At 47.1% G+C, this 288,358-nt stretch overlaps 7 protein-coding genes and 1 non-coding gene across 12 annotated transcripts in view; 5 read left to right on the top strand and 3 right to left on the bottom strand.

Annotated features, from left to right (window-relative positions):
• Positions 1–69,131: 69,131 nt before the first annotated feature.
• Positions 69,132–71,925, top strand: LOC115308526. Its single transcript, XM_040212442.2, is given in 2 exon segments — positions 69,132–69,236; positions 69,641–71,925. Coding segments are annotated over 2 exon segments (975 nt in total). The 3' UTR covers positions 70,511–71,925.
• A 16,193-nt stretch (positions 71,926–88,118) lies between these two features.
• On the top strand, positions 88,119–140,126 carry LOC120841507 (mitoguardin). 2 transcript variants are annotated; one of them, XM_040212409.3, is made up of 15 exons: positions 88,140–88,310; positions 89,498–89,666; positions 91,130–91,251; positions 96,667–96,719; positions 98,494–98,601; positions 102,670–102,743; positions 104,297–104,473; positions 109,876–109,988; positions 119,234–119,306; positions 119,813–119,899; positions 121,606–121,704; positions 128,394–128,528; positions 134,626–134,679; positions 136,614–136,730; positions 138,246–140,126. In XM_040212409.3, the coding sequence occupies exons 2-15, from the start codon at positions 89,637–89,639 to the stop codon at positions 138,393–138,395; spliced, it is 1,392 nt and encodes a 463-aa protein (XP_040068343.1). In that variant the 5' UTR covers positions 88,140–88,310; positions 89,498–89,636; the 3' UTR covers positions 138,396–140,126. The 2 variants fall into 2 exon arrangements, with proteins under 2 accessions (XP_040068344.1, XP_040068343.1); XM_040212410.3 differs by lacking the exon at positions 89,498–89,666 and having other exon boundaries at positions 88,119–88,310.
• Positions 140,127–147,943: 7,817 nt separating this feature from the next.
• On the bottom strand, positions 147,944–156,391 carry LOC8052581 (CDGSH iron-sulfur domain-containing protein 3, mitochondrial). The gene is made up of 3 exons (XM_040212448.1): positions 156,153–156,391; positions 152,856–153,038; positions 147,944–148,154 (listed from the first exon to the last, which is right to left on the bottom strand). Exons 1-3 carry the CDS (start codon positions 156,222–156,224, stop codon positions 147,972–147,974), a joined length of 438 nt encoding a protein of 145 aa, XP_040068382.1. The 5' UTR covers positions 156,225–156,391; the 3' UTR covers positions 147,944–147,971.
• Positions 156,392–156,611: 220 nt separating this feature from the next.
• Positions 156,612–157,631, top strand: LOC8027681 (trafficking protein particle complex subunit 4). Its single transcript, XM_002409181.5, has one exon. It carries the CDS (start codon positions 156,775–156,777, stop codon positions 157,429–157,431), a length of 657 nt encoding a protein of 218 aa, XP_002409225.1. The 5' UTR covers positions 156,612–156,774; the 3' UTR covers positions 157,432–157,631.
• Positions 157,632–160,955: 3,324 nt separating this feature from the next.
• LOC8053723 (serine/threonine-protein phosphatase 2A activator) lies at positions 160,956–219,320 on the bottom strand. Of its 4 annotated transcripts, none has more exons than XM_040212413.2 (10): positions 219,181–219,320; positions 191,684–191,766; positions 190,441–190,527; positions 189,372–189,497; positions 186,087–186,204; positions 184,879–184,978; positions 181,404–181,528; positions 168,390–168,490; positions 163,376–163,483; positions 160,956–161,778 (listed from the first exon to the last, which is right to left on the bottom strand). In XM_040212413.2, exons 1-10 carry the CDS (start codon positions 219,203–219,205, stop codon positions 161,695–161,697), a joined length of 957 nt encoding a protein of 318 aa, XP_040068347.1. In that variant the 5' UTR covers positions 219,206–219,320; the 3' UTR covers positions 160,956–161,694. The 4 variants fall into 4 exon arrangements, with proteins under 4 accessions (XP_040068347.1, XP_042148563.1, XP_040357590.1 ...); XM_042292629.1 differs by lacking the exon at positions 219,181–219,320 and adding an exon at positions 200,184–200,300; XM_040501656.2 differs by lacking the exon at positions 219,181–219,320 and adding an exon at positions 199,975–200,117.
• On the top strand, positions 200,192–207,077 carry LOC115308520. Its single transcript, XM_040216078.3, has 3 exons — positions 200,192–200,310; positions 202,966–203,289; positions 205,127–207,077. Exons 2-3 carry the CDS (start codon positions 202,990–202,992, stop codon positions 206,111–206,113), a joined length of 1,287 nt encoding a protein of 428 aa, XP_040072012.2. The 5' UTR covers positions 200,192–200,310; positions 202,966–202,989; the 3' UTR covers positions 206,114–207,077.
• Positions 211,698–211,779, bottom strand: Trnap-agg. Its single transcript has one exon. It is a non-coding gene; the product is annotated as a tRNA-Pro (tRNA).
• Positions 219,321–287,788: 68,468 nt separating the features above from the next.
• The window catches only part of LOC115315097 (protein ALP1-like), a 1,553-nt gene continuing 983 nt past the window's right edge, over positions 287,789–288,358 (top strand). Inside the window, exons 1-3 of the mRNA XM_040212443.3 lie at positions 287,789–288,037; positions 288,119–288,255; positions 288,335–288,358. The exon at positions 288,335–288,358 is cut by the window's right edge and continues 154 nt beyond it. Of these exons, the coding sequence (XP_040068377.1) occupies positions 287,819–288,037; positions 288,119–288,255; positions 288,335–288,358 (380 nt within the window). The 5' untranslated portion in view covers positions 287,789–287,818. The remainder of the gene's footprint in view (positions 288,038–288,118; positions 288,256–288,334) is intronic.

Here is a 288,358-nt window from a genome sequence, read left to right as displayed (position 1 = left end):
GGAGAGCACTTTGATATTTATAATAATTATTTTTCGGTATTTTTCTCAATTCCCGTCCCTGGCACCGAAAACCGCGTCTTTTCGCTCTGGAGACAAAGTCCCAACGTTTTTTTTTGGCAGTTCCGCCCGGCTCAGGAATCCACAAAAATCGCCTGAGAATATCGAATTTCCGTTTAGAATGTAGCTGGGTATGTCTAGTGTCATATTTGAGGAGAGCATTTGGATATTTAAAATAATTATTTTCCTGTATTTTTCTCAATTCCCGTCCCTGGCGCGGAAAACCGCGTCTTTTCGCTCTAGAGACAAAGTCCCAACGTTTTTTTGGCAGTTCCGCCCCGCTCGGGAATCCACAAAAATCGCCTGAGAATATCGAATTTCTGTTTAGAATGTAGCTGGGCATGTCTAGTATCATATTTGAGGAGAGCACTTTGATATTTATAATAATTATTTTTCGGTATTTTTCTCAATTCCCGTCCCTGGCACCGAAAACCGCGTCTTTTCGCTCAAGAGACAAAGTCCCAACGTTTTTTTTTTGGCAGTTCCGCCCGGCTCAGGAATCCACAAAAATCGCCTGAGAATATCGAATTTCCGTTTAGAATGTAGCTGGGTATGTCTAGTATCATATTTGAGGGGAGCACTTTGATCTTTATAATAATTATTTTTCTGTATTTTTCTCAATTGCCGTCCCTGGCACCAAAAACCGCGTCTTTTCGCTCTGGAAACAAAGTCCCAACGTTTTTTTTGGCAGTTCCGCCCGGCTCAGGAATCCACAAAAATCGCCTGAGAATATCGAATTTACGTTTAGAATGTAGCTGGGTATGTCTAGTGTCATATTCGAGGAGAGCATTTGGATATTTAAAATAATTATTTTTCTGTTTTTTTCTCAATTCCCGTCCCTGGCACCGAAAACCGCGTCTTTTCGCTCTGGAGACAAAGTCCCAACGTTTTTTTTTGGCAGTTCCGCCCGGCTCAGGAATCCACAAAAATCGCCTGAGAATATCGAATTTCCGTTTAGAATGTAGCTGGGTATGTCTAGTGTCATATTCGAGGAGAGCATTTGGATATTTAAAATAATTATTTTCTGTTTTTTTCTCAATTCCCGTCCCTGGTGCGGAAAACCGCGTCTTTTCGCTCTGGAGACAAAGTCCCAACGTTTTTTTTGGCAGTTCCGCCCGGCTCGGGAATCCACAAAAATCGCCTGAGAATATCGAATTTCTGTTTAGAATGTAGCTGGGCATGTCTAGTATCATATTTGAGGAGAGCACTTTGATATTTATAATAATTATTTTTCTGTATTTTTCTCAATTCCCGTCCCTGGCGCGGAAAACCGCGTCTTTTCGCTCTGGAGACAAAGTCGCAACGTTTTTTTTGGCAGTTCCGCCCGGCTCAGGAATCCACAAAAATCGCCTGAGAATATCGAATTTCCGTTTAGAATGTAGCTGGGTATGTCTTGTATCATATTTGAGGAGAGCACTTTGATATTTATAATAATTATTTTTCTGTATTTTTCTCAATTCCCGTCCCTGGCACCGAAAACCGCGTCTTTTCGCTCTGGAGACAAGGTCCCAAAATTTTTTTTGGCAGTTCCGCCGGGCTCAGGAAGCCACAAAAATCGCCTGACAATATCGAATTTTCGTTTAGAATGTAGCTGGGTATGTCTAGTGTCATATTCGAGGAGAGCACTTGGATATTTATAATAATTATTTTCCTATATTTTTCTCAATTCCCGTCCCTGGCACCGAAAACTGTGTCTTTTCGCCCTGGAGACAAAGTCCCAACTTTTTTTTTTGGCAGTTCCGCCCGGCTCAGGAAGCCACAAAAATCGCCTGAGAATATCGAATTTTCGTTTAGAATGTAGCTGGGTATGTCTAGTATCATATTCGAGGAGAGCATTTGGATATTTAAAATAATTATTTTCTGTTTTTTTCTCAATTCCCGTCCCTGGCGCGGAAAACCGCGTCTTTTCGCTCTGGAGACAAAGTCCCAACGTTTTTTTTGGCAGTTCCGCCCGGCTCGGGAATCCACAAAAATCGCCTGAGAATATCGAATTTCTGTTTAGAATGTAGCTGGGTATGTCTAGTGTCATATTCGAGGAGAGCACTTTGATATTTATAATAATTATTTTTCTGTATTTTTCTCAATTCCCGTCCCTGGCACCGAAAACCGCGTCTTTTCGCTCTGGAGACAAGGTCCCAAAATTTTTTTTGGCAGTTCCGCCGGGCTTAGGAAGCCACAAAAATCGCCTGACAATATCGAATTTTCGTTTAGAATGTAGCTGGGTATGTCTAGTGTCATATTCGAGGAGAGCACTTGGATATTTATAATAATTATTTTCCTATATTTTTCTCAATTCCCGTCCCTGGCACCGAAAACTGTGTCTTTTCGCCCTGGAGACAAAGTCCCAACTTTTTTTTTTTGGCAGTTCCGCCCGGCTCAGGAAGCCACAAAAATCGCCTGAGAATATCGAATTTCCGTTTAGAATGTAGCTGGGTATGTCTAGTGTCATATTCGAGGAGAGCATTTGGATATTTAAAATAATTATTTTCTGTTTTTTTTCTCAATTCCCGTCCCTGGCGCGGAAAACCGCGTCTTTTCGCTCTGGAGACAAAGTCCCAACGTTTTTTTGGCAGTTCCGCCCCGCTCGGGAATCCACAAAAATCGCCTGAGAATATCGAATTTCTGTTTAGAATGTAGCTGGGCATGTCTAGTATCATATTTGAGGAGAGCACTTTGATATTTATAATAATTATTTTTCGGTATTTTTCTCAATTCCCGTCCCTGGCACCGAAAACCGCGTCTTTTCGCTCAAGAGACAAAGTCCCAACGTTTTTTTTTTGGCAGTTCCGCCCGGCTCAGGAATCCACAAAAATCGCCTGAGAATATCGAATTTCCGTTTAGAATGTAGCTGGGTATGTCTAGTATCATATTTGAGGGGAGCACTTTGATCTTTATAATAATTATTTTTCTGTATTTTTCTCAATTGCCGTCCCTGGCACCAAAAACCGCGTCTTTTCGCTCTGGAAACAAAGTCCCAACGTTTTTTTTGGCAGTTCCGCCCGGCTCGGGAATCCACAAAAATCGCCTGAGAATATCGAATTTCTGTTTAGAATGTAGCTGGGCATGTCTAGTATCATATTTGAGGAGAGCACTTTGATATTTATAATAATTATTTTTCTGTATTTTTCTCAATTCCCGTCCCTGGCGCGGAAAACCGCGTCTTTTCGCTCTGGAGACAAAGTCCCAACGTTTTTTTTGGCAGTTCCGCCCGGCTCAGGAATCCACAAAAATCGCCTGAGAATATCGAATTTCCGTTTAGAATGTAGCTGGGTATGTCTTGTATCATATTTGAGGAGAGCACTTTGATATTTATAATAATTATTTTTCTGTATTTTTCTCAATTCCCGTCCCTGGCACCGAAAACCGCGTCTTTTCGCTCTGGAGACAAGGTCCCAAAATTTTTTTTGGCAGTTCCGCCGGGCTCAGGAAGCCACAAAAATCGCCTGACAATATCGAATTTTCGTTTAGAATGTAGCTGGGTATGTCTAGTGTCATATTCGAGGAGAGCACTTGGATATTTATAATAATTATTTTCCTATATTTTTCTCAATTCCCGTCCCTGGCACCGAAAACTGTGTCTTTTCGCCCTGGAGACAAAGTCCCAACTTTTTTTTTTTGGCAGTTCCGCCCGGCTCAGGAAGCCACAAAAATCGCCTGAGAATATCGAATTTTCGTTTAGAATGTAGCTGGGTATGTCTAGTATCATATTCGAGGAGAGCATTTGGATATTTAAAATAATTATTTTCTGTTTTTTTCTCAATTCCCGTCCCTGGCGCGGAAAACCGCGTCTTTTCGCTCTGGAGACAAAGTCCCAACGTTTTTTTTGGCAGTTCCGCCCGGCTCGGGAATCCACAAAAATCGCCTGAGAATATCGAATTTCTGTTTAGAATGTAGCTGGGTATGTCTAGTGTCATATTCGAGGAGAGCACTTTGATATTTATAATAATTATTTTTCTGTATTTTTCTCAATTCCCGTCCCTGGCACCGAAAACCGCGTCTTTTCGCTCTGGAGACAAGGTCCCAAAATTTTTTTTGGCAGTTCCGCCGGGCTTAGGAAGCCACAAAAATCGCCTGACAATATCGAATTTTCGTTTAGAATGTAGCTGGGTATGTCTAGTGTCATATTCGAGGAGAGCACTTGGATATTTATAATAATTATTTTCCTATATTTTTCTCAATTCCCGTCCCTGGCACCGAAAACTGTGTCTTTTCGCCCTGGAGACAAAGTCCCAACTTTTTTTTTTGGCAGTTCCGCCCGGCTCAGGAAGCCACAAAAATCGCCTGAGAATATCGAATTTCCGTTTAGAATGTAGCTGGGTATGTCTAGTGTCATATTCGAGGAGAGCATTTGGATATTTAAAATAATTATTTTCTGTTTTTTTTCTCAATTCCCGTCCCTGGCGCGGAAAACCGCGTCTTTTCGCTCTGGAGACAAAGTCCCAACGTTTTTTTTTGGCAGTTCCGCCCGGCTCGGGAATCCACAAAAATCGCCTGAGAATATCGAATTTCTGTTTAGAATGTAGCTGGGCATGTCTAGTATCATATTTGAGGAAAGCACTTTGATATTTATAATAATTATTTTTCTGTATTTTTCTCAATTCCCGTCCCTGGCACCAAAAACCGCGTCTTTTCGCTCTGGAGACAAAGTCCCAACGTTTTTTTTGGCAGTTCCGCCCGGCTCGGGAATCCACAAAAATCGCCTGAGAATATCGAATTTCTGTTTAGAATGTAGCTGGGTATGTCTAGTGTCATATTCGAGGAGAGCACTTTGATATTTATAATAATTATTTTTCTGTATTTTTCTCAATTCCCGTCCCTGGCACCGAAAACCGCGTCTTTTCGCTCTGGAGACAAGGTCCCAAAATTTTTTTTGGCAGTTCCGCCGGGCTCAGGAAGCCACAAAAATCGCCTGACAATATCGAATTTTCGTTTAGAATGTAGCTGGGTATGTCTAGTGTCATATTCGAGGAGAGCACTTGGATATTTATAATAATTATTTTCCTATATTTTTCTCAATTCCCGTCCCTGGCACCGAAAACTGTGTCTTTTCGCCCTGGAGACAAAGTCCCAACTTTTTTTTTTGGCAGTTCCGCCCGGCTCAGGAAGCCACAAAAATCGCCTGAGAATATCGAATTTCCGTTTAGAATGTAGCTGGGTATGTCTAGTGTCATATTCGAGGAGAGCATTTGGATATTTAAAATAATTATTTTCTGTTTTTTTCTCAATTCCCGTCCCTGGCGCGGAAAACCGCGTCTTTTCGCTCTGGAGACAAAGTCCCAACGTTTTTTTTGGCAGTTCCGCCCGGCTCGGGAATCCACAAAAATCGCCTGAGAATATCGAATTTCTGTTTAGAATGTAGCTGGGCATGTCTAGTATCATATTTGAGGAGAGCACTTTGATATTTATAATAATTATTTTTCTGTATTTTTCTCAATTCCCGTCCCTGGCACCAAAAACCGCGTCTTTTCGCTCTGGAGACAAAGTCCCAACGTTTTTTTTTTGGCAGTTCCGCCCGGCTCAGGAATCCACAAAAATCGCCTGAGAATATCGAATTTCCGTTTAGAATGTAGCTGTGTATGTCTAGTATCATATTTGAGGAGAGCACTTTGATATTTATAATAATTATTTTTCTGTATTTTTCACAATTCCCGTCCCTGGCACCGAAAACCGCGTCTTTTCGCTCTGGAGACAAAGTCCCAACGTTTTTTTTTGGCAGTTCCGCCCGGCTCAGGAATCCACAAAAATCGCCTGAGAATATCGAATTTCTGTTTAGAATGTAGCTGGGCATGTCTAGTATCATATTTGAGGAGAGCACTTTGATATTTATAATAACTATTTTTCTGTATTTTTCTCAATTCCCGTTCCTGGCGCGGAAAACCGCGTCTTTTCGCTCTGGAGACAAAGTCCCAACGTTTTTTTTGGCAGTTCCGCCCGGCTCAGGAATCCACAAAAATCGCCTGAGAATGTCGAATTTCTGTTTAGAATGTAGCTGGGCATGTCTAGTATCATATTTGAGGAGAGCACTTTGATATTTATAATAATTATTTTTCGGTATTTTTCTCAATTCCCGTCCCTGGCACCGAAAACCGCGTCTTTTCGCTCTGGAGACAAAGTCCCAACGTTTTTTTTTGGCAGTTCCGCCCGGCTCAGGAATCCACAAAAATCGCCTGAGAATATCGAATTTCCGTTTAGAATGTAGCTGGGTATGTCTAGTGTCATATTTGAGGAGAGCATTTGGATATTTAAAATAATTATTTTCCTGTATTTTTCTCAATTCCCGTCCCTGGCGCGGAAAACCGCGTCTTTTCGCTCTAGAGACAAAGTCCCAACGTTTTTTTGGCAGTTCCGCCCCGCTCGGGAATCCACAAAAATCGCCTGAGAATATCGAATTTCTGTTTAGAATGTAGCTGGGCATGTCTAGTATCATATTTGAGGAGAGCACTTTGATATTTATAATAATTGTTTTTCGGTATTTTTCTCAATTCCCGTCCCTGGCACCGAAAACCGCGTCTTTTCGCTCAAGAGACAAAGTCCCAACGTTTTTTTTTTGGCAGTTCCGCCCGGCTCAGGAATCCACAAAAATCGCCTGAGAATATCGAATTTCCGTTTAGAATGTAGCTGGGTATGTCTAGTATCATATTTGAGGGGAGCACTTTGATCTTTATAATAATTATTTTTCTGTATTTTTCTCAATTGCCGTCCCTGGCACCAAAAACCGCGTCTTTTCGCTCTGGAAACAAAGTCCCAACGTTTTTTTTGGCAGTTCCGCCCGGCTCAGGAATCCACAAAAATCGCCTGAGAATATCGAATTTACGTTTAGAATGTAGCTGGGTATGTCTAGTGTCATATTCGAGGAGAGCATTTGGATATTTAAAATAATTATTTTTCTGTTTTTTTCTCAATTCCCGTCCCTGGCACCGAAAACCGCGTCTTTTCGCTCTGGAGACAAAGTCCCAACGTTTTTTTTTGGCAGTTCCGCCCGGCTCAGGAATCCACAAAAATCGCCTGAGAATATCGAATTTCCGTTTAGAATGTAGCTGGGTATGTCTAGTGTCATATTCGAGGAGAGCATTTGGATATTTAAAATAAATATTTTCTGTTTTTTTCTCAATTCCCGTCCCTGGCGCGGAAAACCGCGTCTTTTCGCTCTGGAGACAAAGTCCCAACGTTTTTTTTGGCAGTTCCGCCCGGCTCGGGAATCCACAAAAATCGCCTGAGAATATCGAATTTCTGTTTAGAATGTAGCTGGGCATGTCTAGTATCATATCTGAGGAGAGCACTTTGATATTTATAATAATTATTTTTCTGTATTTTTCTCAATTCCCGTCCCTGGCGCGGAAAACCGCGTCTTTTCGCTCTGGAGACAAAGTCCCAACGTTTTTTTTGGCAGTTCCGCCCGGCTCAGGAATCCACAAAAATCGCCTGAGAATATCGAATTTCCGTTTAGAATGTAGCTGGGTATGTCTTGTATCATATTTGAGGAGAGCACTTTGATATTTATAATAATTATTTTTCTGTATTTTTCTCAATTCCCGTCCCTGGCACCGAAAACCGCGTCTTTTCGCTCTGGAGACAAGGTCCCAAAATTTTTTTTGGCAGTTCCGCCGGGCTCAGGAAGCCACAAAAATCGCCTGACAATATCGAATTTTCGTTTAGAATGTAGCTGGGTATGTCTAGTGTCATATTCGAGGAGAGCACTTGGATATTTATAATAATTATTTTCCTATATTTTTCTCAATTCCCGTCCCTGGCACCGAAAACTGTGTCTTTTCGCCCTGGAGACAAAGTCCCAACTTTTTTTTTTGGCAGTTCCGCCCGGCTCAGGAAGCCACAAAAATCGCCTGAGAATATCGAATTTCCGTTTAGAATGTAGCTGGGTATGTCTAGTGTCATATTCGAGGAGAGCATTTGGATATTTAAAATAATTATTTTCTGTTTTTTTTCTCAATTCCCGTCCCTGGCGCGGAAAACCGCGTCTTTTCGCTCTGGAGACAAAGTCCCAACGTTTTTTTTGGCAGTTCCGCCCGGCTCGGGAATCCACAAAAATCGCCTGAGAATATCGAATTTCTGTTTAGAATGTAGCTGGGCATGTCTAGTATCATATTTGAGGAGAGCACTTTGATATTTATAATAATTATTTTTCTGTATTTTTCTCAATTCCCGTCCCTGGCACCAAAAACCGCGTCTTTTCGCTCTGGAGACAAAGTCCCAACGTTTTTTTTTTGGCAGTTCCGCCCGGCTCAGGAATCCACAAAAATCGCCTGAGAATATCGAATTTCCGTTTAGAATGTAGCTGTGTATGTCTAGTATCATATTTGAGGAGAGCACTTTGATATTTATAATAATTATTTTTCTGTATTTTTCTCAATTCCCGTCCCTGGCGCGGAAAACCGCGTCTTTTCGCTCTGGAGACAAAGTCCCAACGTTTTTTTTTGGCAGTTCCGCCCGGCTCAGGAATCCACAAAAATCGCCTGAGAATATCGAATTTCCGTTTAGAATGTAGCTGGGTATGTCTAGTATCATATTTGAGGAGAGCACTTTGATATTTATAATAATTATTTTTCTGTATTTTTCTCAATTCCCGTCCCTGGCACCGAAAACCGCGTCTTTTCGCTCTGGAGACAAGGTCCCAAAATTTTTTTTGGCAGTTCCGCCGGGCTCAGGAAGCCACAAAAATCGCCTGACAATATCGAATTTTCGTTTAGAATGTAGCTGGGTATGTCTAGTGTCATATTCGAGGAGAGCACTTGGATATTTATAATAATTATTTTCCTATATTTTTCTCAATTCCCGTCCCTGGCACCGAAAACTGTGTCTTTTCGCCCTGGAGACAAAGTCCCAACTTTTTTTTTTGGCAGTTCCGCCCGGCTCAGGAAGCCACAAAAATCGCCTGAGAATATCGAATTTTCGTTTAGAATGTAGCTGGGTATGTCTAGTATCATATTCGAGGAGAGCATTTGGATATTTAAAATAATTATTTTCTGTTTTTTTCTCAATTCCCGTCCCTGGCGCGGAAAACCGCGTCTTTTCGCTCTGGAGACAAAGTCCCAACGTTTTTTTTGGCAGTTCCGCCCGGCTCGGGAATCCACAAAAATCGCCTGAGAATATCGAATTTCTGTTTAGAATGTAGCTGGGTATGTCTAGTGTCATATTCGAGGAGAGCACTTTGATATTTATAATAATTATTTTTCTGTATTTTTCTCAATTCCCGTCCCTGGCACCGAAAACCGCGTCTTTTCGCTCTGGAGACAAGGTCCCAAAATTTTTTTTGGCAGTTCCGCCGGGCTCAGGAAGCCACAAAAATCGCCTGACAATATCGAATTTTCGTTTAGAATGTAGCTGGGTATGTCTAGTGTCATATTCGAGGAGAGCACTTGGATATTTATAATAATTATTTTCCTATATTTTTCTCAATTCCCGTCCCTGGCACCGAAAACTGTGTCTTTTCGCCCTGGAGACAAAGTCCCAACTTTTTTTTTTGGCAGTTCCGCCCGGCTCAGGAAGCCACAAAAATCGCCTGAGAATATCGAATTTCCGTTTAGAATGTAGCTGGGTATGTCTAGTGTCATATTCGAGGAGAGCATTTGGATATTTAAAATAATTATTTTCTGTTTTTTTCTCAATTCCCGTCCCTGGCGCGGAAAACCGCGTCTTTTCGCTCTGGAGACAAAGTCCCAACGTTTTTTTTGGCAGTTCCGCCCGGCTCGGGAATCCACAAAAATCGCCTGAGAATATCGAATTTCTGTTTAGAATGTAGCTGGGCATGTCTAGTATCATATTTGAGGAGAGCACTTTGATATTTATAATAATTATTTTTCTGTATTTTTCTCAATTCCCGTCCCTGGCACCAAAAACCGCGTCTTTTCGCTCTGGAGACAAAGTCCCAACGTTTTTTTTTTGGCAGTTCCGCCCGGCTCAGGAATCCACAAAAATCGCCTGAGAATATCGAATTTCCGTTTAGAATGTAGCTGTGTATGTCTAGTATCATATTTGAGGAGAGCACTTTGATATTTATAATAATTATTTTTCTGTATTTTTCTCAATTCCCGTCCCTGGCGCGGAAAACCGCGTCTTTTCGCTCTGGAGACAAAGTCCCAACGTTTTTTTTTTGGCAGTTCCGCCCGGCTCAGGAATCCACAAAAATCGCCTGAGAATATCGAATTTCCGTTTAGAATGTAGCTGGGTATGTCTAGTATCATATTTGAGGAGAGCACTTTGATATTTATAATAATTATTTTTCTGTATTTTTCTCAATTCCCGTCACTGGCACCGAAAACCGCGTCTTTTCGCTCTGGAGACAAGGTCCCAAAATTTTTTTTGGCAGTTCCGCCGGGCTCAGGAAGCCACAAAAATCGCCTGACAATATCGAATTTTCGTTTAGAATGTAGCTGGGTATGTCTAGTGTCATATTCGAGGAGAGCACTTGGATATTTATAATAATTATTTTCCTATATTTTTCTCAATTCCCGTCCCTGGCACCGAAAACTGTGTCTTTTCGCCCTGGAGACAAAGTCCCAACTTTTTTTTTTGGCAGTTCCGCCCGGCTCAGGAAGCCACAAAAATCGCCTGAGAATATCGAATTTTCGTTTAGAATGTAGCTGGGTATGTCTAGTATCATATTCGAGGAGAGCATTTTGATATTTATAAGGATTATTTCTCTGTATTTTCTAAATTCCCGTCCCTGGCACCGAAAACCGCGTCTTTTTGATCCGCAGATTTAAGCCCGAATGTCCCTGGGCAGCTGCACCTGGTTCAGGAAAGCACAAAACTGCCTGAGGAGGCCCAGTCTCCACTATGGATACATGACGCTAGTCTGAGAGAGTATTCTTATATGTCATCTAATGCTGTTTTAGTGAGCTCTCAATTATTTCGCTCATTATAAATCTGACTATCTGGTGTGAACTAACTGCATGACCTGAAGTAGTTCCATGCCAAATTATGCAATTTTCAGTATCTCTTATTAAACAAGGCCCGGGAAATTCGACTACCATCAAAAATCCCGGGCCCTCAGGCAATGATATACTTCAGGTTTCTCGGGAGTTCGCACCCAGTTTTTTTTTTCTAAGGTTCCACCAGGACTCAAACATTAATATGGGCATCTTATTTTATCTATCTGAGTTTTTTTTTGCATTCGATAATTGATTCGGCATCACAATGCCGAGTCAATTATCTGTAGAAGGTGAGGAAGAGCCCGGGTGGAGAGATGATGTTTCATGTTTTACAAAGTAAAGACTGTGTCACAGGATTAACTGATATCTCTACCAGACGACTATACATATGCCGCCAAATGAGCTAGTCCAGACCCCATCGAAGAACCGACGGAGCTCGACATTTCTCATATCGCGCTGCGCCCTAGGCCGTACACCCGCGCTAAGTGCGTGTACAGTCCCTCACAATATGAAGGACCCATTCGCCGATGCAATTTATGGGGCGGCGCTTATTCCACTCTGGCCAGGCGCACTTTATTTTGAGCGACAAGAAAGATAAAAGTTTATTTCATTCTCTCACGTCAAGAAATATGGTCCAGGCATAGGCAAATCCAAAACATCCTCAAACTGCCTGGTCGAATGGGTCCTTCATATTGCGGGAGACTGTACATGCAGCTACAAGAACTGTAAGGAGGGAAAGTACGCGAGCGAGCTGGCTAGGAAACATCATTGAAAGAAAACCTGAGACTAGGACAGATAAAAATTGGGGGAACACTTAGGCTCCGCCTTAAGTGTATGACGCGATAGCGCAAGGCCGGGTCGTCAGCGCAGGGGTGGAGGAGGGCGGAAGGGCAGGGGAGGCCGAGGAAGGAAGGGAAGGGGTGGGGGTTGGGGGAATGAAGGGCTTGGAGGGGGTGGATGAGGGGAGGGGAGCTGGGGCGGGGGCCCTCCCACGGTGTCACGCCGCCGCCGACTGCTACTAAGGGAGGGCAAGAGGTGGAGGGCAGGGGAAAGGAGTGGGGGTCAGATAGGAGTCGTGGAGGAGGGGATGGGAGGTGTGGGGGGGTAGGGTGCCTACATGTTTCCGCTCCGCTTTAGGGTGGCGCCAACTTCTTGTTACCCTTTCCCAGATCCTCTCCCACCGCCATTTTGACCCACTTCTTATTTGGCTAAACGTACACAACGTTGAGTTTTCGTAGTTTCGACACACCGGCAACACTGTGAGGCCACTTCCGTTTCCGTTCATAAGAGGAGTCGGACGAGTCGGAGGCTCAGCGGGATGGCGGTCGTCGTGGCTGTCGCTCTCTTTATTCGGGTGTTTCATACTTTGAAGTTGCGAGCAGGAAGTATGCGTTGCGTCTATCGAAACGTGAGTACCCTCGACAAAATGGAACGCAACAGACCGGCATCGCACGCCGAAAACTCGCCGTCGGAACGAGAGCGGTGGGCGCTCCCTAGCACTAACGAGGATTAGCGGAGTAGCGCGAGCGCACGACTGGCCAGTGTGACAAAATGGTCGACGAAACAGCGGGGGCTGCCATGGTAACGAGGTAGGCAACACTGGTTTGTCGGCAACAGGTATCACAAACGTTGTCGCCACCCTAAACAGCGGAGCGGCGGGAACATGTAGGCACCCCTAGTGGGGGGTAAGGGGAGGGGGATCCCATTCAACACCCGAGTCACGTGACTCGAGTGTTCAGGGAAGGGGAGGGGCCCGCCCACGAGGTCACGCCGGACGCCGTGACCCGGGTAACTCGACACGGGTCACGTGGCCAACGAAGTCACGCCGGACGCCGACTACTGCTACGCCGGCTTTTCCGCTGAACGGGAGCCTTACGCTATCGCGTGAAATAACTCCCAGTCTTAGGTTTTCTTACAAGAACTTGCCTAGACCGATGATGCTTCAGTCATTTTACCGCCCAACCATTAGTATGCTGTGTTTTTTTTAGAAGTGGCTTTTCTCCTGGCTTAAGCGCGAAGCACATGTACGACGAAACCGTCCGATCCGACGTCCGACCGCGCAATACGACGGTCGGAGGCGAGGGTTTTGCACGCTCTCCGATGCTACGAAAACCCTCTTCCCCCAAGGTCATTCCGGCAGTCCGCACGTCGGATCGGACGGTTTCGTCGTACATGTGTTTCGCGCTTTAGGCGCTTCTCGTGTATGCCTTTTCTTTTTTTGCTGGTAACCTACGGAACAAAACAAGTTTCCATCGATCTGTGATAATCCATAATGAAGGGTGTACACTTTTCCGACTGTTCTGACAAAAGACGAAAACTGCCGAGTCACTGGGCTGCGGACGCGAATGCGACGTACACTTGTCGATATAAATGTGAACGCCGGACCGCCGACTGCTCCGTACTATCAGCGCCATGATGCTGCGGCCCGTGGCGGCTTGCGCACCTTATCGCGCGCTACAGCGCGCGATAAGGTGCGGTTCATTCACACGCTGAATCTCGGCGTATACGCCGAGATTCAGCGTGTGAATCAGCTCAGCTCTGCTGCTGCTCCCTGAAGAAAGAGCGAGAATTGGGTAGGAGCCTTTCGGACGTTATCAGGAGGCACTGTGGTGACTTGATAAAGTAACTATTTGTTTTTTCCTTGAATGCGGTCGCATTTCTTTCGGCTCATTCGGCCACGCTCATTTTTGAAACGTCGAAGTGACTTCTGTCATGATACGCTCGAAATATTTTCTTTTGTAAAAATATTTATCGCTATTAGCGTTCACTCAATAATAAAGAAAGAATCTGAGTTTTGATGAACTATACCTAGCAACGTCGGCGCTTTTTCACGGGCAAAATGCAAACTATTTGCCTCAATGACGTGTGCACAGCGCCCACAAAAAGTCGCAAAATAGATATCCACTTTCACGCTCTCTGCAGAGCGGAGCAGTAAAACCGAGGACAGTGTTCGATCCAAGCGCTTAATATCGGTGAAGCGCCGGTGTAAGGATGGTGTGAGTTAGAAAACACACCCATCTTAAACCATTTTTACACGATTTTCAATTATTGATGGGTGTAACAAGGGCGTACGGACGATTCACACCCATCCTACATCGTTCACACACCCTACAGGTACATATCGCTCGTAAATTGTGTTAAAAGGGTGTTCGTCTTTCTCTTTACACTCATATCTACAGGGTGTGAGAGGGGTGTATCGGTGAAATGTCGGATTAACCCAAGGCATCAGTTAATCGAACTTTGTTACGACAAACAATGGCGATAAAGGCATCTCGACTGATCGTCACAATCAGTTATAGTTTGAGAGTCCTAATGAACTACACGGGGTGGTCCGACCGATTCAGTTTCGGTACGTTGATGCGACCAAACGTGGAAATGTCAATTCGTGTGTGGGACGATAAAGCCAAATAGAAAAGCGCCGTCACGCGCGAAAGCCGGATGTAGAGGTTGGAAAGTACACGTGATCGAGCCGCGATCGCGTATACTTCAAAAGGGGCATATAAGTAGTCCTAGGGATGCTCGTGAAAATTTGAAATGAACGAAAATAAAAAAAAAAACACTCGAAGTCTAAATGTGCTAGGAAGACTTAAGTAGCAGGAGTAAAACGCAAAATCTGCATCTTGAGGGTGGTGTGGTGGGTTGCACGCTTGAGCCGTTATCGAGGGGTTGTCAGTTCAACTCCACGTGACGGAAGCTTTTTTCTTCATTAGTCCGTTTTTGTATGATAGGATCATGAAGCCCACACGCTAATGCGTCGTATGCTGTCACTGACGCCTGCAACCGCGCATTTAATCGGCCGCTTTCGCTACTCGCGTACTTGTCCAAGCACCCTTATTTGAGGGTGTGAGACATTACACCCCTTTTCTAGGGTGTTTTCTTACACGAATAAGGGTGCTCCCCATAGGACAAGCCATTTACACGAATAAGGGTGTAAAAATCTTAAGTGTGTGCCGTTTGAGAGGTGGTGATACTGGCTCACGATGTACCTGAGAAATTGAGCCTGTGCAACTCAAACACGTGCCGGTACGATGCTCATCCTGATTGGTGGGGACGAACCCAGGATCCCCGGGTTTTTGTAGCCTGATGTTTCTGCTCTCCACATGCCCCGAGCTACCATGCGTTAGCACACTCGGTGAGGGACTTTCAGAAAACCAAGACTCAAACAGGAAATGTTGCGGGTCCCTCGCCTTCGCTGAAGCTATAAAATATATGGGCGAACTAGCATATAATTATTTATTTATTTGCACCATATAGTATCTCTCTTTCTCTCCCTTGCACAATATTACCAACTGCAGAGCTTACAGATGTTTCTGTGACTATCAGACAACTTAGTAAAATTTCGACACGGGCTTAAAATCATGTGGGTTACCACAATTTCAAGGCTACTTGCAGAGTTTTTTGCTGAACCTGGAAGCACGACTTGCAAAAACTTGCATATTATACAGTTTGTTACAATATATGGTCAGCAGGGGAAGCTCCAACTCCGGCTCGAGCTATCTATGTTTGGTAACGCTTCAACTTACGAAGAATGGCAAGCGCGAGGTTGAGACGGAGCTTCTCCTGCTGACCTTCTCGGTGTGGTCCAACCATTCGTATAGGTACCATCTCTATCTGTACCACCTAACGACGGCTATTCATCGCGCTCGGATTGAGTTGATATTACAAGGGCGCCAGGGTGGTTCGTGCCCCAGTAGACTTCTGGTAATGTGCTTATTTGTCCATCTCTAATGCAAAGCGTGCTTTGTGTTCCGAGTTATACCTTTATATGAACGAGCGTACAAGGGTCGTTTGATGAGTTTGGTAAAAAAAGCTGGTTAAACGCTTTGTTAGAAGAAAAGGTTGAAGTCGTTTCTCAAAATAGTCCCCATTGAGGACTATCCACTTGGTCCAGCGAGTTTCTAAATTTTCTTTCTCTCAGAAAAAGAGGTTTTCTTAGAGGCTAGAAAATATGAACTGACGGCAGTAATGACATTCTCATTTGATGAGAACTTTTTCCGACAAAGTCAGATTTCTTAAGTTCCGGAACACGGATAAAACACACGACGCCATATCAGAAGAAGGGGGTGGATGAAGAATCAACTCGAAGCCCAATTCTTCCAGTTTTGCCATTGTCACGGTCAATTCGTGGGAGAGCGCGTTGTCTTGGTGAATGAACAGTCTGGTACCAACACCTGCTAGATCACAAGGCCGTAGTGCTGATAATTTTTCGTCACAGAAGAAGGCCGATCGCAGGCGGTGATTGGATACGAGCGCTGCGTCCGTCTCTCTGATTAGACACGAGACGCTGACGCAGCCCTCGCGTCCAATCAGGGCCTGCGATCGGCCTTCTTCTGTGGCGAAACATTCTCAGCACTACTTATCTAGGAGGTGGTGCTGGTACCCATCGCGCACACAGCTTTTTGTAGAGGGTTTTGTGCACACGTTATTTTGAGGGGCCCATGATCTCAGCAGTCTTGTGCACATTCACTCGACTGTCCTCCAATTAATATATTATGAATTTATTCAACAATATCCGTCGTAGTGACCTCAACTCGGCGTCCGGAGCGCGCTTCATCTTCAGGGAACGTTCTGCCACGTTTAATCCAAAGAACCCAAAACTTAACAGCCTTCAACGTTGAATAAGGTTCCCCATGAACTTCATGCAACTCGGTCTTGATACGTGGACGTTAACATTTTTAAAACAAACGTGCTTGATCATTGCACAGGGCTGGGTTTTTTTTCCGTTGTTGTGGCAAGCGCTACAGTGTTCGCTTCAACCGTCCGTCAAACATGAACAGCGCTTCGCTCCCGTCTGGAAGCTAGCCTGGGTTAGTTTGAAAAAGTGAAAGCCGTTTACAACTCCCTGTAACGCCGAATTGGAGCGCAGCTCTTGAGGAGGAGGAGGGAAGGGTACTGAAGGGAGGGTAGACCCTTCCTCCTCCTCCTTCTTCTCCTCCTCCCCTCATTCTTTAATATGCTCCGGGGGGTCACCAGACCTCGGGGGAGGGGGTCACGTGACCTCGGGGAGGGGGGGGGGGGCGTCGCATGACTTTGGGGGGGGGGAGGGGGGTCACGTGACCTCGGGGACGGGGCCACGTGACCTCGGGGGGTCACGTGGCCTTGGGGGGGTCACGTGGGGGTCATCTTGGGGGTCACGTGACCTTGAGGTGACCTTGGGGTCACGTGACCTTGGGGTGACCTGGGGGTCACGTGACCTTGGGGGTCACGTGGGCGTCACCTTGGGGTCACGTGACCTTGAGGTGACCTTGGAAGGGGTCACGTGATTTTGGGAGTGGTCACGTGGCCTTGGGGGTCACGTGACCTTTGGTGACATTGGGGCACCTTGGGGGGTCACGTGACCTTGGGGTGACCTTGGTTACACCGACGGCGACGGCGACGCCGCTCAAGCCGGAAACGGGCACCTAAGAGTGCGCTCTAAAATGACACTTGCCAGCCACGGCGTCATTCATTGGATTGTTTATCGTATAAATTTACCAAACTTATCAAACGACCCTTGTACTTGCGAGGTGTACAGGAAGCAAAAGGACGTGAAACAAAACGGAAAGAAGTTCGAATCCGGAAGCGCACAGGGGTTCGCCAATAGTGGACTCTATAGTCTGTGACAGCTCAAGAGTGCAGTGGAAGCTCCACTTCCAGCACGAGCTTTGTGGCCTTGATAGCACAAGTGTGCACGCGCAGCCAAAGCGCGGCGAAAGGCAAGGAGCGCGTTCTGAGGGCGGAGCTTCCACTGCACTCTTGAGCTGTCACCCACCATAGTGAGCTTGTTTTCAAATAGACAAATAAATAGCTGACGTGCTGAGATACAATTTTAGCCAAAGTTATAATTGTATCTTTTTAGCAACCACGCACAATAAAAGCCCGGGGTAATCGCTTTGGATGACGCCTCGGCAGCTGCGCGAGCACTCGTGCTGCGAGGATGCTAATCTACGCAGTCAGGGCTGCCGTCTCACACTAGCGCAGCCTCCGTGGTTAGTCCATGTTAGCGTGAGACTGCGAAGTACTACTGAAAAGGTTGTGCAAGCGCTAGCGGCTAGCCTTGACAAACTCGACTGAAGTACTCTCTGCCCGAGCGCTCGCGCAGCCACCTAGGAGTGATTCAAAGGAAACGGCTCGCGCCTTTAGCATGCATGGCTAACAATAGTCCCTGCTGAGGCGAGACAAAGTTTAGCCTGAGCCAAGGCGTCCTAAGCCAGAAGACCCTCTCTAACAGGCTCCAGTGATAAGAGAAAGCCCAGCCTGAAACAGAGCACTTTTAGCATCGTTTTACCTATGTCCGATGCACTACCGCCGTTGCGAGGTAGGAAAACGCAGCAGATTCGGCTCGCGCTTCAATACTTCGTCTAACCTTAGCATGGACTATTGTTGGTCGCGTGCTAAAAGCGCGAGCTATTTGCTTTCGACGACACCTCGGCGGCTGCACGAGGGCTCGTGTGGCGCGAACGCCAATCAAGGCTACCGTCTCGTTCTAGAGCAGCCTCTGGGGCCAGTCCATGCTAAGGTGAGACGAAGTGTAGCCTTAACTTTGCTCGGTTTAAATTTGGCTTTTTAGCGATGGAGCAATAGTCTTGAGCGTTAGCTTATCACATTAAAATGCACATTGGCTGCGGGAGCAGCAATTACACATTGCACGTCTGCGCTAGGCGCGCCCAGCTGTGACCTTGAGAGGTTCCGAGGTTCGGAGCTGTCTTGAGCGTGTTATCAGTGCTATGCCCTTACTGCATTACGATTGTCTCCTCTCCGGATTCGAAGATAAGATTGGCGGTGCGGGCGGAAACAGAGGGCACATTGGAAATTGGAAAAGTGATTTCGCTCGGGGCTTAGGCGCCAGATGTCGTCGCGGAATGGAACTAAACCGAATGTCTCGGATTCTTGGCCATGCGCCGTAAGAATTTCGAAGTCTTAACAGAAACTTAGTAGTCCTATTTACAGTGTTCCAGAACTGTTCTGGATTATTAATTGGCATAGAGGATACATAAAAAATTTAATTAGTGCATTTTAGGTAATGAATTTTTAATTATCAATCTGTAGTCGTAATGTAATGTCCGTCGCAGTGGCAAAAAAAAATTCTTTTGCTAAAGGTTTTTGTATGTTGCTTAAAAAAAAACGCAAGCGTGTCGATTTTATTTTCGAGTTTATATTTCCTACACGATCGTTGTTATGGGCTAAGGCCATTCGTGTGTAGAAGTGTTTCTTGGGGTGGCGATATTAAACAAACATGCGTCGCGATGTCTTTCTTTTTTAGTTTTTTTTTTTTTTTTTCTGGTGCGTGTGAAAGAACATTTTCCAGCATAAGGTCTAGGGATTGCTTGTGCCCTGATGGCATTTTGTTAGCGGTTACTTGTTTGTATTTTTTTTTTGAGCGCGGGCCTTGGGCACCAGGTGCTACATGAAGGTACCTTATAGTAGGTGGCAGGTTGAGACTGCACATAATTCCTCACCTTCAACGCGAGCCCTTTGCCGGCGAGCGCGTGCTGGAGACAGAGCCTCGGCTTGTCAACAGTCGGGTAAACCTAAATAGAAGGGCACTGAGGTACCCTGGACCCACCGCTTACAACTGACGTGCCCCACGATCTTGACTCCCTCCTGGGGCTGCCTCAGGGAACTGAGCAGCCTACGGACCGTCCGGGGCGTCGTCAGCGTGCTGCACGGACTGCCCCGCTGAAGGAAGTTCCGTCTCACGGCCAGAGAGGCCCGCAAGCTCCGCACGGGTGTCGAAGGGCTCTCGTCGCCGGGCGTTGGCGGCCCGGGACCCCGGAGCGCTGCTTGGCCGGGGTGCAGAGAGCGGCTGCTCAAGTCCATCGTCTTTGAAGTCTCCCGGCATTCCGACTCCGGTCCTGCAGGCATCGATAGCGGTCGCCTTCTTGAATTTCATCGGCACATGGACGGTCGGGGACAGTGGTGCACATAGCAGAAGCGGATAGAAATAGTACACCTCCACCATTCAATAAAAGTATATTTTAATCCTACAGATAAGCTTGGAAGAGACCAAATGTGTAATCTGTTTTTAGCTTCCAACGTGACGTAGACGCGATGTCCCGTTACACCGTGACCTGATGGTGCCACGGGATTTGACGTCGTGTGTGCATCATGCGTGCGTAAGGGTTCGTTATGCTTGGTTACGGCCCGTAGGCCGTATACATTACGGTGTTTAATAATGTGAAAAATCGGCGGATGTTTTTCGGTGTATTCTTTCCAAAACACCGGTGCATTTCGTTGAATTGTCTCGTGCAGATGCTTTAAACGGCGTTTATCCCCGGAAAAATCGCGAGTAGAAGCGAACAACCAAGACAACAAACGATTCAACTGCTATTTGCATCTGATGCAAAATGCTTCTCATGCTTCAATATTGTGATAGTGTCACGAACGACTAGGTGACGAAACAAAGAATAACTGAGTAAACTGAACGTTTAATGGGGCGAACTTATTCCCAAAACAAAAAGGAAACAGAGGATAACAACAAAGGGTCGCGGGCGTCGAAGTCGGCGTAACAGCAGTGTCGAACTGGGCCGAGACTAACTTCGGCTCGCCACGCGGAACCCCATGTACACCCGTGGGCTTCTAGAACAATCGGCGTAGAAGGTTCGGCGTGTAGAACATTCAAACCTCGAACAAGCCAGCAGGGTTCTCGAATTTTCTAGAAATCTAAATGGAAAGAATAAATAAGAGACGCGTCACTCCCAGGAATCAAACCCTGTGCTTCCGCACGAGAGTCAAGCGCGGTAACCACTCGTCACTCGGCCACGCACACGCTCGCTCGCCGACGCGCGTCGCAATATATAGGGTGTTTTCACTGACGTAATTTCGTCCACCATTTTGTTGTTGCGAGCTGTCTGGCGTGTATGAAACTCGAGCATTTCAAGGATTTACATGCCTTTTCAAATGTGTAGAGCACCGCTGACATCATTTCAACTGATTAGGATGTAATCCCTCAATGTAGTAAATTTGGTTGAAAAGCAAACTAACAACAAAATGGCGGATTGACGCCATCTGCAAACGACCTATACTTCGTTTCAGCCTAAAGGGGCCCTGCAATCATACTTAAGCGTTTACTTTTTTTGGCTGTTTCCACGTCTTTTGGGGTTCGGGCAAGCCAGCGGACACGGAGAGAGTAACTAAATATCAGTGCATCATATCTTAAACGGACGACACGGAAACCTCTATCGGGGGCGGCCCGCGGTACCGAAAGCGCGCGATATGTGACGTTTTTGGTCCTGGGCTCACTGCTGGTCCGAGCCGCTAAAAGCTTCTCTTTATTCGAAATACAAAATATAAAAGGCGCGAACCGTTTCAATTACTTATAAAAGTAGCTTTTGTTCAGTATTTTAGATCAGAAAGGAAACAAATGCAGTTTATAAAGTACGGAAACAAGAAATGACCCGTCGACATACCCGCCACCAAGCGGTGGCGGGTACTAGAAAGGGGTAGTGGGATCAGGCGCCGACAAGGAAATGTCCCGGATGTACGCGGCGGCGCTGCGGTCGTACGCACTGGAGGATCCGACCGGCTCCGAGCGTTCCGAAGGCCTTCGGCGAGCAGCTTTGTCTTGCGATTTGGCCGTTTCGCGGAATGGCAACGCGAAGCGACTGCTTGGGAGAAGAGCATGTTGGTTCAAGTCATGGATGAAGAAAACAATTAAAGCTGGGACAACAGAACCACATCTTTCAACTAGCAACAGACGAGTAAACTTTCCCATAGCGAGCAGCCGACTATAACCAGGAGAAAAAAAGGGAGAAAGGGAAAAAAGGGGTGATAAAAAACGCCAAGTGCAAGTCAGAGAGGTCAGTTTATCTCGGATTTTAGAAATTAAACCTCAGTTTTCGTCAGCAGGAGGTTTGACACGTTGTTGTTTGCAGTGGTCATGGCGAATGACTCTATGATCTCCCTGCAGAATCTTCTGTCATGCCCCCCCAGGATTTTTGCTTCATCAAAGAGCGGATGACAAAGCGAACACGAACGGGCATGTATGACTATGGGATGATAGGAATCTGGAGGGGCCTGAGAAACTTCGTTGTGATGTTCACGGAGTCTGTGATTGGTGCATCGGCCGGTCTGACCTATGTATTGATGGCCGCAGCTAAAGGGGATGGAGAAAACTTGTTTATTTATTTATTTATTCACAACACCTTACAGGCTCTTTTCCAGAGCATTGAGTAAGGGGGGTATTATACGCATAAATTCACAAAAGAAAATAGAACAAACGTGTGGTAACTCGGACAAAGAGGCAGAAGACGAGATCTCGCGAAAAGACCGCGAGCGAGCTCGAGACAGAACACTGAGCGCGATTGACTGGACTGAGCCGACATGAAGCAAGCCCTAGGTTAGCCAGCGGCATACGTTTTTTTAATCATGTAAATAAACCCCCAGTTACTACAATTTTTCTTCCCAGCAAAGCTGGTCGATCTCCGTGGACGACCACCAATGGAAGCGTCAGTGTCTGATCTTCGTAGGTTACCGGAACTTGTGCCTCTCCAAGGACAGGAATGGCGTCACCGGTGTACGAGCGGAGGCGAAGAGTCGAGGGTTCTAGTGGCAAACCGCGCAGCGACTCGTTGTATTGCCTCTCGGAGATGATGGTTAGAGCCGCCCCAGTGTCAAGCAGCATTTTTACAGCATTTCCTGCAATTTGCAGCAGGACTTCGATGCCGTCGCCGACACTGTTGGTGTCTCCATCAACTGGGTACAGTGTGACGTAGTCGTCTTGGGGACTTTCTTGGCTGGATATCTGGTGTTGCGCACGTGTCTTGCTTTTGCAAACTCGCGCAATGTGTCCCTTCTTCCTGCAGTTATGGCACACTTCCTTCTTAAAAGGACAGTCCTGATGAAGGTGATGGTAGCCACAACGGTAGCAGGTGCTAGACGTAGAGGCACTCGACGCTCCTGGCGCCGCCAGCTTTTTTTTTGTTGAACGCGTCTGAACTTGAACTTTTTGAATTCCTTGAATTTGAGGAACTGCCGTCTGGGTGAGCTGACGAGCGTCTCTTCTGGCGAGCTCTAACCCTAAGGCGATATCGCATGCTGACTTGAAAGTCAGCGTCCTCTCGATGAGCAGGCGGTTAATGTAATACTCGTCTCTCAGCCCACAAACGAACCGGTCTCTCAAGGCATCATTCAGGAAGTCCTTGAAATCGCAAGTATGAGCAAGCTTCTTTAGCGCGGCTATGAACTCAGCGAGAGTTTCGCCCTCCTCTTGATTGCGTCGGTAGAAGCGAAATCGTTCTGCAATCGTGATGGGGTTGGGCATAAAATGTTGAATGAGTACTTGTTTGAGGTCCTCGTAAGAACATTCAGTTGTTGTTCTTGGAGATACGAAGTCTCGAAGCAGCTCATAAGTCAATGCAGGAAGCGTTGCAAGCAAAATGTCTGCCTTCTTGCCTTCCGGAACCTCATTAGCCGCGAGCCAGCGTTCGAATCTCTCAATGTAAAGATCGAATCGCTCTGACTTGTTGAAATCAGGAACGTTACCGATGTAGGTCATCCTCACCCGGTTTATGTCAGCGTCGGCGGGGTCCCTTCCTGAAGTCCTAGCAGTCGTAGCTTCCGCCAGGGTGCTAGAGCAGTGGACGTTCGGGTTGAAGGGGCTTTACCTATGCCGTTGATGCACACGGATGATGGCTGGAACACCCTCGTCGCCAATTGTAGTAACTGGGGGTTTATTTACATGATTAAAAAAACGTATGCCGCTGGCTAACCTAGGGCTTGCTTCATGTCGGCTCAGTCCAGTCAATCGCGCTCAGTGTTCTGTCTCGAGCTTGGGATCCAAGCTCGAGACAGCCAGGCCAGGTTTCTCCTGAACTATCGGAGCACTCCTCATACAATCACAGAGAGAACACCGGCTGAACTGTTCCTCAAGCGGCCGCTTCGTACTCGCCTGGATTTAATCAAGCCAAGTGTGGAGCGGACTGTGACCAAGCACCAACGCCAGCAACAGTTGGCACACGACAAGTCACGACGATCACTTCGTTATTTTGATGTAGGAGATAAGGTCCTCGTGCGAGACGTGAGAGGGAACCAACCCTCTTGGTCTCCTGGAGTTATTGTTTCCCGAAGAGGGCCACTATGGTATCTAGTGGAGGTACGGGAATGTACAGTCTCCGTTCACTTGGACCATCTTTTGCGACTGGATGCTCAGTTACCAAGTCGTGAAACAACCTGCCCACCACCATGGATGCTCTTAGGCCCGGCTGCCACTCCTAGAGTGTCGACGGACTCAGCTGGAGACTTGCAGAGTTCATCGGGAAGAGCCCCACCTACAGTGGTACAGCCAGGCCCGGCAGGAGACGCAGCCACGCCTCCGACTGAACACTCAAACCGTTACCCTCAACGGATCCGGCGTCCCCCAGACAGACTTGGCGTGCCACCGAGCCTACCGGATGCTGGAGCTCCCGCTGGCACCTAAACGATTAAAGCGGGAGGAGTGCGGTAACTCGGACAAAGAGGCAGAAGACGAGATCTCGCGAAAAGACCGCGAGCGAGCTCGAGACAGAACACTGAGCGCGATTGACTGGACTGAGCCGACATGAAGCAAGCCCTAGGTTAGCCAGCGGCATACGTTTTTTTAATCATGTAAATAAACCCCCAGTTACTACAAAACGCACATACAGTCTCACACAAAGTTGTCATGTAGGCACAGCATACATTGAAAACCCAGTTAAGTACAAACTTAAAAAGAAAAAAACAATAACAAAAAACACTGGACTGATATAAAAAGTTGTCGAGTTACACAGAAACAGAATTAAGTAGAAACGCATTGCTTAGAAAATAACATTCAAGTTTAGCACGGAACAGTGTGGTCTCGGCAATGGTGACTATGGATTCGGGAAGGTCGTTTAATGCGCGGATGCCACGTGGTACAACTGAGTTGATAAACGCGTTGGTTGACCCAGTGAGGTGTTGAAAACTTTTACTGTTAGTGGTTTGATGAGGTGATCTATTAGGGGGTTTAAGGAAAGTAGCGCTTGAAAAACGATTGTTATAATATAACTTGTGAATTAGGCACAGAGTAAAAATGGTTCGACGCATTTCGAGCAATGGCAGGGAACATTGATGTTTTAGGAGAGAGACACTCATGCTATAAGAATAGGAAGATGTTATAAAGCGTGCTGCTCGAGTCTGGACTTTCTCAATGTGCGTGGTCACGTATTTCTGATGAGGGCTCCAAATCGCGGCAGCATATTCGAGTTTAGGACGGACATATGTTTCGTAAGCGAGTTTGCATGAAATGAATTTCTTTTCGTGTTTAACAGTGCAGCTAATCGAAATCCGGTTGTTGTTAACTTTCTGACAGAGTTGCTTAAAACGCATGCGGCACGAGAAGACAACATTCGTGTCGAACTTTGAGGCAATGAACTCTATCCGGTGGGCTGAATTGTGTACGTAAAGAATGGCGGCAAATCAGGCTTTCCTTTTTTTTTTTGTGGCTGGTGACTGCCGATCAATACCTCAAATCAGCCTTTCCATTTCTGATTGTAGAAGGTCGACGGGAAACCCTTCCCTGACGAGCCTCTTGTGCTGGAATTTGAAGCTTTTTTTTTTTTTTTTAAAGATGACAGCAAGACTTTGTGAAGGATGAAGAAAACAAGAATTTGATGATACCGTGTTTTACCGACTTCGAATGGGCGCTAGAAAACGGTAGGACAGGTTTAACAGACCTTTGTTGAAAGGCCCAGCAGAGTCCAGTGATATTGACATGAAGCCGTAAATCGAGGTACAGAATCCTTCAATCGAAGGTTCTTAATTCCTTCGTGAAGGTAAGGCCTGGCGAACAAGCGGAAAAAAACGGCTATAATGCTGTCTGGAGAAGTTCGATCAGAATGAATGATTAGGTAATCGTCTACCAGGGTTGGGCAGAAATACTTTAAAATGTATTTGGAAATACAAATACTGGAATACATTAAAATAGTAGCTAAAATACCGATACTAAAATATATCTAATATATCTGTAAAAACGTATCGCGATACGTATTGGAAATACATTTTAAATAGAGGCAAAAAGTATTGGGAAATACAAATACAGGAATGCATTTTAGGAAGGGCAGAAATACAAATACAGAAATACTGATACTGCAATACATTTTTCAAATTTGTTTGAGACGCCAACTGAGAAGAAGCTTGAAGTTTGAAGTGGAAGTTTTTAATCCCGAAATTACTTTCCCGTAGGCTTGGCACTTTGCCTTGAATGTAGTGGTTTCGGACGGCGAGGAATTTTTAATGGGCTTAAAAAAACGTTCTATCAAAGACTGACCGCGGTCCCTTCCCTGACATCCTGTCCGTCTGACGAGGGATGCGAAAAGATTTCGACCTCTAAATAAAGTCGATGTCACCCTAAATTCCATCAAAACGTCACAACGCCCCTGTCCAATAAGGATTGCCCCTGTCAACATTCATCATATGACGTCACGGTGGAATGAACTGGTATTCTTTATCTGTAGTTGTGACCTTGAACATTAAACTTTACCACGCTGCTGTATGAAAGGACAAAACGTACTTTCGTTGTATGTTACCTCGTTGAAGATCGTTCAGGCAGTGTATTTGAAATTTTTGAGTATAGTGGACCACCTGAAGCACCCCGGAACACATGTCTTATCGTCTGCTATGGTTGAAAAAACGACATGGTGGCATCCCTGTCGTAAAGGTTCTTTCTGCCGACCCTCCGCCACCGACGCATGAATTGCAGTCCTCGCCCAGTATCATCCAAACAGAGACCTCGTGGATTGCGACCTGATATTGCCGGTACAGGTGCGGGCTCTTCGAGAAACAGCAGGCTCGAGACGAGTCGCAGGTTACGAAGTCTGGATCGGCACCGCGAGGCCACCTCTGGCCTCCTTTCTGGGTTTCGGATCACCAGAGCAGCGGGTCACGTTCACGTCGTCTGATGACGTACCCTTGAGCCGTGCAATATTACGGGCGCAGCCGCAGACGCATTCGAATATGTGTTGAACTTCGCTGCGTGAGTCATCCTACTATTTCAAGCCAACCACCGCCAGGCTCGTGCTGCAACGGACTGTGACTCAGCTTTGCCGGCTGGGTGTACTGTGTTCGCTAAGGCAAGAGACACGGTTATCAGCGGGCATTGGATGCCAGGAAACAATGACTCAAGAAATCCCTACCTAAGGACTGCGGCTGACGATGCTCTGACTCCACTCCTGGCACGCCACCTGGTTCGAGTCCCCGACTACGCATCACTTCTCAGAAGAGAGAATAGGACGCATTGAAAAATAGTTTGGAGAATCGAAAGGAACCTTGGTCAGTATAGACCAGTGTCCGCGCCAATTCCGGGGCGCCGCCATGTTTATCTACGCTCGCGCCACCACGCGGAGAGAACTGGCAGGCAGGAGGGGGGGGGGGGGGGGGGGGGGGCTGCGTTGGCGGCGTTGCTTTGGGGAGCTGGATGCGGCAGGCTGTCCGAATGCACCGGCACATAGTGAAAGATGTCTTCACCAGAAGCCTCCGCGGCCCGTTCTTCAACAGATAAGATGTCGTGAACATTCGAGAACCCATCTCGATGAAGGAAAATAAGGGAAAACCTTTCTTGTCTTAGATGTTCTCGGTGTCTGCTGACCCTTGACATCCGCGTTTCAGTCCGGGTTCATTGCGTAGTAAATATTTCGCTACCGCTTTCTTGTAGCTTTCAAATGCTTGATTGTTGGCTTCTTGTATACGACATTACATTCGTGGCACGTTTGAGACCGATTTTCGCGATCTGCTTGCCTTTCTGCGGCAGCGCGGCTCTGCCAAGCCGAAATAAGTGCGAGGCGTTCACTTGATCGAACGCAGTTTTAGCGAATGAAAACGAGACGACGACGTTTCATCGAATGACTAGCGAATGGGTCTAGTTACATAGACAGCTCGGATTAGCTTTCTTTTGTAATGTGGCGCCTTGTCTGCCGCTGCGAAGCGGCGTAAACGAGGGCTCCGAGTATGTTAGCACGCGTCCCCCCCCCCCCCCCCCCCCCCCCACACACACACAAACACACACTGCGAGCGTCTGGGTTCAAAACTATTAATTGCCAGTTCTAAAGGATGGTACTTACTTGAAGTGGGAGCTGGAATTCTACGAGGTACCAGGAGACACTTACTATCGGGCAACGAAGCACGGTGCCTGTGGGGGCGGAGTCTAGGAACGCTACTGATTAATATTGTGACAGGCGATCAGTTATGATAGCAGACGAAACTTCGACTCGTTTGTTCAGAAGTTCGCGGTGATATTTTATTAGCCCTCGTTACAGCACACCAAGGATCTTAGGCAGTGAAATTCACATCACGCAGGCTCGTCCGTCGTAGTCAAATGAGCGCAGTCGACGATGAGGTGTAATGAGCTACTAAGCTTCACAAGGAAAATGCGCGTGAGAAAGAGTTTTGAGGAAGTCCAAAACACCGATCCAGCAGACGCACGTACGTACGTTTACTCCGGACTTCATGAACCCGACGGCGCAAGATCAAAGAGCACCGCCGCCATCGCCACCCGGTTTTCTCTGCACTTTGCGCGACGACGGCACTGCAACGGAGGGCACTCGCCTCGGCGTTAACAATCCGCGAAATAGATTAATTTCCCACTCTTGAAGCCATTCCAAATGATAAATGAAAATACCTCGGCGTTGTTGAACATCTGACGACACAACCAACACAACTGTGCCGCTGGCTGCGTGAGCCTGACACAAATGTGCCGAGCGCCTGCTCGGCACCGTTGTTGCTCGTGAAAGCCTGCTTATTTGTAGTTGAGATGATGATTCCACATCTTTCGTGGTGCTTGCAATAACTTCGAAGGGCAGGGGAACCTTCTCACGAGGACGTTGAAGACACTCAACACCGGAGCCACCAAAGCAATCGCACAAACCGTCGCCATGTTTGCTTCTTCTTCGTCACTCGCGGCGCGGTCAACTCGTCGCGAGATGTTTTCTGGCTCGGCTAGATGAAAACCAACAACGGCAAAGTGGCGTATGGACACACGGCTCTCACATTACGGGCACTATACTCGCATACCGCGGTAAACAGGACCGATGCCGGCGAAACGGCAGTCGGCACACCAGCGAAGAAGCCTTCAACGGGAACCGGCGGCGCAGGCCGACGCAGCCCCCCCTCCCCGTGAGCGTCTGGGTTCGAGATTATTGTTCGCTTTTGCTCCTTGCGGTCGAGGCTAAAACGAGCACTTCCGGACAAAGGTCTATAGTAACAATGCGCCACTATCACCTTCAACCTGGTGCTCTCAGAAGTAAAAAAAAATGCGCTTGGACTTGTTTGTTTTTTTTTTTTCGAGGGGGGGGGGGACGGGGGGGGGGGGCGTATTTCTCAATAAATGTAACAAAATACATTTCATTCTGATTGTATCGCGCTACAAAGAAACATTCCAAATGTATTTCGATACAGGAATACAAATACTGGTGAAACAAATGTATCGCGATACAGAAATACAAATACGGAATGTATTTCTGAAATACTATCGCGATACATATTTGTATCGCGATACTGCCCGACCCTGTCGTCTACATATTTGAAAACATGGCAGCCAGGCGCGGTGATGTCCAGTTGTGCTTTTATAGCTCTGTCGACGAATAAAAGAAACAACTCGCTGAGAACGAGGGCGAGGCATGAACCGATGCAAACTCCTTTCTTTTGGCGGTAGATTCCTCTCTCATGTTCAACTAAGGTGGACTAGAGATATAGATTAATCAGGTCTACGAATCCAGCAACGGAAACACCGGAGGAATTCTGAAAATCCACGACTCCGTGCTCAAAGAGGGCGTCGGAGATTGAGGCAAGCAGTGCGGTAGGGTCTAGATTGAAATACATGCCTTCCATGTCAAATGAAAAAAATAGAGTGCGGCAAGGAGAAGAAATGTTGGGAACTGATGAGAGAGATGAGTTCTATTGAGTTAGACACTCTAAAGGGTTGAAGAAGGTGGATGCAGGACATATGCTTTTGTAGAAAAAGCCCGAGGTGCTTCTGCCAACAACCGTTTTCCGACACAATACTTCTGAGAGGAACTCCAGTCTTATGTGTTTTTGCACTGAAGAAAACGGAAAGGTACTGCTTCGCTGTACTAATGGCGCTCTTTAGGGAGGACAGGTTCAAAGACGAACATAGTTGTTTAGCTCTTGACCTGAGGGTCCCGGACGGTCGCGATTTCAGTTTGAGAGAATTCTTTGAAAGGGCGGCGTTCAACTTATTTCCAAAATCTCCCTCCTCTAACAGAGCGACTCCCATTCTGAACTGATATTTACCCCGTGTTCGTTGTCGTTTGTGGCCAATGAAGTGTCATGCCGAATTAGTATTTAATCGCGCAGCAAATGCAATGAGAGCCGCTCTGGCCGCCCGCTTCATACAGCCTATCCAACATGTGCTTTAGTGGCGCCCTCTCGAGTCGTCGACACGGAGTGCGGCAGCCGTGAGCGCTCGCTGATCTCACTACCTCTCCTCTAGTTCACGGCCACTCAAGCAACCAAGGACGTCATGAAGGAGGTTATTTTTTGCTTGTTTTTGCTTGTTTTTGTAGTTTTAATTTGCCTATACCTTTTAAAATAAAGCGAAATTCGAGAAACGAAAAGTTGTATTAAGTTACTACGTTCAGTGCGCTCAGGTTCGGTGCAAAATAAAAACCAGTAAAAAAGTCCTTGCAGGGCCCCTTTAAGTTGAGACACGCTTTGACATACAAAATATAAAAAGACACTTCAAACCACCCAACCAGGGTCCACGAAGAAGGAAACCAATTTCAAATGGGGCAATCTGCAAAAGGGCACAATGAGGCCAAACTTTTGGGGACATAAACTAAAGGTCAAAGAAACCAGCACTGATAGAAAAACAAAAAACAAAAAAAAAACCTCGATTACTGAGACACCCATGGAGACCTATGCTAACAATCATTCCAAAACGAACGTAAAAAAAAATTAGAAAATTTGACGAACGCTTACATACAACTTGCACGGTTAAACAGAAAAAAAAACATTGCCGTTTGTACAAAAATGTCCAAACACCGGTATTTTTGGGTTTTAACCGATTTTTTATTTTAGACACCGGCGGATGTTTATCGGCATTTTTCGGTTAAAACCGGAAAGTATCTGGCCTAGGTATTACGCACGTAAGACACCTTTTTATCCTCAAAACAAAAATAATGTTTAGCGTAATATTTGCGCCAGGAGAAACATTTTAATGAATGATATCCTATTTTGGAGTTAATGACTCCTCATCTACCTTAATATCGGTTTCACTCCTAACTCTAGATGCGCCTCACAAAGTATTTATTGAACTAAAAAGGTTTCTCGCGGTAAATATATTTTCTAACGTACGTGTCCAATCCATACACTTGATTTTGTTTTCTCCTGAACTATAATTTTGACGACGCTTGACGCACTGTGTATTGCATCCTGTGTTGATGAATATCTTAATAACGATGTCAGTTTTTCATGTTCTAAAAAATTATACCTTCTTGTAAAATGTATTAGGGCTAAATTGCGTGTTTTTTTCTGTGTGTGGAGGCTACATTATTGGAGGCCTACATTTCGCAATTTGTATTAATAATATTAAAATTAGGATATCTTAATGCGCACTTCTTCAAGTTGTAATATAATTTCTCGGTTATAATCTAATTTCAAACGCACCAACAGCTGTGGCCAACCAAAGGTGGTAAATTATTATCCCGGGTGCTAGTAAAAATAGTATAAAATCAATAGAAGCTCTTTAACTGAGGGTAAAGCCTATGGTGCTGTCAAAGTCGCCGCCAATTCTTTCAGATCAAGTGTCATGATAAACAAGAAGCGGATTCCGTTATTTTTTCTTCTTTTTATTCATTTATAAAATGTCCTGTACTTCACTCTAAGAAATGCCTGCGCGTCAACATACCCGCAAAACACTCAAAGAGCCAATCTCTGCGAGAAAATCAGCTCAGCGAATGATGAGGCGAAGCATCCGTTTAGACCTAAAAATGAAGTCTGCGCTGTGGCATTACGCAATGCAAAGCGTCATGATTGCATTGCGTAATGCTACAGCGCAGACTTCATTCTGAGGTCTAAACAGATGCTTCGCCTCATCATTCGCTGAGCTGATTTCCTAGATCGCAGAGATTGGCTCTTTGAGTGTTTTGCGGGTAAGTAGACGCGCAGGCATTTCTTAGAGTGTTGGTTTCAGCTTAGGTCTAAGCGTGGCTGTTGTAATGAGCCGAAGATCCAGTCAGAAAGCGCGAAAAGCGCAACGTCATGGGGTTCCCCGCTCTTGACACGACGAGCCGACGGACGAGCATGCGCTGAAAAACGGTGAACACCGCTGGTCCTATCAACTGGGGAGAGCACGCCATGACGGTGCGCCTTTTTCGCCGTTAGATTGGCCCTTCGGCTCATAGCATCGGCCACGCTCGGACCTAAGGTGAAACAGAGTATACGACATTTATTTTCTTTAATGTTTACACGTCGTCGTTTTCCTAATCTCAGCCTTTCCAGTTCGAAGGAACGTCTGCTTGCACGTATGTTCACTGAGGCACGTTTCGTTGGCGCCGAAAAACCAGTGAAACAGTAAGGTTCAATCCCATCCGTGCTGCGCCCCGTACGAATATGTCAGATATGGCCCTGATATATTTTATATACGTTCAGATATGATATAATATAAGCAGTCAAATAGGGCTGTATTTCGCCAGATATGGGAGCTAATACGGACGTATTTCGCCATATAGGTGGGCAAATACTACCAGATCTGGCCGTATAAGTGCGTAAATACGTCCATATATCACCATATACGCGTGCAAATATAGCGCCCCTGATAATGATATATGGGCCCGTTTCAGTCGTGCAAGCAACAAGTTATGTGTACTCGCTAAGACACTAGTTGATTGATCTACATTGCATGAGTCTCATGTAATTGGTTAACTATTGTCAACATCCTTAAAGTGAAGTTATTCCAGGTATTTGGACCAATTAATCAATTGCGCAATTTGAAGATTGAAAGACAAATGAAATTTGGTTGTACCCTTACAGAAATGTCATATCTGGACTTATATTAAAAAATACAGATATGGATATATAAGGAATTGGGCAGATATGGCCAGATATGCACAATCAGGCCATATCTGGATGAATATAGCCATATCTGCCCAATTCCTTATATACCCATATCTGCCCAATTCCTTATATATCCATATCTGCCCAATTCCTTATATACCATATATAGACTGCTTTATATGATCCCGTGTTTGGGTCTGGTAGATAGGGTACCCACCCCATATAAAGCAATTTTCATGTGATGCTCCTTCTGGCATCACATGCAAATTATTGCCATGGGACAGTTACCATACTTTCCAGGTCCAGACATGGGATCATATAACGCATTTCTATGAGTATCCACAAAATATACATCGTATTGCTATCCCACACTGCCCCAAACGTGTGTTCACGTAGATATATCTACAGAATAGTCCACTGACCAATCTTTATTGGCCTGGTTCGGAATTTGTCATTCAACAAATATGTATGCTACAAAGATAGAATGTAGGCGATCGCTAGTTAGAAAACATTGTAACATATCATTCAACGTCGGAAAGTCACAGCCCTTTGGCGGGATTGGTTGTCGAGAGAGCAGACCGAGAGTATGGTTTGCAAAAGAAGTTTTATACAAGAAAGCGTGAAAACTCCAAACAAGCACTTCCCTGTTCAAGAAAAAATTATAAGGAACAAAACTGTAATATCAGACGGACAACCATTAAAATGATCTAAAAATGTATCAGCACACAGACACCTATTAAAATAAAACAAACGGAAGGCAACAATTAAGCTGTAAACTATACGGAAGTTCCAAAGTCGTTGATTCTTACTCACAGAGTCACAGTCCTGATTCAACTCTCCGGTCGAGCACAGCAGTTTTGACAAGGGCTTGCTTGCTAGCCTCGTCGTTGAGGTCCTTCCTTGCACCGTGTGATGTTCAAAGCCCCCAGTCGCTCCTCGCTGGCCTTGTTTTTCCGTTCGGTCGTCAAATATTCCCGTGTGATTAACACATCACACACGCACACAGACACCGTTGTTCGCCGCGGAAGCTATACAAGATGAAAAGGTCGTTACTGCTCCTTGAACACGACGAGGTCACCACTGTTTCCCGGACTAGGAAATGACGAGGGCATCATATTTTTAACAAAAATCTCATAAAAATAAAAAAATGAAATAATGAACACATAAGAAACAAAAACAAAAGGACTAAATCATGAAAAAAAATGAAATAATGAACACAGAAGTGAAAAGAATAAAAACACGAAGGACTTACACAGACAGCTACATTTGTTCAGTTAACAACGACGTTTAATTCTGAGAAAAAATATTCTTGCTGCACTAAAGATCACCAATATGGTGTGTAAACTAGGCCACCTTGAGCAAAGCAGGAATATTTGTGATCATAATCAAATGTCATTGCGAACTCAGAAAGTGTGGCTGCCTGCGTAAGTCCTTCGTATTACTATTCTTCTGAATTCCGTGTTCATTATTGTGGCTGTTTGGGACCAGGCGGAACTTCGTGGTGCTTTTTCCATTCTGACCTTACTTCCGACAGCTTCGTACCCATAGAAAAACCCACTAGCTTCTCTATATAATCCCACTCCTTCTGAAAAAAGAAAAAAAAATGGTGTGTATGTTTATACAGTCGGAAGTTAGCTTGCCTCAGTGGGCGTCTGCTGTCTCAGCTGTAGAGTAATTTAGCCAGCGCGGTACAACCGCTAGGCTGGGGTCTTTAACGCGCACCACGCAGTAGTGATACACAACCGCACGCCGGTACGATGTTCATCCAGATCGAAACGGGCAGGGGCGGGGATCCACTCCTCCTCCTTGCTTCCCTTGAGGCACTGACAAATAAAAATCAAAGGTTGGTCAATTATGTTAACGCAATATACTTCAAAGACGTAGCATGAGTGCTGGCAAGATAATTGCTGCCTTCAATGTAGATAAGCTTGTAAATTTACATGCTAAATAACAAGTAACTTAAAAGCTGAAATATATTTCGATGCAACTACAAAAAAAGAAGACTAGCTCTGCAAATATAGCGCTAATACACCATAATTGAGTAGAATCGGATTACAGCGTCCCCCTTATAAAGACTGGAGCAAAACAAGTATAGACTCTGCCGTGCCACTACAACAGAAACATTGGTATTGTGATCTCGTGGAGATCAGAGTTCGGAAAAAAAGCGTTTCTGGCGGTGTGAAATTCGTTACACGTGCGTTGGATTATACGAAACACGTGTACAGCAAATGATCTTTAGAGCTCGACATTTCGCGAGGAATAAATGCCAGCGTCAAAAATTATTTCGCAGGCACAAATTTTTGTGATCGGAAGTGGTATGCTCTGCATTAATCACCATGGGGTAAATTCATCGCGGCACCAATTTTTGGCAATTTTTTTTCTGGGTACGAACTGCGAAAATGAAGGCGTCTGCAGACGACTGGGGCGGCGAAAGCTACGAACTTGCTCGATCAATTAATCGCTGTTTTTGTCGGGTCCAGCTCTCAGCACGCAAGTACGGAGAGTGGCGTCGGCGATGGAGGGGCACCGCGCTCTTCCAAACATTGGGCGCGTTAAGTTAACGCGCTCGAGCGCGCTCCGGCGGTCAGAGTGCACTCGAGCTAAACTAAACGACAACTTCTCACTTCCGGTGCATGGTGGCGGAGCGCGCTCCGCGAGCTCCATCGTCGGAGATGGTGCGCGAGAGCTCGAACAGGTTGGTTTCCGGTGAGATGACGGCGTTTCCGCTCTCGCGGCCAGTCTCGCGGTTACTCGCGGTGGTTTTGCGCGGTGGTCGTGGTTTCACCGGTTTCAAACGGTGGTGCGGTCAGGTGGTCTCGCTCGAGACGGAAGAATTATCAAAACCCAAGCTTTTTGGGCTCCGGATACTCCGGACCGGGCCGCCGGGCCACTCTGGACCAGAGGCGTCGGGTGTGCGCAATCCCTGGCGAGCGAGTTCGCTTCCGAACGCTCCGAGGATGCCACCACGCTCGCCTCGCCAAACTTCGCCGACCGCGACCGCACCAACCGAACCCCGCGGCCGAAAGGCTCCGGCCTAGCCAGGAACGGCACCGAGGTAGGCCGGTCGTGGGTAGGAGCTGCTCGTTCTGCGCTGCCATGCAGTGCTCGGAGCTCTCGGCGTCGTTCGTACTTGCGCCGAAGTCTTTAGGGACTCCGTCGCACGCGCAAGTCGCGCCTGCTTGGATGCGTGGATACTTCGACGGCGATCGCTTGGCAGCTCGTGTAGTCGTTCCGTCATCGTGGAAAATAAAAAAAAAGCATGGTGCTGGTGTAGAAAGGTATGCACACATCCTTCAAATGCTTGTCGAAGTTCTTCGTGTACCTTACCGCAATTTCAGAATCAGGCGAGCCAATAAATTCGGCCATTCAGCCGTCATTCTTTAAGGCTTTTAAGAATTCAGAAGGCGTTCGGCGTACCTTTAATTGCCGTACCAACAGCGTGCAGCATAAATACATGCTCTCGCTGTTGCCGCCGTCTCTGCGCACTTATTTCATGGAAGTCGTCGTCGACCAAACACTTTTTCGATGTTTCGACGGGACGGGAGCCATGTTCAAGCGCGCGCCGGAAAGCCGGAACCGGAAACGTTAAAAAAACAGGCGTCAGATGGCGCCTCGTTACCAAAGTGCGCCGTTAAGCTACGCTCCGAACCCGCGCGCTCGAGCGCAGATGTCCGGAGTCTGGAGCTCACTAACTTAACGCGCCCATTGTAGCTTACCAGTAAACAATACGGCGGAGGGAGGAAATTAACCCCCACCCTCCTCTTCCGCCTTTGCCGCCCCCCCCCCCCCCCCCCCCCACCTTTCAATCCGTCTCCCAAAGGGGAGGCACTCACTTGATCGAATGACGTTTTAGCGAACGCCCACGTTTCATCGAATGACACTTTAGCGAATAGTCGGACGCCGCGAAGCGGCGTTTTCGGGTGGGCCAAGTGAGTTCATATTTTTGTAATGAGTTGCCGCAGACTGTCGCCGCGAAGCGGCGTAAAGCGCAGCGCGACGGATGGGTTAACGCGCGCCCCCGTTATTCGCTAAAACGACCATTCGCTCAAAATGTCGCCGTTCGCTAAAATGTCATTCGCTCTTGTGATATGGACCCCTCCCAAAGAGTTCCGCCGCAACTGATCGACCTTAAGCGAGTAGACGGCCTCTGCATCGGGGAAAAAAGAAAAACAGCCTCGCATAACACCATTCGCGCACAATTAGTAATACTGGTAAAAGCAAGCGATCTGCAGACAACAACAAGCCTTTTGAACGCAGGAAATAATCTAGCCCCAAACGAACAAAACACGAACTTACTTCGATCCCGATCCATGATCTTGGCTGTTGAGCAGATTTGACGTAGTTCCACGTCCCACAGTCGCTTCCGTCTTTGTCGGACACGTTTGAAACTAAGGCAAACTCCACGCATCACCACTAATCGGGTAATTGGACCGTTAGCCGGCCGTCAACACAGGCATTCAAACGCACACGGCCGGCAAAACGTGCGAAACATAGGCCGTTGCTTCGATAAGATTGGATTCGTATCTTCAATACGTTTGAAATAAAACGACCAGCAAACCGCATTATAAAACTCATTAAATACACACCAATAATAAATTATTGCGCACATCAATTTCGCTACAATATTATGAATAAGTCCTGAACATGTTGCAAAATAATAAATACGAAACTAAGCCTGTAATGGTGAAAACGTGAACAACAATTTAAACGACATTTAAGCATTTAAAAAGATAGCGAAGGTCATCCGGGCGGCGGTAGCGTAGTGTGTTAACGCTCTGGGCCCGTTTGCTCGAAGCCGGTTAACTCTAACCGCGGTTAAAAGTTAACCGACCTTCCCTACTAGGTACCTACAAGTACCTAGCCAAGTTTGAAGAGGGCTGGATGAGCGATAGTTCCGTGTTTTATTATGGGGCGGTGGCTGGTGTCACCTACTGGCTGTAGCGAATATAAGTGGCTTCTGTGGAAAGGTTCCCGAAATGGGGGGACCCAAAAAATGCGCGCTGCCTGGTTTTCGCGACGCAGCGTGGCATACATTTGAGCTTAAGAAACCATTTTTATTGCTCGTGGTACAAATAATTGGCAAGGTAAAACTAAATTAACCCTTGTTTGGAAATTTTCTAAATATTTGGCTGTATGAAGTGAAGAAAAGCCTCGTTGAAATTTCCTTCCGACTTCGAAAGAGGACGACGAAGTTGAGTCCTAAAAACGATGAGAAAGAAGTGAGCAGTGAAAGGCGGGCGGTACACCGGCAGCATGGTTGGCCAGCATGTAAGAACTCATAAATTGAAAAACCTGTAACTTGGCTCCACTGAAAATTGACCTATTAAATTACCCGAACATCGAGAAGAACGCTGAAAGTGTAATTCTATGATCCGCGCGCGCTGGCCTTCCACTTATAAAAGATTTGAAGTAAATAATCATAATAAATCGTTGACGAACGCCCGGGCACGGCAACATTTGTTTTAGGCTTTTTGCTTCAGAACAGTTATTACTGCAGACGCCAGCAGGTGCAGCGCGTGTAACTACACTCGTAGCATGCACCTCGGTGCTTTTGAAATTTAGCAAGAGGTCTATGGGAACGCTCCATGCTTCTGTGTGCTATCAATACCCGGCCGATTGAGTCAAGGCAATCCACTTTCCAAAAACGTTGCCATGCCGACAACTATCGCGTTCATTTAGGCTTAGGAATGGTCAGAGTCGAAAGTCTATCTAAAAAATGCGGCGAGGTCATTGCTCATGTTTTGCGTTTTAAGTGAGGTAATGCAGCGCGAAAACCTCCTGCACCATTCATTGCTGACTAACGCGCCCGCTACTGCAGCTACTGCGACGTATTAGTTCCAAAGCGAGCGGAGCTCACTCACCGGGGCACCGCCATGTTTCCCCGCCGTCCTTACTCTGCCGGTCACGTGACCCAAAATTCCCCGTCGTAGGGAAATCCGGTTAACCGCGGTTAGTTAACCAGCTTCGAGCAAACGGGCCCTGGTTATCTGAGCTTGTGGTCGTTGGTTCGAATCGCCGTAAGCGGTATTTGTTTTCTTACACTTTTTTTTTTATTTTGAATTTTTTTTTTTCCTTTTTGTATTCGTTTTTATTCCGTTAAATATTTTTTCTCACTTTTTTGTATTCGTTTTTATTTCTTAATTTTTTTATCACCTTTTTATTTTGTTTTGTTTTGTTTTATTTTATTTTATTTTATTTTATTTTATTTTGTTTTATTTTATTTTATTTTATTTTATTTTGTTTTGTTTTGTTTTGTTTTGTTTCGTTTTGTTTTGTTTTGTTTTACTTTGTTTTATTTTGTTTTATTTTGTTTTATTTCGTATTATTTTGTCTTATTTTGTATTATTTCGTATTATTTTAAATATTTTTTCTCACCTCTTTGTATTAGTTTTTATTTTAAATATTTTTCTCTCACCTTTTTGAATTCGTTTTTATTATTTTAAAAGTTTTCTCACTTCGTGTATTAGTTTTTATTATTTTAAATATTTTCTATGTTTATGCTGTCGTCGGCACCGTTCTTCAGGGTAACAATCACGCAGAAGGTGAAAATAAAAAGTGCGAGCCCACATTTGAATTGATGCAATTCAGAAACCCTGGTCCTCTTTTTTGCCGGGATGATTCGCTCCCTCTGTGCTAATAGGTGGGTCAGTGTAGTATTCAAACAGCGCAAGTCCTTTCAACGAAGAAATAACATTAATAAGAATGGGTACATTTAGAGCAAAATGGGAAAATGTAAGTGGTAAAACTGCCGCAGTGATGAAGCCAAAGTTTGTCATGGAAGCGGTCATCTTCACCCACTATTGAAACAAAAATACCGACATTTTAAGGCAGTAATATAGTTGAGCTCATAGCTCATAAGCACATCTCTTAATTTTCTGACTTGCGGAAAGTAGTATTTAATTTTGTCCTGGTAGATCAGCGCTATCCCTCGCGTGCCGCCAGGTCTTACTTATACAGGTTGCGCTCCGCAGTTTTACTTATTGTATAGGCCTAAACACTTTTTTATTCCTGAAATTCAAGTACAGCGCGGATAATTAAACTAGCTTTCAGAAATGCTATCGTTCGGCATTGTAACATTTATTTTTCGTAGTGTCATTCACAAACCCAGCAGTGTGTACATCCACAACGCATTGGTGTTTCTCGCTTTTTTGAGTAAAGAAAAAAAGTTTTTATATTCGCGTTCCTCTGGCACGGTACGTCGTATAACATAAGCAATTAAAGAGACAGATATCGTTTGGCTATGTGAACATTTAAAATATTTCTCTGAGATGATCGTAACTACCACAGAAAACAGTCGATTCCTGCCTGAAATAGCATATTTTCACACTAGATTAAAATCACCAATAAAATGATCTCTCAGGAGATTTATGTACCTCTCGTAGCGTCATAAGCAATTAACACATCTCTTACTTTTCTAGTTTCTGGAAAGTAATGTTTATTATTGTTTTTGTAGCTCAAAGCGCGTGCTCAATCATGCCACGTCTTTTTTCTTTTTTCATTCGAGGCTCCGCTATACTGTTTTTATTTTTTTTTATCAGAGCCAAACACGTGCGTATAACGCCAGACCTTAAGTATAGTACATCAAATTAAACTAACTTCCTGAAAAAAGTATCGTTCGGCGTTGTAAAATTTAATTTTCGTGGCGTAAGGGGTCAGATTCTCAAATCCTGGACTGGAAATATTCCTCACGGCATTGTTTTTTGTTGTTTTTTTCGCGTTTTCGCGATAAAACACGTCAGCCTTTTCAAATACGCCAGCGTCTGCAGTCATTTGCAAAAGATTGATCAACGCAAACATTTCCACTCGCTACATATGAATCGCCGCAGTTCGTCAGAATCTCAATGACGTGACTGCATAGTTTTCTAAAAAAGGCAAAAAAAAAAAAATAGAACGATGCCGGTTAGTAAACGGAAGTTCCCGGGGCTCGCCAGCCTGCAAACAGCAAAGCGCCGATGCCGGCCAGTCACTGAACTTCCATGTAAATACTGCCCATCAAAAACAGCAAAATACCGATGCCGGCCAGTTACTGGAACCTCCATGGAAAGACTAGTCAGCAAAGACAGCAATTAAATAAACACCCGATGCCGGTCAGTTCTACGGCTGGACTGGCCAGTGAGCGAGACGAAGCCCCGACGCCGGCCGGGGCCGGTAGCTCCCCGGTGCCCATTGCCGGGTGCTGCCATCCTGTTACCATGGGCGGGCCGGCGTAGTCCCGATACCGGCCGACGCGGAGTGCTACCTGCATCTACATGCTGACTGGCACCATATAGTGCCATATACAGGAGTATCAGGCATCCTATACTGTTATATATGGCAGCCACTGGCACCATATATCGCTTTATCTGGCAATATATGTCGTCATATATGGTGTCACCTTACCATATCTGCCCTGATTTCAGCCCTTGTATGGCAGTATATGACCGTATATGTCTACTTATATGCCCATATACGGCCCTATATCAAATATATCTGGGTCATATATGACATTTCTGTAAGGGTATGCTTGATGTGTGACAATATGACGAAGTACGATCGGAACGCGAGTTAATCAAATAATGGATTTTAGTCGCAGCTCTTAGGCACCCGTTTCCGAGTTAAGCGGTGTTGGCGTCGCCATCGGTGTAACCGCCCCGCTAAATTTAACGAGAACTTGAATTGGTACGTATGTCACGCGACGTCAATTTTCCCGCGAAATCTGGCAGTGAAACTAATTTTTTTTTCGTGTTTTCCCGCTAGATTGAGCGGGTAAACACGAACCGTTAGCTTACTCAAGATGCAAGACGCTACTTCGCCGTCCCGAATCATTTTTCCTTCGAACGGAAGCCGTTGCGCCTGGAGTACAATACGCAGCTCTTTCAAAAACCGTTCGCGCAGCATCGCATCCGTTCGTTTGCGAGCGACGGCGATTCATCGTGTGTTGAAAGTCGGAAGATGTGCTGTCCGTGGTGCCTTTTATGTATAGCTCTTTCGTAAAAAAATTTGAAGCAGTGTGATTTTAGATTTATTGGTAAAAATACATATATATATACATATTTATTTATCTATTTATTTGTCGACATCATGCACAAAAACAAATAGTCGCGTTAATTTTTTCATTTAAAATTATAATGTGGTTTATGCAGCGTAAAACATAGTATCTTGAAAATCGCATCGTTTTGAGTTCAAAAGCTAGACTTCATATGTATGTTCACTCGGTATTGACAGCAGGGTAGACGCTACGCGTGTTTTAGGCCAATCGTGTCTCCGGTTAGGGTCACCTGACTACAGTCTAGAATCTGGTGACAAAGCAGGACATCGCACCTGCCTTGCGCCCAAGGCCACACATAGCATTCACAGCACTGTCAACCTTCGTTACAGGTGACACATCTCCTGGTTGTGGCCCCAAAAGATAAGCCTCTTGTTCGTAAAACCCCGTTTTGGCCTCTCCTTCGATCCTTTTCTCTCTCCCTGAGCTGAAAGCGTTGTAAATGGTGAGTGGTCACGTGGTTTGACGGATGACGGATTAGCCGTTGCCGATCTCGGAATGTGTTTAGCCGGACCTAGTTTGGCGTGTGAATTCTCCCTTGTGGCAGATGCGTATGTCTGCTTCTGCAAGCGATTTCTTCAAAGAAGCCCAAAGGATTTTTGGGGATGCGTTTAGTGTTCGGTTCCACAAACGACAGCTTGTGCTACATCGTGTTGAATCTTCGGGCACCTTCTGGTTTCTATGTTCGAGTGGTGGTTTTGCCGTGGCCGTGTCGACATCTCCCTCGTACAACACCTTTTAAGTCGCGTCTCGTCAACGTAAGTGCGCTGCAACTGGGCGCCATGACGAACGGTCACGTTTTGAAGTGCGTGCGCTTGTTTATGCTTTGGTTTGCGCTCTCAACGCTTCGGTACTCTTCGCCTGCGGCGCTCTTTCCACGCAAACACCTCGCGACGCAACATGACCATCGTCAAGCATATTTCGATCGTCTGGAGTGGAGCACAGCGGCGGCACTCACTCGCGGATTTGCTAAGCCTACCCGCTTCGGCCCGAACCCGTCACCGGCGAAGAACCGGACGTACTGCCGCCCGACCTCCGTCCTTCAACCTCATGTGTGCTTGATTCTGCTCTGTGCTGGCGATGTACCGCTCAACCCGGGACCGTGTCCTACTTGTCCTCGCTGCTGCAGGCCGCTCTACGACAGCGTGGCGGCGTTACAATGCGACGGGTGCAACATCTGGGTCCACAGGAAATGTGAGCAGCTCTCACTGCCTACCTATCGGCGTCTGTCGAACTGCACAGAACCATGGCACTGCGGCGTGTGCCAGCTGCCATCGTTCGACGACAGCCTTTTCGAAGCACCGAAGCAGCCTGCACTAACGACGATCGCATCACCTACCACAGCCGGGGACAGACCAACGGCTCCCGGTACCACGGAAACAAGGGAAACAACCTCCTTCTGGTTCTCCAACCTCAGGTCCGTGAAGAACAAAATGCTGAAGTTCCGGGTGCTCACTGAGTCCCGCCCCAACACCATATTCGCCTTGTGTGAGACTTGGTTGGACAACTCCATTTACGACAGCCAGCTCGTCGACTTGACACGGTTTAAAGTCTACAGGAAAGATCGTAACAGATCTGGTGGTGGAGTTCTCGTCGCCATACCGTCGTCAATCACATGCACTAGAAGACACGACCTAGACCGGAACGACCTCGAGGCCATTTTTGTGGACCTTCATTCAAAACAGGGCCTTCTACATTTCTGTGTTGCGTACTGTCCCCCCCCCCCCCCCCACCAAGAAAACAGAAAGCTACGATTTGTTACAGTCGTCGCTGTCCTCCGTTACCCTCTCAAAGAAGAAGTACTCCAACGTGCTGGTTGTCGGAGACTTCAATGCGCACATTAATTGGTCAGACTTAAGCTCTCCCAAGCCCACAGGACCATCTGACACTGTCCTCCTCGACCACATAGAAACACTCGGACTTACCCAAGTATGCAGCGAGCCAACTTACGTCACCACCAATAGCCAAGTTTCTTTCCTCGACCTCATGTTCGTCTCTAACCCCACACTCGTCTCAAATTGTTTCACAGAACCCAGCCTCACAGGCTCTGACCACAAAGCATTGACTGCGACCACATACCATCATTTGCCTAAATCCGGACCTCATGCCAGACGCCTCCTTAACTTTGCAAGATTGGACACCAACCACATGAATTTACTTATACACCTCGCCCCTTGGGGCATAGTGTTCCAAGACAACCATGAAGACCCATATGACATATGGCTCGACTTTATGCACGCCATCGAAGCTGAATGCGTCCCCTCCAGAAAAAGTCGAAACAAAACGCCTTGGATAACAAAGGAGATACTGCTCCAAGCCCGACGGAAGCGTCAGCTGTTCGCACAAGCAAAGCGAAACAGCTGTCCCTTTACACTTGAGGCAGCCCGCACCCTCCAGAGAAACCTGAAAAAACAGATACGGAAGTCTCACCAAGATTATGCTTTGGACATGGCACAACGGGCTGTAAGGGATCCAAAGATATTTTGGGCCTATGTAAGGCGTAACAAACAGAACACGTTTGCTCTAAACATATGCCAGGACGGCAAGGCCCTGAGCGACTTGGAGACTGCGGAACTTTTTAGCAGGCACTTCGCCGCAGCATGGACACCACCCTGCAGCCTCTCATCACAACCAGAAACTTGCCCATCATCATCGCAGTCGGCCCCCTCGCCCCGCTTAGCCAGTATCCTTATCAACGAGGATGATGTCAAGGAGGCTCTCACCCGACTGAGTCCTTCACAGTCACCCGGTCCAGACGGCATCCACCCTGCGCTCCTTAAAGCATCTGGTCAACAACTAGCCCCATTACTGGCCCGACTGTTCCAGCAGCTCTTGGACACTGGGTGCGTCCCCGCCCCATGGAAGCAGGCTTGTGTCACTCCCATCTACAAAGGGAATGGATCCCCAGCAGACAAGCCAGAATCCTACAGACCAATCTCAACAACATCAGTCGTCTGCCGTACCATGGAGCGAGTGTTAAACTCTGCCCTACACAGATACTTAAACGCCCACGCTCTTCTGTCTTTGGCTTTCTGGCTTTCGCCCTGGTCGAAGCTGTGAAACTGCCCTGCTCACTGCTGTTCACCAGATCAGTGACAGCCTGGACAACTCCACGCCATGCGAACTGGTACAGCTCGACTTTACCAAAGCGTTTGATAAAGTAGACCACAAGCTCCTGATAACCAAACTGGAAAACACCGGTATCGAGGGTCCCCTCCTTCGCTGGCTATCTAACTTCATCCTGCAGAGACAACAAAGTGTGACGTTCCACGGGTCAAGGTCCCAATCTCGAACCGTTCAATCTGGAATCCCCCAAGGCACAGTACTTGGTCCAACCCCCTTTTCAATCTTTATCAACGATATCGTCCAGGTTATAGACTCCGCCACCATCATGTATGCTGATGATCTCACCCTCCTTCAACCGATTCAATCCCAGGAAGACTATAATCAACTGCAACAAGACCTTGATCACATCCAAGCCTGGACGATCAGAAACAAATTACCCGAGTGCATCAAAATCTGCTACAATTCACTTCACCACAGAAAGGAAAGCACAGAATCCACCAGTAACTTAACTGTTAATGGAACTCCATTGGAACAAAAGGAGAACATAACCCTGCTGGGTGTCACCCTTGACAGCAAATTGAGCTTTACTGCACACGTCCACTCCGTCGCCTCACGTGCACGGCGGATGCTGGGATTCGTGCAAACTATCAGTAAGGGTCTGGGGCCTGCTGTGCTGGCGCAGCTGTACACTGCGCTGGTCCTGCCCCTATTAGAGTATTGCTCGCCTATCTGGTCGCCACAAGGAGCCTCAGCTCAGGCGACACTAGAGACCACCCAGCGGCGAGCAGCTTACGGCGTCTACTGCCGAACCTCTCCAAGTCCTCGCTTTTTGCCACGGGACATCTCGACAACCCAGCTCTTGAGAGCAGCCAAGTGGAGCACTGTCTCACCGGCGAGATGTAGCCACCCTACGGTTGCTGGCTCAGGTGATTGGTCCTGGGATCCCGCAGGACGACTACCTTCGCTCTGTGCCCCGTCGCAACGAACGAACCGGGCGCATAGACCCTCTCTTCGCGCGGACCCAACGGCACGACAACTCATGTCTCCTCCCGGCTGTGAGACTTTGGAGGTCCCTGTCTGACGCCATCACCAGCTTGCCCATCACAGACAGAGACGAGGTGACACAGCTCTGCAAGGCAGCAGCCAAACACCTCTAAACACCCACGAATGTCTTGCATACCTCATCATACGTCACCTAACTCACTTTTCACCCTCTTCACCATCCCATCATCATCGTCCCACACTTCTCAAGCCAAGAAGCCTCGCATCGCCATCATCGTCTAGCTGGCCACATAGGCACATATGTGTACGGGCGGAAACGCCTTCTATGCGACCTGTACTTAAAGGTACAAATAAATATCTATCTATCTATCTAATTGATCGTTTTTCCTAAATGTATTCTTCCAGATTACCTCTAGATTTAGGCCGTGTCTATCTCCTGGCAGCCTGGAGAATCATTGTGCAGAATGTTTCGGCATTGGTGCGATTGCGCTACAAGCAGAAAGTTTCGACATCCCGCCGACAAAGTTTTGACGTGCCGCCAAAAAACAACAGCAGCACAGACTCTTAATTACGCGTTCCAAAATTTGACGAGCGGCTTTACGAGTCGCTTGTAGAAAGATTGTTACGATTTTCCGAAATACTGGTAAACAATGCTAGGTCATCCGTGGGCTTATCCCTCTCCGCCCGCTTGTACTTTCTCTAACTTGACGGACACTCTGTCTCGCGGTTCATGCTGACGAAACGATCGTCGGGATACCGTGTAATTCCTACAGCCGAGGGCGGCACAGTTTACGATTCCTCCCGCTGTGGAGGGTCGAAGAGTCAACTACCAACACGGAAGATACCGTTTTTTTTTTTATTTTTTTTTATTTTATTTTTGCAGATTTGTTTTAAAAGAAGCCGTGAACGCTACACTTATGCGGTTTGTGCGAGTGATACGCCCAGGGGGACGTTATGTAGTTTGCTAATCTTTACGATAAGTCGGCTAATTAAATAAAATTCATTAATTAACTTTTAATTAGTGAAAATAGACATATGGTTTCAATTAGAAACTTGCTGAGCGTCGTCCAAAACCCCTAAACCAGTAATTTTTAGAAAGACTGAGCGCGTGTGAAGCGCAGTAGTGCGCTGAAGCTACCACTCGTGGACCGGGTACAAGGCTGGGGCTAGATAAGAGAGAAAAATTGCGCGCGCGCCTTACCGAAACCGCTAGCCTTGTACCTGCTCCACGAGTGGTGGCTTTAGTGGCTTCTCACGCGCTGAAAGACTTTTTGAAAATGACTGATTTAGGAATTTTGGACGACGCCCCACTAGCTGCTAATTTGAACCGTATGTCTAGTTTCACTAATTGAAAAATTCATTAGTGAATTTTAATTAATTAGCCGAGTAATCGCAAAGCTTAGCGCCCACGTAATGTCCCCCTGGGCGTTACGTGGGCTCTTGCAGAAACCGCATAAGTGTGGCTTTCATGACTTAAGAACAAATCTGCAAGAATAAAAAAAAAACAGCCTGATATGGGAGGCAGATATGCCCCTATTCGGCAGACCCAGATGTGGATATATAAAAAATTGGGCAGATCTGGTTATATAAGGCTTATTAAACTGATGTGCTTGATATGGCCAGATCTGCCCAATTTTTTATATACCCATATTTGTTTTTGTCTTTTTATATAAGTCCAGATCTGCCATTTTTGTAAGGGGCAGCACTACACTGGTTCAGTGAGGTGAGGAGTATTATTTGCTTTAAAAAAATGGCTGCTCCCGAGCTATGATCGCGACCAGTTTCGCCGCGTCCGCTGAGCAGAAGGGCCGGAGTACCCTCGCTAGGCCGCTTCTAGTTTCCGCCACAACAGGGCCAGCAACAATCACGAGACGCGAATGTGATTCGAATGTTATAAGCGACTTCCTTATAATTAAAACGAGAAAATGGAACAGTTGTGCACGTTCCTTCGGAACAGGAACGAAATCTCGTTCTTCGTGCCTTCTTATTTTTAGAACGCGTTCCCGTTACCTTCCTAGGATCGGAACGCGTTGCATTAACGTCAATTTTGCGTATTTTAATGAAACAATGTGCTGGATAATCGGTGAATAAAAGAAATCAAGCCAGCTGAAAGACCCACATCGAAATATGTGTGGTGTCGTCACGATCACATTTGTGTTCGCAGCAAACACGTTCCAAGATTTGTTTGTTTTTTACCATTTCTAAGACACTTCCCCATCTCTCAGTAAAGTCGGAGATTGAAATAGCCGATAAGAAAAAGATATCTTAAATGCCTTCTAAATTTGGCTGAAATTGCAGATGTATACAGCTTTTCAAAGAAACGCTCCTTTAGCCGCCGCCATGTTAATAATAATTCGTTTATTTCCATCTACATTGATGGTGGAGCTCGAGGGAACAAGCTGTGAAACACAGCTTGACAAGGCCCTACATAGGCACAACAGCAGAGGTACAGGAAAAAATGCTACTTTATGCGAAAGTACAAAACAGGTAGATAATATACGCACACCACACACAAATAAAAAAAAAATGACCGCATAGATCTCCACGTGGTGAATGATGTTGATTCAGACGAAGCTCTGGTGGTGCTGATGATACTGATTTTATTGTTCATAGGTAGTGCTGGTGGTGCTGATTTTTTTTTTATTGCTCATAGGTAGGCTTGAAGGTGAACATTTTAGCAGACGTCTGCCCGGTTGGGTTGAATGTTATAAGTAAATAAAGGGCAAACGCCAACCAATCCCTAAAAGATCTTAGGGTCCCAACGTTTCGGTGCCGGCTCGGCACCTTCTTCAGGGGGGCTATTTAAAAAAGAAGCAGCTTCTTTCTTTTCTTCTGCGGTGAATGTAGGGCAGTATCTTCGTTTTTTATGGTGGTTAGTTTTCAAACCAGGTGTGGTACCTTCGTTTTCTTCAAAGTTGGTTATTTACAAAGGAGGATCAGCACCTTCGTTTTTCTCTATGGTAGGGGCCTGCTTCTTTGGTGTCTCCTCTAAGTGTTGTAGTCTTCTGACGTATGCTGAGGGCAAGGTGTGGTCTGTATGCGCCATGACTCAATAAAGAGCCGTTGCCGCCAGTTGGTTTCTACATCCATGATTCGGGTATTTTCAAAGTCGATGTGGTGGTCATTGTCCTCGCAGTGTTCCGCGACAGCGCTACGCTCTCGATCAAATTAGCGTACGTCATTCTTATGTTGGCGGACTCTTTCCTTGGGGTTTTTGGTTTCGCTGACGTATGAAGCGGAACACTCAGCACAGGGAATTCGGTACACAATGCCTTGTGCTTTTTCTCTCGCTGGACGGTCTTTCGGACAAGGCATTAGGCGCCCAAGTGTCGAAACAGGTTTGTAAGCCACCTGAATACCTCCTTTGGCCAGCGTACGGGCCAGAGTTTCGCTAGTTCCCTTTATACAAGGTACACAGACGCGGATGTTAGAGCGGGACTGCGTACTATTCTGTGGGTGCTCAAGACTGCGACCAAGACGACGGGCAACACAGCCGATGAAGCTGTTGGTGTAGCCATTCTTTTTGAGGTCGGCGATGACAGCCGGTTCTTCACTTTCTTTATTTTTCTTTGAGGAGCAGATGTTCCGAGCTCTGGACAACAGTGTCGCAACCACCGACGCCTTGTGACTCGAAGGGTGGTATGAGTCAAACCGAAGGTAACGTCCAGTGTGGGTCGGCTTCCTGTATACAGTGAACTCCATGTCTTCACCTACTCGCTTGACAAGCACGTCCAGAAACGGCAAGGTGCCGTTTTTTTCAAGCTCTAACGTAAACTGGATGGCCGGCTCGATGGGGATTAAGTGTGCTAGAAAGTTGACCACCTCTGATGTTTTGAGGATACAAAAGCAATCATCGACGTAGCCTAGGAACACTTTGGAGCTAGCCGGAAATGAGTGCAGTGCCCGTTGTTTGATTGCTTCCATCGTCAGGTTTGCCGTAGTAACCGAAATAGAAGCTCCCATTGCGGTTCCGCTGGTCTGGCTGAAGAACTCTCCTTGGAAGCTGAACTAGGTGCTGTGAAGGCACAATTCTAGGAGGCAGCATATTTCATCCACGCTAAGGCAGGTTCTTTCGTTCAGGTCTTTCTCCTTTTCGAGAGCGTTTCTGGCTGTGGCTACAGCCAGAAGCACTGGAACGCTTGTGAACAGTGAAATTACATCGAATGACACTAGACTGTCCTCGGTGGTGACCTTGAGTTCTGAAACGAGCTCCACGAAATGACCGGCGTTTCGTGCGTTAGTTGGCGTTCTTCCGACGAGAGGGGAAAGGGTGCGATTGAGGTAGTTGGATAGCGCCCGAAGCGGTGACGTTGTAAAATCCACGATAGGCCGGAAGGGAACATTTGGCTTATGGATCTTAGGGAGTCCATAGAATCCAGGAGCAGAGCCATTTCGGCATATGAGCCGTAGGTAAAGGTTCTTTGAATCTGGATGTTTTTTGAAAATTCCCGCCAGAAGTTTGTTCAGATTTGTCTGAACTTGTGTGGTGGGGTCCTTTTTGAGTTTCTGATAAGCGGAGCTGTCCAGAAGATCCTTCACCTTTCGTTCGCAGTATTCCCAATCTAGGACGACCGTCGAGTTACCCTTGTCCGCCGGTAAAAGCACAATCTTTGTGTCATCTCTTAGCTGTCGAAGTGCTGTCGACTCTTCTCTTGATATGTTGTAATGTTGACGCAAAGGCATTTTCGACAGAATGCTGACCGTTTTCTGTCGGACCCATTCCTGGGCGCTTGGGTTCAATTGCGTGATGCCGTCTTCTATTGTGGCGACAATCTTTGGTATGGGCGGCTTTGTCGTGGTCACGTTAAAGCCGTGGCCTTTTGCCAAAACAGCAGTCTCGACCGAAGAGAGTTCCCTTGAGGAGAGGTTTGTGACGAACCTAGTAGTGTCGGAGCGGTACCTTGCTTCGCGTTTCTTTTCCAGCTTCAAGAGCTTCTCCTTCTGAGAATCCCGTCTTTTTTGTGCAGAAGTAGAAGCGATGTTTTCGGTGAAAGACTGAAGGGATGGAAAGATATCTGGGATGTGGTGTTCAAGCTGCCGACGAATGAAGAACAAGTCTCGCTCTTCCTTCTTGAGTGTTGCTTGACACTCGTGAATACGCGCTTTAACCAGACGGTGCTCTGCCTGGTCGAGTATCTTATGTCCTTCAGGTGTATGGACGAGGCGCTTGAGAAGAAGGCTCTGAGAAACTATGTGCGCATCTCGACAGGCTTTCGTAAAATCGAGGTGAGTCCTGAACGTAGAGATACTGCAGGCAACGTTTACATACCGCTTCGCTAGCTGTGCTGCTTTCTCTCCGAAGTCAAGGCGTATAGACTTGAAGGTGAACATTTCGGCAGACGTCTGCCTGGTTGGGTTAAATGTTATAAATAAATAAAGGGCAAACGCCAACCAATCCCTTAAAGATCGTAGGGTCTTTTAGGCCGAGTTCCGGGTTGCGTTTCGACTTCATTATTACTGCTTTATGGTCGGTGAAATGCAGAGCCAGTGGTTTTAGCGGATCAGCTTGGATCCGCTAGAAGCCGTGGGAACACATCTCCACCGCTTAAGTCAACGGTCCATGTCAGAAAGAGAATGTGTGGTATGGAACGTGGTTATATACGCATTTGAGCAGTTGACCGCAGCGCCCTCTCGTCTATAAACGTTGAGCCAATGCATGCAAAGTTAAACGCGATTATATACGCATTTGACCGCAGCGCCCTCTCCTGTACAGACGTTGAGCGGCTACATGCAACGCTTCATCCACGACATCCCCAGCTCTTGAGTTACTACCACATCTCAGAGCCCCCTACTCGTCCTGCAGTCGTGGCCGAGTGGTTAAGGCGATGGGCTAGAAATCCATTGGGTATCCCCGCACAGGTTCTAATCCTGTGCGGAGCTCGTAGTCATCCGATCAATCTATCCCGCGACCGCGCGAGGTGGAGTGGTTAAGGATTTACTAGAGAAGTTTCAACTGCCCCTCTTCCCTATTTCATACGATTTATGGTCCATAGCTCTCACTGTTACGTCCAGAAACATACCCTCTTTTTTCTCTAAATCCCAAATCCCATGGCCCCAACTGGATACCAAACGATATCGCTTTTGTCGTGACACGAATGGTTCGATTACTTGTTTCCCTGAACCAACCTTGACGAGACAAGCCGTAAGACCTCATTTCCACAACGGTCCGAGGCTTGAAAGATAATTATGGAGTCATTTTCCCAGGACCATTAATCCTGCGCTGCTCAAAATGTAAAAAAAAAAAAAATACTTTTTTTTTTGTTTGGGGGGGGGGGGGGGGGGGGTGGCATGGGCACATAACAAATCGGAGTTTATCGGATAAATCCGAATTGACAAAAATTTTACCGGCGGGTGTTTTTCGGAGTTTTTTGGATTTATCCGAAATCACGGAGCCCCAGAACTTATATTCGGTTTTACGTGCACTTCGTCTTGGGCCCTCACTTTGCAGCTCTGTGCTTTATCAGTCATGCACTCTAGCGTTTTATTGGGCTGTCGTATATCATCGCGAGACTGCTGTATATACTGCGCAACTTTACATTTTCGGCATCTACTTTCGCTAGTGTTGCGATCATCGTATTTCAACAAAAAACTTAACTGTTTAACATGGTTTTCTTATGACGACGTCATCGCACTGTATGCTGGTGGTTATTCTGATTTGTTGTTGCTGAAGAATCAAATCCGGCAATGCTACATGCACGCCGCAGAAGGTCTCGCTCAGTGCGAGCCATGTATTTGAAAGATGCAAACTATTCTCGCTTGGTGCAGCAACGTCAGGAACGGTGCGAGCTTCGGGCACCACGAAAACGTATTTTCTGACAAAAGTGTTTTTTGCTAACAAAGCAGTTTCTGGCGCCACGCTTTCTGGTGTGTGCCAAAGATGCGGGCCAGAGAAACCTTCGCAACACAGTGCTTTTTAAGACTGCCTCCCCCCTCCTTTCTTTGTTTCGTTGCTCCTCGAGATAATACTTTTTTTTATTAATGGGGGACTCCCTCGTCGGATTCGGGGTGTTAATTGTACAATTATATTTATGTCACTTGTTAACAGTAATCCTCCATTGCTTTTATTTCGCACCCAAAAACTGTGATGAAGTTAAAGCAAAATACGAAAGTGGTCCAAGATTGGGGAAGAACTTGAGAACGAGACTCCTGTTATGTTTGGAGCGGCTGCCAACATCCGGCTGGCACTCTGAGGCCACTAAATTCTGAGACCACTAGGCCACTCCTGTGCAAACTTGTGGTTCTATGTAACGTAGGATTAATAAGTCACATGTAGTCCTTTTAATGCTTCTATTCTCGGGGACAACTTTCTGAGGCAGTTCAGCAATAACAAAGCCAGGTTTTGTGCGTCAATGTAAATGTAAACTTAGTCATTGAACAAGGTACGTGCTTTCACTAAATACCGCTAAGAACAAATCGCTGACGTTGATAACTTTTGAAAACAGTCATCAGTTTCCCTCTCCACGCAAGGGTAGACGTAGAAAAAATGAAGGAAAAGAAACAGCTTTCGCTGCCTCAAATCGCAATTAGAACAAGTAACCACGTGATCAGACGCTAATTAAAAAAATGAAAGCTGCTTACAACTCCCTGTAACGCCGAATTAGAGCGCAGCTCTTGAGGAGGAGGAGGGAAGGGCACTGGGGGGGGGGTTAAACTAACCAGGAGGGGTCACGTGACCTTGGGGGGTCACGTGACCTTGGGGGGTCACGTGACCCCCAATGCCGATGATGTCATCACTGACGTAACTGATGACGTCATCAGTGACGATGACGATGCGGGTACCGATGACGTCATTAGTGACGTCACTGATGACTTCACCAGTGATGATGACGATGACGATGCGATGTCGGTGACGTCATCAGTGACGTCACTGATGACGTCATCAGTGATGATGACGATGACGATGCGGATGTCGGTAACGTCATCAGTGATGATGACGATGCGGATGCCGGTGACGTCATCAGTGATGATGACGATGACGATGCGGATGCCGGTGACGTCATCAGTGACGATGACGATGTGGATGCCGGTGACGACATCAGTGACGTCACTGATGACGTCATCAGTGATGATGACGATGACGATGCGGATGTCGGTAACGTCATCAGTGATGATGACGATGACGATGCGGATGCCGGTGACGTCATCAGTGATGATGACGATGACGATGTGGATGCCGGTGACGTCATCAGTGATGATGACGATGTGGATGCCGGTGACGTCATCAGTGATGATGACGATGACGATGTGGATGCCGGTGACGTCATCAGTGACGATGACGTCATGGGGGTCACGCAACATCGGCGGGGGTCACGTGACCTCAGGGGAGTCACGTGACCGGGGGGTCACGTGACCTCGGGGGGGTCACGTGCCCCCCACGAGGTCACGTGACCCCGGTGGGGGGCTCGCGCGGTGCATTATGGGACATTTCCCATGATGCACCGGGGTCACGTGACCTCGGGGGGGTCACGTGCCCCCCCACGAGGTCACGTGACCCCGGTGGGGGGCTCGCGCGGTGCATTATGGGACATTTCCCATGATGCACCGCGCGGTTACGCCGACGCCGACGGCGACGGCGACGGCGACGCCGACGCCGCTCAAGCTGGAAACGGGCCCCTAAGAGCTGCGCTCTAATATAGGCCGTATACTTTCCGCTTTTAACCAAAAATACCGATAAACACCTGCCGGTGTCGAAAATTACAAATCTGTCAAAACCGAAAAATACCCGTTTTTAAACATTTTTGTAAAGCGGCAATGTTTTTTGTGTTTTTTTTTAACCGAGCGAGTTTTATGTCAACGTTGGTCAAACGTTCTTTTTTTTTTTTTACGGTCGTTTTCGGGATGATTGTCAGCCTATGTTTCCATAAGTCTCTCAGTAATCGAAGCTTTTTGTTTTTTTCTATCTGTGCTGGTTTCTTTGACCTTTAGTTTATGTCCCCAAAAGTTTGGCCTCATTGTGCCTTTTTGGAGATTGCCCCATTGAAAACTGGCCTCCTTCTTTGTGGACCCTAGTTGGGTGGTTTGAAGTGTCTTTTTTATATTTTGTAGGTCAAAGCGTGCCTCAACTTCAGCTGAAGCGAAGTATATATCAAAATAACGAAGTATGAGGAACATTTTGTATCAGATGCAAATAACAGTTGAACCATTTCTTGTCTTGGTTGTTCGTTTCTATTCGCGCTTTTTCCGTAGATGAACGCCGTTTAAAGCATCTGCACGAGACAATTCACAGAAATGCACCGGTGTTTTGGAAAGAATACACCGAAAAACATCCGCCTATTTTTTACATAAATAAACACCGGAAACTACACGGCGAAGATACCCCAGCTTTTTCGTAAAGGCGGGAATAATCTGCGTCGTGCACTGAAGCCAGCACACCAGACAGACAGGTCCAACAACTAATATACCAACACAAACCGCCGTTAAAAAGAAAAAGGAAAAGAAAAACAGTGGCATTTATAGACAGTTAAAGTCGCGAATAGCGGAAGTCTCTCAAAATTTGGCATCTGGTCGAAATTGCTAGCGCTACATTTTGGTGCAAACGAAGCTTTCGGGGAACAAGCGCCGGTAGATTGAATTTTACTACGATCAATTGTACAAAAACATTGTCGAAGCTTTTCTCTTTTTTTTTTTTTTAGGTGTCACGCCGCTTACCAGATTTTACAGAAATGTTGTACTTGATGTTGGAGAACTTCCGGGGTGTCCGATCTGTTGGCCTGTCGGGGAATGTCGGGGAAGTGACCTCCAAACCGGGGGAAAAAGCGCGTGTCGCCGACGACGAACCAATCGAACTTCGTTTGAGGCAGTCTTCCTTTTCCACTGAAAGCAACGAAATGAAACCTTCGTGAATCGTGTTCGTATACGGAGTAATATCTTAATGAGTGCACTGTCCATTGGATCTGTCAAAATACAAACATCATTACCAATTTACGGCGAAAACTGGTGACCCCGGTAGCCGTTTCATTCCTTGACGTAAACTATAACCTTCTAATGCAGTGTAAGGTTGAAACCTAGGATAATTGATGCGATCATAGTAATAAAACAAAAGAATGGCCGTCCTTTTGGCCTTTTCTGTTCTAAATCCGCAGCATTTATAAGGCATCTTCGCGCTTCTCCTTTTTCGGCAGCAGCCAGGAGTCCACTGAGCGGCGTGACATCGTTGTGAGGGTATCTTGTGAGTACACAAGGTGTTTCAGCTAACTCGTGCAAAGACCCAGGAATCCTCGATTTATGCACGTCTACTGTTAAAAAAAAAAAAAACAGTCCAGCCAGCGCTCGCGCGTGCATCAAACGCGAACGCAGTAATGAACACGACAACGTACGCTTTTAAGGAAAGGTGTATACGAATAAAGTCGATATTGTAGCGTGCCAAACCACAATAAAAAAAAATTAAAAAAAAGCCACGCGCATAGTTGAGTGCGAATAAAATGCCTTCATACACAGGAGCGCTTTTGCTTGAGTGGTGACATCTCAGCCACTTCATCGCCCAATCGTTGTTTTATGCATTTTGAAGTGCGCGCCATCCGGTGTCACTCAGCTCGGGCGCGTAGCTTTGGCTAATGCATAGACGCCATTTTACATCCCAAGTCACGCACCGAGCAACGTTACTAGGCACCGAGTGCGCCAGAGCGTCACGCGCTGGCAGATTCAGGGCAACAATGAATGTCTTCACCTTCAGACGTACAGACATGTAGGCACCCTAACCGCTCATTCACACTGGAAGCGGATCCGCGTTCGCAAAGCGGTTGCGAACGCGGACCCGCTTCCAGTGTGAATCAGCGGTAAGTGCGAAGAGCCAATATGAAGAGCGCGCGCCTCCCACGCCGAATCCCGGAGTTCGCTTTAGTTTTCATTTTCGTTCCTGCTCTGGAAGGTTCCATATCATTTGTGTTACTTGTTGCGTGATTTAGATGAGAACATGCTGAAACCCGAACCTGTTATGAAAGCAGCCGCGGCGCGCTCCGTCAAGTTCCAGCGTTCGATCTTGCTGCGACGCCGGCATCGACAGCCGCGACGCCCAGATAATCTTTCATTTTGGCACCAGTTCGCCCCATTAAATCTTTAGTTCATTGAGTTTTCTCCTGCCTTATCGTCTGTCATTCGTGACAATATGCATGACGTCTTCATGTGCCATTTCTTAAAACATGTAATAAACATTGCAATTTTTTTTTTTTTTTTTTTTTTTTGATGTGAGGGTGAACCGTTTTGGGGGGGGGGGGGGGGATTTCTCTTTTTTTTATGAATTGTTTGAACGCGAACAGCGAGCGCCGACCCGCTGAACCCCAGACCCCGCTATCGGGTTTCGAGCAGTTAATAGAGACAAGATGTCTTCCCACTAATTAGCGCAGTGGTAGAATGTTGAGGAGCTCCCAATCATGGAGTCGTAGGTTCGATTCTCGTTGAGGCGTGTTTAGAATGTCGTTCCTTTTTCGCATTCTATCACTCCTTTCTAAACACTGCGCTCTGAAGTAGGATTTGTAACATTTTCCATTACGTTCCGTCGAACCAGCGCAGCATTGTTTCGAGTCCTATCGAGCGAGTCGAGATATTTTATACAATGTGCCGAACTGACTAATTACGGCAAAAGGCAAGTTACTTAGCTTATATAGCTTTATAAATATTAGCGTGTGCGCTGAACCTCGAATACGAAAGTTATAGCGAGTGTTGAGAAACATCCAAACCAAATCTTGGGTGCACCAAAGCACAGAACCCACTGTCAACTTGGAACTTTAGAAGCAGAGAAAACAAAAGTGTGAGGGGTGTTCCAGATTCACCAGCTCTTCCTGAAGCACAACACTGCCGTTCCTTCGAGCTCATCAATAGAACGACTCTTTAGCGTCGCCGGAGATGCATTCTCAAGGAAGCGGGGAAACATAACCGATGAAAACTTGCTACTGCTGCAACGACTACTGAAAAGAAAACAAAAAGCCGTGAAATATAAGAGCAGTTGTGTATTTGGTCGGCAAAGTAACGAGAAAACCAACTCGTTACTTTGGAGGTAAAGTACGAAGTTATTTCTGAGAATCGGTAACACATTTAGGTACTTTTTGAGCGAGTAACAAGTAATGGTATTTAGCTACTTTTTTGGGAGGTAACGCGTACATGTCTGCGTCACATTCAGCGTCACGCAACACAGTGACCTCACATGACACCGTGAAGCACGTGAGACTGACGTAACGTGACACCCATGACGTCATGTGACGGGCCCTGACGTCACGTCACGTGGGGTGCAACTATGATGTGATATGGATCACTTTAACGCGCGCTACAGCATTCTGTTATGTGACGTCGCATTGTTAGTGTCACATGGCGGCATTGTTTCACGTGATGTCATGGTGTAACGTGACTTGACAGGACGATATCACGGCATGATGTCTCCGAACGTCACGTGACCAGATGACGTGACGTCACTTGTTCACGTCACGGATCTTACTTGTATCTGCAGGAGGATACGACCTGGCGAATCGGCAACATAGCTAGAACGAAAGTTGCGTTTGATTCACCGAGGTGCTCGCAACGCTGGCTCAATATGCGCAGAGGCCCTGCATGCCCGTAGCAATACACACCGTCACCACCACATCTGCGCGAAAGAAGCACCTACACATTCAGGCATCCTGGCCATGTAGAGTACACACGCACGTCGAAAATCTGGGTTTTTAAGAAACGCGTCCATTTGGGGATGTGTCTTACTTTTCCGGAAACTGGGCAGCTGCTCCGGGCACGTCTCTCATATAAAGGAGGGCGCTGAAATCGATGCTTTTGCCTCTTGAAGTGTTAGACTCGATAGAACTGATGGAACAGTATGCGTGCTTACCGTGATGATGATAGCGAATAAGAAAAAGAAGTCTGTCCTGATTCGGGGAGCGAGGAGTTGAGGACAGTTCGTAAATACGCGTAAAAGCAAATCGTTTTGTGTATGTTTATACAGCCTAGAACTTGGTCTGCCTCAACGGGCGACGAGTCACCCAGCTTGAGATGAGCAATTTAGCCAGTGCGGTAAAAACACTAGCCTGGGGTCGGTAACGTGCACCCCGCAGTAGTGCTACACGACTAGAGCGTACGCCGGTACGATGCTCATGCACATCGAAACGGGCAGGGGTGGGTATTAGTAGATAGGCGCCTTTGCAGAAAAATGACAGCACCTCGTTTTTCTCTCAAACTGACTTCCACAATTTTTTTTTTTTTTTTTTGCGAGGTGCACGCGTTTTAAATGCGTCGCAGCGCAAACGCATAAATAGTAATTTATCAGTTGTTCCGTTGTTTTCACCCGATTCCGAGACTGCACGTAAAAAGATCGATTGCCAGATGTACTGGTTGTCGCTCCTGGCGCCTCGTCACTAGTTATACTCTGTTTCATATTTAGAGGGATTGTCCGGTCAAATGTTGTCTTTCAGAAAACAATTAATTTATGTAGATGGTTGAGCGTGTTGGTTTCTAATTCACGATAAGGAAAGAGGAACATTGAAGACAAACAGACAAGACAGGCTGTCTTGTCTGTTTGTCTTGAATGTCCCTCTTTCCTTATCGTGAATTAAATTATATTCTCATTGTTTTAGGGATATAATCCGCACAATATTCGAATTTTTATTCCTCCAACGCCCAAGTGATTCAATTTTAAACAGAGGCCAACTGCTCAGATTGCACCTGCAAAACACACAGCGGAAGCTCTGACGTAACATCAGGCACTGAAAAGAACCACCTCAGCTTTTGACTGCTGTCTCAGTAAAATAACTCCCTTCTAAGAAAGGCAAGATTTAGGATCTTCGACGATGATCTTTATAGGCACCATCAATCATGTTGATCCAAACCGGGTATAAACCAACGCCCGCGACTCTGACGTTACTATGTCTGATGTGACGTCACAACACGACCAGCCTTGCATACTTGCGAAATTTGGCGTGAAGTTTCGTATTGATGTTCAGAATTCATGCAAAGAATATTACGCCGTCTTTTAATAATGATATAATAATAATAATCTTTATTTTCCATTTTCAAGGGCGGAGACCGAGAAAAAAAGTCGCACGGGGCGTGATAGTTATCACGCTTGACATGATATTTATTAATAAAATAAATATCACATATGACTATATTTAAGCACTCTTTACGTGACCAGCGGAAAAACTTAGTAACTTCCGGATATCACTGGACAATCCCTTTAACATGCAATGCTGTCAGAGCTCCTGGCGCGAACCCGTGACTTCATTTATGGTTTCGTTTGCGCGAGTACGAGTGCAAATGATCAACGATACCAATGTTGGATGCGGTGTTCTTGGGGCGGTCTTCGTAAAAGATTGAAAAAAAAGTTTTACTGACCCGTCCAACAACTTGATACCTCCCCGGCGGAAAAATAGACATAGTCCCGACCTATCTATTGTACTGCGCGCTTCTGGTCAAGAGATTCAACGAGTCAAAAGGTCTAGTAATGGATCTCTTGACGCGTTGGACCTTCTGACTTGCCAGACACGAGTCAAGAGATGCAATGTGGGCGAAGAGTTCCAGCGTGCCAATAGATCTAACGAGTCAGAATCTGATGGATAGTCAAGAGGTCCAAACCAGTCAAAAGGTCCAGCCAGTCAGGAGGTCCAATAATGAATCTCGCGGGTCAAGAAATCCTTTTTTTTTTGTGATATTTTTTTTTTTTTTTTCAATTGTTGGTTCTGGTATTTTACAATATGCTTGGACAGAAACTCGTAGGGAGCTCATATGGATATCGGTATGATTTAATGTTAGTTGGGGCAAGTAAACCAGGTCGAGAAAAAGAAGGGGGAGGGGACAGGAAGGAGGGGGGGGGGGGGGGGTTTATGTCGGAAAAGGAAAACGGCAACTAACTTGTAATAAAAACAGTGTTTTTATTAACAGTGTCTTGCAGTGAAATATGCGAAGTGCACCGTTAGCGTTCGGGGCAAAAGTGTGTGCAGTTTCTTAGTATCTTTCAAAAACTTAACCGAAGTGTTTGCTGAAAGGCCGAACTGAAAACGAAAGGCGAGGAGAACGAAGACTGGAGAGGAGGAAGCGGACGGGACGCTGAACTGGGGAGGGAGAAACCTCTTCTCCTTTCTATCGTTCCATCTGCTTCCTCTTCTCCAACCTTCGTTTTCCTCGCCCTTTTCTCTCAGCCTGTTTCGTGATCTTTCTAATTTCTGTGACACACTTTGAACTTTTCGCACACTTGGTGGAACCCGTCATTCGTTCAGGACGACGTCGAAAGCTATCTCAATGAAGGCACGTTCTCACTTCAGTGACTGTACCTTTGTATGTTAAAGATTAGAAATAGTGATTTACATGCCGTCGACGTGATGCTGTGACACTCACTTTCTTCTGTCAAAAGTCGGCTCACCTTGAAACTGCAGCAGAAGTTGGCAATTTGTTGTCATGGTTAAACATCCCTGGTATTGGTTGATTCAAAGCTCGTTTATTTTAAGTCACGCACCGTCTTACGGCTTTCCCAGTAACGAATGATAACACCTATCTTTCCGAAGCACCACTGGCACATAGGAGGCTCTAAGGCGCCACTTGGCGGCCGGGAGCTGTGCCACAGCACGGCTACACAATCAAAGGTACGGGAGCGCGCGTTTGAGCGCTGATCGAAGCTGTGCATGCGTGTTCTCTTCCCTCGACGCTTTCGTTTCTTTTTTGTTTAATTTCGCCTTTACATGTTTCCAATATTCAGTACCGCTGACCTTCTCTTCTTTGTCCAACAGCGTTTGCCACCCTGCAGCGTTCCCTCCGAGATCGGTGCGGAGCGAAAGCGATCGTCTGAAATTCGTCGCTGTTTCCTCTCTTCCACGAGGTTCGATATTAAAAGAGCGGTATTTTTTTTTTCTATTCAACCCAGTGTGTATGCGTTTACTTTGTTCATTTTGTTGTTGCGGATATTCCTGCACGGAAAAAGCGCTGTGCTGCTTTTCTCGTGTTGTGCGCACATAGTTAGCTTGCGAAACGTCGTCTCTATACTCTAGCCACCCTCAAACTCTCCCGCCCTAAGCAGCTATCTGCTCATCCTAATGACAAGTCCGTCTCTGATGTTAAGGCCTACTGTTCTCTTTTCATAGCTTCTATATATTTCGTATGCATAAAAGTTCCAAAATGATTTTTGTTAGGTCTCAACACTTTTTTCTAAGAAGCACAGTCTTGTGCCCGTTGGTGAAAAAGAAAAACTCGAGCATAACTTTACCATGCTGCATATATTTACGTAGAAGTACGTATCAGTGGCGCGAAAAATGAAACGTAGTTATGTACGCAGTCATCTTTTTTTTTCTTTTTTGTGCAGTGCGCGGAGATGTGGATCACATTATGTCGCGAATGAACAGGCGAGGAAACAAAGAATAACTGGGGAAACTGCAACGTTTAATGGGGCGAACTTGTGCCCAAAAATAAAAAGAAACCAGAAGATAACAGCAGAGCGTCGCGGGCGTCGAAGCCGGCGTAACAGCAGAGTCGAACGCTGGGACAAGACTGACTGTAGCTCGCCACGCGAAGCCCCTTATGTACAGGCGTGGGCTTCTGGAATAATCGGCGCAGAAAGTTGGACGTGTAGAGTATTCGGACCTCGAACAAGTAACAGGATTATCGAATTTCCCAGAACACTAAATTGCAAGATAAAAATAAAAGATGCGTCACTCCCAAGAATCGAACCCTGGCTCTTCGCATGGGAGGCGAGCTCAATAACAGTTAGGCCTCAGCTGCGCTGCCTACTTGGCCAGCTGCGCGCGAGGCAATATCATTCAAAGTAGAGAATGAGGGACTAGATTTTGGATGTAATACATATGATCCATCAGCGTTCTTAATTTTCATACAAACATATGTTCTACGTGAACGTTTCATTTAAGGTGGTTGTCATTGTACGTATATTCCGAGGTATTTTCCATTTTTAATCCACGTTAGTCGTGGCCATTCATTTATTGCATGAGCAGTTGTGGCAATTCATTCCGTGCATTTTGATTGGCAATTCAGTTATTTCTTGTTTCTTCTCGGGTCTCTAAAGCATATTATTTGCGTTTTGAGCATATTTGCAATTGTATGGCTTCTACAGTAACATGAAAGGTTACAATTAAATATGCCTTCGGCTATCGTCATCACAGCCACTCTGCAATTCTTCTGGGCATATGAAATTGCAACGTCATCTAAAAACTAGAAGAGTTTACTTTTAATTTGGCCTGGGCTGGACCGAGTATACTGTACCTTCGGTACGCCTTGGCAGCAAGTTGAGGGAGCGCAGACAGCTCAGTTTTATCACATTTATTTTGCGATGGCTAGTGTGTAGCGCATAAGACGAATGCGTATTTCGTCTATTATACTTGAGGGATCTCAAGAATTTATTTTTCATTTGTCTAACGAAAGTAGCAACAATGTTTCATGGCCGTTCGATGCTCAAGATAATTTTAGTGTTGCCTTTTCCTACTGCGCGAAGGATATATCTGTATAGTTCGTTGCTGTCGTGGATTAAATGTCCAGCGAGGGGGTCCCTTTTTATTTAAGGGTTCACGCTCACTCGCCAATAGAATACGTTCATCCAGCATGATGCCACAAAGAAAACAAAGAATCAAAAAGGAAAATGTGCAAGAGGCCGGATACCAGCCTTGCGAAATACGACACAAACGAAGGGGCGCTGCTGTGGAAAAAAAAAAAAAAGAAAAGGCAAATCGTGAGGGCGATATCCAGCAGCGCGTTGTACGGTTTTTTTTTTTTTTTTTTTGCTGATTTTTTTTTATTTTTTTAATTTATGTTTAAGACGCTCGCCAGTGCGTTTCTTTCCGTTATTTCTCTTCTAGTGAACGCTAGTAGTATCACACAAACAGCCATTACTAAATCAAATGATTGATCACATCTTTAGGGGCAAGGTTACCAAACTCTGCCTAAAGTAAACTCTCCATGGATGTTTCGGGAATTTGAGGCCTATGTGACAAAGAAAGGGAAGGGACTCAGAAACTATGGAGTACTGGAATCGCGGTTTGAAGCAGGACCAAGAGATGATTAGATGGGAACCAGAACCGCACGCAGACGTGCATACCAATATATTAGTCCCTATAGACGAAGGACCAATTGACATTCTTGAATCGTAAGCACAAACTGTGCCTCCAAGGGGCCTCTCCCATTTCCCTTTCGAGTAAAAACACGGGCTGCTATCCTTTTGGCCAAAGTTCGCCTAAGGCCCGCCATCAGAGTGAAGACGAATGGCTTTCTAACCGGCCGTGTCGATAAGCTAAAAGCCGCTTGTAAAAGGACCGATTACATTCGACAGGCGGCGCGCACAAATGCTGAGCCCACCGTACAACGAGGGGCGTCTTCGTTCGGGTGAGCCGAAGATTATAGAGACACCGGGCGAGGAATGGAAGCACCGTCACGCCAGGCGACACGACTAAGCCCGACGCGTTTGGGAGAGGAAAGGGTGCACAAAAATCCGAGGGGTTTTCGTTTCTTCTTCCGGCGGTCTTTCGGCTGGTTTAGTGAATGGGCAGCGCCATTCGGCTTGGAGCTCTGCTGGCTGCCTGTTGTAAGGTGCGGCTGAAGAGTAGTGCACGACTAGACGAAAGACGAGGTGGTCGTTCAAAACGGATTAGGTTAGAGAAACTGCGCACCCTTTTAAACTTCACCGCCAGCTCACCTTGTCAAACAATGTATACGAGCACTGCTTTGACAACAGCTAGCTTGAAGCGTTTTACAACAAAGAGGAGGAATGGTAGCCCAGGGAAAACGGTGACATTACTTCGGTGAGTGTCTCCAAATAGGTGTCATTATGGCCCAACTTAAAAATGTCGGAAAAAGAACCTGATACGCGTCTTCGATTGGTCAGTAATATTTTGGAGAAGGAAAAGCCCGCGATGAGGTACCGAAAGAGGCGAATGCCGCGAATCCGACAAACGCCAACCGTTTTCCAGCAGACACCTGGTATCGGAAAACACCCATCGACACATTTTACGAAGACACACATACTAACTAGAAGTTCAGACATCCTCTTACCAGCAACGTTCAATGAAGGAAAATGGGAAAGAACAATAGCGTCTAAGCATATAACAGAATATGCCAGGTCTGCATCTCAGACTTGTATCACTCCTCGGTCCGACACGCGGCCTTCTGAAGTTTTCAAGGCGCTCTGTACCTGGCCTGCCAACATTTCATCAATGCACGGCTCAAGTTCAATATTGGTGAGCGTTTTGTTTCTTCTGCAAACCCCTAATCTTAGATGGCCAGTGGCCTTTCATACAGAGCCTATGCTGTACTGCTGTTTTATTTAAAATGTGGTGGACGCGAACACTGCGAGGTAACCAATTGAGGCAACAAGCGTGTTGGTTATTATCCTCACCTAACGTGAACCGACTCTTTGTACTGACTGTTTTGTATGTGCCTAAAATACTGTTGCTCGGTCAGTATCCAAATATATGTCTTCGACATCCTTGGACGAACTCCTAATGTGTGTATATGAAACGAGATTAAAACTAGGAGCAAATGGTTGCATGTCTTTTAAAATGTTTTTGAAATTATATCTGACGTCATTGCACGTGGCTGGAATCTAGTCGCGTTTTATGTTACGGATGTCTGTGTGTGAAAAAAAAGAAGATGTACACAAAAGCAACCATATGTTATAAAACTCAGCTTATGCAAAGTCTCCTATACAAACTGAAAGAGTTCCTTATGCGCGCATAATATTTTGCTTAAAATATCTACGAGTGATCCTCGTGCATGCGTACTCCGCACTGGTCATGCACAGATGCACCGGAGTTGCTGGTTGGCACAGATGGTAAGACGTTTAGCCAAACATAGCTAAATATATACCGGGTGTTTTTGTTTAGTCGAACCAAACGTACCACCTGAAAAGAAAAAAAAAATGAACAGTGGCATTAGGACGCTTTTAATTTTTGTCATTAGTTTACCGCACTTGGCGGTAAGTGGGAACGGGGTTGTTTGTGCAATTAGGGGACTAATTAACCGAGATATTTAATTAACAATCAACTTTTTAATGATTGACTTTAGGCGGCATATTGCATTTACGAAATTGAAGCCTGATCTTCCTACGCTCCAACCGCGCGCAGAAATAAGCAAAAAAAAAAAAAAAAGAATCGCTGCGGAGGTAGTACAAATAATGTCACCTCCGCAGGCTGTTTCAAATCGTAACTGAACGGGAAAAGAGTGACAGCATCGTCGTATGATTTGGCCGGTGGCGCATGTAGCGCGTTTTTCAGCGCTAATTTCAGCGTGCGGTTGGAGCGTATGAAAATTCGGTCTCAATTGCGTAAACGCAATATGCCCTCCAAAGTAAATAATTAAAAAGTTAATTAACTATATATTGTTAATTAGTGGCCTAATTCCACGAACGAATTTGTTAGCAGTGGCCGCCAAGACGAGTATTATTATTAATGCAGCTCTTCGTTTTCGTAGAAGTTGGCAAAGTTGGCCCAACTAAACAAAAACACCCGGTATATATATGTACCAATTTGCACATGCGCTGGTTTTTTTACAGTGATCCTTATTTTAATCATATATTAAAAAGTTAGAGTGGTGCCATACATCCTTGCACCATTGCATTAAATATTATGTGGAAATAGTAACTAGGTAATTCATCATAAAGGAAGGTTGCATACAAGTTCAAAGTTTTAAATTTCTTATATCCTTTCACAAAGGCTATTATAATTATGACCAAGCGGGATATTGTCAATTATTTTCATGGGAATTTCAAAGGCACAAATGGAAATCCCCAAATTATGCATATTGGGAATGGCTATATCATCATTATGCGGGAGTGAACTGTGAAATTATTCGGGAAAGGCGCACGCATGATATTAGGAAGTCCCGTTCAAGTTGAAGAGGTTCACATTTTACGTAACTTGAGCATAATTATTTAGAGACTATGGTTTCAATTGAAGTGCATGCTAAAACCCATAATGTGTACCTTGTCATACTGACGAGCACAACAGAGGAGCCCCAGAATAACAGATCATGCGTTGGGTTACATGATTGTACCTAAACTGTCTGTTTTTGTTATAATCAGATAATGCTCTAACTACCATGTTAAGCTTCTGGCTGTTGGTAGGTGCAGTCAATAAATAAATAAATCAGCCTCACAACGTTCGCCGAGGTTTACTTTGCTTGGGTACAGAGCGCCACATAGTTAATACGACCAAACGATCGCCAGTTTTGCCTATTTTTCTCTTAAAACTAAAATACTGTATCCAAAACTATACACTAAAATTATGCCCGTCTATAAAATGATGCTCTTTAGTTCTAGGCTTGCGAAGAAAAAAAAAAAGTGACGATGTCTTGTTCTCGGTTAACCGTGTTGTGCAGTATATGATTTATACATATTGATAAAGCAGCGAAAAAATATACAAAAGGAAGAGAGACACCGGATAGAACAGAGCGCTGACTCGCAACTAGATTTTAATCCAGTTGCGTCTCAGTACTCTGTTCCATCCGGTGTGTCGCATCCGTTTATATCCTTTTGCGCTGTTTTATCATTGTGTATAACAACTATAGACCGTTCCATTAGGGTCATAGCAGAGAGGGTAAAAGAGAAAAAAAATGCACTCCCCCTCTCACCCCGCATGACGTACGCTCCGCCGAGTGGGCTGTAGCTAGCGTCCGGCTGGCGTGCAAACTCTGTTTAAAATCGCGTCATTTTAGAACTTTCTAGCGCAGATGCGCAGATTTTGGTATGCCAGTTGTCGTGTAATATTATGCTAGATAAAAAGACTCACGGGGTCCAATTGCGCTGTTACCTGCGTGCAAATAAAAAAAAAATATTGGGAAAACTGTGTCAGATTGGCCGGTCTCTTTGGCGAAAAGTAAATCCGGTTGCTGTACCTTTTTTACTATACACTAGTTCGTACTAGTGTAGGCCTTTAGCGACCGTGAGTGGAAGTCTGAAATAATAAATAAAACGTGCTCTCCTGCGGCAATCCAAGCAGTAGTTGAGGGTAGTACTGCCGGCTCACTCAACTGATATTTAAGTAACGGAAAAAAGATATGCTAGTTGATCATTTAGCAAAATAGAACAACAGAGAGCTATAGGCTGATTTTGGAGTAGCCACAACTATTCTAAGAACGCGAACCACTTCACAACGGTAGCCACGAGCGAGAGTTCGATGTTCGGTAGAGCCCGCCGATACAGCCCAAAGATGGAGAACGGCAACCTCCCGGTTTGTCGTCTGCTAGCGGAGTCGTGCGCGTGCCCTCTCTCTCGTTTTGCCCCGCCGAACCCGCTGAACTTCCCGGATGTGTGGAGAGGGCGCTGCGGTCGCACAAAATGGTGCCGCCCAGAGAGCGCTAAATGGAATGGTCTATACCAACTAGCCCAACTTTCTGCATTATGGCAGTATATGTGTGTCTGTATTATGTTTTAAGATAGAGATGAAAATTCACACATGTTGTGTTCGGTAATATAATAACCTCGTGAGCACCATAACATAAAAATAGAGTGAAGGCAAGTAATTGCTAAGCCACGTCGCATTTGAAAACTAATTCATGCGCAATTCAAGTTCTGGTGCTTGCATTTATTTTTAATAAAACTGCGGTTTGTGCCTTTTCTATATATATATATATATCTATATATTTTTTATGTTGCGTTGACACTATATACTGTTGTGTTTCTATGGTTGCATTTTTCTTGTAACGTTCTACTCAGACACTGCACAAAAACTGATCGATTACCTACAGCGGAGTAGAGAACAGGCTTTGAAATACTTAAGGCTTTAGACAACACATGAAACAGCAGAAACGCGCAAGATTGCGGTATTTTTCTCCTGAAACCTGGAGCGGCAACGGGCTGCTCACACGTTCCTCTGCCGGCGTGTGTCTGACGTGACGATCGCAAAATCTTTAAGATGTAAATTTATGTGCTCCAAAATCTTGTGGATCAGATATCTGAGTACTCTAAAGTGTTCCAGATGTTGTGTTTAAGTTCTCTAAAATTTATATTCACGTGCCCCCGAAATTGTTCGGGATTACATCATGAGTTTAGCACCCCTGCCCTCAATGGTTAACCACTACACACCAATTGTTTCAATATTTGTGTAGGTCCTGGACATGCACAATGGACAGATATCTCATCAAAATACCGTGGTTGTCAGCTGAAGCACCCAGAACGCATACGCAAGACCTTGTTGCCGACATTTCTCCTGACAATGGCGAGACCTGCGCTCCGGCTGTGTACGTACACCCAGGGATGCGAGTCCCTCAACATCGCGATTGTGGACAACGTCCTGGAACCCCCTTCATCGATCGTGAATGTGACTTCAACTGGCAAGCCAGGCTCTTGTGGTCGCCGTGAACATACTCGACCGGCATCGATTAAAAGCAACATTGGACGAGGCTGGCTTTTTGAAGAGTTTATAATCCATCTACGGGTGCGGCTTTCGTACAAGGCACAGAGCGGTAAGGTGTATTGTGCCTCCTGCGTAACCGCTAGTAAGAAAAAGTTTCCGCTCCCCTGTATTTCGCAAAACAAAGATGCGTATACCGCTTTTGTTAAAAGTGGATTTCAGAACTGGAAAAAAGAATTCGAAAGGTTTAGAAGTCATGAAAATTCAGCACTTCATCGCGCGGCATCCATGGCACTGACAGCTACAACCACAGGACTAAATGTAGCCCCCGTGGTCTTAGAGTCTAAACTATAGCAAATGATGGATTTTAGAGTCTAAACTATAGCAAATTAAGGAAAGTCGTAAAGCTAGGGTTTTTTAGCCTCGTGTGCCAAAAGGGCATTTTGCCAGAGCGATTCTTGAATCACTTCGCTTTGCTTGTGAAGGGTGCCTTCCTGCTGCTCCAGGACAAGATTACAACTTCCGATGTAGCCGAGAACACGGACTGTCTGTACCGATTTGTTGCTGGCGTTCAATTTTTGTACTTGGAAAAGGAAATGACGTCGAATGTGCACCAACTGCTTTACCTCTTAAGGAGCGCGCTACTACAAGGGCCTTTGTAGGCGCATTCGTGCTTTTAGGCGAGCATGGGTAGACTGAAGAACTTCGTTACCTCAGCGAATGGTGTGCCTCATCAAGTGATGACGCGAGTAATGATGGGGCACAAGGTAAATGCATGCAAGACAGCTGCTAGTCCCCATGTGCGAAAGTTCTTGCAGTGCACCGCAACTAATCTGGAGCCAGTAGCCCTACTGGGAAAGCCGCGCGTAGTGCATGAACCACTTCTGGGCCTGGTAAAGAGTCACAACGGAAAGCAAACCCTTGGCACTGTTGTGGAGCACGAGAGAGTCCGGATTTCTGGACTGGTCTTCCACAGTGAACGGTATAAGAAGCCAGAGAGAACCGATTGCACAGCCATGAGGCTTGGAAACATCACTGCAAAAGTTCAAAACATTGTGTCCTTTGAGGATCCCAATGGGACCACGAAAGTTCGCGGTCGCAAAGTGTATGCGACTTCCCCGGAATTTGGTAGCAAGCATATCATCAAGGTGAACAGATGCTCGCCCCAGAAGTTGCTAGGGATAGATGACAGTGCAAGCTCATGCATCTCGATGAAATGTCCCACCGGCTTATTTGTGTGATCTAGTCAACCGCTTCAATTCCTCATAGACTGTTCTTTTCTTTTGTCCGTGTGCGGGCGTGTTTCCCACCAGAGTTTTAAGTCGTGCAAGAAAGTTAAGAGACCGCGTAATTATTTATATGATGAACTCGAAGTTTGTTCATTTCAGATTGTTTAGATCATTACATGCAAAAATAAGTTCTTTGTTTGTTCTTAGAATAGAGTTGATTTTGGCGAGAATAAAGTTGGCGGCAGTTAAAATATATTCACTCAAAATATGTTTCCTTATGTATCTGAAAACATGCGTTTTATGCGCACTGCACTTCACGACTGTGTAGCATACAGCGCATATATATGCTCGCGTATCTGCTGTGCTATTTTTTGCAGATTTCTTTATACGTTTTCTACAACCGATGCACGCGTTCGTGTTATCAAGTCGGGACGTGCGCCTCTTCTAAATGTTTGTATGGCTGTGCGCCGCGTGAAGCAGTAGAAGGCCAGCACGTCGTTCAAATACGACTGAATCTCCTTGATAAGCTTCTCAGAAGGAACAAAAAAAAAATAAGAAGCAAAAATAAAAAAGAAAGATCAAGAGGCGACAAGTGTTGAACTAATTCTGACTCGCGCAATCCGAACTAAACATTGGAATAACGATACTTGACGCGACCAAAACCAATACCGCCAAAAGAGAGCCGCGATCCACCGGCCAGCTCGGACGCTCGGAGTTGTCCAAAGGGAGGGGGCCCCTTCGGAGCGCTGAGGAACTACTCCCACCGAACAGCCATCCATTGCGCCCAGCTAATTACCTCAGCCGCGCGTCCTTCTGCCTACTATATCGCTGCTACACTAGTACAGTGTTCTGTGTATTCCCTACTCTTCTCCCGCCTGTAGTTCTGCCGTGATGTTGTCCATGGATGTGTTAATGCAAATTGTTCCCGTAGCTTTTTTGTCTCTGATATGCGATTGTGTGCAAGTTTTTATATGCTGTCGCTTTTGAGATCGAATGTTATGTTTAGTTGATTTTTCTGTGCAATATCGTCGGTGTAGGCTAGTGAAGTAGAGGTCTATTTACCAGCTCTGTCCCTTCTGGTTGAAAGGGTATATTGTCCAATCATTGATTTTAGGGTGACCACCCGTCCCGGGGCTGGCGGGTCTGTCCCGCATTGAGGGCTTATGTCCCGCGTCCCGCAAGAAATTTCTAAATCTTCAAAATTTCCCGCATTACCATACTGTCGTAAAATTCACTCTGTAACTCATGGTGCTGTCGAACAACGGGACGCGGGGAAGCGCGGAGGTCGCTGGTAGTCGGGTGAATCACAATGGTATGTCATTCTCTATCCAAGCAATTGCGGGAAGCGTCCGTCATTCTTGCAGGAGATCCGATGCGCATGCTCCGTTGTGCCTCTCCCCTTGGTGGCAAAATATATTAAGAAAAACTGGTCGCAAAAAGTTGAAATAAAAAAAAAATGTTGTATTATATTCGAATCACTGTGTCATTAAATTCAAATCACTGCGTCAATGTGAAAGCTAGGGTTGCTGGGGATTTTTTTTTTTTTTTGGTGAAGACTGCCACACAAGCAACAAGCCTACAACTCACAAACATCAAAGAAAAAATGTTAAAATATGTGTAGGATCATGTTGATAAATGTAAGCGTTGACAGGAAACAATAACCCCCAAAAATTTACTGTTTTTTTATTTCTATTTGTTGCATTGAGTTCTGCTACTATCGATTTTTATGTTTTCAACTTCAAAACCTGTAATAACACATTTGGCATAAAAATATATCACTGGGAGTGAAAATTATTTGAGCTTAATTGTTGCAATACAATTAGCAGGTGTGTAAACAACATAGGATATTAAGTGTGTTAACAGGGCCTCGGTTGGTGTGCGTGTTAATTAATAAATTCCCTCTAACCCCTCCTCCTCTAACTCCCTGTAACGCCGAATCGGAGCGCAGCTCTTGAGGAGGAGGAGGGAAGGGTACTGAGGCGAGGGTAGACCCCTCCTTCTCCTCCCCTCATTCTTGAATATGCTCCGGGGGGGGGGGGGGGGGGGGTCAGCTTACCTCGGGGGGAAGGAATCACGTGACCTCGGGGAGGGGGGTCACGTGACCTTGGGGGGGGTCACGTGACCTCGCGGTTACGGCGACGCCGACGCCGCTCAAGCCGGAAACGGGCGCCTGAGAGCTGCGCTCTAAAAGAAATATTCACAGGGTCTCTTATGTATCCTTAATGTTATCTCGATGGTCCAAGAAGTCACCGCTTTTACAGTAACGAATAAAACAAATACTTTATTTCGGTTAGATAATGGTAAAACAACGACAAAGAGTACATCGAAAGGTTTCCGACGCGAACGTCTTCCATAGGTGCCTGGAAGCTTTCACCGTTTCAAGCAACGCCGAGAGCGCGGGGTAGGTCGAGGCCCCACGGCAGCAGACGCTCAGCAACCAACCGTCCTCCTCTCCTGTTTGAGCACGTCCCTCCTTGCCAGTTTGTGCGGTTTAGGTAAAAACACCCTGGCTGCCCCCCCCCCCCCCCCCCCCCCCCGGGGGCGGAGTGGCCTGGGTTGCCGTCCCCCCCCCTCCATGGCCACGGGGTCGGAGCGCATTAACAAAGAAAAATTAAACTCACTGCTGTTTGGGATTTTAACACTAGTACGACTTGAAGGAGAAAGCCCAAGCGCCGATCCCGGTGATAGCGAACCTCCGAAGACAGCGTGCTCTCTGAAACGCACTTTTGGCGCCGTTATTCTCACGGAATGTCGCACGTCGCGAGAGTGTCCTCCTCTCCCGCCGAGTTTGCGCGCGCGCGCCTCCGCCGATTTTGGCACAAGTAACGCCATCCCGTGGTCGAATAGCGAACCGTGGGTTTCGGTACCTTTCCTGTCGTCAACGTGTTTTCGCTCAAGCACTGAACGATGAGACATATAAGGCTTAGGATCGGTGGCCGCGGGGTCTGGCACACACTAAAGTCAGCGCACACCACCTCGAGCACGTGGAGCGAAAGCTCGCGCTGCAGAGCCCAGGAATCCTAGGTTCAATCCCCACCTTTGCCCGTTTCGATTTGGATGAGCATCGTACCAGCGTGCGGTGGTGTATCACTACTGTATGATGCACGAGGGCAACTCCGCTTCTTTTCCAGTAGTTCAGAACTATACAGTTCTCTTTGTTATCATCTACAAAAACCCCATGGCAAATATTACGACGGAATTCCGCCTAGAAGTTTATTAAAATCGCTGTCAAAGTTTGACAAGCACGAATCCGCTGGTTTTGGTTGAGACGTGCGGGCCAGACAACACTGCCCGGCTGCATTTCCGCTTCCTCCAAATTCCTTCTCCCGGCACGTCCGCGACGTCATCAAACATGTACAGCTTCTTTTTTTTTTTTTTTTCAATTTTGTTTTCTTTCCCGGGGAGAGCACGGGTGGCGCCAGCGCCATGAAAGACGTGAGTGACGCGCTCGGCCGGCCCGGCGCTCGACTATTGATACTACTGATAAGCCGATCGCCTCGTTGAGCGCGGCTTGTGTTACATGTAAAAGGAGGAGAGGGAAGCTGCTTTTGTAAGAATTTTGAGTGACAGGTTAATCTTCTATAATCTTCTGGGAGGAGAATAGCGACGCCTGTGCTAATCCAGGAGGCACAAAGGAGGATCCTGATAAGAGGGGAGCTTCTTCTTCCCCTTGTATATCACGTGGGTGTACATGCTTAGTGATGCCGAATATACAATGTTGTCCGGCTTTGCCACCGTTTCGGTTTCGGTTTGTGATCATGGCTAGAGTAAAATTACACGAAAAATATTTTATTTTTCGTGAAACAAAGGATTGGGGATTGTTTTTGAGTGCTTCAAAAAGCAAAATCGGCCACTATCCCAAAATTTTTGAAATTTAGCGGAGTTGCCCTTTAAAGGAGCTGTGCAACAATTTCAGTGCTTTGCTTAAATAATTTAGGAGTTGGTGTCTCAACCCTTCTGAAGTAAAGAACAAAAAACCGCTTTTGCCTGCATGTCCTCGTTTTTATATTAAAAATGGACAAAGATTGAGGTTTTCTGTACCTCTCAACTCCTTCACCATCTTCCGAGTCACGTGCGCTGTGACGTCAATGGGGGACGCGAGGGGTTCCGGTGAAGTCTCTCTCTAAACCCATGAGTGAGCAGCGAGAACTCAATCGCTTGCGACCACGTGGCCACGTGCTTGCGCAACGCGATCCACATGGCGAAAGGAGGAAAGTCTCGTCCGGGTCCGCCCATCGCCGTCCGGCTCTGCCATCGTCTCCCTACGGCTTTTGGCGTAGGGTGACCACCCGTCCCGTGACTCGCGGACTGTCCCGCATTGAGGGCTCGTGTTCCGCGACCCGCGAGAAATTCCCGAATCTTCAAAATGTCCCGCATCTCACACGATCGTAAAATTCACTAGGCAATTAATGGTGCTGCCGAACAACGGGGCACGGGGAAACGCGGAGGTTGTTGGTAATCGTGTGAATCGCAATGGTACGCCATTTTCTATAGAAGCAATGCGGGAAGCGACCGTCATTCTTGCAGGAGACTCGACGGGTATGCGCCGTTGTGCCTCTTCCCTTGGTGGCAAAATATTGTAAGAAAAATTTACTCCCCAGAAATTTAAATATCAATTATTGTGATTATTTTCAAGTCGCTGTTTCAATCCGAAAGGCTTGCTGTGGTAATTCTTTTTAATGAATACAGAGATACAAGGCAAAACTCCTGCAAATCCCAACAGTCGAAAAAGAACATAATGTTAAATATTTGTGTAGGACAATGTTGATAAAAGTAGCGTTGACAGGGAACAATAACCTGAAAAAGATTCTCTTTCTTAAGTTAGCATAAAAAAATATATCACTGGGAGTGAACACTACACAATTTGCAGGTGTATAAACAGCAGGATATGAAATCTGTTAACAGAGCCTCGGTTCGTGGTGTGTGTGTTAACAAAAATTAATATACCCCCCCCCCCCCCCCCCCCCCCCCGCTCCATGCCCGCGTTTCGCTATACTTCGTTTCAGCTTCGGTCCGAGCGCGGCCGATGTTATGAGCCGAAGGGCCAATCAAACAGCGGAAAAAGCGCAGCGTCATGGCGTGCTCTCTGTGCCTGATAGGACTAGCCGGCGGAGGAGCACGCACAGAGACACGGCGAATATCGGCTGGTCCTATCAACTGCAGAGAGCACGCCATGACGTTGTGCCTGTTTCGCTGTTTGATTGGCCCTTCGGCTCATAACATCGGCCGCGCTCGGAGAAGGTGGTCAAGCGAACATGAAGGCACTCTAGGTCAAGGAGGAGAGAAGGGTGGGAGAGGGCGTGACGTCGGCCGCGTAGCCTCCACAAGCCATGCTCCCTTGACGCCTCGCCTCTTTCTCATTTGCCTCCTCACTCTCCTCACTTACCATGCCAACGTGACCACATCACGTGACCGTAGCTAGCCTTCGTCTTGCTATGGGGTACTGGGGATTGAACCTAGGATTCCTGGGCTCTGCAGCGCGAGCTTTTGCTCCACGTGCTCGAGGTGGTGTGCGCTGACTTTAGTGTGCGCCAGACCCCGCGGCCACCGATCCTAAGCCTTCGATCTGATAAAACCTACCGGACGGAGCGCGCGCAAGCCTGCAAGGAGTCCTTCTACAATCAACCATCCATCTCACACGTGACATGTCACGCCCACCAATCGCCAGAGAGATCTGTGGTCGCGCTGGGCACAAAATCGTTTAAACTTTTTATTACTAGGCTCCACCAATATTGCAACGTGCCCCATCCTACACTCCGCGACAACTTTTCTTGGCAATGCAGTGGAAAATACAGGCCCGCGTCCCCTCTCCCATTTTCAGTGTACGCAGGCTCTCCTCCTCCCCCATTTCCGGGGAGAAGAGAGCCCGCGCACACTCAAAATGGGAGAGGGGACACGGGCCTGTACCTTCCTCTGCATTGCCAAGAAAAGTTGTCGCGGAGTGTAGTACTTTTAACCTTCTGGCTCTAGGTGCTGTTCGCGGTAGCAGAGAGAGATGATGGTTTTGTTGACCACGGATAGATGGCGCCACTAAAACTCCGTATAATAAATGTTTTGTCGATGATTCCAGGTTTTTGGAACGACAAGATTTATAGAAAAATTACCCTTTATCGACCAGGTATTTGCGCAACTTCCTATCTTTTTACAAGTCCCCCATTGACGTCGTGCCGTGTGCTCGCGGCTGCAGGTCGGGGAATATTCTGACTTTTGCCTCGCGATTACGCGGCGGAATCGCAACATTTCGAAGGAAGGAGGTGTTTTTTTTTTGTCGTTTGTGACAAGATAAACAATGTCAAACGTAGAAGATGCAAATTATTTCAACCTTAAAATCGTTGCACAGCTCCTTTAAAGACCCCAGGCTAGCGGTTGTACTGCACATCTACATATAACTGAGACAAGTCACTCGTTGAAAGCAGACTAAACAAACATACCCACAACTAATTTTTTTTTTTTTTTTAAATTGTTCGAATCAGAGCTCGGCGTTTTCACGTCCGCGCGCGCTCTCGTTTCATCTCCCCACTTTTTCGGCTCATTGCTAGCCTACAAAAGCAGTATGCAAAGTGCCAATGAAGACTCCAGGGGGGGATCGGTGGCCGAGTGGTCTAGCGCACACCAGCCACGGAGCACGTGGAGCGAAAGCTCGCGCTGCAGAGCCCAGGGTCGCTAAACTCGTCAACAAAAATATTCTTTGTGTTATGACATAGTGGGGGGAGGAGCCGAAAGATTGCTGCGAAGTTTTCTTTTCTCACAAACCCGCAGATCCGTCTGTCTTCGTGACGTTTTTCGTTGAGGGGATGAAAAATCCCTATGTCGTCCCTAGGCACCGAACAAGAGCAGCACTATGCTCAGTTTCTCCTTACGATGGACCGCAGAGAACCCTACAAGCTATCGGAGCCCAATCCAATGCAGCGTGAGCGCCACGTCACCTTTAAGTTGAACGCAGCGAATCACGAGGCGCGTGGTCACGTGATAGATTTACATGTGCTGGATTAGCTGCTACGGCTTGTAGCGACCGTTGCGGTCCATCGCAAGCTGAAACGGAGTATAGAGAGCGCGCGAAGACGACCGTGGCTCATACGTGTGACGTCACAACAAAGATTATCAGCTGCGACCGTCATGTTTTATGGTCTCTAAAAAGCACGATGGATGCTTGGGAATTGCATTTTAAAATCAACACCGTCGAAGTGGATAGTCTGGTATCGTTCTTATATCCGCCGATAAAGCAGAATTTACTAAAAAGCGTCCCTGCCGTTCTTTTTATTTATCCCGGCCTGGCCAAAGTGTAGCCCGACGTGGCTATAGGTCACAACCAGCCGACTACCGTTGTCCACTTTCGGGCGAATTTCGCCTCCGGGCAGTTGTCCCTTTCTCGGCGGGATAAAATCATTTATGGTAGACATTCGAAGATCAGTCAGTTTGGGATTAAGTATGTTTATCAACGGAAATAAGGAAATAAAGGTAAATTCAGGTTGTCAATATTGGCGGTGATGCTTCAAGAACGCAAGAACACTAAACTTGACATCGTCGATTTGAACACGCACCATCAAATTTGTCGTTCACAACTGATAATCCTGACTCCATCGTCAAAGGTATCAACTATAAAATGACGTCACTGAACGCGCCCGCACACTATATACGTGACCTGGCACGAGCCTTTCGCTTCAAAGTCTGTCATGGCCACTCTTAGGGCTCATTCACACTGGAAGCGGATCCGCGTTCGCAAAGCGGTTGCGAACGCGGTTGTAGAAGGATTCAGTACAATTGCACGCGCATTTGATGACATCAAATGCGCGTGCAATTGCACTGGATCTTCATACAACCGCGTTCGCAACCGCTTCGCGAACGCGGATCCGCTTCCAGTGTGAATGGGGGGTTAAGTTCATGGAACGCGAGCCGTTTTAATTCCAGAATCTCTTGAACCGTTATTTCGAAAATCGCAGGCTGTGCTGTTCCTCGTTATTGCTCATTGGAACACCCCTAAGCAGGGTCGTCGAAACAGTAGGATGGGGAGGGGGGGGGGGGATTTAGCCTCCCCCCCTTCCCCCAGTTGCGTCGAAAGAGGGGGCAAGGGGCGTAAGGGTGAAAGGGGGGGGGGGGGGGGGGGGGTATCGCCCCAGCCCCGAACCACCATAGCATTTCAGAGTTATACTAAAATATTAGGGGAAAGGAATATATACGGTATCCCCCTTCTTCACCACCATCACCTCCTCTCTCTCTCTCTCTCTCTCTCCCGAACAATTTCTACGGCCCTTTATTGAGACTCCTATTTGTTTTTGCGCGCGCGCGTGTGTGTGTGTGTGTGTGTGTGTGTGTGTGTGTGTGTGTGTGTGTGTGTGTGTGTGTGTGTGTGTGTGTGTGTGTGTGTGTGTGTGTGTGTGTGTGTGTGTTTGTGTGTGTGTTTTGGTCGTACCTTAATTCTTTCTTTAGAGCGCAGCTCTTCGGCGCCCGTTTCCGGGTTTCGCGGCGTGTGCGTCGCCGTCGGCGTAACCGGCCCGCTAAATTTAGCGCGAAATTGACGTCACATGACCTCAACACCAATTCAATTCTCAGCTACGTGACTTCAACGCCAATAAACTTCTCCGCTAGATTGTCATGTGATGTTCTTTTCCCTGCTAAATTTAGCGGAGAAACTGAATGGGAGGAGAAGGGGAGGAGAGAAAGAGGGGAGGAGGAGGGGCATACCCTCCTCTCCGTACCCTCCCTTATTCCTCCTCAAGAGTTGAGCTCTAATTTCGCATTACAAAGATTTGTAAACGTCTTTAAATTTTTTTTTATTTCCCTTTCTTCGTCTTCTTTTTTTTTTTTTCTTTTTTTGTTATCCCCCGTTTTTCCTCACCTCTCAGACATTACCGACGTCTCTACACAAACCGCCTGTGGGTGACCCTAAAGTCACTGGATCCTGGGAAAGTAACGCCAAGCTCCGCGTGTGGTCGCCATCTTGGTCCATGAAATGAGCAATTTCTCCTTGACCCCTCCGGTCTTGGTGAGCCGATCTAGATTCGCTGGTGACGGGTAGCTTTATTGAGTCGTTTTTTGTATACCGAGATTTGGCTAACCACACACCGGCGAAACAGGCGTACACGCTCGTACCACCACCAGATGCTGTGTCGGTGCTTGGAGGCACTGAAAAATAAGTTTACTGTCTTGAAATGCGCAAGAAGAACAATATAATTGCAAGAGATCCATGGAGATGGGCCTGATTAATAAGGTGATCGCATACGAAGTGCCAAAGATTCTTATATTGAAGAGGAACGCTTCCAGTACGATGATGCTCCATGGTGATCTTGGCGCGACTGGTTTAGAACGACCCCCTGGAAGCTCCGAAGATTTAAATGGACCAAGATGGCGATTTCCATGGCAAAGTAGGCCGATTAGCCAATCGCCTTGCGAGGTTTGGGTCGTCTGTATGTTAGTATCTGTTTGTGTCCGGCTAGCAGGTAGGGAAGGCAATGGCGCTACTTTCCCAGGATCCAGTGACTTTAGGTGACCCCGGTGGCGTTGTTGACAGTGGCGGAAGATGAGCTCTATAAAGCCGCCCGCGTACACCGCGCACGGCTCCACAACATCACAAAGTTCAATCTTCGCCTCGATTCCGAAGCGAAGATTTTGGCCTCAAATAACTCCTTCTCAAAGTTGTGAAACGTCACTTTGTCGTCACCAATAACTTCCACAAACGACGATCTTGCGACGAGAAAGTTCAGAGTATTTACCGGCCGCCTAGGTACAATCTACGCATCATTGACTCTAACGCGGCGTAGGGATGTAGGGACACTCGGGCGAGACGTCATCAGTGCAGCCGTTCAATCGGCTGGCACCACGGTGTTGCTCGCACGCGCTTCGATGGAGCTCGCTACGACTTTGTGTTTTACATTCTCGCTGGAATTTGAGCACCGAGAGAGCTTGGATGATTGACACCTCGCTCGGCTTGACGTCAGCGTCGCGAGAGTCCAATTAGCGCGTTCCGCAACTTTCGGACACAGAGTTGTGCTTGACGAGTTTAGCTACCCAGGGATCCTGGGTTCGAGCCCCACCCCTGCCCGTTTCGATCTGGATGAGCGTCGTACCGGCGTGCGGTCGTGTATCACTACCCAGACAACACCCGACATCCTCAGGACGTCCTCGAAAGGTACAAACGTCCTCAAGGTTTTCAACACGTCCTCAGGACATCCTGAGAACGTCAGTCGCTGGATCACCCTAGAAACGTCCTTCCGAGGACTTATTGAGGACGAATGATACAAAGTTAGAGGTAATATATAAGTCCTCAATTTGATTGCGTTTTTAAACAAATAAATGAATGAAATAGTGGTAGTATACACAGTTCACGTTCACTGCTCAATTAAATTTCACATACAAATTATTACATGTAGTTGCGTTAGTTTAGGACGTCTTTTAACTATAGTTTTGATCAAACGATTCTTTAATAAAATCAGGACGCCCTACAATTATTATTAGTTTTGCATTTGCGCAGTATTTCGAAATTCAGTTCCATTGGCAACATTCAATCTAGGTGGCGCAAGCTACCGCCTGCCACAAGGTGAACCGTTATGGCAATTATCCACCCACCCGAGAGACTCAAGCAAGCTAAGCCAAGCCAGGACAGAAACAGAAATAGCGCCATGGAGAATAGAAGGGTAGGAGAGGGCATGACGTCGGCCGCGTAGCCTCCACAAGCTATGCTCCCTTGACGCCTCGGCGCGGCTGACGTCATACCCTCTCCTACCCTTCTATTCTCACACGCACTGGCACCGTTCGAGTTCTCTCCCAAAATGCATCGCACTCACAGAGTTTTGCACGGAGAACTGATGGCGAGTTCGTTTGAGTCAACGTTACTAAAGCACTCAGTTGGGAAACTCCTATATAGACAGCTTTGAAAAAGTGGCCCCAATCTGTCTCCGAGCACCGAGCTAATGACGAACACAACGCCACCATTTCTCCCGCAGCGGCCCCTCGAAGAACTGCACGTGACTTCTATTTTGGCTTTAAAGGGACAATGAAGGCAGTTTCGGACATCTTTTTGGCGATTGAACTAGGTTCGAGGCACATCTCAGGTCACGCTGCCCAAATTTCAGCCGAAACCGGCGCTTGTGTGCCGCGCAAATCAATTAAACAGTCGCGGTAATAATCGTACAGGGATCGACTGGGGCGACGCCCCGAGAGTTGCGGGAGAAGCCAGGAGAAGCGGAGATCACGTGACCGATGCGAGGCCAAAAAGCGCGACGTCATAAGAGACGCGTCAGCAATTGGTCAAAACAAGAAACGTGCCCTCGGTCACATTTTGGTTCGCGATTTTTAGGAATGCTGTTCTAATTTCCGCTTGAATAACCATGAAAAGTATAAATCGGACCGGAGATGATTACTAAACTGTAAATAAAGCAGCATAATTGTTTTTTCTTTGCTACGCTGGACGCGAAACGGGCAACGAGCAACTATGAACACAAAAAAAAAAAGAAAAAAAAAAAAAGACGGTATTCGAAAGATTCTGCAAAATGGTAGCTGTACATGGCTGTTCTAACGGTCGACTGAAGACCAGTATTCATTTGGGCGACGCTAGTTTTCACGTGTGGGTTGCTGTTCGTGTTCTTTGACGACGAAAAGAGGACGTCCGCGGAGAAAGACGTCCGCGGAGAAAGACGTCCGCGGAGAAACCGGATCCCGGAACGGCCTGATCGCTGCCACTTTCCCTCCGCATCTCCCCCGCGTCCGTCCTTTGGCATGCGGGCCGCTGGTTGCCGGCTGGGAGGTCTCCGTGTGGTCTCGGTCGGGTAATGGCAGAGGCCGCCACACACGTACTCCCGTTCCGTTGGTGTTTGGTCACTGAACGGAACCTCGAACTCGCTCGCGAAAGCGGCATTGCCGTCCATGTTGACAGATGCTGCGAAAAGACCGCGTTACAGCGCTGCTATAACCCACCGCGGTAACCAGAGTCTCGATCTCCTAAATACCACCGATACCGACTATTCACACTTAACGTCACTCCCTACGTCACCTCCGTTTTCGGAGGCCCAAAAACGAGAATGGAGATTGTTCAGTTTCGGTTTCTTTACTTCTTTCGTAGGCACAAAAATACGCGTCACAAATGTCTACAAAAAATTGGGCAGCATGCTATGTTCCCAAGAAGCATAAAAACACCATTTAAAAAAATTAAATAAAATCGTTTTCATTGTCCCTACAACTAAAGCCCCTTGATAAAAGCGTTTTTTTTTACAAGTACCGCCAACCATTGTTGTGGAAGCGCGCGAGACACGTGCCATGAGCGGATGCTCCGCCGCCATTCGCTTCCAAGGCCCGCTCATTTCAGTGCTGCGCCGCCATTTGCTTCCAAGGGCCGCTCGAGACATGGGCCTCGTGCACTCGCGCATTTGACGCTACTTGCAAGACAAGCGCAAACACATCGAGGGACTTTACCTACAACGGTACAGGGGTCCCACGCCCACCTCCCCGGCGGACGCGCCGCGTTCAACTTCTGACGTTAAAATGCACCTAGGTCAGGACGTGCTACCTGAAAGGCCCGCTGAGGCATGGTTGTATGAAAACAATATTAATTGTTCCGCAAAAGCTTGCGAACTAAAGATGATAAAAACACCACGCGCCCATCATTTGGTGCTAAACTCCAATAAATTTCATAGAAAAAGAGTCTTTTCCGTTTGTTTTTACGCAAAAACAAGCTTTCAAAAAGCTCGAGGTGACCATAGTACAGACAAACGAAAAAGAGTGGCGCTGTTGTCGCATTTAGCTCGGTCTCGGTGGACGCCAGAGGCCTAGGTTTCGACGGCGAGTTTCCCAACTGAGCGTTTTAGTAACGTTGGTTTGAGTCTTCTCCGTGTAACTCTCTCCGAGTGCGATGCATTCTGGGAGAGAACTCGAACGGCGCCAGTGCGTGTGAAACGAACTCGCTATTAATCATGGCAGGTGTTATGAATACAACCCCGACTCCCGTTTGTTTCTAAAATATTTCGGCACGCACTCTGTAGCATATGTTCCGAATTATTTCAGAGTAAACATCAAATGCAACAACCAAGGGGCTTCTTCAAGGTCATAATTACAGAAAAATTTTATTTTCAGAGGACTCATCGCAAATAGAGCATCCCTTTCGGACTTTTTATTTTTGTACTACCAGGGGCCCTAAACTCGTCAAACACTAAGTTGGAACCGAAACTTCGTGAAGCGTGCCGATTGGACGCTGGCGACAAAAGCGCGAAGTCATCGTCGCGATAGTCAAATCGGTGCGCTCCGTGAATTCGTCCCCAACTTTGTGTTTGGCGAGTTTAGAGACCTAGCTTGCCAGACTTGCCAAGTATCCTCGAAAGTAATTCAATTACTTTTTCAAAGTATTTGTATTCTACTCAAGAAAGTTTGCACTGAAAGTAACTTGAATACTACTCTAAATACATTGCCATGTGTGTATTTAGTATATCCTATCTTAAAAACTTTTTTTTTTTTGGTATTTGATACAACATTGCGGGACTGGTAGGACGCTAAACACACCAGCAACGTTACTAAAACTATGGTGCCTGGATCGCGTCTTCGACTGGTGTGTTTAGCGTCCTATCCCGCCCATGCATCAAAAGTGGTCCCAATGTGGCAACAAATGACGCGAGTGTCATGCTGTTGCCTGTCGCGATCCTGGCGGTTGGCCGTAGAAATGCTGGCGAAAAACACGAGCGAACGCGAGTGTCGCTGTCGTCACGGCGTCTCTTTAGGAGTCCCAACTTCCGGCTGCTCTAGCTTCTGTGAACTGTCACAGTGGAAAGCGACCTGCAGCAGAACAGGCGTCTGTCACTTATACCACAACTGTTAGGACGCCGCCAGTGTCGCGACCGGCGACAGCATGACACTTTTATGACGTCATCAGGCGGAAATCGAGGGACCACTTTTTTGGCCGCGGTAAACACACCAGTCGGAGACGCGTTCCAGGCACCATACTAAAACACTCAGTTGGGAAACTTCCATAGAGACAGTCTTGGAAAAAGTGGTCCCTATCAGTCTCCGAGCACCGAGCACCGAGCTAATGACGAACACAACGCCACCATTTCTCCCGCAGCGGCCACTCGAGGAACTGCACGTGACTTTTATTTTGGCGTTAAGAACAGATACAGCGGTAGAGGTTACAGGGTTTAAAGAAAAGTTTATTGACACTGTAAACTGCAAGACGTAAATCACACCGGTATACAGCGGGCTAAGCCCCCGTCTCCCCGGCGGACGCGCCGCGTTCAACTACCGAAGTTAAAATGCACCTAGGTCGGGACGCGCTACCTGAAAGGCCCGCTGAGGGATGGTTGTATAAAAACAATATTAATTGTTCCGCAAAATCGTGCGAACTAAAGATGACAAAAACATCACCCACCCATCATTTGGTACTAAACTCCAATAAATTTCATACAAAAAGAGTCTTTTCCGTTTGTTTTTACGCAAAAACAGGCTTTCAAAAAGCTCGACGTGACCATAGTACAGACAAACGAAAAAGAGTGGCGCTGTTGTCGCATTTAGCTCGGTTTCGGTGGACGCCAGCGGTCCAGGTTTCGACCATAGAGTTATTATAATGTACGCTAGAGGTTCAACTGGCGCTAGTGTGCTGCTGCAAATTGAAGCAGACAGCAACCAGTCTGAAATTGACTTCCGGTAATGCTTTTCTATGGGAAAACGCGGGTGCATTTTCTCGCTGCGCTCGATTACAAGAGCAAATATCACGAATATTTCGTACGTACTAGGCACATTGAAACATTTTTCGGTCACGCAGACGAAATAATTGGTCAGTTACGGCGTTTTTATTTGAAATTCGTGGCACAACCATCCCGCTGAGGGATGGTTGTATAAAAACAATATTAATTGTTCCGCAAAATCGTGCGAACTAAAGATGACAAAAACATCACGCACCCATCATTTGGTACTAAACTCCAATAAATTTCATACAAAAAGAGTCTTTTCCGTTTGTTTTTACGCAAAAACAGGCTTTCAAAAAGCTCGACGTGACCATAGTACAGACAAACGAAAAAGAGTGGCGCAGTTGTCGCATTTAGCTCGGTTTCGGTGGACGCCAGCGGTCCAGGTTTCGACCATAGAGTTATTATAATGTACGCTAGAGGTTCAACTGGCGCTAGTGTGCTGCTGCAAATTGAAGCAGACAGCAACCAGTCTGAAATTGACTTCCGGTAATGCTTTTCTATGGGAAAACGCGGGTGCATTTTCTCGCTGCGCTCGATTACAAGAGCAAATATCACGAATATTTCGTACGTACTAGGCACATTGAAACATTTTTCGGTCACGCAGACGAAATAATTGGTCAGTTACGGCGTTTTTATTTGAAATTCGTGGCATGAAAAACGGTGCTAAAACCGTTTCGTACATGTATTTGTGTGCACTGTCGGACACTGTTAGCGCGAACACGGCGTCGGCAGGCGTCGGCGCTTTCCGCCATGGGGGATATACGTGTCAAACGAACGAAGGACATGTGGAAAACCAACAGAGACGGCAAAAACTACGCAGTAACACTGGATAAGTAACTCCTCGTGCATACAAGCGATAAAAATATATTGAAAGCCACGTAATATAGTCCGATTTGCAATAAATAAGTACTGCTTTATTCTTTCTGCTCGTGATAATGTGCGAAGATGCATCGTTCTGGGTTCAAATCATCAACCGCTCGCTTCAAATCTTTACAAGTAGGGAGAAGTCAGAGAACAGGTGCCCGATAAAAACTGCCTGCCATAGGAAATAATAAAAAGACACACCTTTTGTAGCCCACGTACTTTATTTTTTTACATTCGAATGGTAACCGATCGTAAAGATGCACGACGGAGTCATATTCATAGAGTGACCGGACGGGCATATTAGCAATATATAAGCGCCACCGGAATGCTAGCGAACCTTGAACACACTCTATATTTCTTTCGATCGTTATTTAGCTCAGAAGCGTCGCTCGTTATTACATACCTGCCATAGAACAGAGGTTTGGGCTTGAAATATAGCGAAGCGTAACATCGTTCAATAGTAAAGAAAAATGCTGTAATTAAAGCAATTACACTTTTACAATATTAATAAAGGTACATACTATCCGGTATAACCGAAGTAATAACAGTTATTCATGTTATTTTCCGGCGAAGAGACAAAATTCACGCGCGATTCACAGGAGCACCGCAAAAGTAGACTGGTTGCTGTCTGCTTCAATTTGCCTCCCGGAAGTCGCATAGACACTAGCGCCAGTTGAACCTCTAGCGTGCATTATAATAACTCTATGGCGAGTTTCCCAACTGAGTGTAATAACGAGTTCGTTTCACACGCACTGGCACCGTTCGAGTTCTCTCCCAGAATGCATTGCACTCACAGAGTGTTGCACGGAAAACTGGACTCAAACGAACTCGCCAAATGCACCGAGTGCAGAAGACTGATGTTGCCGCCATCTATGTTGTAGAAAAGGTACCGAGTTCAAACCGAAACTAGCGCCTTTCTGTTCGGAGTGATGCGTGGGAATGCGAGAATGCAGTCGGCTACCAACGTTTATCTACAAACGTTGGTCGCTGCAACCTGTAGTTTATAGTTGCGATGACTTCAAGCAGCTCGGCTGCCGTAGAGATAGTTACAGACGGCGTAAATTTCCGCACCCAGTTTTATACAAAGCAGCTGGTTACGATCTTTCAATTCTTATAACCGTTTACACTGAAGAAAACTGATGATGCTGTCCGAGCAGAAGCTTGATCCGCTTGAGCATGGTATTATGCGTGAACCACTGAAAGGGTACGGCTTAAAACTAGCCTGTTGGAATATCCAGCAAAACTGGGACTTTCGATTTGGATCGTCATTATAGGTGGATCAGAAATTAGCCTTGGTGAGGGCGTCAAGAACGAGAGCTTTCTCGAACAAAATACGACGGGGCAAGTTAGCTGACGTAGGTAAATGTTAAACATGATGATGTTGCCCAATCCTCGGGTAAAGTTACCATATTTAGCTTTCTCTGATGCTTATTGGGCAGACAGAGGTTTCTGCTGGGGGAGTGTTGCCGACAAATGTTAAATTTTCCACCCGCACACGGATGATGATAGACATCTCGGGGGCCGCTGTTACGTTTGTTCTGAGCATTTCTTTACACACTGGTATATTTCAGCGTCTGTGCGGCAACAGAGTGACTTAAAACCTGCAAATAAAGCACGGGTTGTCAATTGTTTCCTTCATGAAATAGCAGACGCTCACAATTCAAGCTCGCGTTTGATTTCGTGGCCCGCGGGACGCGATTTCTACTAGAAAATCTACTTTTTGTTCCGTTCGGTTCCGCGACACATCGTAGCAGACGAACCCTCGTCGTCTGCTCCCGCTCCTCGCCGGCCCCGCTGGAGCGAGGCATGACGGGATTGCATTTTGGCGCACTCCCGATTTTCTCGGTGCAGCGAGTGCATGCACGCGTGGGGTGTCAGCGCTGAAAGGAACTCGGAGAGTGCAACCACTCGTGGAGTGCCGGCCGAAACGAACCCGTTCCACGCTGCGAGTGGGCACGCGTGGGCACGAGTGCCGTGAAACGAACTCGCTATTAGTAACGTTGCACACCAGTCAGGGACTCGCTCCAGGCACAAAGTTTCGGTTCCGTTTTGATTTTCTAGCCCTACAGCCCTGCGGCTAGTCTCGGTATCTCGAATCCGAATCCAACTTGAGTCGAAACTCTCACGCGGCGCGTCGTGCCGGTCGGTCAGGTCGGTCAAGGAGCTGGTTTGGTGTCCGTCGGGCTTGCGGGGTTTGGTGCGGTCGTGTAAGCGCGCCGCCATGTAGAAGACCATCGCAGGATGACGGCCGTGTCCTGCACAGATCCCGCCCTTCGACCCACAAGGTAATAACATCTGGGTGGGCTCCCGCTCAGCCAGGCCGGCCCCTCGTCCGTCGATGGGTTCCACGGGGACCTTGCCAAAGCTACGACGCTGATGTCGCTCGGTTGCATCGACGGACGGAGTCGCTCGGCCGTAACAACCGAGTGTTCGCATATGCAAAAGGAGCCCTCCCGTCCTTCGGAAGTGCTCGAAGCACCGAGGAGCAGTGTGCGTTTGTAGCTCCGCGCTCAGCTTGTGCCGGCACGAGCTGTCTGTAAACCGTGCAAACGATATGTGTTACGTTAAAGCCTGATTTCAGGAGAGGTGAACACGTGCTGCGCAAACAATCAACGAACATGTTTTTCCGCGGCAGGCGTCTACAGCCGTTGTTTCCAACGCCGCGCGGACTTCTCGCGAGGGCCGCCGGAGTCCAGCCGTGAACCCCTCATAAAACTGATGGGTACGACGTTTGTTGATTGCGAGTATTAGCAATTTGCGTACTTTCCCCAACTTCCCAGTAGAAAAAAAAAAAAAAAAGACGGAACAGAAGTGAGATTTTATTTCCCAAATACAGAGGAAAGACACGGCTAGACACCGACACACTTACCAGTGTTGTGGAGTGGACACCCCCATTTCAGTTTCATTTCGGGGAATTCGGCAACATCGACGACGGACGCCCTGCATCGCCTACTACAACATCAACAACTACAAATGCTACATGAACAACTGCTACATTAACTACAAGTACAACATCGACAACGGACGTCATTTCCAGTGGTGGAAAGAGCCCATAACAACTATCGCTGCAAAATAATGGTTTTGCTCAGGTGTTTGGTTTGGTTTGACACCCTGCTTAAAAGCTAAATGCTAATCGCGCATGATTACAACAGCCGCTTTGTCGCGTCTTGTGATGCCAAGAATGACACCTTATACGTTTACAACTATATTCAGTTTTGGTTGCTTCACCGAGGGTGTCGTGTTTTCGTCTTTGAAGGAGCATAAGCCAGTGAGACAATCGAAGCCGTCAGTCACCTCCAGTGCAATGATGCTGTTTCAGGAGCCACTTACCATGTGCAAGGGAACTGCGCCATATCAGCTTGTAGGCCCTAGATGAAGGTTGACACAGCTCGCATTAGAACCGAGCCCATTCCATTCCCATTCTCTTTTGGGCAAAAGGCATCTAACTCCATTCCCATTCTATTCCACCCAGTGCTGCCGCCATTCCATTCTGATTTTATTCCGGGGTCACGAAAGTGCGGAATGATTCCGGAATCATTCCAACTCCGAAGTGGCAACTGCGCAACACTGAAACATACTCCACTAGGGTTCGAGGGCACAATGCCGTGAACATGGTCACGATTGGTGTGTGCCTGTCTGAGGTGGGTGATGCGGTTTTGAATGTTCCTCCTTCAACCGGATTGCAATGCCATTCAGTTTCCTCAAGTTTCTGTGTAAGAAAAAAAAAAAAAAAAAACATTATCAAGGGACAAACTCCATCTCCAAATGCATGTTCGGCATGGTAATCTTTCAGTGTTTAGAATCTTTTTTGCGTTTTGACATCCGGCATTTTGATATCGATCCGAGAATCAGCCAGCCTGTGACCCGGGTATGACATGCTGATGGCATTTTGTGAAGTCTAACATGCAAAGGGTGCCTTCCCCCCAGCTTCTCGTAAAATGTTTTTCCTAGGCAGCCAACCGTGCGTGCTCTGCCGCTTGTCAGGGGGAAAGGGAGGGCACTACTCTGGTACAACTGCTGGAGCTGCACATGTGTTCCCTGCTTTATCCTGGGACCCCACATCAATTAACCACTCAATCTATGTTCATCAGGAGTTTTCCAAGAGGTAAAGTCAAAGATAGCAGTAAAAGTGCTAATAAGGGCTCAGTTTCATCTTGCATTGTTGGGCACTATGGTGCAATGACAATGCATCTACACTCTTAGTCCAAGCAAGCAATCACTGTTTGTTTTTATGTTTTTGTCTTAAAACCGAAAGACTTTTTATGGAAACTACTGTAATATCTCGAGAGATGGCCCACCCTCGAAAGATAGCCCGCCCCCTATCTTTGGCATGATTTGCCTATTCTTTCTGAAACCCGAAAGGTAGCACACTCCTGGTAATTGTAGGGCCCTGGCCAATGGTGACCTCGGCAAAAACTGTGTTCCTTAACCACGGCGGGAGATAAGCGAACATTGCTGACTAGGAAGGACAGTCATCTTTGGTTCATGGCCCCTTCCTGATCGCAAGTTTTGAGGATCAGAAAATCTAAGACTAGCAATTTTTCACCTTTTTTTTTTTTATGGCACGCCGAAAGTTAGTTTACCACTTATTTTTATTCGATTTGCTATCGATCTTAGATGGGCCGTCTCTCGGGATGTTACGGTAGTTGTGCGCTAGGAAGGGGGGATTTCGGGCGCTAACCTAAGCGGTGACATTTTATGCCTGCCAATATCCTTTTGAAGTAAAATGTGAAAAAGCGCCAGTATCCTATTTACGCTAACAGTGTTGCACAGTGTATCATCAGGCACGAACAAGCTACAAATGGTGGAGTGCATGGCCTTCGATACACACCGCGCTGCCTGGAGGCCCCTGGAAACTGCTGGAACTGCAGGGCGGAGTGGGGTGCTGCTGCGAGGGAGCACACAGAGTAGATGCACAACCTCGTGGCCTCCTTCTCCATTCTGCACTTTTATCAGTTCCTAGGAGCCTCATGGTGCAGTGGAGTGCGTATCGAAAAACATGCATATTTAATTCGTGCCCAATAATATGTAGAGTATACAATTTGTGAGGTGAGCATTTTCGAAAGGCTAGAAGAATCAAGAGAATGATTCCGTCTGCCTGCAGGCCGGCGCCATGCTCCAGGTCAAGCCGGGAGTCAGCCTCAGGATGGGGCCTGTGCCTCGCAACAGCAAGCTGGTCCTCGTGTCGGCGGGGGTCGGCATCATCCTGCTCGGTGTGCTCACCAGGTGGGTGCTCCCCAGGCAGCACAGATGTCCTGCCACATACACCCATAATTTGTTACGACATCCTAGGGATGTCTGTAGGACCATCTGCAGACATTCTAATGATGTCTTGATGAAGCGAGTTCTGTTACATACTTTAGCCCCAGTCTTTTTTAAACTCCTATTATTGAAACCTCACGTTTGCTTGAAATTAGACTCAGCATCTGCAATCTCGGATCCTGGTCAGGCCACACCCACCTCTAACCTGGAGTCGCTTCAGAATCATAGCGCTAGTTTTTTACTCGGCAACTATCATTGTACAGCCAGCATATCATCCATGAAGGCTAACTTCTCTTTGCCTCTCCTTTCATTGCGCCGTAAGTGCTCTCATCTGCATATTTTCTACAAAATATATCATACTAATTCCATCCTAAAAGAAACACTTCTCCTCAACCCCTCCTACATTTCGTCACGGATCGATCATCAGTTCAAAGTTGGCCTTCCTCAAAGTCGAACCTCAGCCTATGAGGAGGGCAAGTTGTCTGCTTCTTGCTCAGAGGTTGCGTTTAACGTCAGAACAATGCCAACCTTTGATAGGCTTTGCTTGGAAGGATAGTGGGTAGACCTCAATGCTAGATGCCTTTAGGTCTACCCACTATTTATTTCAGTCAGTCAACAAGAGCTCGTTCGTTTTGACGTCATCGCAACCCCTGTGCAAGAAGCAGACAAACTTGCGCATCGCATAATGATTCCTTCAAGCCTAGAACATCGTCAGAATGGAACCACCTGCCCGCGTCATTAGTATCAATACTCTCATTAGATTTGAAAACTGCTGTTAATGAATATTTTTCTGTAAATGTCCCATGACTATGTTTTACTAATTTTTTTTATCTATTTTCATGTGTTTATACTCAGGGACAATTTTTCTTGGCAATGCAATCAAAGGTATGGCCACATGTGCCCTCTCCCATTTGGAGCACCGATTAAAGCTGTGCATGCTCTTTCCTCCTTTTTTCAGAAATGCCAAGACAAGTGGTTCATGAGTATAGATACCTAGCTACTCCTCTCTTTAATCCCCTGTAGGCCCTGAGGGCACTGGAATAAATAATGAATAAATAAATAGGAAGGCTGAGGTACACCTAAGCACTTCTTATGAGTTGCGGGTGCGGAAGCATGTACATCATTCTTGCTGTGCGCGTGTTGGCACGCTTAATCTCGCTGACGGACATGCAGCGCCATGAAGTGGCCAGTCGTTGGAACTGATGCGCAGCGTCAGTTTCAACGATTGGCCACTTCATGGCGCTGCGTTTCTGGCGAACGGGAGCCTGGTCGACTCGCGCTAGCCAATGGGTGCATTGGCTAACCGGCGAATGGGAGCTGGCTTGACTTGGAGAAGGATTTTAGAGGCATTTGGCGTGGTTTCAAAGCTGATGACGTCGGCTCACTCTATGAAACAGTTAATACTTTCGCATTAATAAATCTGCGCTACCAGGGTTGCCTCCCTCCCTCCTTTCCTGACGGCTAGTCCTTGTGCAGTACGACCTTCAAGTTGTGTTCTTGATTTTACCTCGGAATCGAATTGAAAATTTGGAAGGGTTTTGAAAATTTTTAAAGTTTCTTAGGGATTCTAGCTTGATGAAGCTGCTTTGCTTAATTAAGCTCAATCCTTGGTTCAGTTTATAGATTGCAGTAGACTACTTGCAAAAATGCCTGCATGCAACACTGTGTGCGTTGTGTTATGGAACCTTTTTGGCCATGGAGAAGAGTGGCATGGTTTTGGTCTCGATCGCCCCGTTAACAAACTAGTGCATCTCAGCACTGCATGAAGAAAAATCCAGCACTCACTTGCTTTGGGCCCATTCATCCTTGTGAAAGCCCCCGTTGAAACACGGACCTCCAGCGGCCTTAAGGACCTGCCTAGACTTAGCGTAGAGAAGGTGTAAGGCCTGCCACGTCCCATACCTTTCTGGCGACTTGGCTAGCACTCCAGAGTGCAGCATGACCCTATTGTGTCACGGATCATTTAAGAAGCCGAGGACTTTGAGACGATGAAACAGGATGATCGGCCCAGTGCAGTAAAAGCACACTGCGTTTACACACAGTGTGCTTTTACTCCATTAAGTGGAAATAATCAGGCCATTAGCAGTCCAGATTATTTGGGCTCATTAAATTCTCGGTATAAAAATTACTCATGTGGACACCTTAGTAAAAATAAATATGTAAATGACATTTCATTCAGAATACATATATATATATATATACACACATACATCTGCCTACCTAAGGCCTCTTGCCATTTTTATTGAATCAGTTATTGCGGGTACCGAAATCTAAAACAAAAAAAAGAGAGTATTTTCTATTTTTCTTAAAATCAGTACCATTCCCAATATTTTTTTCTGATGAATACGTAACCTAATCAATTTTTTTCTGAACCAATCATCCGATTGTAATAGAGAGTCCCATTTAAAGGCCCGTGGTATATTTGATTGAGTAAAAGCAGATGGAAGCCTGTCCCGTCAATTTTTTTTAGAATAAAACCACCTGGCAATGGTTCCGAAAATAAAATAAAAAGAAACAGGTCTCCCACAATAGTCGTCATTTGAACCGCAGTGTTGTGTACCTGCGCACAAAGTCTGGTGTGTCGGGAGACCCAAGAAACGTATCCCACCATCCTTTTTTTTATAGGTAGCCAACACCGTAAATTTAAGAAAAGTAAGATATTTTTCAAGAGGCCCATGGCATGACACTGTGCGACACGCTTAGCGCGAATGCGACATCGGAGACCTTTTTAGCTTTGTTTCGACAAGCAATTGCCAGGCCCCAAATTTTTTTGCTTAGGTTAGTTCATAATTGAGTGCTTTTTATTACCGTGAGAATTTGAATGAGAGCCCCTTGACTAAAACACAAACTATAAACATTAAATTCGCTCCGCGCACATAATCGACGCTTCGCGCACGTGATACGCAAGAGAGATGTTTGCTTCGCGTGTTGACTGCTCCGGTGTTAGTGGCAATCGGAGGAGCGGATCTTCGGGTCAGACTTTTAATGCTTCTCGAGAATTGAATTCAGAGGATGAGAGGTCATCATTTTATGATAGAGTCGTATAAAGTACCCCCGGTTCAGTATATGAGTCTGCCGGATTGTTGCGGAAGTTGATGCACCTAAATGAAACTGAATGGTAGAAAGGTGACAATTTTTGCCCTCAATATCTCTCTTCGATGCCTTTCAACCTTGACAGTGTGCAAGCACTGTGCATGCTCCTGCTAGATCATAAGAAAAAAAAGAACCATGCATTGACTTTTTTGTTGTACCATACTTTTGGAATTAAAACCCAACCACTGGAAAGTAACTTTTGAAAAAGGAAAAAAAAGAAACTCGACCTGAAAGGGTTAAGCACTAGGATCCCCGAAAAAAGTAGGACATGATGCAAGAAAAAAACATTGCGCCATGAAAAACGCCACATGCCGCCCAGGTTTAGCGGAACCACGTCCCGCTAAATTTGGTGTTATTGAAATTTTACGGGCAAGGGATTCTTGCCTGCCAAATTTAGTTGACGGTGGTCAGGTGTCGTCGTCAGCAAAACGGTGGTCACATTATGGCATTAGCGATGCCACGGCATGACACCGTGGCATTCCATGGCACTGTGACATTGCGAGACACTGCATCGAGATGTCGCGTCACCTTGTGACCTGTGTGGCACCAATCACATGACTGTCACACATATTGTACTACCATAAATGCATAAAGGATTCTAGATAAATGCAGAGTGCAGCTCAAAACACATTGCATACTAGGTGTCTCCTGACATGATCCATAGAACTCAGATACTACATTAATATTTATTCTTTGTGGAAAATTCTTAATGTATCACCCCCCCCGCCCCCCCCCCTTCATTTCAAGGGATGGACACTGCTGTAGAATCTTTCATCAGAAAGAGAGTATTACATATTACATTTATCTTTGTACAACATTAAATGCTCTAAAACAAACATTAGATATATTCCTATGAATGAAAAAAATGTGAAACAAAATATAGAAGACTCAGTTGCCTCAGTCACAAGTAAAATTCGTTGATTTCGAGGTTTATTTATTTATTTTATTTGGGGGTATATTTTTGGGGGGGAGGGGGGGAGTAGAATAGTGTAGGGTATTTTTCCCCATAAATTCTGTGTTTTTGTTATGTAAATTGGTTATAACTTAAAGGGAAGCTACGGAGCTTCTTAAAAAAAAAGTTAGAAGTGAATTCTAGTGGATTTCTACCTCATAAACCCGAATACCCAAACCATTTGCTGCGCAAGAATTGTTAAACACGAGAAAACGCGAAAGACAGTCGCTGTCCGTGACGTCATCGACGGATCTTTTGGCTGCCCAAGGCTAGGGAGGCGGGGCTTCAGCCCTATTTTGAAATTGCTCTTTTGGCTCTCCAGCGCGTCGCATTGAAATATAATTATGATATCTGTAATTCTAACGGCCAAATGAACACAATTCAAGTGTTTTTTTGTTTTTTTCAAATGCAGAACCGCCCCATCTTCCCTTTAACAAATTTACACGGAAAACACAGAATCTGTGGGAAAAAATTCTCACCCCCCCAAAACTAGAAGAAAAAAAAAACCCCAAAAATCATGGAATTTTAGCTTAAAGTTCCGTAAATTGAAGCCCCGAAGAAATGGGTTTAGCTGATTTCCTCCATTTGATCCTGTACAATAAATGAGTCTTTTTTTACTGCTTCAAACGTGCTGAGGAAGCTACACTTGCATTCGAAACAAACCACACCTACTCAGCGACGCAATATTGGAGATTTAAATTGACTATGTTTTTTCATACTACCTAGTATGTTTTCCGTACAAGAGGCATTGTCAGCATGTACCTAGGGGACACAGCGTCCGGAGAGGTTATCATACTCATATTGGACAAAACCCCGGGACTGGGGGGGGAAAAGGACAACACAACACAAAGTTTCAATTTTGAGACTTTGTGTGGTGTTTTCCTTTTTTTCCCCCCCAGTCTCGGGGTTTTGTCCAATATGTTAAACCTTCACCAGCTTGTTTGCGCCCTAACTTTTTGTTTGATCATACTCGTCTCTCGTATGAGAGACAAAAATATTTGAGTAAATCACTAATATTGCTACGTTAAGTTGGCATAGTTTGTCTCGTAATGATAAGTCCTGGGTTTCGGGACATTTTTGCTACAAACGCATAGAAGGAGCCCGTTCCAAGACCCATTGCCGAGGGTGGCGAGAGGCAGGGACGGGAGGGGAGTCAGAGGGGCTAGGAGGGCCATTGCTCGACTTTGGCTGGTTCATAGCTGTGTCGCGATTCATAGCCGTGCAGTGGTTCGTAGCTGTGCCGTGCGATGCAAAAAGGGTGGAGCTTCGATCGACCAGTGGCGACCATGGGGAGAAGGGTAGGATTGCGTCAGCTGAGGATTGTCTCGTTGCAGGTACCTGAGGCGGCGCTACTTCACCCCCACCGCCAGCGCTGCCGTCAATGGAGGTGAGTTTCGCTCTGGGGCGTGCAGATTGACGTCATCCGAGTAGGTCTTTGTCGGGCTTCTAATAGCTTGCATTCTGATATATGTTGGTGTGCAGAAACATCCGATTTATGTGGCTCGTAGTCCTGTAGTGATTTGGTTATGGTTTCTTGACGATCTGGTGTTTTGCCTGCCCCTGCCGTGTAGGCACCTTTTGGGGAAAGCTGCTCCCAAAGCTGTGAGGAGGCATTGCAGCCCTGCTGTGGGGTGTCGTTGCCCGAGATAGAGTAATGAGCCAGATTGATGTCTGGGTGATGAGTTGTGATTCCAAAGAAACTGAACTTATACATGTATTGTGATGCACAAGACACCTCTGGAAAGACGTCGTGACGCTACCTTTAACGAGATTGCGAAATACATCGGCGTTAGGTTTTTGCACAAAATCATAAGTTTATATGGCATATTGTATATCCTGTTATTTGATACATTATCCGAATCCACGAGTGATATTGTATAGTTTAAAATATTTTTTCCACCATGTGCCTCGCATTTGTGCCGTAAATTGTAACTACGCTCTTGTCCTAGGCTCGATCATTATCATTAGTACCAGTTGGTCGCTAATTGTATGGTATTGTTTCAGCTGCCTACAACTACACCCAGGGTTGACTGCACACTTTTGCTCAAAGCTATTCTTGCAGGTTTCGGAAAGCATTATTTTGACATTTCTAGAACGAGTGGATCTCGCTTTTCTTTTTCTTGGGTGAAGTATTCGTGCGCATGTCGCATGTCTTGCATGAAGTCATAATTATGGCGCCTCAATGCAGGTATACACCTTTTTTTCTTTTAAAAAGGTGCTAAATATCTGAATTTAGAGAAATAGCGACTATAGTTGGTGACAGGTTTAGAGTAAAGTGGAAGCTCCTCCCACCCCTTTCCATTTTAGCAGAGTGAACGCTGGAGAGAAGGCAACCTCCTCTTTAGCGTTCGCTCTGCTAACGTGGAAGGAGGTTTGGAGGAGCTTCCGCTTTACTATTAACCTGTCATTGACTGCAACCCAATTTTGTGCCTTTATTGTTAAATTGTTGCTAGGAAAGCCACACATTCCCAGATAATGGGCTGCCATTGTGTCCACTGAGAGGTGTTTCTTATTAACCGGGCAGCCCTACGATTGCTTGCCGAGCCTGCCCAAGTAAATCGGGGGAAGAGGGGCCATTTGTGCACGGCTGCCGCACAACGAGTATTTTCGTTTGCTTTGCCATACTCGTATCTTAATATCTTTCTCAGTGTGGACAAATCACTCGCAGCATTGCTCGCTTTGTTAGCTTCCTTCAAGGTCGAACACTGGACGGGCCGGCATGCTTTTGAGCATGTACCGAGGTGCAAATAGCCTCGTGCGGATTGAGCTACGTTGTATGAGTAGCTTTCTAGCAGGAGGTTAAGCAGCTAGACAGAAACCAAATCTCGTTTCGCCGCGATTGTTTGGCGGCTCTCCGTCCACCCGCACTATCTTCCATCTGTGGATCATCCGCTTGTGGCACCTGTCTACGGTTTGGGCACGGCTGTTGTCGCCGACAGCTGAAGGAGCGCATGGCATGGCGAGTGCCTAGCGTCTTATTATTTCTCCGCAGCCAATAAGGTTGCAGCGTCAGTTGATAACACCGAAGAACGAATGGCGAACCAAGAATTACGGATGTAACGAGCCACGTCGTGCGTTTCTTGAGCTGTCGGCTACTCTATGGGCTCCACTTCGACTTGCTAGTGTGCTCTGTGTGTGAGCGCCAGGCTTTGTGGTTGCAGACGTGCGCAGGGCCCTGTGTGCCGAGTGCCGGCGACCCTCCCTGCGCCACCGCGCCATCACGGGGGGCTTCGAGACCCCACTGACCGCCGACCAGCTGGGACGCATGGGTAAGTGTCCCACCCACACGATTGGGGGATCCCACGGAAGTCAGGAGGGGACCGTAATTGGTCTTCTCCATGTTGAGGGGGGGGGGGCTTTGGCAAACCTTGCCACCATGGCATAGTCGTTCGTGCCGCCGATCTTAGCTGGCACACGTGAGAGCTTCCCTACCGCAGTCATACCTGCCGATGCACGTACAAATGGCCGGGCTAAGAAAATTATGGCTCGTCTCTTCGGCTGTGGCTGTACATTCAAGTGGAAGTGAATGGTTTTGCTACAAAGGCCCGTTGACACGTGCGGCACCGTGCTACCTCAGCACCGATGCAGCGCCGACTCCGCTATATCAGCTGCCATAGTTATGCCGTAGAGGCTGGTTCGAACATTTGTGTTTAAGTTACAGGGCTACGTGATAGATGGCACCAGTCCACCAGTGTGTTCTCTTGTAAGTGGGCACAACATACTTAATCACACTCGAATGTGAATGTGAGAGCCAGTCTTCGCAGTGTTGTATTAGTGCGAAAACCCGAATTCCTTTCAAGCACACTTATGGTTTATGGTTCTGCCTACCCTGGCAAAAAAACTTTCAGCCTTTCCACTCTGGTGAAGAAGAAAGAGCAGCGGAGCTGTAGCTTCTGTTTTCGACTATGTTTTTCTAGGCAAGCGATCTGCTCTTCTTTTGCAAGGGAATCTGAAGTGTTAGACGCAGTGAACTTTAGGCAATAGTTGCGGAACCATTCGCGCTGCTGCGCATATTGCCGCAAGTTACACTCTTGTTCTTCCTCTGAAGAAAGGCTGCCGCCATCTATGAGCGACGGCAGCAACCGGTTGTCTGGTTGCCGCCGTCGCTCATAGATGTTGGTAGCTGTCCGGAGTTCAGTGTCATTTTTTTGCTGGTGGACACGATCCTGGAGAACCTAGCCCTTGACAGCTCCGCTGTAAAAACATATTGCAGGGATGCAGACGGTGAGGAAGAAAGGAAGCGGGGCAAAAGGAAGAGAGTAGCTGTGTTGGCCTCATAATGTGGCGGTTTTGGGACATTCGAGTTGGAAGTACAAGCACCGTGAATGAGAAATCGCATATTCCTGTGGGAGTTTGCCTTGACCGGCATTCATGAACGTAACAGTGGGGAAAAATGTATAAACCGAAAATGTATCATTGAGGTTCTACTCTATGTTTTGCCATATTTGACATTGCTCCTGCGAGCAGCATGTCCACTTCCGCAAAAAGCATGCATGGTGACGGCGCCTGCTGCGTTGATCATTCATCCGATGAGGGTTGGTAAATCATCAACCATTCTGAGTGTAGTTAATCGAACTGAGATTTCTGCTAGTTCTACTGGAACCGGTAGGGTGTTCGAGCAGTGATCTTTTACTTGAAGCGAATATGAAGCCAATAGTCATATTATATAAACTAGTTTTAGTTCTGCAATTAATTTCGAGACGAAGCAGATATTTTGCAACTGCCATTATGCTACTGGAAAAGTGCAAGTATAAAAGTTACAATAGTCTGCAGTGAAAATAGAGTTGACTAGCAAAGAATTTTCTCACTATGCTTTTCTAAGTTAATAGAAAGACAATTATCGACAAACATAAAGGTGCAGACTCGTTCAAAACTTTTGTTAACTCTTTGAGTTAATGAGTTCTCAAGCTGGGTTCCTAGGAACCTACTGTAGAGGTTCCTAGTAGCCTAGAGGTTCCTAGCTGGGTTCTCAGGAACCATTTCCTGACCTCCCGAATTTTCTCAGCCGTCCCTGCCTCAAAGTAAGATGTTTTTCCAGATTATGCACTGCTTTATAGCCGACCCATTCATTGATGCATATCTGTGAGCCAAACATTCCCTGGTATGTGCATTGTTTACAAAGTCTGTGGTCTTTTGTGCCACTTTATTGGACAATGCCAAGACCACGAGGCATTTTCCGGCTTCCATTTAAGCCAGATAGGGTTGTGTGGAATATTTGAATTTTCATGTAGTAGGTTACAATAATACACTATTCAATATTCGCTTCAACATGAGCTGCGATATTCTTATTTTTAGAGGTGTGGAACGCCTTGTGTTAGCCCCGTTGAGTGCGCTTCTTACCAAGCACCGGTGCAGTGCGGAGAAGTACACTCAACGGGGTTAGGACGCCACAATCAACACTTTGAAAAGTACAAATATTGCTGCTGCGTGCTTGGGAGGAAAACACACTTTCAAGCGGGATGGTTCACGCGCACGCCTGGTGTGTTTCATAAGAAACATATTTTGTTGATGCTAATACCTTAATTTTGAAAAGTAAAAATTTTCAAAGTTAATTTGGCTATTTTGCACGAGTATGTTAAGCAGAAATGCCCGGCAACCTGCGTTGATTCTTCGCGACTGCAAAAAATATATTTGCATATAGCGAGAATATTTATAAATCCTCAATTAGTATAGCTGGGCATCCCTATAGGTTTCGTTGTATGTCAAATGCATTGTTTAGTTGCCATCTGAAAGTAGCTGCATTGGACTTTTTCAAGCCACAGTCACTAAGTATAGATGGATTAAAATTAGCTTAGAATTGTATGAGTGGAAGCTTGAGTATAACCTTCACAGGTTCAGCAGGGTTTTCCCTTGAACGTGGTGCCATAGAGGCTTAGAGGAACTATTCCATATTCAACTCAAAAATATTCAAAAAAAACTTCTATTTGCTTTGAATTCACTTTGAACTCAAAATTGACCTTTTTCACATACTTACCAGATGGAGGTTCTTCGAGATCAAAATGTTTAAGAACACCTCCTCTACTTGCTTAATAATGGTTAATTCTCCTTTTAGGGAAACGAGGGCAACCCAGACATGCAAAAGAATGAGCCTATCAGTCTTCACTCAGAGTCTCAAAATGAAAGGAATGCATGAGAGATGATACTGGCATCACATACCATATTTACTAGAACATGGGTCGACCCCTATACTCGATTACTTGCCGAGAACGAAAAGGGTATTTGATTATGAATTGAATACATTTTGTAAGAGATCAAGAAAAAGGAAATTTGCACAAATATTTACTTCACAGTGTCGACAGTCATCCTAGATAAAGCTCTCTCTTCCGCTGTGTCGGCAATGTCATTGCCCGGTATGTCGGAAAATTATCTTACACAGATGCTTCGTCAGCTTGTAGACTAGCTGACGCTGTCCACGGGATGTAAAAAAATGTTGCAAGCAACGTGCACAAACAGTCGCGAGGAGAATTTCGGGATGGTGGCTGTCGCCATCAGACGGGGCCAATATGCTACTCCTAATGTGACCTCACGGCTATCGTGTCAGTCAAGACGTCCCCGTGACGTGGCACCTGGCGCTGCGCCAATCTCGTCAAGCTTCCCTGTTGTGCACCGGCGCACCGTGGCCGTGGTGCCTGGAACGCGTCTTCGGCTGGTGTGCCTGCTGCATCCTGATATATGTTTTTTTTTATTTCCGCCCGGCTTCATGGTAGAAGTGTCGCCACGAACCTGGCGGTGTCACGGCGGTGGTGGTGGACGGGGCAGACGCCGTGCTCTGCTGCAGGTTGCTTTCCAGCTTGATGGTCCACGGAGGCTTCAGCATCCAGAAGCCTGGAGGCCACAGCGACACCCGCACTTGTCCATACTTTTTGTCAGAACTTCCACAACCGACCGGAAAGATAGTGACGTCGGACAACACAACCCCCGCTCCTGTGGTGCCATTTGTTGGCACTTGGGGTCCGCTTTCGACGCTTTGGCGGTGTAGGACGCTGAACATACTACAGTCTACGCTCATTACAACAGACCTGCTTACAACAGACATTTGGATACAACATACCAATTTGTGAAGTTCGGTTGGATTTTCTCTACATACCATTGACTAAACTTCATATCTGTATAGAACATACTCCTCTTACAACAGACCAAAATCTTAGTCAAAATCAAGGTCTGTTATAACGAGCTTAGACTGTAGTGGAAGACGTGTTCTGGGCGCCGTACTGTAGCAGAGCTCCTCGGTGGGCTCAGAAATTTCGAAAGCCCGCCGTCTGGTCGAGTGATTGGCCGACATGCTTTGGAGACTCGTGCCTTGGAGGGTGTGGAGTGAGCGCCATTCGTGCACCCAGGTCTGGAGTCCCTGGAAGCGGCCGTGGGATGTTGGGAGGACTCCCTGCAGGCCCTGCAGAGGGAGAGGTTACCGGTGAGTGCACCGGCCCTTGCGGCCCAGCCGTGGTCTGCTCTGCTGGACGGGTTTCGTTACTAGTCTAGAAGCCACCGCATTTACTTGGAGCACAGGCCGAACTCTTGTCGGAGAATTTGTCGAGAATAGTTAGAAAAAGTAGGCGACTATAGGTCGACCGTAATGTCTCGACGAGCAGAAGTGAAAGAAACTCGTATAAGCATCAGTGGTGGTCTGAATGCGTCAGTTGCACCGTTCAAATTAATTTTTATTTTCCCGTGCCCTGTTGTGCCCAAGGAGAAAATTTGCCGAAACTGTGCCAACGATAGCTTGTCAATCTGCAAACTATTTTAAATTTGCGTTTTCGACTGGCAACTCATGTACAAACTGTTTCTGTTTTCAAGCCAGCGGCCCAGCTTTAGCCACGTTTTAGCTTTCTGGATTTCCCGGCTTCTGGCTCGGCCATGCCGTGCTTTGCAGCTCCCAATCAAGTGCAGGTCCGTAGCTTTCCGTTGCACGTCCTAAACGTCTCGTGGCAGCTCTGAAGATGAAGAAGCACCAGTCGTTCTATTTTTCTGGAGACTTGTTTGTGCATAATAAGAAGCAAGAAAGGGCTCGTAAAATTGGTGCTTGCACATTGTTCTCACTTTGCCAACATGTGGTGCTGCGCTCGGTGCAGAATTACTTGGTTACGAATTGTTTCATTTTGTTTCTTGTTAGATGCATAGTATTTCAGGTAACGCAGCACGCGTAGCCCACCTTATGCTGTGTACACAAACCTGTGACTTAATTGAAAATAAACAGCTGTTGCTTGGCGAGCATTGTTAGTAGTATCTCCGCAGTGCCCATGCTTGCGGGGCTCGATGCAATACAGCAAACTGCTAGTAATGTTTTATTTGGAGTTGGGTCCGCCAGCTCAATTGCCACCAGCCTGCTTTTGCTACCGTGGCAATCTACGCAGTCTCATGGTTGCTGCACAAGCTCCGTGTGCTAGTTACACTTTTGTGTAAACCTTCGCCTTGGGTTGCCTGCATCGTCTGCATTCGGGCACCTTTTCTGGACGGGGCCGTAAAATAGGCAGTTTTGGGATATTTGGTCAAAGCCAATCTCAGGTAGGTCGAGATGGGCATATAGCAACTTTGCTCGATAAGCTTAGTACCCCATTGTATAGAAAATGTTTTTGGGGACAAACTGGGTAATTACATTCATTTTTGTCTCATTATTATTTACAACTCAAATTATGGACACTTTTTTGGGGGGAACGGAGGTGTTCATACAAACAAAACATCACTTTACCCCTCTTATCATGAACCAACTCGGTTCACCTCTTGTCATTTGAAGTGCCATGGTGATGGAGATGGCTGTTACAGTAACCACAACTGGCTCCATAGATACGCAAGTTTTGAGGCACAGCCTCTGTATGGTGCTTCAAATAGCAGGTGGCAGCCTTGGGAAGTAGTCGGGGGTTTGCCTCTCTGCAGGAGTTCCGCAATCAAGTTGATGTAGTAACTTTAGTACGTGGCAACTCCCCGTTTCCCCGCGGCCAGCTGTGTAAGACGTCTGCTCCCGCCCAGGGCCTCCTGGATCAGGCCGGGCTGCGGACCCTACTTGCCGAGGCTCAGGTGCTGCGGGCGCACTGCCGGGCCCTGCTGGAGGGGCAGCTTTCCCTACCGGCTCCTGCAGAGGCATCCCAGGCGCCACCCAGCACCATGGACACAGACAGCTTCGTGTCGGCCGAGGGGGTCTCCGATGTGAGTCGGCACGTTGGGAGGGTTTTGAAAAGGTTCATATAAAACATGCATTTTGCAGAAAAGAAAATTTACACAACAAAATATCCATTTTATTGCAATATTTGCAGCACAAGGTGCAATTTAGGTGCAGTTCACAACCTGTTCTAGGCCCAGTCCAAAGACAATGGCCCCACCAGGGTTGGGCAGAAATACTCAAAAATGTATTTGGAAATACAAATACTGGGATGCATTGAAATAGTAGCTAAAATACTGATACTAAGATACATCTGTAAAAATGTATCGCGATACGTATCGGAAATACATTTTAAAAACAGGCAAAAAGTATTTGGAAATACAAATACAGGAATACATTTTAGGGAGGGCAGAAATACAAATACAGAAATATTGATACTGAAATACATTTTTCAAATTTTTTGAGACGCCAACTGAGATGAAGCTTGAAGTTTGAAGTGGATGTTTTCGATCCCGAAATTACGTTCCCGTAGGCTTGGCACTTTGCCTTGAAGGTAGTGGTTTCGGACGACAAGGAGTCTTCAATGGGCCCAAAAAAACGTTCCAACAAATGCTGACCGCGGTCCATTCCATGACATCCTCTCTGTCTGACGAGGGAATCCTGTCAACATTGATCACATTATGTCACGGCGGAATGAACTAGAATTCTTTATCTGTAGGTGTGGCCTTGAACATGAAACTTTACCACGCTGCTGTATGAAAGGACAATGCGCACTTTCGTTGTAGGCTACCTAGCTGAAGATCGTGCATGCACTGTCATTTGGAATTTTCGAGAATAGTGGACCACCTGGAGAATCTTGGAATACATGTCTTATCTTCTGTTTTACAGTTGAAAAAACGATACGGTAGCATCCCTGTTCTGAAGGTCCTTACTACCGACCCTCCGCCACCGACGCACGGATTGCAGTCCTCAAGTTTTGCCTAGCATTATCCAAACAGAGACCTCGTGGATTGCGACCTGATATTGCCGGTACAGGTGCGGGCTCTTCGAGAAACAGCAGGCTCGAGACGAGTCGCAGGTTACGAAGTCTGGATCGGCACCGCGAGGCCACCTCTGGCCTCCTTTCTGGGTTTCGGATCACCAGAGCAGCGGGTCACGTTCACGTCGGCTGATGACGTACCCTTGAGCCGTGCAATATTACGGGCGCAGCCGCAGATGCATTCGGATATGTGTTGAACTTCACAGCATGAGTCTTCCTACTATTTCAAGTCAGCCACCGCCTGGCTCGTGCTGCAACGTAATGTGACTCAGCTTTGCCGGCAGGGTGTAATCTGTACGTTAAGGCGAGAGAGACGGTTAGCAGCGGGCATTGGATGCCAGGAAACAATGACTCAAGAAATCCCTACCTAAGGACCTGCGGCAGAAGATGCTCTGACTCCACTCCTGGCACGCCACCTGGTTCGAGTTTCCCACTACGCAACACTTCTCAGAAGAGAGAATAGGAATAATAGAAAAATAGTTTGCAGAATCAAAAGGAACTAATTGGTCAGCATAGTAACAATACCCCAGCATCTCCTTGACTCTGGTACCCTTAGAAGTAAAAAAAAAAAAAAAAAAAATGCTTTCGAACTTGTTTTTTTTTTCTTTCGGGTTGGGGGGGGGGAGTATTTCTCAAGAATTGTAACGAAATACACTTCATCGTGATTGTATCGCGATACAAAGGAACATTCAAAATGTATTTCGATACAGGAATACAGATACTGGTGAAAAAAATGTATCGCGATACAGAAATACAGATACGAAATGTATTTCTGAAATACTATCGCGATACATTTGTATCGCGATACTGCCCAACCCTGGGCCCCACCCATTACTACTGAATTGGCTTGGCTGTTCGGCCAAACACGTTTGCAAGCCTAATGTGTCCCTGTCCCGATGTCCGATGCGTCTAGTCTGCCGTCTGACACCATCTGCTAGTCGTGCGGGCAGACGCACGGCAACATACGGCATCCTCTGCCATTAGACCGCACTCCACTACCACCTAGAACGCCTGTAAGACGCGGCCACGAAAGCGTCCCTTGAAATGCATTTCATTGGAGCGAAGGTTTTGTGGTACTTGTATATACTATTTATCAAACAAGGTCATTTTAACTTTTTGAAAAGATTTTCGAGCCAGTAAGGAAAGAACAATGCGTGAGCAAAATTGGAAACATACAGAAATCATGAGTGTTCTACGGCTTTTTGATAGATGGCGCCAGTGTGTTCTGTCATCGCGAGAGGTCACAGGGGGTCTTAATGTACTTGGTCGTAAGCAGTCGGAAGTGTGAATCAGACCTTTACCCCGACTGCAAAAGGAGCCGACGGTTCCAGTGGCGCCGGCGTTAATATGAATTATATGAGACGTTAAACCTCCAAAAAACATTTGATTAAAATGTGTGGATAGGATGTGTATATCATAAAATAAACTCCCCCCCCCCCCTCCAAAAAAAAGAAAAAAAAAGAAAACATTTATTTTAGCACAATATTTGTAATTTTAGGCATAGGTCCCGACCAATTAAATTTCACAATTTGTAGGCCACGTAACAGAATGTGTAGCTCGCTTACAGTCTTAAATGAAGGATGGTGCACATATCCTTGATCTAATTGACGGTGTGAACCGGTCGGGCTTGTATATCTCGAGGTAAGCATTTTGGACTCTACCGACGGCAACTCTCGGGACAACAACTGGGCCGGGGGATTTTCTGCCATAGAGAAATTTTCTTCCATCTATCCCTCCCCTCTTGGAGAGAGCAACTTTATTTTGAACTTACTGGGAGTGATCTTAGACTGCAATGACTTTATACTTGATAACATTCAACTTGATAACATTCAACTTGCAGGCTCAAGACATGGTTATCAGGATAATGATGTCCCCTAAATATGCAAATATATTGTAGGTTTGAGAAAATCTTTGCGTGGATGCACATTTGGATGTCTGCCATTATGTTATATCGATGATATAAGCATTTCCCCTAGTGCGGCTCACTTTGCAGTTTTAGCCATTCGTTAAACATTTAGGTGCCTTTTACGCGGGCTTTGTGTTCCTGTCACACTATGGCCCCGGACACCGCTGCATCAGTGACCCCCGAATTTCGTCTTTTGGGAGAAGAGGTGAAACGAGAGGGAGAGGGAATGGAAACAAGAACGTTGGGAAAGTGTTCTCTGCGCGGCAGAGGATGGATCTCTAGGTCGGCCTTTAAAGGACCGTGTTGCCGTGCGACTGCATATGACGCATTTTAACTGCCATGGTTACTCTAGAAGCGACATGTTCCTTTTGCTTTTCTTTATTATTCATGATGGCCATGAGAAGACCAGACATAGAACTGGGCGTTCGTTGGCCCCAGGATGCACGTTTGGCGGTTAGTTGCGTAATGTGCCGAGAGGCCTCCTTAGTTCTGGCACAAATTGTTTTTTTTTCCCCCCCCGAAAGATTGTTTGTTTTTAGTAATCACTGTTTCCCGGCCAATGGTGACCTTGGAGGAAAAGGGGTTAGTTGGCTAGGCAGGAGATCAGCGAGCATTGCTACCTGGGAAGGACAGTCATCTTTGGTTCACTTGGCAGGTCACATGACTTAAAAATGGCATTTTTCAACTTTTCTCGATCGCACACCAAAAAGTATCCCACTCCTAATTTTCACCGGATTTCCTCTTGATTTTTGGTGGGCTATCTTATGAGTAGGGTTCCGTGTTTTTGGATAAATCAAATGCTTCGTAAAACACTCGCCGGTCAAGTTTTCGTCAATTTGGATTTATCTGAAGAACTCCAAAATTCGAGATCGCAATATCCAAATAGAAAAACAACAACGGTGTTTGAAATTTTGTAACAGCATAAAGGCCCGTTCACTCTCTTGCAACCGAGTACGACCGAGAAAGACCAGACCGGTTTGTAAGCCTCTTGCGACTTCTTAGGACCAGCTCCGCTGCTGCGCATCCGGTCCTAAGAAGTCGCAAAAGGCTTAAAAACTGGTCTGGTCTCTCTCGGTCTTACTCAGTCGCAAGAGTGTGAACGGCGCTTAAGGTTGGTGGTCCCGAGGAAAAGCTACGTCAGTCTCCTTTGAAATCTCGGAGTATTGACAAAAGGGGGCTTACGGTTTATCTCATTGAGGTTCGTTCAGAACAATGGGTCATTGTACTTCTGGGTCACTACAAAAGCCACTCTTCTGATTTTGCATCTTGGAACATACTCTTTGCACTTCGTAAAGGGACGAGGGGTTGTGCTTTTGTAACAGTGAAAGCTATGAACGTGTAGATTTCTTAGGAGAGGGCAGGGCAGCTGGAGGTTTTATGCTTCCCATCGACTACATAGTACAGGTGTTTACCGTAGAATACCATGCATCTGTCCATTCCACACTAAGCACCCATTCCCAAATTTGTAAGATCTGAGAAAATATGCATAGTACAGTTATACGTAAAATTGATGACCAGACAGGCACCCATCCCCTATTTTTTCGCGATTATCTTCAAAGTTTTAGCAGGCGCGTGCCCGGTATTTTACGGTAGTTATTTCGAAATATTGACTTTAATTTATGCAAGTTTTCTTTGCAATATTTGTCGTAGGACAGTTAGTATTGCCAATTGGCAAGACCACCAATGCCAACCAAATGCAGCTGCAGAAATGTAATTCGATACAGGTGAGTTTTAATAAATTTGGGGTATGTTTGTGTCTGGACATTATTTATTTATTATTTTGAAAAATTGAAAACACATAAAATTAACCTCAGAATTCTGAGGAATAAAAATCTAAAAAAAAACAACAAAAAAACTGATAAATTCAGAATGTTTAGCGAAAAATATATTCAGAAAAATATCTTCAGAATTTTATGAAAAATAAACTCCGAAAACACGGAACCCTACTTCTAGGATATTGGGGTAGTGCCTTGTTTCTTTTATATGGTCCATTGTCAGTAAGGACATCCCTACCCCTGGCCTTTAACCTGTGCCGGCAGCTGAACTAGAAACGTGCCATCGATGGAACTTGTGTTTTGACAATTAATGTAGATTCTTCGAGAAATCTATCCCAAACGGTGCAACACTAGTTGTCAAAGCTGTTTTAACGAGGTAATTTTGTGCCGGTCTACAAAGACCTAAAAAGGAAGGGAGTACCGACGAGTAAATGGCGTCTTTCCGCACGCAAATAGTTCACCCACTTTTTGTATACACTTGGCTGCCTTTCTTTCATCAGCAGGTGCAATCTTGCACGACCTCCTTATTTGGCGACGTGCCTCTTATCTCCTAAGTTTTTTCCGGAGGATGTAGACTCTCTGCAACCACCCCAAATTGGGTGCTAGCATAGCTCGGCGTTTTTTGCCGGTTCTCAAACTTTTTCGGCCGGCGTTTCGGCTTCCTTTGGTTGCGGCTGTGCCATGAAAGGAAACCTAAGGTTGTGAAACGATGCCCGGTTGTATGCCCAGGTGGCCACCCTGTCGGATGTCGAGCAGCCCCCCATGGCGCTGGAGGAGTGCCAGCTCTACATGTCTGCTCTGGAGCTGCTCGAGAGGGACGCCATCCCGTGCCGGACGTTCAGGTGCGCCCCTGGCCCTTGGGCCACTAAACCCCTTAGAGATGCGACACTTTATTCCCCGATTGGCTTTTGGGCGCTGCCATGTAAAAACCAGCAGCTTTATAAGCCCAACCATGCTCAAGGTCACAACACCTGTGGCTGAAGTGCTCGTGGCTGAAGCGTAAGGTGCAGTTGCATAAGCTCATAAGCACTGGTTGCGTAAGCTCTATGCACGTAAGTGCCGGTCGCATAAGCTCTTAAGCACCGGGAGTTGAAGTTGATGTGACCTGACATCCTTGATGTCCTCCTAGAGGTTGTCCTTGAGGTCATTCTAGACATCATCCTCTAGGATGTTGTCCTCAACAATGTCTTTGAGGTTGTCCTAGAGGTCGTTTTTGACGTCATCCTACATATTGTCCTTGAAGTCATCCTAGAGGTCGTCCTAGACATCGTTCTTGACATTGTCCTCTAGGACGTCATCCTCGACATCATCTTTGAAATCCTAGATGTTCTTGACGTCGTCCCAGACGCCGTCCTTGTCATGTCCTCGACGTCGTCCTAGAGGTCGTTGTAGATGTCGTCCTATACATCTTCCTTGAGGTCGTCCTAGACGTCGTTCTTGACATCCTCGATGTCGTCCTCAATCTGTGGACGGCATATCACAACCATTCCATTACCGTACCGTTTTCTTTCCTAATTGCTTTCACTAACAATGTTCCATAAAGCTACCATATTTCATTGCATTTGGTCAAATGAACAAAGCTGCCACAATTTTTGTTTCTGAGTTCTGCATATGATGTCGGGGAGCTCGGGCGACATCACTCTGCTTGGTTGTGGACTATTTTGAGATTTCTGGAGGACGGAATGGAGTCTTTTGCGATTTCACACAAAGGTTGGGATTACTGGCAACAATGATTTGGAGCAACAGGATTGCTGAAGTGTCGTTACTTTTAAGGAAACTTGTGCCAGCGGAAACCTTACTTTTTAAATATTTGTTAGTTTTTATATAGCTTGTTCTGGATGCAATGCACGGGAAAAAAACATGTTCTTTGCGTGCATGTGGGGTCTGGCAAAACATATAAAAGAGCGTAGTAAAATAGGTCAATTCACTTTTTTTAAGGCACTAAGTGCTATGAAAAACAAAAAACTTTTAGCCTTTCCACTCTGGTGAAGAAGGAAGAGCAGCAAAGCTGTATCTTCTGTTCTCAGCGGCGGCCTTTCAGGACAGCAATCTGCTCTTCTTTCGCAAGGGAATCTGAAGCGCTCGGCACAGTGGAACTTTAGGCTTTAGCGGCCTCGCGGCAATTGTGGAACCATCCGCGCTGCCGCTTACATCGCCGCTTGTTCCATTCCCGCTCTTCTTCCTCCGAAGAAATTTTGCCGCCATCTATGAGCAACGGCAGCATCCAGTTGTCTGGTTGCTGAGCCTGGAAAGGTTGCCACGATCTATGGGCGACGATGGCAAGCAAATAACCAGCAAACACAACACTCTGAACGGCTACCGCCATCTCCGAGCGACGGTCGTAACCAGAGTGTTGTGTCGACCACGGGTGTCGACATTTGTTTGGTACCGGACACGATCCTGGGGAAACCAGCCCTTAATAGCTCCGCTGTAAAAAAACTTTGTACAAGAAGTTTTTTTTTTAAATAAATGAGAATTGCAAAAACACCATTTTCAAAAGGCTAACAAGAGTTTTTAAAAGTTTATAAAAATTATACATTCTTATTAAACCATGATAGTGGCATTTTGCATATCCTCAAGCTTGCGCATGGCAAATTTGGTCGTCGTAAGACAGCATTAAGAGCAAAAATTCTTGTACGCAAACTGTGAAGATGTCTCAAAATTGCAAAAAGAGAAAACGCATTAGAGTATTACCATAGATGCGTATGCGGCACTCCTTCGCGATGGTAAAAAAAAAAAAGATTTTGGTATAATTTTTGTGAAAAATTGAAGCTACAAAAGATTGCGATGGGGTAAAGATGGTTAGGCCTACTTCTCAGAATGATTGTAATGCAAGGGTTCATATCACATGAGCAAAGGACGTTTTAGCAAACAGTGCCATTTGAGCAAATCGATGTTTTAGTGAAAAACGGGGGCTCGTGTTAACCCACCCATTTTTATAATGAGACGCCGCAGACTGCCGCCGCTTCGCGGCGTCAGTTTGCAGCGGCTCATTGCAAAAATGTTAACCCACTTGGCCCACCTGTAAACGCACTGGCTGCCGACTATTCTATGAAAAGTTGACTTTCGCTAAAACATCGTTTGACCAACTGAGTGCCACCCGTGATGGCAGGTGACGTCACAATGTGAAGAACCGCTCACATAAACATGGCTCATATTTATGCCTTTCTCGGTCACCGGGAGGTCTTTAAATACGAACTTGACTAATTTTACGACCATATTCAGTCCTTATATTTTTATACATAAAGTATGACGATTTAAAGGGACACTTACACCCCCCAAAAATTTTTTTTTATTTTTTTCCAGGCGATTTAATATGGTGTCAAGAGACCACGTCCAATAAATATTTTGCTGCAGTCACATTTATTTTTAATAAAGACAATAGACTCAACTGCTTGAAGCCGAAAATGAAACATGAGCACGGAACCTCATGGCTGGAAGTCACATAGCTACACCCGACCGTGTATTTTTTTTCTTCGCTTCTCTGGCGTGTGAAGCAGACGACGACGACAACAACAAAGTTGCGTGCCCCGTTTGTCGTGCGATTGTTTCGCACTTATATCCCTCCCGCTCGATGTTCTGCGTTTCAAGATCGATTGGCCAGTGCCAGTACCACGAACGACAGTTCCGAGGTAGCGGCTCCACGTCCGTCGCAACGTTGGTCCGTTGTGCGACGCCATCGCGTCATTCAGCCCGCAGTATGTCGCCGTATTGAGAATGATAGTAGCAGATGTATTTCCTGTAATCTGAGCAAAATTTTTTTTTTCATTTAATTTATTTACAGCTTTTTTAAGGCCACCAAAAAGGGTTTCATATTCTTTTCTGTTTTTAATATTGAATGTATGCCTTAGATGACCCATGAATTTGAATATATTTGGAACACAGTTTAAATGCCACGTGATCATGGAAAAGAGAGTGAGCGCAACTGAAATTGGCCAATCCTCGACCGGCTGTTTTCGGGCGGAAAGAAAACGAATTTCGAGTCGCAAATTGTGTTCTGGGTAGTTGGGCTTTTATAGTTCATGTTCAAATAAAAACCTTGACGAGCATAAATACCCTGTCAGTGTCCTTTTAAAGGGGCGGTGCAATGATTTTCGCATTTTGGCCAATTAAATGCGAGAATTAATCTATGTCACCGATGAGAAGAACAGAAAACCATACTTTCTTGTGAGCGTTATTTTTATGTAAAAACATGAAACAAATTGAAGGTCAGAGTGCCTCTCAACTCTCCACGTCACCTTTCGAGTGACATACTCTGGAGTATCACGCGGTTTCCCCTTGGGTTCTTTCTTCAGAAGCCCCGGCCGCTTCCTCTCCAATTGTCAACTTTTCAAAGATTGGCATCGTCGAAGATTGCGGCGAGCGATTCACACGAAAGACGGTTCGCCACGGGGGTGACGGCAAGTGTAGCAGCGGAGGAGGTCAGGTTTTTTTACTTCTACGTGTCCCCCAGAGGCGCTGTCATCGTAGTTCCCGCAACCGCCAGACGCAGCTGTAGATCGGCAAATAATTTGTTTTTTTTATGCAATTACGCAGGGGAATGGCAGTTTTTCGGGGCAAGGTGACACATTTTGATCACTTGTGCTTGGATAAACAATATAAAAAATACAAACTGCCAATTATTTCAACATTAAAGTCGTTGCACTACCCCTTTAAGGATAATAAAGCACACTAAAACTCGGAATCACATTTTTTGCGAAATATTTGTTTTTTGACTCACTCTCCCTTTAAGCGTAGCTTTACAAGTGGCTCTAGCCAGCCCCATACAGGTGATTCTTTACATTGTGGGGGAGCTTACCTTGGGAGCTGAAAGCGGCCTACATTTCGATTGGACTGCAGAAAATTGGTGACACAAATAAGTCGCCCTCTTGAATACGTTCGTCGGATTTGCCAAAAGACCCTTCCAAAGCTATGATTTGGTGGTTGAGAGATCTCAATTAAAGCCGCAGAATGTTCCTAGACTACCAATGTGACCAAGCTTCGTAGCTGTAATAGGCAGGCATTCTAAGTTCATGTTGTCATATTGTTAGAAAAGGTATGGCCCAAGACAGGGGCCATAGCTTTTCTAACAATAACAACCAGAAGCTGCGCCTCCAAGCGCGCGCTCGTTGCCTTCTGCCGAGTTTTGACTGCACACACAACAAAGTGTTATCAAAGTCACAACGCCCGCACTCGAGACTGAGCATCTACCGAGTTCTTAACTGGTCACCAATTATAGTAAGACTTGCCATGGAGGGTGCCTTTCATGTTGTTCTCTATGTTTTCTGCTATGTGCCATCTGTGGTCTGTACCACAGAGATTTTACAGCGATAGCTGTTATGAGCTCTCCCCCCACTTCAAATGGTGTAGTTTGTTGTAAGGCGTCCGTCGTCGATATCATTACGACACCATGATGTCACAGGGTCACCTGACATCATAATATAGTGTGACGTTGCGGTGTCACGTGACATTGGTATGCCATTTGACATGGCGTCATAGCATCACGTGATGTCATATGGTATAATGCCATTCTGTGATGTCACAGTGTCACATGGTATCATACCATTCTGTGGTGTCAACGTCACATGACATCACACTATCGCGTGATGTCACAATGTCACATGATGTCACACCATCTCGTGATGACATCACGCCATCGCGTGATGTCAATGTGGAACTATTGGCAATGGTTCTGCCATGTAAGGTCCTAGGTACAGTAAACTCTCGCTTGGAGCAAACTTCAAGGGACCCAAGGAAATAGTTCACTAAAAGTTCACTAAACAGAATATGGAACAGCATAGGACACAACATACATTGAGCCAAAAGTGTGAAATGCATATTATGGAGTCATGTATATCGATGTATACAAAGTGCATAGCAGTTACGTTGCTGCCTTTCTCATTTTGCAAAAAGAATCTGTAAATTTAATTTACACCAGCGCTCTTAAAGTGCATGAAGTAACAAAGCCGTCCAGAGAGTATGTCTTTTTGCACTCCCTCTGGCACAGCTTATTGCTGTGACGAAGCCATACCGCAATGGCGTCATCCACTGGCTTGAAATATTCCGTGCAGAGTCGTTTCCTGTTGGGATTGAACGCAGTTTCTCTTTCAAGCTTCGAATTTTGCTTCACTGTCGTTGACAACGTCGACGGTGAAACCTCATAGTCTTTTGCAACGTCCGCTTGCCTTTGACACTAAAGGATTTTTTAGCTTGTCTAGTAGAGACAACCGCTTCCGTTTCATCATACTCTATACAAAAGTGTGCGCACAAACTGCCGTCCTGCTGTTGTTACCCAAAACTAAGATGGCCAAACAGAAAAAATGACAACGAAAAAACAGACACATTACGTGGTTCATTTTCATGTACTGCACCGCCGCTTTGCCTCGGCAACGCTGTAAACGCCAGCGATGATACGCAGCTGATGCAGAGGCAACGGCGGCAGTGCGGCGGGCATCGGCTACTTCAGCACTGCAGAGCACAAAACTTCGTTGAACTGACTGCAAAAATAATCCTGGGTTCACCGATCAAGTTCGTTGAACTGAAATGTTTGCTGTTCCGAAATTCGTTTTTCGTTTAAAGGGACAATGAAGGCAATTTAGGAAATCTTTTTGGCGATTGAACTGGGTTCCAGGCACGTCTCAGGCCACGTTGCCCAAATTTTAGCCGAAACCGGCGCTTGTATGCTGCGCAAATCAATTAAACAGTCGCGGTAATAATCGTACCAGAATCGACTGGAGCGACGCCCTGAGAGTTGCGGGAGAAGCCAGGAGAAGCGGAGCTCACGTGACCGTTGCGGGGCCAAGAAGCGCGACGTCACAAGAGACGCCTCAGCGATTGGTTGAAACGAGAGACGCGCCCTCGGTCACGTTTTGATTCTCGGTTTTTAGGAATACTGTTCTAATTTCCGCTTGAATAGCCATGAAAAGATAAATCGGACCGGAAATGATTACTAAACCGTAAATAAAGCAGCATAATTGTTTTTTTCTTTGCTACGCTGGACGCGAAACGGCCACCGAGCAACTATGGGCACTTCGGCATGCGGGCCGCTCGTTATCGGCTGGGCGGTCTCCCTCGGGTGATGGCGGAGGCCGCCACACACATACTCCCGTTCCGTTTGTGTTGGCTTACCGAACGGAAGCTCGAACTCGCTCGCGAGAGCGGCATTGCTGTCTATGTTGACAGATTCAACGAAACGACCGCGCCACCGCGCCAGCGCGCTGCTATAACCCACCGCGGTAACAAGAGTCTCGATCTCCTAAATACTATTGATACCGACTATTCACACTTGACGTCACTCCCTACGTCACCTCTGTTTTCGGAAACCCAGAAACGAGAATGGAGATTGTTCAATTTCGGTTTCTTTACTTCTTTCGTAGGCACAGAAATACGCGTCACAAATGTCTACAAAAAATTGGGCAGCATGCTATGTTCCCAAGAAGCATAAAAACACCATTTAAAAAAATTAAATAAAATCATCTTCATTGTCCCTTTAAATGAAAGATTTTTGCATAGAAATGCATAAGAAAACTGCCAGAGATTTTTTTTAAAAGTTCGTTATTCTGAAATATTTGTCAAACCGACGTTCGCTCAAGTGAGAGTTTACTGTACCAAAGTGTAAGATACAAAAGGATACATTGAAGTCTGATGAGACGTCGCAGCTATCACTGTAACTGCACTGTGGATTCACACAGGACTGCTAATTTTTTCATTTGCTTCGTGTACACATTGTTTTTTGCATTCCAGCTCTTTGCTCGCCCTTTCACGTCGGAAACTGGGGGTGCTCTAATGAGGGTTCCTTGGTTCTGCTCAGAGGGCACGATGGAACTGCTCGCGATCGGCTGGCAAAATGTTTTTTCCGAATGCAAACAATGCTTTTCACTGTCTCACTGTAGTGCTGCAGCCAGTATGAGGTTGTACCTTATTAGAGAATTTGAGTATTGTGTATAGAAGAAAGCGCTGTGCATTTCTGTTAGAGCTGCGTGGTCCACGCTGCACATGTGCTTTGTCGCTATGCTCCGAGACTGCAATTTTGGGCTTTGTGCACGTGCAATGTGGAACACGCATTGCTAAAGCAAACATACAGTACTTAAGTACTGTATGTTTGCATTAGCAATGTGTATAATTGCATAAAAGAGCGAATGCAATGCATTTTCTCTTATATGCAATACCAAAACTCACTACTGCTTCACCGGTTTCCAATGGTAAAGAAACATGCTGCAGTGAGCAGACGTGTAAGCAGGTAGGCATTCCTCTGATCTGGAAAGTCTGAGATTGGCAAAACGATGGTGCGTAAGAATGAAAGAAACTAAATGCTGTGGAAAAATTCGCATAACTAACAAAAAAAAAAAATTTTTTTTTTTGGCATTTGGTTTGAAAGAGTGGCGACGACTTTGGAAGTTTGACTGATCGTCAAATGTCGTGACTTTGGTAGCACCATATGCTTTACCCACAATTAATGTAATTTTACATGGATTTATCAGTTTAGCTAGAATGGTTTTATTGATTTTAGTCTATTTTTTATTTTATAACTTGTTAATTGAAAATGCTGCAATAACCACTTTTGATTGTCATACTTGTTTGCACATTTAAAATTAGATCATAAGTAACAAATTATATTAGAGCTTGAAAAACCCAATAGCAAAATACCTTAATCATATTATTATTATTACTATGAATTGCAGCAAAGCAGGCCCCCAGTAAATTCCACAGTCACAAAAATTAAGCAAGTTAACCATAATAGTCTTCCAAAAAGTCTAATTTATTTTCCTTTTTAGCATATGAAAATTTCAGACATTGTTATGAAGATAGACAAACTGTCAAACACAAATGTAATATAAAGTCCTATGCATCATACGTTGCTTTAAAAATACACACTTCTGCTGTCTGACTCAGATTTAGTCTTTGGGTTTTTGTTGTGAGAACAGTGTTTCTGAATTTATATTTATTTATTATTTATTTATACCTGCTGCTGGCCCATGGGCCATGGCATGGAGGAACAACATATAACAAAACCGTACAGTTCATACCTCCAATAAAACTTTGAACAATACTGTATTTACAAAATTGGATACAAGACGTGCCCAAAGGAAAAGAGAAAGGAAACTAAATGCACGTAAAAAGAAAGTTATAATTACTTGAACAATAAAAATATACTGACCACAATAAGCAACGATAATCGAAGGCACGTGCCATGTACATTCAAACTGATAACAAAGAGTATGTTTTGTGGAAGTATTCTAAACTCATCCCCCGTGGCAATATTTTGTAAAATTTGGATTGATTCCGTTGTTCTTGCGCTGGGAATAATGTTGGAGCAATTAATCTTCTAAATACTTAAAAACCCATCAGGAGGCCCGCAGCTCATTATTTCACATGACTGACTTGAGCAAGAAAAGGAAGCAGAAACACAAATATCAGCACTGGTTTTTTCAGCGAATACAACATTTCATGTTACCTTTAGGTGTGTGAAAGACTCTGTCTTTAAAGGGACACTGAACTCTCTAAGATATTTTGGAGTGCCGGGATCGGACACGGATGTCACAAAATAAAGTTTCTGCAAACAACTGCTTTAGCTCAATAATTGCACTGTGGGACGCACCTTGAGCTATAAAAGAATCCGCAGTTAGCACCTATTCCGAGAGACTAAATTTAAAATAGAGCTTAGTTTCGGTTTTGTTCCGAAATGAAAATGTGCCTCGCAGTGTAAATATTAGGTTAAACACCGTTTTTGTTTTCAGGATAAAAGAGGCAAGCTGTGCTCATAACAGCCTAGCTTCCTCGTATAAGCAGAAATAATTTTTGTTGCTCGGATTAAGCCAGCACACTAGACAGGCTCAGCAACTGGAATACCGGCACGCACCTTCAACCCTCACTATAACCGCCATTTTGGAAAACGAGTGGTGCCACCTATAGCGAATTGTTGGAGTCGCAGTAAGCACTCAATGTTATTGTCCCGAGGCATTTCTTTCTTCACTAAAGGGACTCCTAACTGTCACTTGTCCTAAGGCTGCTATGAAATGGTCGGGGCATTCAGAAAGTGTGTCGCTTGTTTCTTTGGCAGAAAGCAAAGGCGTATATACCCGTCCTTTTCTTTAATTTTTCTGTGCAGGTTGGAGACGCTATGCTGCAGAACGGAAAACGAGTACCTAATCAAGGTGCACTGTGTGCGGCTCGCATTTCAGGTGAGCATCGTACCTCGAGACGCGCAGGTCTTTTGCGAATCCCAGTCAAGGCCATTTCTTGGTGCAACGAATATTCAGCCTAGGCGGCCATTGCCTTGTAAATGAAGTTGGCTTTTCTGCTTTATCCTTTGAACCAGGTAACATCATGTTCTCAAACTTTCGCATTCTATTGCCACCGCTAGCGTCGCATCCTTAGGGAGCTTCAGCTTTCCGCGACGCATAATTTATTTATGCATGTAGAAAAATGTGGCTTTGTTTTTCCTATTGGACCGTGTTGAAGAAGAGGGTAGACAGGGCCAGGTCAGGGGAACGGGCAAGTATGATGAACGTTTTTTTCCGAAGCCGGTCGTTCTGTCCTTCGTTAAAAAGCGCCTGCGCTCTCGCGGTAAGCGTTCCGACATTGCACCGGTGCATGCGGAAAAACACAACCTCAACGTTGGCAACCAAGTCGACAGATGAAACCAGGAGCACCTCGAGGATGCGCAGGTGTGGCTTCCTTTGTGCAGCACCTGACAGAGCAGGAGGGCATCCGGCACTGGCTCATCAGCGCTGGCAGCCGGGTCCTGGGTGCGCTGATGCTCCGCACTGGCAGGGTGGGTGTTCCAAGGCACGCCTCGCGCGCTCTTCAGTTCCTGTAGGCCGCCCCAAGCTCTTAAACTGCTAGGCGTTCTCGAGAGCTGTTCAGCCGTAGAAGCAAGCCAATGAATGGAGTGCAGTGAAACCTCGCACTAAGATGTGTTTGGGTGGTGCCAGTGGCGTCACTGGGGGGGGGGGGGGGGGGGGGGGGGGGGGGTGGAGTGGAGTGGAGTGGAGTGGAGTGGAGCGGAGTGGAGTGGAGTGGAGTGGAGCGGAGTGGAGTGGAGTGGACCGCATCGGGTGCATGGCCCGGGGGGTGCAGCTGGGCAGTGAGGGGAGGAGGCGGGGGGGGGGGGGGGGGGGGGGGGGTCGCGGCGGGCCACCGCTCTTGGTCTCTGGCCCTAGTGATGCCACTGGGTGGTGCATTTATCATGCTCAAATTTTGTGTGCGGGCCTCTCGAAAAAAATGTGAGAAAAGAAAGACGTGTTATTCCTATGTACTGGAAGAAGATCGGAACCAAACCGTCTAGTCGGTGCCACTGCTCTCGGATGGCACCATGCAAAAACGTAAAAGTCGAAATCTTCTTTGAGACAAGCAGTTTAGAGCAAATCGAGTGTACGTGGCATCATCCTTGAGCTACGACGTCCACCAGACGATTTGTTTACATTCTTTCTCCCAGTGTATAGGAATGGCACATTTTTCTTGTCTCGCATTTTTTCCCGGAAGCCTACTTTTATGAAATTTGAATACCATAAAATGCCGCGGAAGTGCCCACTTTGTTCAAGCACCCACTATCAACATTTCCTGCTAAACTTGGGAATTCCTCAAATTATATGTTAACAGCCTGATTTGACCGGACAAGCATTCAATACCGGGGCTGGGCGCTCTTTCGGTATTTTACGGTATAATAATTGTCTCACCTAAAGACACATTTGTACAAAGTTTCATTGTACCCCGTTTGTTATCCTATTTATACCTCTTTTTTACGGCGGAATAGTGCTCGATAACATCCTATGGTGTGGGCTAAACGGAGCAAACCTAAGAAGTGGGCAAAATCGCTTTGGCAAGCTACTTTAATGTACAGTCGTGATCTGTACGGCAGGGAACGCCCGATCATTGACCGGTCTTTACCGACAGCGTTGTGAAGTGGCGGCCACGCTTTGCAAACCAAGCGTGGCAAGGCGCGAAGGCCACCACAGTCGCCGCTTTACGATGCTGCCATTACGTAGTGGTCGACGATTAGGCGTTCGCCTACGTACGAATTGTGACTTTGTTATACTCGCGGATTAATTTCTGCGGCCATGCAGTCAAAGTTATGGGCCCAGATGTGCTTGCACACCTTAAGCACCCACCAAAGCTGCACACGTGCTCTCTCTGCTTTTTCCGAAATGCCACAAAAAGTCCATGAGAGTACCGAGCCCTCGTAAACGTCCTGATTGAATATGCTCGGGAAGTGTCGTTTTTTCATCGTAATTATCGCACCCGCTCCGCGCCAAGCAACAAAATGGTGGCACCCTCGATAGAGTCGGGGAATGTAACGTCGCTCATTTAATGGCTCCACTCGTACTTATGGCCGAGATCCCTCACTGGGCCAGCGGGCCATCCTGCGGGATGTGTCCAGAACTCTAAAATTTGGGGCGCTCGAGCCGACTCTCGGCTTCCGCCCCCCCCCCCCCCCCCCCCCTTTGACCTATTGCCAATAGGGTTGTCCGTGTGCTGCAGGACCCCAAGGAAGCGCTGCAGGCGTACGACGAGCTGCTGGTCTACGTGCTGGAGTCGCAGCACCTGGAGCAGACGGAGAAGGAGCTGCTCGCCAAGGGGGCAAGTGCTCCCTCCCTCTCGCATGGGTCGGCACCGTGTGGCTGCCGAATCGGCGCTCGCCTTCGGGTTGCGCGTTATGCGAACGGCAACGACATTGACCGACTCCCACCTCGTGACCGAGGGGGAGTTTACTTCGATGACGTCGCCTTTTCACCTTTGGACGGCTTGGCGTCGCCTTGGAGAAATCTATATTTTTCGCTCGTGACTCCGACCTTCTTCGGCAACTCATTCAATCGAGATACTGCGTCATTATGGGGAGAAATGTTATTCAAAAGGTTTATGAAAAGAAAACATAATACCTGTCGGATCCTACTTATCTTATTTTTATTAAACCACAAAGACGTTGATTCTTAAATATTACAGTACAATATTGCAATCATGTTTAAAAATCGTGTTTTCTGGACTGTCTAAAACAATCGTGTGACACCCTATGGCAGCATGAGCAACAAAACATTGTGGTAGCTATGTAAAATGTTGAACAGATGTTAAACTTTATTTAATCTTCAAATAATAAATTTGGAGCGATAAAAACATTGAGTTATTTATTGGCATTCTTGTATTAGTCTATACCAGAAGTGGCCAAGCTGTACGAGCCGCCTGCGGCTCTTCGCGTGTTAAAGTGCGGCTTGTGGCTCGCAGCCCCCCCTATCCCCCTTTCCACTTCCACGCCTCCCTCCCGGTCACACGAGCACTTCCCCAAATAGAGAAATGGAACTCGTTTGAAATTGAAAGACAGGTTGCGGTTCGTTAGTCTTGTGCTACTGCTACGTTACGTACAGTTGGACTGCTTTTCACTCGAAAGTAGTTTGAGTTTTGTTTGTAGCCCTGAACAAAAGTTCGCCCCCCCCCCCCCCCCCTTCCCCCCACAGCTCTTGGAAGTTTCATGGTTCTGTTTGCGGCTTTTAGGCCAGGTCAGCCTGGTCATCCCTGGTCTATACGATGCTACTACATCACGTATTATAGTCTATACAACGCTACTACATCACGTGGTTGCAATATAATTTGAGTTTCAAACACGTGAAGGTCTTTTGTCATTTGGTAACCATTGTAACAATCGTAACCATGCTGCTCATCCCGCCGCTGCTCGCATTAGCTGTGGAACCTGATTCTGGGTTAGGATTATAAGAAAACATAAAGTGGAAGTAATAAAAAATTATGATTCCATCAAGATTCAAACTCAGAACTTCGCGAAATCAGTAGCAAGGGGGATGCTCGTGCGTGACCTATAGACCAGGGGTTCTCAAACTGGGTTCCGGGGAACACAGGGGTTCCACGAGCTGGTCTCATGGGTTCCGTGAACACCCAAATTGCAACCCCCTCCCCTCACCCTCCCCCCCCCCCCCCCCCCCCCCACGCCGCAGGCTGCGCAGCAGGATTATGCGAAGCGCCTCCATCTTACTTTGCACTGACATTGCGATTGATATGGTGGGGATATATGGCAAGCAACACAAGCAAAATTGCCTACAATAGTGCATCTGTTGCTTCTCGGTCAGCAAATATGGAGTGGGGGGGGAGGGTTCCGCGGCAGTCTTTGAGGCTTCCTGGGGTTCCGTGAGACCAAAAAGTTTGAGAACCCCTGCTATGGACTATCAGCACATCCGTCTTGGGCCGCTTATTTACGCAGGTGTAGTCCTAGGGAGTTGTAGTAGTCCTCTCACGACCAGCTTTATGGTCGTGAGTTTTTGGTTAGTTTTCTTTTATCGCAGTCTTCCTCAGAATTAACTTGACATGCCACTCCTCAAGTATGCAAAGGTGATTCATTTCGCTTAGATTTACAGCCTTGTCCTTTTTTGCAAGCAGATCAGCAATTTTCTCATCAAAGCGAGAGCATATTTGCGGCTCGTCAATTGACAACTTTTTTGAGATGTGGCTCGACTGATTGAAGTTGCAAACAATCTCCACAAACTCTCCGTGTTACATGCCATACAGTAGCATAAACAACATAAAAGGTCGGCGTACGGCTCGAAACCTAGAAGCCGACTGCAGCGTAATAGGTAACACTACAGCACAGTGAGGTTGGCAGTGGTGGAACTGACAAATGGTGATTTGGACCAGCTCTTGTAGCAGGGAACAACGGGTTTTGGAGCAGATATTCCCACTTTTGGAGCAGGCAATTTCGAGCTTTCATGTCAAAATATTTTATACAATCTTTTTATAGTTAGCGTGTCGAAAAAACTGCAGTTGTTTGAGTGGAGGCTATTTAAGGTATCATATCTACAGGGGACCTGGTCATTACACATATTTATTTCTTTATTAAACATACCCCGGTAATTTTCCAGATGTCTTAATTAACCTATTAAGAGTACCGATAATGTCTTCAGTTTGTGTTTAGTGTAAAAAAAAAAGAAAGCCGTTTACAATTCCCTGTAACGTCGAATTAGAGCACAGCTCTTGAGGAGGAGGATGGAAGCGTACTGAGGGATAGGTGATCCCTTGAGGTCACGTGACCTCAAAGGGGGGGGTCATGTGACCTCGGGGGGGTCGCGTGACCTCAGGGGGGTCGCGTGACCTCAGGGGGGGTCGCGTGACCTCAGGGGGGTCGCGTGACCTCAGGGGGTCACATGACCTCAGGGGGGTCACGTGACCTCAGGAGGGTCACGTGACCTCCGGGTTGTCACGTGACCTCCGGGTTGTCACGTGACCTCCGGGTTGTCACGTGACCTCCGGGTTGTCACGTGGCCTCGGGGGGGTCACGTGGCCTCGGGGGGGTCACGTGACCTCAGGGGTGTCACGTGGCCTCAGGGGGGTCACGTTGCCTCAGGGGGTCACGTGACCTCCGGGGTGTCACGTGGCCTCAGGGGGGTCATGTGACCTCAGGGGTGTCACATGGCCTCGGGGGTCACGTGACCTCCGGGGTATCACGTGGCCTCCGGGGTGTCACGTGACCTCGGGGGGTCACGTGACCTTGAGGGGGTCACGTGACCTTGGGGGAGTCACGTGACCTCGCGGTTACGCCGACAGCGAAGCTGCTCAAGCCGGAAACGGGCCCCTAAGAGCTGCGCTCTAAAAGATATTTTAGGCTACTTTGTAGGGTTTGTATCACGGTGAGGTAATTATTGTGAGTTCGACATCAAACAGACATTTGTCTTGAGTTGAATGTGTCTCAAGCTGCCCTCGCTGTTATTTAACCTGCTACTTTTCTTAGAGCAGCTAAGCAGAGCACCTAGCTACTTGAACTGATCACAACGAGTAGTGCTACCTATTCATGTGATCGATGTAAGCACTGTTCGCTCAAAAACCGATAACTCTTCGTTAGACATGTGAAAATAATGGAATTATGGTTCGAAGCAAATTCAGAGTGAACACCGTAAAATCCCGAGAGATAGCCCACCTAAAATCGAAAGAAAATTGGGTGAAAATAAAGAGTTGGTTAACTGTCGGTGTGCAATCAAGAAAAGTTGAAAAAATGCTACTTTTAGATCATGTGTCTCTGTCAAACTTGTTATTGCGGCGAGGGGCTTTGAAGCAAAGATGACTGTACTTCCCAATCAGCAATGTTCGCTAATATCCTGCCATAGGTAACTAGACGCCTGTATGCCGAGGTCGTCGTTGATCTGAACACAGCGATTATTAGGAGTGGGCTATATTTTGATGTTTAAAAGAAAACAGCAAATCAAGCCAAAAGAAGGGGTGGGTTGCCTTTCGGGGGTGGGGCATCTCTCGGGATTTTACGGTAGTGGTTTTGGCCAAATATTTTAAAATTAAGTATTAAATAGTTGCTGCGCCTTTCTCCATGCCTTTCACTACTGTTACACCATGCTTATATAAAAATTCAGTTGAATTCGGAAAGGTTATTCCCAAGCTTCTAATTGCCCTCTTATGAGCTCTGGTAAATTTAATCTAGCTAGTTATATACTGTGGCCTCAGACAGTCCAATGCCTACATTAGGATGGCAAGTAAATGACAGATCTGACATGAAATTAAATCTTGAGTGGGAGGCTCTCTCGCCGCCTGCGAAAAGCGACAACGCCGTGGGAAGGCCCTCAAATACGAACCGCCGGTGGGCACCTCATCACACCAGTCGGGCGATGCACTGCTCGCGTCGAGATCCACGGTGAGACGTGCCCTGTGAAGTTCGTCGTTCTGCAAGACTGTTCCAGGGACGTTATCCTCGGAATGGACTTCCTCTGCGAGTATGGCGCCGTCATCGACCTCGGAGCAAACCGGTTGACGCTACGATAACCATTAGGCCACGCGCGCGGTGCTTACTTGGCCAGCTGTGCGCGTGGCAATATCACGAACCACATTATTTTAGAGCGCAGCTCTTAGGGGCCCGTTCCCGGCTTGAGCGGCGTCGGCGTAACCAAGGTCACCCCAAGGTCACGTGGCCCCAAGGTCACATGACCCGCAGAGGTCACGTGACCCCTCCCTCAGGGTCACGGGACCCCCAAGGTCACGTGACACCCAAAGTCACGTGACCCCCCCCCCCCCCCCCAAGGTCGCGTGACCCCCCCCCCCCCCCCAAGGTCGCGTGACCCCCCCCGAAGTCACGTGACACCCCCCCCCCCCCCCCGAGGTCACACGACTACCCCCAGGGTCACGTGACCCCCCTCCCCGATGACGTCATCGTCACTGATGACGTCACCGGCATCTGCATCGTCATCGTCATCATCACTGATGACGTCACCGGCATCCACATCGTCATCGTCATCATCACGGATGACGTCATCAGTGACGTCACTGATGACGTCACTGACATCCGCATCGTCATCATCGCTGATGACGTCATCGAAGTCCGCATCGTCATCGTCACTGATGATGTCTTCAGTGACGTCACTGATGACATCATCGGCATCGTCACGTGACCCCCAAGGTCATGTGACCCCCAAGGTCACTTCACCCCCCCCCCCAGTACCCTTCCCTCCTCCTCCTCAAGAGCTGCGCTCTAATTCGGTGTTACAGGGAGTTGTAAACGGCTTTCACTTTCTGTTTATTTTTTTATTACACCAGGCACGCGCGTGCGTTATACCGCTTTGAAATACAGTGCCTCAATGTTGTTGGCCGCTGCGCCTTGCAAGGCGCAGCGGCCAATAACATTGAGGCACTCTACTTTGAAGCTGTGTTTTTCGCCTAAGTGCGCGGCAGCACTGCGGCGAAGCGAGTCGCAAGATTGCGGTGTCAGCTCCGCGGGTATTGCTTCTCCGCAGCGCATCGGTGCCTGAGGAGAAGCGCACTCAAGAGGGCTAACCCGCCATGATCAACACTTAGAAAAGTATAAATATTGCAGTTAATTTTGAATTGAATATCAAATAGCGTATAACTTGAAACTATTATTTGATAATTCGAATATTCACGCAGCCCTACTCTTCGCACACAGTACTGTCTCATTCGGAAAAACAGCAACTCTACTTTCTTAATTTTCAGTGGCATCGCCAAGAAGGCCACATGCCAGACATTTTCAGTTTCCTTTATGAGAACAGCTCCCTTTTGGCGCATACATGGCGCAAATTGTGCACAGATACAACCTTTGGAGCTGCATGTAGCAGGGTTTTCTATATGGCGCAGTTTGGCGCAAATAGCACAGCAGTTCCACCACTGGGTCGGCCATCTTGCAATTATCCGAGCATAATATTGGACGTTAGATGTCGTCCATTGACTCGTGTGCATGACGTCATTATGGCCCTTCTTTTGGAGCCCCTCAAGTCCGGTCTACGTCGCTTTCTTGCGCAGGCAACAAAATTTCCTGTTGGTTACTTACCATGACATATTCATAGAAATAAGAAGGAAGCTCCCCGGGAAACCAACATATTTTCTAAATGAATCTAAGTGATCGAACAAACAAATAAATGTGCATTATGTTATAGGGTACAAGGATTTCAAATAGACACATAGTAGGTCAGAATTACGAAAAAAAATGTTTCACAATCTTTTTAAGGGGGGACATACGCCTAAATGTCAAGATTTTTTGAAAGAAATTAATGTTTCAATTTTGAATGTTTTTTTTTGTTTTTTTGTTAGAAACTAATTATACACCCTTGCACTAAATTTGATAACCATGTGCCAAATAGTTACATAGATATAAAATATTCTCCACACTATGTGAGGCAGTAATGAAGTAAAGGATTTCAACGTTTGAATGCCTTGTTCTCAGTTCCACTTTTTGCTGCAAATTTTATACGAAGGAATCTTTTGTTCGAAGGTAAAAGTATTCTAATACCACGATCAACATGTTTCTGAACTGAAATTTACTGGGGAATCGGGCTATCTACTTTATTAAGTTTTAAGTTGAAGTCCTCACTTAGAAAAAACTGTTTTAAAAAATTGACTTAGGAAAGATATGCATCTCATATTTTGAAGTAATAACTTTTTGAAATATTTATATTTGAGTTATAAAAACTAAATAGCCCAAAGTTCTACATCCCCCACTTTATATTGTAGCAGTCAAAATGGTGTAGCTTCATTTGCATATCATAGATTTGTGTCACATATTTTTATGCAGGTATATAAAGTTGTCCTGAAGAGCTGAAACTCTGCACAGTACACCTACATCTGGCGTTAAATCTCTCCTGCAAATTTTATTCCGATCACTTGAGTAGTTCAGAAATTGAAACTCTAGCCAGTGTCCCCCTTAAAGTAGTATCATTATGCGGCTAAACACGTTTCCTTTGCGAACCAAACCCGAGCTCCGTTTTACTCGTGCCGGAGTTTGAAACGGGGAGACGTCACGTGATGTGCGCCACCCGACGCAGGTGGTGTGCTGCACGGTGTACGACGTGTGCATCGACTATATGCTGCTGGACGCCTTCGAGGACCTGGGCAACCCACCCGCCACGGTGGTGGCTGTCACCCAGAACCGCTGGCTCACCACGGGCTTCAAGGAGACGGTACGTCCCAAAAAGGAGGTTGATAAGATAGTCAGCCCAACTGAGCTGGCTCGGTGAACAAAACTGAAGGAAGGTCTGGCTAGTGGCGTTGCTCATACAGGGTGTTTCAGTTAACTTGTTCCAAGACTTCAAAAATGCTGGAGCACGCTACGCATGTTAAACCAATGCAGTATTGTTCACAGTTCCATCGAGTAGGTGAAGATATTTTTTACAACGAGCTAAACTGGCTAATTAACGCGGGCTGATTAGCCAATTACGTTCCCATTTCATCCCAGGGAATTGAAGTTTCCGCTCATCCCATTCCTTTCAACTCCTAGAAATGGAAACATGGGAACCATTCCGACTTGTTGAACGACCAAACCATTCTATTCGTCTAATTGCCAAACTCGAAAAATGGCTCTTGACAGCTACATTGTGTTGCTGGCAAAAGCGGCATAATGCTAACGTTACCAAAGGCAGAGACTTCAGCAAAAATATGCAAGACCCCAAAGCAGCGATTTTATCAAGCCGAGCAGTGGTAGGGCATAAAGTGCTCTGTGCCATTGCTGGCATAGATAGTGCGATGAAGCATAAAAAGCTCGCAACGGATGGCAAAAATTAAAAACTTCCATTTTCTTTGCAGACGGACCCTAGGCCTTTCACTTTTAGGTGGCTCCTGGCTAATTTGTTTGCTTGATGAGATCTCAAAAATGTCTAGTTTATGCGGGGTGAATGTAAGATGCCACAGGTGGAAACTGACGACATGCTGCACTCTATAGAGCAGAAGCTCCAAGTGCATGTTCTGTGGCGACTTCTTCGAGGCACTTCGCAGATGGTGGTCAGAAACAAAATCATACCATAGCTTTAGAAGAAACATTACCTTGAAATTCCCTAAGGGCACGCTTCCCCGAGTGACCGCCCATCCCGTTTTTCTAATTAAATATTTATGACATAAATATTCCAAAACATCGCCCACCCCATATTTCCATTGACATCACGCGATGTCAGACGGGAATCACATCAACCACACAATCTGCGGTACCGGTACGTGTGGCAAGAGTTTGTAGCGGGAATTCACACATTTCTTCTGCGATCTGCACATGCAATATCGGTTCCCATGACATATGAGTTGTCCCCGCATGTTTATTGCTCTGTCAAAATGCAAATCTACTGTATCCACGATTTACGTATCGGTCCTCGTGAGGTGCGAGTTTGTGGCAGATTCTTGCGGTTCTTTCCACCGTGTAAAGCCAATTTGCTGTGTCCGCAGTCCAAAATATCTTTTACTGTGACACAAGTTCGTAGCGAATTCTCGCGTGTTTGTTGCATCTTGAAACACAAATTTGTCACGTCTGCAAGCAGCGGTATCAGTTCCCATTTCACGTGGTTTGTAACGGATGGCCTAGTGTTCTATCACTTTTTTTAATAAAGTCTCTTCATTTTGGGTGGGCGTCCTTACGAGATTTTAGGGTACTTTACCAACGAGCCATTGAGCAAGCCATCGAAGCCAATCCGATGTGTCATGTGACCTTTGGAAAGGATGCAGCGACATACGGAGGGGTTTGGCAAGTGATCATTCACAGCGCTGGATTTGCTGGGGTCGGTCGTAGCATTGCGATTCGCCGCAAGTTGAAACGGAGTCTAGGTGCTTCGTAACGAGAGGCTCGTCGATCCCATGTGTTGCAGAGATACGAGCTAGTTATGGCACTTTTGACCCTGTGGGCACCTTTGGAGAGAGAAATCCCGCATAATAGAAAGGAGGTCGATATGGCTTTGTCTCTGGCCTACGACCGGTGCTGTAATCGCGCATGGTTACAGTAACCGCTTTGTCGCATTTCACGGTATCGGGAACGACACCTTTTTTATGTACAACAATTGAGTTTTGGTTGCTTTACTGGGGATGTCACTTTCATCGCACGAGCCAGTGAGAGAATTATACTGTCAGTCACCTCCAGTGCAATGAGGCTGTATCCCCACTTTCATTGGAATGAGCACGAGCCGTTGAGAGAATCATGCTGTCAGTCACCTCCAGTGCAATGAGGCTGTTTGAAGAGCCAGTAGTGTTACGCCAGCAGGCCTTAGGTCCCAGCTAAAGATAGACACAGCTCACATAAAGACCGGGCCCATTCCATTCCCATTTAATTCCTCCCAACACTGCCACCGTTTCATTCCCATTCCATTCCGGGGTTGTGGGAGTGCGGAATGATTCTGAAATCCTTTTAACTACGGAGTGGCAACACCGCAACACTCATTACCTAACTTTTATAGCGAAGCTGTTATGTGCTAGGATCTGAAAAAAAAGTGCATCCATGGATGTTAACAAAAAAACTCCCGTTTAAACGGTGCTCCTTCATTCCGATTGGTCGTGGCAAGTATAAATAAAAAGGGGGGGCAACCCGCATGAGTCAGCCTTTTTTGGCATTATTACATAGTGAGGTCCTGATCCCTTGTTATCATGTATGGTCACCGACTTATCTCAGCTAAGAGTGTGCTGTGAGGAGGCTGAGGGCAGAATGCGCCCATCTATCCTTCTATTCTATCGCTTCCGCGATGCTGATAAAAAGACTTGGGCTCAATCGGAAAAAACTGTCCTCGAGGTGTGCCTCAAAATATTGGGTTTTGAACTTGCCCATAAGTGACCATAAGGCAATCATCACTTTAGTCACTAATAATTAAATAAAGACAATTAAACAACGAAGTTGTGTACGTGTCTTCATTGCAATCATATGTAAATCGTATAGTTGTCGTAAAGATAACAGCTTCGCTGGTCCTCCATCTTCACGTGAAGTACCGTATTTACTCGCAGAATGAACGCACTTTTTTTTTTTCCGTAAAATCGATGCAAAGTTAGGGGGGGCGTTCATTACGCGGAGTAAAATTTTTGCGTCCGTATTTACTCGCATAATGAACGGACCTTTTATCCTGAAAAATCGAAGCAACTTCTTATCTCTTTGCGCGCGGCGCCCGACCCCGTAATCAAACTAAGCTGTGCAAACAAAAAAAAAAAAAAAAAAGAAACTCCTTTTTCTTTTCTTTCTCAGTTCCTTGAGTTTTCTTTTTTTTTTTTGCCGCCTTTCGCAAGCTGTTTTGTTTGCTTAGGCGTTGCTTAAACGAGGGTTCTCCGCTTATCTTTCTTATCCCCTTGTGCGCGGCGCGCGACGCACGACCTCCCGCTACCAAACTGCGCTGTGCAAAAGCAAAAGAAAAAAGCTCCTGTTTTTCTTTTCTTTTTTTCTCAGTTCCGTGGGTTTTTTTGTTGTTTTTTTTTGCCGCCTTTCGCAAGCTGTTTCGTTTGCTTAGAGGGCTTCTCCGCTCCTCTTTCTTACCTCCTTGCACGCAGCGCGCGACCCCCGTAACCAAACTGCGCTGTGCAAAAAAAAAAAAAGGAAAAAAAGCTTTTTTTTGTTTTTGTTTGCTTAGTTCCGCGATTTTTTTTTTTTTTTTGCCGCCTTTCGCAAGCTGTGTCGTTCGCTTAGAGCGCTTCTCTTTCTTATTTCCTTGCGCGCGGCGGCGCGCGAACGCTAGGGTGCCTTCATGTGCGCACATGAAGGCTCCCTAGCTAACCCAAAGTCCAGACTGCTGTGCAAAAATAAAAAAGCTCCTCCACGTTTTTTTTCTTGCTTCCGTTGGATCTTTGCGAATTTTTTAACGCCTTTTGCAAGGCGTTTTGTTCGCCCACGCTGCCCATGTATTCGCGACCTCGCTGCACCAGGATAAAAAAGTGCGTTCATTTCGCGCGCGTGGGGGGAGGGGGTCAAAATTTTGACATCCGAGTTGGGGGTGCGTTTATTACGCGAGTGAAAAAAAAAGTCGAGATTTTGAGAGCCGACTTGGGGGGTGCGTTGATTACGCGAGTGCGTTCATTGTGCGAGTAAATACGGTAAATGGTCTATACAATTTTTTGAGATATTTGTGTGCAAAGCTTTTGATTCAGACGTTGCAAAGCGTGTTGGGAAACATCCCATCGTGCCTTTTCCATAAAGTTGGCCCCTGTGTGGCTAACGTTTTCAAGCTTCAAAGAAACCGTGATAATGCCGCGTGAGATGTAAAAAGTTCCTACACGACTACCTGCTAGCGAACTGCGACGTTAATGCCCCTAGTCATGTGGAATTTTTAAAAATCTTGCACGCTTTCTTTAAAAGTTTGGCATGTAAAAGATTTTTTAATGGAAACAACACGATGGGAGGATTCTCAACACATTCTACAAACAACTTTTGTGTTGGAGGTTTTGGTCATAAATTAATATTTTAAAAGTTAGCTAATCAATCTGCATTAACTAGTCAGTTTGGCATTTTGCAAAAACATATCTTGACTTTCTCAATAGGACTGTGAACAACACTTTGCTGCTTTGACACGTGTAGTGTGCAACAGCTTTTCTTAAGTCTTGGCACAAGTTAGCTGAAACACTTTGAATAGACAGGGAAGGAGAGGGGCAGCACTGGCGGCATGACACAGCAATGGTTACACTGTGCAGCACACGTGATACAGCACGGTACAGGGGCCTCAAAGAAAGCCAAGAGAAAAGCATGCTCTTGGGACTCAGGCATGGCAGTAACGACATCAAGGGGCAGTGTCTGTCAAACATAGATGCTGCCTAATTCATTGCAGAGAGGAAAAAGATGGGTTATCTTGATGGTATGGTTAGTTTTCCTGAAACTGGGGTAAAAGAAAAACAGAACATCAAAGATATTGTAGAAAGGGACAGACATTGTCTCAAACTCGGCTGCTGCATTTGTTTAGTCCTGGGTTTCTCAAACTTCTGAGTCTCGAGGAATGCTTATATCTCAGTTTATTGCACCGAGGAAAGCCTTCGCAATCTCGGCACTGATGCAGTGATGTCGTGGAGAAGCCCACAGACCTTGTAAAGTACTATAGATCACGTAGTTAGGGTGACCAGGCATCCCATTTTGGCCGGGACAGTCTTGTTTCAGAGGTTAATTTTTCCTGTCATTTTGTCTGAATATATGCCAATTTCCCATTTTCGTGGGAACTTGCTCTCAAAATCAGTATCACGCAAGTGTAAGAAAACAGAAAATAATCACTTGTGACAGTGTATTAGAATAAACAGTATAAACATGTTATCTCAAATAGGGTAGGATTTTTAGCTTTTCTGTGACTCCGCTTGCCATTAAATTTTGTGTGCACAGACATATGTATAGGGCACTTTTCTATACTACTCTATTTGGCATGCTTAGATTTTTTAGAATGGGTAAGGACGCTGTTTGCATGCTCAACGAAAATTCTCTGAAAAGTGTGCATTTTCACGGCGAACTGAATAGTAGCAGAACATTTTTCTTTGCTTGACTCCCCCTCTACCCTCCCTATTCTCTGTTCCTCCCCCTATCCTTCCTCTTGGTGTCCCAGTTTCCACTTTGAGGGGTGTGGTCACCCTACAGGTAGTAAAAAATATATGGCTCATAGCTATGCGTCAATGGGTGGTTAAGATCTGCTAAACTGGTTCTTATATTAGAAAAAATGCTTGTTCAGGACCAGGGACGGTTGAGGAAATTTGGCAGCTTGGGGAACTTAAAAGGGTACTCTGCGGAACCCCTGCATTCATAGGAACCCAGCTCAAAAACATTCGATTTAGTGCACACTATTATACATTCTTTTAATGTGGCCAACAACAAGTCAGAGGAACATCTTACTCTTCATACACTCGTACAAACCACTTGTGCATTTTACCTTACATTTGACCTGGAAAAACTAACCAGATTCAGTAGATTGGACAAACCCCTAATGGCTTGTGGTAGGGAACGCTCCAATGTAGGTTTTGGTTGGACTTCTCTTGTCTTCTACTTGAAATAAGCCATTTATGCAAAGTGGCCAGCGAATCACAAGGCACCGATATTGATTTCACTGGAAAAAGTGATCGGAGCCGAGATGTTGATCATATGTTCATGTGCCCTCCTTGCAAATAGCATTTTCAAGCTAAAAAAAACTATCGGTGCTTTATCATTCGTTGTTCTTTCCTTAAATGAAATGGCCCCTGTGTGGGGAAGTGGACTCGTGGACTTTGCTCATCAAAAGCTTGCCCTATCTGAGGGGACTTGATGCTACTTACAGCAATCAGTTGCTCGTCGTTACTACAGTTGGGCCCTGGTGGTTTCTCTTGCAGGCTCTGGCTGCAGCCATATGGTCAGTCCTCAAGGCCAAGAAAAGCCTATTGCCGGTAAGCAGTTAGTTGCAGACTTTGAGCACAGTAGCAGCAGTAGAGTCCATGTTCTAAATTTAGGGCAAAAGGCACGCCATCTTCCCGTGCATCTCTGCCACCTCGGAATGGCGGCTCTTAAGCGCAGACATCGGCGGTACCAATGGGCCCAGACTGCTAGCGAGGCTTTGACCCTTTGAGGGACGCTGGCACATATGGTGTACATGTGTGGCGGTGACCACAAATTTAAAGTTAACACCTCAATGCAAAAGCATGTGCATCCCGGGAGGTGCTCCTATCTTTTATGTCTTCTTTGGGGAACTATACTAGTTGCGTGCACACTGTGTTTTGCTTTGCTGAGGCTATTCACAGTTTTGAAAGTAGACACCCTGTGCAAGTGATACGCACAATTGGATCACTTCGTGTGTCGGCTGTTCTGGCTGTAGTGGCAATCGGAGCGCCGGCTCTTCGGTTCGGACTTCTGATGCTTCTTGGGGTTTAATTTGGAGGATGAGAGTTTATCATCCAGCTTGGAATAAGCTCTGCAAAATACCTCAGGTAGAAAGTTTGATGCTGCTAGGATGTCATAGAAGCGGATGCGCCAATATGAAACCAAATGAAAGAAAGGTGACAAATTTTTGCCCTTAATATTTCTATTTCATGCTTCTCAGTCTGGACAGCTTGCCAGCACTGTACGGGCTCCCGTTAGATAACTAAAACAAAACATGTATGTTGATATGTTCTTTGGAACAAAACCCAGCCACCATGGTTTTGTTCCAAAACCACTAAATTGACTCGTTTTATAAAAATATGAGTCAGCTACAGCATTTTAAGGCATTAAAAGAAAAAAAAAAAAGTTGATTCATTAAAATTAAAAAGTTGATAAGTAAATTTAAGTTCATTATTTAGCCGATTTGTGTGTCTTTTGCAATCTCTAACGTTTGCCGTGGCTGGCAGTTGTTCCCGGAGAAAGTTTCTTTTTTTTTTTTTTCCTTAACCACCAAATTTTTAGGCATTTTTGAAAGCCGTTGTTGAAACACCCGGCGTAGCAAACCAGGATTGAGGAGCATCATTAGGTGAAAACACCAAATGTAATTAGGAATGGCACAGTTTCTGTGACATCTTTTACTTTTGGTAAATATGTAGGTATCTGGTTCATCATTTGAGAATGACTTAACTTTCATTCAACATTATTCTGTTTGATTTGAATCAATCCCCAAAATCTCTATTTGTACTCGCCTACATTCGAGCCATGTTCGGATGGTTTAGCAGCCTCACCTGTCTGCTTAGAAGGCGCACATGCCTCTGAAAGGGCGAACATTTTTAGGTGGCCCAATAGGACACTTACATCTCAAAATAAACTATCCCTGAAGAAAGGAAAATGTATTGTGAGGACGACACATGCAGATCCAGGAACGGATTTATTGAGCGATCGCTCTCCTTGAAAATTCAAGAAATGTGGTCACTTGAGGGGGAATAAGAAATGGATATAAAATAAATGAGGGCAGTAGTGATCATCATCATGATGAGGATGAAGCGGGTGTTCTACATGAGTGCCCTCACAATATATGTATTTTTGTATAATCAAAAATGTTCAACTAAATGAACCATAGTTTATTGGATGAAACGAAGTCTACAAAGCCGCCGAAAGACAGAATCTTTGGCGGAGCTGGAATTTAAGCTCATTTGACCGAGTTTGAAGCACACTTGTATATGGGGTAATTGCCTGAAAATAGTAGCATGTTTTGCAATACCTCCTAAATTAAAATGAGTTTTGCAACAAAAATATTGCACAAATATTTTTCGGGGGGGAAGGGGGGAGGGGAGTTTACCTTGTCTTACTTAAACACTAAAAAATTTTTTTTTTTTTTTTTTTGAGGGTTGAGTGTTTTTTAGGAGGGGTGGTAGGCCCAGTTGGACGGGTGTGAATGGTACATTGCCCGGGGCGTGCGCAGTACTCGGACGGCTTCTTCTCCCGCTACTACACCCTGATGGAGCACGTGACCCCTGTGCTGGCATGGGGGTTTCTGGGGACCGACGAGGACCTCAAGGAGCTCTGCCACTTCTTCAAGGTACACTGCCACCAGCCTCTGTAGTTGCCACTAAACGAGCTGACCGGTCCAAACCAAACCGAATTGCTAGTTGTGGGACCTGGAAACCTCAAAGTCTTTGCTACTTTTGCTACCGTCGCGGGAGGAAAGCAGCGCGTGTTTCGGTTTGGACAGTTTGCAGAGCTAGCCGATCGGCTGAGGTAGCCGTGCGAGGTTTTTCTCTTTTCTGCCACACGATGCAAAAGGAGGGCGAAGCTTTCGAACACTCGTGGTGTGACCTCGAATGCGTCGACGACGAAACGGGGTGAAGAGGGGAAAAGCGACCCGACCGTTGCGGGTCCCCGAACGACGAAATAAATTTGGCTTGGAACACAGCCGGCGGAAGCTGCAAGACGTCGCTTGTGATGTTGCCTGGTTCGCAAGAATCTTTTGGCTCCTAAGACCCGCCACCTGCAATCCAGTTTGGTTCAAATCACGGTTTAGAATATTGGCACTCTATTCTTTGACTGTTATGTGGACACCGCTATTTTGTTGTCATGTGCAGAGCGGTTGCAATGGCAATTAGCGATCGCTACGATTAAAAAATGCGGCTATTAGAGCTTCAGATACGGTGTCCGTAAGCTCGGGCGATAACGCTTTGCCCCATTGCAGAGCGTTTTAACGCTTCTGGAGGATACATTTATTGTTTCCCAGTTTTAGGTAAATATTCAGACATCTGGCAATAATAATTAAAAAAAATAACATGGCTAAAGAATTATTAAAATCCCTGCGGGACACCAACCAAAAGCTAGCATTTCTTGCATCACCCTTAAAGTCCGGGTTCCTCGTGCATACAACTTGAGGAGACTGCAGAATTTGAGCTCCGTGTCGCGAAAGTTATGCGTACATATGTGAGGAAAGTGGATGTCTCTTCCGGAGGTGCTCTGTGACACCCCAAGTGCACCCTTTTCCTCCCTGGGAAGGGAGCAGAGGGGTCGCATGTATCCTGCTACGGCTGCGGAGATTCAAACCAGCCATGCACATCGTGGTGGTGTTGGACGGGCTTAGAGGCTAGCTTAAAAAGATAATACAGGTTATGTTCCACGGCTGTAGCTGTTGCGGGCTCTTCCCACCACTGGAAGTGACCTCCGTCGTTCGTGTTGTTTTTGTAGCAGTTACTGTCGTCGTTGATGTTGTAGTTGACGTTGTAGGACGTACGTCGTCGTTCTTGCCAAATCCCCGAAAAAGACTGCCTGCCGTCCACGGGAATCGAACCTGGATCCTCCACGTGAGAGGTGGAAGCGTTAACACAGAGCCACGCTGCAGCGTTAACAACCCACTCTATACTCGGGGTGTTTGTAGTACCTGATGCCCACTGCACGCGCTCTCCGTAAATAGGCAACGGCGCTACGCTTTAGAACGTCGCACAACAGAACTCGAGAGACCTCGTTCGAGCGCGCGGTAAACGCACCGGCCAGAGACGTGCTCCAGGCACAGTACCGCAGTCATGGTCCCAGATTGTTTCAGTCACGAATGGCGTCGGGCGTTCCACCACAGGCGGAGGTGGAGTCCCTGGTGCGAGACATGTTCGACCTGGGCCGCACCCGCTACACGACGGTGGGGGACATGGCCGAGGACATCTTCCGCAACACCCAGGTGCGCTACGACAGGGTCTGCCAGGCCCTGACGGCCGCCGCCCCACCCTGACGCCGCCGGGGGATTCTGCGCAAATTGTCGCCAGACCCACCCAAGCAGTGCTCCGAGTTCATCGGGGACGGCCATGATCTCACGTCTGTGGGTGGCATTTCCGGCATTCGTTCCGGACTTTCCCGTGGATGCTGCGCCAGAGAGGGAGGACAATAGTGTTTGGTCAGGCCGTCCGCCCAGAGAGGAAATGGAACTGCGGATGCTTGCTCCGGGATCAAAGGTTTGAACCCGGAAAAGAAGGCGAAACCTGCCCGACATCTGTGGACTAAAACTGTTGACCTCTACTGCACTGGCCGGACCTCCGACCTAGGGTTAAATATTTATGCGTGGCTTTTCTCCACCACGCCTTTTAACATTTGCAAGCCGTCATTTTGACCGAGCCTACAGTGAAGACCAACATATTCGCCTCCAGATACGGTGTCTATGAGTCATTCTAAAGGGAGTGAAACGGTAAAATATGGTAAATTCTACTTAACGGACAAGAGAACTTTGTTGCTCGAGTTTACTTTGTTCTACAAGATTAGTGGAAAAAAAAGCAGAAATGCAAAATGGAAACGGATCCACTGCACGGCGATGAATCTGCGCACCATGCGCACCGTTTTTGGAAATGGAATGGTGTTCCACTCAGCTGCATACCTCGCAACATCGGCCGACTAGAAACTTTGATGCCTCACAAATTAGATCTTTGTAGACGCCACATACTTGTACATCGCTTACTTGAAACTGGAAAGTGATCACAATGGTCGTCCACAAATATTGCTTATTGCCTGTCAAATATTACGGTAAGTTGAAGTCGTCCTTTCCTGGAGAACCCTGTGGTTCTCAATTGGCGCTTTGTAGGTCGTGATTTTAACTTCTAGTCATGCATAACTGCCGGGGTAAAGTGAATGTGTACAAATACTGCTTGCCTAGGTGGAGATTCAGATGAATTCCAGTAAAAGGGGATTATCTGCCCCCAGGATTTCAAAATTTCGCCCCATACCCCGGTTTTCCTGGTACCCACACCTCCTCTGTTCTGGCCTTTGCACTGTATGTTTCTCCCTACACTGCACATTCCATGCGACAATGAGGTAAATTCTATATGTCACTTGACCTCGCAGTGTGAATTCATGGCATCATGTGATGTCAATTTCCTTCTAGATCAAGCGAGGAAATTGTTTTGTCGCATAATCTGACAGGATGTCGTGGTGTTATGTGTTTCCGTGGTTGATGTCAATTTCCCACTAAATTTAGCCACAAAATTGTAACGGTGCATCATTTCCTCGTTCTTTTCTTTGTGGCACCTGTATTCTCTCCCAAGAAGTTACAGTAGACTCATATTTCAAACTCCAGGAAGCTATGAATTTTGTCTGAATTATCAGAAGTTTGAATTATCAGAAATTTATCTAATATGATGCAAGATAAAATTATGATTTGTTACGCAGATGGCTGGGCACAAAGAAAGCAGATGTTTGATGATTTCCTCTGCACAGGCCTACCGTAATATATTGGGCAAGCACCCACTCAAAATTTACAGATAATGGCGAAAAAATGGGGTTGGGCGCTTGTCTGATCATCAATTTTACATATCAATGTACTGTGCATTTTTTCTCAGATCTTACAAATTTGGGTAAGGGCGCTTAGTGTGGTATAGGCGGATGCTCGGTATTCAACGGTACTAATCACAAGCAGGTATGCCACATATGAAACATTGGTGAAATATCTGAGAAAAGTTTATTTATCCCTCAAAAATGTTGTCTATCGTGGACTGTTTGACAGCGCATGACACCTAAAAACAAAAGTAAGTTGGTTCATCCAGCAAAAAAGTTGGCTATGTGCTTAGCAACTGAGGGAGAGGAGAAGACGAGAGCGCAGAGACGTCAAAACGCTGAGCTCTGGTTGGAATGATTAGTAGTTAAATCTAGAGCTACCTGCCTTTGTCTCCACTCCACTCACTGAACGCGTTCAAATGCGAAATCGTCTGGCATTTCGTGTTCTGACATGTTCGACGAGTGCAGTGGAGACGAAGGCAGCCAGCTTCAGGTCTACCCACTAATCACACCGACCAGAGCTCGGCGTTCCGATGTCCCCGCGCGCTCTCGTATTCTCCTCTCTCAGTTGCTCGGCGTATTGTGGACACTAGACTTCTTCCAAAACTTGAAGCGCCCTATCGCAGCGAAATGCCACGCAGTGCACTCTGGGAACTAGTTGGCCAGTCAGTTTCGGTTTCGATTGAGGAGCTTCAATTCATGCTATCAGGCCGTGACCAGATGGGCTGCTTGCGTTTTCAATTGTCCGACTTCTCGCGAATGTACAATACTCCAAGCATTTTCGACTCTCGAGCAATATAGAAGGAAGACCGGGGCACTTTTCTTGGCTTCGACATGCTGGATATTGTGCCCGAGTATGCAAACATATTAAGACGTTACTTAGTCCTCTCCTCCCACGATTGTATCTTTGGGCTCACTTTCAATAATGCTGTCTAGTACCAGTGAACCACAATTGAAATTTGGTCACTTTGAGCCCTACACGTATTTTGTTTGCCAAGCGTCCGCTTTGTGTTACGACATTGAGCGAAAAACAAGCCGCATCCTCACAGGATACTCGCAGTTGACCCCAACGTTGGTGCATGAACTTTTAAGGAAACACAATAAATTCGCACACACTACTGCACAAAAGTTACTATGAAGTCCTTCTTGTGTCATCATATATCTCCCACTAAAATTTTATGCCGATTTGAGATTAAGTTTTTGCAAACGCCGAGATCGGCTAGCTATGACAGAGTCCCTAAAAAGCGTCCCCTACCCCTCGCAAAGCCCTTTAAGATGAGCCTTTACCGACGCCCAAGATCTATGTCTGAATGGTGGTTCTGAAATTATCTTGGCATAGTCAGGAAGAAAGCAAACATATAACAAATCTTATGGCCATTAGCAACCGCTAAATGCGCTTAGAATTCTTTAGTTCATTTGGCGTACCGCATAGGGGCTTACGGCGTATACGTGCTATCCCCCGAACTGTGCGACATTCTTCACGCAAGGGCTCGACTGTTCCTTTCTTCAAAGCGGTTTGTATGTGTGAATGTGCCTATATGATTGTAGGATAACTTCATGCGACATTGAATTAGTCGAATCCGAGCGTGTAGGGACTTCACGTCGTGCAGTGCTGCGGGTCAGTACAGCCATAAAGGGATAAGAAGTGTTCGATTTTAGCTTTTCAACGGCGTCTCCCAGTTTTACCTCGCATACTCGGGCGTAATAAAAAAAACAACTAATTGATAAAAGATGATTCCGTCAGTGAATCAGTTGCGAGCTCGGTGTACGAGAACTTATTAGTAGTTGCAGCGTGTTGGCTCGTACACAAGCAAGACCCTCAAGCTTCGCGGCGTCGAGATTCCCAGCACTGGCTCGTCCACGTACCTCGAAACGCTAACAGGAAGGCTCGAGTGCAAAAATAAACAAGCAACGATCAAGACAAGCTTTACGTATGGTTCGGGCTTGTGCTGAAGTTTCAAGGTCTGGCCATTTAGGTTAGTTCAGAGACCCAAAACGATGCGCTTGGGACCAGGAAACATGATATAACGGCCGTTAATAATCCACGCTCATTGTATGATCTCTTCTCGATGTGTCGATCGAAACCAAAACCATGCTGCTGTCCTCCCTGGCTAACTACTTCCCAGAGTGCAACGTGCGCAGTGTTGCTCACAGGGATTTACGGAAGTAGTCTATTGGCCCCACTGGCCGCGCTTCTTACCGAGCACCGGTGCAGTGCAGAGAAGCAACGCCCACATAGCTCGCCTGTGGCGCTGTGGTGCTGGTGCTCGCGAGAACACAAAAACAAAAAAAAATTGGGTTGTGGATATGTTTATACAGCCTGAACTTAGTCTCCCTCAACGGGCAACTTGTCTCTCAGCTGTAGACGAGCACTTCAGCCAGTGCACTACAACTACAAGCCTGGGGTCCTTAATGTGCACCACGCAATAGTGATACACGACCGCTCGCCGGTACAATGGTTCGGGAGAACAAAAAGTTTTAATTATGCAAAAACGCTGTTCAAACTTAGCGGCTTATAAATACATTAAAGACATAGTGTGAGAACCAAATTTTGAAATTTGTTTGAAATTGCCAAAAGCATACAATATCTGAGTTTGATATTTTGCAAGCCTACTGTAGTTTAGAGGATCGGTAGTTCTGACACCCTTGAGCAGGCATCAAGATGAGTTGTCGCTTAGCACTTCTGGAATTGTTACCTTCGTTTCGAAACTGGAGCCTATATGGCCTCACTCCTGCAATCGCTATCATTTTTTGGGTCAACCGTGGTGCCCTGTGTACTATATAAATTCCTTTTCTGTTTTTTGTCACGTCGGTTAGTTGTTGCTTTTAGAAACATAAAAGCCTTCGTTCCTCAAGTTTTGTGCACAAGGCTAGGTTGCCACATACCGACACCACTATAGCCATCTTCGGAAATTTTGCTGCCCTAGGCAGTTGTCTGCTTTGCCTATTGGTCAGTCTATGGTGCCTTTGTGCATGCTTTGCTTGGGGTGATGACATTCTTCGTAGTACCCGATGCCAACACCACACGCTCTCGAGAAAAATACGAAAAAAAAAAAGCCGGTCAAAAAAACGACGTTGTAGCACCAACGGTGCCAAGAGCTCGTGCCGGAAGACTCGCTTGTTCGCGCTCAAGAACAAAAAAGGAACAGAAGCATCCGGAACAAAATGGTCAGATGCCGTCACCCTAAGCAAAGAACGCACGAAGGCACCCCAAGTCAGCCCACCCCGATTTCAACCAGTGTTAAAACACAGGTAAAATCGTGATCACACTTTCCATTAAATACCGAGCGGACACCTGCCCCGAATATAATCGCAAAAAAGGAAATAGGGAATGGGCACTCCTTAGGTTCGAGAGAAGGAAGGAAGCATACGCGTAGGTGCGGCACTATAGGGGAAGGTGGAACCTTTCGTTTTTAAAGCAGTCACGCCGCTCGCGTTAAGCCTAGTTTACACTGGTGCTCTTGCATCGACCTTCACCACTTTGCACCGGTGTGCTTGGAGAAGCAGACGACGCAGAGGAGCATCTCGGTCGCCTGCAGAGAAGTCCGCTCGTTCAAGTTCAAAATCGTGGTTGAACCGCGGACACCGCTGCAATTTTGCCAGTTGGCCAACTCACACTTATTCTTACACACTGTCACATAGTAGTTCTACGGCTGCCATTAGGATAATGCTCCTCTAAGTTAAGACACCGTTTGCTCGTACAGTACGAGATCGGCGTACTTCGCCTACATTCCAATTGGTTCAAGAGTAAGGGGTGGGTGCTTATTGTGACGTGGATGCATGTTCGGTATTTTACGATAACCGAGGCGCTCAGCTTAGTTTTTTCTCTGCAGGGTGCTAAAGTGGCGGCAGCCAGTGACACCGCCGATTTGGGAGGGTTCATATGTGCTCGGGGGGCATGCTGTAAACTGGTATTGTTGGGCCAGTTGACACAGCTTCGCGTATAGTAAAAGCAAGTGAAAAAAAGAGAACAAGAAAAGAAACGTACAAAACAGTGCGTATTTGTTCGTATTCGGAGAAACATAGAAAGCACCGAGTGCAAGACCGTTTCTTTGGCAACAGAATGCACTCGTGAACACACTCGATGCTGAATTTATCGTCAAATCACGTAGTGTAAGTAAAAGAATTTAGAGCCCTTCCACTTTACGTGAAGATGGAGGACCAGTGAAGCTGTTATCTTTACGACGTCTAGGTCGACAATTAGAGCACAACGTCCAGGACAACCTCAAGGAAGACTTCTAGGACGACCTCAAGAACGACCTCAAGGACGACTTCTAGGACGACCTCAGGGACGTCTAGGACAACCTCAAGGAAAACTTCTAGGATAACCTTGAGGACAACCTCAAGGATGACTTCTAGAAAGACCTCTCGGATGACGTCTAGAATGACCTCTCGGATGACGTCTAGGACAACCTCAAGGACAACTTGTAGGACGACGCCTAGAGAAATTCAGCCTGAGAAATTCAGCCTTTCCGCTCTGGTGAAAACCAGAGTGGAAAGGCTGGAAAGCTTGCCGTCATCACTCATCGATGGCGGTAGCTGTCTGGAGTTTTGTGCCGAGATTCATTTGTCCACGGACACGGAACTATGGAAACTAGCCCTTGAAGGGAAGCTACAGAGGTTGTTGGAAGAAAATGAGTTAGAAGTGAATTCTAGTGTATTTTTACCCCGTGAACCCGAATACCCAAACCATTTGCTGCGCAAGTATTGTTAAACGCGAGAAAACACGAAAGACAGTCGCTGTACGTGACATCATCAACGGATCTTTTGGCTGCCCAAGGCTAGGGAGGCGGGGCTTCAGCCTCCTTTTGAAATTGCTTTTATGGCTCTCCGGCACATCGCATTGAAACATAATTGTGATATCTGTTACTCTAAAGACCAAATGAACGCAATTCAAGTGTTTTTTTTTTTCAAATGCAGAACTGCCCCATCCTCCCTTTGACAGCTCCGCTGTAAAATGACTTGTGCCATGAAGACAAAACATTCCAGTTTACCTTTTTGTTCAAAATTTGAAAAGCATAAAGTGAAGTGCGACACCCGTGTTACGAGCTAGGATGCACAAGCTCGGAAGCCATCCCACTTCATGCTCGTAAGTGCACCCGATGCAACATCTCCAATTTATTTCACGGGCCACTGTCGCTCGGGCACCTTGCGGAGGAAAACTTGCAGTCGTTCACTCTGGCCAAGTATGGCTGCGACAGTACTACATAACCAAAATTTTGACTGAGCACCCTCCTCCAGGGCACGTCGAATACCTAAGAACAGTCAAGAATTAGAGGTGTGCCAATAAATTTCTTAACCGCAAATCAAATATAGATATAAAAGCTGGACAAAATTAATATTTTATACTTTGTGTGAATTGAACATTTATATTTTATAAAATCGCGGCTGAAAATCCTTTTAGAAACACATACCTTTGAAAAGGTATGTGAGAAACATTTGACATACTCAAATGAAGATGAAATAAAATTACACATACATTCATTCCACCAACGCACTGAAATGCGGTAGCTTTACGGGAACATTGTTAGTGAAAACAATTAAAAAAGGAAATGGTGCAGTGATGAAATGTAATATGCCGTACATATCGTGGACGACATCGAGAACGACGTTCAGGACGACGTTGAGGACAACCTCGAGGACAGCATCCAGGATGCCATCTAGGACAAGTAAAAGACATCTTGGAGGTCGACTTCTAGGACTCCATCTAGCGTGACATGCAGAGGGCAATGTTAAAAATGACCTCTAGGACGACCTTAAGGATTGCATCTAGGACGACTAAAGGACGTTCTGGAGGTTGACCTCTAGGACGACCTCAAGGGCACAGTCTGGGACGTTGTAGAGGGCATGTTAAGAACCTCTAGGACCTTAAGAGTGACATCAAGGTTGGCATCAGTGACACCCAGGACGAGTAAAGGATGTTCTAGATGTCGACCTCTAGGACGCAGTCTAGGATGACCACTAGGACGACGGTGAGGACAACACCAAAAACGTCAGATCACACTTTAGCTACTGGTGCCTATGAGCGTATGTAACCGGCAATTGCGTGACCTTGATTATGCAACCTTGAGCTTCAGCCTAGAATGTTATGCGAGCTTGAGGATGAGGACTTGACCTTGAGCGTGGTTCGGCCTATAAAGCTACCGCTTTAAAAAGGTCCTGATAAAACATTTTGGGTAAAACGTAACATGGCGAGCACAGCAATGACTATGTTACTTATCCGAATATAGCTCGAGGTTTTCTTTTCCAACACTCCTTTCGAAACCGGGGGTTGAACTACAATTCTACAATCAAAGAAGGCCGACCTAACACACCGAGCAAAACATTCGAGACCATCGAGCCCACTAAGACGCTGTCTTGTCGGGCATCTCCTAGCGCACCGGTGCAAAGCAGTGAAGCTTGATGGGAATGGTCGGCGAACTCTGAAGAAGTTAATCATAATTCTAAATATTCGAAAAACTCTAATACTTCTAACAATAACAGTGTGGCACAAATAGTGCTGCAGAATGAAGACCCCCCCCCCCCCCCCTTTTATTCCAACTCCATTCCAGGGAATTGAATTTTGCAATAATTCCATTCTATCGAACTCTAGGATGGAAACACTGGGCCCATTCCCACTCTTGAATGGCTGAACCGTTACATTACATTACATTCCTATAATTCCCAACCGCGAAAAATGGCGCTTAACAGCTAGATTAAGTTGCCAGCAACTAACGTCAGCATAAAGCTGACCTTATCAAGTGCATACACAACTGCAAAACATGTCCTGAAAGCATTGATTTTACTAAGCCGAGCAGTGGTCACACATTGCACTGGTGGCAACTGGTATGGTGGCACTGCAGATGTCGATTGCGCGACCCAGCTTGAAAGGCTCGCAACAGACGGCAAAACTTCAAACCACCAGTTTTCTTCACAAAAGGACCATGTATACCCTCCACTTATAGGTGTCGCGCATGGGAGCAATGGGGGCGGTGTGGCATTCTCTGCCAGTGGCCTACAACTGGCTGTAATTGCACATGGTCACAACCACATTGCTGCATCTCGCAGCGCCAGGAACGAGACCTTATCTGCTTACAACTCTACTGTTTTGGTTGCTTCAATAGGAGTGCCACCTTCATCCTCGAAGGAACACAAGCTGGTCAGATAGTCAAGCTGTTAGTTACCTAAAGTGCAACGATTCTTTTTCAAAGGCCCCTTTGACCACATCGACACGGCTCGCTTAAAAACAGAACCCATTTCATGCCCACTCCATTCCAGGCAAAATTCACCAAATTCCATTCCCTTTCCACTGGCTACAAATCAAACAGCAGATACTCTTTGTCAATTATGTGAAATTCCATTTGTTAAGACACCTGGAGGCTCGAGCGAGTCGGCGACCTATAGTAGGAGGCAACGGCGCAAAAAGACGAGGAAATAATGGTGACACACAAAAGAGATAAAGGGTGATCGCTTACGAGTCCGATACATTCATCTTTTCCTATCTTTACGAGAAATAGGCGGAGGAGTACCGTGGAAAAGAACAACACCCACGGAATCGTCACTCCGATCCTTTCCAGAGTTCCAAATATTGACGCACCTCCGTCGAGAATGTCTCAAAGCATCTAAGAGTGACCCCTTGCTGGCACGCAGCAAAGGTTGGTTCGGCCCGAGGACCTTTGTCCAAAGACCTTGGCCCGAGGACCTTTGTCCGGAACGCGTTTCTGACAGTGTTTACTGCATTCTCAAAAGCGATCCCTCGATTTCCGCTTGACGTCGTAAAAGTGTCGCGCCGTCGTCTGCCGCAATCCTGACGGTGACACGGCGGTGGACGTAACAGACCCCCGTTCTGCTGCAGGTCCGTCACCAGCCACACATCTACGACCGACCACCGGGATGGCGACATCCGATGGCATGTAACGCCGGCTCCTATGATGCCATTTGTTGCCACTTGGGGACCAATTTTGATGTAGGGGCAGTACAGGATGCTAAACACGTCAGTCAAAGGCGCATTCCGGACACCGTAAAGTGGCCACAAGAGGTGGGGGCAGAGGCGGCCTCGGTGGCGAGTTTATTTGATGACGGAGACGGCGGCCTGCACGGCTTCCGTCTTGTGGGACCCGTCGCAGAAGGGCCTGCGCTGCGTCTGCTTGCAGTTGCAGAACCAGTACTGGCGGGTCTCCTCGGCCACGAAGCGCACGGGACGCAGGCTGATCTTCAGGTGCGGGTTCTTGTGCGACCCGTCGCAGAAGGGCTGCGAGGGGGAGAGACGCGAACTGAGCCCCCCTGAACCGCACCCGTAAGGTGGTCCACGGACAAAAAAACAAAGTTCGTTGGAAGGATTCGTAAAATTCTATGTACTGCTAATACCGAGCAAGCACCCGCGCAACAATCTCACAAAAGAAATAAATAAATGGGGATGGGCAGTTTTAGGTTTGAGCAGAAAAGTGATAGGGGCGCGTGGTACTGTAGGCCCTTGTCTCGTCGGACGGAATGGTATAGGGGCAGTATAAGGGCCTGGTGGAACTCCCAATTTTTAAAGCAGCCACACCGCTATTGTGAGCCTGTTTTGCGCCGGTGCTTTCGTGTCGTGTTTCACCACTTTGCACTGTTTTAGGTGCACAGAGCTTCACCACTCTTCACTGGCTTACCAAACAAGAAGCCAATGGGCGCGTTCAGTAGCGGCCCCGGAGTCAAGGAGTCAGTGACTCCTTCCACTGAATGGCCAAAAGTCACATCCGGTGCACGTAACTCCGGGGCTCCGGAGTCAAGCTTCGAAGCACCAAGTCCGGAGACTGTGCACGTAGAGTCAAAGGAGCTAAAGATGACGTTGTTTCCTGACTGGTGACGATTTCCGGCGCTAAAAGAGCAAAAATCAAACAAAATGGCGGGATAAGCGGCGTCAGTTCTGTCATAACGCGTTCAAATTTCTTTTTCAGGTAAGGCTCTTTCGGAAAATGCATTAGACTGTATTTCGTTGGGTTTGAACATGCTAATAAACAATGTAAACATTGACGCCGTGTCTTGATTGCCGTTGCACGGAAGCTCGGTAATATTGACGATAGTCCTGTCCGCGCTCAACAGAGCAAGGCAGGGTATGAACGCGACTTTGGAAGCCGGTTAGACACTCACGCAGAGCATGATTCCGATTAATGTTTTGTTTACGTAGCTAAGTCGGGGTGCACGTTGGCCGACGCTCGCTTCGGCCGACAAAACCTTGACCGCCGAGGGTGGCCAAACTTCCCGTGTGTATACGAATACATTTTATAGGAAGTTCGTTACGAAGGGCAGAACAAACGTATGGCCGTATAAAAGTATCCCAACTGGCGGCGTAGATTCGCCGGGCTCTATATTTTGCCTGTGCTCATGACGTTTTTGTCTGTGTTTTTATGACAGTAGCTGCCTTTGCACCGCCAAGCGAATTGTTCGATCGCGTTGCATCGCTTTGAACAGCAGTGCTGATGTGTACAGTTTCTCGCTTTTTCTTCAACAACCTTGTCAAGACTTCTTCAATACCGGTGTCAAATAAAAGCGATCGTGCTCGCCATCGTCTGCTTCCAGTTTATTCGGAGACCGTCTGGCACACGGGAGGAAGCGGAAATTGTGTAGAAGCAGGTTTGGAGCCGTGGTTTTTTTTGCCGTTCAGTAGGCGATCCGAGGACTCCGACTCGAGTGACTCCGTTCGGAGCTGAGGGAGCCGCTACTGAACGCGCCCAATGTGAAGGAGCATCTCGGCTAGCTCTGTTGGCTCAGATGTGTCCTGGTGTGGGCACTCCATATGACTTATGCATATATTTAGAATGTTTCGAACGTGGAGGGTGGACACTTATTGCAACATGAGTGCATGCTCGGTATTTTAAGGCAAACCCTCCCAAGGGGCTGGGCGGGGGGGGGGGGGGGGGGGGCATATTATAGTGGACAAAATACACTGAGCACCAGCAAAAGAAATTAAAAAGGATGTTCTTGGGGCACGTGAAATTCGCACACCGAGAGACATAGAGAATGACAGAAACAAAAAACTGTTGGTTCTTGGCTCTTCCCCATAGCCCAGCGCACACCATATGGGCTGTCTGCTTGCAGTGATGCAATTTCTCAGAGTCCCGTCGGAACACCTTTTGGCACTCCAAAGTGATTAGCAGCAATCGCATCACCAAGGCACCTTGAGTCAGAAGTCTATTTTATAGCAGCACGAAGCATGTTTGAAGCACAAGCATCGATTGAGCATATGCTATGTTTTCATCCATTCCATTGTGAATACAAGGTTAGAAAGATTCTTGCTGGTGTGTGTACATAAACATGCTTTCTCTGCTTTTTTACTGTGCCACCACTCATTAGTATTGATTGTACCAAAGCCAGTTTAATTTGCCCAATTACTGAACTAGCTCTTTCCTAGTTGTGCCTAAAAGCAGTGTACATAAAAACAGGGATGGTGTGACAGACATTCTTGTTTAACAGCTACTTTACCAGATTGGATGAGGAAAGGCAAACCCTCCAAAAACTTGGTGGGTCTCATTAAATGAGAGCAATAAAAATCAGTCTAAAAAAAAAATATTACACTAATTGATCATGCATGCTTACAAAGGTCTTGAAGCACGGAATATGTTGTGAATGAGCTGGGCACATGCTGTGCCTGTGAGACGTCCTGAAGTCCCGGGACTGTCACGTCACATGATGTCACGGCGTGACAGCGTCATGTGATGTCGTGGTATGACTTATCACAAAGTCGTGACCTCATGATTGCACATGACACCATGGCATTGTGATGACGTCCTGTGATGTAGTGACATCATGGTGGCATTATAATCATGTCAATGTTGTAGTGCGATGTCATGGCATCACATAATGTCCAGTTCTTGAAGACGGTTCTTTGTGATTGTAAATACATCAGCTTGAACTTTAGAATTAACTTGAACACGAAAAAAGAAAGAGCAGGAGAGGACAAACAACTGTTTGTCCTCTCCCGTTTTTTCTTTCTTCATGTTCAAGTTAATCCTAAAGTTCAAGCTGATATATTTACAAGTCTGTATCAATAAACTCAACTCTTAACCGTTATTGTTCATGATGATCTTCTTTTAAAATTCAACCGATAAAACGCATTCTGCGTTAAAAGCATAATGCAAGAAACACATTTAGGTGATGTCACTCGCAGCTCTTGTCAGGGAGGAGGCATGGACAGGTTGTGTTCGGATCTAGCCTCGAACTGGGACTGGCTTGTTTTATGCCGACGTAGAGGGCGCTTTGACCAAGAGGCCGACAAGGTTCACAGTGAAATAGAAGAAAAGGCAGATGAGGCCCAAATTTGCGAAGTGCGCGGTGATGCCACGAAGGTGAGCAGGCCTCTGAGGAAGAAATGCTCCATGTCGATATAATAAGGAAGAAGTTCCGATATACTGGGAAAGAAGCGAATTGATGGGACCCCTAATTTCGAGCACCATCTATCCGCATTCGAGAGAAGCGCCAGGCGCGCCAAACATAATCTGGACCAAGTGGCATCACCTAAATGCGCTTTTTTCATCGTGGTTAAAAGTAATGTTGTGCACATTGGAAAGGACGTGAAAACCACAAAGGCAGAACTTAATGCTGTACTCAAAAGCACAAAGAAGGCTAGCCAACGACAACAGCGTCGCACAAGGCGGAGCATGCGCCCCTCGCAGGTGACACGCGAAGCAGAGTTCCGCAATCGATTTAGGCGAACACACCTCCAGCAAGTTCACCCACAGAGGCGAAAATGCCGAAGGTCGACGAGAGTATTCGACAAGGCAGCAGGACGTACGCCTCGGTGCATCTGTTCTGGCATTGCGCTCGACGTCGGATGCCGAAGCACTTGCGGCGACACAGATGCGAGCTAGGTGGCAGACAATGAGGTAGAGGGGCTTAGAGCTATAATCTGGTATCCTGTCCACTAGGCAAAAGTGACCCCCCACTGGCTGCCGCCATGTTGTACAATTTTGACCACTAGACACGTGACCGTACCAAATGCTAAGGCATTTACGCAAAATTCAGCAGAGATTTGTATTACGATCGCTGAAAAGAAAACACGATAAACTATTTTTTAGTACTGCTAGCCCGAGATCAGTGTCCAACTCCGATAAAAACCCAAAATACAGCACAGCGGCTGACGGCATGTAGCGGAGCCATTGCAAAGCTGCCCGAGCTTTTGTCGTAAAAGCACATTTTGGACTTAAAACAAAACGAAACATCACTTATCTCATCGGTACTGTTATTGAAGATCAATAGGCAATTATCTACGCGTGGTACTTCGTTAAAATCTAGACGTAAAACTATCACATCACATGTCTAGTGGTCAAAAATGCAATACGGTGGCGGCCGGGCAGGGGTCACTTTCAGCTGCCAGTTAATTGCTCTAAACCCCTCTACCTCGTTGGTGGCAGGACGCGAACCCACTTGCGACGACATTAGAGGTGGGAAGGCGCAGGTAGACGAAAGCCTTGTCTTCTATGTGGTAAAGGTGTAGGGTAGAAACTGGCAAAGAGGAGGATACGAGAGCGTTCAGGAATGCCCGAGAGCCGAGCTCTGACTGCAACGATTGGTAGCTAGACACAAAATTAGCTGCCTCTGTTTCTACTTGCTGCCGAGCGCTGGCGTCAGGCTCTCACGTTTGAACACTTCCGAAAAGTGAGCGGAGACCTTTAATCGTCGCAGTCGCAGCTCGGCTTTGCGGCATCCCCGCACGCTCGTCTCCCCGTGTAATGACCGACAAGGTGACAACGATGAGGGGCCTCTTCTGAATGCCCGGAATCCAGTCAGCTACTGTGTCTGCTCGTTACCTTCCATCGTGCTTTGGCCGCAAGTGCGCGTTTGAAGCTCGTGAGGGGTTATCGACGCCAAGTGGCTCGCGCCGGAGGCAGGACCGACCGAAGGACCGCCCCGCAGTCCTATTCCTACTACGAGCGGCTAGGCTGGTCTGCGGAGTATGGTCGCGAGTGCTCCAAACCTGAGTGTGGCTGAAGCCGCAGGCGCACCAGTGGTACACGTGGCCCTGCTTGCACTCGAAGCGGAAGGGCTTCTTGTCGTAGACGCGCCCCTTGCCCGCCTGCTTGTACGACGTGTGGTACTGCTGCTCCGGCCGGTCCTGCAGCTCCGGGAAGCGCTCCGCCGGGGAGCTGCACCATCGAACCTGCAAGCAAGCGGCCGCCCCGACCTCTCGCAAGAAGCTCGCAAACGTCGCCCGCTTCAGCCAGAGTTTGATTGCGATGCTACGGCCGACCGGACGGATGGTGTTCTTTTTCGGCTCAGGCGCCGTTACGGTGGCGTTGACATTGCCCGTTTCGCAGGGGTGGTTACCTCCTAGGCAGACATGTACACGTTACCCAAAAAAAGTAACTAAATACCATTACTCGTTAGTAGGTTTAAAAGGAACTAAATATGTTACTCGTTACTGATTCTCCAAAGGAATGTGTTGAATTACCTCCAAAGTAATTAGTTACTTTTCTCGTTACTTTGACGGCCAAACACACAACTGCTTTCGTTTCATGGTTTATTGTTTTCTTTTCAGTAGCCATTGAACTTGAGTTTTCATCAGTTTTGTTTCTCTGCTTGCTCAAGAATGCATTTCCGGCGACGCTAAAGAGTCGTTCTACCGACGTGCTCAAAAGAATGGCCATGTTGCGCTTCAGGAAGAGCTGGTGACTGTGGGATTCCCCTTTCTCTTTTGTTCTTTCGGCTTCTAAAGTTCCAAGTTGACAATGGGATCTGCGTCTTGTCGCGTCGGCAATCTCCAGGTTTACATTCGGTCTGTACGTAAGTTTAGAAAGGTTCAACCAACGTACCATATTGTGTTCGCCGGGTGAAGGACATTCCCAGCTGTAAAGTTTGACCAACATGTTCAGCGATTAACGTTGCTGTACCGTCTTTCCTTTTCAGTTGTTTTTCGGGTTGCCCACCTGCCTTTGTCACAACAGACGCATACTCAAAATTTAAAACAGGGCTGTCTCAATGGCGCTGTACATGTCACAGCTCAAAAGTAAAGAAATACCGTCACTCGTTACCTGGCCTTGAAAGTAACCAAGTACGTTACTAGCTACCGAAAAAGTCAACTAGGCAAAAGTAACTAGTTACTAGTAACGCATTACATACATGTCTGCTCCTAGGTAATGAGGCTGCACCATATCTTCAGTCGCCCACTGGAGGTTAGTGCTGGGCGTAGATTGGACGCGAGTGCTGCGTCGGCGTAGCTTCGGCAGGGCTCCCATATAAAAATATATGAACCGTAACGCTCGGACATGCAGCATAGCCATTTCGTTCCTCACTTGCCCCGTCCAACATTCGCATAGAAAAAATAAAAAAAATCCTGGTTACGGCTTTGACACAACGTGGGAGCCAGGTCACACGCGGGAGAGCAAGGGACCCGTTCAGGAAAGCGCGATGAGCTCTTTCCCAAAAAGCCCTCCGCTCTCTAAGCTCGCCGCCTCGATGTCTCCAAGGCAGAGCGCCCGCCTACGGATTCCCGGGTGGCGGGTTCGAATCCCGGCCGAGGCACTTGCGATATGGCAGAGGATTATTGCGGAAAAGGCGCCGCGGTACCCGGGTGTTCGGTAGCACGTCGAAAGATCCCTGGGTGGTTGAAATGAATCCTCTGTCCTCCTCCGGGGCGTGCCAGGTGCCCTTTGTTGGCTCGGCACGTAAAACACCCCCGAGTTTCTATTTTCACTCTTTCCACTTCGGCAGTGCAGACGCTGGAGATGAGGAAACTACTGATTATGACAAGCAGAGAGCATTGTGGAAGGGGTTGCCCCGCTGTTCTAAACCAGCAACTGTTCCTGACAGGGTGAGAAGGGCAGGGAGCAGCCTCGGTGGTTCCGCCTCCAGCGTGAGCTTTCTACCTTTGACAATAGACCCTTTGCAAAAATCCCAAAAATCCCGCGCGCACCGCGCGACAAATGATGGGAGTCCTCGATACGCCCTCCTCCCGCTACCATGTGACCATGTGGCATACACGAACAAGCGCAGGTTACCACGGCAACGGCTTTTTAACAACCAAGTCAGGCGAGCGACAGGCGAACAGCGGCTGCCCCTTTCTCATCCCTCTCCTTTGTACCGGCTCTGTCGTCTGCTGCACCAACACTTTGTCGAACCTGGTCGAAACCTGCCACGGTTGCAATAAAAATTAAATGGATTCGATGATACTTCAACATGTGAAGATAAGTTACGACGAATAACGTATTGAAATATGTTCACCTGTCACGATGCCTTTGCGCTGCCACAGATACGGAACGCCGCCAGCGACATACGACTCGGCGGATGGCTGCAAAAGCTGCTAACGGTAGCTGCCGGGACGCGCGCGCAGTCGCGGAACTAGAAAGCGCGTGATCTTTACCGAGTTCCCGAATTTCCTTGCCGTCGTAGTGCTGTACGTTTTGCAAAGGGTCTATTGACGCTGCGGAGTTTCGTGCACCTCGAGTGCACAGTCCAAGCACAATGAAAGGTATGGAGTGCGCACCAGGGGCCGCGCAACCCGAAGACGGGCCCCACCATTTTCACCGTGTCAGTGACCATGCGGAGCGCAAGTTCATCTGCTTCTTACACAGGGGTTGCACTGAGGTCAGAACGCCGAGCTCCGATTGGCTCTGATGAAGGGACAGTGGGTAAACCTCAATGCTAGCTGCCTTGAGGTCTACCCACTATCCTTCCAATCGAAACCAATCGGAGCTATGCGCTCCGACGTCACCGCAACCCCTGCTCATCGTCACAAGATCACCTCAGTCGTGGAACTCCAGCGGAGGGGTGTGCCCGCCGCCCTCACTCACTTCAGTCCACCTCCCATCGTATGAAGCGCCATCTAGATTTTCGTTTAAAAACCATCCAGACGCTGTGCTTCGAAATGTACGTATTCCATAGAATACACACAGTCCGGGGCGTCGAACGACGGGAGGGGAGTCGTGCTGAGTGAGGGGAAGTACTGCTCCTGCAAGCAGCGACTATGAGGAGTTCCATAACCGAGCAAGTCCATAACGTTTCCCCTGCTCAAGAAGCAGACGAACTTTCGCTCCGCATAGCTATTGTGAGATGAATGCACACAAAGAGTGGAGCCTGCCGGTCAGGGCGACGCGCACTCACGGCGCAAGGCAACGGACGCCCGCTGATATTTCCGAGCAAGGGCCTTGCAGTGTCCGTCCAACAAGCACCCCCAGAGCTAGGAACGCGCAGATCGCAAAAAAATATTTCCAGCGTACGGGTGAAAATGAGCCACCGCGGGCACGAAAAGAGCCTGGGACAACCGTGGGATAGTTACCACTGCGAGGTGTGCGTTTCCTCCTCCCCGATGTCTCCACATCGCTTTGGATATCTGAAGAAGTAGCCCCATTCTTCACTTCTGGAGTCACAAACCCAACAAATCAATGAAACAATGGACAAAACGTCCCCTAAAGTAAACACGTGCTTGCAGAAAGGTCAAAGCAGACGCCACAGAACCACCAAGTGCGGCAAGCGGGCAAGTCAAGCTTGGGGCAAGTGCGGTTCACTGGATTGGATAACGTTGACTAGGAAATTAACTACACCAACTAAAGGAATGTTATTTTTTATCGTTGCGGTCACACCATAAGATTATTAAAACAAATCAAAGAATGGCTAACTTTTTTCAGGTTCGGATTTTCAAAATTTATAAGTCTTTCGTTTACAGCCTGAAACATTGGATTGGCATGGCTTGCGACGTCTCTTGTAGTCGATAACGTATCACGTGACACGTGATTTATTTATCATGGCTGCCGTGTCGTGAACTTGGCGAACGTCACCGAGGCAACCGAGGACCGAGGTGCCTCCCCTTTACAGTGCCTCTGTCGTGTAGACTCCCCAAAGGTTGACAGCGGGGTTGGAAAGGTGCCGCCGGCGAAGAGCGCGTCTCTTCAGCCAGCACAATGTCAGTGTACAGCGTGTACATCGTGAGCAAGTCGGGCGGCCTCATCTTCCACTGCGACTTCCCGAGCCTGCCCCGCGTCGAGGTGGAGAAGACCTTCAGCTACCCGCTGGACATCACCCTGTCTTACCAGAACGTGCTCAAGCGCGTCGTGGTCAGTTTCGGACAGCGGGACGGCATCTGCGTGGGCCACGCCGTGATGGCCGTCAACGGCGTGCCGGTCAACGGACGCCAGCTCGAAGACGGCCGAGACGTGCAAGACGTGCTCTCCTGCGAAGCCAACTACCCGCTGAGCGTGCGCTTCGGGCGGCCGCGGCTCACCACCAACGAGCGCATCGTGCTGGCGAGCACCTTCCACTCGTTCTACGCCATCGCGTCGCAGCTGTCGCCGGAGCCCAAGTCGTCGGGCATCGAGCTGCTCGAGGCTGACGCGTTCCGGCTCCATTGCTACCAGACGGTGACCGGCGTCAAGTTCATCGTGCTGGCGGACGCGCGCCACGCGCCGCTCGAGCCCCTGCTGCGCCGGCTGTTCGAGCTGTACGCCGACTACGCGCTCAAGAACCCCTTCTACTCGCTCGAGATGCCCATCCGCTGCGAGCTGTTCGACGCCAACCTCCAGGCAGCCGTCGAGCAGATGGCCGGCCTCAGCAACGTCTGAGCCTGCCACAGTTCGGTCCAAATCCACACCGGTGCATTCCGTGTGCTAGCGCTGACTGAACATTCAGTTGTCCTAAAACTCCACCAGTGGATCCCTATTGACTGGAGCTTTGTTGCGGATGAGTTGTGTTGGATACGCTTGACACTAAACTACAACCCTTCATCGTCGCAAATTTACAGCAAAAAGTTTACTGTCCGCAATATTGCTTTCTTCTTGGGTGGGGGGGGGGGGGGGGGGGGAAGGTAAGGTAAGGGAAGGGAAGGGAAGGGGAGGGAGGGGCTAGATCCAGTTTTTACTGTGGTCGCCCAATATGAAGGGTTAAGCTGCCGCAGTACAATCTACGGTATTATGAAACTTTTTTTATCTTATGTTCTAATTACAGTATGCGAAAATGGCCTCTTTGCACAAAACACAATGCACAGTTACTGCTGCAATGGTAGTGGTACTGTGCACCTGTGCGTAAATCACACTATACTCGGCACTTCAAGTAAAAAAAAAAAAAGGAGGCAATTTGCGAGTTAAAGACATGACGAAATATCGGGCACCGGAAAAAATCGGCCATCTGTGTCCAAGCCCTTATTTCAAACTCTCTTCATTCAAGTTCCACCCGTCAAAAAGTAGGGCTAAAGAGCTTAAGCATGCACGTCTTGCCACAGTGCCATCTCTTTCAGTCTCTGCCTTGGTCATCCGTGGCAACAAAGCGTCTGCCATATAAGCATGCAAACGCAGCGTCTGAAGCCATTAACAATCTACGCCGTTTTCCAAATACCGTCCGCCAAAGTTAATGCGGCAATGCTGGCCAAAGCCAGATGCGCCGGCGCGCCCGCCGCCTGCCGAACCCGTGGTAGTTTCAACGAGGCTCGGTGCAAGCTTGGGCCCAAGATTGTAATCCATTTCCCCACCCCCAAGTGGACCAAAGCGAGGGGTGACTGTGCATCGCACAAATGCACTCTACTTGGTCAACCCCGAAAAGAATGCCGAAAAAAATGTGTGCACAGCTTTGATCAACGCTCGGAGAGCATGAGCAGACCGGAGCCAATATCTTAGACTGGACGCTTTTTTGTAATGTTAAGATCACCGCGTGGAAACCAATGCTCTAACACGGCGCTTCCCAAGGTTTTCCATCTCGGAAGCCTCCATTTGCTTCAAATGGTGGCCAAAAAATCCCTCCCAGTGTCGGTATCAGTCTGATAAAGCAGTGCAGAAACTTGGAGGCCTTGTAAACAATAAAGCACATACTACACTTTGTTTCAGTGCAAGTCCAGACGCAGCCGATGCTACAAGCGCGAGCATGTGGCCCTGAACAATGCTTGCACTGCACGAGCATGCTTGGCAGGTAGGCTGAAAGCCCGGGGTCCGCGCGTGTAGCATTGCCTGCATCTGGACCTAAAGCTGAAACGAAGTATAGTGGTTTGGCTCATCGCTACGCATCAGTGGGTGGCTGACAGTGGTAGATTTGGAGGGCGGGACATGCGGCCCCCAAGCGTCGAGCGACTGCGAACACCCCCGTTTCTATGTTCAAGCGTTGTATGCGTCCAAAATAATGGTCTCCTGTTGTCGATTCATTTATGCTCGAAACATAGCTATGCTCTTATAACCTGCTGACATACCGTTCTATTTTTTTCTCTTTGGCACTGGGTTTTGTCTTATTTCTTGCATCTCGGCTCTTGCTTGTGTTACTCACCTGCACAACAATCCCACTAGCACTATGCTACAAGTGCGAGCTCTTTAGAATGCACCTCGGCTGCACAAACTCCTGCTTTAACAGGAGCAACTTCCAAAGATAAAGTTATAAGCTCGGGTTTCTAGCAATCAAGAAAAAAACATCAAAACGCAAGAATTGTCCTATAATGCTCCTATAAAAATTGTCGGGCAAGCAAAAACTGTCTTGCACAGCTTTTTGTTTTTGGAGACACTGATTATTTCCCGAGGAAATTAATTAACACAGAGGCGAACGTGCGCTTGCACGCTTGTTCTATTGAAAAATGGAAGCAAGTTCGTGGTGCAATGTCATTTTAGATCTGGATGAGCATTGTACCTGTGCTGTCGTGCATCACTACTGCACGGTGCACGTTAAAGACCCCAAGCTAACTGTCTGTACTGCACTAGCTAAATTTCACATCAACCGCTGGGAGACAAGTCACCTGGTGAGGCAGACTAAGTTCTAGGCTCTATAAACATACACCCCAATTTCTTTAGGTCTCATTATCACATCAGGGATGGGCACAAGGTAGTAGCTGCACAAAGGAATTGAAGCTAAAGATGTTACCACTAAAACTGACAGCTTACAAAAATCACCACGAGGTCCCTTCTAAAAAGAGTTACAGATCAGCAAATTGATAGTTGAGGCAAATCCGTAGAAACCACATGGGTGATTATGAATGCGACAGCTTTTGTTGCGGCACACCGCCAAATTTCGAGGAGAAACCGATTTGGTGCATAGCTTGTGACAAATTTTTTCGCTAAATTTAGTGGAAAAATGAAAGCCATTTACAACTCCCTGCAACGCCGAATCAGAGCACAGCTCTTGGGGAGGAGAAGGGAAGGTTACTGAGGGGAGGGTATACCCCTCCTCCTCATGCTGCTGCTCCTCCCTCCCAGCAGCGTCGCCGTCAGCGTAACCGTGAGGTCACGTGACCGTCGTGACCTCAAAGGGGTCACGTGACCCCTTGACCCCCCCCCCCCCCCCCCCACCCACCCACCCCCGAGGGGCGTCACGTGACCCCACGCGGACGTTTTGGCACGGTACCGAAATGTCGCCGCGGTTACGGCAACAGCGACGCCGCTCAGGCCGGAAACGGGCACCTAAGAGCTGCGCTCTAAAACTCGCCTCTAAATTTGCCGTCATCCTTGACACCACCCTGCAGGTCATTGTTGAAGGACATAGTTCTGGATGACGATGTCAAGGATGACATCTAGAACGACCTCTAAGACGACGTCAAAGACAACCTCTAGGATGATCTCTAGGGTGATCTCAAGGACAACCTCTAGGATTACCTGTAGGACGACCTCCAGGACAATGCTAAGGTCGTCGGGTCCTGCGAAGAGGGTGCGAATGTGAAGGAGTGCATATTGCCACTTTACATGTGCATTGCACAATGTGGTTTAAGCACAGTAAGCTGAAATGGTCTACTGTGCATACCTAGTATGCATTAAGAGGTCAGGATTTACATAGCTGAAAATCTTGAGTAGTACCTTAATAATGCTGTTGCATTAAAATCTCAAATACGCAGCTGAGAGACTTGGCTACTTTGCAACATGAAAAGTACTGCTGTCTTTTCTATGTCCCAGAAGACAATCCCCCCCAGCTCTGCATTGGCCCTCAACATTTCGGGGGGCGGGGGGGGGGGGGGGGGGCTATCTGGCCCTTACGCCCAAAATAAGTTTGAAAAGCCTGCTATAATGAGACAAAATGTATGTACTTACCCAGTTCATCCTTGAAATGTCTATACAGCGGGGTTTGTATTAAGGAAACATGACATGTAAAACCAAATGGTGTATAATAACCGGACAAAGTCAGGCCATTCATATAGACTACTTTATTGGAATTAGTGTGGACATTTTTTATAATTATTTGACACGCTTTCTTGCACAACTCGATGGTGCCAAACAATAACGTGGCAACGACACTTTGGGCATAATTAGTGCCATTAAATCTGTGGCCAACACTGAACGTGCTACGCAGCTGCTCCGTCAAGAACGCCTTGTTAACGCCGTGAAATTCCATAATTCGCACTGTGCATAGAGCAAGTTTCCTCGCACAACATTCAGCCAACCAATCGCAATCGTGCCTCTTAACTTTGCGCATAAGTTAAGCTTCCCAAAGTGCACCCGTTTACACGGAAGAACCCAGACACATCCTGTGGCCTCTCAAGTCCCCCTCATTAGTGAAAGCCTTTAGGCAAACTATCTTTTCTTCACTTGGAGCTCATCCCCGAAAGAAAAACAAAAGGCCGGGAGCTACACGGGATCACAACGGTGTCAAGAGAACGTCTGGTCGCACACCTGGAATAAACGGACTTGTCCAGTGCACGGGTGAGGTGCACGGGCGGCCATTCCTTTCTCGAGAGGACCTCTTCCGGCGAGCCACCCAGCCTCACGAGTGGTTTTGCAGCGCCATTCCTTCTGGTTTCGCATGGTGGTGGTGCATCGAGGAGGCGGCTTTCTTCTCCGGCACGCACAGGCGCCTGACGTTTGCCCCTTGCTCGTCCGGTCGACCGAACTGCACCGTCCGGCCGAGAAGGCCACAGGACTTGGAGTGGTCTACCTGGGCCCGGGCTTCTGTTCTCGGAACGGTAGCAGGCTGCCAAACACCACGTGCTGCACCACGGGGAACTTGCCCAGCACCTGCGTCGAAAGAGGCCGCTGTCTGCACTGCGGAGTCGCTAGAAAGTCGTGCGCAGAGTGTAGGCCCTCTTCTTCCCACTGACCAACGCCACGAGCCCCTCCCCTGGCTACGCCAGTGATGCTTGCCAGCAATCTGCAAATTTCTAGAATCCTTGCAGCACACTGACCAAGTTAATACTCTGATAGCGAATTCGCATAGTTTTTTCTGCCCACTCTTGAGCGCTCTTGCCAGAGTGTGCAAGATCGGGAGGTGGAAAGAGAGTGCAGTGGCCTGATCAGCTGGTTCTTCCTGAGGGCGCCCCTCCCTCTCAGAGCACTCCCTAGCACTCCGTCTCTAGCCATCGAAGGGCGAAGCAGTGCAGGTGTCATGTGTCATGTGGTACTTGGGCGGGGATCACGTGGTTTTGTTGACGATGGCCTGCAGTTGTCCGTGGTGGTGTGCAGGGTCTGACATGACAACAATGGCTATCTGGTTCTACAAAGTGTTTGTGCATTTGACGGTGAGAAGATTAAAACGGATGGGACGACATTTGTTTGTGACAGTAACGGGAAAAAGTCGACGTGTGAAGTATTCCCAGTGCTTTCACGAGATCGTTCATCTCACGGCGGTGAATCGCTAAAGCTAACCGACAAAGAAACAGCTCGCAGGGCTCGCTGCCGTTTTACCAGATTTTGTGGTCGCTTCAAGAAATTTTCAAGTTTCGGAAAAGTGTGTTCAAAGGTTTGTGTTTTAAAATAAAGGGAGAGCCGAATATAATGCACTGTTATTTGTGTCACATGGTGATATCTGCTATATCCTGGTTGCACGATATTCCGCCGCGAGAAAAATGCTGTTTATTAACCATTGCATATTTGCCTGTACTGCCGTACACATGACCGTTATCGCAGCGCGTTCACTGTCAAAAACGCGATGAGTTGACAACTCTTTCCAAACATTGGCTTTCATTACGCTCTGCAAAAATCAATTCGTATAGTACTACTGTTTTCTTTTTTACATGCCGATGCATAGAACAATTGACGTCACAACCGTTATTTAATCACGCTGCGAGCGTAAATTTTGCTCAATTGTTCAGCATATGCTGTAAACTCTTTTTTATTTTTTAATGCATTACCCATGTCAAGAAGTTTTACATCCGTGACCGGTGTGAGGGTGTCAGAGCGCTCTGGACATGGCAGTTGTGATTGGCTGAAAAGGATCCCGAGTAGCTCTGGCTGCGAGGAGGGGTCGCTCTGCTGAATCAAGGTCAGGGGAGAGAGGCGACCACCTGAATTCACCATTAGAGTTGAGTGAAGCAGCCTCTTCGTACACCTGCAGCTCAACCGACCTGGCCCCATTCGCTATGATTACTGGTGTGACTATAGCTATAATCACTCGGTGTCTTGTGTGCCTCGAATGTGCATGCACAGCCAAAGCAGGGCAAAAGGCACGGAGGTGCCTGGGTCTTGGCATTCGAAAGACGTACCTTGCCGTTCTCATTCGTTTGGCGATTACACTCATTCAAACTTGAGCTTCTACTCGAGAGGGGCAGTCGCATACCCAGCATGGTGCAGCGCTGCATGCCCACTCAGGGGGGGGACGGCAGCAGGGACCACTCACCTCTGCCTTGTACATCTTGATGAGGCCTGCATTGACTTTAGCCCAGGACTGGACCCCGCTGATGTTCCACAGCTGGTTGGAGTGCTCGTGGAAGGGCCCGCTTTTCACCTGTGCATGGTGCGGCACATTGACGGGGTGTGCCGCCGGCTCGAGCCGCTCAAAGAAATTCTCCGACCGGGTCCTACTTCTGATCGGGCTATGGTCGTGTCGTGTCGGTACAGACCCCGCTAATCTGGATATTCCACTATACGGATGTTTTCGGGGACGAGTTGGGTAAATACGCGCATTTGTGTCTCGTTATTATAGCTCACATTATGAAAAATTTTGGGGGGGAACTGAGGTGTCTGTATTAACGAGACATTTCCGCCGTATTTAGGGAGAGAGCTCGTCCTGAAAAGGACGTTTTTTTCGGTCTGCATTCCATTGTTCCGTTTCACGCGCGGACGCCAATTGTCCCTTCTCTCCTCTTCTCCTGTGCGGACAGGAGGAGAGAAGAGAGCGAGGGGGAATGGAGAGAAGGAAACTGGGAACTGGTTTTCTTCCCGACAGAAGAAGATTCTGTACGTCAGCCTTTAAAGGGGCACTGAAGTCAATTCTGAAATTGTCCTTCTGTGGTGACAACCCAACCTAGACGCTCTAAGCATCCCAACAAACTCGAAACCACAACCGTGAAAAGCTTATTTCCTCGTTAAAAGCATGTTCAAAGACCGCGACACGCCCTTTTTGGGAAGAATTTTCTTCCAAATGATGTGGTTGACAAATGGCGCTTGTTGGCAAGTTGGAAGCGATGGCATCGCCCGCGGAGAAAAAGAGGAGTCTTATCCAAATGTGTACCTATCAGACTCTCTTCAAAACGAGTTATAATAAAATTATTCGGACTCTGCGCATACTGTAGGGCTTTCATTGGTCCACACAATGTAGTCTAAGAGAAAAAATGAGTCCACACGTTTTTCTATTGCCCCAAGATGAATAGGTGGTTTTGTAATACAGTGAAACCCGTCTAGAACGAACCCACGTACAACAAATTATTATTGATATCAACTCACTGAAAATTTACATAAAAATGCATGTATAAAGTATATTTTATAACGAACAACATATTGGCTATATCAAACTTTTTTCCCCCCGGAAGGCTTCCAAAAACGTGCAAACAATCGTCTTCTAGCCTCTTCTAGCGTCTTCTCGCATATTCCGAAATATTCGGGTTCATCGAGTCCGGATTAGACAAGCACTTTCTCGCCGCTGACATCGTCAAGGAAGATACCACTTCCAAAAACACGATGAAAAACACGACGCTCAACCACATGTCAATAACCGAATGGCAGCACGGTCGCCAGATGCACACTTTCGGATACTTTCGGCTTGGATTGGATTGGGGTCTGCGGCTTTTCCATTTGTTACTAAATCTAGTAGCTCTAACTGGATCTAGCCTAGTGTAGCGCCATCAGAATCCAATCCAATCAAAGGCTTAAACTGGATTTCTCGGCTGTTGTCTTTGCATCAAGTAGCACACTCTACATCCAAGTGAGCAGAGCCCGCGCCCCGCTCTAAGCAGAATTTAGTGCCTATTTTTCTGCCCCCAAGTCCTGAAGTCTTTGCTCAGGGCACACTCTATGGCGTATCCGGCTCATTTTCCCCGACTGGGCTCACTTTTTGACAGTATCCCTGACAATTCCAATTTTTCCCAGTAATTAAAATTTCCCTGACCATTCCCGGTTTTCCCGGTTGCTAGACACCCTGGTTAAGAGCACCTTGTGTCATGTTCAGTGATGTGATTGGCCTAAGCCGTTTTGGAGCAGCCAAAACAGTGTTTTGGAGCAGCAAAAGTAGCTTTGAAAGCAGATATTCTAATAAAAATAAAAATATTTGTTTTAAATGCTGGACACGCAAAGCGAATCTTGCTCGCCGAAATAAACCAATTATGGTCAAGTTCGGCCACCTGGGAGTCTTTCAAGATGTAACTGAAATGCCAATGACATGACACATTTCTTTTTGCTTTTCGAAACATTCTGCAAGGCTGGAGCAAGCTTTGCTTTAGCTTAGGGTAGTAATGAATGTCCAATTTCAATGTCTCCAAAGAGACATTGCGACATCCCACAAGTGTACAGTGCTATAGGCGTTGCCAAGAAATTCCGAAAAACCGCTTGCCACCGTTTTACTGATTGCCGACATGCCAGATTTTCGTCAAAAGTAATTAAATGTAAAACAATGAATTGCAAGCGTCCCGGCTGCAGCCTCTATCGTGAAATTATGCTCGCATCGTTGGTTTGCATGTACGTGAGGGCAACTACGGCAGACTTGCAGGTGCAAGTGCTTCGTCGCGCGAGCGAAATGGCTGTTCGATCGAAACCGAAACCATGCCTCTCCACTCCGTCGCCAACTGGTTGCCAAAAGTCTATGCAAAATGTAACTGCCCAGCATGCGACAAAAAAGAGTCCAGCGCCGCGTGCTTGCAAGGCCGGCAGGCGAGGTACGAGCTAAACACAGAAAAAAAGAACCTGAGCGCATTGATGCAAGACATCGCGAGCCAAGGTCGCTTTGTGCAACGATTGAACTCGAGACAAACAAGCGCGCTCTGCGGGTTCAGCGTGCAGACATTCCCTTCTTTGCTTTAGCTCACTTCAACTTTTCTTCTCGACACATTTTTCACGTACCGCGGTCCCTCTCGAAAGAAAGCCCCCCAAGAGAAACCTAGGTAATCAATACTTCGACACAGCAGTCTTTGAGTTAGAGAGGGATTTTTGTAGCAGTGTATGTTTTAAACAAGAACATGAATGTTGATGAACATGCGGCGGTCCTTATGTTTCAGTTTAGGAAGCTCTATATCTGCAACATCGTGTGGCCGTTGATTTCAGGAGCGAGAGCTTCAGCTCAAAAAGTAACTCCCGCCGCGCCGAAACATAGTTTCGTTTCAGAACGTCACGTCATGGCTGGTACCCAGCACGCTAGCGTCGCAGCGCGCACACATGCCGGCATCTATCAATAAAAAAAAAAATAATAAAAAAAAAGAAACGCGAGATGAGACTTACGCTTACGAGACGACGAGACATGAAAGGAGAGACGGCATGGCGGAAAAAACCATGCAAAAAACCATGGACGATTGATGCAGGGTATTTTGTGTCGGGCGGCCGTTTGCGCCGCCTAGCTCATGCATGCTCAGTTACGGTACTTAGTTTAGTTTTGGTCTTGAAAGGCGACCGAAATTCGTCCTTTGGCGCAGGCTTGGCGCAGATTACCCATATTTTGGCAAAATGTAGCAGGATGTAGCAGGGTTAGCCCCTTGGCGTAGTTTGGCGCAATTGCCGCAGCCATCAGGTCACTGCATGTTACGCTTGCCGGTGATCATGTCCGCTTGCACTCGCATCAGCGTTGACTGCAGTTTCTAAGACCTTTGTGGAATGCAAAAAACTTTTCAAAGTACATTAGCCATCAGGTCGCACGTGACGTTTGCTTGGTTGTACTCAACATTACAGAATAAGGCACCGTTGCATTTCATGGTTTATTTCACATGTTTCATATAGTCAAAGAAGCCAAATGTCATGTCATAAAATTTACAGTTGATTGGCAAATGCGTGTATCTCGCACAACTTTACCAGAACCTTTGTTCTTTCGCACTGGTCAAGGAACATCAAGGATGCAATGTTTGCATTCACAACCTTTTATTTAACGTCCCGATCGTTTCGTCGTTAACCGGCTCGTTATACACGAAACAAAAAGAAAATCTAAACTAGAAAACAAACTCACGAAAACCGGTTAAAAACAGGGCACAAGCCAGATGCAAAGCGAGATTGCGACCACTGCAACCTTATCCAGCTCGCCTTCGTTGTAGATTCAAAAATTTGCGCGAGGCGTGAGCCGGAATGACATGCGAGCTCACAACGCTCAGAACATCGCTGCCGGGCATGTCACATCCGAATGAATCAACTGTCGAGCCAGTCCCACAAACGCATTGATTAAGACATTTCCGCTGTCAACTAGGACCGAGACTTTTAGGCACACAATACAGGAAACCGCCGAAACGTCAACACAACACCGACAATACCATCAGAGACTAAACAGAATGAAAGCACTAAACGGCTACCACTGCGATGGTTGCATTCTAGGAGAACGTGGAAATTTGGACATTTTCCAAAAGTGACGTCACATACGTCAAAATATTTCATATATTTTGACGGTAGAGGTTGGAATAGTCACTGCGAAATAGAAGCAGGAACCAAGAAAATGGGGAAAAGGAGGGGGAGGGGACACATAAGTGGTCATGTGGTCCCTGTTGTCCCGTGACTGCACCCTGACGACTTGTAAAAAAAGGCATCCCCTGTCTCGGCGGCCGCCAGTCGCAACTATTTTAGTCTGAAAAATCTAACTTTTGGACTGCAAACTGTGCAAAAATTTGGTTGTTAATATGTACTATTTCAATTGTGTGAGTTACGGTTCCTCGTCAATGTCCAAAATAACGAACAAATCCAAATTTTCGACGGCCAAAAAATTGTTTGGGGACTATTATTCTTGCTTAGATTTGCTGCTTGTCCCTACATGCTTGTTGTGCAACATAGGACTGGACTCAGAATACTGGGAAGTTGAACATCGCTTACTGATGAAAAAAATACTGCAACTAAAGCAATTTCATTTTTGTAATGTTAATAAAGTCACCTACTACTCACTGCAACCCAAGTAACAAAGGCAATTCCTGTTATTCACCGGTGAAGAAGTAAAATGATTCTGTTTTCACACAGGGATGCACCGGAGCACCAGAAAAGTTAACTAATTACTCTCTGCTTCAATTTAAAACCATAAGTCTCATGCACACTAGTGCCAGCTGAACCTCTAGTGTACATTACACTAACCCTATGTACAAGACAGAGGTGCCGCACCATCTAGATTTTGACGAATGCCTACAGCGATGTCTCCATTAATGTCCACTTTTTGGGCAGTGCGCAAACGCAGTACAACCCGTGTGCAGCGCACACTCCATTACCGCCTCTTCTGAAGAGTATGCAGGACGTCTCCGACTCACCTTGCTGATGAACTCTATGCAGCCCATGAACATGTAGTCCCTAGACAGGGCCTCTGCGTAGCCCTCGGCCGTGAATGACTTGGGCTCGATGGTCGGGTGGTCTGCAAGTGAAGATATTGTCGGGCAGAAAAAACAAGTCGGTCAGACGCGCGGTCTCCTCACACCTGCGTAGGTTCTTTTTGGGGAAGTTCCCATCACTGAGATCACGGTACTATTGATTGACTGGAGTTGCATGGTGCGAACATGGTACTAGATTGCGTCAAGGTGCATCCAAGTTGCATTTTTTCTCCCCCCCCCTTTTCCAATGAAGAAAAAGAAAACATTTAATTTGTCTAAAAACTTTATGCTCTAAGAACTTAATTGGAAACTACCGTACACACTTACGTAAGTACCTCTTAAAAGAGGTTGGCAGGAAACAGTTTGGGTGTAGGCCACGCTTACGTTCGGAGCTCACAGTGTGCGCGGCTGCAACATTCCCATTGCGACACACTCCACTGGCTACTCGAGTAATAGCCGCACTATTTATGAACAACACCCTTGTGTCTGCTTTCCCGCAGAGCACATATACAGCCAATCATTGCGTTGCGCAAAAATAACATAGCGAATAACCAGATTGGGAACACAATGCTCCATACAAATGCAATCTCCACAAATGGTATCTTCGCGCGAAGACGATATCTCTATCCTGTAAACCGCTGCAATCATGCTGCCGATTGCGGTGATTGGCTAGCCGCAAACTCTGCAGAAAAGCGAACCCTCAGGTTTTCTTCAAAAACAGTGTGGCTATTACTCGAGTAAATACGGTATACACGCTTCCGGTGGCAGTCCCGAATGAAGCGATGTACAGAGCGCGTCCCTGGGAGTGTACGTCAGTGTTGCCCGCCTGCACTGGGCTGGAGGTTTTCTTGTCAGATGGGCTGTGGCAGCCTGCTTAGGCACATTTCCAGACTTATTTCTTTGTTTGTATTCCATGGCGAATAGAATTTCTCGAGGCTTTTAAGAAAGTATTGTACCAATTTTGGAAACAAAAACAAACGAAAGCTATTTTTGGTGAGTCCGTGTACAACAGAACACATGGAACTGGAACATCTTTTTTTTATTTTATGTTGATTTTTTTACGATGCCATACACTCAACCATGTCAGTCTACAAAGGTCTTAAAGGGGCGGTGCAATGATTTTAACACTGAACGAATGTGCAGCTTGTATTTTTTATATTGTTTACTTCGGCATAAGTAAGAGAAAAAGTGCCACCATACCCCAAAATACCTATATTTCGCTGCGTAATCGCAAAATAAGAAACCCTTTTTTTCCCAACCTGCGGCCACATGGTGGCCGCAAATGGAACTTGTGGTGCGACGTCATTCGGAGTGGTTTTTGTAAGTTATAGTGTTAGGCAATTGTAAGCTTGATTTAAGGTTAAGTTTAAAAAATCTTGTTTTTTAGGCATGCAGAAACACTTCAAAAGCCTAATATTGCCGCTAAAAGGGTATGAATTATTCGTGGCGCCATCTACCGCAAGTCAACAAAACCTGCCGTCGCCGTCATCCGTCGACGCCCGACGGATGACGGCGGCTACACGAGCAACCCGGACGTTTTGTCTTTCCCTCGCTCGACGGAGTGCGTTGGTCGTGGTCTGTAGCATCGTGGTATCGTTATTGTTCCTGGTGTCTCGACCTCAACTTTGACTTCGCCTTCCGCCGCGCCGCCATGTTGGTCGGGAATCGACGGGAGAGCGGCGAGATTGGCGAGCCGACGAGCGCTGGGGAAACGGAAGCCAGAAGAACCCAACCGGAAACCAACGCCACTCCGAATGACGTCACAGGCGAAGCTGGTGCCGCTTCAATGTTGAGTTGAGGGGTGCCGGAGATACCAATTTCTTTTATTTTTTTTAATGAAAACTAGGGCAAGCAGGAAGGAATAGTTTTCGGTCCTTTGTTATATATGTGGCCGGGATCAATTCCCGCAATTAATTAGCCAAAGTCCGCAAATTCTGCACCGCCCCTTTAACTGTTGAACATATTTGACCACACAGGGTAGCCGAAATGTGTGGGTATTCCCCGCTCACAACGTCAAATTCAACGAGCCTCATCAATCGAACAACATATTGTATGTGGCCTATGGTGCCGCGTTATCCGAACAGGATTTGTTTGAGAGAGGTCTCGAATAACACAGCATATCCAATGTACAGTGTTGATGATAGCCACTTCATGACGATCGGACGGAATCAGGCTTGTCTTTGGGCAAGCTTTGGAGAGAGCTGCTTCTTTGCACAGCACCAAGGAAAATGACGAACGTGTCTATTTCGTTCCCATTACGGACCCAACCCTATCAGCTATTTTTCGTGAAGACTGGGAAAATAGCCGGGAAGGCTTTTCGGAGATTATCCCAACGAAAATAATCCTCCAAGAAGGTCGAACGGCGCACGTCGCAGGCTGTTTGATATTCACTCCTTCGTCCGTTTTCTGTGAAGGCCAAGCAGGCTACGAGCCCTGGTATTCCCTGGATCTCACAGTGAAAGATAACATAAAAACTTGAAAAGGTAAGCATCCCGAACTGGCAAATAATATAAAACCATTCAACAAAAGCCGACGAACTCCGAATGCACAATGCAAGTGGGGAGTCGTGCTGACAGGGTTTCCACGGCTCGGGTGGGTGGCAGAATACTTTGGCCGATGAAGGTCGCTCGAGTTGCAAAACAGCAGCGGCCAGAGAGCTCTTTTTGCGAAGGACTATAGTGACACTGGCCCTGACCTAAAATAGGTAGCTACAAACACGACATATGTAGTTTTTCACAATGAAAATCAAAGTTTTAAGGGGGGACACGACCTGGGAATGTCAACTTTTGAACCGTTCACTCAATCGGTGCGATATTTGCAGGTGGTGTTTGTAGCCATATAGAAGGAGGGCATGCAAAGTTTAAACCCTGTGAACCAATTTTATACCCTCAGAACAAAGTAAAGCACAGTGAAATACCTGTTGCCACTTACTATGAAAAATATTTCAGAAAACGTGCATTTTCCAGGTAAAAAAAGATTTATGAAAAACAAATTTTGTTTTTTAACATTTACAGTATAGACCACTTCCAACGTAACCACTTATAGTGCAGGACCGGGTATAACGCGGCTTTTTTAAACTACCGGTTCGCCTCCCATAGAACTCCATGTATTTACATACCGCTTAAAATGCAGGCGCGCAAAGGGAAATACCGGTTATAGTGCGGTTTTTGGAACAGCGCGCCGACTGAGCGGCACAGCGGGCACGCTTCCCTGTGCGACACTAGATAACGACGCGAGCCGCAATGGCTCAAGCGGCACTTGCGAAGCAAGGAGGTTGCTCAAAGGCTCGAAGAAGTGGGGAGAAGCGAAGAGAGAGGCTCCAGTTGCCTTAGCGACGAAGGGACGCACGCACGTGTCGTTCACGTGCGTGCGTCCCTCCGCTGCGTTGAAAACAAACAACCGCAACGACAGACCCGACAGACAAATCGCAGGTCGAGGAGAAGTGTTCATGCTCGTTGCATGCCGGTCGTGGGCCGACTGCTTCATCCGCGAACATGGAGTCGGTTATGATCGTCGACGTAGATGGCGTTAAAGTGAGCTACGGCGTGGTGGAAGCTTATCGGTCCGCATAAAAGCGCTATCCTTGACTGTGAATTTTCGCTGTGTGTCGCTATGATAACCCAGCACGTACTGGAAGGGAAGATCTACCTACTCGTGCGGCGACGTCGTGGCGGCACTCTCAAGACGGCAGAAACGCCCGTGTCGTCGTGTTTGTTTACTTCAACTACAGTGGTGCTTTTTAAGCATTTGTGTTTTCGAACATCGCCCGGATTTCTTATTTGGAGCATTTCATGCCTGTGCTCAAGTTGAGGGTATTACTGGCGCGTACCGTATAAAGGATGCGAATTTTCACGCGTTTTCATCGCCGGAGAAAAGTGATTAGGGTTAGCAATCCTGAACGCTCGCAACGTCCGTCCGCAACCCGCGATGCAATTAAAAGGCTGCGCCAGGCAAAAGTCACTCATTTCTTTCAAAATGTGTGACACACTTGAGAGAGAAGTGTACTAGTCTGATGAAATAAAGATGACTTTTCTCAAACTAAGCTTTATTTTTCATCTAACATAAAATAAATTCTTTTACAAAGGTAAGTTGTCTGATGGCATGTATTTTGGCCTGAAAAATTGATGTTTTGGTTATAGCGCGGTACCACTTATAGTGCGGATTTTCGCGACTCCCACGACATACGTTATATGTGTGGTGTATTTACAAGAAAAACGGGTTACAGAAATCAGCCCGGTTAGAACACGGCTGCATGCTGTCGCTCGGGTAGGCAGTCAGTCAGTTCACGCGATAGTCTCGCGCGCACGCTGCACGTCAAGGCACGAGCACTGCCACAGATAAAAGATTTCCCCCGGTGTAATTGAAGAAACCAAAGGAAAACACACATTGCACACAATGCCGAAAACGGTATGCGTCGTATCTGTCTGGAGGACGACGATGTCTTGTGGGGTAGCGCTGTTGCACAGCGGGATTGTCGGTTGCCCTCTGTGGGGTGGTTGCAAACTCACTGACCACAGGCTCGTCGACGCAGTTCTCTGGATCCCTCAGGTCGGGCAGGAATCCGTCTGATGTGACTTGCATCGAGTTTTCACGATGATGAAGCATCTGGTCTTGGTGACGGCGCCAGATATATATGCCCCGAGCAGTCGTGACTCGAACCTGGAACGACACTGGGCCAGATTGCTTGAGAATTGTGCCGGGAACCCACTTCTGGGAGCCTCTATAGTTCCTCACGAGAACATTGTCGTTCACACTAAAAATCCTTGTTCGTGCCTTTCGCTGCGAGGTCTGGACGAACTGTTGATGCCCTACTCTTCCCCCAACGGAAGGCTTAATGACATCGAGTCTTGTGCGAAGTCTTCTGCCTAAGAACAAACTGGCAGGTGTTTCTTTTGTCGTCGTGTGAGGGGTATTGCGGTACGTCAGAAGAAACGTTTGTACCGTCAACTCCAGGGAGTCTTGCGGTCGTCCTTTTCGGAGAGCAGACTTCAATGTCTGGACAAACCTCTCCGCGAGGCCATTAGTACTCGGGTGATAGGCCGCGCTCAAGATGTGACGACCTCCTAGATTCTTAATAAAAGCCTTGAATTCTGTTGAGACGAACTGAGGACCGTTGTCCGTAACAATGGCCTCAGGTACACCAAAACGACAAAACAAGTCCTGAAGACGTTGGATCGTGTGCTGTGATGTCGTCTTCTCCATCACATAGGCCTCGGGCCACTTTGAGTGTGCATCTACGGCGACCAAGAACATCTTCCCCTTGACTGGACCCGCGAAATCCAAATGCACCCTTTGCCAGGGCGATGCCGGCCATGCCCAAGGGTGGAGGGGCGCGGGGACTGGCTCGTTCCGCTGTTGATAGCATTCTTGACATGCTTTCACTTGCTCTTCCAGGTCATGGTCAATTGAAGGCCACCAGATGTAGCTCCTGGCTAATTCCTTGCTTCTGACAATACCTGGATGACCCAGATGTATCTCTTCAAGCAGGAGATTACGCAGTTTTGGTGGTACGACTACCCGCATGCCATACATCAGACACCCTTGATGCACAGTGAGCTCCACACGTCTGTCAAAAAAAGGCTTCATTTCCTTGTCAGTGATGGACGATGGCCAGCCCACGTGTGTCAAGTCGAGTACTTTGCTTAACAAAGGGTCGTGGCGTGTGGCACGAGCAATGTCACGGCTGGTGACAGGTAGCGTATCTAGACGCAGAGACTAGAAAGTTTCGTTTCCTTCGGTAGATTCATCTGCCACAATGTCAAGTGGCAATCTTGACAAGCAGTCTGCTTCAGTGTTGTCACTTGATTTCTTGAACTGGAGCGAGTAGCTGTACGTAGACAGCGTCACTGCCCAGCGCTGCATCCGTGCAGCAGCCATTGCTGGAATACCTGTTTTCGGGCCGAAAATGGTTTGCAAAGGCTTATGGTCTGTAATCAAGGTGAAGAAACGGCCGTAAATATACACGTGGAATTTTTTAACTCCAAAGATCAGGGCCAGTGCTTCTTTCTCAATCTGACTGTAGTTCTTTTCAGCCTCCGATAAGGTACGAGACGCGTAAGCCACAGGTTGAACTTTTCCGTCCGGAGAAACTTGAGAAAGAACGGCGCCTATGCCGTATTGCGATGCGTCACAGGCGAGCTGCAGGGGTCTTTTGGGATCATAATGAACTAAGATCGGTGGGGAAGTCATCGCAGCTTTGATTTTCTGAAAAGCGGACTGGCAAACTTCGTCCCACGTCCATTCTTCTCCTTGTCTCAGCATCTTGTACAAGGGGTGTGCCAGCGTAGAAAGTTGCGGAACGAACTTTGCGTAGTAGTTCACCATCCCAAGGAACGACTGCAGTTGCTGCTTGTTTTTCGGAGCAGGAGCATTCAGTAGTGCAGACACTTTCTCAGGGGATGCGCAAACACCTTCAACGTTGATGACGTGGCCGAGATAACGTAGTTCGTGCTGAAAAAACAAGCACTTGTCACGCCGCACTCGCACACCACGTTCTTGTAATCTCGACAAGACGGCTTCGAGATTGCTGAGGTGTTCTTGCTTTGACTTTCCGGTGATCAGGATGTCATCGAGATAGCAGCTGACACCCTTCAGGCCCTTCAGCATATTATCCATTATCCTCTGGAAGATGCCTGGTGCTGATGAGATGCCAAAAGCAAGACGGTTCATGGCGTACAGCCCTTTGTGCGTGTTCAGCGTTAGCAACTTTTTTGAGTTGTCCGCCATAACCACCTGTTGGTAAGCCCTGCTGAGGTCGATCTTTGAGAATTCTTGTCCGCCAACTAAGGCCGCCAACAGCTCATCAATACGTGGTATGGGGTACCTGTCCACCTCCAGGCAGGGATTGAGCGTAGCCTTGAAATCTCCGCAGAGGCGTATACTGCCATCCTTTTTTACTACAGGTACAAGGAGTGTCGCATACTCGCTGGTAGCCACGGGCGTGATGACTCCCAACTTTTCCATTTTTGCCAATTCTGTCTCGACTGCTGCTTGCAGTGCGAATGGAATGCTCCTAGCCTTCAGAAACTTCGGCTGTGAACCTTCACGAAGAAAAAGTTCGGCTTGTTCTCCAGAAATGGTGCCAAGCTCATCTTTGAACAGGTCGCTGTGGTTCTCCAACAAGGCGTCCAACTTTTGTTTGAGACTCTCCGACGTGTCGAGCCTGTTGACAGTGACCAGGTTCTTCCAGTCTAGCCAAATTTCTCGCAGCCATTCTCTGCCAAGCAATGCCGGTCCCTTGGTTTCCACGACGTACAGTGGAAGCTCCTTACTTTGGTCGTTGTGCTGCACAAAGACCAAGGCCCGACCCTTCGGCTTCACAAAGTCTCCCGTATACGTGCGAAGTGTCAGCGTTGTAGGTTGTAGCTGCTTTCTTGGGAACAGCTTCCGAAATTCAGCCAAGGAGACAACGGACACAGCTGCGCCTGTGTCAAGTTCCATTGTAAGCTTCACACCGTCAACATTTATGGGTACGGTGATCGGTTCCAAGCCCGCAGCCTTGACCGCTTGCAGAGATACCGCGTCGTGAACGGACGTCAGCGTTTTCACCTGCCTTTGTCGTTTCGATTTTGTCGGCTTCTTGTTACCCGAGCGGCAGGCGCGCTGAATGTGCCCTTTCCGGTTGCACTTGAAACATGTGTCACCGACGTGGGGGCACGCATCACTGCGATGGTTGGTCGAGCCACAACGGAAACAACTTGACTGCTCTGGTACTTGCTTGTCGATCCACGCTTTGTGGTCGACCCGAGCCTTGTGGACGTCAGGGACCGATGCACCGCTGGTGTGCGTTAACGCTGCACTTTTAGTTGCTATTTCCATAGCAAGAGCCCTCTCTACCGCTTTCTGGAAAGTCAGCTTTTTGTCTTCTGTGAAGAGGACGCGCTGTACATCTTCTCGGCGAAGGCCGCACACAAAACGGTCGCGTAGCGCCTCATCAAGAAAGCCTCCAAAATCGCAGCTCTGTGCTAGATCTCGAAGTACCGCTACAAATTCGGCGATGGACTCACTTTCTTCTTGCGAACGCTTGTAAAACTTCGCCCTTTCCGCTATGACGGATGGCTGCGGCGCAAGATGATCGCCCAGAAGCTTGAGTAACGCGGTAAACGACTTTTCGGACGGTGACTGCGGGGCCGTAAGCGACTTCAACAAAGCGTACGTCTTCGGACCGATGAGACTCAAGAAGGCATGGACCTTCTTACCTTCGGGAACCTCGTTTACCAGGAGGTATGACGCCAGTCTTTCTTCATAGGAGCGCCAGTCGCTCGTCGTATCGTCGAAAGACTCGATGTGCCAGATGCGACTCATGGTCTTCGCTGAGGGGTTGCCGCTTGATGGCCGCTCCAGGATTCCGAGGCTGGACAATCCTTGGCTCCAGTCAAGCCCCCAGCAGTCAGACGATGATCCAACCCGTGGACCCGAACATCCTCGTCGCCAATAAATGTGGTGTATTTACAAGAAAAACGGGTTACAGAAATCAGCCCGGTTAGAACACGGCTGCATGCTGTCGCTCGGGTAGGCAGTCAGTCAGTTCACGCGATAGTCTCGCGCGCACGCTGCACGTCAAGGCACGAGCACTGCCACAGATATAACAATATGCGATCTACACTGTACCAAGTTTTGCAAATTACAATTTTTCATAATAAAGGAACATACAAATGCAAAATCTAAATTCATAGCAACCAGCTTCATAAAATTTTGCCATATAAGCTGGCAAATATTAAGTCCTCAATAATTTCATACTGAAACAATAGTTTTATTAAGGTGAGATTTATGCCAAAAAATGGATTGGAGAAAATGCACTCTAAACAAATGAAACTTTCTGGGAATACAGTCGAACCTCGATATAACAAACTTCAATGTAACGAAATCCTCGATTTAACGAAGTATTTTATTTTTCATAATTTCTTGCCATAGACCCCATGTATTTTTAGTCTCTATATAACGAAGTCTATATTGCTGCTATTTCAATATAACGAAGCGCCATTGCCATAAAAGGCAATAAATAAATAGACTCTAAAAAATAACTTCGCAAAAAAATTGTGGTTAAAAAAAAAAATTATGCGCTAACGCGAGTGCTTGGTAGGTTACTTCACTGGGACAGGCCTTCCAACGTTCCTAGGCTGCCCGAGGATGCGGCGCCGGTAGCGCCGGCGATGCATGCGGCAAAGCGGATTCCGCGGGGCTGGCCAGAAAATGCCGAGCAAAAAGTTAACACGGCATAACAGCATCACTACTGACATTCACTGATCATCATAGTCCACTGTACCGCGGGTAGCGCGGGAGCCAACTTCAGCGGGGGAGCGACGTGATGGCGCGCGCGACCGCACGGGCAGTGTCATCTAGGAGAAGACCGAGAAGACCGATTATCGTCTTGCGACTGTGACGACCGTGATGTAAAGCTGTAGTGGCTGTAGTAAAGCAAAGGCGCAAGCACACTGTGGACGCAAGGGGGCAAGTAAACTGTGCGGTCAAGAGTGCTGTGTAGGTTGGAAACATTGGCACCGCCTAAACTAAACAGCTTTATTTTTCAACCGGGCGGTTCACTCACGTGCTTACTGCCATAAAGAAACGTAAAGTTCTTTCTTTGTATGAGAAAGCAAACGTTTTGGACGCCATCCTGAAGAAACTGCCGAGATCACGGGCACTCGGGAAGTGCTCGACGCAATGGACGTACTGAGGCGGTACACGGCGTCGCACGGGCAGCAAGATGCCGTGCAAGCGCTCGGGGCGCTCGAAGGCCGTATCCGTATGACGGGTATGACGCCGCTGCTGCTGTCGGATAAGGCGCAAGCAAAACTCGCGGACTACTTTGCCCCTGAATAAATGTCATTTTCGGTGAGTTTTCATACCCGTAAAATGTTTCGGATTTTTTTTTTTTTTTTTGCATGCTAAAGTTAAATTTCGATTTAGCGAAATTTCAATGTAACGAAGTAAATAGACTACTTCCATAAAGCCCTGCATGCAACACGGCGCGCGTTGCACTCTGGGAACTAGTTGGCCAGGGAGGAGGGCGGCATGGTTTCGGTTTCGATCGACACGTCGACAAGAGATTGTTTCCTGGTCCCGAGAGCGTCATTTGTGGTCTCTAAACTAACCTAAATGGTCATACCTCGAAGCTTTAGCACAATCCCGAGACGTATAGCTTGTCTTAACACATGCTTGTTGTATTTTTGTACTTGAGCCTTCCTGTTAGCGTTCCAATCGAGGTATGTGGACGAGCCAGTGCTGCGAGTCTCGACGCTGCGAAGCTCGGCTGCTCGGGGATCTTGCTTGTGTACGAATCAACAAGCTGTAGCAACCAATAAGTATGCATATATAGAGCTCGCGCCTTTACATTAGTGTTGTTTATCAGGAAGTTTGTTTGCTTCGTACGTCCATAGACGAAATATTACTTTTTGCCCCCACCCGCTTGCATTCCACTAATATTCAACATCGCGTATGCGCATAAAGTTATCCTGCAATCATATAGGCAAATTCGCGCATACAGACCGTTTTAAGAATGCAAAGTCGAGCACTTGTGTGAAGAATGTCGCACCGTTCGCCGAAAGTGCGTCAGACGGGCATGAACCCCTATGCGCACCGCATTGGGGTTCATGCCCGTCCGGCGCACGGTGCGACATTCTTCACACAAGTGCTCGAACGAATTCAAAGCGCATTCACGGTTGCTAATGGCCATAATATTTGTTATGTGTTTGCTTTCTTCCTGCCTGAGTATGCCGAGATAATTTCAGACACACCGTTCCCGGCACAGATCTCGGGCGTCAGTAAAAACTCGTCCAAAAAGGCTTAGCGAGGAGTAGGGGATGCTTTTTAGGGCCTCCGTCGTAGCTAGCCGATCTCAGCGTTTGCGAAAAGTTAATCTTTTATCAGCATAAAATTTGAGTGGGAGATATATGATGACACGAGAAAGACATCATAGTAACTTTTGTGCAGTGGTGAGGTCGAATTTATTTCGTTTCCTCAAAAGTTCATGCGTAAACGCTGGCCTCAACTTTGATACCCAGTGAGGATGCGGCTTACTTTTCGCCCAATGAAGTAACAAGAAGCGGACGTTTGGCAAACAAAATGCGTGTAAAGCTCCAGACGAACAAATTTTAGTTGTAGTTCACTGGTACTAGACGGGATTACTGACATTGAGCTCAAAGATACACTTGTGGGGTGAGGTGACTAAGCCACGACTTACTACGTTCGCATACGCACGCACAATATCCGGTGTTTCGGGAACCAAGGAAAGTGCCCCGGTCTTCGTTTTGCATCGCTCGAGAATGAGTGTAGTGTACATTCGTCAAAAGTCAGATAATCGAAAACGCAAGCAGCGCGTTCGGTCGCGGCGTGATAGCATGAGATGAAGCTGCTCAGTCGAAACCGAAACTGAGTGGCCAACTAGTTCCCAGAGTGCACTGCGTGATATTTCGCCGCGGTGGGGCGCGTCGGTTTTGGAAGAAGTCCATTGCGAATTTTACCGACTTCGTTACATCGAGGTTTAACTGTACTCTCGAGATGTCGGATGTAAATATGGCATTTTTCAAAATCAACATTATTTGTAGAATTTTTTTTTGGTAGCGTCCTTTTCTAAAGTGGTTCCTCGGATGAGTTTTTTTCACCGCATTACATCGATTCACCCTAAGCTGACACTGCAGTGAGAGCTACGTGCTTGCTGGACAACTCAACCTCCTCGCTTTTATCAGCTGACCCAGCTCTCTCTGCACATGGCTCTGGGGCAGGAGCGCGATCATGTGACAAAAGACCGACGTATGACTACTGTAAAATCCCGAAAGATGCCCCAGCTCTGGGCAGGAGCGTGATCACGTGACAAAAGACCGATGTATGACTACAGTAAAACCCCGAGAGACGCCCCACCCTTGAAAGATAGCCTGCCCCCTATTTTCGGCTTTATTTTCTATATCTTATTGAACACCGAAAGCTTGCCCACTCCTAGTAATAGTAGTGAGGGGATCAATGATGGCCTCGGCGTGAATGCAGCTAGTTCGCTATGGCGGAATGCAAGTGAACATTGCCGACTGGGAGGTACAGTCACCTTTGCTTCGTTGCCCTTCGCCACCATTACAAGATGGAAGGGACACGACTTAAAAATAGCAATTTTCTAAACTTTTCTGATTGTACATGGAAAGTTAGCTCACTCTATATTTTCAGCCGATTTGCTCTTGATGTTAGGTGAGCTATCTCTCAGGATTTTACGGTAGTCCAACAAGCCTCTAGTTTCCACCACACTCTCAGCTTGGACATAAACAGAGAACAGTGGTTCAGTTAGTTGCTCTGCTTGACTGACGGTCGAGGGCTCTGGGACCCCGAGAAAGCCTTCAGAAACCCCAAGAGGTCTGTAGAGCCCTGTTCGAGAACCGCCGGTGTAGAAGCACATTTGATGAGAGCTTTACATTTTGGAATAAAATGCGGGACAGGCCGGTTAGTGATTGCTCGTGGCAACTCTGTCCTGGTCTCTACACAAGTCACTAAGCCTCCGAGTCATGTTGGTGTGTTTACATGTTAGCAGTTTGTTAGTTCTGTAGAAGAGTTATAAGGCGTGGAAGCAGCGGTTCTCAAAGTCTTTGCAATACTGTTATTGTAATGAAAACATCCCCGGCGAGACTGATTTCTATTAATGTTTTAAGGAAAGTGCATAGATATGTTTTTGTTTCTGGAAACAAATACGCAATATAGTATAAACCCCAGAAACCAGGTGATAAATTTGTTGATCAATATAAGACAATCATATACTCTGCAGTCCAAAATATTTGGGAAGCAATTTCGGCGACGTATCAAAGCACCTAAGGCACGGCGTTGAGTACCCGCTATATTTAACGATGAAACCAGCACAACGTTTCTTTGCAACGGTTTTCTCTTTGAACTCGGCCAATAAAACCCACTGCGCATTAAACTGCCCCTTTGAGCCTTTCAAAGCCTGGCTGCACTGCGCATGCACCTCCCGGCAGGACCCACCCACGAGCTGGGCGCTCCCCCAGATGAAGGGCAGGAACTGGTAGTCGTCCAGGCTCCAGACCCCGTGGCTGCCCGCCGGCTCCATCCGATACTCCAGCTGCAGGCGTCGCACTAGGCGCAGGTACCTGCACCGGGAGGGACGGTCTTACTGCCTACCACGGTGACTGGCATGCGTCTCCGACTGGTACGTTTACCGCACCCTCAAAAATGCCCTCCCGATTTTGGCCCGACAACGACGTAGAAGTGTCCCGCCACAGCCGGCAACGGCGGCGCATGTGGCAGACGTCTGCTCTACTGCAGGTCGCTCTTTAGATGACAGTCCACGGAAGCTTCGGCAGCCGGAAGTTTGGGCACCGCGACGACAGCGAGACTCGCGTTCGCTCTTACCTTTTGCCGGGACCTCTCGCGTCGACCGCTGGAGTCGCGGCATTCGACTGCACGACACGCTGACTTCTGCGATCACTTTTGACGTATGGGGAGGATAGGGTGCTAAACGCACCAGTCCAAAGATGCGTTCCAGGCACAGAAGTCGTCACAAAGCAAGATCTAACTCGGCTGTCGTGGAGCAAGTCGAGACACTGTTAGCAGACGACTCCGCGGCGAACAAACCCCGTCCTCTGCTCCTGTTAGCAGACGACTCGTCTGTGTCTGCTGACACGAGCAGAGGATGGGGTTTGCCTGCTAGTGTCATTAATAGATTAAAAATGGAACAAGAAAACACCTGATCTACTACGAACTGCGTGCCGCAGCAAAGTGATATCAGAAACGAGATGAAACTGAGATCGTCTGCTATTTTGCGTTGAAGCGAAAATGAGCCACGCTTCGTTTTCAGATCTCAAGTTGTTCTCCTGCCACACACGAGCCGAAATTCACCAGCAGGTAAAAAAGCACTCGGAACAAGCGCATCAGAACCTGCGAGACCCCTCTTGCTATCTGCGCGTTGGTGGTATGTTCTCACCAAAATAATGCCCAAACATGAACTCGCAAACAGGTGAAAATTTCTCGTTGGTAAATAAAGCTCGCCGAGCAGAAAGTTGTGACTGCATGTCCAGTCGGCGGCCGAGAGCTCTAGCTCTCACCAGGGGACAAAATTGAACCCAAGGAATGCCAGTCGTGCTGGGCTGCCTCGGGAAGGGGAGCTTATTATGCAGACTGCATCCCTCAAATTCTTGGCCCAGACTCTGACTCGTCGTTCCACGGTGTCTTCCAGAGCCGCCTGAAGACCCCCTCTCCCGACAGACCTACCCATTAATGGCTGTGACCGCAGTGAATGGGCCACTCGGCCGGGCAAAAGACCCCGACAGGCAGGGACTCCGGAACTATTTTGGGAGTGGGAAGGCAAGTACTGCCATATTTTTCATCATCATCATCATCATCAGCTTGTCTACGCCCACTGCAGGGCAAACACTTCTCCCATAGCTCTCCAATTAACCCTGTCCTGTGCTAACTGCGACCAATTTATACCCGCAAGCTTCTTGATCTTGTCTGTCGGCTTTGTACGTCTTGTTTTCTTTTTATTTCTCATATTTGGCCATTTTATATTTTTTTTATTTTATTATTTTATTAATTGGTATAATTTTATTCGTGTCTATTATTTTTTGTTTAAATTTATTCGTATTTATTTCACATGTTTGTATCCTCGTTTATTCTGCATTGGTATACACTAAAGATAGTTTCAGAAGCAAGGAATGCTTGCGCAGACTGCGCAAATGATGAAACGGGTTCGAAAGCTGGAAAAACATGTTTTTTAATATTTCAGCATTCGCTCCTGCAGTGAAGTAAATTTGAACGGGCGAAACTCCAGAAATGTTACAATAAACAAGAAAGTAGACACTATAGTTACAAAGCTATTAGCGTTGATAGACGAGCTTCATGGCTGGCACGGGAGGGACAGGGCAGGGGAGGCTCTCAAAGGCGGCCAAAGGTTGAGGTTCGTTCTGCCGTTCTACACACAAACTCTCTCATAACGGTATCCATTTGCAGTTCCGCAGCTCTCTTGTTGTGCACGTGGAGCAGAAGAAGGTGTGTCAGCCTTCTTCTGCTCAGTTTGTTGCATTGTTGTTCGAATTGTTGCGTCCAGAGAGCCTCAGCACAGCGGCGGCCGTCCCATACCCCCAGCGCAATATAGCAGGCGCCGTCCGAAACTTCGCGCATGCGCCATGTGGCGGATTCGTTCTTCGCGCCTGCGAGCACACCCTCGCTTTGTCGTCTGCTAGAAACAGAGCAGACGACCCCACAGCACTTCTCGATTTTCGCTGAACACGGTTCAGCGAACCACTGCGTAAGAGGTGCCCACAGTTAATTCCCTGACTCATGAAGATGTGTCGGCTGGATAAGGACAATCAACGCCACAAAATGTAATATCACCACAGATTATATTTTTTTTTATTTCAAAATTTGATTTCAGAGTATGCGGTCGAAAAGTGGGGGGGCCCTGCCCCCTGTGCAAAAATGTTGGGGGGGCGACCGCCCCCCCCTGCCCCCCCAGTTCCGGAGTCCCTGCCGACAGGGTGGTGATGTGGCACCCCCTCCCTTTGTTGTCATTACGTTAATTTCACCGCTACATATCCCCTCTTACCAAAGGCGAATTTGGGGTTTTATGTGCCAAACCAGTGAAGGGACTCTGGCCTGCCCTAGCGAAGGACTAAGAATTAATTTACGCCACCTGGGGATCTTTCGACGTGTAACCCAATTTTCAGTTCAGTGGCACCTTTTCTGCAACGAGCCTAAGTCAGGTTTCATGCACCTCAGCAGGGATTGAAACCCACCAACTGGGCATCAGTAGGCCGGCGCTTTGGCTCCGAGCCACCGAGGCGGCTCTTCTCAAGGTCCCTTAGAGATCCATTCACTGGCATAGTGAATAGGGGGGAGGCACTGAACAAGCTACAAAATGAACATGAAGGAGGTTGGGAAGACATTAGGGAGTTTTACGATAGCATTTTTAGCAATTTTAGCCTATGCTAGCTCTAAACTTAGCCCACCTTCTCCGAAAAACATTCGCGTGTGGCAAGCAGCAAGTTGCCGGATATCGTTGACTACCTTGCTGGGTCTTTGAAACCATTTCTGACGTGCACCATCCGTAGGAGTACAACGTCGTCCGCTATTGAAAATCGTCATGCTCATGACAACCGCCAAAGCGACTCTAGGTGCAGTGCTGGCAGCCGCCACCTTTTAATTGTGCTCGTCTTGGCTTTGGCAAACTTCTCGCGCATCACGAATCCTCCTTGGAGGAACTCAAAAACTCTTTGCGTACGCACATAATTTCCGAAAAATAGCAAACGCTAAAATAGAGCATACAAAGCGCAAAAAACGCGGTAAGCGTTTGGGCAGCGGCAACGATGCCGATCTTTAATTAAGCTATTCTAAAACTCCCTATTTAGTTATCTCTTATCACTTTGCACCGCCCTCGGCAGACAGCTTGTTTCCCCGGCCCGCTGTGTTCCTGGAGTGCCAATGCAACGCCGAAGGAGCGTACCTCTCAAAGACCCCAAGGACAGCGGCAGCAGAGTCCTCCTCCTTCCAGGCACCGATCTTGAACAGGCAGCACAGGAACATAGCAAAGCTCATCTCGTGCCCTGCAACCCGCAGCAAAAGGATGCCGTTCTTACCTCGGCCCCAAAAGGAAGACCGCCCGGTCACAGTCGAGGCTAGTTCAGACATTTGTGTTTAAGTGTGACCCACTGCATTATGGCTCTCTTCATTCCACTATCCATATGTTATGCGGACCTCGGTTGCCATGGCAACCATCTTGTCATCAGCGGTCATAAGAGGTTGTAATGCAGTCAGTCACAGTTGAACACAAAAGCATTGGCCGAAAGCGGGCTGGGCGTGTTCCAGGGCGTCTTCAGAAATTTGAACGTGACCAACCAGAAGCCAGAAATAATACCCTGGCGGTGGTCGCGAGAAACAAACCTGATAACTGCATTGGAGTAACTCTCAATGGCTGAAAATATGGTACACGTGATGTTTCAATCGCGTTAATCCAAAATGATGGTGGAAAAGTGCGACTAGCGGAACGATCAACAAAATCTGTACGCCAAGCGCCAAGGGCCGGGAATCTGCCGTCCGAGCGGTCACACTTTGTCCGCGCAAAACAGAGGTTGCGCGGCGCATTCGTTTGTTACATCTTTCTGCATGATCATGATCAAAACAACACGTGCACCCTATTTTCAACCCCAAAGAGTTACCACACTTCGCTCTTACGCGCTTCTTAAAACCATATACGAACATAGACTTTTGATCAGAACTGTTTGCCCCTACCATCGCTAGGGGATTCTTTTCGGCTTCTGGTTGGTCAAGAGAGCATGCCAAGCCCTCTTTCCGAGTCTGGTGCACGCCTGGCTCTGCCCACGCCTCCCATTGACCAAACTCTCTACATATACGGCTCTGACCCCTGTAGAGCCCTCCATTTTTATTGTAAAGTTTGGTGCAAGTTATTTGGGGCAACCTGTGTAAGTGCAACTTATATACCAACTTTTTTTGTAAAAACAACCATTTAGAGGGGGACGCAACTTATGGACCATAAAATATATGGTACTTTTCCTCAAACAAATGTTGTGTCGTTCCTCAGTGAGTACTGCTCGATCCAAGACCCCAAAATTCGTAAAATTGAGTTACGTTGAGCCGACATAATGATCTCTGTACACATTTGTCCTAGAGCGAAGCCAAGTGGGGAACCCTCACCTGTGCCGTAATCGATGCGGGTCATGTTCCCGAAGCTTTCCTGGAGGTAAGGAAAGAGCTCCACCACGGCGGGGCGACAGTCTTCAGGCAGCGCCTCCCTCAGCAGCTCCTCGGCCTCCTGCGTGGCACCGAGCTTGTTACCCCGCTGTCCCTCGTAAGCTCCTTCAAAAAAACATAAAACGTCTCTTCATCGTGCATACTCTTCACGCCACCGAGAGGCAGGTACTCGAGATGATGCTATCAATGTGGATGATGGGCCAATTATCGCCGAGAAAGTGCTTGGCGGCTGGCACTCAAATCGATGCTCCACAAAAGCAACAAATGCATTGATTACGTTTGTGGAAACACAGAACAGGCACTGATCTCTAAGGTGCGAGTTCAAGTCACTCCGACCACCTCTCATCTTCCACATACCCTTCCCCATTTGCTCTTGCCAACATTTTCTTCCTCTTGCTCCCAGTGTAGAGCAGCCTGCTAGAGCCAGGCACTCTGGCTGACCTCTCTGCCTTTTAATTATCCTCTCTCCACGTCTCTTTCACAAGCTCCAAAGGAAGCCCTTCAAACTGGCAGAATTGCCGATTCATCTCGGACAATAGCAGCAACGATAGAACAAACCTGTTAATGCAGAGGGGCTCGCTTCCGTGTGACAAGTTTAACATTACGAAAAGGTGCAACGAAAAACCGCCGCACGGCTGCTAAATCGGAGTGCTGATCGAAGCTGCACACGTGCACTCTTCGCATATTTTAAAACATTGCGAAAAACTGTGTTGCGGACTTATTGAGCTAAATTCAGTAAGTTCCGCTAATTATGTATACCATATATCCCGAGACATGCCCCGCCCTGGAAAGATAACCCGCCCCCTATTTTTGGCACGATTTGCTATTTCTCGAAAAACACCGAAAGATGGTCTACTTCCAATAATTGCAAGGCATCGCATCATGACCTCGACAGAAATAGTGTCACTTAGCCACGGTGGGAGATAAGCAAACGCTGGCGACTGCAGGGAAAGACTGCCGTCTTTGGTTCATTGCCCCTCCTTGTGGTCGCAAGTTTTGCAGGTCACAAAATCTAAAGCTGTCGTTTTTTCAACTTTTCTTATCGCACACCGAAAGTTAGCTCACTCCTTATATTCTCCCGATTTGTTTTCAATATTAGGTGAGCTATCTCTCGGGGTATTACGGTAAATGATTAATAATGATAATTAATTGATTGCCAAAGGAGATATACAGTGCAATCTCCTTATAACGATAATGAGAAAACCCCAAAATGCAATCGTTATAACCGATTATCGTTGTATCTGGGCTAGAAACTGGTTGATTCTAGTCTAGAAACTATAAACTGATCGTTATAAGCGATATATCGTTATGTGTGGTATCCTTATAAGTGGATTGCACTGTATACGAGTCTTTCTACCACAATATCTCCCAATTTTATGCGTAGGACTAAAGCTGGTTCACAAAATCATCTCTGAGTGCAACTGACCGTGCTAAGGTCTACTGGCATTAGGATGCAATGCATTGCACAGACGTCCCTTGTCATAGCGGCCATCTCGTCGTAAGCAACGATAAGCAGTTTAAATGGTCACACTAACCCAGCCTTTGAGGTACAATTTTAAAAGTGACCACAAACAGTAGGCGCAGACCTCGCACAAAGCGACAGGACAAAGAGTGCTGCACACCCAAATTAAAGGGGAACAGATGGCACATAAAGTTCTCCCCGCAGCGGTGGTTTCGCCACCCACCAGTCCAGCTGATCGCCCGTCTCTGCAATGTCCCACCCACTTCTACGTTTTGCAGCAACCGGACAATAGTCAGCAATGGGATAAGAACGACGGGGAGGTCCTTCGGTTATCCCGCTCTTGGCCTGAGCTTCCCACCTTCGATAACATTTCTGCATCTCCTGAGAGTGTGCACGCGCAGCCACAACACGGCAGAAGGCAATGAACCCGTGCCGAGAGACACCCCCTGGCATTCTCATCCTGCCAGTGACTAGACAGAAACTCAACTCTTCTACACTGCTGTGGCGCTTCAGCTAATGCTCTTCGGGCACCCTTCCGGTCTAGGCTATGGGCAAAAAAAACTCAGTGGCCGCGCATTACTGCGTTATTTTAATGGCAACCAGTGGAAGCCTGCCTTCTCATCAAAGCACAACCTAGGTTGCACCGAGAAAGCTGGGAAAGGTGTCCACCCGTCCGAGAATGTGGATAGCTACTGCAAAGAAACAGAACCAGTAGACACCACAGGACCACGATCCTCCTTGCGAGAAGCGCCTCGGGGTAAATTTTTGGAGCCTCGCCGTCCTAACATTTCGTGTTTTTTCAGCGTGAATATGAAATAACTGTTAGCTGGTCCTAACCACCCAGACCACGTTCATTGTGTCTCTACGTTCAAACGGACTTCAAACGACCGGCTTCACGTTGAAACGACCACGGCATGCAGATTTTTTAGTATTTGTTATGGTTTGTAGATTCTGTTATGAAAGAAGATGTAACAGTCGAGAGTCAGTGCTGTGTACGTGTGGCCTCCACTTCTCCCCGTTTCTTTTTCGTGCCGTTTTTTTTTTTTAATTCTCATTGCGCATTGACTCGCCCAACTGCACACCTTGCCCGTAGATCATGACAAGGGTAAATGCATATTGCTAGAAAGAGAAAAAATTAACAATTCCGACCCAGAAACAACCCCAGAGAAAAACAGCCCACTTAGCACACAACTGAGGTGCCGCAGACATCATAGGAATACTCCCTACACAGAAAAGTCGTTCTTGCTTGTTATTGTGTTTCGTGATCATGGAGGATGGCCGCTGTCTCATTGCACTTTGTCAATTATTTTCAACCACCAAACACAAGATTTTGATATTCTAGCAATAAATTAGAGAAGACGTTCATTATATCGTAAAATTACAGGGGTGGTTGCTAGCGTAATCTGTTATGCAATCTCATTTTTAATGCGCATCTAGGCAGCGTGCCAATCTCCTTTACTCGGAATTAAGAGTTTATGTTCATGAGCGTGTGAAATCTGCCTGAAGGGGTCCCAAACTCGTTCGAGTAACCAGTCAATGCATTGATATGCATTGACCAAACATTTAGTTTTTGGTGACGTAGCAAATATTGGGTCAACAAAATAGATCTGGGCAATGTTTTGGCAGTACCATTATATCTCAGCAGACTCTCACCCCCCCAGCCAGCTGAATGCCCCCCCCCAAGTGTGACCCATAAATCCGGCCCTGACCAGAGTACAACATAGTGTCCACGGCACCACGGAAGAAACGGGCCATCCCGCATTCACCTTGTGCACCTTCTGCAGCCAGGTGCGGAAGGCAGAATTGCCGAAGCGCTGGGGCTGGCTCACGGGCGGTGTCTCCTCCACCCATGCGTCCAGGGTCTCCAGTAGCCTCAGCAGGCCAGAGGTCACCTGCGCGTTCACCTCAGACCTCTCAGACGCGACCCCATCGCACCACAAATCCAAAGAGCTCGTCTGGTCGCAGAAAGATTGTGACGTGCGACTGCCTGGTGCCCCGAGACAAACTATACACTACCACTACGGTCACAGACAAGGTAAGAACAACAGGGAGGAGCGTCAGTTGCCCCGCGTTCGGCGCAGATTCCTAGCTTCGACGACGCGTCAACAACTCGTGCACATCAAGCGCGTGCGCGGTCGAAGCGCAGTGGAAGGCATGACGGCGCCCTGCTGCCCTTTCTCTTTTGGTAACTTCGTTATAACAGACCTTGATTTTGACCAAGGTTTTGGTCTGTTGTAAAAAGAGTATGTTGTATGCAGATATGAAGTTAAGTCAATGATATGTAGAGGAAAACCAACCAAACTTCACAAATTGGTATGTTATATCCAAATGTCTGTTGTAACCAGGTCTGTTGTAATGAGCTTAGACTGTACAAAGGGAGAGTGGCATAGCCTGGGGTGGGGGCTCTTGCCCCTGCACAAAATGCAGCCGACCCTATAGTATAATATGCCCGATTGTGTTTAATCTCCAAATGATGGTTAAAGATAGCCACACTCGAAGCAAACGGACCCGGGGTGACCACCTGCGTGGTGCAGTCGGGACGCCACGTGGCAGACGCCCGTCCCGTGCACCCTTCTCGCCCTGCCCTCGAGTACCCCGTGCAGCTCCAGTCGTTACAGACTCCCCTGGCTTTCCCGACACAAAGCGCCACGGTGGCACTCCCAATAGGTGGTGTATCGACGTTCCAGTGGTTTCGCCCTCGTACCTTTGTCTGCCGATTCTTTGTCGCGTATCCTGCGTGGGGTTGGTGGCCAGCTGGCACACACGTATGCTCTGTCTTAGCCTCGAAAGCTGCCTAGGGGAACTCTCTCCTGGCAGACGACGACAAATGCTCACCTCCGAGACTGGGAAGTCGTCCGTCAGCTTCTTGCCCTTGATGCGCTCGTTCATGGCCAGCACGAAGCCCACATACTCGTGGTAGGCCTGCGGAAGGAAACCCATATCGATGGGACGACACCTCATAATGCTGCTAATCCTGCTGCTGTAGACATGCTCCAGAGCACCGGGACTCTTTGAGCTAGTTAGGCTAGCCTAAAGTCTTTCCATATGGAAAGGTAACGACATCCTTTGGAGTGCACCCCTCGCTAACTTGGGACAAATCATGATGGGGGGAAGGCGTGGGAAAGTAAAAGAGATAAAAGAGTGCGTGCAGTGAAAAACAAGGAGTGGAAAAAGGGGGAATGCCTATGCCTTCAGAGTGCAGCGGAAGCTACGAGCTGATGGCCCCAATAAAAAAACGCCAGAAGCACAACACTGCAGCTCTCACCATCCTTTGGGTGCGTTTTTCACGGCTAATGCAATGAAATCCAAAAAGTGTGGTGCGGCATGTTTTTGTCTGTGTCTTTTAGCCTTTGACAGCACTTTGACTTACGACCGCAACAACTGTACAAATGCTGCTTACCATCTTGTGACAATCATAATGCTGAAAAAATGTAAGAAAGCAAAAAGAAAACTTTCAGCCTTTCCACTTTAGTGAAGAAGGAAGAGCAGCGAAGGTGTAGCTTCTGTTCTCGGCAGTGGCTTTCCAGGCGAGCGATCTGCACTTCTTTCACAAGAAAATCTGAAGCGCTCGACGCAGTGGAACTTTAAGCGATAGCGGCGTCACGGCAGTTGCAGAACCATTCGCGCTGCTGCACACATCGCCGCCTCGTTTCGTTCCCGTTTTTCTTCCTCCGAAGAAATGTTGCTGCCATCTATGAGCGACGGCAGCAACCAGTTGTCTGGTTGCCGAGGTTGGAAAGGTTGCCGCGATCTATGAACGACGGCGGCAAGCAGACAACCAGCAAACACAACACTCTGGACAGCTACCGCCATCTATGAGCGACGGCGGCAACCAGATTGTTGTGTCGACCACGGGTGTTGACATTTGTTTGGTACCGGACACGATTTTGGGGAAACTAGCCCTTAACAGCTCCGCTGTAAAAAGTGTGTGCACAGGAGAAAAGAGGTGTCGTTACCTTCTTTTATCTAGGAACCTTAGGCTATTAACCGTCTACTTCTCAAGCTGTGTTACTCCAGATGCAGATTTATCAAGTGGCAATTATTTCGCCAATTGGTGCCGCGCCGCCAGTGGTCTCACCTCCGTCTTGGTCCAGCGCACCATGTCCGAGGGCGTCTGGACCTCCCGCTTTGGCGCCACATAGTCCCGGTCCTCCTCACTCTCTGCGCCGATCCCACACCCAAACGTGCACAAATTACTAGGATAGTGGTTGGTTACGGATTACCCTTGTCAAAAGTAGGTAAAGTAGTTGTGTGTATGCCAGAAGTTACCTAGTCCACCTTTATGGGCACCTGGTGTCTCAAATGTAAATGAGAAATTTAGCCAGTACTTTATAACCACAAGCCTGGGGTCATTAATGTACCATAAAGTGACACACGCCGGTACGATGCTCATTTAGATTGAAATGGGCAGGGAGGGGGATTGAACCTAGGATCCCTGGGTTCTGCAGCATGAGCTTTCGCCCTAAGCTGTGGTGCATTAACACTTGTTCACCAATCTCCCCTCAAAAGTAAAGTACAAATCACATAACCCAAGAAGTGAGTGGCCTAATGAATCACTTTTGAAGTTACTCACTGTAATCAAGTTTTAGGGTAACAAGTCAGACAAGTTTTCCTTTGTTAGCAACTACTAATTACCTCCCATCATACTGGCAGTGAGGCAAAAGTTCAATCTTGCTTTAACCCAGGTTTTTTTTGTTTTTCAAAACACGCTCATAGAAGGGCCTCAGGTTTGGCTAGGGAAAGAGAGAGGTGGCATTTGTGGTGTTTATTGCAATGCCTCTTTCAAATTTCCCCCAGCCAGTTAGTTTTTAGAGGGACACCGACAGGGTATTTATGCTCGCTAAGGTTTTTATTTGTACATGACATATGAGAGCCCAACAGTCAAGAACAGAATTTGCAGCTCAAAATTCGTTTTCTTTCCACCCGAAAACCACCGATAGAGAACCGGCCGGTTTGAGCCGCGCTCACTCTCTTCTCCGTGGTCACGTGACATTTTTTATGGTTTAGACACAACCGCTGAATATAATCAAAGTCGTGGGTCCATCGAAGGCACACACTGAATATTAAAAATAGAAAAATAAATATGATACCCATTTTTTGTGGCTTCTAAAATGCTGCAAATGCGTTGATTGAAAAAGAAAGTTGCGCAGCCACGTGATTCCTGTCAATGCTCTCCTCTATATTCCTTCCTCCCCAGTCTAGTTTCAGTTTAGAGCAGTTGCGTTTTTTTACTTTATTAAAAATATATGCGACGCTGTGGCAAAATATTGATTGGGTAGTCTTCTGACAACATTATAAATTACCTGGCAAAAATTAAAAAAATTTTTTGGGCGGTGCAAGTGTTCCTTTAAGAGACTATTATGTGTTTTTCGCAACTCCTGTTTCCATGGGACACTAGACTCCAGGAAAGATGAGTACCAATGGGGCAATGGGCATAATGTCTGCTAAGCGTGCAAGGCAGGAAGACGACACAAATGTTCTCAACCAAAAAAAAAAATGAACGCGGCCCGTGCAGAATACAGGACGACGGCCGTTCTTCCCAAAGAGGGTCTGGCCACAGAACAGGCGCATGTCCAGTATCCACAGGAACGAAGGAAGAAGCGCTGAAAAGAGATGAAGCGCAGCCTGCGACTGCACAGCGACGTGTCGTTAGCCTTAGTGTCATATACTGATGGTGTACATTTCTTCACATCACTTATTATGAATGCAAGCCGCACGTTTCGCTTATCATCAGTGTACATAGCGTAGAAGGAACATCATCAGTAAAGATGTGTTCTGTTATGCGCCGGTTGTCTAATGGTACATAACATTGGCGACGAGGCAGACAAGCAGACCGGCGGATGGGTGAGTCCACGTCTGAGTAAGGCAGAATGGCTGTGAGCAGAAGTGGCGAATCTGTTCTTGGCACGAGCATGTCGCAGGTCGAGTATGTCAAATGGCTGGAAATGTTGTGTTGCAAATGAGATAATGATGGATGAACAGAAAAAGTGGCCGTTGGGGCGAGATGTACGAGCTCATTATAGCTTGGTGAAGCCAGGAGGACCGATGACAGCAAGCTACGAAACCAACGATTGTGATTAGGGGCTCTACGACACAAAGGCTTCGTAGGCAATACTGCACCAGACTAAGCTACGACAAAACCGAGACAGTGGTTCTAAATCACCTGCACCCAAGGCCTTTGGAGCTGTAGTTGGGGGTCTTGTCTTATAAGACAAACCAGGCTAAAAAAAAGAATCGGTTGCAGAGTATGTCACAGCACTCCAGAAGCTCGTCGAAGATTGCGATTTTGGCAACACGGAGCTCCTGCTGGACATTACGGTCCGGGGTTGTTTCGTAGATGGTATCAAGTTCAAAGCAGCTCAACAGTGGCTTCTCACACAACACAGGCCTACTTTCAAGGTGGCATACGACACGGCCATGATGAGACAAGCAACGGCAAAGCAGCAGCAAGACGTATGCAAGCAGGGCAGCGATGAAAGAAAGGTTGGCAAGGGACCCATACAAGCAGCCCGCACGAAGCAAGACACCATGGCAGGCAAAGTTTAGGTACTATAACTGCACCATTAAGCACACTCTACATTAAAGCAGTTTTAGGAAGTTTGAGTGCTTCATCTGCAGAAGAGTAGGACACATAGCAGAGTAGAGTACTGTCATTCAAAAATTGGAAGTAAAACACCTCCAAATGCGCATGAACAGCATAAGAAAAGAAACAAGATCAAGGGCATGTAAAAAAATGAGTGCATTGTTTTCTCTCTGCAAAGTATGTCAACAAGAGCAGAAGTTCAAGGTGCAAGTGCAAATTCAAGGACAGTAGGTCCCACTGGTGGTCGATTCAGAAGTGTCTTGGTCAATTACGAGTGAAAAGCATAGATGTTGCAACTTATTGAGAGAAAGTCAAGTAAAATACTACTTCAAGAATCTGGCACAACATTAGTCACCTGATGGAGAGAAGCTTTGCCACTGATGAGTTGAGTGAGCATGGTCGTGAAATTCAGAGCGATCAGGCAGCGCTGCCGTTGTTGAAAAAGTGAGACAACAGTTAGCTCGGGAAGAAGTGCCTTTAGGCAAAGGCTTGCTTGGAAGCCAGTAGCTAAGGAATGAAGACCCGACCTACAGTTTTTTTAGTTGCTTTTTTTTGCAGCAATTTTCTTAGATTCAACTGGTGACAAATTCACAACAAACTCAGACGGTGCCCGACTGGTGCTCCTGAAAGTTGTCCAGCACCACTAGCCCTCAAGGGCAATATATCCAAGAAAGTGGATTGCCTCGCGCAATGAGACATATGGAAGCCAATTGGGTGAAGCCTTTGGTAGTGGCAAGGAAAAAAGACAGAACTTTGCAGCAATACGATAACCACTGTGGTGCAGTCATCAAAGCAGTGAGTATCCACGAGCAAAAATGCTAGAAATCTGGCAAGCAAGGAAGATGTTTACTAAGCTTGATTTGGCTCAAGCTTATCAACGGCTCAGTCTAGATGTTCACGATCAACACAATTAAAGGGGTACTCCGCCAATTTTTGAGCTACCTCAACTAACTATATTTTCTGACTCCCAGGCCTTTACCCTTTCTGGAATGCTATTTAATATCGTGAAATTCATAATAGTTATTGCGAAATCGGCAAATGAAAATGATGCAAAAACAGACATTCAAATATACCCGCCCTTTTCAGGGCCGTGACGTCAGTGGAAGTTCAGCTTGCCAGTCGGGCGAGCAGTCTAAAAAATAGAATATGCCAATTATTTGTTCCGTGCTGGAGCGCGGGGACTGGAGCGAGCTTCCAAGGCATTCATTTGACACCATGAAACTGCTTCATATCAGTTGGGAACAAATTCTACAGTCCAAAGAGTGAACCCCTGCACTTCCAATGACGTCACTTTTTCATTGTTGCCAGTAGAGACTTTCAGTTTGAAAAACACGGTGAGGACCAAAATTGTAAATTCAATAACTTTGTGAAAAAAAATTATTTTGACCTAATATTTGGGATACTATTTTGGCGATGTTGTTTGGCGAGTTTAGCAAAATTTCAAGCAAATCGGGGACCATGAAGAAATCGGCGGAATACCCCTTTAAGGGGCTTTCAAGGTCTGATGGCCACCGTTCAGAATTTCAGTAGAACCGTGGATGTTTCAACAAGTCATCGTCACATTGTTGGCAGGCATACTTGGTGTAAAGGCTTATCTGGATGATATCCTGATCTTCAAGAGCAACACAAAAGAGCACTTGGAGGGATTAGCTGCTGTTCTGTAGCATCTGCAAAATGCAGTTAAAGGGGTACTCCACAGGTTTTTTCATTGTCTCCGATTTGCTTGAAATTTTGCTAAACTAACCAACAAACATCGCGAAAATATTATCCCAAATATTAGGTCAAAATATTGTTTTTTCGCAAAGTTATTGAATTTACAGTTTTGGTCCTCACCGTGTTTTTCAAGCTCGAAGTCTCTACTGGCAACAATGAAAAAGTGATGTCAGTGGAAGGCAGGGGTTCACTCTTTGGGTTGTAGAGTTTTTTTTAAACTGATTCGAAGCAGTTTCATGGTGTCAAATGAATGCTTGGGAAGCTCGCTGCAGTACCCACGGTCCAGCACGGAACAAATGATTGGCATATTCTATTTTTTGGCTGCCTGCTCGACTGGCAAGCCTGCCTACCACTGACGTCATGGCACTGAAAAGTGTGGGTATATTTGAATGTTGGTTTTTGCATCATTTTCATTTGCCGATTTCACAATACCTATTATGAATTTCGCGATTCTAAATAGCATACCGGGGAGAGTAAAGGCCGGGAAGTCAGAAAATATAGTTAGTTGAGGTAGCTCAAAACATCGGTGGAGTACCCCTTTAAGGGTAAATAAGAAAAAGTGCTAATTAAACAAAACAAGCATTGAATTCTTGGGACACAACATTGATTCCCCAGGAATCCACCCAGGCCGGAGCAAGACAGAATCCATTCAGCAATTCTCAGCCCCTACAAATAAGCAAGGATGAGCTGCAAGCCTTCCTTGAGTTACTGAATCTCTACGGTAGTTTCCCCGAGGAAAAGACTGAAACGTTGGTACCTGCTTATCGGATCCTATACCATGATAATGAGCGGGAATGAACAGGTGAGCACCAACATGCGTTTGAGACGTCGAAGAAGCTATGTAGCTCTAATGCCATACTTGTTCCCCATTACTTAAAGCATAATTTTTATTCTGTGCTGCGACGCGCTTTCTATGGGAGGTGGGAGCAGTGCTGGCTCGTAGTGTGTCTGATAGGACCGCGTTTCGGACTCTTGGTACAAGCGAGTGTAGATATGGGCTCACAGATAAAGGAGGTTTGGCTGTCTTTCACCGAGTAAAAAGGTTTAATAAGTACTTGGTCGGTCGAGAATCCATGGTAATGGCAAATCGCAAGCCACAATTGGGTCTTTTGATAAGCAAAGGCCCAAAATGGTTTTGCTTAGGATGCTGTTGGATTTTGTTGTTGGCTGCTTACAGCCCTTACATCCAGTACAAATGATGCAATGAGAACTCCAACGTACAATGCACTCAATCGTCTTCCAGCCCTAGAAGCCACCTGGGAACATACTCCTCCTGGGAGTTGTTCGGCGCACGCCATTGAAAGCATTAAACGTCAGTAAGCTGCTCCAGAACAGCGGAGTCTTCTCTGAGGTAAAGGAATGAATCCTCGACAGCTGACCGTCGACACACCTCGGCAGTTCATTTCAACTTACAGGGTGTGCAAGACGGAGCTGCTGTCACGATGAGATTACATTCTGCGTGGAAACCACATTTTCATACCGCAAGCTGCAAGAGAAGAGGTGCTTCAACTGCAGCAGGCAAAATCTGGAAATGAGTGCTATGAAACCATCCGGAGGGCTGACATGGTGGTTAAATACGGACCACGAGATTGAATAGTTTGTGCTGAGTTATGTCAAAGTAACCGGCAAAGCGATACCAAGGCTCCAGTGCACTTTTGGATCAAGCAAGATAAACCTTCGACTATGCATTGATTCCACGGGGTAAGTCAAGGGAAAAGTTTTCCTAACCACTGTCGATACCTACAGCAACTGAGCAGAGGTCCAATCAGGACATCAATAAAGACTGCAACAATCATCATCATCATTTCTTTTCTTTTTACTAATAATTGCACCGTTTTTACGAGCGCCAAGTTTCAAACATTTTTTAAAGGGGCCCTGCAATCATATTTAAGCGTCTACCTTTTTTGCGGTTTCCACGTCTCTTGGGGCTCGGGCAAGCCAGCAGGCACGGAGAGAGTAACTAAATATCAGTGAGTCATATTTTAACCGGACGACGCGGAAACTTCCTCCACCTACAAGGGCGACCCGCGTTGCCGAAAGCGCGCAATGTGTGACGTCTTTGGTCCTGGGCTTACTACTGGTAAGAGCAGCTAAAAGCTTTTTTTTTAGTCGAGATACAAAATATAGGTGTCGCAAACCGTTTCAATTATGTATGAAAGCAGTTTTTGTTCAGTATTTTAGACCAGAAAAGAAACAAATACAGTTTATAAAGTACAGAAACAAGAAAAGAACCGTCGACAAACCCGCCACAAACGGCGGAAAAAACGGCGCATACTAGAAAGGGCTAGTGGGATGAGCTGCCAACGAACGGCAAGCATAGAAAGGTCCCAGATCTATGCGGCGGCGCTGTGGTCGTATACCGGCTCGAGGATCCGACCGGTTCCGAGCGTTCCGAAGGCTTTCGGCGCGGGCTTGGCTGGCGATTTGGCCATTTGAAGGTATGGCAGCGCGAAGTGGCTCCCGTTCTGAACTGATCTTTACCCCGTGTTTGCTGTCGTTTGTGGCCAATGAAGTGTTATGCCGAATTAGTCTTTAATCGCGCAGCCAAAGCAATGCGAGCCGTCCTGGCCGCCCGCTTCCTACAGCCTATACAACACGTGCTGTAGTGGCGCCTTCTCGAGCCGTCGACACGGAGTGCAGCAGCCGTGACCGCTCGATGAGCTCACTACTCCTCCTCTAGTTCACGGCCACTCAAGCCAGGACCTATGACGTCATGAAGGAGGTTATTTTTGCTTGTTTTTGTAATTTTAATTTGCCTATAACTTTTAAAATAAAGCGAAATTTGAGAAAAGAAAAATTTCTTTAAGTTACTACGTTCAGCGCGCTCAGGTTCGGTGCAAATTAAAAACCAGTCAAAAAGTTGTTGCAGGGTCCCTTTAAAGGGATACTTCAACGAAATTTGAAATATTCCCGTCGTGTTCAAAAATAGGTTGAATATGATCCACAATATCCATAAATGACAATCGCACGTTTGTATTTTGAGCCTGGTGGCTGTATTTTTCGTTATAAACGGCCCACTCTGGCAAGCGCTCGGAGAAGGCCCAGCAGAGACCACGTGACATCCAACGCAATCGTGACGTAGGTCGTCTCAAGACGAGCAAAGCTACGGCGAGGCTGACGTCGAGAGGATGACCTAGTCGTTCCAGCCACCGAAGCGGCTGCTTTTGTACGAATTTTGAGTGACGGGTTAATCTTCTATAATCTTGTAGGGGGATAATAGCGACCTCTGCGACACACAAAAGGCATTCTCGGGAAGAGGGGAGTTCCTCCTGCCCCTCTTCTCTCGTCGTGGCCGGAGACGAGACAACCTCCGTCACAAGCTGTCAAGGTTCCTAGGCGGGCATTACAAGCGAGGCGTTAGCGACATCCACCAGGTGCTCTTTGCTAATCGTTTAATTCGTTTTAAAATTCCTTTTCGTGACTTTTTTAACAAGATATTGGTATGTTCGATGTGATGCTGCTTTTTTGAACACATATAGACCAAAAAATGAGCGCCGAAATTTCGTTGTAGTATCCCTTTAAGTGTGACGGTGCTTGTGCAGCGTTTTCCTTCGCCTTACCATCCCACCGGTAACGGGACAGCCGAGCAGATGGTGTGAGAAGAAAGAAGCATTAAAGAAGCAACAGGAAGGCTAAATGCAGTGCAAGATTTCACGGTTCTTGTTTAAACAGCACGTGACGCCGCATTCTGTCACAGGCAAGCCACCACCAGAGATGATGGGGCGAAAGCTGCCTTGGACGGACTTCATTCATGTTGACAACATTGAGAGCAATTTCAAGTTCAAATGGGTGTCACTCGTACGAAGTGTTTAAAGGAAACTACTCAATCAAGTTACAGGTAAGAGTAAAAACCCAAAAGGCTGCAACCTACAGACACCTCGTCAGTCGCCTCTTGGCGCCTACGGAGGTCGCCAAGCAGAACCACGGACGAACTACCAAATCAATGAAGCTTAACCCCTTTGATTCACCAAAGCACTCTGAAAGGATAGTCCTTGTTCTGTCTCCATTACAGAAACATACACCATACACAGAAAGGCGCGGACTGTGCATTACGACATTAACAGTTTACGTACCAGACATCTTCGGAGTTCGGAATAATATATACTATGGTCACTATGGTTCTGGAGTTACGCTGTTAGTATGCACACTGAGTAGATAAATAGATAAGGCTAAACCCTTCAAATTGGACTCTGGCTTGCGCCGCCTAGTGTGACTTTTCAAATTTAATAGTAACTGTTTAGAAGCCAATCCGTATGCCGTAGCCAAGGAAGCCAAGACGCACCTGGAGTTGGTTGGCGCACTTTCCAACATTTTCAGAGTTGACGGCCGGTTAACGTTCGTGCATTACCAGCCGCTTTACTCCAGCGCCCTTCGTCATTTCACGAAGGACGAGTGAACTTCGTGAACTGGTGAGCACACCTTCTTTCCTTCTTTCTCCCGATCGTTCGCAAAGCGATGGCAACTTTACATTACATTTGGTTCTGCACCACGAGGCTACCCCTTCTGTCAGTGCTCACACCAAACGGCCAAATCAATCGACTCGATCGTCTGCGCCGCCGTCCGCCGTTGACCCTCAACGTTGACCCTGTCAAGCTTTATGGTCCTACCGTAAAATCCCGTAAGGACCCTTACCCAAAATGAAGAGATAAATGGTGAAAAACATGGGGTGGGCTATCTCTGGGGGTGCTACAGCAAAACTTTATGAAAAATTAATGATAAGCACCGGGGCACCCGTTACAAACCGCGTGACGCGGGAACTGATACCGCAGATCGCGCCACGGCAAATTCGCGTTTCAAGATGCGATAAACACGCGGGGATTCGCTACAAACTCCTGTGTCACGAGAAAGGATACCGTAAGTGGCCGACGCAGCAGATTCGCGTTTCACGGCGCGAAGGACTTGCGGAAACCCGCCGAGAACTCGCAACTCACGGGAACGGATACCGCAGATCGCGGACGTAGCAGATTCAAGTTTCATGGTGCATTACAGACGCGGGAACACGCTGCAATCTTGCCTGTCACGGAAACCGATATCGCGCGCGCAGATCGCGGACAAAAACACGGGAATACGCTACAAACTCGCATGTCACGGAAACATACAGCAGATCGCGGACGCAACAGAATCGCTTTTCACGATGCAACATACACGCGGTAAGAACTCGCGTGTTACGCGAGCCGATGACGCGCGCAGATCGCAGACAAAAACGCTTGGACACACCGGTACCGCCGATCGCGCCGTTGATGCGAGATTCCCGTCGGACATCGCTTGACGTCTAACGGGAATCGGGGTGGGCGATGTTTTGGAATTTTTATGTTACAGATATCTGGCCAGAAAAACGGGATGGGCGATCTCACGGGGGAGGGCGCCCCTACGAGATTTTACGTATTTCTTTTTACAGCGCAGCTGTTAAGGAGTAGTTTCGCCTGTATCGTGTCTGTGGGCAAATCTCGACACAAAACTTTGGACAGCAACTGCCATCTATTAAACAAGGCGATAAGTTGGGTGAGTTGGTTGAACATCTTTAAACGTGAAAACAGCGCAAAAATTTGACAAAGGACGAGTGCACGGACAAAGCGCTAACTATCAACTAAAGTTTAATTTTCAAGCGAACCAGAAAAATAAATACAGGGAGCATAGGAAAGAACCAATCAAGACACAAATTCGTAATTTTGAGACCCTTGTGGATTTCCTAAAAAAAAAAAAAGACAGTCCGGGAGGCTGTGAGTTTGTGTCCTTCGATGTTGAGGACATGTTTTATTCAATCCCTCATCATGAATTGATGCTAGCCGTGGGAGAGTGCATAGAGGCAAGTGGTTCGGTGGCCTTCATGAACTCGACGGGTGTTGCAGTGGATTCCTTTTTGGAATTATTGAGTTTTTACTTGAGCTCCACCTATGTCACATTTGAAAGTGAAATTTACTTGCAAAAGAGTGGGATCTGTATTGGATCGAGCGTGGCACCGGTCCTCAGTGATATATATCTGGCGAGATGTGACAGGTCTATAGCAAGGTCTTTGGGGTGTCGGGTTTCGAGAGTGTTTCAGTATGTGGACGACTACCTAGTGCTGTACAATGACAACCAGAGCCCTAGCCCTCAAGGCGTGTGTTTGGATTTCTTGGCCTGCTTTACGAAGTGCTCCCCCGGTTTATCCTTTAAGTTCGAGACACCCTCAGGAGGAGCACTACAGTTTTTGGACCTGAGGCTTGCTATGCAGCTGTCACATACATGTTGGTCCTATGAGCCACGTTCAAAGAAGGGGGTTTTTTCCATTCGGTTCAGCGCATTCTAAGCGTGTGAGGAGAGCAGTGACTATGGCGTGTATGAGGGCTTCTCTGCTGAAGTCATGCCCCCATAGGCGTGAGAACAGTCTATTGTTTCAGGTATCTAGGCTGAGATCGGCGGGATACCCTCTGACGTTGATAGTGGGTGTGGCAGAGTCCCTCGTAAAGGTGTTTAGGGGCCGACCCAGTCCTAAGATTAGACAAAAACGGACAAGACCGGTGGTGGTGCCTTATGTCCATGCCCTCTCTCATCAGGTCAAGCGAGTGGCGCACAAGTATAACGTGCGAGTGGTGTTTTCAGCACCCCAGAAGCTGTCACGACTGTGCTCTGCTGTTAACCGAGGGAGTACCAGTGATTTGCAATGTCAACCACTGCGCTCCTTTTGTACCATGCGCACTAGGGGTTGTGTATCAGATCCCCTTCACATGTGGTAGGTAGGGTGTACATTGGACAAACGGGGAAGTGCGTGAACGTGAGGGCGAGGGTGCATTCCCTTTCTCTCCGTCCCTCCCCCGCTGGCCACTTAGCGGTACATTGCAGTAGGTGCGGCAATAAAGGGCAATCTATAGCTTTGGGCTCATGAACCAACTAAACAAACGAAGCATGTAGGCAAACAAAACAGTTTGGTACAATCAGGCACTGTTCCAAATACCTTGCATATGTTTCCTGAACGGGACAGCTACATAACTTAAATAATCCGTTTTACACTTTCTTATTGCTCTCATGAAAATGTAGGGATAGGTGCTTTGTGATTGTCCATTAAGTAATTCTGGATTTTGCAGGGTTCCGTGCCTAGCAGCAAAGGAATGGGAGGTGGTGATCATGCCTCGGTGGAGATGACGTCTCTCAGGGTAGCAGAGTTCTCCGACATCCTGGACTGGAGGCCCATGCTGTTCCCTGAGCCCATCATTGCGCAGAAGGCATGCTCCCTGTGTGGCGTTGTGTACAAAAAGGCAGTGAGACTGGCCTGCAACCACAGACTTTGCACAAAGTGTTATACTCAGTGTGTTGACAAAGGAGGCATATGTCCTGTTGACCAAGAACCATTCTGCGAAGATGATGTCGAGCTATTGGAGGTCTCACGCGACTACATCCTGAAGCGTAAAGTGAGTTCCCACAACTTTTCTGCTACCGTTGGTACCCAGAATTCATGCTTACTTCCATTTGCCATCATTTAGTGCAACATGTTGAATGTAACAGGTTGTACCGAGTTACTAAAGAGTTTTACAACAATGTATGCAATTTTAGCTCACGTTAGCAATAAATTTAGCACTTACATTAGTGTATGATACGCAAGAGACTTTTAGAATAGTGTTTCTCCTTTCCTATGTAAAACTAAAGCATTTTGCATTTGCAATGCCACCAAGATACAGTAGCAATTTTTATTTCACACACAAAATGCTGTAGCCCGAGGAAAAACAAAATTTTTTGACCCAGAGTTACTTTTTATATTTGTTTAAATATAAGAATGCGACAGGAGCGGTCGACCGTTCGTGTCCGCACGTATCTCCTCGGCAAGATAGAGTACTGACATTCACACTCCCTACCTTCGCCGAGAAACATTTGCACGTCGCAAGCAGCAAGCTGCTGGCAATCGTTGCCCACCTTCCTGGGACTTCCAAACTGTTTGTAATCTCCCATAGGTGTGCGATGTTGTCTTGTATTGAAAATTGCAGTCGCTAGGATGCTGCCAGCATCGCGCTCACAGCAATCTTTAAGGCAGCTCAGTTATGATCTTGAGATCCGCCATTTTCTAACTGTGCTCGTCTTGGATTTAGCCAACTTCTCACATATCATGAATCCTCCTTGGAGTAATGCAAAGACTCTTTGCGTATACATGCAATTTCCAGCAAATGGCGTATGCAAGAATTACACCCGCAAAGCTCACAACGCGGTTTGCATTCGGCACCTATGGAGTGGCAGCAATGCTATTGTTTGCGTATGCAGAACTTTTGCTTACACCATTATAAAACTCCTTACTGAGGTCCCGCAATCTGACGGGAGCTTCTTCAAAGAAGGCTCCGTGATTTCGGTTGCATGTCAGAAGATACCTATGTAGTCAAAATTAATTCCTAGTCCTCTGCTGTGGCATGCCAGGTGTCCTTAGTTGGTTTGGTAGTAGCACATACTAAGACCCCCAAATTTGACATCAAATGGGTTACTGCCAGATGCTCTACCTTATTGGAAGGCAAGAACAGTTGCAAACAATGATGGTGACACCACTTGGTTTGTTATCGGTATCAAATACATTACCTCATACAGTACAGCTAGATCCAGGTGGCATTGCACTACGCTCGAGGAGGGTATGAGAAAAGGAAGGAGAGGAGGATTAGATGGAGGGTGTGAGGAGGAAACCTGTCCCGTGTCCCCGGTGCTCGGCAGAATGTTGCGGGGGGGGGGGGGACAACTTCGTTTATTCCCAGAATGGTTTCTGGGTGTGGGGACGGAGCACTTAACGTGTACATTCATGATTTTGATTTCATATCGTATCCCAATTCATCTGCTAATGTGTTTATAAAGTACCCACAACAAATTGCTGGGGGGCCTCCCACACTGGACGTCCACATCCGTGTCGTCCGAACTACCGAAGACGCCGCCAGGGCCCAGGGGCTCCCGGCCACCGCCTGAGGAAGGTGTGAGGAACCCGTTCCCATCCCCGAAATCTATTCTGGATAAAATAAAGTTGTTCCCCCCCCCCCCCACCGCAACATTCTGCCGAGCGCGGGGGACACGGGACAGGTTTCATCCTCACCCCCTCCTCCTCTCCCTCTATCTGATCCTCCTCTCCTTTCTTCTCTGCAATCCTCCCCTCTCTTTTTTCCTCTTCCGCCTTGGGCGTAGCGCGACACCACTTGGATCTGTACCTCCCATACATACCTGGAATAGACCCGAGATCTAATACGAAGCCTTGGCATTGACATATTGATTTTTTTTCTTTTCAAGGTGGTCTGTTGGAATGCACCTAAAGGCTGCAGCTTCGTTGGCCCTGCAGCCGGCATCTTGGATCACTACAAGGAATGCAACTTCAGCATTGTTTCTTGTTGCTTGTGCCAATCGTCAGTGTTGCAGCATGATATTTTGGAGCACTTCAAGAATGGTTGCAACATTCACCAAGCCACACGTGAGCTTGCCGTCACACCAGACCTCAAGGACATTGGCACAGCTTGTTTTGAAATGAAGAGAGACATGAAGAAGATCTCCAAGGACCTCATGTCATTGCAGACCAGTTTGAACCAGTGCAGTGAAACCATTAGAAAAGAGGGTGCGAGATGCAAGGACCAATGGGAGGCTGATGCTTCTAGGCTCACTGAGAAGCTTAATGATCTAAACAGAGCCTGCTCCACTCAAGTAGCCCAAACACTGCAAGGGGTTTTCCAGGCAGCAGCGGTTGACTACAAAGAGCACTTGAGCACAGAGCTGAGTTTGCAAACGGAGAAATTGACAGTGGTCTCGGATGCAGTTCTCCAGATTTCGCTAAGCCATCGTAGACCTAAGAAGGTCCATTGGTACCTTGAGCAGTGGGCAAACCTAAAGAAGCAAGTACCTAAGAAAGGACTTAAGTCCTGGGTTAGTCCCAATAGTAATGTGTATGATTACAACATCTCCCAACTTGTCAAGCTCAAACGAAAAAAGGTTCAGGTTCACCTTGGGTGCTACATGCAAATACACCCTGGGGATCATGATTCGCAGTTAGAGTGGCCTTTCCGCAAAACGTACACAATCGGTGTCATACACCCCAATGATGTATCGAAGGTGATTTCAATCAAGGTGATTTCTGCTGAGTTTGGTGATTCAACATACTTGCAGAGGCCAAAAGCCAATAGTAATGGAGGCCTTGGAACAGCATACCTGTCCACTGCAGAAAAGCTGGAGAAGGAAGGGTTTATTAAAAACGATACACTGCACTTGTTCTTACAGGTTGAGCCATAGTCTCCTGACACACCTTGAAAAAAATCCTGTTCAAGGTCATATAGGATGTTCGCTTTTTAACTCAAATATATTTTTCTTAAATGGGCGTCGAGATTTAGACTAGTTCGGTTTTCACCGTGTATTTATCAGACTCGGCGGACATTAATGGAGGGATAATCATCGCAACAATTTGACTAATTTAACTAAATTATCTTAATTAACTTTTTAATTAATGGTTTAAGGGTCATGTTGGAATTGCAGTATTGACAGCAATTACTATTAGAGACGAGACCAATTGAAATAATTTGCGAAAAGGTAGTGGTGTTGAAGATATTACCTGATCAATTTTCGTGTTTCTTTTGCCCGGTTTAAAAATTTAGTTTGCACAGAGCGTTGCAAGCCCTGCCCACAATGATGCTTGGAAGAGTGACGTCGTCGTCTCAATCATGTCGTCACTATCTGGGCAGCATGTCCTTGGTGGGTACACAGACTACGCAAGTGACTTAAACGACTACGTCGCTCTTCCAAGCGTCATTGTGGTCAGGGCTTGATGCGCCCTGTTGCACGCAACTTCCAAATCAAGCGAAAGAACGTGAAAATTGATAGATTAATTCTTTAAATTGGTCTGGCCTCTAATAGTAATTTCCATCAATACTGAAATTCCAACATGACCTCTATAACCAATAATTAAAAGGTTAAGGAAAGATATATAAGTTAGTTGGTCAACATAGCGTGGCAATTATGCTCTTATCTAATGACTGTCAAGCTTGATAAATACATGGGCAAAATGGAACTGGTCTAACTCTCAACCCTTTTAAGAAAAGCTGTTTGAATTTGAATCGTACACCCTGCTTACATGCTCTGGCTTGTTTAGCTTTGCAGGAAAAAAGCATCAATGTTTTTCAAAGGCTCAGGAAAGCTGTTGTTTCCTTCCCTTTCATATACTGTGATAGAAGGCTGCTAATAAAACTAGGATTTTAAACAAGCTTTGTCGTTCCATGCTTTTTTTTATGCTTTAGTAAAGTCTGATTGAAAGCCTTTCTCCGGTAGGGCAACCTAATGTTGGTATAATAAGTCAATCACTTATCCTATAGTCGGCCGTGTGACAATAATTTTCATGTAGAAGCATGTGAAGATAATAAGCAGTTTAAGAATGGCGAACGCTAAATCTGCGTAAGCAAAAAGTAGGGAGTTTTAGAATTGCGTACAAAATTTCAGCGCTCCCGTGAGTAAATACTGAATCGAAACTTGAAATATACAGGAAAAACCTAGAGATAAGTCAAATGGAATCAGATAAACCTGTAATTGATAATCGCATGGTCTTATTTCAAGCGGATGGCTGTATTTTTCGTTCTAAATGCCCGGATTTCGGCGAGCGCTTCAAAATCAGCCGTCGAAGAGCGCGATGCATCTCGGGAGATCCGGCGCGGTCTTGACGTCATCATGCCTCGGAGGGCCAAGCTTACCGTAGTTATGAGTCTTGCCACTTGGTGGCGTCCAGCGTGTTACAATCTCGCATAGTCGAAGTACCCGAGGGCTGTAGTAGCATATTGCGGAGCCGGCGGAGCGGCTTCAAGTGAATGGTCGCCGACCAACGCGACGAGAGCGGTGGGTAGATGACATTAATAAGAACGAAGATGCCGCCACGCCGCTACATCACCAGGCCATGATGGCCGAGAAGCGATTCTGCCTAGAGCCGTATTTGTACGACCCGTCTGTCTTGTCTTCATCGTCCGCAACAGGTAACGGAGCTTATTCACAAAACGATCTTGCAGCAAAACCTAAGAAAAGTACCGCATTTACGAAGCGAAATTATCGCAAGTTTTTCGCACGCTACGATGAGATCCTACGGCCACGCCTACGACAGCTACAAAGCTTTACGGACTTTTTGTGATCAAATTTACATCGCCAGCCACATCGCACGCTTACGTCGTCGTGACGACCAACATGCATTTCTATGTGCTCTCTGTGCGCGTCCCAACGAGAGAAAAGAAGAAAAAAAAAAGTAATTGAAACTGAACGCCGCGGCGGAGACAAACGCAAGAACCACGGATACCTGAAAAAAGCTACAACGACAAGAACCTACCGACCAAGCGACCACCGAAGACGCTAGGCTTAGCAAAACACTTCGACGATCCGGGGCAAGACCATCTGCACACGACCGGCTGGCTTGATGAATGGAATACGCCCACGCGACCTTTGTGGACCTTCCTCGTATGAATAGTTTGATCCCTGACCTCTAATTTGAGGTAAGAAGGTCAGTCTCTCCCCCCGTCGTCCCTTCAGATGCAGCGGTGACCATGTTTCGTCGAAAAAGGAGACACCCCTATAAATTCTATCTCCTTTTTTGTGTGTGTGTTATGGAGCTCAAATAAACGCCATATGAATTGCCTTCACGACATGGGTACGTACACTTTTGTTTAGATGTCCATTTTATTTCGACATGATACGCCAACACATGTCGAGTTAGAGCAGTGTTTGGGAGCGACTCGATGCCGGTCCAATCTTTCTCTGCCGAGCGTCTCGTCAGCATCGAGTTGCGATTGTCTAGAGGCCCAGCGGTTCATAAAATCGGTTGTAAAAGACCGTTCCCGAAGTGGCTACCAAGAACGCTGACACTCTTTTACTCCAAACGTGTCTTCCTGGACGTTGGCTCTCTCCCGCATCCCCGAAAAGCGCCGCAAAGATTTGTTTACATGCGCGCCGCTTTACAGAGCGGTACGGGCCGTCTCCTTTTAGCGATCGAGTTCGTTATCAGTTGCGGTCGACGAAGGCAGCTATCTCGTAATCAGGAAAGGTGGGCATGCGGGCCCGTTTTAAACAGACATTTCGTAGCGTGAATATTACATCGCACGTACACAATCTCCAAACCAGCCCAAAGAAGCGTTTCCGGAAAGACTGCCCGATACTAAAACGAACGGTGGCCAACTCTGCTGTTGCTTTCTCCACCAAAGCGCCTCGGTACTACGTTGAGGCCTAAGTAATGCCTATGAGTGATTGTTCTTCCCGTTGTGGCGCTGCTCTTACGGGCATGTTGTCGTCACGACATTCCATCGAAGCTTCACAGACATCCACGAGGTGGTTTTTAATTATTGTTTTATTCAGTTTAAAATTCGTTTTCTCGCGTTATCCTACGGAATATTGGTATTGGTGAAGTCCTACTTTAACCCTCTTTATGTTCAAGCAAAGAGATGGGCTCTAGAATTTGCAAAGACGGAGCTTCTGCTTCTACTGCACAAAAGGCAACAGTGAGACACACAAAACTATTAGGGCACAGACTCTAAAAGTTGAATATCAACTATCAGAAGGTAAATGACTAGGTTGCACGAAAATCAACGGACATATACAAAAGATTCCAAGAATAAGGGCTGAATCTTGTATCACAAAGTGAATGACTATCTTGCACTAAAGTCAACGGCGACGTACTATTGGTACTATCGCGGACAATATGAGCTGAAACAGCGCTCTGGCCGGCGCACGGTACTACCTGCGCCGCCTGTCGCCTTGCTCCACACACATGGCGCACCCCGAGTCCGGGATCATTTTCTCACTTGCGCTCGCTACGCCACTGCGCTCTTCCGGCTGTCTGCAAGCGAGACGGCGGGTGCTACAGCGGGCATGTGTGGTAGGGCGGCGGGAAGAACAAAAGATTACACTTGTCCCCCCTTTTGGTATCGATTAACTTTGCTCTATCACGCAAAATCCAGTAGAAAAAACGCTGACTGGTGAAGAAAAAAAGTGAAAGGCGTTTACAACTCCTTGTAACGCCGAATTGGAGCGCAGCTCTTGAGGAGGAGGAGGGAAGGGTACTGAGGGGAGGGTAGACCCCCCCTCCTTCTCCTTCTCCTCCTCCTCCCCTCATTCTTTAACATGCCCCGGGGGTCACCTGACCTCGGGGGGAGAGGGTAACGTGACCTCGGGGGGGAGGGTGTCGCATGACTTCGGGGGGGGGAGGGGGGCCACGTGATCTCGGGGGTCACGTTACCTGGGGGTCACGTGACCTTGGAAGAGGTCACATGACCTTGGGAGGGGTCACGTGACCTTGGGGTGAGCTTGGTTGCGCCAACGGCAACGCCGCTCAAGCCGGAAACGGGCGCCTAAGAGCTGCGCTCTAAAATATTGAAGTGTCTTAAATTTCAATTGCGATTCTGATGAAGTTTTTTTGTCTTTCTTATGTATATGCGCTTCTTTTTTTTTTTTTTTTCTTCTCGTGCTGCTGCGCCTGTCACCGTATGGGGCTTCGGGCTCGTCAAGCCTCCATTGGAGGCTTTTTCCCTTCTGCCCCTTTAATTCATTTAGAAAATAAAGTTATTATTATTATTATTATTATCATTATTATTAACGTTTTTGAAAGTCATATCAAAAGACGTTGCAGGTTGTTTTTGTTTGATTATAGGTGCATGTACAAAGTAGGACATCGTAAAATATAGCCCAAAATCTGTATGCCGTATTTAGTCCGGCTCCAAGGTATTTTGTTTTTTTCTGTTTCATTGATCACAGATGTTTTTAAAAAAAAGGTAAGCATACATGTTCCTGAGAAGGTTTTGTAACCTTGATTAGTATGAAAATGTTCAAAGATATTATTTCTTTATTACTGGGCCCACGTGTCTGTTTCAAGCAAAACAAGTTGCTGACAAGACACCAGTTTTTTGTTTACGAATTCCTACGTTAATAAGGTGGGACAAACAGTCATATATTTGTCAAGAGAAGGAGATTGAAACTTAATCGAAAGAATATTTGCAGAGGACATTGTCAGACACATAAGATTAATAGTCGGCGTGGAAGTTCAACTGCCCTATACAAGAAGATCGGGATGAAGGAGGCACCCCTCAAAAAGTATGCGTGGTTAACGGCGTCAAACAGTGTGTCGCAACCGTAGCATCAAGCTTTGTTCCAATCGTCAGAACTCCAGTTCAGAGGGTCCTGAGGCGCAGTAAAACTTGCAAAATAATTTAATCAGAGTAGCGATGTGGGCGAGTTGGTTCATGCTTAGAAATAATGGAAACAGCGCGCAAACGACAAGGACGGGAGGAAAAGGAGTACACAGGACGAGCGCTGAAGCGCTCGTCCTGTGTACTCCTTTTCCTCCCGTCCTTGTCGTTTGCGCGCTGTTTCCATTATTTCTAAAAATAATTTAATAGCGCGTCATTCTCCCCTGATCGACCCGCGACCACGGCTCTCATCCGGTCTGGTAAGAAATCATAGAGCGCGGCCACGAAGTCTGGCTCAGCCCCGAAGCCACTCCCATTCACCTCCCATTGCTTTCCACAATTTGAAGGCAGTGGCGCGGTGGAGGGGCGCCGTGACATGGCTACCTTGATGCGCCTCCAGATGTTTTCGATGATATTCAGATCGGCGCCTTTTAGGAGCTTCGTCAGGCAGCGCTCCTCGAGGAGATGCGAGCGTGACAGCGCATTTTCCACTTCGGCGCTTTCTTGAAGTGCACTGAAATGCATAATAGCTGAAAACGTGAGCACTGGGCTAGCAGACGGCCGAAGAGCGCAGAGACGTATTGTCGCATGGTCTTTTAGGGGTGAAGCTCCTTAGGGTCTAGCTTTGTCCGTCCGTCCGGCGTCCGTGCTCACATAAAAAGAAAACATTTTTGCACAGTTGACAGGATTCGAATCTGTGCGGGGAGACCCCAATGGATTCCTAGTCCATCGCCTTAACCACTTGGCCACGACTGCGGGACAAATAGGGGGCTCCGAGATGTGGTAGTAACTCAAGAGCTGGGGTTTCTGTCATGAACGAAACGTTGCATGTAGCCGCTCAACGTCTATTCGCAACTCCAGCGCGCCGCTCGCCCTCCCGCGGACGAACGGAGAACCAGAGGAGCGGGGACGGCAGCGGCGGCGTCGGCGCGGAAATGGTAGCAGGGACTGTCGGACCTGATGCGTGAAGCCGTTTTAAAGAAAAAAATGAGCGCGTTAAAAAAAGGAATTCTTGTGCTCCGCCTTGCAAAAGCCTTGCACGAAGGACCGGGATGTCTAATTTCGTTAGGGACCTTTCGTGTATCGCATACGCTGCGGATTTCTGGTCTTGTGCATGGCCGCCAGCTCAATCGGTGCTCAACGTGACGGAAAACGTTCCCGCTAATATTGAAGAACTCTATAGTACAGTCTATGGAAAGTCTATTCTTTGCCATAAGTAGGAGAAAACTCGTCGCGCAACGGGTATGTCGAGCAGTACAAATCGGGAATGGATTCGCGTTTTAAGGCTGTTACAAGGAATATGACCATTTATTCCAAGCACTTTAAAAAGACAGAATACCCGTACTTGCTTTCAGGTAATTACAAAGCAAATAAAGAAATGCTCGAAGCATTTCAAGCCCGTCTGTGTTAGCCAACCGTTCGTGAGGAGAGCTTAGAACGCGCAGTTTTGGCCAGAGGGACCGCAATGTTGCAAATAACACGGTACAAAAAATGTACGGTACATTAAAATATTTATTTTTGATAGAGCAATCAATAAAACCCCTAAACACGCCGATTATGTTAATAGGCAGTTTTTGCATAGCGTACGACACCCCTAAACTTCAGTTGGACGTACAGCGCACTGACGTTTCAACCGGCGCTACCAACTTTCACGAGCGGCTTGAGCCGAGTTGTGCAACTTATTAAAATAGCTTAAATAAATGTAAACGACCTAAAAAAAAAAAAAAAGTAATCAGGGTTTTCTTGGCCCTACTGCAAAACATCGGTGTTTTTTTTTTTGGTTTTTTTGCTGTATTCTTTGATGCGTAGTTGAGCTGTTTAATATCTTATATTGCACCGTCATCAAGCAAGCCTTTCGTAAAAGTTGGGGCCGTCAGTCTGACGTCAGTGGGCTGCACGGCGAACTGAAGTTTTCGAGTGTCGTGTATGTGACAAAGGGGTGTAAGGAGTTCAAGATTTTTTTTAGAATGATGAGTACGGCAACGCTCCTGGCGTGCACAGAAAATTGTGCTTCAAAGGTTCAGCGCAAGCTTGCGGTTGTAATGCTACACCCCACGGTCAGGGGCGGATCCAGACCTCCATTTTGGGGGGGGCGGTTCCTCGGCGTAAAACGGGGGGGGGGGGGGGGGGGGGGAGTGTTTATATTTTTTCTGGAGCCATCGTTTTTACTAAACTCTGATAACATAATATAGATCTTGAGAGCTTTTGTATCGGTTTACCTTTAGGGGATGAACTCTTTGAACTTTCTGTGGCTATGCACACCAAGGCACACGCTCCCGTACTTTTGACTGCATAGCCTCAGAAAGCTGGGCATCTGGCCAACGCAATGTCTCTGCTCGTGCGGAAAATCACGTGCAATTGCAAGCCCACCAAAGCTATATTCACGTGCACGCCACACGTGCCTGCTCGTATGGGGCACCAGTCAGGACGCTACACTGTAGCGTCCTGACTGTAAATTTGACCGTAAAATTTACGGTCAAATACCAGGCAGCTGATGCTGCCAAACTTGTACAGTAAAAATAACGGTGCACTGTAAATCTGGTTTACGATGAATTTAAACGGGGACCGTAGAAATCTACAATCGGCCTTCAGATTTGCGGTAAAAAAAAAAAAAAAAATTTACAGCGCACCGTTATTTTTACGGTGCAATTTAAACGGCGAGAAAAGTGGTAGTATTCAGGTTCATAACATCATTGTATAGTGATGTTACGAACTCAATGATGTTATGAACCTCGACTGAACCAAGCACGTTTTGAAGGCTTTCAGCAAGTTGGCCGAACATGTATTGTTTGTACAAGAAATGCCGACGTTGAAATTCATAAATGGTTTTTTGAACTGTTGATACCGGCATAAGAAGCGTTCCGTTAAACTTCAGGTACAAAAAAAAAACAAAAAAAAAACAAGATCGCATTTTACGGCCTTCCTTTTTTCTCCTGCAGACAGAGACATTAACACGTCGTAGTTATCATTAGGGGATTTCATCACGTTAACAGCACCGTCTTCATTAGAATCCGCACTAGTCGACCGAGTCGAAGAGTCCTCAACCTGAAGCGGGCCTGCAGGCGATGCGCCGTCGCCCAAGAAACCCGTCACTCGTAAATGCGCCCAGTTCAAATGTGCCGTGATCGAACTATGATTTCACACCTTCTGACAGTTGGAGCACGAACACGAAAACAAAATACTGTCGGTGATGTGGCCTTTTAGATGTTTTAGCAAAGCCTCCCTTGTGTGGCACTCCTCTAGGCATGGTGGCAAAGTGCACTGAAAGCTTTCCAAACTCCTCGAAACAAACCAAACTTCCCTTAGGCGTACCAATGCCTATGTCTTCTCAAAATATGACACCTGAGAGCATCATACGTAACAAACTGGCGACAGCATCCTTCGTCCACACACGGAAGAATTCGAGAGCTGAAAATGTGCTCATCGAATGGCACAACCATCAAGCGTGCTTGAACAGAAACTACAAATTCTGCAAGTAAACATCTTTTAGAGTGTTGTATTTATGCCACCATTACACTATCCTTGCCAATCAAGCAGCAGATTGATAGTGAAATACCTGCCTCGAGTATCCAGTTGCCTTCCGCTCCAAATTTTCAGGTGCACAAAAATCCGGGAATGCCACAAACGAACGAGGACAAAATGGCGCGGAGACGGGTCGGAAGGCGGGAAAATTAACTGAACGTCAGCTTTTTCCACTTCTTTCCGCGTTGTCCCAACCAACGTTCCTTTCTTTTGTTTATGCTTCTAGCTCGTCGCATTGTTGCTCTACTGTTTGCTCTTAGTTCTCTTTTTTTCTTTTTTCAGTTAAGGCAGTTACGTTCTGCGTTGGCGCGACTGGCGCGGACAAAGAAAGGAGGTGAAGGGGCGAGAGGAGACTCTCTGGGTTCCCGCAACTTCCGAAAGGTCAAGCGTGGTGACCAATTAGCGAAGCGCGTCTTTTCTTTCTGTTTTCTTGCTCCATGAAGTTTTGCGTTTCCCTCTCGGTTTTTTTGCTCGTTTACGGTGCATTTCAGATAATTCCTCTTCACGGCGTACTTGTAGTTTTTATTAGCGTATAGCGCCGTAAATTTGACGGTTACTTTTTACAGTGTATGCTTTCGAAACTAAGCGCTTGTGGGCCCGAGCATGCTGGGCGCCGATAAAAGCTGCGCATAATGCCTGGTTACTACTACTGATATGTCAAAAAACACCTCGACAGCACGAACACTCGTGTGGGGGAAGCTCCAAAACTAATAGATTGCGTTTGTCCAACGTGAAGTAGGGTAAGATGGGCCAAATGAGACGCGGGGAAAAATGCGACAGTTAGAGTGAAGGCACCCAACGAAAGTTTTTGTTTAGTGCCTGCTATCACCTAGACACAAGTTTCAAGCTTCACTGAGACGTGCCTTAGCCTGTTCACTTTGCGTGAGCCATAAATGACTGCCTTTGGCAAGTCCTTTCCGGAGAAAAAGAAATGCCGATTTGAGATTGCCGAGTTTACCGCCCGTCAAAGAGGTGCACAATTCCGCGCGAGATTTCGCTTCGAGAAGTACGCCCCGGTTGGCACAGACTTTCTACCAAGGTATAATTTAATTTCATTCCTAAGTTTTATTAGCTTCATGCAGACCAAATTTGAGAGTTCAGCGTGCTTTTTTGTTTTTTTTTACGGAAATAATTATTCACGTAACGGGATACGCGCGAGACAAAACGCGACAATGTGGCATTGTATGACGCGTGTGTCAATAATGTACCAGTTTCCTGGTTGTTCCTGAGTCATATTTTCCTCTCGGTGTCTAGGAGGATCAAAACGTACAAAAGAAAGACAACAGGGGCTTCATGGCGCATAAGTAACACTACGAATGCTCTTGAAAGTGAAGCAACAGCGTCATTCCCTTCGCGTTACCGCCACACTTTTTGGCGTACCAAGGGATGTGCTTCAAAAGCGAGCAAAAAAACAAAAAATGAAAAAAGCAATGGCTCCACAAAAAAAAAAAAAATGGCGAGGCGTTTGGGGGGGGGGCGATCGCCCCCACCGCCCCCCCCTTGGATCCGCCACTGCCCACGGTAGCCTGCGGTAAAAAAAAAAACCTTCTATCAATAACCAGAGAGCAGTTTGATTACGTGCTGCAATACATTAAAACCGAGACGGTGAGCAGCGAGTTTTGAGGTTGTGGCACGAAGACATCAATACTGTGAACGCTGCTCTTCCGAAGCTTGACGGTCACCGTTCGCGGCTCTCTTTTAGAGCACTAATGGCCAGGCAAAGGGCAAACACGATATCTTCACCCTAAAAAATATTCTGCCACAAACAGTAACGTGGCCGGTGCCTAAAACGCGCTCGCTCACCTCAAAGCTTCGCAATTTGAGGTTTCTGCAACTTCTAAATAACAGCATGCTCGTTTTCCTAACGTGCATCAGAATCTCTGTCACCTGTAATATGATCCCTCCCTAACTGCTTCACATTTGTAGAAAAATAAATCATTTGTAGCGCGCTGAACAGCGTCAGCGAGTATGCATGCGCACGGGATATCCTGGAGAATCTATCCCCGTTTCTTCCGCCATCTTGGAACTACCGCCCCGCCACCTATAGGGCGTTGGAGTTGCGAATAGAGGAGAGGGCGCTGCGGTCGAATGCTCAAATGCGTATATAACCACGTTCTTTAAAGGGGCCCTGCAATCATATTTAAGCGTCTACCTTTTTTGTAGTTTCCACGTCTCTTGGGGTTCGGGCAAGCCAGCAGGGACGGAGAGAGTAACTAAATATCAATGCGTCATATTTTAACCGGACGACGCGGAAACCTCCTCCACCGACGAGGGCGACCCGCGGTACCGAAAGCGCGCAAAATGTGACGTCTTTGGTCCTGGGCTTACTACTGGTCAGAGCCGCTAAAAGCTTCTTTTTAGTCGAAATACACAGTATATGTGGTGCGAACCGTTTCAATTATTTATAAAAGTAGCTTTTGTTCAGTATTTTAGATCAAAAAAAGAAACGAGTGCAGTTTATAAAGTACGAAAACAAGAAATGACCCGTCGACATACCCGCCACCAAGCGGTGCAAAAGGCGGCGCATACTAGAAAGGAGTAGTGGGATCAGGCGCCGACACGGAAAGGTCCCGGATGTAGGCGGCGGCGCTGCGGTCGTATGGGCAGGAGTATCCGACCGGCTCCGAGCGTTCCGAAGGCCTTCGGCGAGAAGCTTTGTCTTGCGGTTTGGCCGTTTCGCGGTATGGCAGCGCAAAGTAGCTCCCATTCTGAACTGATCTTTACCCCGTGTTTGCTGTCGTTTGTGGCCAACGAAGTGTCACGCCGAATTAGTGTTTAATCGCTCAGCAAATGCCACGAGAGCCGCTCTGGCTGCCCGCTGCATACAGCCTATCCAGAACACGCTTTGATGGCGCCCTCTCGCGCCGTCGACACGGACTGCGGCAGCCGTGAGCGCTCGATGAGCTCACTATTTCTCCTCTATTAGTTCACGGCTGCTCTCAAGCAACCAAGGACGTCATGAGGGAGGTTATTTTTTGCTTGTTTTTGTAATTTTAATTTGCCTATAACTTTTAAAATAAAGGGAATTTCGAGAAAAGGAAAGTTTCACTAGGTTACTACGTTCAGTGCGCTCAGGTTCGGTGCAAATTAAAAATTAGTAAAAAAGTCATTGCAGGGCATCTTTAAGCGGTGGAGATGCGTTCCCATGGCTTCTAGAGGATCCAAGCTGATCCGCTAGAAGAACCACTGGCTTTGCATTTCACCGACCATAAAGCAGTAATAATGAAGTCGAAACGCAACCCGGAACTTAGCACTACCTGTGAGTAATAAAAGAAAAAAAATCGGCACCATCAGCACTACCTATGAAGAATAAAATCAGTATAATCAGAACCACCAGAACTTCGCCCCAATCAACATCATTCGCCACGTGGAGATGCGGTCATTGTTTTATATTTCACCGGCTTTCATTTTAGGTTAATGAAAACAGCGCGCAAAGCGTATGATATAACAAATACCTTATTTGGGTGGTTCTTAACCCTTTGACTGTCGAGCTCTTTCCCTGAGAGATGTTTACCCAGTGGTCCGGTTTTATTTGCGGAGGAATATTACAAGGAAAGGTCAATGCGCAGGTTCTTCTCTTAATTATCTAGCAAGAGCACATGCAGTGCTTGCAAGCAGTTTAGGTCTAGAAGCATCAAATGAAAATATTGAAGGGGAAAAAGGGTGACCTTTCTTGCATTCGGTTTAATTTTGGCGCATCCGCTTCAGCGACATTCCAGCAGCTCCAAATTTTTTCCGAAGGTACTTTACAGAACTTCTCTGTTGGATGATGAGCTCTCATCATCTAAATTTAATTTCGAAAAGCGTCGGAAGTCTGAGTCGGAAGAGCCGGTGCTCTCACTGGCTCTACCGTCAGAGGGGCCAGTACGCGAAGTGAGCATCACGTGCATAGAGCGTCTATTTCGAAAACAATAAATAGCCCAACAATGTGAAACAATGTGCGAATATAGCATTTATAGTTCATCAAAGACATCAATCCCATTCTGGCTATATGGCCAATACTCTAAAATTAATCCTTTTTTGAGACAACCGGTCTGAAAGTGGGAATGGTTCGGCTGTTTAACCCATTCATTCCTCTTGAAATTTGGGTAAACTTGAACCAACAAATAGCAACACATCCCGCACCGTGCTCAGTTATGCACTTAGGTGGGCACTTTCAAATGCGTAATCATTGCCGCATATGTATGGCGATGACTGTTAAAGGGTTAATGCGGTCTACAACTTCACAATTCACACCTGGGCTCTTAAACAAATATTAGTCTTAATTAATCAAATAACTATGTTGGTGCACTAAAAAGTTTCTGCACTTTCATAAGACGCTTGCTAACAACATAAAGTTAGTTTCACTCCTGTAGAGCCCTTCATTTCTATTGTAAAGTTTGGTGCAAGTTATTTGGGGCAACCTGTGTAAGTGCAACTTATATACCAACTTTTTTGTAAAGCAACCATTTCGAGGGGGACGCAACTTATAGACCATAAAATATATGGTACTTTTCTTCAAACAAATGTTGAATCGTTTCTCAGTGAGTATTGCTCGGTCTAAGACCCCAAATTTCTTAATATTGAGTAACGTTGAGCCGACAGACATCTCCGTACACATTTGTCCTAGAGCGAAGCCAAGTGGGGAACCCTCACCTGTGCCGTAATCGATGCGGGCCATGTTCCCGAAGCTTTCCTGGAGGTAAGGAAAGAGCTCCACCACGGCGGGGCGACAGTCTTCGGGAAGCGCCTCCCTCAGCGGCTCCTCGGCCTCCTGCGTGACACCGGGCTTGTTACCCCGCTGTTTCTCATAAGCTCCTTCAAAAAAACATAAAACGTCTCTTCATCGTACATACTCTTCACGCCACCGAGATACAGGTACTTGAGATGACGCTGTCAACGTAATTGATGGGCCATTTACCGCCGAGAAAGTGCTTGGCGGCTGGGACTCACACTGATACTCCGCAAAGGCAACAAATGCATTGATTACGTTTGTGGGAAACACAGGACTAATTCGCGTGGTCATTTCCCGGCAAAATATTTTGCCATATCTCCGCCAAGGGCGTTCGCGTGGTCAAAGGCTGGCGAGTGCGCGCCGTTCGGGTGGCAGTTCTCAGGCGTGTGCTGGCAATTTACCGGCACAATTTTTGCCCGAGCTCCAAGAGGTCGGGCAGCTTGTCTGCCAGACTGTATCCGGTATCGTCATATCCGAATCGGGAAAGGGAACCAAACGAAACAATGGTCGCCGAGAGCGTGTTCTAGTAGAAAACGAAGCCACTGAGACAGACACCCCTCTGTGGTCCGAGAAAGACAGCAAAAACAACGGAGATAAAGATAAAATATTTTAAAGGAAGCTTCCGCAAGATCAGTTTCCTATGGGACACAGCGTGTTATTACACCGCTGTAAAAAATGTATTGATAGTGCTGCAGCTCGACACTTGAACGCGCATTACTATTTTAGAGGGCTGGGTCAAATCAAAATGCTGAGGATTCCAGCAAAAAGGTAATAACAAGAAAATGGAATATAAAATGGCGACGCTGGTGAGCCTTCTAGGATCCTTGTAAGATGGCAACAGTTCCTCGAGAATCTAAACAAAATATATTACAATTTGTTTACCCACATCTCAGAGTCCGAATATATGTTGCTGATGCCTAGAGCGTGCCTATTGTATCATAAAATAATCGTGGAAGAAGTTAACGAAGTTCACGAGCTACCCAGGCAGACGAAAACGCCAGTTGCAGGCGCTTTGTGTTCGGGTGGAGAGGGTCACGTGGTGCGCCGCTGGCGCGGTTTTCGTTGCCTGTGCCGCCGGCGTGAGCTCGCCGGCGATTGACCACCCGAATTCGCCATAAGGTGTGAGATTCAGTCACTCCGACCACATCGTCATCTTCCACATACCCTTCCCCATTTACTCTTGCCAACATTTTCTTACCCTTGCCCCCAGCATAAAGCAGCCTGCTAGAGCAACTCTCTCACGAGCTACGAAGGAAGCCCTTCAAACTGGCAGAATCGCCCACCCATCCCGGAGAGTATTGACAACAATAGAACAAACATATCAATGCAGAGGGGCTGCTTCCTGTGTGACAAGTTGAACACTTTGAAAAAGTGCAACGAAAAACCGTCACACGGCTGTTAATATAATCCTAAGGGACGACTTTCCGTGGCAATTAATTAAGTATAAGCTGTGGGCTCGGGTACGCTCGTGCTGTCCGAGTGCTGATCGAAGCTGTGCACGTGCACACTTCGCTTCTTTTAAAGGGGCCCTCCGGAGATTTCTGCGATCGTCTGTTTGTGTTGTTACATTGCGTAGTAGGTGCAAGTTAATATGTATACAAAGTTTTAGATTACAAAACCGTTTATTAAGCAGATGGCAGAAGAAATATATCGGGACTATTTTCTCTTGGAAGACAATCCCCGATTCCCTGCCCATCGCTAAAACTTGACCAATGGAAATGCTGAATCTCGCGGTGAATGCGAACGTTATTATTGCAACACTTTTTAAGCTTGTTCTAAATTAGAGTTTGAGAAAAACGTAAACTGAATGTGGTGCGGGAAACATAGCCCGCAATTATCGCTCCAAAACCAGCGAACTATGTTTTCTCCCCGCAAGCTTGTTGCTGGGGGGTGATGCGTCGGCGCGTCTGCTCGTCTGCTTCCCGGGGCGTCTGCAGGCGTGCGTTTGCGGGACACACGTTCCTTCTTCCCGTGGATCCCGACTCCGAAGCCAGCTTTGCGATCCTTCCACGTCAACGAGTCAAACTTTTCCTTGTCATCTGTGGGATGCGACTGCGTATTGCAGTAGCAGCGCGACGGTGCGGTGTGACGAACGACGACTGCCGAGCACAAAGTCCGAGTTCCTTGACGACGGTCCGCGCGTGTTCGAGAGATTCCTCCGCGGGTCGGCGGTCGGCCGCGTTGGTGACGCGCAGTGAAGCCGGAATCCTTCGCTTGCTATTGGCTGACGCGTAAAGAGATGCCCCTCCCTTTTTCCGGGGTCATCTCAGAAAGGGGGGCGTGCCGGGGACTTTGATAGCAATTTTAGTAGGGAAATCCGCCGCGCATGACCGTAATTTTATGATTTCTAGGATCCTTAGGGCCTGTAGATTGAGTTACCGCCATAAATAGACCATCGCAGAACGCTCCGGAGGGCCCCTTTAAGGTACTGCAAAAAACTGTTCTCGAGTGCTGTGGACTTGGTGAGCTAAATTCAGCAAGTTCCGCTAATTTATTTTATTTAATTTATTTAAATACCTTAAGAACCCTGGAGTTAGGGTATTACATAAGGGAGTGGGGTTATAGGAGATGTGATGATAACAATTCGCGGAATGAGCCGATGTCTTGGGTGGAGACGATGATTTCAGGCAGGCCGTTCCAGTCCACAGACGTCGCCGGGAAAAAAGATTTAAAGAATGCTGTGTTTCGGGTAAAGAGAAGGCCAACTTTTGCAGGGTGATCAACACGAGGAGATATGCGATGAGGTGGGATACCGTGTATCCCACCTCATCTCTCGGGATACCGTATATCCCGAGACATGCCCCGCCATGGAAAGATAACCCGCCCCCTATTTTTGGCATGATTTGCTATTTGTCCAAAAACACCGATAGTCCACTTCCGATAATTGACCTTTTTCAGAGATCGCTGGGCGCGTGCGCCGACTCTGAGAGAGGAGAAAAAAGGGAAAGGCGCCATTTTTGGTGGCTCTCTCGCCCGCTCGGCAGTGGCAAATCCAAAAGGGGGCGGTGGGGGCGATCGCCCCCCCCCCCCCCCCCAAACTCCTTGCCAGGCAACCCCCCCCGGAGGGTTCTTCGTCAGCTCGAAGAAAAAACGTAAGCAATCGACGCGAGGGACAAAAGATTACAACAGCGGTGGGCGGACGCGCCTGCTGGGCGCTTCCACAGTGGGGTTTACCTCCGTCAAGGTCACGGTACGTCTTCCCCGTCAGGGACAGCGCCAGGAGTTTCGAAGTGGAGAGACAGTGGGGAGGCGCACCAAATATCAGGGTCCTCGACTGCAGGCACTCTTCCAAACAAGGCCAGCACGTCGAGCACGGGGGGGAAAATACCTTCAACATATCTAGTCCCCTTTCTCTCTCTCTGTCTGCCTCTCTCTCTCTTTGGAGGTTTTCTGCGAAAAATTTGTGCCCTGAAAGCTCCCAAACGCAGACGCCAAGCAGCCTTCCTCAAGGGTACGATCCCTATACACTGCGGATTATCCTTCCTCTCTAGCGGCCGCCTTTTCATCACTTTTCGTTTGATGGTTTCTTCGTGGTTCTGGGCTTGTCTTTTGGCATGCCTTTTTTGGCTTGCTTTGAGATGCTATCGCCCGCGGGCTCACTAAAGGTATCTTATTGGCACGGTGTGCTCATTGCGAAGGGAAGTGCGGAGGGGACGTACCAGGAGGAGACGTTCCAGGGGGGGAAGGGGGGGATGCAGCTTGTACAACCAGGTGACCAATTGCTTTTCTTCTCAACTGATAGAGGCAGCAAATGCTCTGGGTACAGTGTAGTCTGGGTCTGAGCTTCTGAAGACGCTCCGGACTTCCCCACGACCTTGGCTTAAACATAAGCACGCTTCCGTCCTCGCTTCCATCCTTCATTGAGGATCAGCGCCGCAGCGCGGAAAACAGAAAGAAGCCGACGAGCGCCAGAAGGGGGAGATGTTTCCTCTAATGGGCCTCATACTGCCTGCGGTACGACTTCTCGTGGCGGGAAGCTAATAAAAGAAAGATAAACGGTACGAGCACTCTGAAGGCTGGAGGCTGCTTACACGGGGTCCTCAAGCCGACGCCGTAGACATTTATTTGTATACAATGCCGTTTCAACTTAGGGTGGCGGGACATATTTTAGGAAAGGCGCCCGCTACCCCTTGTCTCCCCTTGGCGCCGTCTTTACTTTTCGAGTTAAACGCGGCTTCTGTGGACTGACGGCAGAGCTTTCGCGCGGCTTGCAGGAGCGAATATGTGTGTGTCGAACGGAACAGAGGCGGGCTTGCTGGTTTGCAACTGCGGCTTCGAATTCCCTACCTAGGGGCTTGGGGAAAACGAGCCCTTTCAAAGTTGCGACAATACAGACATTAAATAGACAGTGCCTGTGCCCGTTCGAGTGAACACTGACTCCCAAACATCCATGCTGCAGTCGTGATCGGCCTTTAGCCCAGTTGAGATTCGCCGACCGGACAACCATTCTGCCCCATCATATCTCTGCACCTGTCCTCTCGACCCTGACGAATGAGCTAACTACCCAGAAACAAGTAAGTGTTCCTTTCATACAGAAAATATCCAGACGAAGTGCAATTGAATATAATTTGGAAGGATCCATTGCTGGTTTAAGGTCTTGTCTAAGTTTAAAAGTTATAGTTGCCGAACTGCAACATGCTGTCAAAACTATTCAACAATTATTCGCTTTCGTTCTCTCGAGTTGCATCCAGAACACGTGAAAACACGAGTTTGGGTTGGCAATGCCGCATGTGCTGCGCTCTGGATATTCCAAGTATACGGCGAACAACCGACAAACTTGGCTGGCAGCGTTCGTTTCGCTCGCTGCGTCAACAGTGTTTTGACGCCGCGAGCAGCGTCGAAGCCGCCAGGCCATTTTTGTCGCTTGTTTGCAACGTACTGGCTCCATTCAAGCAACCGGCGACAATGAAAATTATGTTTTAAAACCACGTTCTGCATTTTGGCACTGAATATAAATTTCTAACTACTATGCCAAGCTTAATCTCAAAGAACAGCCGAGTTTTAGATTAAAACGTCTTTCGCATTGTCATTAGCTCTCTCCGTACATGCTCTGCGGGCGTAACGGGAATATATAAATATTCGAGCAAAAGGAGCCCAAAAGTTGTAGCCCCGCCGGGGATATCTGAGCCATCAAGTTACACTGTCTGCAATTGTCACAGCCGCTATAGACGCTTTGCACACGCGCCAAATTACAGCCGCCATAGCTGACCTTCTCTTGTCTCACCGAGATGCCGAGCAACTGAAACGGTAGTTGACGATCCTGTACAAAGGCCGATGCTTTAGAAAAGGACGCGGTTGAATGTAATATGGCAATAACCTGGCCTGCTATGGTAATGATGAAGTGAAATAAACGGAATAAGAGGAAACAAAAACTGAAGGTCAGTTATGGCGGCGTCCATGCACAGCTGCTGCAAAGCGTCTATAGCACCAAACATTCATCCCCAGTAGTTAAACTTTTCTTTTTCTATTTCTAGCACGCTGCCACGCGAATGGAGTAATCCCGTTTCCTATAAACTACAAAATTCCTTGCGTTATGGTCTTCAGAAAGGATAGTGCCACCACAATTTTCTAGATACTTACCTATGGCGTGGTCACCCGAAAGGTTTTAATTCAAAGAGTGCATCCCCGACAGGTAAACCGATACAAAAGCTCTCAAGATCTATATCATGTTATCAGAGTTCAGTAAAAACGATAGCTCCACAAAAAATATAAACACTCCCCCCCACCCGCCGTTTTACACCGAGGAACCGCCCCCCCCCCCCCCCCCCCCCCCTCCTAAAATGGAGGTCCGGATCCGCCCCTGTTGCTCGGTCGCTCAGGCAGTGCTGGTTATGCTTGACTCCTCCGGTATTCTCGCGGCTTGGCTTCATAGTCGTCATGCTTCACCATCGCGCAGCAGAAGTTTGCACAAATAGAAGTAAGCATTGTTAAACTGCCAAATTTTATAAAATTCTTGTAGCTTTTGGCGAGTGGTCCTTGAAAGCACCCGATGTAAACACCCCGCCATTTTTGCCCTGCTTTCAAAAGACTATGACGAGAGTCAGCCGTGTCAGGTGACTGGATCATCAATGTGAAAGCGATACATTCTGCTTTTAACTAAAATACAGAAATATGAACCTGATGATATACCTGAAATTAGGGTAGGAAAAGGAAAACGCAAAAGGACACAGAAAAAGAACAGGCAACGTCTCTTGAGACGTTGCCCGTTTTTCCTTTGCGTTGTCCTTTTTCTACCTCAGTCTTAGGTTTAATAATTAAAAATGAGAGTGTGGGTGAATAGATACGAATACATGAAAGGATAAAACATCAAGAACGGGGACGAATACAGGACTTCTTGAAAGAAGTACTCTTTCCGTCCCTGTCCTCGATGTTCCATCAGGCTTTCATGTATTCATGTATGAAGTTTTCTATCATGTTAAACTTACACCAGCTCGCCTGCCCTTTGACCATTTTTTGTTAATAGTAAACGTGCAAACGAGGTTGTGCGACGTAATCATGGCGTACCCGGTAATCCATTAAAAAATAAAAACATAAAGCTTTCCGTTCTCCAGGTGTGCGCTATACACATTCGCGTCTTGCCACGTTAAAAAAAAAACTGCCAAAACATTTAAAGCGAGCGAAACGAAGCCTTACGGAGACAACTAACCTTGATGAAACTTCTTGGCAACCAACCATAGCGGCCATTTCGTCGTAAGCGGCGATAAGCAGTCTAAATGGTCACACTGACCCAGCCTTTGAGGTGCAATTTTAAAAGTGACCACAAACAGTAGGCTCAGACCTCGCACAAAGCAACAGGACAAAGAGAGCTGCACACCCAAATTAAAGGGGAACAGATGGCACATAAAGTTCTCCCCGCAGCGGTGGTTTTGCCACCCACCAGTCCGGCTGGTCGCCCGTCTCTGCGACGTCCCACCCACACCTATGTTTTGCAGCAACCGGACAATAGTCAGCAATGGGATAAGAACGACGGGGAGGTCCTTCGATTATCCCGCTCTTGGCCTGAGCTTCCCACCTTCGATAACATTTCTGCGTCTCCTGAAAGCGTGCACGCGCAGCCACAACACGGCGGAAGGCAACGAACCCGTGCTGAGAGACACCCCCTGGCATCCTCATCCTGCCAGTGACTAGACAGAAACTCAACTCTTCTACACTGCTGTGGCGCTTCAGCTAATGCTCTTCGGGCACCCTTCCGGTCTAGGCTATGGGCAAAAAAAAAACTCAGTGGCCGCGCATTACTGCGTTATTTTAATGGCAACCAGTGGAAGCCTGCCTTCTCACCAAAGCACAACCTAGGTTGCACCGAGAGAGCTGGGAAAGGTGTCGACCCGTCCGAGAATGTGGATAGCTACTGCAAAGAAACAGAACGAGTAGACACCGCAGGACCACGATCCTCCTTGCGAGAAGCGCCCCGGGGTAAATTGTCGGAGCCTCGCGGTCCCAACATTTCGTGCTTTTTCAGCGTAATGTGAAATAACTGTTAGCTGGTTCTAACCAACCAGACCACGTTCAGTGTGTCTCTACGTTTGAAGGGACTTCAAACGACCGGCTTTACGTTGAAACGACCACAGCCCGCAGACTTTGTAGTATTTGTTATGGTTTGTAGATTCTGTTATGAAAGCAGGTAACAGTAGAAAGTCAGTGCTCTGTACGTGTGTGGCCTCCACTTCTCCCCGTGTCTTTTTCGTGCCATTTTATTTATTCTCATTGTGGACTGACTCGCCCAACTGCACACCTTGCCCATAGATCACGACAAGGGTATATACATATTGCTAGAAAGAGGAATAGTCAACAATTCAGACGCAGAAACAAGCCCAGAGAAAAACAGCCGACTTAGCACACAACTGTGGCGCCGCAGACGTCATAGGAATACTGCCTACACAAAAAAGTCGTTCTTGCATGTTTTTGTGTTTCGAGATCATAGAGGATGGCCCCTGTCTCATCGCGCTTTGTCAATTATTTTCAACCACCAAACACAATATTTTGATATTCTAGCAATAGATTAGAGACCAGCATATCAAGACGTTCATTACATCGTAAAATTAAAGGGGTGGTTTCTAGCATAATCTACCGTATTTGCACGAATATAACGCGACCACGAATATAACACAAGAAAAGATTTTGAGGTCGTCAAAGAAAATTGCGGTGGCTTAGCTCGGCTACGCCAGGATATACGTAGCGTGAGCTTATGCGCACGAAATGAGAGGCGCTATCAAGCGGCTCCGGTGCAGCGTCAGACTTAGCTACTGCGCAACGCAGGCGGACAACTGAGCATGCGGTGGCGCCAGTGCGTCTGCCGCAGCTATGACGTCACTCCTCTGGAATGTGCAGACCGGCGAGGCGCGCACAGTGGCGGCGGAGCGCCAGGCGGCGGCGGCTCTGACGCGCCAGCTGTGCGCCGTGTGACGTCACTGCTCCTCGCGCATGCGCAGACCGGCGAGGCGCGCGCGGCAGTGGCGAAGCGCGCGGCGGCGGCGTCTCCAGGACGCCAGCTGTGCGCAATGTGACATCACTGCTCCTCACGCTTGCGCAGCACGGAGCACGGATCACGAGCCACACGAAACCGCTCAACCTCGGCCTGTGTAGCTCACGCTACAAAATTATAACGCGAGTCGAGGCCCGCCGCCGCGCAAGTCCACCGGGCTCGAGGAGATACCATAACACAAATGAAAAGGGGACAAACATCGGTAGAAAACTGGTATGAACGGCGGAACACATATGCTAAAAACCGAGCCGAATACTGGCAGAAATTGAGCACGTGAAAATGGTTTCACGCTATTTTCGACGCGCGCAAAGACTTGCCGCAAAAATGTTTTTTTAAACATGTTTGCTTTTTTTTCTTGTACAATAGATACGCGCAGTTATAAATATATATATATTTTTTAAATACTCACTTTCCGAACGGTTTGAATTCCGTCCAATTTTCGGTTCCTTTTACGGATATGTGTTCCATCCTTTAATTTTTATTTTACTCATCATCGCTGCTCAGCTCCCGGTCGCTGTCTTCGAACATCACGTCATCATCCATGTTGTTCATGCTATTTGACGAACAACACTTGAGAAACGCACGCGACACAATTGAGCGCGGCATGGCCTCCCATGCATTCGATATCCACTTCGCGACTTGCGAGATGGAGGCCCGCTTAACGCGACCCGCTGGCGTCAGCTCCTTGTTATTGTCCGCGAGCCACTCCTCGTATTCTCTTCGCACCCGTTCTTTGAAGGGCTTGTTAATACACACATGCAGGGGCTGCAGCTGCGACGCCGTTCCTCCAAGTATGACAAAAAGGTCACTCTTTGCCTCCCTGATGGCGTTCTTGACCTCGTCTGTCAGGTGCCCCCTGAAGGCATCGAGCACGAGCATCGAGGGGATCTTGAAGGCCGCACCTGGTCGGTTGTCCCACACGACCCGGATCCACTCGCGCATCATTGCACTATCCTTCAATCCTTCTTCATTACACCTGCTGTGCATCCGGGCAGGAAAAGTTTCGTTTTTCGGAAGCGTTTTCCTTTTAAATATGAGGAAAGATGGCAGCTTATGACCGTCGGCCATACATGCCAGCATCGCCGTCACCCGAGTTTTTTCGCTTCCCGTTGAACAAAGACTCTCTTCCTTAGAGCCGTGAACATCCACGAGGTAGTTGGATGGCATGTCCCAAAAATGAAAGCCGCTTACAACTCCCTGTAACGCCGAATTAGAGCGCAGCTCTTGAGGAGGAGGAGGGAAGGGCACGGGGGGGGGGGGGTAAACTAACCAGGGGGGGGGTCACGTGACCTCGGGGGTTACGTGACCCCCAATGCCGATGATGTCATCACTGACGTCACTGATGACGTCATCCGTGACGATGACGATGCGGGTACCGATGACGTCATTAGTGACGTCACTGATGGCTTCACCAGTGATGATGACGATGACGATGCGAATGTCGGTGACGTCATCAGTGACGTCGCTGATGACGTCATCAGTGATGATGACGATGACGATGCGGATGCCGGTGACGACATCAGTGACGTCACTGATGACGTCATCAGTGATGATGACGATGACGATGCGGATGCCGGTGACGTCGTCAGTGATGATGACGATGACGATGTGGATGCCGGTGACGTCATCAGTGATGATGACGATGACAATGTGGATGCCGGTGACGTCATCAGTGATGATGACGATGACGATGTGGATGCCGGTGACATCAGTGATGATGACGATGACGATGGGGATGCCGGTGACGTCATCAGTGATGATGACGATGACGATGCGGATGCCGGTGACGTCATCAGTGATGATGACGATGACGATGTGGATGCCGGTGACGTCATCAGTGATGATGACGATGACGATGTGGATGCCGGTGACGTCATCAGTGATGATGACGATGACGATGGGGATGCCGGTGACGTCATCAGTGACGATGACGTCATCGGGGGTCACGCGACATCGGCGGGGGTCACGTGACCTCGGGGGGTCACGTGACCTTGAGGAGGGGGTCACGTGACCTCAGGGGAGTCACGTGACCTCGGGGGGGTCACGTGACCCCCCACGAGGTCACGTGACCCCGGTGGGGGGGCTCGCGCGGTGCATTATGGGACATTTCCCATGATGCACCGCGCGGTTACGCCGACGGCGACGGCGACGGCGACGGCGACGGCGACGGCAACGGCGACGCCGCTCAAGCCGGAAACGGGCCCCTAAGAGCTGCGCTCTAAAAATTGGAGTCTCGTCGGCGTTCCCAATTTGACCGATAAGGTAGTTTTGGTTCTTGCGCTGGGCAATGACGTGACGCTGGAATGCTAGGAGCTTCTCCTTATATTCTGCTGGGAGTTTTTGGCAGATGGAGGTCCTCCGGCGAAGCGAGAATCCAGCGTGACGCAGCAAAGGGGGGGCTTCCTCGAGGTAATGCGTAGGGGGCTTACACCACCTTCCGAGCCTCGACCCTTCCAGGTTCCGTCTGGGAACCGGGAGGCCATCGCTCAGCCCCCACCTACCAAGAAACCAGAGGTGGATGCGTGCCCTCCACCTCAGGGAGGTGGCGCTGGTGCCCCTCCCACTCAGAGGGACAGGCTGTCAAACGACATGCCTGCCCTGAGAACTCGGTCTCCTCCTAGGAAGAAGGAGCGAGCCCCAAGCCTCTCGAGGAGCCGTCCACATCGAAGGAGCAGCAGGCCCCCCCTGCTGCCTCCACCGTCTCACCTGAAAAGGAGCGGATGGATGTGAGTGAGTCTCCTCCCATCCGTTTGGGTCCTCCTGATGACTCAAAACTAAAGAAGTCATCCCAGAAGAAACCGACACCACGCGTAACCCCGCCCAAGCCGCCTGAGGGCGTCTAGGCAGGAACCCCTTTTAACATTTCCATTATAAATAGTTACAGTTCCATGCAATGGAACTGCCGAGGACTGCTTCACAACATTGACGATGTGCACTTTTTTCTTGATGAGCTGCGAGCTCTAGCAGTTGCTTTGCAAGAGACTCATCTCAATAGCACTCATGTCAACGTGTTTCGTCGTCACCATGTTTTTCGAAAAGACCGTACATCCTCTCATTCTTCGGGTGGAGTTGCTGTTGTGGTACGAGGCGATATTGCATGCACGGCAGTTCCTCTTCGCTCACCCCTGAAGGCTGTTGCAGTGCGTATTCTTGCAGATCGTCTCATTACTCTTGTCTCCCTTTACCTTCCACCAGATGTTCCGATTGACTTTTACGATTTGCAGGACCTGCTGAACCAGCTGCCAAAGCCTTTTTTAATTTTGGGAGATTTTAATGCACACAACACCTTATGGGGAAGTGGTCGGTTAGACAATCGTGGAAAAGTCATTGAATGTTTTTTACTTTCATCTTCACTATGCCTTTTAAACAGTAAACAACCAACATTTTATAGTGCGAGCCATAACACTTTCACATGTATAGACTTGTCTATATCATCAGCTACATTATTGCCTTGTTTTTCATGGAAGGTTTTAGATGATCCTCTTGGCAGTAATCACTTTCCCATCGTTTTAGAAAGTCGTATTCCATTGCCCAGTATTATAAAGCGAATTCCCCGATGGAAACTTGATAAGGCTGACTGGGGACTGTTTCAACTGGAGGCCACACTTGACCCTGAGAGTATGACACCAGAGTGACACCAGAGGAGGCTACTTTATATGTTACCGAGCAAATCATAAATGCGGCACATCACTCTATCCCCAAGACATCCACAATTCTCCCAAAACGGTGCAAGCCGTGGTGGACCCAGGAGTGCAGCACAACTAGGCGAAACCAGAAAAAAGCATGGGACACCTTTCGAAGGTAACCAATTCCCAAAAACTTGGTGGAGAATAGAAAAATTAAGGCGAAGGCTCGGTGGACACGAAAGCAGGCAAAACGGACATCCTGGAAGAAGTATGTCTCTTCCCTGAGCATCGCTGCCTCCGCAAAAGAGGTGTGGGACCGCTACCGTAAAATTAGGGGTGACTACCGTGGCTTCATTGTTCCTCCTCTCTTCGCCCCGTCTCCTGCATCGTTAAAGGATATAGGAAATGCCCTCGGCATGCACTTTCAGGGTGTGTCTTCCTCTGATGACTGCAATGCTGCTTTTAAGCTGTTCAAGAGGAATGCAGAATGTCAGCGACTGAAGGTATCAGGTGCAAATTCTGAACGTTACAACGAACTTTTTACGGTTTGTGAGCTAAAACTGGCTCTTGACACGAAGAAACAATCCTCACCAGGTCCCGATTCTTTCCACTATGAAATGCTTCGTCGGCTCTCCTTGGAATCGTTTGGACAGTTTCTTAAATTCTTTAACCGCCTCTGGGAAGACTCCTACTTTCCCGACGCATGGAAATGTGCACATGTCATACCCTTCCTGAAACCGGGAAAGGACCCCTTATGTCCATCAAGTTACCGCCCAATTGTACTCACTAGCTGCCTGGGTAAGACAAACTAACAATATTTTGGATAAGAATCAGTGTGGGTTTCGACAGGGTCGGTCCACCTTGGATCAGCTGGATCAGGCAGCACTGCGTTTCTGTCTTTTTTGATTTAGAGAAAGCGTACGACACTACCTGGAGGCATGGCATTCTTCAGGATCTCCTTGCCTATGGAGTACGAGGTCGCATGCTCCGTTACATTAAAGCTTACTTGACGGGACGAACTTTTCAGGTTTGGTTAGGCACCACTCTGTCCGATCCTTCCAAGAAAATGGGGTCCCGCAGGGAGGCGTCCTTAGTGTCACACTGTTTGCCGTCAAGATCAATACGATTGCTAAAGTGATACCACGTTCCATTGCATAATCGCTCTATGTCGACGACCTGCAGATCTCTTCTTCCTCTTGCAATCCTTCTAGTTGCGAGCGCCAGCTGCAGCTAGCAATAAATAAAATTAGCAAATGGGCAGATGAAAATGGATTCCGGTTTTCAGCTGAGAAAACTGTGTGCGTACCCTTCTCTCTCCGGCGTGGGATATCGCTAGATCCCGGCTTAGAAATAAACAAAACTCCTATAGCCGTTAAAGCTGAACATAAGTTCTTAACTTCTTAGGCATTATTTTCGACAAAAAGTTAAATTTTAACTCCCATTTACAACAACTAAAACAGAAATGCTTAAAATCCCTATTAAAAAAACCAGCTTAAGCTGGTACCAGCTTAAGCTGGTCCCAGCTTCAAGCTGGGTTTTTGCCCCAGCATGCCCAGTTTGGCATGCTGGTTATACTGGTCATGCGGTTGGACTTCCCAACCAGTTTAACCTGTTTAAATTAAAACACAGGATAAACAAGCCAAGCACTTCAGAAAAGCCAACTCGGCATCCAATTTATTGGTTTCGTACATCCGGCCACCTCACATGAACTCAGATGCTACATATCCTCGGCGCTGACACAGCACTAACTGACGCACAGACAGTGGTTCTCGGTGCAAAGCCAACAAAGTTAATAAAACCAGATTGCTTATCTTTCAACACGAAAAATACTAGACACACGCCCAAAACAGGCAATACCCAAAGAAAAAAAAATGAAAGCCGTTTACAATTAATTCCCTGTAACGCCGGTTGGAGCTCAGCTCTTGAGGAGGAAGATGGAAGCGTACTGAGGGATAGGTGACTCCTTAAGGTCACGTGACCTCAGGGGGGTCGTGTGACGTCATGGGGGTCACGTGACCTCGGGGGAGGGGGTCACGTGACCTCAGGCGGTTACGTGTTCGGAGGGGCGGTCACGTAACCTCGGGGGAGGGGTTCACGTGACTTGGGGGGTCACGTGGCCTGGGGGGTCACGCGACTTGGGGGTCACGTGACCTTGCGGTTACGCCGACGGCGACGGCGACCCCGCTCAAGCCGGAAACGGCCGCCTAAGAGCTGCGCTCTAAAAACTTCACGGATAAGAGAAGCGAACCTGGGTCCCGCCAGTGATGGGGGCGAAGCGGCAACTTGCGTGGTCGGCAGAGGTGAGGAAATCCGTGTGGCTTGGATGGCATTGGCGATACCCCTCGGCACCACCGTCATTCACGAGCACACACATGTTCGAAGGCACGAAGCGACGCCTCAGTCGGGACGTCCGACATCTTCCCGCACTGAATTAACTGCCGCTCGCTGTCTCCTCAAAACCCGCTTCGCTTGCATCGTCGTTTAACTAGAGCACTATATAGCTCCTACGGAGCAGAGTAGCGCAATCCTTTGAACCCCGTGTTTTGCCGACAACATGGCCGACAGAGCGGCTCGGCGCGAGTCACGTGGTACTCAGGGTTCCAGGAGGCGGCCCGCCCTATGGGAGAATACATGGAGATCGACATAACACGGCTGATTAAAAAACTAACGGCGAGCTCTCATTTTTGAAAACTAGCCTGTCGTGAAGTTAGTAAAGCGCTAAACACTTTATCAAAGTTTTAATAATATCGGATGCGTGTGCAAATTTTCAGAAGGCAATTTCCAAGGCAATGGCGTTTGAAGCAGACGATTTTTGCTCGCAGCGAAGATGGGCTTTTCGGGTTGGCCGGAGCGGGTCACGTGAATGGTGTGACGTCGCCGTGTCGTCTGCTGCATGATGCCGCTCAGGCAGTTTTTAAAAAAAAGTTACGTCCTTGTATGGCACAAAACTTATCGCATATTATTCTAAAATGTTTCATTATTATGTCAAAAATGATTTCCATTCCGCACATCCCCACAAAACTGAAGAAACAACGATTTTCTCACGTTCTCCATGCATTTCTGACCGCAGTTGGAACCTCCGGGCGTTCGCCGCTAGTCGCCGAGAGACGGCGTTCTAGATTGCGCTACTCTGCTCCGAAGGAGCTATATAGTGCTCTACGTTCAACTAGTCTCCAAACAACGCGCACACAGCCGTCCCTTCGAAAATCTGCCCAAGATAGTCAAACGCGTCTAAAAATCTCCGTTCCTACCACTCTCTCTCTCTCTCTTCTCACACACAAAGGTAGCTTGCAGCGCGCCTGACGCGCCCAGTCGTCTACGAGAAACGAGAGGACAAAGAACAGGACGTGGCCTCGTTCCATCCTAAGCCGACCTTGGCGCGCGCGCTCCCAGCAATGCCAGTTCGGCTGTCTCTAGCCGACCTTGGCGTGTGCGCTCCCAGCATGACCACCACAATTATTGGTTCGACCAGGTTCACCAGCTTGCCCAGCATGACCAGCTTGTCTCCCAGCTTGACCACATTGGCTCCATGGAAAACCAGTTTGACCAGTTAGGACCAGACTGGCTCCCAGCTACACCAGATTGAATCTAAAACCAGAATCTAGTTAGGTCAAGCTGGTTTTTACTTAAACCAGACTGACCAACTTAAATTCTACCTTGCACAGCTTAAACCAGCTTGATTGCCAGTTAAACCAGTTTGACTACCACATTGACCAGATTGACCAGCTTAGTTCAGCTTGGCCAGTTTGATTTTCATGCTGGTTTTTCCAATAGGGATCCCTTAACATTCTCAGTTTTGTCGCAGAAAACATGGGGTTAAGACAGAAAGGTTTTGTTACGCTTGTATAACTCTGGTGCGATCCCGTCTTGACTACGGTGCTATAGTCTATAACTCAGCGCGACCATCCTCACTGAAAATGGTGGACCCCGTGCACCACCTTGGCTTGCGGCTCGCCACGGGCGCCTTCCGTACGTCTCCTGTGCTTAGCTTGTATGTCGAATCTCACCAGATGTCCCTTGCCAAGCGACGGCAGTATTTAGGCCCGAGTTATGCTTCCCGGATCGTGTCTGACCTCGACCATCCAACCTTTACTACTTTGCAGCGATCTCGGTACGCCAGTCTTTCCGAGAACTAGCCGAGGACGGTTAAACCTTTAAGTTTTCGTGTGGGAAGTGATCAGAAATCTCTTAAACTCGACCTTAATGGGATAGAACTCCTTAAGAAGCCTCTACGTATTGCACCTTGGGAGCTGCTTCCAGTTTTTTGTGACTGGACGTTTACACGGTTCGGCAAACATAGCGTTTCTCCACTTATTATTCAACAAGAATTTGTTGAGCTACAAAAGAAATACAGCAACTATGTTCACTTTTATACTGATGGATCCAAGAACTCCTCCTCCGTAGGAACTGCTGTTTGCTCTGAAGAATTTACAAAGGCCCAACGACTCGAAAGCATGGCTAATATTTTCACCGCAGAGCTCTATGGCGTCTTGATGGCTATTGAATACATTATGGCAAGCAAAACTATGAAAGCTGTTCTCTTTGTGGACTCGCAGAGTGTTGTTTCAGCTCTCTGCTCAGTAAAATATATCAAAAATAAGCTAGCCCAATCAGTGCGATTTAAAATTAACAGTTCCTTAGTTCGTGGCTATGATATAAAGTTTTGCTGGATGCCCAGTCATGTTGGATTTTTGGGCAATGAAAAAGCAGACCAGTTGGCTACCTCCACAAAAAATCTCACTGTGACCTCTACTGGCCTACCCTACCAAGATGTGACTGAGCCCCTGATTAAAAAAGCACTCCTCCGAACGTGGCAGTCTGAATGGTACCAAGAAAGTGAAAATAAGCCCCATGTGGTAAAACCAGGTTTAGGATTGTGGGAGAGTGCATCTCATAAAAATCGCTTTATCGAAGTTCTCCACTGCCGCCTTAGAATTGGACACAGTTTCTTGACGCACGGGCATCTCCTTTGTGGAGGGGACGCTCCGGTCTGTGAGCACTGGCGAATCACTAACGGTCCTTCGTATTCTATGGCTCTGTTCAGGCCTTGAGCAGAACCGACGTGCTTGCTTCTCGGAATTTTTGGCATACAATATTCCTTTCCATCCTTCACTCTTAGTGGGTGAGCATCCCATCATTCCCTTTAATCGTGTCATTACATACTTAGAAAAAAGTGTTTTTTTACGTCGATTAACTTCCATATCCCTTTTTCACCTTCTACCGATAACAAAACTTTTGTTGCAAAGCTGATTTCACAGTGAGTAATGTTGCTCAGATTACTCTGAGCAACATTATTACACCTGTTTGGCACAGTATGGCCTTCGTCGCTTTTGCGCCAGTAAACCACCAATACTACTACTACTACAAGTGGATGGAATGACGCTCTACAAATAGACAGTGATGGTCACGAAGAGCTGTAGTCACATTCTAGGGCATGTATGGCATGCATGCTACGGAGTACCGTAATAAAATAAAACGATGAGCACCAAGAATAAAAATGGTGGCCGTGGGACCACCGCTTTCATGGGGCACTGAAGCGTTTTTGGAAGACCCTTGTTTTTGTTTGTATATGATGTAGTAGGTGTCGATTAATATGTATTCGAAGTTTGAAATGGCAAAACCGCTTATTAAGCATTTGACGATAGAAATATGCGCAGACTATGTTTCCCTGGCCTTCTACGGAGGGAGTGATGTTTCCGCTCGTCTGCTTCGCGGAGCGTTCGCTTACCATACTCGAGGAAGACGTTTTTCCCTATCCCCGCTGCGATTTCTCATTATTTGTAGAACATGATTGATTACGTTTTGTAGTATTTCTGACACCGACTAAGAGAGATTAGGTAGTTACGACGACGCAACTGATGTAATAACTGCGGCCAGAACCGAAACAATCCGAAAAGCAGCACGCATCTGGATCAGTCGGCGCAGGAAACCACCGCTCGCGATTGGCTGACGAGCGCCGTTCGTTGTTCAGCAACGGTTCGGGTTCTATGATATATCGGAGAAGAACTATGTTTGATCACATTTTTAATAGGAAAATCGGTGGCGCAAGATTGTAATTTTTTATATTCTTGGGATGCTTAGAGCCTCTAGAACGACGCATGACCAAGAATCAGGGGCGGATCCAGACCTCCATTTTAGGGGGGGCGGTTCCTCGGTGTAAAACGGCGGGGGGGGGGGGGGGGGGGGTGTTTATATTTTTTGTTGAGTTATCGTTTTTACTAAACTCTGATAACATAATATTGATCTTGAGAGCTTTTGTATCGGTTTACCTGTCGTGGATGAACTCTTTGAATTAAAACCTTTCGGGTGACCACGCTAGAGGTAAGTATCTAGAAAATTGTGGTGGCACTATCCTTTCTGAAACTTGGGTTTCAGACCGACACTACGTGAGCAGTCGATTTAGGGCAGCTTAAAGACATTGCCTTGGCAGACATTCTGGTTGGAGCTAGTGCTCAACTGCTGCGGCAACGGGAAGAGCGGCTTAAATCAATGGAGCAAGTACGTTGCAAACAAGCGACAAAAATGGCCCGGTGGCTTCGACGCTGCTCGCGGCGTCAAAACACTGTTGACGCAGCGAGCGAAACGAACGCTGCCAGGCAAGTTCGTCGGTTGTTCGCCGTATATTTGGAATGTCCAGAGCGCAGCACATGCGGCATTGCCAACCCAAACTCGTGTTTTCACGTATTCTGGGTGCAACTCGAGAGAACGAAAGCGAATAATTATTGAATACTTTTGAAAGCATGTTGCAGTTCGGCAACTATAACTTTTAAACTTGGACAAGACCTTAAACCAGCAATGGATCCTTCCAAATTATATTCAATTGCACTTCGTCTGGATATTTTCTGTATGAAAGGAACACTTGTTTCTGGGTAGTTAGCTCATTCGTCAGGGTCGAGAGGACAGGTGCAGAGATATGATGGGGCAGAACGGTTGTCCGGTCGGTGAATCTCAACTGGACTAAAGGCCGATCACGAGGATGTTTGGGAGTCGGTGTTCACTCGAACGGGCACAGGCACTCTCTATTCAATTTATGTATAGTGGCATCTTTGAAAGGGCTCGTTTTCCCCAAGTTTCTAGGTAGGGAATTCGAAGCCGCAGTTGGAAAGCAGCAAGCCCCGCCTCTGTTCCGTTCGATACACACATATTCGCTCCTCCAAAGCCGCGCGAAAGCTCTGCCGTCAATCCACAGAAGCCGCGTTTAACTCGAAAAGTAAAGACGGCGCCAAGGGGAGACAAGGAGTAGTGGGCGCCTTTCCTAAAATATGTCCCGCCACCCTAAGTTGAAACGGCATTGTATACAAATAAATGCCTACGGCGTCGGCTTGAGGACCCCGTGTAAGCAGCCTCCAGCCTTTAGAGTGCTCCTACCGTTTATCTTTCTTTTATTAGCTTCCCGCCATGAGAAGTCGTACCGCAGGCAGTATGAAGCCCATTAGAGGAAACATCTCCCCCTTCTGGCGCTCGTCGGCTTCTTTCTGTATTCCGCGCTGCGGCACTGATCCTCAGTGAGGGATGGAGGCGAGGACGAAAGCGGGCTTATGTTTAAGCCAAGGTCGTGGGGAAGTCCGGAGCGTCTTTAGGAGAAGCTCAGACCCAGACTACACTGTACCCAGAGCGTTTGCTTCCTCTCTCAGTTGAGAAGAAAAGCAATTGGTCACCTGGTTGTACAAGCTGCATCCTGCGTCGATTGCTTACATTTTTTCTTCGAGCTGACAAGAACCCCGGGGGGGGGGGGGGGGTTGCCTGGCGAGACGTTTGGGGGGGGGGGGGGGGGGGGGGCGATCGCCCCCACCGCCCCCCCCCCCTTCCCTTGGATCCGCCACTGCCAAGAATGGACTATCTCAGAAACCTCTTTAACGCCCCTTTAAGAGAAACTCGCAGCGCTAAACCGTTTAGATTATTTGCAAATAATTATATCCCTACTCGATATCAACTAAATTATAATTTAGGCTGAAATAGGTTGAATTGGGCCTCCGACCACTTCACTTGTTTACTTGAATTTCAAAGCAAATTTTGTATAAATTATTTTCAGTTCCTTTACCATGTTACACTATTTACAACTTGACAAAGAATTACAGAGGGAAACTGCTACGGCCATAGGTCGGCATTTTAACCTGTCCTCACTCAAACTCACGATCACCATTTTTTCCGCAATCAGAACTCGCGCCCACTCACGATCACGATTTATTCAAAATAGGGTCATCACCCGGACTCACCCTCACGGTTGAACACGAAACCAAAACCCACGCGTCGTCATCATCACGGCATAGGTCGGCATTTTAAGCTGTCCTCACTCAAACTCACGATCACCATTTTTTCCTCAATCACGACTCACGCCCACTCACGATCACTTTTTATTGAAAATAGGGTCATCAGCAGGACTCACCCTCACGGTTCAACACAAAACCAAGACTCACTCGCCGTCATCATCACGGTCGTCACGCTCACAGATCATCACGGTCATCACGCTCAAAGGTCATCACGAATTATCAGACTCACAGGTCATCACACTCACAGGTCCTCACGGTCCTCACACTCACAGGTCATGACGGTCCTCGCACTCACAGGTCCTCACGCTCACAGCTGTTCACGGTCCTCACACTCGCAGGTCATCACGGTCCTCACACTCACACAGGCCCTCACTGTCCTCACACTCACAGGTCATCACGGTCCTCGCACTCACAGGTCATCACGGTCCTCGCACTCACAGATCCTCAAACTCACAGGTCCTCACGGTTCTTACACTCAAACAGGTCCTCACGGTCCTCACACTCACAGGTCATCACGGTCCTCGCACTCACAGGTCCTCACACTCACAGGTCCTCACGGTTCTTACACTCAAACAGGTCCTCACGGTCCTCACACTCACAGGTCATCACGGTCCTCGCACTCACAGGTCCTCACACTAACAGGTCCTCACGATCCTCACTCACAGGTCATCACGCTTATAGGTTGCTTTCTTTGTTTTTCTTTTGTTCCTCGCAAGCCGTCGGTTTGTCTTCGCGCGAGTTGTGCGGCGGGGAAACTACCCCAAAACATTGAACTACTGAACCGCTTATCCAAATTGAAAGAAAATTACTATGTTTATGTTTATGATCTGCACATTTCTACCAAATTTCGTTTAGCTGGATTAATTACGAAAGAAACTAAATGCAAGCTGACGAAATTGGGTATATTGAACTTTCGCCTGCTGACAAGGGCAGCGATAAAACACAAACGCGCCTTCCGTCAGGTTACACAAACGTCGCAGTGATTAGAGCATCGCCTCGCTGTGCATACCTCGCTCATTTGTACACAAATAAACGATTATTACATTTATCACCCCCGTTTCTTTTTTTTTTTTGTGTGCCACCTACACGTACTTCTACGGAAGTTTATGCAGCATATATATACAATAAACATATGCATCGGCCAAATTGTTTTTCTCTTTTTTTTTGGTGGGGGGGGGGGGGGCGGTAATATTAGGTAGGGTGACCTACCTCTGGTTTGAAATCTTACCATAATCCCTGTTGGCAGTGGTGTCCGTCAGTCGTATGCTATTCTATGAGCAGAGACCGTTGGAGGCCGAGTTTTCTTTCTCACTCGAGTTGTTTCTGCTTCTGTTAATCAACCGTGCTTGCCGGACTGGGCTGCGATTTAAGGAATCATCAGCCGGCATTGTTTTCAGTCATCTCGGGCTTTATAAAATACTGTCAGCATTTATTACCTTGATACGTGCAGCCGTGCTCGGATTGGTTTTATTTGGATTGGTTTGGCATCTGTGCTTAATTTGGTTTGGAGTGGATTGGGGGTTTGGGGTCATCCCCGTGTGTCTCTTTGTCGCACTCTCGATCAGGTACGCCACTTTTCATGTGGCAAGCCGCGTCATTCTTGGCGCGCAGTTCATAGAACAAGGTTTCATAGACAGATCGTTTCATCGACACTGCGATGTTTCATCGGCAGATCGTTTCTTCGACATTCGATGCTCTACAGAGTTTGTTACATTTCGCCAACACGTTTCTTTTTTTTTCTTTTTTTTTTTACTCGGACGTTTAGACGACATTTATCTTTCTCTCTCTTTCATCGACGCGGCGTCGGCTTCTTGACATCTCGCGTTCTTCGCGTGTTCGCAACGCACTGCGGTAAAGTGAACTATAGTCGGATGCAACCTAAGAACAATCTTTTAGCTCCACCCACAAGCGCATTGCGCCCATCTGAAGTGCGTCCGCCATCGAGAAAGTAGTTCGCTAGCAACGTTGCTTTTACTTCCTCCAGGAAACGTGTCTTAAACTACTACAATATTTATTTAATTCATTCAGGACATTTAAATAATTTAGAATACGTTTTTGTCAACGAAATAGCTGTTTAGTAAAGAAAGAAAGTCATGTCCAATGTACCGTCTTCCCAATTCATTTTCTGTCCAAGATACTGTCTAACATACCGTCTAACATACCTCTCAGCAGTGCTAAGCCTCGCGCCCGCTTCGAAATTTTCGTTGGCGATAGCGTCGCTGGATTCTCACGTTGTCGCGCAAAAACTGCTGCAAACGCAAGCCGATACCATTAAGATTTCGTGGCGTAACCTCGGGTAAACCACGGTGCAAAAAAGCAGAATAATTATCACGAGAAACTAGCGTCGCGTTGCTAAGGCCAGCAGCCATGTTGGGCTTTTCTTTTTTTTTTTTTTTTCAAAAGGATCGCGATTGGTCCACGGAATCGTGACGTCATGAAAACGATTGGCTGGCGTTTCTCGGCGTAGGATTACATTTTCCTCTGAGAGGCATTTCCGGTTTTTTCTTAGCTTGCAACCGACTATAGAGTAACTGCGGTTTGGACAGGGCGCAGGTGGGGCATTGCAGGCGCAAATGCGCCTCACTCTGTACGCAGTGCGCTGTGCGCTTACGTTGCTGGAGTGGTGCGTGCGGCGTGGCGGCCTTTTGAATACGTTTGGCCGTACGGGCGCGTGCTCGGTCTGTCTAGCGGATATTTTTTTACGTAAGAAGCGTGCCCTATGAAGCTGAGGCTCGGCAGCCGGACGTAATTGTTGCTTTCTGTCGCGCTTTGGCTGCGTGCACACTCGAAGCTCGCGAGATGCATAATCGTTCCAAACTTTTTCTAAATGGTTGTTTCTCGACGGTCTGGTGGCCTCGTATACCGCTCATTTTTTTTTTTTTTTGTAGAATCATGTGAGGCTTATTTTTGTGCCCAGTAATGGACGCGAAATAGCAAAACTGATGCTTTGCATTCTCGTCTTGCAAGTGTTCCGAAAAAGGTAGTGACGTAGAAATTAACCTGTCGGCTTCGGTAGTCTTTAAAAAAAAATTGGGTTGTGTGTGTGTTTATACAGCCTATAACTTGGTCTGCCTCACAGGGGCGACGAGTCTCCCAGCTGTAGATGAGAAATTTAGCCAGTGCGGTACAGCCGCTAGCCTGGGGTCTTTAACGTGCATCACGCAGTAGTGATACACGACCGCACGCCGGTACGATGCTCATCCAGATCGAAACGGGCAGGGGTGGGGCTCGAACCCAGGATCCCTGGGTTCTGCAGCGCGAGCTTTCGCTCCACGTGCTCCGAGCTGGTGTGCGCTAGACCACTCGGCCACCGATCCTTTTTTTTTTTTTTTTTTCTTTATTGCCGGTTTTTTTTACATTGTCAAATAGGCAAACATATCGCTCAAACCATAGGAAGCAGGGCAAGGCTAAACTAAACCAGTCCGAAGTGACTGGCGTCGGAGGCTAAAATTGTTTCATGGACAAAAGTGCCTCAATGCGCGGAAGCCACTCAGGCTCGCACTTCTGTGCTCTGTTGACTTCAACTAACAAAGATACACTTTCACGAAAATATTCCCGCGCCTCCCGTACATTATTGTCAGCGTTGTGTAGAGCCATTCGGGACTTCCAAATACTGTGCAGACCCAACAGCATAACCAGGTCAAAGGGAAAACCTTCCTCGTTTTTAACCGATAGATAACGGATTCCATGCGCATCCAGGGGGAGGTCCTTCTTCAGGGTACGTTGGAGGACGTCCCAGAAGAAGACCCCATCCCAGCACTCAAGAAACACGTGTTCGACCGTCTCTGGCTTCTTGCATAAAAAGCAGTGATCCCCCCACGGTACAAAAAGTCCCCTCTCGTTTAGCCATGTCTTGACCGGCAGTGTACCTGAATGTAATGTAAAGAAGAAAGTCTTGGTGCCTGCGGGCACCACCATACGCTTAACGCGCTTCAAGACATCTTGCCCTGGGCCTGCACAGTATAAGGCTCTGTATAGAGGTACAGGAAACACAGTATCGCACACAGCCTTATACAATCTTTTCCGAGGAACCTCACTCAAATACTCAACTGAAAAACGAGATAACAGAAATTTACACGAGGCAACGACTTCCTTTAAATATCCGTGGATACCACCCGACATCGATGACGTGGAAACAATCAACTCAGGCAACCTGCTTGCAACTCTCACTTGACAAACGGTGCGCAAAAAGGGGTCACTTATGTCCCGAAAATACATGAACCGATTAACAACCTGACGTAAAAACAAATGCGTCAAACTAAGCCCCCCATTGCGTACGCGCCGGAAAAGATTCGTCCTACTCGATCGCTCCCACGTGGAACCCCAAATAAACACTGCAAATACCCGGTGCAATTTCTGCACATTTACCCGCGAACAATGCAAAACTTGTAGAACGTACCACAGTTTGCTGACAAAAAACAAATTGCAAACTGTGGCCCGTGCAAAAATAGACAGATCATACCTCCGACTTTTTTCTACTCTTTCGCGAAGCTCCATTACCTGCCGTCGCCAATAGGGTTCGCTATCGCGATAATTTTCTAGAGGCACTCCCAAATATTTTACGGGGGTGGTCACCCACTGCATGTTGGCAAACGAACTAGGAGTAGAGCTCCACTCTCCATGCCAAAATCCCAGGCACTTGGCCCAGTTAACAGAGCTGCCACTGACTTCGCAATAACGTTTAAGCGTGTGAACGATTTGAACAATACTCTCGCGGTTGGAACAAAACACTGCAATATCATCAGCATACGCTAACACTTTAACTTCGGTCGCATGAAGCTGAAAACCACTGATAGTACTGTTTTTAAAAATACTAATGCAAAGGGATTCTATGTAAATGCAAAAAAGAAGTGGTGACAAAGGACACCCTTGGCGGACGGATCGATTCACTTTTATACGTTTTCCAACCGACTTGTTCACCATAAGTCTCGTCGAGCAACCGCTGTACGCCATGCTGACACCTTCACGGATAACAGCGCCGACGTTTACATGATCGAGAATGGTTAAAAGCAGGTCGTGAGGCACGCGATCAAAAGCCTTTTCCAAATCTACCTGGAGCATCGCCACGCAAGTACGCATTGCGTCGCAACACTCCAGAACACTGCGTGCTTTGTGGATGTTGGTGCAAATAGTCCTTCCTTTAATGCCACAAGTTTGATGGGGCCCCACTATTTCCGATATTACAGATTGCAATCTCCTTGCTAAGATCTTCATTAAAATTTTGTAGTCGACATTAGTCAGACTGATCGGCCGATACGCTGTGACGTGCTGCAACTTAACTGCGTCATCTGTTTTGGGAATTAACACTGTGTGCGACGACATAAAAGATGGAGGCAACATATTCAAATCATATGCTTCATTGAATACCTTGGCTAGGACTGCGGCAATCTCGTGCTTCTGAGTCTTATAAAAAACTGCACTTAGGCCGTCTGGGCCAGGGGACTTTCCCGGGTTTAGGGCTTCTATTGCAAAGACCACTTCCTCTACGCTGATGGTCGATTCTAGTAATTCTTTCGTTTCGTCATCTATGCGCGGCATGAAACCCAAAAATTCATCTTTAAAAAGCTGGACATCTACTGGACAGGACGCAAATAATCTACTGTAATACTCGAAAAATGCGAGTTCGATTTCTTTCTTATCGGTCGTAAGTGATCCGTTCCTCTCTACCCCCGTTATCTCGTTACGCCGAGCATATCTTTTCTCGAGGCTCAGCACACGCTTAGTTGGCGCTTCGCCTGTTGACCATCTTTCGGCTCTGGCTCTAACAATCGCCCCACAATATCGTTCCCGATCTAGAATCTCGAGTTTATCTTTCACAAAAGAAATATCCTCTTTGTATGCCCCAGGCATTTTAGTCTCTTCCTTTAGCAGTATCCGCAAATTATTACGCAATAACATTTCGTTGCTCCTTTCAGTGCTTTTAAGTACGCCTGCCCGCTCTAACGCTTTCATTTTTATTTCCTGCTTAAAAAGCTCCCATCTCACACCATACCCTAATTTTTTCTGGCTCTCCAGTGTTTCAACCGCGGCCTGCACTTCGGCAGTGAAAACGTCATCCTCCAACAGTTTCGCGTTCAATTTCCATAATTCCCAGCTGAAGACTTTCCTGGCTTGGGATTTACTACGCATACAAAAGGAAACTAGACAGTGATCACTAAAGGAAACAGGGTGCACGCGATATTCAAAACATAATGGTATCAAATCTAAAGAAACGTACGCTCGATCTAGACGGGCGTGACTCGACCCTTGGAAATGGGTGTACTGGATTTCGCGGCCATTCCTCAAACATTCCCCGACGTCATCAAAGCCGGACTCGTTGATTAACCTCAGAAGGCTCTCGGTGCTTAAATCGCGATAGGGCGTTGAGCTGGACTTGTCCTCAGCAGAGCAGACGCAATTGAAATCGCCAAGAAAAATAATAAGGCGATCACTTTTGCAATACTGATGCATGAAATCAAAAAGCTCCCGCCGCTCATCAACCCTATTGGAGGGGTACACACAAATGACCCTCCAATCATACGATGAAAGAGAAAAATCACATACAACAAAGCGCCCTGAATCACATGTCGTCACCGCCTCAACTGTTGCACCCAAACTCTGGCGCACTAACAACAAACAGCCCGCTGACGACCCAACCGCGTGACTAACACACACTTCGTAACGCGCCGAAAAAGGTCTAACCATGAAGTTGGTCTGGTCCTCACTCTCGACCTTGGTCTCCTGCACAGCGATGATGTCGAGGTCCTGTTCGACTGCTAGACGGCAGAGTTGCCTCTGCCTCCTGCGATCTGAGAGGCCTCGGACATTAAGGGTCGCTACTCGGACAGGACTTTGTAAGGAGACCATGGGTTAGTGAGGACCAACCCGCCTACACTGCCGTTCACTGCGACAGTTTGTCGCGTGGTCCTCCTCGGTCTGCGCCGGACCGCTGGTGGCCATCCACTCCGCTCCCGCCCGACACCATTCTCCACCTGCGCTCGAGCTGACGCAGCCGAAGTTCCTGACCAGTCGTGTCCGTGACGTCTTCGAGCCTACGCTTCGCAGAGCCCAGCTCGACGTCCATCTCTGGCGTGATGGAGACCTCGTCTGGCAATGGCGAAGCACCAGCTGCCCCGCCGGCGCTCCCTGTTGGAGGTACCGTCGAGCGCTCGACTGCAGGTGGATCTGCATGAGCCGTAGTCGACGGCTTGTCCGGCAGCACGGTGTTGTTCACTTCGGGGGAGGTGCCGGAAGCGTCGTCGCTCTTGGCTTGTTCGGCCTGGATTTTCACGGGCGCGGCCGCTCTCTCCGCCTCTTCCTCGTCCATCATGTCGTCGACGTGGTCTTCGTTGACTCCTCGTCCCACGGCTCGGGCGTAGGAGCGGACACAGTCGTCACGCTCGTGGCCATAGGCGCGGCACTCGGAGCACCTGGGAGCCCGGCAGTCTCGACGTATATGCCCCGTCCTACGGCACCGGAGGCATACTGGGGCCCTCCCAGGCACGACGACCAATACCAAGCCGCCTCCTAAGCGCAGCTGATGGGGGAGGCGGTCAAGGTTGACACCCTCCCGGAGTACCAGCCGCACTATCCGGGTGGTAGACTCGGCTCCCTCGAAGCCCGGCACCTTCCAGCGATCGGACGCGACGTCCTTCACCTCGCCGTACTCCGAGAAAGCCTTGCGAATGGTGTCGTTCGACACGTCGAACGCCACCCAGTGCAGCTTGATGCGCACCTCTTGCCTGGAGGGGTCCACGACGATGCAGGTGCGTCCTTTGACAGCGAGCCGCCCTGCGTTCACCAGCTTGAGCTTGGCCGCGTCGGTCCTCAGGTCAAGCAGCCAGACATGGGACATCTGGTACGCCCCAATTCCGGCTACCTCCCTGAGGACCCCCAGTTCGTCGAGCGGTTGCCGGAAATCCTCAATCCTGTATGGCCTCCCGGCCATGTCGCAGTGAAGGACGACCGCTTTCTTCATTGAATCACCTGATGGAAGTTGGGGCAACAAAAACCTGTACTCACTTGAGCCGGGAAAAACAGTATCACCGCGGCCGGCGAGGGCCGTTATCGCCGCTCCTTCGGAGCTCATGATTACACCTCCGTGCGCTCGCGCGTTCGAAAATGGAATGCGGCCACCGATCCCCCCTGGTAGTCTTTAAGAGTCGATGAACGAGGTATTTACATTGTGGTAGCTTGTAGAGTCGGAGCTGGCGGAGATCTATCGTCTACGTCGTCTTCTTTGCCATTGGGCAGCTGACTACACGGTGGCTCCTATGACGCATCTTGTAACGCCTTCATCCCAACCGCCATTATCCAGCAGTTCTTTTAGGCATAGTCTTCAGAAGGTAATCAAATGAGCCTGCACAAGCTACATCAGAGCTCCAGGTGCAGTTCGAGGTCTTGCATCCGAGAAATATTTCTCGAAACATTCTCCACATATGTTGATGAACATTAGTGTTGCAGGCAATCATCTGCCAAGAAACCACACTCGATTATGCTGACGCTTGCTTCCCAGAGGTCGATTGCGTAGAACTCTATGGTGCAGCCCTGTCCTGCCCATCAACCAGGCCTCTGGCACGTTCCCTCTACTGTGTAGCATTGCAGATGCTTGAAGTACTGTAGACTGCCTGCCTGATGGGGAAAGAAAGACCAAGCAGTCAATCCAAGCCACTCTTGAACCAGTGTGCAGAAAAGAAAATTCTAACATGGAGATATGAAACATGCTGTATGCAAGACAGATTGTAGATCTTCTGGGTGCGTCCTAATCAACCCATTGAGTGGGATTGGGAGACTCGCCCTATTAAAGGGCCCCCGAGAAGAAAAAAAAATGTTTTAACAATCTAATCGGGACACGCGTGTAAAAAAAAATTTACGTGAAAAAAAGTATTTTTAGAGCAATATTGACGGCGCGAGACGCGATTTAGTCGGCAGTCACGTCCTTACCACTTGTGTTCTCTCTTGGCATTTCAGGCGCGTGGAGGAGAGGTCGATCGCCTTCGCCTTCACGACCGAGATGTCATTTTGGAATGACCCGTGACGTCACGGACTTCGCGCACAATTTCAATTAAATCTCTCGCAATCAATATTGCTCCAAAAACCTTTTTCTTCCCGTAAAATCTCTTTTTTTAGCACATCTGTCCCAACCAGACTGTTTAAAAAGAAAACTTTTTTTTTTTTCTTTTCAGGGGTGCTTTAAGTTAGCCACAAAGTTACTTCCCAACCAGCAGGTTATCCCTTGAAGTCCTGCTGCATGCTACCTAAGGAACAAAGTTGAAGATGGGAAATTTGGATCGGAATGTGCAAGAATGCCTTCCAAGGGGAAAAGCATTGACGTGCGTACTCCGCCAAAGCTACATTTCACCAAAATGTAATGAATTGATGCCTACACTACACCATAAGGGAGTTTTCGTTTATGACTACCGAAACTAATAGTTCAGGCGTCGCAGTACTGCCAGATTGTTCCTGCAACATTCTGTGAATCGTTCAGAACTTCCGGTTTTTGCTTAGAATAATGTGTGATTTGATTCGATTTACACACCGAACATGACTCAGTTCTCGGATGTTTCGTGATATCTCTCATTGTATGAGGTATGTTCAAGCAGTCCAATTTTCTCCGTTGAGTGCGCTTCTCAAACCACGCACTGGTGCACTGCCGAGAAGCTACACACGTGGAGTAGGCATTGCAATTCTGCATATGTCGCTTTGCCGCAGCGCAGCCTTGTCTTAAAGGGGCACTAAAGTGCTTTTTGAGATCCTCGTTTTATTGTTATAACTCAATCTACGAGCACTCACCATCCTAAAACAACAAACAAATTACATTCATCTACGGCCGATTTGCATACTAAAAATTTATCACAATTCTCGACACTTAGCGTCGGCGCAGAATGACAGATGGCGCTACCGAACCTTGGTGAATACGGTCAAACGACGGACGGCACGTGTCGGCCACTCGCGAGCGATGGGGTCCACTGTGGATGAGCTGCCGACCAGTCATGCTCGTCCACGCGGGAATCCATCGCTCTCGAGTGGCTGACACGCTCTGTCCGTCGTTCGACCATATTCAGCAAGGTTCGGTAGCGCCACCTCTTTTTTTGTGACGATGGTAAATGTCTGGAACTTTGATCACTTTTTAAGATACGAATTGGCCGCAAATTAATGTAATTTCTGTTTTTTTAGGATGATTAGTGCTCGTAGATTGAGGTATGACCATAGAACGAGACTTTCAAAACACGCCTTAGTGCCCCATTAAAGGGATACCGAACCGAAATTTGGATTTCGCATAATAAGGATGCATGAGCGTTCAACAAGACGCTAGGAACTCCAAAACATGACTCGTACATCAATATCTCAAACGGATGGCCGCACTTTTGCAAAAAAAGGGCGCGATCAAGCGAGGTCTTTGACGTCATTGTCCTCCGGCAGAATTTCAGAATGAGGGGAAGCGGCCTCGCTTCCCTCCTCCTCGCTTCGGTTCACCAGCTCGAAGGGACGTAGCGAGGAGGAGAGGGAATGGGAATTGTGACGTGACTTGTCCCGTCGGCCGTGTTTCACTCGCGCACTTCTTATCCAAAAATACATCGATCCGTTAGAGATATCGCTGTGTGAGTGTTTTGGGGTTTCGCAGCGTCCCGGCTATATATCCGTCCAGCCTTGTTTTCTGAGCTCGAAATTTTTGTTCACTATCCCTTTAAGGGTAAAGCACTAATCCAGGGTGAAAAGGTGGACAACAAAGCATGAATTAGAAATATATATATATATATATGTGAAAGAGAAGGGAACTTAGTGAATGCTGATGTGATATTTACCTTGCAGCAAACTTTGATAAACAAAAATCTGGTTAGTCTATATGATAGACTTTGACGCCATGAAAATATTACACACAATTCCTTTATGTGGTTAGCATACCTATTTAATGATGCTTGCTTATCCAAAGTGCTCATCAGTGAGTAAATAAAACAATCGTCCCCAGAGCCCGACCTGTATTTCTGGGGGTGTGCTGCGTAGTATGTCATTTTTATATGTCAAGACTGACCTCAAAACAACTGTAAGCTACAGCCGAATATGCTGGCAAAGGGTTTGCAACATTACTGTTGCTTTCCACATTTTGGCTTCAATTTGTTAGGTGGGAATCAATCCAGTTTTAATTATTGCTGGTTCCATCCCAAATGTTTTGATTTTGGCCACAGGTCTCCAATGTGGCACTCAATAAGAGGCCTCATATAAGCCTACAAATCATATAAACCTGCTCTCTGTTATTTAGTGCTAATGCAATGTAATGAGCTGTTTCCTATGCTCTGTTCACCACCAAGCTGACAGTGCGGTGGGAGCTACACATTCACTGGACCTATCGACCGCCTTCCTCTCATCTCGGCGCATAGATGTGGGCGGGAGCGTGATCAGATGGCAAATGATGGGCGTACAACTGGTCCAGCAAACACGTAGCTTCCAATGCACCGTCACCTTAGGGGTGAACGGAGTATACCAGTTGTGCGACTGTGCATAGGCCAGGTCAGAACCCGTGTCGTCTAGGTTTGTGGCGACTTAGCTCTGCCATAACTAGGGTTGCGTGTTTTCGGAGTTTATTTTTCGTGAAATTCGGAGGGTGTTTTTCGGAGTTTATTTTTTAGCAAAAATTCGGTGTTTATCGGAGTTTATTTTTCATAAATCTCCGATTCTCCGAAATTTGGAGATTAATTTCGCAGTGTTTCCTATTAAAAATAAGAAATAATAACCGGATGCAAACGTGTGCCAGATAAAAAATAAAACGCGCTTGTATCAATTAAGATTTTTTCAGTTGAATTTGGCGTTGGTGTCATTGGCAATACTAATTTGTCCCACGACAGAAGTCGCACACAAGTGTGGCTTCGATAAACGTCGATACTTTAAAATCAATACACTGCCGGAGGTAGCCGCAAGGAAGCTCGTAGTCATCCCATCAATCTATCCCGCTGCCGCGCGAGGTGGATGTAATAGAGAAGTTTCAACTGCCCCTCTTCCCTATTTTATACAACCTCTATGGTCCATAGCTTTCACTGTTATCCCCAGAAACATACCCTCTCCTTTCTCTAAATCGCAAACTGCATGGCCCAAACTGGACACCAAAAGAGTGGCTTTTGTTGTGACACGAATATTACGATGACCTGTTTCCCTGAACCAACCTTGACGAGACAAGCCGTAAGACCTCATTTCCACAACGGTCCGAGTCTTAAAAGATAAAAATAAAGTCATTTTCCCAGGACCATTAATCCTGCGCTGCTCAAAATGTAAAAAAATAAAAAATAAAAGATTTTTTCTTTTTTTGCTGTGTGTGTGTGTGTGGGGGGGGGGGGGGGGGGGGAGGTGGCATGAGCACATAAAAATTCGGAGTTTATCGGATAAATCCGAATTGCACACATTTTTACTGGCGGGCGTTTTTCGGATTTATCCGAAAACTCGGAGCCGTAGCCATAACCCAGGAAGGAGCCAGACATCTCATTTTTCTCCGACAGGATTCAGAGTGGTCCCGCTGGGAGGAAATGAGATACATTTAATTCCCTCGTGAGCTACAACGGAACTAAATAGCCACAAACCCTTTATCCATGATGACACACACGCAGCACCCAAAACGAAGGCGTGGGTTGGTTGGCGATAGGTGATGCCATTAAATGACAAAGCAGTACAACATCATGCCTGTGTTTAATATCTGTTAAAGTGCATGGTGGTCCCGCACATTAAGTTGAGAAAACGAATTCGCAACTAGCAACATGTAGAAGTTGCGACTGAGTGGACGAGAGAGCCCCCAAAAATGGTGCCTTTCCCTTTCCTTCTCTCTCTTGAGTTGGCACACGCATGCGCCCAGGTATACATGTCTTGCATTGACGTCACATCAGCCGCCATTGCTCCATACCATGCGCCTGTTTCTATACCTTCTGCAGCATACATTTGACACCATCAAATTTGTCTTCTGGGCAAGGCTTGCTGAGAGAAACAAATTGAATGGTGCGAAATGTATGCTGCACGAGGTACGGTGCAGCAATGGCAGCTGGTACGGTGCCATACGACGCCCCGTGCAAGGCATGTATACAAAGTCTGTAAGCACAGATATGAGACCTGTAAACGTGGGTTAGGCACTGATAACAAAACTGACACCTGGATAAGCATGTTTTCAAGTAATTTGGTCTGAGATACTAGTCATCGTACATGTCACCTAATTAATTATGTATATTCTTCTATCCTGGAAAATTGAATACGATCCATGTACTGGCTCGAGCGTACACGGCGGCCGGCTAGCAGTCACACATCCGTAAGGGTTGCAACCTTTCTGCCTAGCCTTGCACGATGTCGTGTACGCACCAATCTCTTGTGCAAAGAAATTAGAATTAAAATGTGTCACTGCCTCGAAATCTGCCCTCAGCAACATGAAATCAAACGGGGCTATACCGATCTCTTTCTGCCCGTTAGAAACTCCACAACAAATTCGGAAGTTCAATCATATCAAGGCTGGTAGCCTGCTGTTAGGGTATTTGTATTTGATCGGCGTGCTAAATGTGCACAACGATTGTTTCTGTACTAACATCAGACTTGATGCTTGTTCCCAAAGGTTACATCAAAATGTTTCACATATATCGGAGCAAACTTGCCAAGGGACGCAGGCCGCAGGCGACGTAGGTTCATGTAGCCCATCTTGGTGTAGCCCACGGTGGACTGTTGAGCCAGATGATGGGCGCAGCCATGACAGTTATTCTAATGCTTGAATTTTATGATGTCGCAGAAAGTTTCGCACATCAACTTTGGTTATTTATTACGTTCGTTAGATCTAAACCAAAACAAAACATTGAACTACAATTGTTATTTAATATTTGTTATAATTGTCTAATATTTTAATACGTTAACTCAACGTTAACGACCCTAACGACTAAGCACCATTGATATCAGTCCTGTGCTACGTACGAACAGAAACGAAATCGACAACAAGCAAAATGGCCGCGAACAGTTGACGCTACGGTGTTGAAGTTAGCAGCATTGAACGTTACTGTATTTATTTGTAAGCTCTTACATCACTATAATTCGACACGAGATTTCTGAAAAGTCGACATGCTATAAATAAAACTGTAGCGTGCCCTTCTATTTAATTAGAGCTGAAAATAAATTTGGAAGTGAAGTGATTTGAATCTGAGCAGGTCGCCCGCTGCAACACAACGGTACTCACGATGAGTAAAGCTATGCGCACTCCGGAGTGCACTTCGGACGGAAATGGCTATACGCACTCCGCTAAATTCGTATGAAACAAATGGTCACAACGAAGTTTCTGAGCGATGACAAAAAAAAAAAAAAATGGCATAGCATAGGGGGGTGTCCGCTTTATACGCAAGTTCGATTCGCGGTAGGCCTACTTTTTTTTGTTTTTGTTTTTTTTTTCTCGAACATTTTGTTTTGTCGAGGCATTTGGCGATATTTACGAAAATTCTTTTTTGCGATGAACACTAAAAAACCAGAATGTTGTCGACGAAACTTCGCAGAACTAAATGGTACGGGACTCCCTTTCCGGAGGTGCGATCGGGGACAACGGGGCTTAAATGGTACGGGACTCCCTTGCCGGCTGGACGCCGCGAAGCGGCGTGTACTGGTTAAGTTTTGTAATCAGCAGCCGCATACTGTCGCCGCGAAGCGGCGTGAACGCAGGCGGGGGGCTGTGTTAACGAGCTCCCCAGTGATAGACGCGCCGTTCGAAAAGGGTGGCCCGTGCGGCATGAGCTCTCCGCGGAGTGCGTGTAGCCATTTCCGTCCGAAGTGCATTCCGGAGTGCGTATAGCTTTACTCATTCACGATTCATGAAGATTTCTTGTGCATGTATCACAAGATATTCCTTAAAGCATGGATCACGGGGCATTTTCATCATCTTAAGCGGCCCTGCACTCAAAAAAAAGGAGGAGAAAGGTGGCAACAACGACTATTCCTCCTTGTTGAGGACAAGTTGCCTAGAGAAGGGAGGAACGGCAGTTCAGATGAAAGGAGGACGGCAGGATCCTCCTTGTTCAGTTGGCGCAGGGGTAGAACATCGCGCTACTGACCAAGTGGTCAACGGTTCGATCCACAGGAAAGTGTTTTTTTTTTTTTTTGTAAAGTTTTTTTTTGTTTTTGTTTTTTGTTTACCAAAACACACATAAACAAACCCAGACCGATGAAAGGAAAATTAAAGTCCTTATTATTCTCCGAGACGTTTTCCTCCTCCAGGCAGACCGGAGAAAGCTTTCGCCCTCCCGACCCATCTTCTTTCGGTTTCGTTTTTCGAGCACATCGCGCACGTTGTTTAATAAATTAATGTTGAGTTGATTGAGCTTCAGCGGCAGCGAAGGCCGCCTGTAATTCCGTCTTCTAGTCCAAACGTGCAGAACATTTCGGTTGCATTGACGTTTTTACCACTAATTTTATCAAACGAGCTAACGAAGCCGCTAGAGACAGCGAAGTTCCGGAGCAGTGCCAGCAGCGCTACATACACTGGGTAAGACGGCCGCACTCACTGATCTCTATGACAATTGCTGGATCGCGCTTCCCCGCTTGTTCGCTGCAGCGCAAGTGAAGCCACCGGGCTTCACTCGCTTGGGATACGATTTGCCGTTTTTGCTAGCCTTTGCTGCGGTTTTCCAGCGTGCTGTAGACACGTTTTCTACTCGCTCGTCGTCATTCGCCGAGGAAGTTTTTTGAAGACTCTGTGTATTGTTGAGACTTGCCGTTGTGAACACGTGGAAAAGTTTACGAAAGTGCAGTGTCGCAGGAAAAAGGCACAACGCGTCGAAAGGAAGGGCTGGCGGCGTGTTCAAAGCATCCTTGGCACGCCGAAGTGCCGTGTCTCTGTGCCTTCGCGCGCTTGGATACCGACCAAGAACCGACGCCGTGTGTATGTGTTCAGCGAGTGCAATGTGCGTGAAGCTGTTCGTGCCTCTGGATCAGCGTCTTTTCCTCTCGCGGTTTAGGAACGAGCTTAATCCAGCGTCCACTAGCGACGGAAGATGGGGAGAAGGTACGTCTTTTTTTCGTCCTTAGACGATTTACACAATACCGTGCACAACAGCTCCTCATCACTGATCAGTGCTGGCTTATTATCAACCTACTTAATTGCACTTGACGTTTGAGCGCGGCTCGCCTAATTGTAATTGGTCAACAGATTGCACACGACCATATCGGCCGCGCTTCAAAGATTTTCATTCTCGCCGTCTTGTACTTTTGCTTTCGAAAACCCCCCTGGCTCCACAACGTTGCCCTATTCGTGCTCCCACGGAATCTATTAAGCCTAGTTCACATGCAGCGGTTTTGGCCCTAGAGCGGCGCGATTTCTGCCGTCGCGGCGCTCTGGCCAGCACCAGCAATTCAGTGGCACGAGCGCCGCGACGGCAGAAATCGCGCCGCTCTAGGGCCAAAACCGCTGCATGTGAACTAGGCTTTAGAGTAGATTTGAAACACAGCCATGGTTAATATAGTACATAAGAACACGTACAGATCTCCCCCTTTTATTGATAGCAACTCACCGGAACAGCTGGACGATCCAGAACTCCGTGGCCGATATATATAAATGATCTAAAGGCATCTACGCGCGACACACGTTCAGAACTTTGGCGCGGCGTCAATTCTTGACCGGTATCCAAGCGTGCGAAGGCGCAAAGATGCATCACTGGGCGTGCCAAGGAAGCTTTGATCACGCCGCGACCCCGGCGACACGTTTTCGACGAGTTGTACCTTTTGATACGGCTTCACGCACATTGCACTCGCTAAACACATTCACACGGCGTCGGTTCTTGGTCGGTATCCAAGCGCGCGAAGGCACAGAGACACGGCACTTCGGCGTGCCAAGGATGCTTTGAACACGCCGCCAGCCCTTCCTTTCGACGCGTTGTGCCTTTTTCCTGCGACACTGCACTTTCGTAAACTTTTCCACGTGTTCACAACGGCAAGTCTCAACAATACACAGAGTCTTCAAAAAACTTCTTCGGCGAATGACGACGAACGACTAGAAAACGTGTCGTCAGCACGGTGGAAAACCGCAGCAAAGGCTAGCAAAAACGGCAAATCGTATCCCAAGCGAGTGAGGCCCGGTGGCTTCACTTGCGGGAGCGGCAAGCGCGATCCAGCAATTGTCATTGAGATCAGTGGGTTATGATTCCACTGTGGATCCAGCAATTGTCATAGAGACCAGTGCGGCCACTGATCTCAATGACAATTGCTGGATCGCGCTTGCCGCTCCCGCAAGTGGAGCGGCAAGCGGTGGCGGGATTGTCGACGGGTCATTTCTTGTTTTCGTACTTTATAAACTGCACTCGTTTCTTTTTTTGATCTAAAATACTGAACAAAAGCTACTTTTATAAATAATTGAAACGGTTCGCACCACATATACTGTGTATTTCGACTAAAAAGAAGCTTTTAGCGGCTCTGACCAGTAGTAAGCCCAGGACCAAAGACGTCACATTTTGCGCGCTTTCGGTACCGCGGGTCGCCCTCGTCGGTGGAGGAGGTTTCCGCGTCGTCCGGTTAAAATATGACGCATTGATATTTAGTTACTCTCTCCGTCCCTGCTGGCTTGCCCGAACCCCAAGAGACGTGGAAACTACAAAAAAGGTAGACGCTTAAATATGATTGCAGGGCCCCTTTAAGAACGTGGTTATATACGCATTTGAGCATTCGACCGCAGCGCCCTCTCCTCTATTCGCAACTCCAACGCCCTATAGGTGGCGGGGCGGTAGTTCCAAGATGGCGGAAGAAACGGGGATAGATTCTCCAGGATATCCCGTGCGCATGCATACTCGCTGACGCTGTTCAGCGCGCTACAAATGATTTATTTTTCTACAAATGTGAAGCAGTTAGGGAGGGATCATATTACAGGTGACAGAGATTCTGATGCACGTTAGGAAAACGAGCATGCTGTTATTTAGAAGTTGCAGAAACCTCAAATTGCGAAGCTTTGAGGTGAGCGAGCGCGTTTGCGCTCGCTCACCTCAAGAGGATCCAAGCTGATCCGCTAGAAGAACCACTGGCTTTGCATAAAGCAGTAATAATGAAGTCGAAACGCAACCCGGAACTTAGCACTACCTGTGAGTAATAAAAGAAAAAAAATCGGCACCATCAGCACTACCTATGAAGAATAAAATCAGTATAATCAGAACCACCAGAACTTCGCCCCAATCAACATCATTCGCCACGTGGAGATGCGGTCATTGTTTTATATTTCACCGGCTTTCATTTTAGGTTAATGAAAACAGCGCGCAAAGCGTATGATATAACAAATACCTTATTTGGGTGGTTCTTAACCCTTTGACTGTCGAGCTCTTTCCCTGAGAGATGTTTACCCAGTGGTCCGGTTTTATTTGCGGAGGAATATTACAAGGAAAGGTCAATGCGCAGGTTCTTCTCTTAATTATCTAGCAAGAGCACATGCAGTGCTTGCAAGCAGTTTAGGTCTAGAAGCATCAAATGAAAATATTGAAGGGGAAAAAGGGTGACCTTTCTTGCATTCGGTTTAATTTTGGCGCATCCGCTTCAGCGACATTCCAGCAGCTCCAAATTTTTTCCGAAGGTACTTTACAGAACTTCTCTGTTGGATGATGAGCTCTCATCATCTAAATTTAATTTCGAAAAGCGTCGGAAGTCTGAGTCGGAAGAGCCGGTGCTCTCACTGGCTCTACCGTCAGAGGGGCCAGTACGCGAAGTGAGCATCACGTGCATAGAGCGTCTATTTCGAAAACAATAAATAGCCCAACAATGTGAAACAATGTGCGAATATAGCATTTATAGTTCATCAAAGACATCAATCCCATTCTGGCTATATGGCCAATACTCTAAAATTAATCCTTTTTTGAGACAACCGGTCTGAAAGTGGGAATGGTTCGGCTGTTTAACCCATTCATTCCTCTTGAAATTTGGGTAAACTTGAACCAACAAATAGCAACACATCCCGCACCGTGCTCAGTTATGCACTTAGGTGGGCACTTTCAAATGCGTAATCATTGCCGCATATGTATGGCGATGACTGTTAAAGGGTTAATGCGGTCTACAACTTCACAATTCACACCTGGGCTCTTAAACAAATATTAGTCTTAATTAATCAAATAACTATGTTGGTGCACTAAAAAGTTTCTGCACTTTCATAAGACGCTTGCTAACAACATAAAGTTAGTTTCACTCCTGTAGAGCCCTTCATTTCTATTGTAAAGTTTGGTGCAAGTTATTTGGGGCAACCTGTGTAAGTGCAACTTATATACCAACTTTTTTGTAAAGCAACCATTTCGAGGGGGACGCAACTTATAGACCATAAAATATATGGTACTTTTCTTCAAACAAATGTTGAATCGTTTCTCAGTGAGTATTGCTCGGTCTAAGACCCCAAATTTCTTAATATTGAGTAACGTTGAGCCGACAGACATCTCCGTACACATTTGTCCTAGAGCGAAGCCAAGTGGGGAACCCTCAGCTGTGCCGTAATCGATGCGGGCCATGTTCCCGAAGCTTTCCTGGAGGTAAGGAAAGAGCTCCACCACGGCGGGGCGACAGTCTTCGGGAAGCGCCTCCCTCAGCGGCTCCTCGGCCTCCTGCGTGACACCGGGCTTGTTACCCCGCTGTTTCTCATAAGCTCCTTCAAAAAAACATAAAACGTCTCTTCATCGTACATACTCTTCACGCCACCGAGATACAGGTACTTGAGATGACGCTGTCAACGTAATTGATGGGCCATTTACCGCCGAGAAAGTGCTTGGCGGCTGGGACTCACACTGATACTCCGCAAAGGCAACAAATGCATTGATTACGTTTGTGGGAAACACAGGACTAATTCGCGTGGTCATTTCCCGGCAAAATATTTTGCCATATCTCCGCCAAGGGCGTTCGCGTGGTCAAAGGCTGGCGAGTGCGCGCCGTTCGGGTGGCAGTTCTCAGGCGTGTGCTGGCAATTTACCGGCACAATTTTTGCCCGAGCTCCAAGAGGTCGGGCAGCTTGTCTGCCAGACTGTATCCGGTATCGTCATATCCGAATCGGGAAAGGGAACCAAACGAAACAATGGTCGCCGAGAGCGTGTTCTAGTAGAAAACGAAGCCACTGAGACAGACACCCCTCTGTGGTCCGAGAAAGACAGCAAAAACAACGGAGATAAAGATAAAATATTTTAAAGGAAGCTTCCGCAAGATCAGTTTCCTATGGGACACAGCGTGTTATTACACCGCTGTAAAAAATGTATTGATAGTGCTGCAGCTCGACACTTGAACGCGCATTACTATTTTAGAGGGCTGGGTCAAATCAAAATGCTGAGGATTCCAGCAAAAAGGTAATAACAAGAAAATGGAATATAAAATGGCGACGCTGGTGAGCCTTCTAGGATCCTTGTAAGATGGCAACAGTTCCTCGAGAATCTAAACAAAATATATTACAATTTGTTTACCCACATCTCAGAGTCCGAATATATGTTGCTGATGCCTAGAGCGTGCCTATTGTATCATAAAATAATCGTGGAAGAAGTTAACGAAGTTCACGAGCTACCCAGGCAGACGAAAACGCCAGTTGCAGGCGCTTTGTGTTCGGGTGGAGAGGGTCACGTGGTGCGCCGCTGGCGCGGTTTTCGTTGCCTGTGCCGCCGGCGTGAGCTCGCCGGCGATTGACCACCCGAATTCGCCATAAGGTGTGAGATTCAGTCACTCCGACCACATCGTCATCTTCCACATACCCTTCCCCATTTACTCTTGCCAACATTTTCTTACCCTTGCCCCCAGCATAAAGCAGCCTGCTAGAGCAACTCTCTCACGAGCTACGAAGGAAGCCCTTCAAACTGGCAGAATCGCCCACCCATCCCGGAGAGTATTGACAACAATAGAACAAACATATCAATGCAGAGGGGCTGCTTCCTGTGTGACAAGTTGAACACTTTGAAAAAGTGCAACGAAAAACCGTCACACGGCTGTTAATATAATCCTAAGGGACGACTTTCCGTGGCAATTAATTAAGTATAAGCTGTGGGCTCGGGTACGCTCGTGCTGTCCGAGTGCTGATCGAAGCTGTGCACGTGCACACTTCGCTTCTTTTAAAGGGGCCCTCCGGAGATTTCTGCGATCGTCTGTTTGTGTTGTTACATTGCGTAGTAGGTGCAAGTTAATATGTATACAAAGTTTTAGATTACAAAACCGTTTATTAAGCAGATGGCAGAAGAAATATATCGGGACTATTTTCTCTTGGAAGACAATCCCCGATTCCCTGCCCATCGCTAAAACTTGACCAATGGAAATGCTGAATCTCGCGGTGAATGCGAACGTTATTATTGCAACACTTTTTAAGCTTGTTCTAAATTAGAGTTTGAGAAAAACGTAAACTGAATGTGGTGCGGGAAACATAGCCCGCAATTATCGCTCCAAAACCAGCGAACTATGTTTTCTCCCCGCAAGCTTGTTGCTGGGGGGTGATGCGTCGGCGCGTCTGCTCGTCTGCTTCCCGGGGCGTCTGCAGGCGTGCGTTTGCGGGACACACGTTCCTTCTTCCCGTGGATCCCGACTCCGAAGCCAGCTTTGCGATCCTTCCACGTCAACGAGTCAAACTTTTCCTTGTCATCTGTGGGATGCGACTGCGTATTGCAGTAGCAGCGCGACGGTGCGGTGTGACGAACGACGACTGCCGAGCACAAAGTCCGAGTTCCTTGACGACGGTCCGCGCGTGTTCGAGAGATTCCTCCGCGGGTCGGCGGTCGGCCGCGTTGGTGACGCGCAGTGAAGCCGGAATCCTTCGCTTGCTATTGGCTGACGCGTAAAGAGATGCCCCTCCCTTTTTCCGGGGTCATCTCAGAAAGGGGGGCGTGCCGGGGACTTTGATAGCAATTTTAGTAGGGAAATCCGCCGCGCATGACCGTAATTTTATGATTTCTAGGATCCTTAGGGCCTGTAGATTGAGTTACCGCCATAAATAGACCATCGCAGAACGCTCCGGAGGGCCCCTTTAAGGTACTGCAAAAAACTGTTCTCGAGTGCTGTGGACTTGGTGAGCTAAATTCAGCAAGTTCCGCTAATTTATTTTATTTAATTTATTTAAATACCTTAAGAACCCTGGAGTTAGGGTATTACATAAGGGAGTGGGGTTATAGGAGATGTGATGATAACAATTCGCGGAATGAGCCGATGTCTTGGGTGGAGACGATGATTTCAGGCAGGCCGTTCCAGTCCACAGACGTCGCCGGGAAAAAAGATTTAAAGAATGCTGTGTTTCGGGTAAAGAGAAGGCCAACTTTTGCAGGGTGATCAACACGAGGAGATATGCGATGAGGTGGGATACCGTGTATCCCACCTCATCTCTCGGGATACCGTATATCCCGAGACATGCCCCGCCATGGAAAGATAACCCGCCCCCTATTTTTGGCATGATTTGCTATTTGTCCAAAAACACCGATAGTCCACTTCCGATAATTGACCTTTTTCAGAGATCGCTGGGCGCGTGCGCCGACTCTGAGAGAGGAGAAAAAAGGGAAAGGCGCCATTTTTGGTGGCTCTCTCGCCCGCTCGGCAGTGGCAAATCCAAAAGGGGGCGGTGGGGGCGATCGCCCCCCCCCCCCCCAAACTCCTTGCCAGGCAACCCCCCCCGGAGGGTTCTTCGTCAGCTCGAAGAAAAAACGTAAGCAATCGACGCGAGGGACAAAAGATTACAACAGCGGTGGGCGGACGCGCCTGCTGGGCGCTTCCACAGTGGGGTTTACCTCCGTCAAGGTCACGGTACGTCTTCCCCGTCAGGGACAGCGCCAGGAGTTTCGAAGTGGAGAGACAGTGGGGAGGCGCACCAAATATCAGGGTCCTCGACTGCAGGCACTCTTCCAAACAAGGCCAGCACGTCGAGCACGGGGGGGAAAATACCTTCAACATATCTAGTCCCCTTTCTCTCTCTCTGTCTGCCTCTCTCTCTCTTTGGAGGTTTTCTGCGAAAAATTTGTGCCCTGAAAGCTCCCAAACGCAGACGCCAAGCAGCCTTCCTCAAGGGTACGATCCCTATACACTGCGGATTATCCTTCCTCTCTAGCGGCCGCCTTTTCATCACTTTTCGTTTGATGGTTTCTTCGTGGTTCTGGGCTTGTCTTTTGGCATGCCTTTTTTGGCTTGCTTTGAGATGCTATCGCCCGCGGGCTCACTAAAGGTATCTTATTGGCACGGTGTGCTCATTGCGAAGGGAAGTGCGGAGGGGACGTACCAGGAGGAGACGTTCCAGGGGGGGAAGGGGGGGATGCAGCTTGTACAACCAGGTGACCAATTGCTTTTCTTCTCAACTGATAGAGGCAGCAAATGCTCTGGGTACAGTGTAGTCTGGGTCTGAGCTTCTGAAGACGCTCCGGACTTCCCCACGACCTTGGCTTAAACATAAGCACGCTTCCGTCCTCGCTTCCATCCTTCATTGAGGATCAGCGCCGCAGCGCGGAAAACAGAAAGAAGCCGACGAGCGCCAGAAGGGGGAGATGTTTCCTCTAATGGGCCTCATACTGCCTGCGGTACGACTTCTCGTGGCGGGAAGCTAATAAAAGAAAGATAAACGGTACGAGCACTCTGAAGGCTGGAGGCTGCTTACACGGGGTCCTCAAGCCGACGCCGTAGACATTTATTTGTATACAATGCCGTTTCAACTTAGGGTGGCGGGACATATTTTAGGAAAGGCGCCCGCTACCCCTTGTCTCCCCTTGGCGCCGTCTTTACTTTTCGAGTTAAACGCGGCTTCTGTGGACTGACGGCAGAGCTTTCGCGCGGCTTGCAGGAGCGAATATGTGTGTGTCGAACGGAACAGAGGCGGGCTTGCTGGTTTGCAACTGCGGCTTCGAATTCCCTACCTAGGGGCTTGGGGAAAACGAGCCCTTTCAAAGTTGCGACAATACAGACATTAAATAGACAGTGCCTGTGCCCGTTCGAGTGAACACTGACTCCCAAACATCCATGCTGCAGTCGTGATCGGCCTTTAGCCCAGTTGAGATTCGCCGACCGGACAACCATTCTGCCCCATCATATCTCTGCACCTGTCCTCTCGACCCTGACGAATGAGCTAACTACCCAGAAACAAGTAAGTGTTCCTTTCATACAGAAAATATCCAGACGAAGTGCAATTGAATATAATTTGGAAGGATCCATTGCTGGTTTAAGGTCTTGTCTAAGTTTAAAAGTTATAGTTGCCGAACTGCAACATGCTGTCAAAACTATTCAACAATTATTCGCTTTCGTTCTCTCGAGTTGCATCCAGAACACGTGAAAACACGAGTTTGGGTTGGCAATGCCGCATGTGCTGCGCTCTGGATATTCCAAGTATACGGCGAACAACCGACAAACTTGGCTGGCAGCGTTCGTTTCGCTCGCTGCGTCAACAGTGTTTTGACGCCGCGAGCAGCGTCGAAGCCGCCAGGCCATTTTTGTCGCTTGTTTGCAACGTACTGGCTCCATTCAAGCAACCGGCGACAATGAAAATTATGTTTTAAAACCACGTTCGGCATTTTGGCACTGAATATAAATTTCTAACTACTATGCCAAGCTTAATCTCAAAGAACAGCCGAGTTTTAGATTAAAACGTCTTTCGCATTGTCATTAGCTCTCTCCGTACATGCTCTGCGGGCGTAACGGGAATATATAAATATTCGAGCAAAAGGAGCCCAAAAGTTGTAGCCCCGCCGGGGATATCTGAGCCATCAAGTTACACTGTCTGCAATTGTCACAGCCGCTATAGACGCTTTGCACACGCGCCAAATTACAGCCGCCATAGCTGACCTTCTCTTGTCTCACCGAGATGCCGAGCAACTGAAACGGTAGTTGACGATCCTGTACAAAGGCCGATGCTTTAGAAAAGGACGCGGTTGAATGTAATATGGCAATAACCTGGCCTGCTATGGTAATGATGAAGTGAAATAAACGGAATAAGAGGAAACAAAAACTGAAGGTCAGTTATGGCGGCGTCCATGCACAGCTGCTGCAAAGCGTCTATAGCACCAAACATTCATCCCCAGTAGTTAAACTTTTCTTTTTCTATTTCTAGCACGCTGCCACGCGAATGGAGTAATCCCGTTTCTTATAAACTACAAAATTCCTTGCGTTATGGTCTTCAGAAAGGATAGTGCCACCACAATTTTCTAGATACTTACCTATGGCGTGGTCACCCGAAAGGTTTTAATTCAAAGAGTGCATCCCCGACAGGTAAACCGATACAAAAGCTCTCAAGATCTATATCATGTTATCAGAGTTCAGTAAAAACGATAGCTCCACAAAAAATATAAACACTCCCCCCCACCCGCCGTTTTACACCGAGGAACCGCCCCCCCCCTCCCCCCTCCTAAAATGGAGGTCCGGATCCGCCCCTGTTGCTCGGTCGCTCAGGCAGTGCTGGTTATGCTTGACTCCTCCGGTATTCTCGCGGCTTGGCTTCATAGTCGTCATGCTTCACCATCGCGCAGCAGAAGTTTGCACAAATAGAAGTAAGCATTGTTAAACTGCCAAATTTTATAAAATTCTTGTAGCTTTTGGCGAGTGGTCCTTGAAAGCACCCGATGTAAACACCCCGCCATTTTTGCCCTGCTTTCAAAAGACTATGACGAGAGTCAGCCGTGTCAGGTGACTGGATCATCAATGTGAAAGCGATACATTCTGCTTTTAACTAAAATACAGAAATATGAACCTGATGATATACCTGAAATTAGGGTAGGAAAAGGTAAACGCAAAAGGACACAGAAAAAGAACAGGCAACGTCTCTTGAGACGTTGCCCGTTTTTCCTTTGCGTTGTCCTTTTTCTACCTCAGTCTTAGGTTTAATAATTAAAAATGAGAGTGTGGGTGAATAGATACGAATACATGAAAGGATAAAACATCAAGAACGGGGACGAATACAGGACTTCTTGAAAGAAGTACTCTTTCCGTCCCTGTCCTCGATGTTCCATCAGGCTTTCATGTATTCATGTATGAAGTTTTCTATCATGTTAAACTTACACCAGCTCGCCTGCCCTTTGACCATTTTTTGTTAATAGTAAACGTGCAAACGAGGTTGTGCGACGTAATCATGGCGTACCCGGTAATCCATTAAAAAATAAAAACATAAAGCTTTCCGTTCTCCAGGTGTGCGCTATACACATTCGCGTCTTGCCACGTTAAAAAAAAACTGCCAAAACATTTAAAGCGAGCGAAACGAAGCCTTACGGAGACAACTAACCTTGATGAAACTTCTTGGCAACCAACCATAGCGGCCATTTCGTCGTAAGCGGCGATAAGCAGTCTAAATGGTCACACTGACCCAGCCTTTGAGGTGCAATTTTAAAAGTGACCACAAACAGTAGGCTCAGACCTCGCACAAAGCAACAGGACAAAGAGAGCTGCACACCCAAATTAAAGGGGAACAGATGGCACATAAAGTTCTCCCCGCAGCGGTGGTTTTGCCACCCACCAGTCCGGCTGGTCGCCCGTCTCTGCGACGTCCCACCCACACCTATGTTTTGCAGCAACCGGACAATAGTCAGCAATGGGATAAGAACGACGGGGAGGTCCTTCGATTATCCCGCTCTTGGCCTGAGCTTCCCACCTTCGATAACATTTCTGCGTCTCCTGAAAGCGTGCACGCGCAGCCACAACACGGCGGAAGGCAACGAACCCGTGCTGAGAGACACCCCCTGGCATCCTCATCCTGCCAGTGACTAGACAGAAACTCAACTCTTCTACACTGCTGTGGCGCTTCAGCTAATGCTCTTCGGGCACCCTTCCGGTCTAGGCTATGGGCAAAAAAAAAACTCAGTGGCCGCGCATTACTGCGTTATTTTAATGGCAACCAGTGGAAGCCTGCCTTCTCACCAAAGCACAACCTAGGTTGCACCGAGAGAGCTGGGAAAGGTGTCGACCCGTCCGAGAATGTGGATAGCTACTGCAAAGAAACAGAACGAGTAGACACCGCAGGACCACGATCCTCCTTGCGAGAAGCGCCCCGGGGTAAATTGTCGGAGCCTCGCGGTCCCAACATTTCGTGCTTTTTCAGCGTAATGTGAAATAACTGTTAGCTGGTTCTAACCAACCAGACCACGTTCAGTGTGTCTCTACGTTTGAAGGGACTTCAAACGACCGGCTTTACGTTGAAACGACCACAGCCCGCAGATTTTGTAGTATTTGTTATGGTTTGTAGATTCTGTTATGAAAGCAGATAACAGTAGAAAGTCAGTGCTCTGTACGTGTGTGGCCTCCACTTCTCCCCGTGTCTTTTTCGTGCCATTTTATTTATTCTCATTGTGGACTGACTCGCCCAACTGCACACCTTGCCCATAGATCACGACAAGGGTATATACATATTGCTAGAAAGAGGAATAGTCAACAATTCAGACGCAGAAACAAGCCCAGAGAAAAACAGCCGACTTAGCACACAACTGTGGCGCCGCAGACGTCATAGGAATACTGCCTACACAAAAAAGTCGTTCTTGCATGTTTTTGTGTTTCGAGATCATAGAGGATGGCCCCTGTCTCATCGCGCTTTGTCAATTATTTTCAACCACCAAACACAATATTTTGATATTCTAGCAATAGATTAGAGACCAGCATATCAAGACGTTCATTACATCGTAAAATTAAAGGGGTGGTTTCTAGCATAATCTACCGTATTTGCACGAATATAACGCGACCACGAATATAACACAAGAAAAGATTTTGAGGTCGTCAAAGAAAATTGCGGTGGCTTAGCTCGGCTATGCCAGGATATACGTAGCGTGAGCTTATGCGCACGAAATGAGAGGCGCTATCAAGCGGCTCCGGTGCAGCGTCAGACTTAGCTACTGCGCAACGCAGGCGGACAACTGAGCATGCGGTGGCGCCAGTGCGTCTGCCGCAGCTATGACGTCACTCCTCTGGAATGTGCAGACCGGCGAGGCGCGCACAGTGGCGGCGGAGCGCCAGGCGGCGGCGGCTCTGACGCGCCAGCTGTGCGCCGTGTGACGTCACTGCTCCTCGCGCATGCGCAGACCGGCGAGGCGCGCGCGGCAGTGGCGAAGCGCGCGGCGGCGGCGTCTCCAGGACGCCAGCTGTGCGCAATGTGACATCACTGCTCCTCACGCTTGCGCAGCACGGAGCACGGATCACGAGCCACACGAAACCGCTCAACCTCGGCCTGTGTAGCTCACGCTACAAAATTATAACGCGAGTCGAGGCCCGCCGCCGCGCAAGTCCACCGGGCTCGAGGAGATACCATAACACAAATGAAAAGGGGACAAACATCGGTAGAAAACTGGTATGAACGGCGGAACACATATGCTAAAAACCGAGCCGAATACTGGCAGAAATTGAGCACGTGAAAATGGTTTCACGCTATTTTCGACGCGCGCAAAGACTTGCCGCAAAAATGTTTTTTTAAACATGTTTGCTTTTTTTTCTTGTACAATAGATACGCGCAGTTATAAATATATATATATTTTTTTAAATACTCACTTTCCGAACGGTTTGAATTCCGTCCAATTTTCGGTTCCTTTTACGGATATGTGTTCCATCCTTTAATTTTTATTTTACTCATCATCGCTGCTCAGCTCCCGGTCGCTGTCTTCGAACATCACGTCATCATCCATGTTGTTCATGCTATTTGACGAACAACACTTGAGAAACGCACGCGACACAATTGAGCGCGGCATGGCCTCCCATGCATTCGATATCCACTTCGCGACTTGCGAGATGGAGGCCCGCTTAACGCGACCCGCTGGCGTCAGCTCCTTGTTATTGTCCGCGAGCCACTCCTCGTATTCTCTTCGCACCCGTTCTTTGAAGGGCTTGTTAATACACACATGCAGGGGCTGCAGCTGCGACGCCGTTCCTCCAAGTATGACAAAAAGGTCACTCTTTGCCTCCCTGATGGCGTTCTTGACCTCGTCTGTCAGGTGCCCCCTGAAGGCATCGAGCACGAGCATCGAGGGGATCTTGAAGGCCGCACCTGGTCGGTTGTCCCACACGACCCGGATCCACTCTCGCATCATTGCACTATCCTTCAATCCTTCTTCATTACACCTGCTGTGCATCCGGGCAGGAAAAGTTTCGTTTTTCGGAAGCGTTTTCCTTTTAAATATGAGGAAAGATGGCAGCTTATGACCGTCGGCCATACATGCCAGCATCGCCGTCACCCGAGTTTTTTCGCTTCCCGTTGAACAAAGACTCTCTTCCTTAGAGCCGTGAACATCCACGAGGTAGTTGGATGGCATGTCCCAAAAAATTGGAGTCTCGTCGGCGTTCCCAATTTGACCGATAAGGTAGTTTTGGTTCTTGCGCTGGGCAATGACGTGACGCTGGAATGCTAGGAGCTTCTCCTTATATTCTGCTGGGAGTTTTTGGCAGATGGAGGTCCTCCGGCGAAGCGAGAATCCAGCGTGACGCAGCAAAGGGGGGGCTTCCTCGAGGTAATGCGTAGGGGGCTTACACCACCTTCCGAGCCTCGACCCTTCCAGGTTCCGTCTGGGAACCGGGAGGCCATCGCTCAGCCCCCACCTACCAAGAAACCAGAGGTGGATGCGTGCCCTCCACCTCAGGGAGGTGGCGCTGGTGCCCCTCCCACTCAGAGGGACAGGCTGTCAAACGACATGCCTGCCCTGAGAACTCGGTCTCCTCCTAGGAAGAAGGAGCGAGCCCCAAGCCTCTCGAGGAGCCGTCCACATCGAAGGAGCAGCAGGCCCCCCCTGCTGCCTCCACCGTCTCACCTGAAAAGGAGCGGATGGATGTGAGTGAGTCTCCTCCCATCCGTTTGGGTCCTCCTGATGACTCAAAACTAAAGAAGTCATCCCAGAAGAAACCGACACCACGCGTAACCCCGCCCAAGCCGCCTGAGGGCGTCTAGGCAGGAACCCCTTTTAACATTTCCATTATAAATAGTTACAGTTCCATGCAATGGAACTGCCGAGGACTGCTTCACAACATTGACGATGTGCACTTTTTTCTTGATGAGCTGCGAGCTCTAGCAGTTGCTTTGCAAGAGACTCATCTCAATAGCACTCATGTCAACGTGTTTCGTCGTCACCATGTTTTTCGAAAAGACCGTACATCCTCTCATTCTTCGGGTGGAGTTGCTGTTGTGGTACGAGGCGATATTGCATGCACGGCAGTTCCTCTTCGCTCACCCCTGAAGGCTGTTGCAGTGCGTATTCTTGCAGATCGTCTCATTACTCTTGTCTCCCTTTACCTTCCACCAGATGTTCCGATTGACTTTTACGATTTGCAGGACCTGCTGAACCAGCTGCCAAAGCCTTTTTTAATTTTGGGAGATTTTAATGCACACAACACCTTATGGGGAAGTGGTCGGTTAGACAATCGTGGAAAAGTCATTGAATGTTTTTTACTTTCATCTTCACTATGCCTTTTAAACAGTAAACAACCAACATTTTATAGTGCGAGCCATAACACTTTCACATGTATAGACTTGTCTATATCATCAGCTACATTATTGCCTTGTTTTTCATGGAAGGTTTTAGATGATCCTCTTGGCAGTAATCACTTTCCCATCGTTTTAGAAAGTCGTATTCCATTGCCCAGTATTATAAAGCGAATTCCCCGATGGAAACTTGATAAGGCTGACTGGGGACTGTTTCAACTGGAGGCCACACTTGACCCTGAGAGTATGACACCAGAGTGACACCAGAGGAGGCTACTTTATATGTTACCGAGCAAATCATAAATGCGGCACATCACTCTATCCCCAAGACATCCACAATTCTCCCAAAACGGTGCAAGCCGTGGTGGACCCAGGAGTGCAGCACAACTAGGCGAAACCAGAAAAAAGCATGGGACACCTTTCGAAGGTAACCAATTCCCAAAAACTTGGTGGAGAATAGAAAAATTAAGGCGAAGGCTCGGTGGACACGAAAGCAGGCAAAACGGACATCCTGGAAGAAGTATGTCTCTTCCCTGAGCAGCGCTGCCTCCGCAAAAGAGGTGTGGGACCGCTACCGTAAAATTAGGGGTGACTACCGTGGCTTCATTGTTCCTCCTCTCTTCGCCCCGTCTCCTGCATCGTTAAAGGATATAGGAAATGCCCTCGGCATGCACTTTCAGGGTGTGTCTTCCTCTGATGACTGCAATGCTGCTTTTAAGCTGTTCAAGAGGAATGCAGAATGTCAGCGACTGAAGGTATCAGGTGCAAATTCTGAACGTTACAACGAACTTTTTACGGTTTGTGAGCTAAAACTGGCTCTTGACACGAAGAAACAATCCTCACCAGGTCCCGATTCTTTCCACTATGAAATGCTTCGTCGGCTCTCCTTGGAATCGTTTGGACAGTTTCTTAAATTCTTTAACCGCCTCTGGGAAGACTCCTACTTTCCCGACGCATGGAAATGTGCACATGTCATACCCTTCCTGAAACCGGGAAAGGACCCCTTATGTCCATCAAGTTACCGCCCAATTGTACTCACTAGCTGCCTGGGTAAGACAAACTAACAATATTTTGGATAAGAATCAGTGTGGGTTTCGACAGGGTCGGTCCACCTTGGATCAGCTGGATCAGGCAGCACTGCGTTTCTGTCTTTTTTGATTTAGAGAAAGCGTACGACACTACCTGGAGGCATGGCATTCTTCAGGATCTCCTTGCCTATGGAGTACGAGGTCGCATGCTCCGTTACATTAAAGCTTACTTGACGGGACGAACTTTTCAGGTTTGGTTAGGCACCACTCTGTCCGATCCTTCCAAGAAAATGGGGTCCCGCAGGGAGGCGTCCTTAGTGTCACACTGTTTGCCGTCAAGATCAATACGATTGCTAAAGTGATACCACGTTCCATTGCATAATCGCTCTATGTCGACGACCTGCAGATCTCTTCTTCCTCTTGCAATCCTTCTAGTTGCGAGCGCCAGCTGCAGCTAGCAATAAATAAAATTAGCAAATGGGCAGATGAAAATGGATTCCGGTTTTCAGCTGAGAAAACTGTGTGCGTACCCTTCTCTCTCCGGCGTGGGATATCGCTAGATCCCGGCTTAGAAATAAACAAAACTCCTATAGCCGTTAAAGCTGAACATAAGTTCTTAACTTCTTAGGCATTATTTTCGACAAAAAGTTAAATTTTAACTCCCATTTACAACAACTAAAACAGAAATGCTTAAAATCCCTATTAAAAAAACCAGCTTAAGCTGGTACCAGCTTAAGCTGGTCCCAGCTTCAAGCTGGGTTTTTGCCCCAGCATGCCCAGTTTGGCATGCTGGTTATACTGGTCATGCGGTTGGACTTCCCAACCAGTTTAACCTGTTTAAATTAAAACACAGGATAAACAAGCCAAGCACTTCAGAAAAGCCAACTCGGCATCCAATTTATTGGTTTCGTACATCCGGCCACCTCACATGAACTCAGATGCTACATATCCTCGGCGCTGACACAGCACTAACTGACGCACAGACAGTGGTTCTCGGTGCAAAGCCAACAAAGTTAATAAAACCAGATTGCTTATCTTTCAACACGAAAAATACTAGACACACGCCCAAAACAGGCAATACCCAAAGAAAAAAAAAATGAAAGCCGTTTACAATTAATTCCCTGTAACGCCGGTTGGAGCTCAGCTCTTGAGGAGGAAGATGGAAGCGTACTGAGGGATAGGTGACTCCTTAAGGTCACGTGACCTCAGGGGGGTCGTGTGACGTCATGGGGGTCACGTGACCTCGGGGGAGGGGGTCACGTGACCTCAGGCGGTTACGTGTTCGGAGGGGCGGTCACGTAACCTCGGGGGAGGGGTTCACGTGACTTGGGGGGTCACGTGGCCTGGGGGGTCACGCGACTTGGGGGTCACGTGACCTTGCGGTTACGCCGACGGCGACGGCGACCCCGCTCAAGCCGGAAACGGCCGCCTAAGAGCTGCGCTCTAAAAACTTCACGGATAAGAGAAGCGAACCTGGGTCCCGCCAGTGATGGGGGCGAAGCGGCAACTTGCGTGGTCGGCAGAGGTGAGGAAATCCGTGTGGCTTGGATGGCATTGGCGATACCCCTCGGCACCACCGTCATTCACGAGCACACACATGTTCGAAGGCACGAAGCGACGCCTCAGTCGGGACGTCCGACATCTTCCCGCACTGAATTAACTGCCGCTCGCTGTCTCCTCAAAACCCGCTTCGCTTGCATCGTCGTTTAACTAGAGCACTATATAGCTCCTACGGAGCAGAGTAGCGCAATCCTTTGAACCCCGTGTTTTGCCGACAACATGGCCGACAGAGCGGCTCGGCGCGAGTCACGTGGTACTCAGGGTTCCAGGAGGCGGCCCGCCCTATGGGAGAATACATGGAGATCGACATAACACGGCTGATTAAAAAACTAACGGCGAGCTCTCATTTTTGAAAACTAGCCTGTCGTGAAGTTAGTAAAGCGCTAAACACTTTATCAAAGTTTTAATAATATCGGATGCGTGTGCAAATTTTCAGAAGGCAATTTCCAAGGCAATGGCGTTTGAAGCAGACGATTTTTGCTCGCAGCGAAGATGGGCTTTTCGGGTTGGCCGGAGCGGGTCACGTGAATGGTGTGACGTCGCCGTGTCGTCTGCTGCATGATGCCGCTCAGGCAGTTTTTAAAAAAAAGTTACGTCCTTGTATGTCACAAAACTTATCGCATATTATTCTAAAATGTTTCATTATTATGTCAAAAATGATTTCCATTCCGCACATCCCCACAAAACTGAAGAAACAACAATTTTCTCACGTTCTCCATGCATTTCTGACCGCAGTTGGAACCTCCGGGCGTTCGCCGCTAGTCGCCGAGAGACGGCGTTCTAGATTGCGCTACTCTGCTCCGAAGGAGCTATATAGTGCTCTACGTTCAACTAGTCTCCAAACAACGCGCACACAGCCGTCCCTTCGAAAATCTGCCCAAGATAGTCAAACGCGTCTAAAAATCTCCGTTCCTACCACTCTCTCTCTCTCTCTTCTCACACACAAAGGTAGCTTGCAGCGCGCCTGACGCGCCCAGTCGTCTACGAGAAACGAGAGGACAAAGAACAGGACGTGGCCTCGTTCCATCCTAAGCCGACCTTGGCGCGCGCGCTCCCAGCAATGCCAGTTCGGCTGTCTCTAGCCGACCTTGGCGTGTGCGCTCCCAGCATGACCACCACAATTATTGGTTCGACCAGGTTCACCAGCTTGCCCAGCATGACCAGCTTGTCTCCCAGCTTGACCACATTGGCTCCATGGAAAACCAGTTTGACCAGTTAGGACCAGACTGGCTCCCAGCTACACCAGATTGAATCTAAAACCAGAATCTAGTTAGGTCAAGCTGGTTTTTACTTAAACCAGACTGACCAACTTAAATTCTACCTTGCACAGCTTAAACCAGCTTGATTGCCAGTTAAACCAGTTTGACTACCACATTGACCAGATTGACCAGCTTAGTTCAGCTTGGCCAGTTTGATTTTCATGCTGGTTTTTCCAATAGGGATCCCTTAACATTCTCAGTTTTGTCGCAGAAAACATGGGGTTAAGACAGAAAGGTTTTGTTACGCTTGTATAACTCTGGTGCGATCCCGTCTTGACTACGGTGCTATAGTCTATAACTCAGCGCGACCATCCTCACTGAAAATGGTGGACCCCGTGCACCACCTTGGCTTGCGGCTCGCCACGGGCGCCTTCCGTACGTCTCCTGTGCTTAGCTTGTATGTCGAATCTCACCAGATGTCCCTTGCCAAGCGACGGCAGTATTTAGGCCCGAGTTATGCTTCCCGGATCGTGTCTGACCTCGACCATCCAACCTTTACTACTTTGCAGCGATCTCGGTACGCCAGTCTTTCCGAGAACTAGCCGAGGACGGTTAAACCTTTAAGTTTTCGTGTGGGAAGTGATCAGAAATCTCTTAAACTCGACCTTAATGGGATAGAACTCCTTAAGAAGCCTCTACGTATTGCACCTTGGGAGCTGCTTCCAGTTTTTTGTGACTGGACGTTTACACGGTTCGGCAAACATAGCGTTTCTCCACTTATTATTCAACAAGAATTTGTTGAGCTACAAAAGAAATACAGCAACTATGTTCACTTTTATACTGATGGATCCAAGAACTCCTCCTCCGTAGGAACTGCTGTTTGCTCTGAAGAATTTACAAAGGCCCAACGACTCGAAAGCATGGCTAATATTTTCACCGCAGAGCTCTATGGCGTCTTGATGGCTATTGAATACATTATGGCAAGCAAAACTATGAAAGCTGTTCTCTTTGTGGACTCGCAGAGTGTTGTTTCAGCTCTCTGCTCAGTAAAATATATCAAAAATAAGCTAGCCCAATCAGTGCGATTTAAAATTAACAGTTCCTTAGTTCGTGGCTATGATATAAAGTTTTGCTGGATGCCCAGTCATGTTGGATTTTTGGGCAATGAAAAAGCAGACCAGTTGGCTACCTCCACAAAAAATCTCACTGTGACCTCTACTGGCCTACCCTACCAAGATGTGACTGAGACCCTGATTAAAAAAGCACTCCTCCGAACGTGGCAGTCTGAATGGTACCAAGAAAGTGAAAATAAGCCCCATGTGGTAAAACCAGGTTTAGGATTGTGGGAGAGTGCATCTCATAAAAATCGCTTTATCGAAGTTCTCCACTGCCGCCTTAGAATTGGACACAGTTTCTTGACGCACGGGCATCTCCTTTGTGGAGGGGACGCTCCGGTCTGTGAGCACTGGCGAATCACTAACGGTCCTTCGTATTCTATGGCTCTGTTCAGGCCTTGAGCAGAACCGACGTGCTTGCTTCTCGGAATTTTTGGCATACAATATTCCTTTCCATCCTTCACTCTTAGTGGGTGAGCATCCCATCATTCCCTTTAATCGTGTCATTACATACTTAGAAAAAAGTGTTTTTTTACGTCGATTAACTTCCATATCCCTTTTTCACCTTCTACCGATAACAAAACTTTTGTTGCAAAGCTGATTTCACAGTGAGTAATGTTGCTCAGATTACTCTGAGCAACATTATTACACCTGTTTGGCACAGTATGGCCTTCGTCGCTTTTGCGCCAGTAAACCACCAATACTACTACTACTACAAGTGGATGGAATGACGCTCTACAAATAGACAGTGATGGTCACGAAGAGCTGTAGTCACATTCTAGGGCATGTATGGCATGCATGCTACGGAGTACCGTAATAAAATAAAACGATGAGCACCAAGAATAAAAATGGTGGCCGTGGGACCACCGCTTTCATGGGGCACTGAAGCGTTTTTGGAAGACCCTTGTTTTTGTTTGTATATGATGTAGTAGGTGTCGATTAATATGTATTCGAAGTTTGAAATGGCAAAACCGCTTATTAAGCATTTGACGATAGAAATATGCGCAGACTATGTTTCCCTGGCCTTCTACGGAGGGAGTGATGTTTCCGCTCGTCTGCTTCGCGGAGCGTTCGCTTACCATACTCGAGGAAGACGTTTTTCCCTATCCCCGCTGCGATTTCTCATTATTTGTAGAACATGATTGATTACGTTTTGTAGTATTTCTGACACCGACTAAGAAAGATTAGGTAGTTACTACGACGCAACTGATGTAATAACTGCGGCCAGAACCGAAACAATCCGAAAAGCAGCACGCATCTGGATCAGTCGGCGCAGGAAACCACCGCTCGCGATTGGCTGACGAGCGCCGTTCGTTGTTCAGCAACGGTTCGGGTTCTATGATATATCGGAGAAGAACTATGTTTGATCACATTTTTAATAGGAAAATCGGTGGCGCAAGATTGTAATTTTTTATATTCTTGGGATGCTTAGAGCCTCTAGAACGACGCATGACCAAGAATCAGGGGCGGATCCAGACCTCCATTTTAGGGGGGGCGGTTCCTCGGTGTAAAACGGCGGGGGGGGGGGGGGGGGGGTGTTTATATTTTTTGTTGAGTTATCGTTTTTACTAAACTCTGATAACATAATATTGATCTTGAGAGCTTTTGTATCGGTTTACCTGTCGTGGATGAACTCTTTGAATTAAAACCTTTCGGGTGACCACGCTAGAGGTAAGTATCTAGAAAATTGTGGTGGCACTATCCTTTCTGAAACTTGGGTTTCAGACCGACACTACGTGAGCAGTCGATTTAGGGCAGCTTAAAGACATTGCCTTGGCAGACATTCTGGTTGGAGCTAGTGCTCAACTGCTGCGGCAACGGGAAGAGCGGCTTAAATCAATGGAGCAAGTACGTTGCAAACAAGCGACAAAAATGGCCCGGTGGCTTCGACGCTGCTCGCGGCGTCAAAACACTGTTGACGCAGCGAGCGAAACGAACGCTGCCAGGCAAGTTCGTCGGTTGTTCGCCGTATATTTGGAATGTCCAGAGCGCAGCACATGCGGCATTGCCAACCCAAACTCGTGTTTTCACGTATTCTGGGTGCAACTCGAGAGAACGAAAGCGAATAATTATTGAATACTTTTGAAAGCATGTTGCAGTTCGGCAACTATAACTTTTAAACTTGGACAAGACCTTAAACCAGCAATGGATCCTTCCAAATTATATTCAATTGCACTTCGTCTGGATATTTTCTGTATGAAAGGAACACTTGTTTCTGGGTAGTTAGCTCATTCGTCAGGGTCGAGAGGACAGGTGCAGAGATATGATGGGGCAGAACGGTTGTCCGGTCGGTGAATCTCAACTGGACTAAAGGCCGATCACGAGGATGTTTGGGAGTCGGTGTTCACTCGAACGGGCACAGGCACTCTCTATTCAATTTATGTATAGTGGCATCTTTGAAAGGGCTCGTTTTCCCCAAGTTTCTAGGTAGGGAATTCGAAGCCGCAGTTGGAAAGCAGCAAGCCCCGCCTCTGTTCCGTTCGATACACACATATTCGCTCCTCCAAAGCCGCGCGAAAGCTCTGCCGTCAATCCACAGAAGCCGCGTTTAACTCGAAAAGTAAAGACGGCGCCAAGGGGAGACAAGGAGTAGTGGGCGCCTTTCCTAAAATATGTCCCGCCACCCTAAGTTGAAACGGCATTGTATACAAATAAATGCCTACGGCGTCGGCTTGAGGACCCCGTGTAAGCAGCCTCCAGCCTTTAGAGTGCTCCTACCGTTTATCTTTCTTTTATTAGCTTCCCGCCATGAGAAGTCGTACCGCAGGCAGTATGAAGCCCATTAGAGGAAACATCTCCCCCTTCTGGCGCTCGTCGGCTTCTTTCTGTATTCCGCGCTGCGGCACTGATCCTCAGTGAGGGATGGAGGCGAGGACGAAAGCGGGCTTATGTTTAAGCCAAGGTCGTGGGGAAGTCCGGAGCGTCTTTAGGAGAAGCTCAGACCCAGACTACACTGTACCCAGAGCGTTTGCTTCCTCTCTCAGTTGAGAAGAAAAGCAATTGGTCACCTGGTTGTACAAGCTGCATCCTGCGTCGATTGCTTACATTTTTTCTTCGAGCTGACAAGAACCCCGGGGGGGGGGGGGGGTTGCCTGGCGAGACGTTTGGGGGGGGGGGGGGGGGGGGGCGATCGCCCCCACCGCCCCCCCCCCCTTCCCTTGGATCCGCCACTGCCAAGAATGGACTATCTCAGAAACCTCTTTAACGCCCCTTTAAGAGAAACTCGCAGCGCTAAACCGTTTAGATTATTTGCAAATAATTATATCCCTACTCGATATCAACTAAATTATAATTTAGGCTGAAATAGGTTGAATTGGGCCTCCGACCACTTCACTTGTTTACTTGAATTTCAAAGCAAATTTTGTATAAATTATTTTCAGTTCCTTTACCATGTTACACTATTTACAACTTGACAAAGAATTACAGAGGGAAACTGCTACGGCCATAGGTCGGCATTTTAACCTGTCCTCACTCAAACTCACGATCACCATTTTTTCCGCAATCAGAACTCGCGCCCACTCACGATCACGATTTATTCAAAATAGGGTCATCACCCGGACTCACCCTCACGGTTGAACACGAAACCAAAACCCACGCGTCGTCATCATCACGGCATAGGTCGGCATTTTAAGCTGTCCTCACTCAAACTCACGATCACCATTTTTTCCTCAATCACGACTCACGCCCACTCACGATCACTTTTTATTGAAAATAGGGTCATCAGCAGGACTCACCCTCACGGTTCAACACAAAACCAAGACTCACTCGCCGTCATCATCACGGTCGTCACGCTCACAGATCATCACGGTCATCACGCTCAAAGGTCATCACGAATTATCAGACTCACAGGTCATCACACTCACAGGTCCTCACGGTCCTCACACTCACAGGTCATGACGGTCCTCGCACTCACAGGTCCTCACGCTCACAGCTGTTCACGGTCCTCACACTCGCAGGTCATCACGGTCCTCACACTCACACAGGCCCTCACTGTCCTCACACTCACAGGTCATCACGGTCCTCGCACTCACAGGTCATCACGGTCCTCGCACTCACAGATCCTCAAACTCACAGGTCCTCACGGTTCTTACACTCAAACAGGTCCTCACGGTCCTCACACTCACAGGTCATCACGGTCCTCGCACTCACAGGTCCTCACACTCACAGGTCCTCACGGTTCTTACACTCAAACAGGTCCTCACGGTCCTCACACTCACAGGTCATCACGGTCCTCGCACTCACAGGTCCTCACACTAACAGGTCCTCACGATCCTCACTCACAGGTCATCACGCTTATAGGTTGCTTTCTTTGTTTTTCTTTTGTTCCTCGCAAGCCGTCGGTTTGTCTTCGCGCGAGTTGTGCGGCGGGGAAACTACCCCAAAACATTGAACTACTGAACCGCTTATCCAAATTGAAAGAAAATTACTATGTTTATGTTTATGATCTGCACATTTCTACCAAATTTCGTTTAGCTGGATTAATTACGAAAGAAACTAAATGCAAGCTGACGAAATTGGGTATATTGAACTTTCGCCTGCTGACAAGGGCAGCGATAAAACACAAACGCGCCTTCCGTCAGGTTACACAAACGTCGCAGTGATTAGAGCATCGCCTCGCTGTGCATACCTCGCTCATTTGTACACAAATAAACGATTATTACATTTATCACCCCCGTTTCTTTTTTTTTTTTTGTGTGCCACCTACACGTACTTCTACGGAAGTTTATGCAGCATATATATACAATAAACATATGCATCGGCCAAATTGTTTTTCTCTTTTTTTTTGGTGGGGGGGGGGGGGCGGTAATATTAGGTAGGGTGACGTACCTCTGGTTTGAAATCTTACCATAATCCCTGTTGGCAGTGGTGTCCGTCAGTCGTATGCTATTCTATGAGCAGAGACCGTTGGAGGCCGAGTTTTCTTTCTCACTCGAGTTGTTTCTGCTTCTGTTAATCAACCGTGCTTGCCGGACTGGGCTGCGATTTAAGGAATCATCAGCCGGCATTGTTTTCAGTCATCTCGGGCTTTATAAAATACTGTCAGCATTTATTACCTTGATACGTGCAGCCGTGCTCGGATTGGTTTTATTTGGATTGGTTTGGCATCTGTGCTTAATTTGGTTTGGAGTGGATTGGGGGTTTGGGGTCATCCCCGTGTGTCTCTTTGTCGCACTCTCGATCAGGTACGCCACTTTTCATGTGGCAAGCCGCGTCATTCTTGGCGCGCAGTTCATAGAACAAGGTTTCATAGACAGATCGTTTCATCGACACTGCGATGTTTCATCGGCAGATCGTTTCTTCGACATTCGATGCTCTACAGAGTTTGTTACATTTCGCCAACACGTTTCTTTTTTTTTTCTTTTTTTTTTTACTCGGACGTTTAGACGACATTTATCTTTCTCTCTCTTTCATCGACGCGGCGTCGGCTTCTTGACATCTCGCGTTCTTCGCGTGTTCGCAACGCACTGCGGTAAAGTGAACTATAGTCGGATGCAACCTAAGAACAATCTTTTAGCTCCACCCACAAGCGCATTGCGCCCATCTGAAGTGCGTCCGCCATCGAGAAAGTAGTTCGCTAGCAACGTTGCTTTTACTTCCTCCAGGAAACGTGTCTTAAACTACTACAATATTTATTTAATTCATTCAGGACATTTAAATAATTTGGAATACGTTTTTGTCAACGAAATAGCTGTTTAGTAAAGAAAGAAAGTCATGTCCAATGTACCGTCTTCCCAATTCATTTTCTGTCCAAGATACTGTCTAACATACCGTCTAACATACCTCTCAGCAGTGCTAAGCCTCGCGCCCGCTTCGAAATTTTCGTTGGCGATAGCGTCGCTGGATTCTCACGTTGTCGCGCAAAAACTGCTGCAAACGCAAGCCGATACCATTAAGATTTCGTGGCGTAACCTCGGGTAAACCACGGTGCAAAAAAGCAGAATAATTATCACGAGAAACTAGCGTCGCGTTGCTAAGGCCAGCAGCCATGTTGGGCTTTTCTTTTTTTTTTTTTTTCAAAAGGATCGCGATTGGTCCACGGAATCGTGACGTCATGAAAACGATTGGCTGGCGTTTCTCGGCGTAGGATTACATTTTCCTCTGAGAGGCATTTCCGGTTTTTTCTTAGCTTGCAACCGACTATAGAGTAACTGCGGTTTGGACAGGGCGCAGGTGGGGCATTGCAGGCGCAAATGCGCCTCACTCTGTACGCAGTGCGCTGTGCGCTTACGTTGCTGGAGTGGTGCGTGCGGCGTGGCGGCCTTTTGAATACGTTTGGCCGTACGGGCGCGTGCTCGGTCTGTCTAGCGGATATTTTTTTACGTAAGAAGCGTGCCCTATGAAGCTGAGGCTCGGCAGCCGGACGTAATTGTTGCTTTCTGTCGCGCTTTGGCTGCGTGCACACTCGAAGCTCGCGAGATGCATAATCGTTCCAAACTTTTTCTAAATGGTTGTTTCTCGACGGTCTGGTGGCCTCGTATACCGCTCATTTTTTTTTTTTTTTTGTAGAATCATGTGAGGCTTATTTTTGTGCCCAGTAATGGACGCAAAATAGCAAAACTGATGCTTTGCATTCTCGTCTTGCAAGTGTTCCGAAAAAGGTAGTGACGTAGAAATTAACCTGTCGGCTTCGGTAGTCTTTAAAAAAAAATTGGGTTGTGTGTGTGTTTATACAGCCTAGAACTTGGTCTGCCTCACAGGGGCGACGAGTCTCCCAGCTGTAGATGAGAAATTTAGCCAGTGCGGTACAGCCGCTAGCCTGGGGTCTTTAACGTGCATCACGCAGTAGTGATACACGACCGCACGCCGGTACGATGCTCATCCAGATCGAAACGGGCAGGGGTGGGGCTCGAACCCAGGATCCCTGGGTTCTGCAGCGCGAGCTTTCGCTCCACGTGCTCCGAGCTGGTGTGCGCTAGACCACTCGGCCACCGATCCCCCCTGGTAGTCTTTAAGAGTCGATGAACGAGGTATTTACATTGTGGTAGCTTGTAGAGTCGGAGCTGGCGGAGATCTATCGTCTACGTCGTCTTCTTTGCCATTGGGCAGCTGACTACACGGTGGCTCCTATGACGCATCTTGTAACGCCTTCATCCCAACCGCCATTATCCAGCAGTTCTTTTAGGCATAGTCTTCAGAAGGTAATCAAATGAGCCTGCACAAGCTACATCAGAGCTCCAGGTGCAGTTCGAGGTCTTGCATCCGAGAAATATTTCTCGAAACATTCTCCACATATGTTGATGAACATTAGTGTTGCAGGCAATCATCTGCCAAGAAACCACACTCGATTATGCTGACGCTTGCTTCCCAGAGGTCGATTGCGTAGAACTCTATGGTGCAGCCCTGTCCTGCCCATCAACCAGGCCTCTGGCACGTTCCCTCTACTGTGTAGCATTGCAGATGCTTGAAGTACTGTAGACTGCCTGCCTGATGGGGAAAGAAAGACCAAGCAGTCAATCCAAGCCACTCTTGAACCAGTGTGCAGAAAAGAAAATTCTAACATGGAGATATGAAACATGCTGTATGCAAGACAGATTGTAGATCTTCTGGGTGCGTCCTAATCAACCCATTGAGTGGGATTGGGAGACTCGCCCTATTAAAGGGCCCCCGAGAAGAAAAAAAAATGTTTTAACAATCTAATCGGGACACGCGTGTAAAAAAAAATTTACGTGAAAAAAAGTATTTTTTAGAGCAATATTGACGGCGCGAGACGCGATTTAGTCGGCAGTCACGTCCTTACCACTTGTGTTCTCTCTTGGCATTTCAGGCGCGTGGAGGAGAGGTCGATCGTCTTCGCCTTCACGACCGAGATGTCATTTTGGAATGACCCGTGACGTCACGGACTTCGCGCACAATTTCAATTAAATCTCTCGCAATCAATATTGCTCCAAAAACCTTTTTCTTCCCGTAAAATCTCTTTTTTTAGCACATCTGTCCCAACCAGACTGTTTAAAAAGAAAACTTTTTTTTTTTCTTTTCAGGGGTGCTTTAAGTTAGCCACAAAGTTACTTCCCAACCAGCAGGTTATCCCTTGAAGTCCTGCTGCATGCTACCTAAGGAACAAAGTTGAAGATGGGAAATTTGGATCGGAATGTGCAAGAATGCCTTCCAAGGGGAAAAGCATTGACGTGCGTACTCCGCCAAAGCTACATTTCACCAAAATGTAATGAATTGATGCCTACACTACACCATAAGGGAGTTTTCGTTTATGACTACCGAAACTAATAGTTCAGGCGTCGCAGTACTGCCAGATTGTTCCTGCAACATTCTGTGAATCGTTCAGAACTTCCGGTTTTTGCTTAGAATAATGTGTGATTTGATTCGATTTACACACCGAACATGACTCAGTTCTCGGATGTTTCGTGATATCTCTCATTGTATGAGGTATGTTCAAGCAGTCCAATTTTCTCCGTTGAGTGCGCTTCTCAAACCACGCACTGGTGCACTGCCGAGAAGCTACACACGTGGAGTAGGCATTGCAATTCTGCATATGTCGCTTTGCCGCAGCGCAGCCTTGTCTTAAAGGGGCACTAAAGTGCTTTTTGAGATCCTCGTTTTATTGTTATAACTCAATCTACGAGCACTCACCATCCTAAAAAAACAAACAAATTACATTCATCTACGGCCGATTTGCATACTAAAAATTTATCACAATTCTCGACACTTAGCGTCGGCGCAGAATGACAGATGGCGCTACCGAACCTTGGTGAATACGGTCAAACGACGGACGGCACGTGTCGGCCACTCGCGAGCGATGGGGTCCACTGTGGATGAGCTGCCGACCAGTCATGCTCGTCCACGCGGGAATCCATCGCTCTCGAGTGGCTGACACGCTCTGTCCGTCGTTCGACCATATTCAGCAAGGTTCGGTAGCGCCATCTCTTATTTTGTGACGATGGTAAATGTCTGGAACTTTGATCACTTTTTAAGATACGAATTGGCCGCAAATTAATGTAATTTCTGTTTTTTTAGGATGATTAGTGCTCGTAGATTGAGGTATGACCATAGAACGAGACTTTCAAAACACGCCTTAGTGCCCCATTAAAGGGATACCGAACCGAAATTTGGATTTCGCATAATAAGGATGCATGAGCGTTCAACAAGACGCTAGGAACTCCAAAACATGACTCGTACATCAATATCTCAAACGGATGGCCGCACTTTTGCAAAAAAAGGGCGCGATCAAGCGAGGTCTTTGACGTCATTGTCCTCCGGCAGAATTTCAGAATGAGGGGAAGCGGCCTCGCTTCCCTCCTCCTCGCTTCGGTTCACCAGCTCGAAGGGACGTAGCGAGGAGGAGAGGGAATGGGAATTGTGACGTGACTTGTCCCGTCGGCCGTGTTTCACTCGCGCACTTCTTATCCAAAAATACATCGATCCGTTAGAGATATCGCTGTGTGAGTGTTTTGGGGTTTCGCAGCGTCCCGGCTATATATCCGTCCAGCCTTGTTTTCTGAGCTCGAAATTTTTGTTCACTATCCCTTTAAGGGTAAAGCACTAATCCAGGGTGAAAAGGTGGACAACAAAGCATGAATTAGAAATATATATATATATATGTGAAAGAGAAGGGAACTTAGTGAATGCTGATGTGATATTTACCTTGCAGCAAACTTTGATAAACAAAAATCTGGTTAGTCTATATGATAGACTTTGACGCCATGAAAATATTACACACAATTCCTTTATGTGGTTAGCATACCTATTTAATGATGCTTGCTTATCCAAAGTGCTCATCAGTGAGTAAATAAAACAATCGTCCCCAGAGCCCGACCTGTATTTCTGGGGGTGTGCTGCGTAGTATGTCATTTTTATATGTCAAGACTGACCTCAAAACAACTGTAAGCTACAGCCGAATATGCTGGCAAAGGGTTTGCAACATTACTGTTGCTTTCCACATTTTGGCTTCAATTTGTTAGGTGGGAATCAATCCAGTTTTAATTATTGCTGGTTCCATCCCAAATGTTTTGATTTTGGCCTCTGGTCTCCAATGTGGCACTCAATAAGAGGCCTCATATAAGCCTACAAATCATATAAACCTGCTCTCTGTTATTTAGTGCTAATGCAATGTAATGAGCTGTTTCCTATGCTCTGTTCACCACCAAGCTGACAGTGCGGTGGGAGCTACACATTCACTGGACCTATCGACCGCCTTCCTCTCATCTCGGCGCATAGATGTGGGCGGGAGCGTGATCAGATGGCAAATGATGGGCGTACAACTGGTCCAGCAAACACGTAGCTTCCAATGCACCGTCACCTTAGGGGTGAACGGAGTATACCAGTTGTGCGACTGTGCATAGGCCAGGTCAGAACCCGTGTCGTCTAGGTTTGTGGCGACTTAGCTCTGCCATAACTAGGGTTGCGTGTTTTCGGAGTTTATTTTTCGTGAAATTCGGAGGGTGTTTTTCGGAGTTTATTTTTTAGCAAAAATTCGGTGTTTATCGGAGTTTATTTTTCATAAATCTCCGATTCTCCGAAATTTGGAGATTAATTTCGCAGTGTTTCCTATTAAAAATAAGAAATAATAACCGGATGCAAACGTGTGCCAGATAAAAAATAAAACGCGCTTGTATCAATTAAGATTTTTTCAGTTGAATTTGGCGTTGGTGTCATTGGCAATACTAATTTGTCCCACGACAGAAGTCGCACACAAGTGTGGCTTCGATAAACGTCGATACTTTAAAATCAATACACTGCCGGAGGTAGCCGCAAGGAAGCTCGTAGTCATCCCATCAATCTATCCCGCTGCCGCGCGAGGTGGATGTAATAGAGAAGTTTCAACTGCCCCTCTTCCCTATTTTATACAACCTCTATGGTCCATAGCTTTCACTGTTATCCCCAGAAACATACCCTCTCCTTTCTCTAAATCGCAAACTGCATGGCCCAAACTGGACACCAAAAGAGTGGCTTTTGTTGTGACACGAATATTACGATGACCTGTTTCCCTGAACCAACCTTGACGAGACAAGCCGTAAGACCTCATTTCCACAACGGTCCGAGTCTTAAAAGATAAAAATAAAGTCATTTTCCCAGGACCATTAATCCTGCGCTGCTCAAAATGTAAAAAAATAAAAAATAAAAGATTTTTTCTTTTTTTGCTGTGTGTGTGTGTGTGTGGGGGGGGGGGGGGGGGGGGGGAGGTGGCATGAGCACATAAAAATTCGGAGTTTATCGGATAAATCCGAATTGCACACATTTTTACTGGCGGGCGTTTTTCGGATTTATCCGAAAACTCGGAGCCGTAGCCATAACCCAGGAAGGAGCCAGACATCTCATTTTTCTCCGACAGGATTCAGAGTGGTCCCGCTGGGAGGAAATGAGATACATTTAATTCCCTCGTGAGCTACAACGGAACTAAATAGCCACAAACCCTTTATCCATGATGACACACACGCAGCACCCAAAACGAAGGCGTGGGTTGGTTGGCGATAGGTGATGCCATTAAATGACAAAGCAGTACAACATCATGCCTGTGTTTAATATCTGTTAAAGTGCATGGTGGTCCCGCACATTAAGTTGAGAAAACGAATTCGCAACTAGCAACATGTAGAAGTTGCGACTGAGTGGACGAGAGAGCCCCCAAAAATGGTGCCTTTCCCTTTCCTTCTCTCTCTTGAGTTGGCACACGCATGCGCCCAGGTATACATGTCTTGCATTGACGTCACATCAGCCGCCATTGCTCCATACCATGCGCCTGTTTCTATACCTTCTGCAGCATACATTTGACACCATCAAATTTGTCTTCTGGGCAAGGCTTGCTGAGAGAAACAAATTGAATGGTGCGAAATGTATGCTGCACGAGGTACGGTGCAGCAATGGCAGCTGGTACGGTGCCATACGACGCCCCGTGCAAGGCATGTATACAAAGTCTGTAAGCACAGATATGAGACCTGTAAACGTGGGTTAGGCACTGATAACAAAACTGACACCTGGATAAGCATGTTTTCAAGTAATTTGGTCTGAGATACTAGTCATCGTACATGTCACCTAATTAATTATGTATATTCTTCTATCCTGGAAAATTGAATACGATCCATGTACTGGCTCGAGCGTACACGGCGGCCGGCTAGCAGTCACACATCCGTAAGGGTTGCAACCTTTCTGCCTAGCCTTGCACGATGTCGTGTACGCACCAATCTCTTGTGCAAAGAAATTAGAATTAAAATGTGTCACTGCCTCGAAATCTGCCCTCAGCAACATGAAATCAAACGGGGCTATACCGATCTCTTTCTGCCCGTTAGAAACTCCACAACAAATTCGGAAGTTCAATCATATCAAGGCTGGTAGCCTGCTGTTAGGGTACTTGTATTTGATCGGCGTGCTAAATGTGCACAACGATTGTTTCTGTACTCATTACACTCTAATCCTGGTAACCTTTAACGTAACTTTTAGTAGTGAGTAACCTATAAAATAAAGGTTACAAGTCGTTTATTTTTCGTGTTTTCGTTATTCTTGCGGTGACTAAAGGTTACAACAGCCAAAATTTGACGATGCAAAGGTTACCATGAGAATTAGAGCCATGTAACTTTTGTGCAGTAACGTATGAATAACGTAGTAACCTATGCACTCTCGTCCGAAAAAAAAAAAAAAAGAAAACATCGCCTGATGAGAGTCCCTCTTTCACCAGGAGAGGGAAACAGCAGAGGAGCTTGTCGACAAGGCCACCAAGGCTCCGAGGTTTCATTTTTATAGTTTTAGTTTTAACGCGAAAGAAGTATACTTCTTTCGCGTTAAAACTAAAGCTATAAAAATGAACTTTCGCGTTAAAACTAATAGCATCCTCGATCATCCGCACCGGTGCGCACCGGTGCACTGAGTAGCGCCCCGTCGTCTTCGACCAACTGCACCGGTGCGCATCCGACGTCCTCGATCAACGGTGCGCACCCTCCCGGTGCGGCTTTTCGTTGCCCCAACGTGCACCAAGAAAATCGACGGTGCGCCGGGGTGCAGTCCCATCAGGCATTGCGGCCTGGAGCGGGAATCGAGAAGATGGCGGGAGTAGCAGACGCGCAGTTTGTCGAGATGGCGACCTTACGAAAACGAGCACTCCTCGCAGCGGCACTCGATGAGTTCCTTAGCTCTTCGGACAGCGAGGACGACGAGTTTTTTACCATCGCCGCGATTACCGGTGATTGCTGCGGTGGCAAAGAGCGCCCGAAAGTCATGAACTTCGTGGAGAGCGTTGTGAGGCGCTTCGATAACACCGAGGTACGGCTATTATCTGGTGGTACTCTTTCTTAAACCAGTGATAATGGGAAAGATATATTTTGTTGTTGTTTTTTTTTTCAGTTCCGAAAGCATTTCCGGGTAGCCCGAGACGTGTGCTACAAAGTGATAGCTGACTATGAGAAGTCGGAGTTCTATCCTCGTGGCCATGGTCCCTACCCCCGGAAGACTGCTGAAGAACATGTACTTTCCTTCCTTTGGTGAGTAAGTTAGGTCGGAAGATTACTTTCAATCTGAGCTTTGAATATGACAGGAAAAGTACTTTTTTTTTTTTTTCAGGTTTGCTGGAAACAAACTAAGTGA

Source organism: Ixodes scapularis, unplaced genomic scaffold (genome assembly GCF_016920785.2).
Source record: "Ixodes scapularis isolate PalLabHiFi unplaced genomic scaffold, ASM1692078v2 PGA_scaffold3__209_contigs__length_174095766, whole genome shotgun sequence".
Classification (NCBI taxonomy): Eukaryota; Metazoa; Arthropoda; class Arachnida; order Ixodida; family Ixodidae; genus Ixodes; species Ixodes scapularis.
Note: the sequence above shows the minus strand (reverse complement) of the source record. Positions and strands in the feature narration are given on the sequence as shown.

What these genes read in the sequence shown, in the direction of transcription:
- LOC8052581 (XM_040212448.1), bottom strand. Translation starts at nt 156,224, where the DNA reads ATGGGGCTACTTCTTCAGATATCCAAAGCGATGTGGAGACATCGGGGA. An exon ending in GAAACGCACACCTCGCAGTG is followed by an intron (nt 153,039 to 156,152) that starts GTAACTATCCCA and finishes GCTTGCTTGCAG; the next exon opens with GTTCGATGGTGCAGCTCCCC. An exon ending in GCGGCTTCAGCCACACTCAG is followed by an intron (nt 148,155 to 152,855) that starts GTTTGGAGCACT and finishes TCCCCCTCGCAG; the next exon opens with CCCTTCTGCGACGGGTCGCA.
- LOC8053723 (XM_040212413.2), bottom strand. Translation starts at nt 219,205, where the DNA reads ATGGCCCGCATCGATTACGGCACAG. An exon ending in TGCGCTGGACCAAGACGGAG is followed by an intron (nt 190,528 to 191,683) that starts GTGAGACCACTG and finishes TTCCTTCCGCAG; the next exon opens with GCCTACCACGAGTATGTGGG. An exon ending in GGGGAGCGCCCAGCTCGTGG is followed by an intron (nt 168,491 to 181,403) that starts GTGGGTCCTGCC and finishes CTTCACTTGCAG; the next exon opens with ACCACCCGACCATCGAGCCC.
- LOC115308520 (XM_040216078.3), top strand. Translation starts at nt 202,990, where the DNA reads ATGGGAGGTGGTGATCATGCCTCGGTGGAGATGACGTCTCTCAGGGTA. An exon ending in ACTACATCCTGAAGCGTAAA is followed by an intron (nt 203,290 to 205,126) that starts GTGAGTTCCCAC and finishes TTTCTTTTCAAG; the next exon opens with GTGGTCTGTTGGAATGCACC.
- LOC8027681 (XM_002409181.5), top strand. Translation starts at nt 156,775, where the DNA reads ATGTCAGTGTACAGCGTGTACATCGTGAGCAAGTCGGGCGGCCTCATC.
- LOC120841507 (XM_040212409.3), top strand. Translation starts at nt 89,637, where the DNA reads ATGGTCACGATTGGTGTGTGCCTGTCTGAG. An exon ending in CGGCCGAGGGGGTCTCCGAT is followed by an intron (nt 104,474 to 109,875) that starts GTGAGTCGGCAC and finishes TTGTATGCCCAG; the next exon opens with GTGGCCACCCTGTCGGATGT. An exon ending in AGCTCTGCCACTTCTTCAAG is followed by an intron (nt 136,731 to 138,245) that starts GTACACTGCCAC and finishes GTTCCACCACAG; the next exon opens with GCGGAGGTGGAGTCCCTGGT.